This window comes from Lagenorhynchus albirostris, chromosome 1 (assembly GCF_949774975.1).
Source record: "Lagenorhynchus albirostris chromosome 1, mLagAlb1.1, whole genome shotgun sequence".
Taxonomy (NCBI): domain Eukaryota; kingdom Metazoa; phylum Chordata; class Mammalia; order Artiodactyla; family Delphinidae; genus Lagenorhynchus; species Lagenorhynchus albirostris.
The window spans coordinates 142,332,778-142,575,615 of NC_083095.1; the positions used below are offsets into that span (position 1 = coordinate 142,332,778).

A 242,838-nucleotide genomic window follows, 5' to 3' on the forward strand; every position below is an offset into this window, starting at 1 on the left:
GGCTGGTGTCATTCACAGAATCAACTGAAAAACAACAGAGCCTAGAGGGAGGCAGCACCCATGGGAGCCAACTAGGAAATCGCAATGAATTGATTTTAAGTAGCTGCCGGTGTGATTATTTTTAGCCACAGGCCTCAACCAGCTTTCAAAACCTGCTAGTAAGAGTCTCACAGTAGCCAGCAAGTAAAGCCAGCACAGAAATTTAGCTTTTGACAGCAAGAATCTGTTTAGCTGGGAGATGGCTTAGAAAGCGAATCAGAGGAAAAGAACTCTCTCTGCTGCAAGTTTAATTTTTCACATCTATCACTTTTGAAAATAAAATTTTTTTTAGTAAATCTGCCTTCTGCCACCCCAGCTCAGTATTATGTATGCATGTTGAGTAAAACAAATTATTTCACCACCTAAACTTGAGGGAGAAATAGACTTGGACGATAGTAAGTGCCGGCAATGCCCCACCCCCACACTTTGGTAGCATATCCTGCAGGAAGCCTCGATCAGAGACTGAATGGGTTTAATGTATCCACACCAGCATGCACAGAACGGCCAGGCTGGCTGATGCTGGGACTGGATCCCTGGCTGCTTCCTAAAGCGTCCAGGGCCGCCCCAGGAGGAGAGGCCTCGGGAGCCAATACAGGGGAGGCTGGCGGGGTGCCGCCAACAGTTTCCCTGACCACATCTCAAAGCAAGTGAAAGGGACCTGCAAGCAGAAAAGGGGAGGGGAGGGGAAGGAGGGGGGGAAAGCGAGGGGAGGGAGAGAGGAAGGGGAAGGGAAAAAGAGGACGACTGGTGGCAAACATGACAGAGTCTGGAGTACACAGGAAAAGCCAGTCCATCTTTACTGTAGTGAGTGCAGGATACAAAGAGTTTACAACAACCTCTAACATTTTCTTAACCATTTGATAAAAAGTTCACTATAATATTTATTGTATAATGAAGAAAAAAAACACATTCAGGGAAAAATTGAGATTAACTTATTTTTCTTAAAAGGTTCATCTCAAGGATGGCAACAAAGTCCAGCTTGTGCCGCCAAACGGTTTTACATGATCAAACCGTGTACAGCTTCTTGTGTGAACTGTTGACTACAAACATTTACCAAATACATAAATCTCTTTTAAAAAAGCCATTTTAAATATAGCAAAGCAGTGTCTTCTTGCACAGCAAAGTGAAGTTTCTACAGAGAAATAAAAGTTTTACATTTGTAAAATCTTTTTCACATTCTAATCATCTAGCTTCTTATGATCCAATGCCAGGAGTTTTCTGGTTCCTTATTTACTATGTATTTCTTGTGCGCATGATGGTTAATACAGAAAATATGTTAATGCTTTATTAGTTGTCCTTACAGTAAAAGGAAATGGTAAAACATATATTGTTCTTTTAGAACAAACCCCTGATTTAGTCTCTAACACAATGGACATAATTAGGGCTCAAAAGGTTGATTTTTGATTGGGACCATCTGTAGATGTACAGTGGTGACTTTCACTCTCAATGTAGTACCAGGTAGACTGCTGAAGGAAGTACAGCTGCTGGAAACCGTACTTTAACCAGTGCAATTTAAGCTTTTTTTGTTTTTGTCTTTTAGTAATAAAATACTTCATCTGCAGGGATAAAATTTCTTATGATGGTGTCATACAAAACACATGAGTCTAAAAGGGTAGAAAAGTAGGTTCTAAAGTGACACAGTTAGTGTCTTCCCCACTCTGAGCTGGTTTCCAACAGGAGACATGTATGTTTATGTGTTCGTACATGGGGTCTGGGTGAGGGCATCTCTGTCAAGTCCATATGCTCTAAGTCACACTGGGTATATGGGAAAAGGGTTAACAGTCAAATACTCAGTTCCTGAAAACAGAATACATTGTTACTTGGTCAGTGTAATTGAAATACAAACTCCGAGCCTTGCGTAATATTATTTTAGAAAACAGTAGTTGTACTGATTATAAACCTGCATAGAAAGAAAGACTATTGAGATACAGTCAGAAAAGCCATCTCATAAGGCACACAAGAAAATAGACAGTAAATGTGAATGTGTTAACTCCTATCCCATGTACAGCAGAAGTTCATGAACATGCATAAATAACAACCAAAGAAGCACTGAACACTTCCAAAGCTATAAATGGTTTACAAAGTGGTAAGGATTATCCTGGAAATTCAGTGTTGGGAAACTGTCTTCTTTCAATTAGGTGTGACCTCATGAAGAAATGTGCCTGTAAGTAGTTCAGTAAAATAAGTATATTTTAAAGAAAAAACAGTCCTTTCTGAATAAGAGCCAAATGTCTAAACTGACGAGAGGACAAAGCATATTGCCCTCCCTTTTTTGGCCTCTATCAAAATTTACTACCGAAAATGTCATTAAAAGCAGAATTCCATTTTGCAGCTGGGAATGCCACAAGTTTATCCTGTACCTACTACCTATGTGTCAGCCAGGAAGTCTGGCTGATGATTTGTCACAAAGAGCACAGGAGGAAAAAAACATCACAAGGAACGCAATTTAGGGGGAAAAACCAAAACATAAGTAAAAATTGTAGGTAGCTGCTTAATATTAAGTTTAAAATAGAAAATAGCAGTAATTTTAAACCCTTATTTTGAGTTTCTCAGGAAAGGGAGTATTTAAAAATCGATGATGAAAGACATACAGGACTTTGAATTTTGTTCATGGCACAAGCCCAGGGACCTGCCAAGCTTGCTGTTACCACTTAGCTGTCTTCCTGTGAGAGTAAGGCCTTGGTCAGCATCTCAGTTGAGGGCATCAGGATGGCAAGAATTGTGCCAAGAATCGGCACCATGAGAGGACTGCTCCCCACATTGCAGTGTCATTCGATGCACAGAGTGTCTGGCGTGGTAGTATTCTGTAACCAGCTGCATCATGCTATTTTAGAGGGTCAAGGAAAAAAGACCCCTTTCCCCACGAATATTTTTTCCTAATCATTTACCACTTATAAAACCTTTGTGCTCATCAACTATTTTGCCATTTTCTCTAATATTAATTAAATTAGGTCAGCTTTTCTACTATATTTTTTTCCTCACAAAAGGCAAGTTTTAAATAATGCCTTATAAAATCTGTCACAACACATTTTACATTTATGCAGGATGAACTTAACACCAATTTTTTTTGCCACTTTGCTATTTATATACACATATAAAATATATAATGATGCTCAACCCATACAGCACAAAGATTACAATGTAACATCACACATTCACCACCAGTGAGGGGAGAAACCCCTTTATACAATCCTCTGAAAAGACTGGGCCAATAATTAAAATCCAAAGTACAGTATATTTAACAAAATAGTAAATATTAAACAGTGAATACTCTACTTAATAAGGATCTCGCCTTTTCCCCCTAAATTGGCGGCAATCCACAAAAATATACTTTTTAATCTGGTGACCATACAATACATAGGTACTTACATCAAAGGTGATAATATATTTAAGATTCTATATACACAAAGAGTTTGGCTCAACTTTTAATTTACATATAGAGTAATAAGTGTTCATGGCTTTTTTTTTCCAAGGTTCTGCTTGCAAGATATTTTTGTTTGTTTTTTTTTCCCCCTCTTAAAATAAAACTAGAAAGTTAAAACAAGATAAAGCTATTCTCTAAAAAAAAAGTTACAACATACAGCTTTGGCTTATATAAATAATTCATAGCAGAATGTGTTCAAAAGTAGTGAATATAATTTTATATATAGTCATCAATTCATAAGGGTGTTTTCTTTCATATAAAATATACATGAGCTAAAATCAGTTTCTTTAATTTTTATGATATGAATGTAAAAAGAAACTTCTGACATATTCCAATTATAACTTAATATATTAATTTACTGTTAATGCTCTATATTTCTAGGCTAATATTTTCTGAATATTTCATGCGTGTTTTCTATTCTCTCTCTTTTTTATTAGCTAAAGATCACTTCTTTGACCCAATACATTTTTGCACGTGCAAAACAGTTATGTGTGGGGCTTTTTTGTTTTGTTTTTTGTTTTTAATATCAACAGCCCTTTCCCATGCACCTCTTTGCAACAGAGACCCATGCCAGGTGGGTAATTAATATAAATGTCATTTTATGTACAGTATTGCTTTCTTGGTTCCTGCTTTTCTACTGCTCTGTTCTACAAAGCATTTTTCTTAAGTAACTACAGTCACCGCACAGTTAAATAAAACAAGTAGGGGCCCTCTAGGTTTCTGCAAGCTAGTGTGGGAGAATTATATATATGGGTACATGTTTCTCTGCAAAAACTGGTTATCTTATGAAACAAGTAGTCCAAGGAAGTGCCAGACTAGACTCTGCCTACAGGGTGCTCTGTTTGCCATGGGACGCACACCTGCAGATCTACAAGAGTTTGCAGGTAAGTGCCTGATTCCGTGTATGCAACACACACCCACACATAAACACACTCACACCCACATACATATATATGTAAAGGAATATATATGTATGTACATATAAATATATTTAACTCATGTCCTTATTTACCAACTTAGATATGTAGAGCAGTTCACTGCAGTAACAGAAAGTACAAACACCAGCCTGGAAGCCTTAGGTCACCCACGCGTCCATCCTCATTCGCTTTACGGAAGGGCTCTCTCTGTCCTCAGTGTTTGGGGGTCGGCCAAGCACAATCGGAGAATGGAAGTCGCTCCGCGGGTCCTCCCGGTCACTGCCATCATAGGAGCTGCTTGAGCTGCTCAGACTGTCTACAGGGGAGCGGCCCATTTCCTGCCGCGGCTGTGGCTGCGGCTGCGGCTGAGGGGGTTGTGACTGCGGCGGTGGCTGCGGCTGCTGCTGGAAGCCTGATGGGGTCATTCGATCCCGGGGAGGTGAAATTGGTTCTGACTTAATGTTGATGTTTTGGTTGGTATTAATGGATAAATTCGAACCCTGAGATAACTGCCCTCCAGCACTGAAGGGAAAAAAAAAAAGATATGGTAGATGGTTTGTGAGTACATCTGCATAAATGGAATATTACAGACACCACCCGACTGAAAAAAGTCCAGGGTCTGAAATACTGTCAGAATTCCCCAAGACCAGTTTTGGTGTTTCCTGCAGTGCTTGGCACAGAAAAAAATTATATATCCCTGGTAGACAAAAAACAAGTACAGTTGAGATTTTTAGTGACTGGTCCTGTTACCCACAGTCTTGGTACTTCTGTAGCTGAAGGATCCAAAACAGTGTCAGTGACTAATGCTGTACATGGACCAAAATGGCAGAGGAACAATATGGCAACTTGAATTCTGCTTCCTCTCTTCCTTTCTGCTGCTTCTGTGACAGGCACAACATGTCACCTATTCTCACAGCAGCTCTCAGAAGTCAGTCATGTCACCCTATTTTCCAGATGAGGAAAGTGTCTCAGAAAGGCTAAGTGACTTGCTCAGAGTAGGACACAGTAGAGTGTATACAGGCTTTCCCCCCAGTCTGAGCACCAAGCCTTTTCCACTTGCCTTTGCATGGTTATTTTTAGTGTGTTCATTTAGGATGCTCTGCAAAGGCCCGAGGGCCAAACACCTGTGTAGGCAAAGAAATTTCCCTCAGATACTCTGTGCCTTTCTCCATGACATAATTCCCAAGACGACTGATAACAGTATGCATTGTGGAGCTATTTCAGGATGCAGGGAAGCTCTCTGGGGATTTTCAGGGCAGGAGGCTAAGAGGCTGGGTGTCCTGAGTGTCCTGAGCAGGGGCAAGGCAGCCAACCCTCGTGGAGGCCTCGTGGGCCTGCTATGCTGTCCCCTCATCTCCTCTAGCTGCTCTGTGGGCTGACTATTCTGGTTCTACTGAAGCACCATTCCTTCTGCTGGTGATGCCTGGTCCTACCTGGGCACCACTGTAAACCCTTTTCACTTATATCCCCACACACTGTCCATAAGGAACATTCTCTTTTGTGAACCCTTCTTGGTGAGGTATACAGTGTATGCAGTGGGCTGGGATCAACCACATGAATCCCATGTAGCTTGATTCATACATAAGATACCCAAGCCCTACCACTCCACCCCTACGATCCGGGGAAGAAAGCAAAGGGCACAGCCCATTTTCTTATTCTCTTTGTCTGTTGATGTTAACCAAGGCAAAAAAGAGAAGGGTGGTAGGTAGGCCGGAATACCTTCAGGCTGCCTTTCTTCAAAGGCAGTGGAATGAGACAGGGGTTGGGAAATAGGGGTACAGATTTGGGGAAAATTTCTAGTTACTCACACGAGAGAGCTGAGGGCTGCTTGTCCTAAATGGTGCTGCTGCCAGGCTGACACCTGTCCCAGAGACAGCATTCCTGGGGAGTTGAAGCCCTGCAGGGCCGACAGGTCTGCACTAGTCAGTGAGTAATCTAAAAAAGAAGGAAATGTTGCTTGTGTGTGTAATAAAAGGAGCATGCAAAATCTGTTTTTCAATTAGTTGCTTCAAAAGTTTTATGTTGAGAGAAGCCAGGTACTTCATAACATCAAACAACGCACTTATGGGTCTAAAACCCACAAAAACTTTTTCTTTGGGGAGGTTTATAGGACCTAGCTGTATTCAGTTGTCTGGGATTATTTCAATAAAAAACGTTTCAATTTTGTACTGAATAATTTATAGTTTATTATTTTACAAGAAGTTGAGATACTTCTTCCGGACTTGTAAATAGAAATAATAAAAATACCATCACTAAAGGATGTTCCTATACAATTGTTATTTTAAATAAATATGCCCACTGCTACCCTCCTGAACAAAGAGAAACACTCCAGCTCACCCTGACTCCATCTAAATCAGCACATCTCATATTCTTGAAATAAAGGGGGAGCAGGAAAGACTCAGGACCCCTTCTCATGGGGTGCCAAGCTTAGTGACATAGACAGTATTTACATTATCACACAATTAAATGACTGCGTTTGTTCGAAGTACAGGAACTGTCAAAGATCCCTGACTGCATGCAAAATGAAAGTTCATCAAAAAACTGTTACAAGACATAATATACATGAATGCTTCAGTCATAATCGTTGTGACCAAGACGTGGGATGTTAGTTATCATTCACACGTAGAGTTATTTCAGTTCATCATTAACACTTGTCTTTTCCAGTTAGTTCTAAAGAGAGGAGGCACAAACTCTTCTAACTTCTTTTTCATGTCTCAAGAGAGGTGTTTAAAGAAATTGGTCTTCCTGGTGAATTAGTATTTTAAAAAAAGAAACTGAGTTGAAACAGCATAGCTCTGCTTAGGATATTTTCTCATTTAGTGTTCTCTAAGATTGCCTCGTCCCTCCCCACAGAAGCTGGGGTGGGGGTCCATCACACTGTGCCTTCCACAGTGCCTCCAAGTCCTTCCAACTACTTACTTGACATGTCTACTTGGATGTCTCTCCAGACACACCTCAAATCTGACATGACCCCAACTGGACTCATCATTTCCTCCAAACCTGCTTCTCTTTAGTAAATGGAACCAACTTTCACATGACTGTTCGTGCCAGAAACCTGTGGGTGTTATCCTTGGTACTTACTTCCACCACCAACCATCATGTCTGGTTGACTCTAGCTACTGTCTCTCAAGCCTGCCCAAGTTTCACCGTCTCTACTGCCACCACCCTAGTTCACGCCATCAGTATCCATTACTTGGATCACAGTAGCCTCTTGTGTGGTGTCCTTGAATTCACTTTTGCCCCATGCACACTGTAGCCAGGTGATCTCAAAAAAAAAATATGGTCATGATACCTCTCTGCTTAAAACCTTTCTATGGCTTCCCAATGCTCTCAATGCTTCTCATGTCCAAAGTCCTCAACAAGGCCTATGCATCCCTACTTACCTCTGTAGTTTCAACTCTACAGCCGTCCCATCCCTCCAGCCACATTCCTGCTGCCTCCTAGCCTTTGTACACAGTACTCCCTCTTCCCGGAACACTCTCCCTACTCTGCCTGGCTGAGTCACACGTGCTCCTTCAGGCTGAAGCTTCAGTGAAGCCCTTAACACGACAGTAATAAATTATTCCTAGAGCTGTTTGTCCTGTGACTTTTCCTCTGATAGACCCTACATTCCACTGTTAACCACACACTCTTGTATTTCCAGTGCCTGCCATGGTGCTTGTTACACAGTATGTGTTCAATAAATATGTGCTGAATAGATTCATGAATAAGTGGAGAAGCTGGGAGTGTTATGGATGGGCATGAGGAAGCGTCTATATGATTCCTTCACACAGAACTATTGTACTCTTTGAAATGTTGCTCATTCATCCCTGTACTGACTGGCATGTGTCTGACACATGCCACACATACAACGTAGCTGATATACTAACAAAAGACAAAACATGGACGCATGTTTTAAAAAGGCAAATAGATAAATACGTTAAAGATAATGTGGCAACATTAAACAGAATAGGTGCTCTGAGAGAGAGCAAAGACTATGTAGTTAAAGGAGGAGTGAGATTGATGCTAAGTGATGGACAGTTTCGACAGAACCTGACTCCATTTTTATGTTTTGGTAATTCCTTCTGGACTTAAAAAAAAAAGATTCTTTAAATCCCATGGCATTTCTAAAAACAAATACAGGGGGGTATCTAAGTTGAATATTGGAAAAACCTGTCATGAAATGCTCAGTAAACTGTAATCTAATGTTGACACCCTGCTCAAGCCCCATCTCCTCAGCCAACACTCCTCTGAACATTCTAGCTCACAGATTTCCTTCTTTCCTCACCTTCTCGAGATCACAGCATGAACTGGTAACCTCAACAACTCAGGACTTCCCCGCCATAGTTACCAACTTAGGTATGTCCTGTCTCCTTTTCCAGAATAAACTTGGGAGAAAATGTATGTCCCTAGAATAGTGTTGCTCATATAGCTGGTGATCAGGACAATGAAACAGAATTTATATGAATGCATAATCCCTGGCTTTACTCTAGATTTAGCTGATGGATTTGGACTTTTTTTTCATATTGATTGTTGGAAAAGGTAGTAGACATTTTCTAAGAGGCTTTCTTTTTCAACAAAACCTTTTAAAGTTATTTCTGTTTTAAAAGAAGTACTTGGAATTAAAGCAGCAATCAAATGTATTGATGGCTCTGCACCCCTCTGGGAGCTCCAGAGAGCAGGGTGAAAGCACCGTGCTACAGCATTTATCCTGAAGTCTAAAATTAGATGATTTTTATTAGTCTCCTTATTAGAATCACAAAAGAATAAATTCTCTGCACTGTAGTCTCTGAAAAACTGGCAAGGTATTTTTAACTATTTCCCTCTTTCCTTCTTTTGAAGCATCAGGTGTTTGGCTCAGCTGGCGAGAAAGTGAAGCCCCATGTGTCCTCTGCCGCTCCCTATGATGGCACATCTAGAGAAACCTGTGCACGTCGGGTTCTCCACACAGCCTGCGTGGCTGAAAGCACCCCTTCAGTCACTGCAGCATTCTTAAATTTACCTGATATACCCTCCAAATAGGGTATTTGGGAGTGAAATGTCTAAATAAGCATGAATGAGTGAAAAGCTCCCCTCAGAGGTGACGAGTGACAGACTCTGAGGAGAAACAAGAAAGCTGCTGGTCTTGCCCCTCAGGCACAAACAGCAGAAACCAAAAGGGGTGTCACACGGAGGAAAACATGACCTGCTGGCACAGCCACCCAACTCCACCTCCCCGAGCCCTGAGGTCCAAAGGGACTCAGTCTTTCCCAAGCTAGGTTGACACAGCATACAGAAAAACACCTCATTTTAAAAGCCTGGAATAGTGAGATGCTATTTAACAAGAACTATATAGAAAATGCCGAGCCTTTTGCTCCGCTTGCTGCATACCATAATTTTGATAACAGCTAGTTGTTTCTTCGTCAGGGGTTAAGTAAAAGTTCATGCTGGGAAATCTTTCTACGATCAATGCGTATTTTCTAATTTTTTTTCAAGACTAGCATGTGTTTCTTTAACATATCCAAATGTGAATCTAAGAAACTGGAAATAACTTATTTCAATAAATATACTATTTAAAAATCATAAAAGCACATGTTGAGCACAAAACAAAGAAATAAAACCCACAAAAGGCAACAGAGTAGGCTTACCAGTGTTGTAGGCGGTCGGCATTGCTGAGTACACCAGGCCCTGTGGAGGCAGGCTAGGGGTTGTCACAGACACCACGGGGGTAGCTAGGGGCTGAGTGGCTTGAGAACTGCTTATCCTCTGGGTATTCTGTGAGAGAGAAGAAAAAAGTAAAAGTGTTATTCTGTGAGTATTTATATTCAAACTTAATATTTTAAAAATAACATTCAATTTAAAAGTGACTTTTCACAGTTTTATGATGTGAATGTCATTATTCCCTGAAGCAGTGATCATGTGAAAACCTTAAAAATACTAATAAGAATAACTAAATATTTAATTTTAAAGGACGTATTTTACATTAATTATTCAGTTTCCCCTAGAGTCTTTTTCATAGAGTTTATTGATGGCAGAGATATACCCTTAAAATAGAAAACTGCATTAGGACTGATAACACTTATGTGTTAGCATAAATGACGACTTGATGCCACTATAAAGATAGCCAAACTACCCTAAATAAAATATGTGTAGATTTTAAATACCAGAGGATAGCAAGGTCATTTGTATATATAGAGATTATAAGTCCATGAGCATATAGGGATCAAAACTACTTTTTGCAGCATTTACTAATTTAACAAGGTTTTAAGTCATGGCTTACTAAAGTGCAGCTTGTATTCATATTTCCTTCCCTCTGATCCTGCAGTTGACACACACACACACACACACACACACACACACACACACACACACACACACACACACATATATATGTACATGTATATGTATGTATATATTTAGATATAGATTTTTTAAGACTTTTAAAAGAGCAGTTTTAGGTTCACGGCAAAATTGAAGGAAAGGTACAGAGATTTACCATATACTCCCTGCCCCCATACATGCAGAGCCTCTCCCATCATCCACATCATCCAACACTGACTGTTTTTTAACGGCAGATTCACACACAGTCTCCTGACTCTTATGAGAGGAGAAGCTTTGGGTAGAGAGCTCTTGAATAAAGTACTTTTTTATTTTTATTTTTATTTTTTTGAATAAAGTACTTTTGACAGGGCTGCATGAAAAATGGTAAATGCTTGCCAACTGACAGCATCTACATAGTATCCTATCTACAATGGGAATGAAAAAAGAAAACAACTATTGAATAATCAAGTCAGTTTAAGATAGTCACCATTCTGTATGTGTAGAGGTATGACAGGGCAGTTTCTCATGACACTGCCTTAAGTGAACACTTTCTAAAACTGAGGATCAGAGGAACAGGACAGACTCCAAGTTCCATGTGGTTAGAACACAAGAAGGCTAAAGCATAACTCCAGGGTTATTTTTTTCTAACTGAAGAAATTACAGCCTGATAACTGACATTTGGGGTACTAAGCCATATGAATAAAAGTATAATTCAGTGCCCTTGAGGTTATAGAGAGTCAGGATGTGATTCAGTTTTCTCTATCACCATTTCAAAGGGTAATCAGATAAAGGCCTTTGGTTAGATCTAGATTTTTGAACTTTTGATCATTTGATAAGGATCCAGATCTCATTTTATTTCTTTTTAGTTTGTATTTTCTATCCAATCTTAAATTAGAGGATGTCGGAAAGACCATTCAGGTATACTGCCCTGGATCTTGTCCCAGATTCACTAATTCCTAAGCACTGGGAAAATCATTTAACCTCTCCAAACCTCTTCAGTTGTAAAGTGGGGAAGATAGTGATCATTGTGCTGCCTACCTTGTAGTACTACTGTGAGAATATAGTAAGGTAATAGATGGGAAATGCTTTGAGACAACTGAAGTACTACAGGAAGGTAAGATAGTACCCTTAAATTATTGCTCTAAGAAACCCTCTGGCCCAAGATTTCTACATAACTCGTATAAAAAAAAAGGTAAATATATTTATTCCTTCTGATCCATAGCTATTCCCCTGGAGCTGTCATGAAGTAGAGTTGTTCTAGAATTGCAAGGCTTCTAAAGGAATCTCTGTAGCCTGGTTCTAAAGGAGTCTTTAGTGTAGGCTCCGGCACTTGTCTTTATTTCACTTGGGGTCAGAGCCATTCATGATTATATTTTAGAGCTCAAGCCAATTTATACAACTTTCCGAATTCTAATAGATTGTGTTTCTGATTATATTTTAGTCTGACACATAAAGCTCTGCATTTTAAATTGATTAAGTTTTAGAGTCTGAATTAGCTTAAGTTTTAGAAATGCGAATGACTATACAATTTTTGGTTATATATTTGTTTCTTAATTACAAGTATTTATTTTTATGATTGCTAGATTTTATAGTCTTCAAATACTTAGAAATTTACCTTTGAGATTCTGTAATTGAGGGTATACTTTAAGGAATGTGGAAAGGAATACATTTTTGTCTCAGCATCAAGTTAAAAATTTTAATGAATTTTTGAGACAGATCTACTTTGGATTTAATTTGTTCTCACAGATTTGGTCACTGAAACTTCAAGAGTCAAATACTAGGTGAAAAATAAAGTACAACATGGTTTGGTCTAGCTTTATTCATGCCATAGCTTCACCTCCACGGAAATCTACTGATGTGACCTCAAGATGGGGGGGTGGGTGGGATGGGGTGTGTGTGTTTGTAAAACAGTAACACTCCAATATATCGGTTCTACCCATTAAAGCTCAATGGCACTGATTTCCACAGCCACTAGAGGGCAACATATTGCTAGATAATTCATAAGTTCACAAGGAAGCACTTATGATAACTTCTTAAGGGTATAAATAGTGAGGTTTAATCTAAGATGAATTATTTTATCTTGAGCTATAAACATCCATTTGCTAATCATTACTGTATCATTAAGTACAGTATTTCCCCAAAAGATAGTTAAAATCTGCACATGATATAATCCAACGCCACAACGAAAGCTGGCTAGTATATTTTAGTTAACCAATATGAAACCACATCCAAAACTGTGAGAGTGAACACAAAGTTAAAGAACAATCTCTCGTTTTAAGGACAGAGCACAGACAACCTTATTTGAAAAGAAAGCAACTGTGCAAAACATACCAACATGCATATATATATATAATAATGTAAACAAAATGAACAGATGCCTTTCCCCCATGCTTTCATGCAATCTAAACCTCTGTCCATGCTAAAAACTAAACATTTTCAAGTTTTTATTCCCCTTAAGGTCACCTAATTAGCAGCTGACTGTGAAATCAGAAGATCAGTTCTGTGAGGTTTGAGTTTTAGTTCCCAAAGAAATATATTAACTGAAAGTTACTTTTAGTCAAATTTAATTTCTAGAAAAAAAGCCAATAGAAATCATTTGTTTTGGAAAAAAGGTAATAGCTACTTTTAAGAACAGAATATCTTCTGATAGAAAAAAAAATAAGTTTGTGTATGTTAAATTAAAGACATTCATTTTAATAAACAGGGAACCCCCTTGTGGTTCAGATCGTCTCATGCAGGATGAAATAATTCTAACTCTGAAAAAAGGTGACCTCACCAAAAATGATGTAATCTTTTTGAAAGAAAGAGAAACACAAGACAGTGTGTTACAATCTGAGGAACTGTGAGGGTGAAGTCATTTTCTAAAAATATATTAATAATTTGGGGAACTATAAAAGGTATTCTGTATCTTTCCTTAAAAAAAATCTTTAATGTGTCTTCTCATCATGGACAGCTATTGTTTATAAAGGCTCTATCCCAAAGTTCCCTAAAAAGTGGTAACAAATAAAATGGGTCAAGATATACAATTATAAGTAGGAAAACCAGACTCTGCAGTACCCGTAGGTTGGTTTAGTTATTCAAAATGTTTGGACAGTATTTAATAGCAAGAAAAAAAATCTGTGTAACAAAGGGAATATTAGATAAAAACACTGAAGAGAATTAGTACTTTCTACATCTTTTTCAACTCCCTTCAATCGGAAACCCACACTCACCAACTCCAATTCCTCTTCCTCCGACTGCACTCAGCACATAAGAGGGATAAGAGAGTTACTAAGACTGTTGGTACTCGAATATTAAATATTTCTTTAGAAAAACATGGTATCTGAACACTAGCAGTTGTTTGGAAGTCTAAAGAGATGATTATATATGCAGTAAGTACAAACATAAATTATTTATTGTTTCTGTACCTGTAGTTGACTTCAAAAGACTGGAAAGATTCTTTTAAATCCTCTAGGGCCAGGATTTAGACATTCCTACCCCAACTTGGTCTGCTCTTATGCTGGCCTCGCCTACACATGGCCATGCTACTGTGACAATATATAAAAGTATTTCCTAATCATGAAACTAGTTTCTATTTGGAATCTGGAGAATATTAACTCTATACTTACATCTAAATCCTCCCATCCCTACCCTACCTGGTCACACATGTCCATTTATCTTATACTAGATTCTGTGCTCCTTGGTGGGCAGAAATTATCTTGTTTTCTTATTTCCCACAGTAACTAAGCACACTGTTATGAAACAACAAGAAATCAAACATTTAGTAAGTATAGTTTTAAATAATACAAATTTATATGTTTATCATTTGCAAATACAGTTTTCAAATGAATATAATAATTTCAATGGAGAAAAACCACATATATGAAGAAAATGAGACTGGAGGAGAAATGAACTGATAAATCACATACAGAAAAGATGAATGAAACATACTGCTCCTTTTTCCCCTACACATCTAGAAAGTCTTAATATGCTAGAAATAATCTACTATCTAGGGTTTTTATTATTTTACTTGAGTAAGTCAAGCTTCTTTGTCAATCTGCGAAAGGTGTCTTTATAAGCATCACTGATACATGAAGCCCCAATCTGAAAGCAGACAATGGTGTAAAATAGGAAGAAGCCTCATTATTTACTGTGAAAAACAACTACCTGGCCTATAAACTTCTATTTCAAATGTGCGCAAAATGCTCTTCAACTGTTCTGTTACAGATGTCTTCACACATCTCCAACTGTAAGACACATCAAAATAATATGGGTGTGTGTACAGTTTTCACTATAACTTACAGGGATAAGGGTGTAAATAGTTTCTGTGGCAAATTTTAAGAATTCCACGGAGATGCTTCATGATCTCTTAAAAAAAAGATTAAGATAACTGACAAGGTACTAAATGTCAAACTTGTAGTTTGTCCTTAAATCCTGCAGTTTATTAGTAATTCTTATAAACGTATTTCTACACCTTAAATGAAACTTCCTATAGTTTTTATTTCTGAAGGATAGTGGCAGGTATTCCACATCCAGTTCATGAAAGGTGAGCCATTATGACTATCCTAAATGTCATTTTTTCTCAACTCCTTTTCTTGGGGACATACTTCTCTGTTATATATAGGTATGTATTTTTTAAACATCTTTATTGGAGTATAATTGCTTTACAATGTTGTGTTAGTTTCTGCTGTATAACAAAGTAAGTCAGCTATATGTATATATATATCACCCCCATATCCCCTCCCTCTTGCATTTCCCTCCCACCTTCCCCATCCCACCCCTCTAGGTGGTCACAAAGCACTGAGCTGATCTCTCTGTGCGTGCGATGAAGCTGCTTCCCACTAACTATTTTACAGCTGGTAGTGTATATATGTCAGTGCTAATTTCTAACTTCGTCCCAGCTTACCCTTACCCCTCCCGGTGTCCTCAAGTCCATTCTCTACATCTGTGTATTTATTCCTGTCCTGCCCCTAGGTTCGTCAGAACCAAGTTTTTTTTTTTTTAGATTCCATGTGTGTTAGCATACGGTATTTGTTTTTCTCTTTCTGACTTACTTCAATCTGTATGACAGACTCTAGGTCCATCCACCTCAAGACAAATAACTCAATTTCGTTTCTTTTTATGGCTGAGTAATATTCGATTGTATATATGTGCCACATCTTCTATATCCATTCATCTGTCGATGGACACTTAGGTTGCTTCCATGTCCTGGCTATTGTAAATAGTGCTGCAATGAACATTGGGGTGCATGTGTCTTTTTGAATTATGCTCTTCTCAGGGTATATGCCCAGTAGTGGGATTGCTGGGTCATATGGTAGTTCTATTTTTCTTTTTTTAAGGAACCTCCATACTGTTCTCCACAGTGGCTGTACCAATTACATTCCCACCAACAGCGCAAGAGGGTTCCATTTTCTCCACACCCTCTCCAGCATTTGTTGTTTGTAGATTTTTCGATGATGGCCATTCTGACTGGTGTGAGGTGATACCTCATTGTGGTTTTGAATTGCATTTCTCTGATGATGAGTGATGCTGAGCATCCTTTCATGTGTTTGTTGACAATCTGTATATCTTCTTTGGATAAATGTCTATTTTAGGTCTTCTGCCCATTTTTGGATTGGGTTGTTTTTTGATATTGAGCTGCATGAGTTGCTTGTACATTTTGGAGATTAATCCTTTGTTGCTTCATATGCAAATATTGCTCCCATTCTGAGGGTGGTCTTTTCATCTTGTTTATCGTTTCCTTTGCTGTGCAAAAGCTTTTAAGTTTCATTAGGTCCCATTTGTTTGTTTTTATTTCCATTTCTCTAGGAGGTGGGTCAAAAAGGATCTTGCTGTGATTTATGTCACAGAGTTTTCTGCCTATGTTTTCCTCTAAGAGTTTTATAGTGTCTGGCCTTACATTTAGGTCTTTAATCTATTTTGAATTTATTTTTGTATACAGTGTTAGGGAGTGTTCTAATTTTACTCTTTTACATGTAGCTATCCAGTTTTCCCAGCACCACTTACTGAAGAGGCTGTCTTTTCTCCATTGTATATTCTTGCCTCCTTTATTAAAATAAGGTGACCATATGTGCGTGGGTTTATCTCTGGGCTTTCTATGCTGTTCCATTGATCTGTATTTCTATTTTTGTGCCAGTACCATCTGTCTTGATTACTGTAGCTTTGTAGTATAGTCTGTAGTCCGGGAGCCTGATTCCTCCAGCTCCGTTTTTCTTTCTCAAGATTGCTTTGGCTATTCAGGGTCTTTTGTGTTTCCATACAAATTGTGAAATTTTTTGTTCTAGTTCTGTGAAAAATGCCATTGGTAGTTTAATAGGGATTGCACTGAATGTGTAGATTGCTTTGGGTACTATAGTCATTTTCACAACGTTGATTCTTCCAATCCAAGAACATGGTATATCTCTCCATCTGTTTGTACCGTCTTTAATTTTTCATCAGTGTCTTATAGTTTTCCGCATACAAGTCTTTTGTCTCCTTAGGTAGGTTTATTCCTAGGTGATTTATTCTTTTTGTTGAAGTGGTAAATGGGAGTGTTTCCTTAATTTCTCTTTCAGATTTTTCATCATGAGTGTATAGGAATGCAAGAGATTTCTGTGCATTAATTTTGTATCCTGCTACTTTACCAAATTCATTGATTAGCTCTAGTAGTTTTCTGGTAACATGTTAGGATTCTCTATGTATAGTATCATGTCATCTGCAAACACTGACAGTTTTACTTCTTCTTTTCTGATTTGGATTCCTTTTATTTCTTTTTCTCCTCAGACTGCTGTGGCTAAAACTTCCAAAACTATGTTGAATAACAGTGGTGAGAGGGCTCAACCTTGCCTTGTTCCTGGTCTTAGAGGAAATGGTTTCAGTTTTTCACTATTGAGAATGATGTTGGCTGTGGGTTTGTCATATACGGCCTTTATTATGTTGAGGTAGGTTCCCTCTATGCCTACTTTCTAGAGAGTTTTTATCATAAATGGGTGTTGAATTTTGTCGAAAGCTTTTTCTGCATCTACTGAAATGATCATATGGTTTTTAGCCTTCAATTTGCTAACAGGGTGTATCACATTGATTGATTTACATATACTGAAGAATCCCTGCATTCCTGAGATAGACCCAACTTGATTATGGTGTATGATCCTTTTAATGTGCTGTTGGATTCTGTTTGCTAGTGTTTTGTTGAGGATTTTTGCATCTATGTTCATCAGTGATATTGGCCTGTAGTTTTCTTTTTTTGTGATATCTTTGTCTGCTTTTAGTATCAGGGTGATAGTGGCCTCATAGAATGAGTTTGGGAGTGTTCCTCCCTCTGCTATATTTTCCAAGAGTTTGAGAAGGATAGGTGTTTGCTCTTCTCTGAATGTTTGATAGATTCACCTGTGAACCCATCTGGTCCTGTGCTTTGGTTTGTTGGCAGACTTTTAATCACAGTTTCAATTTCAGTGCCTGTGATTGGTCTGTTTATATTTTCTATTTCTTCCTGGTTCAGCCTCGGAAGGTTGTGCTTTTGTAAGAATTTGTGCATTTCTTCAGGTTGTCCATTTTATTGGCATATAGTTGCTTGTAGTAATCTCTCATGATCCTTTGTGTTTCTACAGTGTCAGTTGTTACTTCTTTTTCATTTCTAATTCTGTTGATTTAAGTCTTCTCCCTTTTTTTCTTGATAGGTCTGGCTAATGGTTTATCAATATTGTTTATCTTCTCAAATAACCAGCTTTTAGTTTTGCTGATCTTCGGTATTGTTTCCTTCATTTCTTTTTCATTTATTTCTGATCTGATCTTTATGATTTCTTTCCTTCCGCTAACTTTAGGGTTTTTTGTTCTTCTTTCTCTAATTGCTTTAGGTGTAAGGTTAGGTTGTTTGAGATTTTTCTTGTTTCTTGAGGTAGGATTGTATTGGTATAAACTTCCCTCTTAGAACTGCTTTTGCTTTTGCTGCATCCCATAGGTTTTGGGTTGTGTTTTCATCATCATTTGTTTCTAGGTACTTCTTGATTTCTCTTTGTTTTCTTCAGTGATCTCTTGGTTATTTAGTAGAGTACTGTTTAGCCTCCATGTGTTTGTATTTTTTAGTTTTTTTCCCATAATTGATATCTAGTCTCATAGCATTGTGGTCAGTAAAGATCTTGTTATGATTTCAATTTTCTTAAATTTACCAAGGCTTGATTTGTGTCCCAAGATATGATCTAGCCTGGAGAATGTTCCATGAGCACTTGAGAAGACAGTGTATTCTGTTGTTTTTGGATGGAATGTCCTATAAATATCACTTAAGGCTATCTTGTCTAATGTGTCATTTAAAGCTTGTGTTTCCTTATTTATTTTCTGTTTGGATCATCTGTTCATTGGTGAAAGTGGGTGTAAAGTCCCCTACTATGATTGTGTTACTGTTGATTTCCCCTTTTATGGCTGTTAGCATTTGCCTTCTGTATTGAGGTGCTCCTATGTTGGATGCATAAATATTTACAATTGTTATATCTTCTTCTTGGATTGATCCCTTGATCATTATGTAGTGCCCTTCTCTGTCTCTTGTAATAGTCTTTATTTTAAAGTCTATTTTGTCTGATATGAGAATTGCTACTCCAGCTTTCTTTTGATTTCCATTTGCATGGAATTTCATTTTCCATCCCCTCACTTTCAGTCTGTATGTGTCCCTTGGTCTGAAGTGGGTCTCTTGTGGACAGCATATATATGGGTCTTGTTTTTGTATCCATTCAGCCAGTCTGTGTCTTTTGGTGGGAGCATTTAATCCATTTACATTTAAGATAATTATCGATATATATATGTTCCTATTACCATTTTCTTAATGGCTTTGGGTTTGTTTTTGGAGGTTTTTTCCTTCATTCGTGTTTCCTGCCTTGAGAAGTTCCTTTGGCATTTGTTGTAAAGCTGGTTTTGTGGTGCTGAATTCTCTTAACTTTTACTTGTCTGTAAAGGTTTTAATTTCTCTGTCAAATCTGAATGAGATCTTTGCTGGGTAGAGTAATCTTGGTTGTAGATTTTTTCCTTTCATCACTTTAATTATATGCTGCTGCTCCTTTCTGGCTTGCAGAGTTTCTGTTGAAAGATCAGCTGTTTACCTTATGGGGATTCCTTTGTATGTTATTTGTTGCTTTTCCCTTGCTGCTTTTAATATTCTTCTTTGTATTTAAATTTTGATACTTTGATTAATATGTGTCTTGGCATCTTCTCCTTGGATTTATCCTGTATGGGACTCTCTGCGCTTCCTGGACTTGATTGACTATTGCCTTTCCCTTGTTAGGGAAGTTTTCAACTATAATCTCTTCAAATATTTTCTTAGACCCTTTCTTTTTCTCTTCTACTTCTGAGACCCCTATAATTCGAATGTTGGTGCATTTAATATGGTCCCAGAGGTCTCTGAGACTGTCCTCAATTCTTTTCATTCTTTATTCTGCTCTGCGGTAGTTATTTCCACTATTTTATCTTTCAGGTCACTTATACGTTCTTCTGCCTCAGTTATTCTGCTATTGATTCCTTCTAGAGAATTTTTAATTTCATTTATTGTGTTGTTCATTGTTGTTTGTGGGCTCTTTAGTTCCTCTAGGTCCTTGTTAAACGTTTCTTGTATTTTCTTCATTCTATTGGAGACTGGATCATCTTTACTATCATCATTCTGAATTCTTTTTCCAGTATACTGCCTATTTCCTCTTCATTTGTTTGGTCTGGTGGGTTTTTATCTTGTTCCTTCATATGCTGCATATTTCTCTGTCTTCTCTTTTTGTTTAACTTACTGTGTTTGGGGTCTCCTTTTTGCAGGCTGCAGGTTTGTAATTTCCGTTGTTTTTGGTGTCTGTCCCCAGTGGGTGAGGTTGCTTCAGTGGCTTGTGTAGGCTTCCTGGTGGAGGGGACTAGTGCCTGTGTTCTGGTGGGTAGGGCTGGATCTTGTCTTTCTGGTGGGCAGGGCTGCGTCCAGTGGTGTGTTTTGGGGTGTCTGTGAACTCAGTATGATTTTAGGCAGCCTCTCTGCTAATGGGTGGGGTTGTGTTTCTGTCTTGCTTGTTGTTTGGCATGAGGCATCCAGCACTGGAGCTTGTTGCCTGTTGGGTGGAGCTGGGTCTTAGTGTTGAGACGGAAATCTCTGGGAGAGCTCTCACTGATTGATATTACGTGGGGCCGGGAGGTCTCTGATGGTCCAATGTCCTGAACTCGGCTCTCCCACCTCAGAGGCTCAGGCCTGACACCAGGCCATTGCACCAAGACCCCATCAGCCACACGGCTGTTGACGAATATGAGAAATATGAGCTCCCTGAACTGTTGAACCAGATTTAGGTGCTGTCCCTGAAGTGTTATTCTTGTGAGAATCTTCCATAATCAACTGCGCCTCTATGTATGTATTTTTAAGTTTGTATTCTGAAACAGTTTTAGGCTTAGAGAGCAGCTGCAAAGAGAGCACACCACCACACACCTCATCCAGTTTCCCCCAAAGTTAACACCCTGAAGAAACAGGATGCAGTTGTCAAAATTGCATGTAGTAGTAACCAAAGCTATAGACTTTCCTTGGCTTTCAGTCTTTTCATGAATGTCTTTTTTCTGGTCCTGGATCAGATCCTGCATCTCACATGTCTTTAGCTGTCATGTATCCTTAGTCTCCACTGGTCTCCACAGTTCCCTCAGTCTTTCCTTGTTTTTCATGACTGACCTTGACAACTTTGGAAGAGTAAAGGTCAGGTATCTTGGAGATCATCCTTCAGTTTGGGTCTGTCTGATATTTTCTCATAGTTAGACAGATAGCATGGACTTTTGGAAGAAGACCACAGAGATGAGGTGATCCTCTTAGCACATGTCATCCCATTACCAGTGATGTTAACCTTGATCTTCTGGTTAAGGTAGTGTCTTCCAGGATTCTCCACTATAAAATCACTATTTTTCTTTTTGTAATCAATGATTATTCGGGGAGAGACATTCTGAGATTTATTAAATACCCCATTTCTCCTTTAATTTTTGCTAATTTTAGCATTCATCCATTGACTTTGCCTTCAAGGTCTGCACTGTGGTGTTACAATGGTGATTTGCCATTTCTCTCATTCTTTCTACCTGTATTTAATTAGAATTCTTCTCTAAGGAAGAGTTGTCCCTTCTCCCTTTATTTATTCAATCAATTACTTAGTAACAGTCTCAGTATTTTTAATTCTTTTATTCCTCTTGTGTTATAACCCAATAATATTGTTATTTATTTTGTTGCTTAAATTGTTCTAGATCTGGCCACTGGGAGCTCCTCTGAAAGGTTGGGCTCCTCTGACTTTTGACATACATTTCCTTATACTCTGGCACCTCTGGTTCATTGTGTATTTTCCTGACCCTAGCTCTAAAATCAATCACTTCTCCAAGGAGTCTTGATTCTTTTTATTGGAGAATAGTGTTTAGAAACTAAGATCTGAGTGCGAGGTGTGCTCAGTTACCAGGTGTCATTGTTTTAAGACCCTCTCAGCAGTTACAGCTAGGAAATATATGATGTATACGAATTCATGTGTACACAACATCTATTTCTGTATCTATCTATCTGTATATACGTTAAAAAAAAAAAAAAGTTCATGCTGAAACCTCCAAATACAACCCTGAAAAACAGGGTTCTTTACAGCCTTCCCCACCCACATTGCTTTATTGTAAGTTTTTTCTCGAGAAACCTGGCTTTCTTTATCTACAATGTATAGTAGTTGCTTGCTTAAGGGTGTGTATGTGTGTAACAAATTTACCATCTTGAGCACTGTGATTTCATGCAAATTTTTTTGGTCTCCATACTTATGGTATCCAGTCAGAACAGTTTCCAAAGTTATTTAGAGCAGCTCTTCAGTATCCCCTTCAGTATCATCATATCACTCATTTGTAATAACGTTATATTCATGTATCATGGTCTGTATTTCATCTTGGGTTCCCCTGGAATCCTGGTTGACTTTTTTTAATGGCATATAGTAAAAAAAAAATCACTCTTTGTATTGTACAGTTTTGTAGGTTTTAACAAAAGCATAGATTCATGTATTGAACAATACAGTATCACAGATAGTTCCATCCCCTCAAAAATTCCCTTATACTACCCCTTTTGTATTTGACTCCTCTCCCCACCCCTGGCAACCACTTATCTGTTTTGCATTTTCCATTATGAAATATAAATGTAATCATATATATACTATGTAGTCTTTGGGATCTGGCGTCTTTCAATTAGCAAAATTCATTTACAATTCATTTATATTGTTGTGAATAAATACTTCATCCCTTTTGTATTACTGAGCGATATTCTTTTGTATGGATGTACCAGAGTGTGTATACCCATTTATCTGCTGGAAGGACATCTGGGTTGTTCTCACTTTTGGGAGATTATGAAAAATATAAGTTTTTTATATAAGCATGGTTTTCAATTCACTTGAGTAAATACTCTAGGAGCAGGATCGTTGGGTTGTATGACAAGTATATATTTAACTTTATAAGAAGTTGTCAAACTGTTTTCCAAAGTAGCTGTACCATTTTGAATTCCAAGCAGGAATACATGAGAATTCTTGTTGCTCTGCATCCTCACCAGAACTTGGTATTTTTAGTTTTTTGGTTTTGTTTTTGTAATTTTAGTCATTCTAACAGGTGTGTAGTTGTATCATTCTGGATAAAAATCTTTTACTAGATAGGTGATTTTGCAAATATTCTCTCCTTATCTGTAGATTGTCTTTTTATTCTCTGAACAGGGCCTTTTCATGGAGTGAAACTTAAATTTTGTTAAATACCAATATATCCATTTTTTCTTTATGGATCATGCTTTTGATGTTGTAATTCTCCAATGTTTTCTTCTAGAAGTTTCAGCGTTTTGTGTTTTACATTTGGATCTATAATACATTTTAAGTTAATTTTTGTATAAGCTATGAATTATACATCGAGGTTCTGTTTTTGCATATGGATGCTAAATTGCTTCAGCCCCATTAGTTGTACTATCCTTACTCCACTGAATTGCCCTACTACCTTTGTAAAAAACCAACTGAATATATTTCTGTGGCTCTATTTTCTGGGCTCTCTGTTTTGTTCTTTGACCTAATGTGCTCATCTTTTTGCCAGTATCACACATTATTATTGTAGCTTTATTGTAGGTCTTGAAACCAGTTAGTCTTAGTCTTCCTATTTTGTTCTCTTTCAAAATTGTTTTGGCCAATGTAGTTCCTTTGCCTTTCCATACATATTTTAGAATTGGCTTGTTGATATCTACAAAAAACCTTGCTGTGATTTAAACTGGGGTTGTGTTTTAATCTGTTGACCAATTTAGGAAGAAGTGACATCTTGACAATATTGAGTCTTCAAACCCATTAATATGATATCTGTCTCATCTGGCTCTTTGATTTCTTTCAACAATGTTTTGTAGTTTTAGCATGAAAATCATGCAAATATTTGGTGAAATTTGTAGGCATTTTTTTGAGTAATATTTAAATGGTATTTTAAAATTTCATATTCCAATTGTTCACTGGAAGTTTTTTTGTAGGTTCTTTTATGCTTTTCTACATAACTATTATCTTCTGTGAACAGAGTTTAACTTCTTTCTTCCCAGTGTGTATACATTTTATTTATTTTTATTGCCTTACTGTTTCATCTAGGACTTCCAGTACAGTGTTGGATATGAGTGGGAGAATAAACAACACTGTCTAGTTCCTAATATTATTTTACCAAAAGACTGTTTCCCCCTTATTAGGTGTATTAGTTGTAGAATTTCTGAAAATACTCTTTATTAGGTTAAAAAACTTCCTTTCTTCTCCTAGTTTGATGAAAGTTATTTTTATTATGAATAAAAGTTGAATTCTGTTAACATGGTAAATTATATTGATGAATTTTCAAATTTATAATCAGGCTTGTATTCCTGAAATGAAACCCACTTGGTCTTAATATATTATCCTTTTTAGGATACTGATGAATTTATTTACTAATAAACTAATATTTGTTGAGGATTTTATGTCTAGAGTTCATGAGGGATACTGGCTTATACTTTTTTTGTAATGTCTTATTCTGATTTGTATTAGAGTAATGCTGGTCTAATAAAATGAATTGAAAGGTGTTCCCTCCTGGGACTTCCCTCATGGCACAGTGGATAAGAATCTGCCTGCCAATTCAGGGGACACGGTTCGATCCCTGGTCTGGGAAGATCCCACATGCCATGAAGCAACTAAGCCTGTGCGCCACAACTACTGAGCCTGCGCTCTAGAGCCCGCGAGCCACAACTACTGAGCCTGCGGGCCTAGAGACCATGCTCCGCAACAAGAGAAGCCACTGCAAGGAGAAGCCCGTGCACCGCAACGAAGAGTAGCCCCCCCTTGCCAAAACTAGAGAAAGCCTATGTGCAGCAACCCAACGCAGCCAAAAAAATAAATAAAATTAAATCTTAAAAAAAAGAAAAGGTGTTCCCTCCTTTCCTCTATTCTGAAATAAATTATGTAGAATTGATATCATTTCTTCTTAAATATTTGGTAAAATTTGGCAGTAAAACTCTCTGCATCTGGAGTTTTTTTGGGAAGGTTTTAAAACTAGGAATTCAATTTCTTTAATAGATATTTACTATTTAGGTTAACTGTTTCTTCTTCAGTGAGTCTAATAATTCTTTGGTAATTTGTATTTTTAAAATAATTTACCCATATCATCTAAACTATCAAATCTATTAGAATAGAGTTGTTTGTAGTATTCCCCTTGCCCCCTTTTTAAGTTGTAGTGTTGTTTTGTTTTTAGATTAACTGTTATACAATAATTGTTTGTAGTATTATTCTGTAGCTTATCTTCTGTACAATAATTGTTTGCAGTATCTTTCAGTATCTTTGGGTTATGTAACCTCTTTCATTCTTAATATTGATAACTTGTGTTCTTCTCTTTTTCTTCGGTAACCTTGACTAGAAATTTAGCAGTTTTATTCATCTTTTAAAAAAAAACAGCCTTTGGTTTGATTCCTTTTCTCTACTGTCTTTCTGTTTTAAGTTTCGTTAATTTCTGCTCCTCATTTTTTTCTTTTCTTCTGGTTCCTTTTGGGTTAAGTTTGCTCTTCTTTCCCTAGTTTCTTAAAGTAAAAGCTTACTGATTTGGGAACTTCGTCTTTTCTTATATAAACGTTTAGTGCTATGAATTTCCCCTCTCAATGCTACCCTAGGTGGTCCCTAAAATTCTGATATGCTATAGGTATTTCAAATTTTCCCTTGAGATTTCCTCTTACACCCATGAGTTATTTAAAAGTATGTTATTTAATTTCTATATGTGGAGACTTTCCGGTTGTCTTCCTGTTATTGATTTTATTATGCTCAGAGACTGTAATTTGTATGATTGAAATTTGCTACGGTTTGTTTTATGGCACAGGATATGGTCTAAATTGCTGAATGTACCAAGTGCCCTTAAGAAGAATATGTGTTCTGCTATGTGAAGTGAAGTGTTCTATAACTGTCTCTTACATCAGGTTGGTTAATATTGCTCAGGTCACCTAAACCCCTAACTGATATTTCTGCCTACTTGTTCTATCAATTACTGAGAGAAGAGTGTTGAAGGTTCCAACTACAATTGTGGATTTTTCTCTCCACCTTTTAGTTGTATCAGTTTTTGCTTTATGTATTTTGAAGGTGTGCTGTTAGGTGCATACACATTAAAGATACTTATTTCTTGGAATATGGACTATGTAATATCCTTCTTTATCCTTGATAATATTCCTTATTGTGAAGTCTACATTGCCTGAAATTAATATGACTACACTAGCTTTCTTTTGGTTAATGTTTGCATGGTATATTTTTTTCCATCCTTTTACCTATGTCTTTATATTTAAAGTGGATTCTTATAGACAGTGTACTGTATGATCTTCCTTTTTTAACCAATCTGACATTTTGTCTTTTAACTGATGTTTATGACCATGTTTACTTGTATAGTTGGATTAAAATCTACAATCTTGCTAGCTATATTTCATTTGTCCCATCTGTTCTTTATTATTCTCTTTTTCTCCCATTTCTTGGGCTACTGGAGCATATTTTATGTTTCTATTTTATCTCCTCTATTGACTTATTTATACCTCTTTTTATTTCCTATAGCTGTACTAGGGTTTACAATATACATCTTCAGTTAATTGGAGTTCACCTTCAAATATACACCTCATCATGTGTAAAGACCTACAACAGTATATTTCTAATCCCTCTGCCGTCATTTTATTTTTACATATGCTATAAACACAAAAGTCATTGCCACTATTTTTGCTTTAGAAAGCCAATTATCTTTTGGGGCAAGTAAGAAGAGGAAAAACACCCAGATCTTGGTTTCTAATATCATTCTCCAATAAAAGGAACCAAGGTTTCTCAGAGAAATGCCCGATTCCAGGACTGGGGCAGGAAATACACAAGATGAGCCTGGAGCATTCTGTAGTAACCAGAAAATAAAATAGTAACCCCCACTTTCCTCCCTGCCAAAAAAACCCCACAAAGATGAGGTACCTAAAAGAGGCACAGGAACCATTTGAACAGTCCTCAACAGCTAAAGCTGGAACAGTTTGAGCAACAGAATAAACTAATATTGGTATTGATAGAATCATATATTAACAGAATTTAGTATTATAACCCAAAGTATAAAATAAATAATTAAATAAATGAGAGAGAACAGATAAGTCACCTGTGCAGAAGAACTACAAATAATGTATGTAGATAGTCTGCCCTCAAGGAGGTAGGAGAATAACCCCCACTGCTCCTTAGGTGTGGGCCTTGTACAGTAACTTCCTTCTACAGAGGACAGTATGGGAAGGGGGAAAAGAGTAGCCAGTGAAATACTACACCAGCAAGATGACCAAAGTGATCAACAGTCATGTTGATAGTATGTACCCTTAATATAATGTGATGAAAATGGCACTTTAGTTCCACAGCCTTCCTCCCCCAAACACATATAACACCAGTCTAATCATAAGAAATACATCAGAAAAACCACAATTCAGGAACATTCTACAACATATCTGACCAATACTCAGAACTGTCAAGGTCATTAAAATCTTAGAAAAACTATCACAGCCAAGAAGAGCCTAAAGAGACATGACTACTAAATGCAATGTTGTATTCCTGGATTGGATTCCAGAACAGAAAAAGACATGGGGTTAACAACTAAGGGTATCCTAATAAAGTGTAGACTTTAGTTAATAATAATGTATCAATATGGATTCATTAGTTGTAACAAATGTACCATACTAATGTAAGATGTTAAGTCACAGGAAAAATTGGGTGTGCAGCATATGGGAACTTTCTGTACCACCTTTGCAATCTTTGTATAAATTTAAAACTGTTCTAAAATTAAAGTTTATCAAATGAAGGACAAAATGAATTTTATTTTATCTTCATTTATTCCATTTCCATTGTTCTTTATTTCTCTGTATAGACCCAAGAGTTTCTTGGTAGCATATTCCTTCTTCCAAAGGAAATCCTTTAACATTTCTTGTAGAGTATGTCTGCTGGCAATAAATTCCCACAATTTTTTTTTGAGAATGTTTTTATTTCTCTTTCATTTCTTGAAAGGTATTTTTGCTGGGTACAGAATTCTAGGTTGAAAGTTTTTTGGTTTTTGTTTTAATTTCAGCACTTTAGATTACTCCACTGTTTTGTAGCTTGCATAGTTTCTGAAAAGAAGTACGGTATAAATTCTTATCTTCATTCCTCTGTATATTTATGCGTCTCTTTTCCCTGGTTGCCTTTAAGATTTTCCTCTTTGTCTTCTGTTTTAGCAGTCTGAGTGTGTGTGTGTTTGGTGTTGGTTATTATTTCTTCAAACACATTTCTTCTGCTCTGTTCTCTCTCTCTTCTCTTTTTGGAATTCTAATTATAAACATGTTAAATCATCTAAAAAAGCCCCACAAATATTAGAGGCTTTGTTCTGTTTTTTTTTGTTTGTTTTGATTCTTCTCTTTATATTTCAGTTTGGGTAATTCCTACTGACCTGAAGACCTGTAACAGGTCTTTCCTCCTGCTAGGCCTTTAGTACAGAGTTTGAGTTAATTTAATTAAGAACTGGGCTGGGTTTGAGCTTCACTGTTGCTATGGTTACCCTCAGTGTATCCACCACAGGCCTCAAATCCCTCTGGTGGGAATGGAAGATTGGTTGGCTAGAGGTTTTTTGTTTATTTGTTTTTTCCCCAAAGACCGCTCATTCTCAGTTTTAAGCCTTCCCCTTTGTGCTGTGCATCAGGCTGCAGCCTTCTCAGAAATTCTGCCATGTTCATGACATTGTTCCTGCTCCTCCACCATGGGCTGAGAGAGTTTTCCTTTTCCATTTCCCCAGATACAATGGGAATTCACCAATGCCTAAGGATGACCATTTATGTCATTCATCTCTTCACAGATTAAGACTTCTGTTCCATAGGAGTGAAAGGGGAGAAGGATCCAGGCAAAACTTTTTGCCCCTAGTGCAGTGGCTGCTCTTCCCCTCTCTTCCCGTTGTACACCACAGAGGAGACTTTTTCAGGATATTCCCAATTTTTTCTGTGAGCACCCAGTGGGGTTCATGGAGAAAAAGCCTGCAAGAGGGCTTAAGACTCCCTACATAGCAGTCCCAGGGGTTTTACAGAGTCCTGCCAGTGAATACTTGGCCTCCAGCAATTCACCAATCACCCTAGCTTAACTCTTATTATCTGTGTCTTGCCCAGATAAAGTCAGTGCTCCAATGTCCTCTCCCTGCAGTATCTGTCTCTCCCTAGAGTCTAGGCCAGTTGTTTGCTCTGAAATCTCAGCACTACAATGTATTCAAGGAAAACTATGAAATTGTTTGTCCAACATTTTTTCAGTGTAAGACTGGGAGCAAGTTTCCAATTTTCTGTATCTCCGAATGAAAAAGCACTTTGTTTTTTGACTTAAAGGGTTTTGGTTCTGGCTCTCTTTTGTGCTACCCTGGACCAGTACTAACCTTCCCTTGGTTTCCTTATCTTACCTGCCAAGATCACTGTTTGAGAATCAAATGATACAATGCATATAAAGATGTTTGGGAATCTATAAATCATTATACAATGTAGAATTATTATCTAAAGCCTGATAGCATTACTTTCACTTAGCAAACAATCAAATGGCCAGTTTAGCAGCTGCATAGTAGGAAGACCACCTGACACATCACATTGATTGTTAGTAGTCAAACAGTTGCTAAAATCAGAATGGTTTTAAAACTTGCATATATATTCTAACTTTTTTCTATAGAAAGCTAAGGGGGGTAGACATATTTTCCTCTTCTTATAAACATAGGATTCAAAAGCAAATGAGGCTGGAACATTGTTAAGGGCTGGGGTGGGCAGACCTGTATTCTTATAAGAGTTAAATGGGAAGGTTATTTGAGAAGGAATAAACAAAAATTATGAGAACAACTCATCCAAGTTTTTATGCATTCTTTCCTATTCTACAATAGTTCTCTTTGGTATGTAGAATTTTCTAACAAATAATTTAGTATTTCTCTTATAGAAAAGTATGTGAAAAAATTACTCAAAGTATGCAGGGCACAGAGAAGAAGTACTTAAGTCAGGTTTAATTTATCAAATTGAGGATGAGATCTCTATGCAAAGATTCCAGTTTGGTAAATTAAAATTAACATAATAACTTCTCCATATTTAGCTTTAATTTTAAATAACCATTAGGTAGATTTATTTCCTGTTTTTTCATAATCTGATTCCTGTGTATTTAAAATAAACTTGTCTCTTCAAATGCTAATTTCAAATAGAAATACTTATTAGGAAAAGGTCTAGAGTCTATGGAAGTACAGTAAATTGCAAAGGAGAATATACACTATGTATAAAATACATGTTTTAAAGAATGAAACTGAAGAAAGGTTTAACATACCAGTGGAGGCATCATGCCCTTGCTTGAAGGGGGGATGACAACTCGAAGATCTGGTTTTCGACTGTTCATTCCAAGACTGCCACCACCTGGAGGAGGGGGAGACTTTGTAGGCATAACTTTGCCTAAACTATTTGCACCAGTAGTTCCAATCAAATTTGGAGAAGCTCTTGAGTTTACAAATCCATTCCCTGGAAAAAAGAAATACCGTTCATTAACATGAAATGAGTCATTAAAATACTGTGGTACAAATATGATGCAAGTTTTCCCCAGTCCCAGTTTCAAGTGAATTTTATAATAAAACTCATGAATATCTAACCATGTCATCTTTGAATATTTTAAAAATAAGCAGAGAGTGAAGCAAGTCTGAAATACATATGAAGTTTAAGACTAATGCCACTTGTTTCCAGTCTTACTGCTTGGACCTGCTGACAGAAACTTAAAACACAAAATATGTTTCTAATGGGGCATCTCCTATTGGGGACCAAGATAATGGGGATATATAAGAAGATGCCTGAGACCAGCCTATTCATTCATTCTCACGACAACAAAGGCACTCCTACTAAGTTCTGGGCACAGAACTAGGTATCAGGGTATCTCCTTAACTGAAGCTTATTTAGCACTCAGCTCTAATGCCTTATTTTCACCAAGTACTTCTTCCTTATAGCTCTACCTGTACCTGTTCTGTTCTTTAACTACCATTAAGGTCTTCTTTAAGTATTTGTTATTTATCTGACTTCAATCAACTAATTCCTACTTTTTAACTTTCCCTAAAGAATTGTCTATCTTTCTTAGATAGGAAATAAGGAAAAGATACAGTGTGGTATAGGTTCTATTGTATATACACAGTACTTTTGGGCACCAGTTGAGATAGAAAATTAATGTAAGGGATCATCCCTATTTTCATGGATATTGCAGTCATTCTAGTCCTCCTCATGTGTAGCCATGTGGTTTGGGTAGGGCTGACTCCACTTCAATCCCCCTTGCCACAGATATTACAGTATATAGATGTTAATTTAAGGGCACCGAATAAAAGAAAACTTTGTTGGCTTAAGAATTCCACTCCTGGGAAGACATATGGGAACATATGTTTATGTATGACTGATTCACTTTGTTATAAAGCAGAAACTAACACACCATTGTAAAGCAATTATACCCCAATAAAGATGTTAAAAAAAAAAAAAAAAGAATTCCACTCCTAGTGTTTATTACAAGCTGACCAAAAACAAAATATTCAGAATAGTGAACTAGAAGTTCCTGGAGGGCTGAAGAGGCCTCTTGAATTCTCTGGGTGGGACTCAGCATTCACACATCAATAGTAGTAACCATCTAAAATCAGACAACACAGAACTACCCTTACAATTTAGAAATAAACTTTTAAATGTCTATTAGGTGTAGAGCACTATGCAGTGAGGAAGTTATAGGAAGGGATTAAAAAAAAACCCTACATGGTCTTCAAGCAGCTTTTCACCTAGTTAGCAATAACAGGCATACACCACAGAGACACGAAGATGTCAAAATTATACTTGAGATATGGGCAACACAATGAAATGTAACCACACAAAATTTACAAGGAAATAGAAAGCAAAGCACTGATACAGGCATGTGGGCTTTTAATTAGGGAAGGCTTTGTGGGATCAACTATTTAAGCAGTCTGAAAGGGCAAAAGATGACAGAAGGCAGGCATTATGAATAAATGTGAGAAAGATACACTAAAGCATGAATGAACAAAGTGTGACTAAGGAATGGTGGGGCAGATAAGCACAGAGTCCATGGCTTCAGCGACTGTTACAAGGAAAGGGCAGTTGTATTTATTCTGTTCTTTTCCTTCCAGTATAAAGCAAAAAAGACAACTTTAGAATCCTCCAAAAAGGACTTCCCTGGTGGCGAAGCGGTTAGGAATCTGCCTGCCAATGCAGGGGACATGGGTTCGAGCCCTGGTCCAGGAAGATCCTACATGCTGCGGAGCAACTAAGCCCATGCACCACAACTACTGAAGCCCGTGTGCCTAGAGCCCGTGCTCTGCAACAAGAGAAGCCACTGCAAGAAGCCCATGCACTGCAACGAAGAGTAGACCCCGCTCACCGCAACTAGAGAGAGCCCACGTGCAGCAACGAAGACCCAATGCAGCCAAAAATAAATAAATTTTTAAAAAAAGGAATCCTCCAAAAATAAACAGACACCAGATATTACAAATATATATATATACATGTCTGTGTTAAATACATGCAGGGACTAACCAAAACTAAGTTATCTGCTGTGTGCTTAACACCGGCCTAAAACCTCCCTAAAATCTCACCCTGAGAAGACTATTCTAAGAAGTGAAATGTAGTACAATGAGTACTGCAATGAGTTAATGACAAAAACCAATTATGTACTGCACATATTTTTCAGTTTAAGAGCTTTTGTATTGGGTTATCAGATCATTTTAATTCTATGAAAGTTTCTTGAATGGAAGAGAAATATTTAAACCCACTAAAATCCACATAGTGTTTGGCAGTTTATAAAACATTCTCAGGAACAGAATATATAACGAATAGGGTCAATTGATGAATAGATATGTAAATTCTAAAATTAAAAAATATTAACTAGAAAGAGATTAAGTTCTTGAAGTTCTGCTGAAGGAAATGAATGCTTCAGTATATTTGCTTACATAAGAGTTGGAAAAGATATGTTATTTAGGTGAATTATTTATAGGAGAAACTAAAAATTAATGTTTTGCTAATGTGATATAATCAACTTTGTTGGATCCTAACCAGAACATTTTCAAGGGACAAAGAAAACAGAGAAGTGAGGTGCAGCATTTAGGAACTGGCCTGTATCTCTTCAGCACTTGTCATTTAAAATGTTGGGATTCCAGATGATCAGTGCTTCTTTCCCCCTCCAACTTACTCTCACCCAATTCCTCTTGCTTTCTCCAAAACTTTTACCAAGTGACCTACCATTTTTAATTCATTATGTGATTTAATTTTGTTGTGGGGACTGATACTTCAGTTAACCTTATGAGGTTATTTCCTGCATTCTGCTTCCATTATCTTGAAGGGGTATGTATTAAATCTGGGCTGAATCTCCTTTCCACACCCCAGAAAGCAATTTCCTGCACTCTGTTAAGCTTCAGAAAGCAGTGCTGTTAAAAAAACAAGCTCTGCACTAGGCCATCCCCTGTGGAACAGAGCTCATCCATGAATTGGGCAGAGGTTAACTGCTAAGCAAGTCATCTGGATATAAAATGCTCATCAAATAATTTTATACAAAAACCTGAAGGTTTAACAGAAACCAGTAGAAAGTAAGTACAAATTAAAAATGCTTCTCTTAAATAATGGCATGAATGTGTGTTCTTAATTTCTCTGATAATATATAGAATATTCTTATTTACTTGATTTGCACTCAAATCTGAAGGATAAAGCAGTATTTCCTCTCAAATACATTATAAGATGATGCAAAGGTGTAATTTAGAAAAACGCATTATTAAGAAGCACTAATGTGCTTTTCCCATGTGGAATCTATGATGCTTTTCAGCTAGACGTGGTACCATAGTAACCCATGAGAATCAAATTACAAGAGTGAAACGGGACCTAAAAGCACGATATTTCTGAGTATAAAGTCAGAGTCTGCAGCAGACGATTACAGGATGATGTAAGAGTTTGGTAACTTGCCAGATTGAAACAAGATAATCTTATATGCACCATTTGTTATTTTGTGGAGTGTAGTGATATACTTCCTAATGTGTGCCTTCTTACCTCCTGTTCATTTTTTATGACAAAAATGAAGATATTGTTGGGATAGACTTTTGAGGTATATACTTTAAGGATATAACTCATCTTGTCATAGCCTACAAATTTAGGAATAAAGTACTGATTCTAAATGAATAAACCCAATTTAATGTGACTTTTGTTAAAATGTGTTTTCAAGCTTTATGATAACTTATGCCCTGACACAAATGTGACAAAAATGCTTTTGAGCAAACTGCATACTAATGTTTCCAGAAACTTGACAAAGCTGATCTTAATTATGGTCCTACAGCTCTAAGGCAAGTCATTCAATTATATCAATCTGGCTTCTATTTCAGAATATTGTGTCATCTGAAATACTGCACTGAAGTGGCTGGAAAGCACTCCCATGTTCTTAATACTACTCTTTTAGGGCTATTACTATGAATCTATTTGAGAAGTTGAACTGACATGCAAAGGATGTTGAAAATCTCAAAAGATTCTGAAAAATTCACCCAAAGCAAGGTTCAAGAATTAATTTTATCATATTTGACAAATTTTTCATAAAATCTGACGAACTTTCAGCTGATTATTCAATAAATAGGTAAATAAATAACAATATACTTTAAAAGTCTATAAAATTATGTCATTTGTACAAAGAAGTGAATGAGTTTTCTAAAATTTAGAAAGACCATGGGTTTTAAAATCACTGATGACATATTTACTTGACTCAGTGGAAATTCCTATATGATGAACAACATGGATTCTGTCCATTAGAAACTTATGATCTAAAACAATCATGAGATTCTGGTTCTTCTGTATTCCCTCTCAATCTTTCCTATGTACACAGCCCCAAAGAGGCTACATGTCTCCTTCTCTTTCAGAGACTTCATGTATCCCCATGGCTTCAACCACTGCCTCAATATGACTCTTAAATCTGTAGTTCTGCTTTGTGTCTCCTAATTTCCAATCCACATGCAACTACCTGGTGGGCACTGTTCCCCAAATATGCTGCTGTCATTTCAAACTCAACCTGTTTTAAACACCTGTACTGCTGTCATCCTCCATCACTTCCATCCCCACTTTCACAGAGCTATGAAGCTTTGCTATTCTTTCTTTATAATGCCTTTCTCCTTACCCATCTCTTCTTTTTAACTGCCACTGCCTCTGCTATAATGCAAATCCTTATTACCTTCACTCAACCCATATCAACTCCAAGAGCTTGCTGAGCTCTTTCTAGTCCAGTGTATTTTTTTCTCTTTCTCAACATGTTTTTAAAAAAGTGAAACTGCTGGATTTGGGCAATTTTACTTTATGCTTGTTCTTTGAAAAGAGGCCCAAAGTTAAAAAGAGTTCCCGAAGTCATCTGAATTACAGTATTATCTGAGTATTAAATGTAAATTCTCAGTAGAGAAATTTACCTAGTAAACCATAAGCAATAAGCAGATTGCCTCCATGAAAGATATATACAATCTACAATACATACAAAACTAGCAGGTTTTATTTGGACTATAACACAGATAAAATATAAAAAATCACTTTACAAGGAAAAAAAAGAATGCTCAATTTACTACAATAATTTTATGACTATAGATGTACCATATCAATATAGCATCACAGAAAGTTCAGAAACTAGAAAACAGGAGGGAAAACACATACTTCCACTATTCTAACAAAACTATTACAATGATTTTGGATTTCTTCTTTTATCTTCCATGTGTATATTTTTTGCATAGTTTTAAATCACAACTAAAAATTGGAATTCAGTTGAAATTTTTAATTTACTTAATTTTTTTACTGTTGAATATGTTGATATTTTCCTATTATTCCCTACTATAAATAAAGTTGCAATGAACCTTTGCATAGTCTGATTGATTTCTTTAGGAGAGATTCCTAGAAATGGGATTACTAGGCTTAGAGGAAAACAGGTTTTTATGACTACTGAAACATCTTGTCAAAAACTTTCCAGAACGACTGTTACTAATTTCCAATGCCACAAACATATAACCAGATCATCAGTTTCACCCACCTTCATCAGCTTTCCATGTCACAATAAAAGTGGTAATAGTTGGCAATTACTAGGTGGGGTTGTTGTGTTTTTTTTGCATTTTTATTTGAATCTCATGATTACTATCAACGATGAACATGCTTTTCAATTTTTAAAATACTAGTTGGGTTTCTTTTTTGAATTGTACATTTAAGTACATTAAATGCCTATTCATTTATCAAATATTCCCCTAGATGTGGCCTGTATTTTATTTCACTTTTTCTCTTAAGAATGAGAAAAATCTATTATCTCACATAAGACTTGGGGAAAAGTGGTTGCAGGCTCAGTGCCTTCAACAGCTCAACACAGAGGACCCAGTCTTTCCAGCTTTCCACTTTGCCATCCTCAGCTTGTTGGCCTGTCCTTTTATACTGACTCGCTTCATGATCTCAAGATGAAGCTGCATATCTAGCTGCCAATGCAGACAATAATGTTCAAAGATTCAAAACGCTGCCAAATCTTTGTGAGTGTGAATGTATGGGTGTGTGAACTTTCTTCTCTCTAGATTTCAGAATTAAGAGTATAACTACAATGTACATTACATTCTCATAGTTTTAAAAGTGCCTCCACATTTGTGATAATTATTTTATATCAAAGTATTATATTTATTTTAAAAACTTTTAATATAATACATATACAGAAAGATGTACAAAACAAAAACTTAAAAGATTAAGGATTTATCATATGAACCATGTAACCATAGAACCCCAAAGAATATTGCTAGTTTCTATAATTGGGCCCCAAAAATACTCCTATTGTTCCACCTACAAAGTGGCATATATCATGACTTTTACAGTAACTTTGTGTTTTTTATAGTTTTACCATCTACCTACACAGACATCCTTAAAACTATAGCTTTGCTCATCTGCTTTTCAAACTTTATGTAGATAGAATCATTTAGTATTTGCATCTATCTTCTTTCATTTGTATTAGTTTGGTGAAATTCATCCACGTTGTTGATTACTGCCATAGTTCCTTCATTTTCATTGCAGTACAGTATTACTTCATGTAAAGGTACTATCACATATTCATCCACTCTACTACTGACAGAAATCTGAATTATTTCTAGATGCTGGCTGTAACAAATAATGCCATGCACATTCTTTTACATATCTCTTGGTGCTCATGGTGCATATATGCATTTCTCTAGTATATAACTGTGAGAGAAAATGCTGGGTCATGGAATACACATATTTACAACTTTAGTAGATAATGTCAAAATGATTGCACCAATTTGTACTGCCATCATCAGTGTATGAGAGTTTGGGCTTTTCCATACCCTTGTTAACACCTGGTATTATCTATTTGCTTTAGCCGTTCTGGTGGGTACCTAATGCTGTCTGTGGTTTTAATTTTGCATTTCCTTGATTACTGAATCAAGCATCTTTTCACACATTTATTAGACACCTGGATAGCTTCTTTTGTGAAATGTCTGTGTTCTCATACACATAAAGACTTAAATTTCTCTTAAAGCACAGCTTTAACTGTATCCCACATGGGTTCTAAAGGGCTTCTTGAATCTATGGCTTGATGTGTTTTGTTAGGTTTGGAAAATTCTGTGATTATCTCTTCAAATACCACTTCTAGCCAATTTTCTCTCTTTTTGCCTCTGGGACTCCAATTTTAAGTATGTTAGACCTTCTCACTGTATCCTCTAGGTCTTACTCTTCTTTTGAATTATCCATCCTTTTATGTCTCAAAAATTCTGAATATTGTTCCTGTCTTTTAGTTCACCAATTCTCACTTTTGCTTTGTCTAATTTGTTATTAAACCCATCCTGTCAGTTCTTAATACTCTTACTTTTTTTAGTTCTAAAATGTCTATTTTTAAAGTTTCCAGTTCTCCGCCAAAATTCTTAATCTATTTTTTATCTTCCTGATACAGTAAATATTGTTATGTTAAAGTCAAAGTCTGTGCCTAATAACTCCAAGTTCTGGAGTTCCCAGGAGGCAGGTTCTACTGTCCATTTTTTTCCACAGGCTTTCATTTATGTTGTACTGCTCCTGACTGTGCCTAGTTAGTAATCTGCTTGTATGTCAAGTACAAATAATAAGGCCTGGGATGGTGTTTTACCCTTATATTATTTTTCTAAAGAGTATTTGCCTTCCCAGGCATCCTGGGGACCCTAACAATATATCACCATAATCTAACTTCAAGAAGTGGGATGATGCAAATAGGAGATGTAACTACTATGAGGGACTGATAACCTCTGATTCATGCTACTTCTAGGGTCCAGCCTTTTAGGGACTCAATCCAAAGTGAGAAGAATATACTAGGCCCTCCCAATTCTTTGTGGGCCCTGGGCTCACCTCTTTGAGTCTCTGTCTTTGTCATTCCCTGGATCTTGAGCCAATAATTCCTCATTACCTTATTAGCTCTGAAATGCTTTCAAGCAGATTTAAAAAAATACTCTGCCTAGCATTTCTAGTTGTCCTCAGAAAAAGAGTTGGTCCAAATGACCAAGTCTGCTCAAATGACCTGTCTTTCCCAAAATATGTTTTATATAACACTAATTCTGAAAGATGCTTTTTCATGAGGAAAATAAAAAGGAAGGGTTCTACTGTGAAATCGCTTTGAGTAACCATGTTTAAAGATTCACAAAACAGGTTAGCATTTTAAAGGCTCTGGTAAGTCCTACAGTAAAGAAACTGGTTTAGTTTTATTTAGCACAAGGTTTGCCAAACACATAGGTAAGTCCTTCTTTTCATATGGTTCCAGGAAACATACTTTGAAAAATGTAGATAAGAAATCATATCCACAGTTCTTAATATATTTTCTTCTAAATTTCTCTGGGAATTTAAAAATGTTTAATCTTTTCATTCATAAAGACTTTAGGCATAAAATTGAGTTTAAACTATTTTTCCAAACTACTAAACCAAAATGGCACCATTGTTGAAAATGGGCTAAAATACATTATTTGACTCTTCTTCACAAAAAAATAACGCTGGTCCGGGAGGATCCCATATGCCACGGAGCAACTAGGGCGTCTGCCACAACTACTGAGGCCGGCACGCCTGGAGCCCGTGCTCTGCAACAGGAGAGGCCACTGCCATGAGAGGCCTGCGCACCGCATCGAAGAGTGGCCCCCACTCGCCGCAACTGGAGAAAGCCCACGCGCCGCAATGAAGCCCCAACGCAGCCAAAAATAAAAATAAATTAATTAATTTTAAAAAAACACAAAAAAACACTTCTAAAATACCTATGACAGGCCATTTATTTTGGGGCGGGGAGGGAAATTTACAGCAAGAAACACTTTAAATCCATGTATGCTATAAGTACTGCACAAAAATAATTACTTCCATTTGGTACCTGAATTAAGTGATACACGATGTCTAGTTAGTTGAATCTGAATTCTGAGGTGGCACATGTTAAAAAGCAGTTATAACAAAAATGTCACCTAGGATGTAATCCAACCAAGCAGAATTACATCTAGCACAGGTTAAATAGGTATATAAGAGTATGAATCAGTGAAGAATCAAGACATTCGATCTTGATATAAGTCTGAGGTTATACTGTGTTATAAGATTGTTATAAGAAATAGATTTATCATAGAACTACCATACGACCCAGCAATCCCACTACTGGGCATATACCCTGAGAAAACCATAATTCAAAGAGTCATGTACCAAAATGTTCATTGCAGCTCTATTTACAATAGCCAGGACATGGAAGCAATCTAAGTGTCCATCAACAGATGAATGGATAAAGAAGATGTGGCACATATATACAATGGAATATTACTCAGCCATAAAAAGAAACGAAATTGAGTTATTTGTAGTGAGGTGGATGGACCTAGAGTCTGTCATACAGAGTGAAGTAAGTCAGAAAGAGAAAAACAAATACCGTATGCTAACACATATATATGGAATCTAAGGAAAAAAAAAAAAGGTCATGAAGAACCTAGGGGTAAGACAGGAATAAAGGCACAGACCTACCAGAGAATGGACTTGAGGATATGGGGAGGGGGAAGGGTAAGCTGTGACAAAGTGAGAGAGAGGCATGGACATATATACACTACCAAACGTAAAATAGATAGCTAGTGGAAAGCAGCCGCATAGCACAGGGAGATCAGCTAGATGGTTTGTGACCACCTAGAGGGGTGGGATAGGGAGGGAGACACAAGAGGGAAGAGATATAGGAACATATGTATATGTGTAACTGATTCACTTTGTTATAAAGCAGAAACTAACACACCATTGTAAAGCAATTATACTCCAATAAAGATGTTAAAAAAAAAAAGAAATAGATTTATCTCTGTGTGGATGTAGTAATAGAAATAGACTTTTAAGTAACTCACTAAGCACTTAAATATTTTAATACTTACTTGAATCTTAAATTTTTATAAAAATTCATGTTCACTAATCATCATCATTAATGTGATTATTAACACTATTAGCACTAAACATATTAAAATAGTTGCCTATGACTGGGGAATGGAGGGTGTGGGGAGAGGAAGAGAATGGGAGTGGAATAGAGGTATAAAGGGAAAAGTGAATAACATTCTGAGAAATGCTTTGTGCAAACCATTGAATATGTGCCATGATCTGAGGAGTGTGACTAATGTGACCCTCCAAACCTGATGGCCTAGAAAGGGGGGAAGGAAGCTTACAAAAGAAGAAAGATAAATTTAAAAAAAAGAAATAAAAGCAACAGGATTAGATTATATGTAGAAGGTCAAATTAGGATGACAAAGTCTGAGTCTGAAATTACCAAAGGGAACACAGAAAATTGAACAAAGACAAAGTCTAGATTTATAGTTGCACGGCAGATAAGAAAGAATAGTATAAAAGCTTTAGGGAAGTGTGGAGAGTACAAAACCCAAAAAAGAACAAAAAGAGAACTGAAACACTTGTTTGATAGGAGGAAGAGCCATGTTTATCAAGCCAGAGGTATGAGAAAAAAAATAAAGGCAAAGGGAAAACACATTAGAAATCTTCAAATAGTTAAACCCCATTAAATAAAAATAACTTTGGAAATAACACCAAGAGCTAGTCAAAATTAACATTAAATAAAACAGAAATTATTGATTCCAGCCATAACCAGGTTGCAAAGTAGAAGGGAGAGCAAGATGCATAGTGCTGGAAGAATAAAAGCATATGGGAAGGGACTTTCCTGGTTGCGCAGTGGTTAAGAATCTGCCTGCCAATGCAGGGGACACAGGTTCGATCCTTGGTCCGGGAAGATTCCACAGGCTGCAGAGCAACTAAGCCCGTGCACCACAACTACTGAGCCTGCGCTCTAGAGCCCACGAGCCATAGCTACTGAAGCCCACGTGCCCTAGAGCCACACGCCACAACAATTGAGCCAACACGCCACAACTACTGAAGCCCATGCACTCTAGGGCCCGCGTGCTGCAACTACTGAGCCCGTGTGCTGCAACTACTGAAGCCCACACCCCTAGAGCCCATGCTCCACAACAAGAGAAGCCACCGCAATAAGAAGCCTGCGCACCACAACGAAGAGTGGCCCCCACTCGCTGCAACTAGAGAAAGCCCACATGCAGCAACAAAGACCCAATGCAGCCAAAAAAAAAATATTTAAAAAAAAGCATATGGGAAAATGCAATATAAAAAGAGTATACGGGCACGTAAACAACTAAAATAGAGCTGAAAAGAAATAAACTATAAATATTAGGAAATACACATACAAGGATAGCAGTCCTAATGTATAACTGGTAAGACCTTAATGAATTTTTCCACATTTAATTATCTGTTAATAAAATATCCCACAACAGGTCTTATCTGTTTAATTCCATTAAAACAGCAATTAATACAATGCCAGATACAATTAGGTATTTATTCCTACTTTAGGTCACTACATGTTTTGTAACTTGTCTCACTCAATAATGTCCATTTATTTCTTTCTATCATTTTAAATTATTCAATCATCTCCAAAATTTTCTTAAGGCAGAAGCTCCTCACATTTTTGGAATAAATGGGTTGAATATATGTAATAGGGAATTTTTCCTATAAGTGATCTGTTTTCAGATGTGTCTTTGAACACACAATATCTAGAAGCAGGGAGGGAATTACTGCCCTTGTTTTCAGATAAAAATGATGATAACTGTGATTATCACAGATAAAGAGACCAAGACGACTAAATGTGATGATAATCCAAAGGGACACAGTTATTCTTGTGACTCTTTGACATACATGCCATGTTTTTGTAATGTTAAGATCACAATCTATCTTTACCAGCACTTCAGGGCTAGGCAGACAGACACATTTATGACATGTTTAAACTGCTAGTCATCTTGGCAGGGGTCCCAAAGCAAAAGAGCCAATCTGGCAGCAACCACAACAAAATGTGAATGTTCTACATGTGACTACCAAAACAGATCCTTCAGAGACAAACTTCTCAATTCTCTTTGTGTCTCTAGAAGTAGGCCCACCATTTCTTCCTATTGCAATTTCTCTGAAAACATTTCACACAATTGTAAGATACAGCAGTCTGCTAACAGTCTAACTCTGGTAAGGATAGATGACACAGAAAGCTTCTCCATAAGAAACTGTCTTGATGTAAAAATTGTATTAAGGCAATTTAGTCTTTAGAAAAGAACAATGTCTGCTATGAAGGAGGCACTCAATAAATATTTGAATGAATGAGTAACTGAACGTAAGGCCAAGGTATGAGGAATAACACAGGGATATGAAAAAATGTTAAGTATTAGTGAAAGCACTAATTAAACAAAGCGCAAAGGGACATGTCTACTCTAGTCATATATCCCCATATTTTCCTCTTCATTTGGCAGAAGGCCTTGTTTGAGGTAAAATATTCCTTTTATCTCAGATAGGACAGATGCTTACAAAGTAAAACAGTAGGAATTCACTCACCCACTGGGCTGCTTCCAGCTCCATTTGGCACTGTGAGGTCTGAAGTGCTCAACATCCCACCTAACAACATTAGAGAGAGGAGAGAGGGAATGTGAATTGGCTCTCCTTATCTGAGTAAAAAGGAATTGAACAGAGGTAACTCTCACTCCATTCCTAAAAAAAATAAAAACTAGCCCAGTTTGAATTTGGCGTTAACGTGTAATATGACGTAGTCAAATATACAGTCACTCGCCTATCAAGCTCTGGACATGTCTGCCTTCTTGTGTATCAATACCAAATGGTGCATATTGATAAGAATGGGGGGAGTGCTAATGGAATGCTATAAAATCTAGGAATAATGGGAGAGGAGACACTGCATTACACACAGTGATGCAGTAAATGCACCGAAAATTTCTGCTGAATTAATGAACAAATCAGACAGGGGGAGATGGAGAAAACGCTCTAACTCCAATCAGGTGAGTCATCTCTCCACATTTTTAACACGAATGGCTCACCCTCAATTTTAAATCTTTGCCCATGATATCCTAAATAAATTTTCTGCCTGTCTAGTATGGCTTTCCCATGATAAGGAAAGCTTTCCCAGGATAAGGAAAGCTTTATTTGTTCCACAAAGCCTAGTACAAGGCTAGAGCCACAGATTTTCAAAATAATACTTTAAAACGGAGGCAATTATGTAGTAGTGACTCTTTGCTCATCAAAGCAATAAAATTAAGAGTAGCAGAATAAGAAACTGTTTATGTTAGCAATTAGATTTTTCTTTCTTTTAAAGAATCGGAAGAATAAATATCAGGACATACCTGCACTGCCAGTACTTGGTGGTCTCTGAGGGGCTCCAGGGGATACATTTCTATGTAATGTGGCTTGAGGTGGAGAGAGCATGTTTGAATCTGCTAATGTTGAGCTGGCTGCCAAAGATGGGGACACAAGTGAACTCCCTGGGTTAGTGTAGGACAAAGCACTAGGGCTGGTCACAGGGACTGTGACAGACATTGAGAAGTTTTGAGGTGGCAAACCGGGCTGTAAATAAAGAAAAAGGAAGAGAAAACTGTTAGTTTCATTTTCATCTATATTAAAATTGATAACTTACGAACTTTAATTTGATAAGGTAACACTAGTTACTAAAAGCAGAGGATGGGGATAGGTTCTTACTAAATCAATTTGCAGGTTTAAGCTATTTTCTTTACAATTATATTTGGACATGAGAATGTTTAACATGAACATTTTCAATTTCCATTTTTTATATATTAATACATATATACTAGTATAATGTATATATTATGTATTTCAAATATTCAGAGATGAAAATGAAAGGTCAGAACCTGATATTAGAGTTGTGTTGTCGTTTACACATTATAAAATACATCATTGTTACCAAGAAAGCATAAATTAGCACTTAAATGCAAATCAGTTTAGTAACATTACATTTCTATTGGGAGATTCCAAATATAACAAAAGGGGAAAAGTATGTACATATATTATAAACTTCATACATCAAGTTTGCCCTGGTCTGATTTAATTCACTAACATTCTTAATGGACAAAACTAAAAAAAAAAAAAAATCACGTTTTATATATATAACACAATGCAATGAGTATAATAAAAATGTAAAAAAAAACTAAACAAAATTAACTACTGGCAAGTTATCTTTAAACTGTATAAAGATTAAATTACAAATATTGTTATCTTATTTCCCTCCAAAATATTCCATAGTTCCTTAAAAATAATATTTTCTATTTTCCTCTTGCATTTCCTCCATAGACCACTTATACTTGTCAACCATGATAAATAACAATCCTCTTTATAATTTAAAGTGAGAGAAAATAGAAAACTTTCCTCTCCCTACATTTTAAAACAGTGATTTGCAAAGTAAGGTAACACTGCTAATTCAAAGTTGAAAGAATGTAAATAATTATGTACTTTATTCAATAGTTTATTTCAGGTAGAAAATAACTCATTAAAAAGTATAAAACAATGGATACATGATAAAATGTTTTCAAAGGTAAAGCAATTTTACTTAAACAATGCTTTTGCAGCTTGACATTAACTGCAAGGTCACCAACATCCATATGAGTTCAAAAGGGATTTTTTTTTCAGTTGTTTTGTTTCTTAAGAATGGTATTAGCACAAAAAATACCTCCTTAAATCTGTTTTCCATGGGCTTCTTCTTATAGCATAGGACTACTTTGAAGAAATAATCCATGATGCATACTTTAGGGCACAGTTTTAAAAGAATTAACTCTGGTAATGAAAGAAGTATCAGCATTGGAACCAATTTGTTCCACAAAGCCTACAACACGTATGTAGTATTCTGGATATGTATCCAGAATAACTGTCTTAAGCAGCTCTTTCTTGCCAGTGGTGCTTCAATGAGAACTCTCTGAAGAACTATCAAAGGAGTATGAACTCAAAGAAGTACTGTTTCACTACAGTTAAATGTGTGAGCATGGAAAAACTTTAAACCAACTATTTGTTTTGTAACCAGTTTAAGAACACTGCTTCCTTAAATTAAAATCGAGCCAAGGCTGTCTTCCTCAATACCTACAGTGTTAAGAAAAGAATAGGAATTTGGAGGTACTGTCACCAAATTGTTTGGGGACATTAACAAAGAGCCAAATAGTAAGCTACTATTACAGCAACTGTATAAAATAATTAAAGATAATTTTGAAACGCCACATTTTATAATAAATCCAGCCATTTTACATTTTATAGTCTCAAGATCTACTTAAGTACATGTAATATTTTAAAAGTTATCGGAGGGAGAGGGAAGTCTCATATGCACCCTATATTTAAAATCATGGAAATTTAAACCTGGAAGGGACCTTAAAAAACTATGTGAGCCAACTCACTCACTTTACAGATGATGAAATTGGAATCCAGGATGTTTAGGATAGGATGCCCTATCCAAAGACATGGGGACAGTAAGTAGCAGAGCTTGTATTAGGATGTTTTCTCTTCACTTCTATGTTTAAGACACTCAAGATCGAAGATGTACCATTGTAAGATTTATGCAATTTTATTTTGAAGTTCTATAAAACCAAAAGAAATTAATAAAATACTTTTCCCCCTTCTACTTACTGCTGTCATCACCCACTACGAAAATAAACAAGATGTGTTGTCTATCTCTTCATGCACAAGATAAGATCACAAACCATACTTTAGTACTCACTGCGATTTTATGATTCCGCATCATATTATCAAATTCCTCATTAATTTTTTTATATTTTTCTTCTGTATGTGGAGTTAGCACATAGGAAGTATCAGGGTCTGGGCTGTCGCACCCTCTGTGTTCCTTCTTGTTCAGAGCCTAAATAATGAAGTTAACAAAAAGGATCAACAAATAAAAAGTAGAGGTAAAATAAAAGTACTTACAGGGCCTCGTTTGAAAATAAAATCACTATCTTCATTTAGTTTGCTGAATCTGTCCTCCGAGAGTGGACTGTGCTCAAAGTAATCGTCAGCATCAGGGCTCTCACAACCATTAAGGCCTTTCTTTCTTAAAGTCTGAAATACAATTGGAAAATTCACACACAAATGATACTAACTTGCCATGAGTTTTTTCTGTAAAATCTATTATGAGAGCACAGACTGAATGAACTGGGTAATACAAGAGCCACTGAAATGGTTTTAAATGATCACAATGCACTCTAAGTCTTCAAATAAAGTAAACCTTAGATATAAGCAAAATTATGTTCCCATTATACATTAAGAGAAAAGGAATATTTATATATTTGGATTCTTCCTTTCCTAACTTCCTAGAGAATACTAAATTACTCACTGCTCTGACAGTTACAATCCAAATCTGATTACAGCCTGATCAACATATCTGATAGGATCAATGAGTGTGAGACCCCGAAATACAAATATATCAAGATGATATATATATATAAAGTTACCTTTATAAAATGAACATTTCAGCAACTTCATCTACTGACATTCCTTTCTGCCTGAGAGTTTATCCCATTCAACAGAAAGAATAGGCTCAATATCCCAATAATTTCATTCCTAATTTGTTCTTAAATACTGTGATTTTACTACATAACTCTGAAGTATAAAAACTCGAATACTTATTTACATATGACAGTAATGACCCTTTCCTACATAGAATGTACGTATCGTTAGTGACTTCACATATCTTTAAATTTTGTAAAAAAAACTAATTCAGCATGATCTTTTCCACACTTTGCTAGCTCTTTCTACAGAGTGCCTTCGTGGATTGATTTAGTCCACTGAATTGACTTTCTGGAGAATTTTCTTGAGTGTTATCAAAGTATCCCCTGGACCATATTGACTCTTTTCCTTTCTTCTTACTTTGGGGTACAAATTGGTTGGTTTTCTGAGTTTTAATTTTTTTAATTAAAATCATCACAAAATGACTTGTTTAGTATTTAAAAGAATACACTTAAAACCAAGGGCTTGATAATCTATAGAATATTAATTCACTTACAGACTAAGTTTTTAAAAATCCTGATGGGTCTTATTTTAAAGTAGAATTTTGGGGTTCAACAACTTAGATAGCTTTGAGACTTGCTGATTTTCCAGCCAACCACAGAGGAGTTTTAGGAAGTTAAAATTCTCCAAGTAAGCCTACCTATTTAGGTTAAGAAATATTTGAACAATAGATAGTACTAGATGAGTGCATTTGTAAATGATTATTTATATTAGATTTAAGGTATATTTTAAATTAATTCATAATAATAGATCTTGGTATCCTTTAAAACATGATTTACAATAATTATGAACGCTATTTTACTCTTTTTTTTTCTTGAAAGAACATAAACACACAATACATTAAGATTTGAGAATTTTTGCTTAATTTCTCTGAAGTCTATTTTAAAATTTCACTTCACTCGATTTTTTTTTTTTTGCATGCTTAAAGGATCATAAGAAATCAGTGGTATAGCTGTGTTAGCTTCTCAAATTGCTTGGCATGCACTAGGAATCCCATACACAATGCCTGAAACTCCCACCACAACACAATCACTAAACATGAGCATACAGCAAACACTACACCTATTTCCCCAATATCAGCCCCATGGCTCTAAGTTCTATGGGTCTAAGTAATCACATGAACTTTTATGTGTACTTAGCCATAAAAGGTCCTGTTGTTTAGAACTAAAAGGTGGACACGTATCCTCCCCCATTCGTAGTAGCAAGTTCTGCTTGCCAAAGCTCTGCAACTTGCTATCAGCAATGAAGATGTTAACACTCAGAATACTGGAACACAGTGAACTCTTATAACCAACACAGCTCTAGAAACAGAACAAATATAGTAGTCGCCTACACACAGATTTTATCATGAAGCTGATTTATTCTAGCCTGAAATCTCTGGATATTTTCCCCTCATATTCATATATCTTAAGACTAAGTAATTCACAGCCTTGCTCTTCCACTAATAGCAATCACCAAGTATGGTCTTTGAACATTTTTAAATTACAGAAGAAAAAGAATATGGCCTTTGTTTAGTAATTACACAAAAGTTTTATCCTACAACAGTAGGGTTAACTCTACTTGTACCCAAGAGGAAGAATAGTGCTCTGGTATCTCCAGCTCTGCAAGTCTTCACTTTAGAGGGGGTTCCTGTCATTGTGAGAGAATTTAAGAGGCTGTATCAGCTCTGCAGATAACAAGCTAATGTACCTCTGTTGGATATCCAACTTGTGTCTTCTTATCACAAGAATATGAAGAGTTGTTTTGAGGACCCAACTACCATAAAAAGACTTTTTCTGTCTTCTTTATCTTACCACATAGCATAATAGTAAAAGTTTCTCCTGTGTCACTGGTACTAACAAGTGGAATGCTGTATCTATTAACAAGGCCAGGCGAGGCATATAAGAAACAGGCTAGCTTCAGTTTTCTTACGTGCTTCAAGTTAGCCACAATAAAAACACTTGCTCAATGAAGAAAACAGTTTGAAAGGTCACCACTAAGGAGGAATCTGCTTTTAAGTGGGAAAATATTCAAGAGTATTAGCACTGTGCACTCCCTATAGCTATTACTGATGATTATAATGTTCCACTCTTAAGTAAACAGGACTTTAAAAGTACTTTATTCTTGTACATGTGATTGACAGTTTTTCAGTGCCATTATGGCAAACTTAAGGGGGAAACTCCATAGTGCCAAAATAATTTCATATTTCAGGGGCATATACCATTTAAGTTGATGTATCCCAGTTGCTTTTCTTAAATAACTGTATTCTGAAACACAGATTATGAATTGCTAAAGGGACCAGTGGTGATGAACAATTAAATTATTAATCAGTTTAAGCTGACTTGATACAACCTGTTCTGTGTCCTTCAAATCAGTGTTCCAAACATGTTTAAAGATTCTAACTAGCAAGCTTACATGAAATCATAAAATTAGTATACCTACAATTTTCATTAGTCCATTTCTATAGAAAACAGAAATTTTATTTTTGGAGGGTCAGTTAAACATGTTTAAAAAGACAATCATTTCTACTTGTCACAACAAAGTTAAACTCTGTTAGGATTTTAATAGCCTTTCTTTTTGTGATTTTGGGAAATTTTACGTAGGTTTTAAATAATGAATGCCCTTAGCTAACATTTACCTTCAACATTAGTTACATAGAGACAAATTGTGAAAAAATTTTAAATGGATCAAAAAATAATTGCTAAGTGTCTTTAATCTAAAACAATGCATCTGTTAGGACACATCCTCCCAGGTTATCTGATTCTTTGTGGTTTGTGCCTGTCTTCAAGCTATTTTACAACTCTGTAGATAGAAGTTTATTTGTAGAAAGCTGATAGTAATGCAAATAATTAGTGTCTATAGACACGCAAATAGATTCTGTCTGAAGGAGGTTTCAACTGACCTCTTTCCTCACTGTGGAAGATGTCAATTTTGCACCTATGAAGAAAATTCATTTTGTCTTCTTGATGGGCTTATGCATTTCTCTAATCTTTGGATTTACCTTTAACCAGTTGCAACATTTTATTCTTGTTCCCTGAGTAATTAATGAGTTAAAAGTATTGACTCATGTTCATTTTATAGCTGCCTAAGAATCATGATTTTACCTTTTCTGAAAAAAAATTGTTTAACAGTTGTAAGAGTGAAACCACCCTTGACTCGTGATTCATAGCAGATCCAAACTCAGGGGAAAAGTCTGCTCTTGTTAGAACTTAGTATTGGATTGTATATCGGTTTTTAAAGAAAAAAGCAATGTGCTGTTTGTTATTTAAAATTTTTGAAAATATTTAATTGTCTGATTAATAATCTGTACTAATTTATTATGGTATCAAAAATTAAGGAAATATGATCAGAGAAGGATTATGACCTTTCAATTCTCTTCAAGAAGGACAATAATCCTTAATTTTTGTGACAATTCATAAATGAAATATTATTCATATCACAGTATTAAGAGTGTAACCATCTAAAACTGCAAACCCCACAATCTCTTGAAACAGGGTTCCTCTCCATCTGAAGCTAACGAGTTCCAAAGTAAAATTCAAGCTGTTGGGGAAGAGTAGGTAATGTTTTGCCTGTAAGCATTTCCAGGGAGAAGGGATCCCTACATGACATCTAAACTTTCTGAGCTGGATACGCCCAAATTAAACTTACAAGTAAGAGGATGTTTTCTTTTTGGTTTTGGTATTAATTAAATCAGTTTTACCCAAATGAAGAGTAACTTAAAGACTTCTACCTACTGATTAAAGACCTCATAGGTAGAAAGGCTCTTAAATTTAAGATTTCTATACCAACTTAAGGAAAAACATTAAAAAACTGAAATTTAGTGGGTATCCTGGCTAGAACTTCCATTTAGGTTACATCCATCTTTATTCTTTGACTAGGTTATTTTACAATTCTGTAGAGATGGATATCAGTTTAAAAGTATCAGAAAACTCACAGTAACTGCAAATAATTTCTGTTCACAGAAATTGTTTTCTGTGGAATGTCACTGATTATCACATTGTGGATACTGACCAATTTTTGCTTCCCCATGTATTGGGTTGGCCAAAAAGTTTGTTCGGCTTTTTCCATAACATCTTACAGAAAAACCGGAAAGAACTTTTTGGCCAACCCAAAAAAATTCATTTCAGCATTCTTTACTGATGTGTGGTATTCTGAGTTCTTCTTTGAACTGGCTGTGACATCTTACTGGTTCACTCATTAATTAATTAAAATATTTGACACATGTTCACTTTATAGTTGAATGAGAGTAATGATTTTATACCTTCTTCCAAATCTAATCTGAAACTTTGAAGACCTACAGTCCCAACTGACTACTGTACATTTCCATTTGGAAATTTGGCTAATATCTCTATTTCAGTTTAACCAAGATGGAACTCATTATCTTTTATTAAATAGATCCCCTTTTTGGGCTTAGCTATTCTAGTCAACACAGCAAGCAATCTTGCTGTTCACTCTTTGTTCTCTCCCCACATTAACATGGAATTCCAAATTTTGTAGATTATTATTTCCATTTCCACTGACTATATATCCTCCTTCTCTTTTCTCTCTCTTCTCATTTGTCCCTTAAATTGTTACAGATTCAGTTCTCCTCAATACTTTGTACTTGTCACCTTTGTTTTAGATCTTTGATGGCTCTCTGTGATCTAAAAGCAGTAGCCTCTAAACTTTCTAGATTATCCACCCCATCTGTAAAAATATTTCACGCACAGCCCCCAATATATGCATACAATGAAAAAATTATATGCATGAATGTCAATCTTTTCAAATATTAACATGCCATATCTTAGGATGAAATATAATTTCCATTATTTTCTCCCTGAACCCTAGTAGTTTTATACATCTTACATCCCTCCTGAAATAACAGATGTAGAGTACAAAATCAAAGTTCCTTAGCCTAACTGCAAGTCACCTAACAGTCTCTTACTTTTTTTTTTCCTTCCCCATTTTTATGCTTCCTGAAACCTGACCCAGACAAAGTGGTCAAAATTATTGTCCTAACAGGCACAAAAATCCCTTCACTGATGTCACCCCACTTGTTTGAAACCCTGTCTTCTCTCTTATTTGTATGACTATTTTATAGCTCACTATGGCCTAGTTTGAACTCCATCTTTCCATGAAATTTTCTTCCCCTGCTGCTTCCTAGGCTGAAATTTTAAGAGCACTTACTCTATAGAGCATTCGTGTAATACAGGCAACATTGTATTTACTTATCTTCCGTATATTTTCTGTATTCTTGAACTAATTTATGAACTTTCAAATCAAAGACCAAAGTCTAGATTGCTTTACATTTTCAGAGTCTAGACAAACAAGGTGCTACACACACATGAAATAAGTATTTATTAATACTTGCACAATAAAAAAAAACATAGCAAAGGAGAGATCAGGATGGTCTCTGATGTTATTTCAGGTGTCTTCTAAAACATAAAATTATGGATTTGTTATAATATACTTAAATAATAAGGCAATCCAGAAACATTAGTTTGAACTAGGTTGATCCACAGAAATCCTTGATAGTTGACTGCTTCTGAACTACAAAAATACCATTTCATATGTATAATTTCATATATAAGTTTAACTTACAATAGCCTATACTCTGAAAGCTGCTGGGATATTCTCCAGTGGGTTTTTGGATAGGAAAGATTAGAATTGGTAGTGCAAGAAGACTTCTTATTTTGAATGTACAGTTAGCTATAATCAACTAAGAGCCAAAGATTCTGATTCTGGATCTTATTTTGAACACAGAAGGTTGAAGTATAAACCTGGAAATCTAAAAACCAAAAGCTTGACTTTTCTTAATTAAGGGAAACTCCATGACATCTATAGAGGATCAACCCAGTTTAAAAAAAAAAAAAATTATGTTAGCACTGAGATAAGTGTCCACAGCTCACCAAATCTCCTCTCCTACTGAAAGTATCAGTAAGACAGTATCATAATTGAAGCTTTTTTAAATTTGGGAATTATGTTCTGGTTACAAAAATGGGTAATTAGGTAAGAACCCAGAACATCAATTTTTACATGAAGACCATCAGTTGTGCCTTCAGGAGAGTCTCTTGCAAACTAGCCATGGTGGCAGAGATGAGGGACCATGTAGATCTTGAGATGGAGTTCCTGATTTCCAGCCTTAAGGAGGCAGGTATTGCTTCCTGCCTTGGGTGCAATCTGCCTATATTCTTTCAATAAGTCCCCCTTTGGTTTGAGCTACTTTAACTGAATTTCTATTCCTTATAATCAAAGAACCTTGATTAAAAAAAAAAAACTGTCACAATTCTTTGAGTCATGAGTTAAGTCTCCTTATCTGTCTAAATCATCTAAGTCCCCAAACAAGTCTGGCTAATGCCTCCATAACCTAGCATCCAGAAAAGATCCCTAACCTGGAGAAAACTGACTCAAACAACGATCTTTAAAGTCATGTGTTCTACTGTTCTACTTATAAAGTTTTAGCAACCTTATCTTTCAAGTTCAAGGAAACACTTTTAGAATTCTGGAATTCTGGGTATATATAAAAACACTGCTTGGCAGGCCCTGAACATTTGCCTCTCATTTTCTAGTCTACATTACTAAATCTGTTGGTGAAACTGGAGATAGAAAGAGTAAGGGAAAAGTAGAAAGGAGATAGGGAAAAGAAACTTGAGAAGGCAAGAACAATGCTGTTTAGACATTTTTTCTAAGTATAGCCAGGTTTTTTTTTTTACACAATAAACTTAAAAAACAAACATATTTCAATGTGGATTATAAATTAGGCAGAGGCAGCTAATTTTAAATAGATTTCTTTCAGCTTATATTCTGTCATCAGCAAAAAATAACATTTAAAATTTCAGACACATTTATTCTCCATGGAAATTATATATACACACACACGTGTGTGTGTATATATATATATATCAATAAATATATATGCACTAATACATATACATACACTATACTCTGGTGTTTGTTTACAGAGTGAAGAAATCTAGTATTCAGGATATTTTTCATTGTAAATATGTTTAAATAAATATTTACATCACATGGAATCTGAAATAAGAACTGATAAAAATCCCAGAGGACTGGCATTTTCTGGAATCTTGAGATATGATACTGAATTTTGGATTCAGGAGTCTATACTGCCTGAGTGTTTACCAGGGCCCCTGTCAGACTGCATTTTTAACATCAATCAAGAACTGAAATATACTTTAACATATGCTCAATTTTATAATGACAATTGTCAAATTCCATTCCATACCAATAATAATCATAGCACTTAGAAGTGAAACTAGGGAATTAAAAGTACTCAAAAGGTATATACGCATAGTTTTAAAATGCATGATGACCTCATCAACTGAACCAATCTACAATATCACCACCCACCTATCTCATTTCTGTGAAGCAGCTAAGCAGCTCCATAAACACCGGCTGAATGGATAATCTGTCAGCTCTAGCTTATAAGGAATAAATGAGTGCTTGTAAAATAAAGCAATAATATGTCTTGAGTTCCAAGGAACTTAAACTGGACTTTAGAACTTTTTTTAATGAAAAGTTCTCCTTTTCCCCATTTTTAATAAATTTTCAATTTTGAAAGATACTTCTTATTCTTCCTAGACACTTTAAAAACACACAAAAACATTTAATTTTTAAAACTGGACATACATAAAGAAAGGTGCATCAAAATTTATATAAAATTCAACAATTATAAAGTGAACAATAGTAATTCTAATCAGGTCAAAAAATAAACCAGACCCTATATATCTCCCTCAATCACATAACCCTCCCCTCTCTCCTCTATAGGTAATACCATCTTAAATCTGTGATGTCAACTATCTGTACTTTCTCTATAGGTTTACCATATACATATCCCTAAAACTATAATTTAGCTTTGCTTTTTAAATATCATGTGAATGTAATATATGCAATGTATTATTTTGTCTGGCCTCCTTCATTATACTTTATGTTTATTACATCCATAGGGTGGCATATAGTTACAGTTTATACATTTTTATTAAATATTGTATTATATGGGAAAAAAACTTTATCCATTCTATTACAGATAGACACTGGAGTTGCTTCAATATTTTGGCTATCATGAAAATGTCAAAATGCACATTTCTGCATAGTCTACTGCGTATCTGCACACATTTCTCTAGGGTACATTCTTAGGAGCAGAATCGTAAGTTTGTAACTAGAAAATGCAAAACTCTTTTTTAAAGTAGTTGTATCAATGTATATTTCTACCTGCAATGAGGATTTAACTTGCATTCCCTTGATTACCAAGCAAATGAAGCACATTTCGTAACTACTGGCCATTCAGATTTTCTCTTTTGTGAAGTGCCAAGTGTTCTAGTACTTTGCCAATTTTTCTATTGAGTTGTCTTTTTCTTATTACTTTAGAGTCATTCTTTTATTTGTAATCAACATAAATTCTTTGTTAATTTTATGTATTGTAAAAATCCTTCCCTATTGTGTGGCATGTTTAACACTTGTCTTTGGATGAAAACAGGTTCTTAACCTTAATAAAACCAAATTTATACTTTTGTCCCTTTACAGTTATCCTTTACGGTAGTAATGTTTATGTCTCGTATAAGAAATCCTTCCCTACCTCAAAATCATGAAGATATTCTCCTATATTATATTCTAAAAGTGTTATAATTTTGCCTTTCACATTTAGGTGTATAATCTTCCTGGCGGTAGATTTTGTGTAAGATATGATGTAGGTTCACTTTCACAGTTTTCCCATGTATCTGTAACCAACTGTCCCAGCAACACTGCTTCAAGAGTTTGTTCTTTCCCCGTTTGATTTGTGATACCACAATTATCTATATATGTGCATGGTTTCTGAGCTATTACTTCATTGATATGTTTGGCATTCATGCCAATGCCACAGTATCTTCATTACTGTAGCTATAAAATTAGTCGCAATATATTGTAATGCAAAGCTTCTCATCTTACTGTTCTTCAGAGTGTCTTTTCCCCTTGAATTTCCCTATATATTTCAGAATTAGTTTTTGAATTATTAAAAAAATTAATTCCTTGGAATTTTCACAGGCATTACTTGACTCTATATGGATTATTCATGTAGCACTGACATATACAATATTGAGACTTCCAGTCCATGATATTAGGATACTCTGTTAAGTCAACCCTGCATTTCTGGGATAAATCCAACTTAGTCATAATGTGTATGACTTTTATATATTGCTGGATTTAATTTCTGTATTAGTTAGCATAAGTGATGTTAGATGCTTTAACAAACACATGTCTCTGTGGCCTAACACAATGAAAGTTTCTTATTCACACAAAGGCTAATGAGGATGTTTCTTATCTCAGAGAGCCTTAGGTGAAACTATTCAGAGCCCAGTCATTTTTCTTTTGGTTCCACATGAGATCTCAAGAGTTCCCATCTGGATTCTCTGCAGCTGGCTGACAAACAGAGAAGAGAGAGTATGATGATCACGTGGAAGGTATTTTACAGATCAGGCCTGGAAGTAGCATGAATCACTTCTATTAACATTCCATTGGCCAACTCAGTCACAAGACCACTCCAATGCAAGGCAGGCTGATAGTCTAGATGTGTGCCCAAGCAACGGAGAAAATGACTTAATGTGAAAATAAAAATGTCTCTGATAAAAAAAATTTGTGAACTCAAAAAAAAGTCAACTAATATTATGTTTAGGAGTTTTGCACTTACATTCAGTGAGACTGACTTCTGATTCTTCTTTTTAGAACTCTCCTTGTTGTTTTGCTATCAAGATTAGACTAGCTTCATATAAAGAGAGCTCCCTCTTTTTCTATTCTCCGGAAGAGTTTGTGAAATATTGGCGTTATTTCTTCTTTAAAATTCTGCTAGTAATTCTTAACAAAGCCATCTGGATTTGGAGTTTCTCTGTGGTAAACTTGACAATAAGACTACTCAGATTTTCTATATCTTTCCTGATTCCATTTTGTTAAACTATATTTTTCTCGAAATTTGTCCACTGAGTCTAAATTTTGAGGCACAATGGAATCTTGAGATTATATGTGCTCAAAAAATTATGTTAAAATAGCTGTTGAATAGAAAACTAAATGTTACCTTTGTGATCATCTAGTTCACCTCCTACCTTTATAGAGGAGAAGATTAAATTTAGGAGAGATCCAAGTTCTCACCCCCCAACCCCACCACATCACACAGCTATTAAGTGGCAGTACTGGGACTAGAATAAAAGTCTTCTGATGTCCAGTCTAGTGGTCTTTCCACTACACTGTGTTAGTTCAGACTGCATTAATCAGTCAACAAACAAAAGGGAGACTGGATAGAGGACTGCGATCAGGAACCACTTAAACTACTGGAAAGAGAGCACACTTCTTGTGCATGTGGTTGTAGGCACTGCTTTCAGACTCCTTCCCCAGTTCTTCTATGACCTTATCCATATCTATCTCAGTTAGAAATGTGTGATGTTCAAGCTATGGTTTCTTTGAATTTTAAGGTCTTACCCAGTATATACCCAGGTTTGATGGCAAAGGTGTCAGCAAATGGTAATGATACTTCTCCCCAACACCACCCAAAACAAACAGTTTTGGGGCCCTTGTCTTCCGGGAGCTAGATACTAGGCAGCCCAACAGTCTCATTTTACCCACAGGGATAATGTAACTCTGTTGCAGAACTCCACATATAAATGAACACTTTGACAAAGTTGGCTCTTGGAGTACTGTGAAATCAGGAAAGTATATCTTCAAAGCCCTGGCTCTTGGTTCTTCACTATGTGTGTGTGTGTGTGTGTGTGTGTGTGTGTGTGTGTGTGTGTGTGTGTGTGTGTGTGTGTGTGTGTGTGTGTGTGTGTGTGTGTGTGTGTGTGTGTGTACTTAAACTGTAAAAATGACTTCATTTACCTTTATCCTTTTTTTCCCCTTTAATCCAACAAATATTACTGACAGCACTCTACTAGGTTCTGATATTCACTGATAAAACAGTCATAAGAATCAACAGACACGGGACCTTCAGGATGGGAGAGCAGTAAGATGTGGAGATACCTTCCTCCCCACAAATATATTAAAAATACATCTACATGTGGAACAACTCCTACAGAACACCTACTGCCAGAATGCTGGCAGAAGACCTCAGACTTCCCAAAAGGCAAAAAATTCCCCACGTACCTGGGAAGGGCAAAAGAAAAAAGAAAAAGCAGAGACAAAAGAATAGGGACAAGACCTGCACCTCTGGGAGGGAGCTGTGAAGGAGGAAATGTTTCCACACACTAGGAAGCCCCTTCACTGGTGAAGACAGGGGGTGGGCAGGGGGGAAGCTTAGGAGCCACGGAGGAGAGCACAGCAACAGGGGTACAGAGGGCAAAGTGGAGAGATTCCCGCACACAGGATCTGTGCCGACCAGCACTCACCAGCCTGAGATGCGTGTCTGCTCACCTGCTGGGGCAGGTGGGGGCTGGGAGCTGAGGCTCGGGCTTCAGAGGTCAGACCCCAGGGAGTGGACTGGGGTTGGCTGTGTGAAGACTGCCTGAAGGGGGCTACTGAGCCACAACTAGCCAGGAGGGAGTCAGGGAAAATGTCTGGACCTGCTGAAGAGGCAAGAGACCATTGTTTCAGGATGTGCGAGGAGAGAAGATTCCTTCCCCGTGTGCCCAGAAAAGGCAGAGCACCACCTAAGTGAGCTCCAGAGACTGACGCGAGCTGCGGCGATCAGCTTGGACCACAGAGACGGGCATGGAACGCTAACGCTGCTGCCACTGCCACCCCCACCCCGAGAGCCTGCACAGCCCGCCACTGCCAGGGTCCCGAGATCCAGGGACAACTTCCCTCGGAGAATACATGGCACGCCTCAGGCTGTTGCAATGGCACATCGGCTTCTACTGCTGTAGGATTGCCCCGCATTCCAATTACAACTACTGTACCCCTCCCTCTCTCCTGCCTGAAAGAGCAAGAGAAGCCTAATCAGCCGCTGTTTGAACCCCTCCTGTCTGGGCGGGGAACAGATGCCTGAGGGCAACCTACATGCAGACACAGGGCCAAAACCAAAGCTGAACCCCAGTAGCTGTGCAAACAAAGAAGAGAAAGGGAAATTTCTCCGAGCAGCCTCAGGAGCAGCGAATTAAATCCCCACAATCAACTTGATTAAGCCTACATCTGTGGAATACCTGAATAAACAACGAATGTTCCCAAATTTGAGGCGGTGGACTTGGGAGCAACTGTAGACTTGAGGTTTGCAGTCTGCGGCTGATTTGTTTCTGATTTTTATGTTTATCGTAGTTTAGTTTTTAGCGCTTGTTATCATTGGTGGATTTGTTTATTGGTTTAGTTGCTCTCTTTTTTTAATGTTTTAAAATTTATTTTTCAAAATTTTATTATTTTTTCTATATTTTTAAAAAATTTTACTTTCTTCTTCCTTTTTCTTCTTCCTTTTCTTCTGAGCCATGTAGCTAACAGGGTTCTAGTGCTCTGGCTGAGTGTCAGCCCTGAACCTCTAAGGTGGGAGAGCCAAATCCAGGACACTGGACCACCAGACACCTCCCAGCCCCACATAATATCAATCGCTGAGAGCTCTCCCAGAGATCTCCGTCTCAACACTAAGACCCAACTCCACCCAATGGCAAGCAAGATCCAGTACTGGGCGCCCCATGCCAAACAACTAGCAAAACAAGAACACAACCCTACCCATTAGCAGAGAAGCTGCCTAAAACCATACTGAGTTCACAGACACCCTGAAACACACCACCGGATGCAGCCCTGCCCACCAGAAAGACAAGATCCAGCCCCACCCACCAGAACACAGACACCAGTCCCCTCCACCAGGAAGCCTTCACAAGCCACTGAACCAACCTCACCACTAGAGGCAGACACCAAAAACAATGGGAACTACGAACCTGCAGCCTGTGAAAAGGAGACCCCAAACACAGTAAGTTAAACAAAGAGAGAAGACAGAGAAATATGCTGCACATGAAGGAGCAAGGAAAAACCCACCAGACCAAACAAATGAAGAGCAAACAGGGAGTCTACGTGAAAAAGAATTAAGAATGATGACAGTAAAGATGATCCAATATCTTGGCAAAAGAATGAAGGAAATACAAGAAACATTTAACAAGGACCTAGAAGAACTAAAGAGCACACAAACAATGATGAACACCACAAAAAATGAAATTAAAAAATTCTCTAGAAGGAATCAACAGCAGAATATCTGAGGCAGAAGAACGGATAAGTGACCTGGAAGATAAAATAATGGAAGTAACTGCTGCACAGCAGAATAAAGAAAAAAGAATGAAAAGAATTGAGGACAGTCTGAGACCTCTGGGACCACATTAAATGCACCAACATTCGAATTGTAGGAATCCCAGAAGAACAAGAGAAAAAGAAAGGGTCTGAGAAAATACTTGAAGAGATTATAGTTGAACACTTCCCTAACATGGGAAAGGAAATAGTAAATCAAGTCCAGGAAGGGCAGAGAATCCCATCAGAATAAATCTAAGGACAAACACGCCAAGACGTATATTAATCAAACTATCAAAAAATAAATACAAAGAAAATATATTAAAACCAGCAAGGGAAAAGCAACAAATAACATACAAGGGAATTCCCATAAGGTAAACAGCTGATCTTTAGCAGAAACTCTGCAGCCAGAAGGCAGTGGCATGATATACTTAAAGTGATGAAAGGGAAAAACCTAAAACCAAGATTACTCTACCTAGCAAGCATCTCTTTCAGATTTGATGGAGAAATTAAAACCTTTACAGACAAGCAAAAAGTTAAGAGAATTCAGCACCACCAAACCACCTTTACAACAAATGTGAAAGGAATTTCTCCAGGCAGGAAACGCAATAGAAGGAAAAGCCCTACAATAACAAACCCAAAACAATTAAGAAAATGGGAATAGGAACACACATATCGATAATTACCTTAAACGTAAATGCATTAAATGCTCCAACCAAAAGACACAGACTGGCTGAATGGATACAAAAACAAGACCATATAAATGCTGTCTACAAGAGACCCACTTCAGACCTAGGGACACACAGAGACTGAAAGAGAGGGGATGGAAAAAGAAATTCCATGCAAATGGAAATCAAAAGAAAGCTGGAGTAGCAATTCTCATATCAGACAAAACAGACTTTAAAATAAAGACTATTACAAGAGACAAAGGACACTACATAATGATCAAGGGATCAATCCAAGAAGAAGATATAACAATTGTAAATATTTATGCACCCAACATAGGAGCACCTCAATACAGAAGGCAAGTGCTAACAGCCATAAAAGGGAAAATCGACACTAAAACAATAATACTAGGGGACTTTAACACCCGACTTTCACCAATGGACAGATCAACCAAACAGAGAATAAAATAAGGAAACACAAGCTTTAAATAACACATTAGACAGGATGGACTTAACTGATATTTACAGGACATTCCATCCAAAAACAACAGAATACAATTTCTTCACAAGTGCTCATGGAACATTCTCCAGCATAGATCATATGGTAAACTTAAGAAAATAGAAATCGTATCATCTTTTCCGACCACAACGCTATGAGACTAGATATCAATTACAGGAAAAAAATGTAAAAAATAAAAACACATGGAGGCTAAACAATATGCTACTAAATAACGAAGAGATCACTTAAGAAATCAAAGAGGAAATCAAAAAATACCTACAAACAAATGACGATGAAAACAAGATGAACCTATGGGATGCAGCGAAAGCGGTTCTAAGAGGGAAGCTTACAGCAATACAATGCTACCTCAAGAAACAAGAAAAATCTCAAATAAACAACCTAACCTTACACCTAAAGCAATTAGAGAAAGAAGAACAAAAAACCCCCCAAAGTTAGAGAAGGAAAGAAATCCTAAAGATCAGTTCAGAAATAAATGAAAAAGAAATGAAGGAAACGATAGCAAAGATCAATAAAACTAAAAGCTGGTTATTTGGGAAGATAAACAAAATTGATAAACCATTAGCCAGACTCATCAAGAAAAAAAGGGAGAAGACTCAAATAAATAGAAATAGAAATGAAAATGGAGAACTAACAACTGACACTGTAGAAATACAAAGGATCATGAGAGATTACTACAAGCAACTATACACCAATAAAATGGAGAACCTGGAAGAAATGGACAAATTCTTAGAAAAGCACAACCTTCCAAGACTGAAACAGGAAGAAATAGAAAATATGAACAGACCGATCACAAGCACTAAAATTGAAACAGTGATTAAAAATCTTCCAACAAAGAAAAGGCCAGGACCAGATGGCTTCACACGTGAATTCTATCAAACATTTAGAGAAGAGCTAACACCTATCCTTCTCAAACTCTTCCAATATAGGACAGAGGGAGGAATGCTCCCGAACTCATTCTACGAGGCACCATCACCCTGATACCAAAAACAAAGATGTCACAAAATAAGAAAACTACAGGCCAATATCACTGATGAACATAGATGCAATAATCTGCAACAAAATACTAGCAAACAGAATCCAACAGCACATTAAAAGGACCATACACCAGGATCAAGTTGGGTTTATCCCAGGAATGCAAGAATTCTTCGATATACGCAAATCAGTGTGATATACCACATTAACAAACTGAAGGAAAAAACCACATGATAATCTCAACAGATGCAGGAAAAGCTTTCCACAAAATTCAACACCCATTTATAAAAAAAACTCTCCAGAAAGTAGGCAAAGAAGGAACCTACCTCAACATAATAAAGGTCATATATGACAAACCCACAGAAAACATTGTTCTCAATGGTGAAAAACTGAAACCATTTCTTCTAAGATCAGGAAGAAGACAAGGTTGCCCACTCTCACCGCTATTATTCAACATAGTTTTGGAAGTTTTTGCCACAGCAATCAGAGAAGAAAAAGAAATAAAAGGAATCCAACTCAGAAAAGAAGTAGAACTGTCACTGTTTGCAGATGACATGATACTATACATAGAGAATCCTAAAGACGCTACCAGAAAACTACTAGAGCTAATCAGTGAATTTGGTAAAGTAGCAGGATACAAAATTAATGCACAGAAATCTCTTGCATTCCTATACATGAATGATGAAAAATCTGAAAGAGAAACTAAGGAAACACTCCCATTTACCACTGCAACAAAAAGAATAAAATACCTCGGAATAAACCTACCTAAGGAGACAAAAGTCCTGTATGCAGAAAACTATAAGACACCGATGAAAGAAATTAATGATGATACAAACAGATGGAGAGAGATACCATGACTTGGATTGGAAGAATCAACAGTGTGAAAATGACTATACTACTCAAAGCAATCTAGAGATCAGTGCAATCCCTATCAAACCACCAATGGCATTTTTCACAGAACTAGAACAAAAAATTTCACAATATGTATGGAAACACAAAAGACCCTGAATAGCCAAAGCAATCTTCAGAAAGAAAAATGGAGCTGGAGGAATCAGGCTCCCGGACTTCAGACTATACTACAAAGCTACAGTAATCAAGACAATATGGTACTGGCACAAAAACAGAAATACAGATCAATGGAACAGGATAGAAAGCCCAGAGATAAACCCATGCACATATGGTCATCTTATCTTTGATAAAGGAGGCAAGAATATGCAATGGAGAAAAGACAGCCTCTTCAATAAGTGGTGCTGGGAAAACTGGATAGCTACATGTAAAAGAATGAAATTAGAACACTTCCTAATACCATAAACAAAAACAAACTCAAAATGGATTAAAGACCTAATGTAAGGCCAGACACTATAAAACTCTTAGAGGAAAACATAGGCAGAACACTCTATGACATAAATCACAGCAAGATCCTTTTTGACCCACCTCCTAGAGAAATGGAAATAAAAACAAACAAATGGGACCTAATGAAACTTAAAAGCTTTTGTACAGCAAAGGAAACCATAAAGAAGAAATGACAACCTCAGAATGGGAGCAAATATTGCAAATGAAGCAACTGACAAAGGATTAATCTCCAAAATATACAAGCAGCTCATGCAGCTCAATATCAAAAAAACCCCAACCCAATGCAAAAATGGGCAGAAGACCTAAATAGACATTTCTCCAAAGAAGATATACAGATTGCCAAACACATGAAAAGGATGGTCAACATCACTAATCATTAGAGAAATGAAAATCAAAAACCACAGTGAGGTGTCACCTCACACCAGTCAGAATGGCCATCATCAAAAAATCTATGAACAATAAAGCCTGGAGAGGGTGTGGAGAAAAGGGAACCCTCTCCCACTGATGGTGTGAATGTAAGTTGATACAGCCACTATGGACAACAATATGGAGGTTCCTTAGAAAACTAAAAATAGAACTACTATATGAACCAGCAATACCACTACTGAGCATATACCCTGAGAAAACCATAATTCAAAAAGAGACATGTACCACAATGTTCACTGTAGCACTATTTACAACAGCCAGGACATGGAACCAAGCTAAGTGTCCAATGACAAATGAATGCATACAGAAGATGTGGCACATCTATACAATGGAATATTACTCAGCCATAAAATGAAACGAAATTGAGTTATTTGTAGTGAAATGAATGGACCCAGCATCTCTTATACAGAGTGAAGTCAGAAAGAGAAAAACAAATACCATATGCTAACACATAAATATGGAATCTAAAAAAAAATGGTTCTGATGAATCTAGGGGCAGGGGAGGAATAAAGATGCAGACGTAGTGAATGGACCTGAGGACACGTGGAGGGGTAAGGGTAAGCTGGGATGAAGTGAGAGAGTAGCACTGACATATATACACTACCAAATGTAAAACAGATAGCTATGGGAAGCAGCTGCATGGCACAGGGATGTCAGCTCCGTGCTTTGTGACCACCTAGAGGGGTGGGATAGGGAGATTAGGCGGGAGGCACAAGAGGGAGGGGATATGGGGATATATGCATACATATAGCTGATTCATTTTGTTATAGAGCAAAAACTAACACAGCATTGTAAAGCAATTATATTCCAATAAAGAGGTTAAAAAAGAACAAAAACAAACATGGGTCACTGTCCACGTGAAGCTTGTAGAGGTCATATGATCTTCGCATGAAGACTGCTTTCTTACCACCGCACTCTGGCTTGACTTGGTTTTGACCCTTTCTTCAAAACTCTGAGGTGGTTTAGTTGCAAAGCTGATACACTGGTGTTTTGCCCTCATTTTTGAAGATATTTTTTATGGATATAGAATTCTAACTTGGATTCCAACTCCTTTTTCCCCAGCACATTTAGGATATCATTTCACTGACTACAGGTTTCATTTGCTGTTGTTTAGAATCAGTCAGCACTCCTTTGAAGATAATGTGTTTAAATTTTTCTCTATCATTTGTTTTCTGCAGTTTCATTGTAATATGTCTATGTAGAGATTAAAAGCGTTTTTAACTCTGCCTGGGATTTGTTGGGCTTCTTAAATCTGAGAACTATAGACTCTCATTAATCCTGGAAAATTCTGTCATTATCTTTTCAAATATTGCCTCTGCCCCATTCTCTTTCCTCCAGGAATGCCAGTTAAATTTAGGCTAGAATTTCTAAACAATCCTCCTTTTCTCTCAACCTCCTGGTATTTTCCACCTTTTCATCTCTTTGTGTTGCATTATAGATAATTTCTTCTTTCAGTTCACAAATTTCCTGTTCAGCTATGTCAAATATACTTGCAATGTCTACTAAGATTCTAATTTTGGCTATTATATTTTTTTCATTTCCAGAAGTATTTCATTCTTTTCAAGTCTGCTATATCACTTGTTTTATAATTTCTTGTTTCATACAGACATTTGCAAGCTTTTAAAAAATTAAAACATAGTAAGTGAAATTGCTTATAATCTATGTATAATAATAGCAGTATCTGAAATACTTAGGTATCAGTTTCTGCTATTTCTTGCTGCATCTTGCTTATTGTGCCTTGTTTTCTTTTATGTTTGGTCATCTCTGTATGACAGATGCTCAATGGCCTTGAAAGGTTACTTGAAGATTTTTGATACCTACAATAAGGTGCGTTTATTCAAAAAGGATATATATTTGCTTCATCGAGGTAACTGGGGTACTACTTTTCTCAGACTTCTTGTGTTATATTCCTTTGGTTTGTGATTCTGCACAATGCTGGTAACTTATTTTACAACCTCTCAGAGATAGGTTCTCCTTCTTTCTTTTCTTTTTCTCCTCTTTGCCCTATCTGGTCAGCACAAAAGAATTCTCCTGGCAGTCCTTTGCAAGTAGGGAAAAGGCAGTAAGCTTCCCTCTTCCTGAGGTCCCAGCTTGATGTCCAAGCAATCAATTAGAAGCAATCAATTAGACTCAGAAACCTAGAAGTAATAAGTGTCCTCTTGCCTCTGAATCCACCGAAACCTGAAGCTTAGTTTTTTAACTGTTTTATCCAAATGGGCAAATGATTCAGGGTAGCCAGAGCTTTAAACACTTCTTTACCTTTTAGGTTCTAACATTTTCTTAGATTTTGGCCTGGCATATTCCTTAACAGTTCTTTGATGCTAAAACAAAGTTTTTGTACAACTCAGCAAGCGTTTTTAGTTGTCTTCAGTTGAAGAATTGGTCCAGATAACCTGGCCCAACGTTACTGAAATTTAAAAAGTCAACATTTTTAGGAAAAGATGAGCCAAGTATTTTTTAATGACACCCGTAAAGTTGTTTTTTGATTTTTTTTTGTTTTTTTAAAGTTAAATGTTGAAAAGAATTCTACATTTTCCAGAGTTCCACCGTCAACTTCCCCCAAAAGAAACAAAGAGCTACCAGCAAATTCCACTCATGGTGAGATACCCAAGAGAAATGAAAATATGTCCATACAAAAACTTGTACACAAGTTTCACAGTAACATTTTCACAACACTCAAGAAGTGAAACAACCCAATGTTCCTAACTGATGAATGGATAAGCAAAATGTGGTATATCTATACAATGAAATATTATTTAACCATGGAATGAAGTACTAATGCATGCCACAATATGAATGAACCTTGAAAACATTATGCTAAATCAAAGAAACCAGTTACAAAAGACCACATATTAAATAATTCCATTTATATGAAATATCCAGAACAGGCAAATCCATAGATACAAGAAGTAGATTACTGGCTGCCACCATGGGGGAGGAGGGGGAAGGGGAACTGGGAAATGAATGGATACCAAGTTTCTTTTTGGATTGATGAAAATATTCTGGAATTAGCATTCATGGTTGTACAAACTTGTGAATGTTCTAAAAATCACTAACTGTGTAATTTAAAATGGTGAATTTTATGGTCTGTGAATATCTCAATAAAAAGAACAAAAAATGTTAATGTTAATCTCAAGTATGTCTATAATACCCACTGTGGTAGCAACACAAAGTTGCCTCATTGAGCATTCAATTTCACATAATGAAAGATACCTGAGGCAATGATTTATAAAAATACCAAGTAGTGTGAAAGTACTTCATGCAGCTTACTAAAAACTTTGGAAATGTTTATTACTATCATTATGAATAATCATCACATTGGAATTTGTACTTATTGAGTCCTACATCCAGGTATATTAAGATTATCAACTGGGCATATACCCTGAGAAAACTGTAATTCAAAAAGAGTCATGTACCACAATGTTCACTGCAGCACTATTTACAACAGCCAGGACATGGAAGCAACCTAACTGTCCATCGACAGATGAATGGATAAAGAAGATGTGGCACATCTATACAATGGAATATAAGCCATAAAAAGAAACGAAATTGAGTTATTTGTAGTGAGGTGGATGGACCTAGAGTCATACAGAGTTAAGTCAGAAAGAGAAAAACAGATACTGTATGCTAACACAGATATATGGAATGTAAAAAAAAATGGTTCTGATGAATCTAGGGGCAGGAGAGGAATAAAGACACAGACATAGAGAATGGACTTGAGGACACGGAGAGGGGGAAGGGTAAGCTGGGACAAAGTGAGAGAGTAACATTGATATATATACACTACCAAATGTAAAATAGATAGCTAGCGGGAAGCAGCTGCATAGCACAGGGAGATCAGCTCGGTGCTTTGGGACCACTTAGAGGGGTGGGATAAGGAGGGTGGAAGGGAGACGCAAGAGGGACGGGATATACGTATGCATACAGCTGATTCACCTTGTTATACAGCAGAAACTAACATAACATTGTAAAGCAATTATACTCCAATAAAGATGTTAAAAAAAATGAACCGAACTATATGAAACAAAAGCCGATAAAATCTATGAAAACCTTCTTTATATTGCAAAGGAAACTAGAAAGATAATACAACTTCCCATCTCTGAATAATTTTCTTTTACATAGCAGCTGTTTATTCAGATGAACATAAGCTGATGAACACTATCTCGGAAGGGAGGGAGGGAGAAGGAAGGGAGGGAGGGAGAAGGAAGGGAGGGAGGGAGGGAGGGAAGGAACGAAGGAGGGAGGGAGGGAGGGAGGGAGGAAGGAAGGAAGGAAGGAAGGAAGGAAGGGAGGGAGAGAGGGAGGGAAGAAAAAACCCTTCTATGATTAAACAGTAATCTGCTCTACTATAAAACATGTTTTGGAATGCAAATTAGCTCATATGAAACTGATAAACAGAGAATGATGTCAGTATAATAAAGAAGTCACTTTGGTTCATTGGTGATTTTTCCTAGGAAAGGGGAGCCAGGAAAGAGGGAACAGCATCACAACCTTCAGGAGGAAAGGAGAATGTCCTCCTGACAGCAGGAACATTTATCTGTATTATAAGAAAATTTTAAACGAGGGCTTCAGAGGAGTACTCCCAGCCTTGTTGCAGGTTCCCATGCCCACTTTAATGTTAACCCCCCCTTCCCCCCATGGCTCATTGCTACATTGCCATCTGTACTGTCCTAAAACTCACTATCTCCATCCTAATTACAGTGCTGCCAGCATTTCCATTCAAGTAATTAATTTGGTGAATTTATCATACCAACTCTTGTCATCACTAGCTTCACTAAGGTGCCTCACTGAGCAGTTCAAACTATCTTCTCAATTACTAATTAGTTTTAGTTTATGTTGGTGCTCAGAACACAAAGTTGCATAGGTTTTGCAGTCTGTAAAAATTTTCAGGAATGCATAAACTGCACTACACCGGAAGCACTTGTACTTTTTTCTTTTAAAGTCTGTTTACCTGTCTGAAAGCTGGAAGTTATATATACTGGGAGGAGATGTGGAAGATGGAGAGATACTGAAACAAAGGCATCGTTTCCAGTGTTACAGAGCGAAGGAAATCACATCCTGTTCATTCTTGAGCTTTATTTCCACTTAAAGATACTTTATGTTTTTGTCCTTATTAGCTTTGGGTAACGTTTGATGGATTTTTAGGAGTATCATAAATGAATTAACACTGAAGTGAGCAACACTGTTTTTAGTTCAGTTTTATAGGTCACTATTAAGCCATGTGTTGGATCTGTGGGAATCCACCAGGAAGAATACTAATGCTGTTTCTCAAAGTCTTTGCGTTAAAGGATCTACGGTCTTTCAAAGAGATCCAGCGTTCCCCAACCCAGTCCACGGCCTGTTAGGAACCAGGCTGCACAGCAGGAGGTAAGCAGCAGACTAGGGAGTGAAGCTTCATCTGCTGCTCCCTATTGCTTGCATTACCGCCTGAACCATCCCCCACGCCCGCCCCCGTGGAAAAACTGTCTTCCACAGAACTGGTCCCTGGTGCCAAAAAGGTTGGGGACCACTGAGATAGACCCAAGACTTTCAAGAGAACATTATTTAAGTCTTGGTTTTGTCATTATGTACTGGTATGATCTTGGACAAGTTCTTTACTTTGTTTGGACCCCAGCTTCCTTATCAATTAAATAAAGTACAGAACTGGGCTTCCCTGGTGGCGCAGTGGTTGAGAGTCCGCCTGCCAATGCAGGGGACACGGGTTCGTGCCCCGGTCTGGGGAGATCCCACATGCCGCGGAGCGGCTAGGCCCGTGAGCCATGGCCGCTGAGCCTGCGCATCCAGAGCCTGTGCCCCGCAACGGGAGAGGCCACAACAGTGAGAGGCCCGCGTACCGCAAAAAAATAAATAAAATACAGAACTAGATCAAGGTTTCCAAACCTCTTCATAACACAAACTCCTTTTCACAATAATTTTGGTCATTCTGTCATTTTTGCATAATAATAATGAAGTGATTTTAAGTACAAATACTTTAAATTGCTGTATTAAAGGAGATCACATTGTACAGATTATTTATAAAATAATATTTGACCATATTCACATTATGGTCAAATTCTAAACATTTCCTTTTCTACAAACGGTGTACTCAAAATTTTTATAGCTCAATTAAGAAAAAGTGTCATCTGTGAATACATTACACACTTTAGAACACAGCCTAAATCCCCACTTTAATCCCTCTTCCCCATTCAAACCAACTGGAATAGCATTCATCATCATACAAATCTCAACATTACTAAAAAGCTACCATAATTAAGAGGTGAGGTAACAGTCTATTTTTAAAACTATAAACTTCTTTTAAAATGTTAATTATCTGCTGCCAGATGAGTATTCTTACAACAACTATTTGACTGCCTAAACTTTTAAACACTTCTAACAGCTGCCCAATGCCCATAGGACAAATATCAAATGTTACAGCCTGGTATTCAAGGCATTCCATCAACTATACCCAATCTGCTTCTTCCTTACCTTTATTATTCCCCTATGCAAACTCTCTATTCCACAGAAATTTTGTGTATGATATGAATATTGGTTTATATTTTTCTATATGCATACTGCACATATATGCATACTGCATGTATACTGCATGTCTGCCTTAGCTACCTTTATATAAGAGAACTGAAATACAACTTAGACTACAGATATATCTCACTTTTTAGGCATACCCATAACATTGTTAAATACAGTGAGTACTCTACAGCTTTTGCTCTAAATGAGCTTCCAGCTCTAATACTAATATAATATTTATATGCTGAATGGTTAATATTTGGTGGTAAACATCAAAATCTTCAGATTCTAAGTGCCTTGAATCCATACTGAAGTGCATCCAACAAAGGGACTTCTGAAGTAAGATAATAAAATAGCCACACATAATCCTGTTAGAAAAACAGAAGAAATATGGCCAGTTACCACCATATTCCCAGTGTCCAGTACAATGCCTCATATATATGATAAATATCAGTTCAATAAATTAAAAAATGAAGAAATAATGCATTACATTCAATACTTTTACCCTTTTCTCTTCACTTCTCTTCAGCCCCTTTCAAAAAAATTACAATGCAATTCTAACAGAATTTACAGCTTGGGAAGTGCAAGAGAGTCAGTAAAACCGCAGGCAGGTATTCTATCAGGCTCTTTCAGTAGGCACCCAAACCTTCAGGAGAAAGTCAAAGGTATTATACGTCTCTTCGGAATCTGGTTTACTTCTCAGGTTTTAGCTATTTCCACTCTTCACACTACACTACAGCTATTCATAGCTGATTTTAATTCCATAAAATAAGTATGCTATACCTCATTTCCTACTTTCCACATAAGCTGTCCCCCCTGACCTATAACACCTTTCTTCTAACCCCTTTTCTCTCTCCAACCCTATCCTTTAAAGGACTCAGGTGATGGTGTCACCTCTAGAGGAAGTTTTCTCTGACCATTCTCCCAATCCTCTGTACCCTCCTTTTCTCACTGGTCAAAAATTTGGTCAATGTATCAAAGAACTTCCTGAGAAAAAAAGAACAATTTATCTCATCCTAAGTACTAAAACATTCAATCCATGACACATAGGGACATAAAAAGGATACAAAAGTATTCATCAATAATCACAAGAAATGCATTACAGAAATGTGAGCCATATTATGAAGTGATATATATATATATATATATATATATATATATATATATATATCACCCTTTTCACCCATGAACTCCTGTTTATATATCAGCAACATCAATCTCTGATGGAGAAAAACCTGACCTCAAGAAAATAAAAATCACACGTAGAGATGCATAGTTCCTTATAAAAAGCACATAAATGAAAACCAATAATTGTATGATAAATAATAATATTCAAATACATAGCAAAATGAAAAGAGTAAAACTGAAATTGTAAGAGCTACGGTGATTGCTGTGTGAGGTGATGGTGCAGGACATGTGGGAAGAGGAGGAGGGCCATGAGGATTTCGTGCCTCACCCTGTGAATCACCATCCTGCTGCTTCAGGCTCTGTTAGGAATAAAAGAGCAGGGCAGGGGGCTGGAGGTGGAGGAAAGCTTTGTCTTGTCTTCAGATGTTTCATTATTTTTTCCCTTTCCCTGCCGCTCCACTGCAGCCCTGTAAAACATTAGGCAAGCCTCTTAAACACTCCCTGTCTGTTCCATTCCTCATCTGTAACATGGGGAGAAAAAAACTGATTGGCTCAAGAAGCTCTGTGAGGACATAATAATCCTGTCAGAAAACCTAAACATAATCATGCCTCCAAATTCTGTAACTAGATGATCTCAGGAGACAAAAGTCATTTCTTTCTTTTTTGCTCAGCTGAGGAACTGGAGTCCATCTCCCCACCCATCCTCACCAGACCCCCTAAATACACTCAAAGAAGCACGTATAACCCATGAAGAATTGAATCCAAAGGTCACCCATTAAAAATGTGTTCCCTAGTTTGCAATTCACACCAAATCAGCATACTACTTTGAATTGCTCTTTAGAAGGTCTTAAAAGTTGCAATTTGTGCTTGCTCACTGCTTGAAATTATTTCAGAGGATAGTCTTAGGGATAAAAATATTTTAAAAGCTGGATAACCACTGCCAAGACATTGCATGCTAACTTGAAGCTTTTAGTCTCACTGCACTTGGGACAAGTTACTTCAAGTTAATACAAGATTGCTTAGGCCTCATCTCAAAAGTTTCTGATTCAGTAGGTCTGAGGTGGGGCCCAAGAACTTAAGATTTCTAACAAGTGCTCTGGTGATCCTGATGCTGCTGCTCAAGGCACCACACTTTGAGAACTATTGATTTTAAATAATGTACTCCTGGCATGATCACTTTTACTACCAGCTGTTTTTATTTAGTAATTGATAGATGCATCTTATATTGATTCCCTATCTTCCTTTGAGATATTATTTCCAAATTCCTTTGTAATCTGAAAGCAGGGAAGAACTATTAAGACTCAAAAAAGCAGATTTTCTCTTCCTTTAGAACACAAATTATCATCATCTTACTTCATTTATCACTGTGCCTCAATTTCCTCAACTACAAAATGGGGATAATTAGAGGGATTCAATAATATAATAAGATAATAAGATAATATAAATAAAAGCCCTGGGAAGAGTACCAGGTCATAATAAGTACTTGATAAATGTTGTATATTATTCTTGTTGCAATTACTTCACTAATTTTCTGTTCATTATTGAGGAAAACTTATTCATGTTTACTATATATTATACATTACTGGTATATGTATAAAATCTTATCTATTTATGGTGAAATGTCCCAGAGCTCCAATGGATTCGGTAAACTGGGGAACAAAGGGAGGGGGTAATGTTAAAGACCTAGGTTCTAATCCCAGTTTTCCCACTAAATTGCTACATGACTCTGGGCAAGTCAAACCCTAGTCTCAATTTCTGCTTCTGAAAAAGCTTACCTTGGATATGAAGATCAAATGAGATAATGCAAGTGAAAAAATAATAATAATTTAAGTACTGTAGTACTCCTGTGGTGAAGAAAATACCTCTATTTGGGAACAGTTCACAAGATATTAATAAGAGATATAACTGGCCATGGCCCCTGTATTTACATCCTTAAATGACAGCACAATGATCTGAATCACCACACAAGCTATTTACTGAATGTCCAATGCCACCAAGTCACTATTTTAAATATATAATGCTATTTTAAATATATTATGAGCAGATATATTTAATATTTCAAATATTATTGCAAAGTGAAAGAAAAGTAGATACAAAAGTAATCTCAGGCATTTATTGTGTAGCGGCTGCTAACGTCCTCACTTCATGCCTTTAGCATAATTTTTATTTTGATGCAGAACCCTTGTATTGGTTCTAGGCTTCTATTCAGTATAAATTCAAAGTGAATGAATAATGGCAACTAATTAGATTGGTGATTTTCATTTCTAGTTTCTAATACTCTAGGACATATCTAATGTTCTTATAAAATTGCATAATACAGTTCACAAGTTTTTAAATCAATTTACTGAAAAGAAGATTTGGGGGTTATAACATTTTCTTTGTACATTTCAATTAAATTACTACCTTTTGTAGGAGCAAACAAAAATCAGCCACCTTTCTTTGTGTCAATGCTTACCAACATAAAAAGATACAATGTACATCTTTGATGTTTCCTAATGAACTATAGGGAATAAAGTAGTAAACCTCATTTTTTGAAAGGAATATATTCCTGAAAAGCAGTACACAAACATTTTCAAATAAAATGTCATTTTAACTGCAGCAGTGATACTCCCCTTTCAAAGAAATCCAGTTATGAAGTCTCTTACAAAGTTTACCCCAATGACAATCTCCTAATTTACCAATGTGTAAATTTCCATTTTCATGTATTTAGCTTTCTCAACACAGGAGATATATACATCCAAGACATTGCAGACCTTGATTTAAAATACCTAAACGCAATTTAAAATATGTAAATGCTGTTGATTAAAAAAAAACAAAGCTATACAGAAAAAATTCTTATCAACTACAATTAAAATGTTAAAACTGATTAAAATTTTAAGAGACTAGTTTTAAAATATAAATAATATGAAACAAGGAAAAGCAAAGATAGAAAACACCACTCTGTAGACGTGTTTCTAATACCTGTGGTTAAAAATACCTGTAGATCAATGTGAGCATCATGTATTCCTCTGTTTATCGTCACAATATTCAAATACCAACTACTTTTACTTTTACTATATTATATTTATTCTATAGTGCTCCCAGAAAACATATTAGATCTAATTCCACAGGCAAAAACATGTGCATCCTTATGCCATGGACTATGCAGATGTGGTTAACAATACAGGGCACCCATCCCTCTTCTCTCCACAGTACATCCCAAAAGGGCCTGTGTGTAGGATCCAGCAGAATAGAAATATTGGTACATCTACAGAAGACTCCATTTTAATATATGTAAGATTATGTCAAAGAATATTTTAGTTCTGGGGGAAAGCAAAATCCTGCCAATTTTAAAGACTAACATATATGCAACAGGAAATGGGTGAATTCAGGTTAGAGGCCTTATGAAAGTTGTTCACAAAATTTTCAGTTAGTTTCACTGTTGGTCATATTGCATACGGAAACACTCTAAAGTAGATCACTTATAGTTGTTCATGCCTCCATTTATTGTTGAGGTACTCAGCGAATGAGTACATCATGAGATGGCTCAAGAGTCCGGAACCAATTTGTTAGAGGTTTAATATAAAATCTTCCATTGGTAAAAGTGTATCTCAATGTTTTACAAAACTGTAGGTAGGAGAACAAAAGAAGTCTCGTGGCTTGAATTAGAAATCTCTAAATAATATCACTTTGCAGAGTCCCTGGCATGCAGAAGTTCCTTAAATATTTTTGTCAAATGAACAAATGCACGTCAACAAGTTTGCTTCCAATTACTACAACGGTTTGAAAGGAAACTATATGTAAAAGGAAAAAATACTTAAAATGATATTCTAAAAATATCCTTAAATAAGATATTTGTAAAGCACTTAGAAAGTGGCCCATAGGAAGCTTTATACAAGCATTTGTCATTACTCTTATCCTGTTAATTTAGTTTGGTTCACAACAATCTTGGTAGCTGCATTAGCATAAAGTCATCACCACAACTGATAAAAAGAACTCAGGTATGTATGCACTACTAGTGAGGATGTAGTTGCATCACCTTTACATGTGGAATAAAGACCATCTTACAAGGGTAACCACTACTGTCTTATAATGAAGATTAACTCAGTAAGACATTAACATACAAGAAAGGTGAATTAAGCCTTATAATTTTATCCTACCACAACAAATTAAATCCCTTATAATCCAATATTTTCTGTCTTGTATTTACATAATGTGTCTTATATTTATATAATTCAGAACTTCAAAAAGAGCTACTGGTAAGGTTCATGTTCATTTATATCTAAGAAATTCAATTAAAAAAATAAAACATCAAAATGGCAATTGATGGCAATTTGCTTCATACTAAAGCAAACTATAATATAGGAGAGTGCTAAAAAATGTTTGGGATTTACTCTCTTACACTTTGACTGCTGACCACAACAGAGATGAAGACTGAGGTAGTCTGAAAATTCTGTGAGGATTAAATCACACTATATTCTTCATATTCTCTAAGGAAGTAAACTTTAGGCTGTGCGAAGTACCCTCAACTTCCGGGGGCCAAGAACAACAACTGCTGCAATGAAAGAGCAGAGTAGTTAGGGTTAAGGAGGTGATTGCCTTCTATAATGAAACTAGCTTCAATATCTATTTGTTGACACTATTAAAGTCAACTCTATTTTTTTGTTTGACTTAAGGCAGTGGAGCTTTTGATAAGACACAGAGGTTTTTAAAATGTCATTTTAAACTAAACACCAGGGATACCTTCTATTTCAAGGAAAGCCCGTTACAAAGTCTCTTTATGAAGCTCACCCAAACCAAGATCCCCTAATTTACAAAATTACGATTCAAAATGCATTATGATACATAACCGGGAGTCTACTAAGCAGTTTATATGGCACATAAGTGATAAGATATACCATAAAAGCTAAATGATATAAAATAACTTACAATTGATTAAAACACAACTGTGCTAAGGAGTTTGGCTAAAGATGTAACCATGTAATTTAACTGAAGTGATCAACAAAAGCAAGGTCAAAAGCTTCATAAACACTGGAGTGAGCCACTCAAATAAAATGGTGGGAAAATCAAGCAACAGAGGAATTGTAGCTCTAATTATACTACACTTTTACTTTTCATTTCAAACAATTAATTGCTAAAAATTAAGTATTTTTCTAATAAAAGTAGCAGAATTTTTTTTTGCAGTAACAATCAATCAATTACTGTCCAAAAAGGAATGGTTAAGGTAGAAAAATATAGGGGAAATTTAAAATGCATTTTCAGAACTATAACATAATCTGTGGAGGCAAATAAATCAGATTCCTATACAATAAAGTATATTTCTCTATCTTAATTTCAATTTCTCAAATAAAATCTAAATTTGGACTTCTTCTTTTATGGCTAGTTCTGAATCATTTCCCATGATTTCAGTACTTTAAGCAAGGAAATCTCTAATTTATTGAAACAGTTTTCTAATATTACAAAACTAAGTAAACATTATGTCTTTTCAAGCAGCGAAAAAAAAATCCATTTCGAACAAAAATAAAACCTCGAAATATAAACAAAAAAGATAAAAGTAAATAAGAATGCTAATTTAAAATATTAGAAATATACATAGAAAGTTATCTTTTATAAGATTTTTGCAACAGAAAATAGTTGAAGGGGAAAGTATATTGGTTCTCCTTTTTGAAGGTTTTGTCTTAAAACACTTTCTGAATAGACTGAAATCATTCTATAAAACTCCTTTTCTTATTTTCACTTAATTAGGTTGGTAGAACTATGAGAGATACCAAAGGGCAACAGATTAAAAAAAATAATGAGGCAATCCTCCCCCCACAACCAAAGTACTATTAACAAAATAGAAATAATATTTACATCATTCCCTTCCATTTCATTAGTGTTTAAAGTTGTGGGTAGTCACTGAGGTAACGAAATAATTAAGACATGTTAAAACTATAACTTCATACTGTCTAAAGTGATAGTTTCTTATAATATTAATTTAAAAAGTCATACAAAATAAATAATCATAGATGAAATGTTAGATTATACTGATGTATATAGTACAACAGCCTAGTTTATTTTTTCTCAATGATTAGGATATGCTTATAACATAAATGGGTCATCATATAGCAATAATTAGACCCTTCTAAGAAACAATTCAGAGAAAAGCTATATCTATAACCGATTTATATTTTGAATATAAAAAGCAACCTGACAGTTAAAGTTATTAAATCAAGATTTAATTATTATCTACAATTCAGGCATTACTAGATATATGTTACCTCAACAATATCCGAGTTGGTTCTGCTTTCATGAGGTTCATTATATTCTGTATACTTGAGAAGAACTTTGTCCATATCAGTGCTGGCATACTGAAACAGTTTGTTAGAGCTGTTGAAAATGATGAGTGCTATTTCACAGTCACAGAGCACACTAAGTTCATAGGCTTTCTTCATTAATCCAAACTTTCTCTTTGTAAAAGTGACCTAGACAATCCAAAAAAAAAAGTATATTTTTATTACAAGTTATTAGTAGTACTTGAATACAGGCTACCTGAAGATGAGGTCTCTTTTAACACTGAGTCTGATTTCAAAGCTGAAAAAAGTTCCTAGCTTCATACTCCACGTGAGTCTTCTTCCCCAATTTGCCAAAGGCCTACAATCCTACATATATCCTGTACCTCCAAGGGCTCTAATAGAGCAGTCTCCTGAGGAGGCTTCCTTTATCCTTGGTTGCCACTCTGCTACAGTGGGCAAAGAACCAGAGAAGGAAACAGTTGATCAGTGGCCCCTTATCATCCAGGTTAAAATGGCATTAGAAAACCAAGTCCCACCTCAAGTAATCCATTCATTACTCAGACTTTAATCCCTAAACAACAAAGTACATCCACTAATCTAATTTATACTTCTCCTCCTTCCCAAGCTCTTCTACTGCACCCACTGAAATTCAGTCTAGATCAGCAAATTCCCCAATGTCCTCAAATTCTTCTTTGAATATTTCTTTCTCTAACTGAAACATGTCACCTGAAGCCCTCTCAAATAGAGACTAATTAGTTTGTTTTTAAATACTACATCTCCTGTACTCAAGGGTCTGGAAGATATGTCCTTTTTGCTCCCCATTCTCTCCTCAATTTTCCTTCTTCTCTAAAAACCCCAGATATCCTGAAGCTCAAGCCATGAAATTTATACCACCCCAAAACTCTTTGTGGTGACCCCTGGTCACTCTCCCTCTCCCTCATGCACTGATAAGTATCACATAACTACTTCTCATTCTAATCCTGCTCTTATCTCTGGTGACTTCAGCATCTGTGTAAAAAATTAGTGCAAATACCTTAGCCTCTCAGTTCCTTTATCTCCCAACCTCCAAAATGATCAACCACCACCACATGTCAAGCACTCCTACTGCCATACCTTAACTCTGCCATAAACAATAATCACATCACCTCCAAAATCTCAATTTCACGCATTCCACTTTGCCTTCTATGCAACTCTCCTATTTTGTATTATCTCTCCAGAAATTCTTTAACCTTCATCAAGTCCTCCAATCCATTTACCTCACCACTTTGTTACTATCTACATATTCTCATGCCCTTTCTTCTCTCTTTAGATTCCATGGGCCATCACTATTTTTCACTTCTACTCTTCTCTCATTAACATACTTGCTTAGCACAGCCCCAACCAAGTATTGACCCCCCATACATTTACCCAATTATCCTTTTATCTTTATGCAAGTAGCTGACAATTACTGGGAATATTAAGTGTGCGTGCACACTCACACCCACATCCCCCTTGTGTTTCTGAACTGATGACCATAAATCTCAACTAACACTTAACATTGCTTGACATTGTAACTTGGCTTATTTGTCCCATTATCCCATTCTCCAGGTCAGATACTTCCTACCTTCTCTCCCTCAAATCAACTCTCCACTGATAACCTTGCCTCAAACCATTGAGAAAACAGAAATCAGCAGCAACTATCTCACTTCCCATCACCAAATCTATCAATTCAATTGTTTCATCTGTACTTTTCCACACTCTCCCTTCTCTGCTGTCATTATTGACATCTTTGTTCCTATTCCTTTCCATATGCTACACTCTCTTCCCTTATCATGGTTTCCCTCCTATCAAAGACCACAAGCTTAGAAACATGCTCTAGCATCTCCTTTGACTCCACGCTGCCCCTTCAGTTACCACCCCTTCTCTTCATCCCTCTTTCTGCTCTACTTCAGAGTAAAAATGTTTGAAAGAAACGTCTATAGTTGGTGGCTCTAACTTCTCATCACCTATTCTCTCCTCAACCTTACTGCAATCAGACATCCAGTCCCCAGATTCCACTAAGACTTGTCAATATCATTACAGTGACCTTCAATTTATGTGATTAAAGTCAATAGTCATTTTTTTTCTTACCTTACTATACATCTCGTTTGACAAAGCTGACCATATTCTCACTCTTCAAACATTTTCTTTTCCAGTTGTTTACGGCACAACACTGCCCTGGTGTTCCTCCTACTTCAGTGACTGCTTCCTCTCAGCTTTTAGAGTTATATCCTCTTCCTCTGCTCAGCCTCTACCCACTGAAGTGCCTGTGAGCTTTAGACTTGGGCTCCCTTCTCCTCTTTACCCCCACAGTCCTTGCTAGGTAATTGCAGCCAGCCTCATGATTTTAAAAGCAACAAATATGCTCTTTCCACAGTCTTCTTCATTTCAGCAAATGGAATCGTCATCCATTCAAACAAAACCAAATAATATCTAAGAGTTATCCTTGATCCCTCTTATCACAATAATCTACCCTACCAATCCTTCAGCAAATTGTTTTAGCTCCACCTCTAAAACATATCCCAAATCTATCCACTTCTATCTACACCACTATATCGCCCTAGGTTAAGTTACATAATCTCTCATGTGTATTATTTATATAATCACCTTATTATTTTTTTTACATCTTTATTGGATTATAATTGCTTTACAATGATGTGTTAGTTTCTGCTTTATAACAAAATGAATCAGTTATACATATACATATGTTCCCATATCTCCTCCCTCTTGCGTCTCCCTCCTCCCACCCTCCCTATCCCACCCACCCAGGTGGTCACAAAGCACCGAGCTGATCTCCCTGTGCTATGCTGCTGCTTCTTATTAGATTTCCTGCTTTACCTATTGTACCCCACAGTATATTTGCCACACACCTGACAGAGTGATATATTTGAAACATAAATCAAAATGTGTAAGTAGGAGTTTAGAGTTTTTCACTGCACTGAAAGTAATAACCAAACTCATTAAGGAAACAGAATAAATGATCTGGCCTCAAACTATGTGACCTTATTTCTCATCACTCTCTCTTACACCCATCATGCTGCACTGGCGTGTGCGTGTGTATACATGTGCATGTGTTTTCCTTAACCAGAAGCTACTTTCCACCTTAGGAACTTTGCTATCTTCCCTCTCTGTGGAACACTTTCACACCATATCTTTCTAATGGTTCCTTCCCTCTCCTTTTAAAACTAAATCTCTCATCTTTATTTAATCTTTTAAACAAGTCCTTACAATATAAATACACAAATATATGACTTTATATGAATGCATCTATGGAATATAATGTGTTTTGCTTGCCTCCCTATTTTCCCTTGCACCAACATAAACCTCTTAACACACATTTTCAACTTAGTATTTTTCATTCCACACTTTTGTATAAGACCATATAATCATATACACATTTAGATGTATACACATACGAGAGATCTTGTCAGCATTTTACAAAACTGGAACTCTTGTCAGTTTTATTTTGTTTTACTCATTTAACTACACCTTGTGGATATGTCTCTAAGTCAAATGGTATAGTTCTAAGGTACTCTTTTGAATAATTTCATAATTTTTTCATATAAATGTTACTACTCTTTTGCTAGGTGCAAAATAAAAATCTCGTTTCTGTAATACGAATTTTCCTAACTAGCAGTGATTAAACATCTCTTTTTTATATTTGTTGCCATTTGAGATTTGCTTCTTCTAAGCTGCCCATATTTTGATCATTTTCTTATTTTATAAATTGTTTATTACTTGTTTGAGAGCTTCTTGTACAGGTATATTAACCATGTTTTATACTTTTCCAAATTTCTCAATTATATATTACCTTTGTTTACATATCTGTCATTTAAAAGTTTTAAATTTTTATAAACTGATTGTATTACTGTTCTTCAAAATCTTGGCAGTTATTATACCACTGTAAGAATATAGTGAATATGAGAATACCACTATTAAAACACACTATTTTAAAACAATGAAATCAAAATCATTTATATTTTGAGATGCACCCAGATGTACTTGCTGCATTAAAAATTTGAATTCAGCAAAGGTGCAGTTAGAAAACGTTTTACCTTACTCCTAGTAACTGAAGAAAATGACAATCAGCAAAGGGAAGCATTTATTGCAAGAATAATTCCTACTCTAGTCAAAGACTTTCAAAATAAGTGAGATATGAACAAGACATGAGACAGGTAATACTGCTTCAGAATATCTAATAAGCATGCCTGAAGAAAATTCTCTAAAACAAAAACTTAAGTTCACTAACAGTAAAATTAGGACAAACCCTGTTGTCCTTTCCAAAAATACTTATACAAAATATTTCTCTGAAGTTATCTATTAGAAGGAGTTGAAGGATGGAGTTAGTGGAGGAGACCTAGCTTATAACAACCTCCTCTCCTCCATTCCTCCAGCTTACTCCAACTAGAGTAAGATCAAAAAGAGTTTTTTCAGTAACTAGAAAGATTTGCACAAAATACACTTACGTTTCAACAGTGAAGCCAAAGACATAACAGTGAAAACTACAATCTTAGTATTTTACTTTCAAGCTTCATAAATTAAATCTTTTTATTTTATCTATAAGTGCTTAAGTCTATTTTTACTCTGGTTTATTGCTAACAATTTATAACAATAGTAATATAAAATTAACTTTGTATTCTTATAAATTTGTCATCCTTTTATATTTTGAAATAATTTCAAACATACAGAGAAGTTTCAAAAAGTAGTACAAGGGAGGAGATATGGGGATACATGTATATGTAGAGCTGATTCACTTTGTTATAAAGCAGTAACTAACACACCATTGTAAAGCAAACTCTAATAAAGGTGTTTAAAAAAATAGTAGTACAAAACTTTCAAATATCCTTCTACCAAATTACCTGTTAACATTTTACCACATTTTCATTCTCTAAACACACGTAAGTTTTTCTCTGAACCCTCTGGACTAAGCTGCAGGTTATAAGGTCCCTTTGCCCCTAAATACTGTCTTAACAACAAGGACAAATATAATCATCAAAATAAAAAACCAACATGGAGATACAGCACTATTATCTAATATATAAACCTTATTCAAATTTCTCAATTTTCCCACTAATTTCCTTCATAGGGGAAAAAAAATGGTTTGCTTTTTTTTCTCCTTCTAGCACAGAATCCAATCCAGGATCATATGGTGCATTTAACTGCATCCTGTTTAATTTGAAACACTTTCTCAGTCTTTGTTTTTCAGGACCTTGGCACTTTTGCAGAATACAGGTCATTTACATTGTGGTATGTATCTCAATTTGGCTTTATCTTGTTTCTTTCTGATTATATTCAGATTGTACATTTTGGACAGGAATAGTTTAGAAGCAATGTGTCCTCAATACACCCCATGAAAATCCACATATCTATTTACCCCCTAAATAGTATTGTTAGCTTGATTAAGGTAGTGTCTGCCAGTTTTTCCCCCCCAGCAAAGCTACTATTTTCCCCCTATAATTAGTAAGTATATTGTGAAGATCTCTATGAAAATATTCTGTTTTCTCATCAAACTTTAACAAACTGATTTTTGCATCCACTGATGAATACTGCCTGAAAAATTATTACCATGATGGTTGTCAAATGGGAATTTTCTAATTCCATTACATTTTCTATCTACATTTACTAACTGGCATTTTACTGTGAGAGTTTTCCTTTCCCTTCATTCATTCATTCATTTATGTCAGCAACAACTCATGGATTCTTATTTTATTCTATGGGTTATAATTCATTCGTATCTTTACTCATTCTGATGTTCAAATTGTCTTTTATTTCAGCAGTGAGAGATCCTCTATGTCGGCTTCCTGTGTCCATTTGACATGCTCCCAGTATTCTTTGAACTTCCTGGCACAGTCAAATGTTCCAGGCTCTTCCTGTTCTTTCCCTGCCCCAGTCCTAGAATCAGCCATTTCACCAGGAAGCTCTGATTCCTTTGGTAGAGAACTGTATTTAGAAACTAAGATATGGAGGCTAAGTTACTCGGGTGTCACTGTTTCTGGGCCCTCTCAACAGACAGAACTAGTAGATACGTATACGTACACACATACACAAACACACTTCAATATCTGTTTCTATTTTTATCAAAATATATTAAAATCCATGGTACTTCCAATTCCAATTCTACGTCATAGGGTTTACCACAGGCTTCTCCCTTTCCATAGCTCTAACTCCCTTCTCTGACAGTAAGAAACCCAGCTCCCATTATCCACAATACACTTACTTATTTGCTCATTCTTAGATTACACTTTAAGTAGTTTTCAAATTGCTAAGCCACACTATGAAAAACAAACCTACCATCTAGAAACAAAAGACAGTTCTCTTATCGATACTCTGAAGGACTGGGGCAAGAGATAAATGCATACATAATTTTGGTAAGATATCGTCAAATACCGTCCCCTCAAATTGCTATACCAATCTGTATTCCCATCTGCAATGCACAGGACTGCCTACTTCTTCACAGCCTTACTATACTTTCATTAATAACGGTATTTAGGGCTATGAATTTTCTTCTGATTCCTACATTAAATATATTCCATAAATATGGATGTGTACTATTTTCTTATTTTTAGAAATTATGTTATTTTAGTTATATATTTCCCTTTTTACCCAGAAGTTGTTAGACTGGCATCAAACTTTTCAAAAAAGAAATTCTTATGTAGAATTAGCTTTCAAAAAAACCATTAAACAAAATTAATTTCTGGTTTTACTACATGGTAATCGGTGTATGTTTGTAATATTCTCCTTTATTGAATTTACTGGTGTTTCTTTAGTTAGGTAATATATGATCAATTTTGGTGAACGCTCTTTGTACCCTTATATACTCTATTTTCTAAGTGTAGTGTTCAACATATCACTTAAAGTCAATTTTATTGATTATGCTGTTTAGATCTGGTTTAGATCATCAGTTATTTTTTGTCCATTTGATCTATTTCATACTAAGACTACTATGTTTAAGTATCTTATTACTAGTTTGCTTCCATTTATGTTTCTTTGTATCTCTTTCAGTTTCTGCTTGATAAAGGTAGTATTTAGTATACCATTATTCCTAATTCTTACATCTTCAAGGTGAATTACAGCTTTCAGCACTAAAAAGTATCTTTCTTTGCCCCATTTAATGCTTTTCTGTCTACAATCCTACATCATCTAATATCAGGATTATAACCTGTTTTCTCATTGTTTTCATTTGTCTGGTATACCTTTTCCCATACCTTTACTTTTAGTCTTTCTGATTATTCCATTTTAGGTGTGTCTCTTTTTGCCTATATTTGGAGCTTGTGAACTAAACTGGAAATGTTTTTTCTTTTAATAAACAGTCCCATTCACATTTATTGATATGACTGATAATGCTTAGAGATTTCTGTCATTTTAATACTTTAATAAATATTTAATGCTTATACATATTATGTATATTTCCTTTTTTTTCCCCTCTCTCTAAATGAGGTGTTTTCTTTGCTCCTTTATTTTAAAAAAATTTAACAAAGATTAGCATTTTTGTTCTAGTGGTTACCTTTGTAGTTACAGCTTTTAAAAATGCCCTTGGTCTCCTGTTTTCATGTTTAATCTTTCACTATTTGATGTGTCAAATCTTAATGATATTCTTTAACTCCCACCTATTGCCTAAACAATAACCAGTGTGCTTATTCTACTTTCCTCTTTCCCTCTCCTTTCTTACCATGTCTCAGTTGCCTTATTTCTATTTTATCACAATAAAGTAACATATAATAAATAATATATAACACATTATTCTTCCACCCCTGCCCCCACTGTTGCTTTAGGCTAAAATCTATAGTTAAGTATATTAAATGTTGATCATGTATTTTTTTGTTTATTTCCTCAGACATCTCTCAGTTGTATGAAGCTTATCCTCTACTAGATTGTACACTAACAGCTCATAAGTACAGAATTCCCTGAGCTCTAGTATGTTTAAAACTTGCTTTTATAATCTTTGTATTTGAATACAGCTTGACTGCAAATGAAATCTTTGCTTCAGACTTTTTTCCCTGCATTTTTTGAAAATGCTGCTCTCCTGTTGCCTTGTGCTTTATTATCTCGATTTTGCAAAATTCGATGCCAGTCTAATTCTCTGCACTTATAAATTTGTTGTTGTTTTATACCTAGAAGCCCTGATTTTTTTTTATCTTAAAATCCAATAGTTTCAGTAGGATATGTATCAGAGTTGATCTCTGCAGGTCCACCTAATCCTTGGCATCTTACTTTCTCTCTTATTTATGAAAACTTTAATTATAGTTTAAATATTAGTTCTATGGTTTTGTTTTTCTTCTTCAGGGACTGCAATTATACATAAGTTCGATCTTCTTTATCTATCTACCTTTTCAACCACTTCTCTCAAACCCTTTGAAATTACTTATCTCATTTTCATTCATTTAGTTGTTTCCCTGCCTTCCTTCAATCACTATTAAGGTTTCATTTGAATCTATTATTCCTTGGTCACTTTGTAATTTAGTCTTTGTTTTGATATGACTTTATCTTTTTTTTTCTGGAGTTCAATCACTTTCTGTTTCATCCATGCTTTAAAAAAAAAAATCCACTTCCATTCTTAGTATTTCAAAATTCTGAATCATGATTTTTTTGTCTGTAACATTCCTAAATACTTGTTTAAGGAAATTTATTGCAGGTTGGAAAGTCATATAGCAATTTTTTCCCATTTTTTCATTGTTGGGGGAACAATCTTATCACCCAAATAGTAGTAAATATCATTTTGTTTCCTTCTTTATAATAGTATATATAGGAGAATACTGCTTGCATCACTGTATTTCTATGGAAAGAACAAACAGTGGGGAGTGGTTTAAAATATTCTTAGTTCAAGATCACCTCTCTTTCTAAAGGAGTTAAGTATGGTCCCTTTAATGGAAGGCTTTGAGGGGGGGTACTGGCAGTGGGGAGAAGACCTTTGTGCCCTTTGATAAATAAATATATATATATATATATTTATATATATTTGCATATTCTTTTGTCTTGAAGGATATATACATATATCCATTTGTATATATCCACATATTCATTTCCATTCAACTAGCATTCTCCAAAGAGTACCTCTGCCTTCCTTTTTACCCTCTTCTCCCTCAAATAGTTACCTTTTCAAGACTATATATAATACTTCCTTGAACACTACATACATTTAAGTTCTTTCTTTACCTGTGGTCTCTTCTGACCTACAAATAGTATTTTTCAGAATTTTTGGACTTAGGGTAGAATTCCTCTTTTTGGTAGTGATTTCAAATCAATCTTAAGATAGCTACAAGGTTTCCTCTTCTCCTTTCCCACATACTTTTTCCTGATGTATGCTTGCTCACCTCAAAGACTTACAGTAGAAGTTCAAGAAACAGCACACCGTGACTTGGTAATAATTTTCTACTTGGAGGTAATGTAAAATTTAGATATGCTTTGCCTTCTAGTTGTGCCAAGATTGTAGGTTTTATTTGTTCTTGTTTTTCTGTATCTATTTTTGAAGAAATTATGTTGGAAGAGTCAGGATTAATGCAGCCACCATTCCTTTAATTACTAAGAATTCCTCCTATAAATTTGAATCTTTGTTTTGCAACAGGCTTAAAAATTTTTTACTTGAAACATATTAAACATTTAATTTCATTTTATTTTAAATATTATGAAATTTTAAAAATATCAGTATTAATAAAGCTATTTCAGTATCAGGCAAAATAAACATAAATTTTATCTTTATTAAAAAAATTTTTTTAATGTTTATTTATTTGGCTGCATCGGGTTTTAGTTGTGGCACGCCGGCTCTCTAGTTGTAGCATGCACGCTCTAGAGCGTGCAGGCTTAGTTGCCCTGCAGCAGGTGGGATCTTAGTTCCCCGACCAGGGATCAAACCCGCGTGCCCTGCATTAGAAGGCGGATTCTTAACCACTGGACCAACAGGGAAGTCCCATAAATTTTATTTTTAAATTGTTGTTTTACTCCAGTACTGTAATAACTATAAAGAAAAAGAATAGGACTAAAGGGCTAGACTACAAAATTCAGTGCCTCTATAAACTGAGACACATTTGGTTTTAACCTAACCAGCTTTCCTGATTTGGGGTAAAATCTGGGACTAATATAATTCTCTGAATTCAAGAAGGTACCATCTCTAAAAGACCTTCTATGTTTTAAATCCCAAGTACCTGTAAAGATTTTCACATCATATATATTTAGACATACTTTATTTCATTGTTGAATTTAAAAGTCCAGGAGAGACTTTGAGTTTCTCCTCCAGCACTTAACACTCATGGAAGTCACCACTCTGTCCTAACAACAAGTAAAAAGCTGAACAAACTGAAAAATCAACAACTCTTCTTAGATCCCTCAGAGAGTTGAGGTCCCAGGGCAACTTCTACCTCCCAAACTGGAGACAGACAGGCAGATACTACAAATCATAAATTACCAGAGCCATGAGCAGAAACCTCCAGAGGAACCAGTACAGGGGTAGGAAAATCTTAACTGTAATTGATGAGTTGCTGGAGGATCACTGTGGACAAGTATAAAACTTAAGAACTCTAGGGGGACCCAGTCTTGGGAGGGCATACCTACACTTTTGTGAGTTTTACCTCCAGGACCTCTATTTATCAGGTTCTCACAGTAAATTGAAATAATCAACTAAGATGGTATAAACCAGTCCAAATATATATACAAAGGATGACAAAGAATAAGATCCACGTAAAATGGAGAGTCAAGATATATTATCAGACTAGATAAAAAACAAAATCCAGCCATATACTATTTACAAAAGATATACCTAAAGCATAAAGACATAGGTTGAATGTAAATGTAGAGAACTAGACCTATCAAGAAAATACTAGCCAAAAGAAAGATGTAGCTATATTAATGTGAGACAGTAGATTTACGTAGATTTAAGACAGACATGCCTTCCTGAGGACAGAAAAAGTCAATATGTATTAAAAAATTCACCAAGAAGATATAACAATTCTAAATATGTATGAGCCTAATGAAATATTCCCCAAATATATAAAACAATATGTATTAAGCTAATAAAATACAGAGAGAAATTGACAAATCCATCATTGTGGTAAGTGCAATTACTGACAGGTCTCAATGAGCCAAAACCAAATACATAAAAAAACCACAAAGAATACAGATAATGTGAACACAAAATAAGACTGAATAGACATATGTAGAATCCTGCATCCAACAATTAAAAGAATACACATTTATCTCAAGTCCACTTGGAACATTTACCAAAACTTGATCATGATTTAGGAAATTAAGCAAGTCTTAACACATTTTAAAGTGTTCACAATCTATTGGTAAAGGCAATATAAACTACTATAAAACACTGTAATAAGTTCTATCATTAAAGTGTTTATAAAGTGTTTTGGTAAAGACTGAAAGATAGTATCTGAAACAGATTAAGTACATACATAATTAATATCTAAAATATATAAAGAACTTTTAAGAAAAAAATCAACAATCCAGCAAAAAATGGGCAAATCACAAAAACAGGTAACATTTCACCTTCATTGGACCAAAAAATATATTTAAAAAAATGAAAAAATAAAGTGAGAGAGAAAGGAAGGAGAAAGGCAAAGTGTATAGGAAAAAGAATTTTTCATAAATTACTGTAGTGTATCTGGTACAACCACTTTGGAGAGCAACTTGAAAACCACACAGTAAAGCTATGACAGACATACTCAACCCAGCAACTCCTCTAGATATTTATCACAGAGACATGTCCACAGATGTAGCTTTAGCATCATTTCTAACATAACATACACAGCAAAATTTCTAAAAAACTGGAAACAACCTAAATGTTCTTTGATAGAAGTACTGATAAATGAATTGAGGCATATTCTTTCCTACGAACTAGTTGTACTAAATGAATTACACAGACAACTCTCCAAAACACTACATTTAGTGAAAAAGCATGTGCAGATAATAATGCTATTATGTAAAATTTTTAAACCATGTTGAAACAATATTCAGTAATATGTGCTTAAGTAATAAAGAAAATACAAATTAAATCCATGATGGGGGTTACTTTGGGGAAGCAAAGAGGAATGAGACTAGGAAAAATTATAGAGGACAGTAAATTTTAAATTTTTTTCTTTTACAAGGAAAGATATCTGCAGCAAATATGTCGGAATTGACATACACTACTTCTGGATAATGAAAGTAACAGTGTTTGAGGTACTGTTTGTTCTCTGTATTCTGCCTTAAAATAATTTAAGTCTATTTCATTTTTTATTTAAAGTATAAGAGGATGTCTGTCTCTAAGTAAAATGGAGTGACTGATGGAAGACCAAAGAACCCACTGAGATCAACTACAAAAAGAGTGAAATACACCAAATACCTGTTCTAAGACATGAGAAAGCTGCTGAAGCAAAAAGGACTGAAGATGCCAAAACTTTAGAGGGATGAAAGACTTCACTTCCACTTAGAAGCTTCTGATGAAACTGTGTGTTTTTCCTTCTTGGTCTAGTTCTTTTTAAAATGTAAACTTTGTACTAAAGCATAACATAAAGGAAAGCTCACAAATCCTGAGTGTGTGGCTCAGTGAATTTTCAAAGAAAAGAATATGGCCTTAAATCTAGTATACACCGGTGCACCACCCAGAAACACTCTTTTGTCCTGTTTCCAAGTCATTACCACCTTGTCCCAAGGAAGATCATTAACCTAACATCTAGCATCATAGATTAATTATGCCTGTTGTTGAGTTTTTTATGAAGAGCATGTGTTCTTTTCTGCTTTCTTGGTATGGTTTTTGCAATAAATTACACTGGGTCAACTGAAAATCCATCTGAAAAATATCAAATTTTGACCCCTACACCTCAAACCACACACAAAAACAAATTCCAAATGAATAGTAGATCTAAAATCCAAAAGCCTATTTACAAGAGAATAAATATATACACTGTGTTCTAGTCACACAATGGAATATTATACATCAATGAATATGTATAAAATACATCTCCATGCAACAACAATGATGAATTTCACAAACATAATGTTGCACAAAAGAACACGTGATGTTCCAATGACTTTAAGTGTGTTATTTAACTTACTAGCTCAAAAACTCTAGTAATTCAAAACTCTATTTGGTATTACCTCCTTCAGTAACTGCTCCCTGAACTACCCCACCATCAGAGGTTGGTGGTTTCTTCCATAAACACTCCTATTACCTAAGCTTACTTCTATTTGCAATACACTTAAATGTATTTAATGAGTTCCCAGTGCCTAGCAGTATCTCAGATAAAGTAGGTATTCAAATGTGGATGAAATAAATGACATCTCTTCTGCATGGGAACGATTTTTTCTCTTTAATGCAAGAATAATGAAACTTTTAACTCAGAATCCACAAATTCCAAAATCAGTAAAATTAAGATACCCTTTTAGTTTATGACAAATTGTTCCTAATCTAACCTTAAAAATAAACTACCCAACTACCTCTTTTTTATCTTTTCTGCACTTTTTTTCGCCAAAATCATCTGAGGAGAAATTCAGATACCCTTGTCCCATTTGGCAGCTTGGCAAGCTGACTTAGCAGGTAAATTCAACACAGGAACAGGCTATTTCTAGTTGCTGAGATATAGTGGCAGGCCCATTTTTTTAACCAGGTCATTTCCTTAACTTAAAAAGTTCCCATTACACAGTCACTTACATATTCCTAGTTGTCCTTTCCCTCTAAACATGTGGAGTCCTTTCCACTAGTAGTTCTAGTCTATCTATGCTCAATTTAAACATGACTCTGTATGGGATACCGAGAGCTGAAGGGATCTTAGGTGCTCCTCTGCTTGTACGTTATTCCCCAATAAATCCTATTTTACATTTATGCTGCACATGGTCATGAAACAGGTCCCCATGCCCCCTCTACATGTCACAATCCTCAGACTTGTGAAGGGAAATTTACCTGCAATCTTGCTAGAATCATTCCTTTGGAATGATGGTATGATTATTTTATCAGTCTTCACTATTTTATCAACCTTCATAACGAATCATACTGTGTGAGCCTTAACACTTTAGCTAAGGAATCTTCATGAGCTGAAACAAGGGGACCTCTTCAGTTTGGTCTATCAGCAACCCTAATCACTTCCACTAACTTCTTTACCAGCTGCTCAGTTGAGTTTTGTCTCCAATTATATCTGTATTACTGGATGAACTACTACTACTCAGACTTTACAGTACACATCTTCAGTACTGTTCTATTCCTGGTAAGCTTCCAAAAACCAGCTGTTCTTGAAACTTCTGATATGCAACCTTTCTGGAGATAGTATCCCTCCCTTCTGCATATGCTTTCAGTAGTAGTTCCTTTACAGTAGTCTATGATATTATTTTTCCTTCCTTCCTTTAAATGAAGGGATTGGCAAACTTTTTCTTAAAGGGCCAGGGAGTAAAGATTTTAGGTCTATGGGCCATACAGTCTCTGGGGCAACTACTCAACTCTGTGGTTTTAGTGTGAAAGCAGCCAAATACAATATGTAAACAAATGTGCGTGGCAATGTCCTAATAATGCTTTATTTATATATAAAAATAAAAAATAGGCAGCCAGCCCATGGAACATAGTTTGCCACCCCCTGCTTTAAACTCTTACAACTTCTGGACTTCATATACCAGTATCATTATAACTATCCTGAATTTATAAGGGTTTACTGACATTGTAGTGAAAATTAAGTTCAATAATATTTTATCAATTAAAGCTGAGATATATACATAAATGACTTAGAAATATTTATAATAATAAGAGTTGTAAAAAAATTCTCATTATTTGTTGGTGAATCAGAAAATCTAACTGACCAGAACACATTCACTGATAACCACAGTTAACTTAGGTATTACCTAATTATGACAACAGAGGTGGTAATTTAAAATAATCATCAATATATGGAAAACTAACAAACATAATCAAGTGTACAGAAGACTAAATATATTATGATAAACCTACACAATGGATGGTAGTAGTGGAATTGCAGTGATTTTACTTTTCCTATTCTGCTTATTTATGTTTTCTATAGTTAACAAAACTGATTTCTATAATAAGAAAAAAAGTTTCTTTAAAGCACATGATGAAAAGTCAAAAGCTTTTGATTGCTAAATGTTTTAATGTAGTCTGAAAATAAAAATATTTAGACTTCAAATCAATTTTTTAAAAAAAATCAACCATTCTATCCTACACTCCTTTTTAAAAAAATTTACACCAATTAAATAGATAATTAAAATTTTCATTTACCTGTCGGTTCCTTTCATCCATTATGCGTGTGATTTGTATTTTCTTCCGCCCCATTTTCAGTCACCTTTCCTTCCTTATATTCCAAATATTTAATTCAAAAATTAATTTTCTTCAATACCCTAATGCATGGTACACAGCTTCTATTATTTCAGCTTCTAGTTCAAGGGCTACAGCTGAAATTTTCTATAAGATATAAAAGAAAACACAAATTAGAAAATTTAAGTTCTATAAGTTTGCAACTCATGAAAATGTTATTATACAAATTTCAAACCTGCCTTTATAGTGCACACAGACTGCATTATTAACTGATATTTTTCATTACATAAAATTAGTAAACAAGTTGAAGTCTTGTTAATTTTACCCTTAAAATATCTCCTGAAACTTTTCATGCCTCTAGTTCTGGCTAAAAGAGTGCAATTATATATGACCTTTGAGTTTTTCCTCAATGAATATAATAACAGCAAAACAAGAGCAACACTTACTGAGATCTTTCTATGTGCCAGGCACTTTTCTAAGTACCTAATATGCCTTAACTCATTCAATCGTAACTTCAATCTTCTGAGTTATAATTATCATCTCCACTTCATAAATAAGGATATTAAGGCAGAGAGCTGTTAAGTAATGTGTCCAAGGTCACACAGCTAGTAAGAGGCAGAGCTTGTAATATGAACTCAGGGAGTCTCTAGAATTTCTACTCTAAAACATTATGGAATATCCTTAAAAGCTTTTGATAGCCTCCATGTCAAAGGATGAACTAATAATCTGGGTAGCCCCAATCTGCCTTTACAAATTCTTCTTGCAAACTGCCCTAGCCACTAGCAAAATTACTATTTGTCAATCCACAAAGACATTATATACTTTCATAATAATATGCACCTAAATGAAACACTATTCCTTTGGCCATTTAATTATCTCCTCCTTATCAGCCAAGATTCACTTTGAATGTCACCACCCTGATGAAGCCAAGACCAATTCCCCTTGGTAGAATAAATCATAGCACCTTATTTTGTGGGTACATCTGTATAAATTCCAAGATATTTCCCTTTGAGACTGTGAATCTTTCAAAAACAATGATTTTTTATTCCATTTATCTCTACAGTAGAATGACTGCAATGGTATAACTTGTCATGCTCTGAATGACAGTTGTGTCAAAAACCCAGTGCTTTCAAAATTTACATAATAAAATATTTACGGAGGGATGGGGGATGCGAGACAAATGTTATAACACAATAACAATTTCTCAAGGGAATTTTTTGAAGTATTTTTAATATTGTACATGTAACTCTATAAAACTTCAACTGTACTATGCAAATCCAGTGTTTAAATAAATCTGGCTTTTGCTCAAAAGCAGTGAGTTTCCAATTCTTATCACAACCATCATTATCATCAGCACAGCATTTCTTACATATCTTCCCTTATCATTCTGTTATTTCTTTATTTATACAAATATTAATTGCTCAACTATTAACAACTGATAACCTATTCAGTGATCACCTACTTGCAAAACAGGTACTTCCAAACACTGAACTAGGTACATATGATAAAATGGTCAAGGAAAAAAGGCATAATTTCTGATCTCACAGTCCAGAGTCTAGTAGGGGAAAACAGACATTAGTCAAACCATCATATAAATGAGTTTGTACAAAAGTTCTTTTATCTGACCTAAATTCATGGTCAGGGCAGGCTTCACTGAGAACTGCTTCATACTCAAACCTGAGTATGCACATATACTTACTAGGCAGACAGAATAGCATGTGCAAAAACCCTATGACAAGAATGAGCAGGAAGCATGAGAGGAACTGAAAGATGGCTAGTCACTGGTAGGAATCAATTAAACAAGCAGCTGTGCTGTGGAGTGTTTCTGTTTTCTCAACAGACTGCAATATAAACAATAGAAGTTGGCTTACTCCAAATCATGTTCTATAATAGATCACAGCACATCCAATTCCCATTATGAAAACTTGCACTGTAGCTGGCAACGTAAATATTCACACATTTCACCACAGAGATAATATGTTAACTCCTATAAGGTATATGCACTTGTATAATCTGAAAAATTCTGAACATATCTGAGCATTTTGCTTTAGACAATGGTGGAGTAGGTTGCTTCAAACCTGTCTTTCCCTGAGAACCACTAGAAAAGCAAAGCAAAAAGTAATCTGTTTGGGCTTCCCTGGTGGCGCAGTGGTTAAGAGTCCACCTGCCGATGCAAGGGACGCAGGTTCGTGCCCCGGTCCAGGAAGATCCCACATGCCGCGGAGCAGCTGGGCCCGTGAGCCATGACCGCTGAGCCTGCGCGTCTGGAGCCTGTGCTCCACAACGGGAGAGGCCACAGCAGTGAGAGGCCCACGTACCGCCAAAAAAAAAAAAAAAAGTAATCTGTTTAAAACAACTGAAGAACTTTCAAGACAGTGAGAATTTGCAGGGCTGGGACCTAGAAGTAACAGGTGGGGCCAGACTTTAGACTCGTTTTCCCCTAGAATCATTCATAGATTCTTAAAACACTAGTTGAGAGGCTGAGAAGCTAAGCAGAGCTTTCCACACTTCTTTGGGTGGGGACACGAAAATTCAATTCAGAGCCTGGCTAGGAGGAATAGCTCCAGCAAACACACTGGGAAGCTGGAGGGAATCTAAAGGACTATACCCTAGGTAAAAGGTAAACCAGAAATAGACCAGGCCACAAAAGGAAAGAAGTACAGCTTCAAATCTTCTCAATCTGACTATACTGAGGGAATCTGGGCTACCTAGTATCATTAGCCTAGCTGCATGCCAGTAAAATCTTCCCAAAAGGTTTTAGCAAAAGTAAATCTTATCAGCAAGAAGACTCCAAAATTCAAATTATCCTATCATTTTTCATATGAAATGTCTAAAATAAAACAACCCATCAAGATCTGACTGAAAACTAAGACTTTAAAATGGCACCAGAAATAGACCCATAATAGATTCAGATAATGGTGTTAGCAGAAAAGTTTTTTATTTTTTTTAATGATCCATACTTTTGACCAGATTTAATAACTTTATTTATTTATTGGCTGTGCTGGGTCTTTGTTGCTGCACGTGGGCTTTCTCTAGTTGTGGCAAGCGGGGCCTACTCTTTGTGGTGCGCAAGCTTCTCATTGTGGTGGCTTCTCTTGTTGTAGAGCACAGGCTCTAGGCACGCGGGCTCAGTAGTTGTGGCTCACAGGCTCTAGAGCTCAGGCTCCGTAGTTGTGGTGCACGGGCCTTAGTTGCTCCGCAGCACGTGGGATCTTTCCAGACCAGGGCTCGAACCTGTGTCCCCTGCATTGGCAGGCAGATTCTTAACCACTGCAAAACCAGGAAATCCCAGAAAACAGTTTTAAAATAATTTACTGTGTTAAAAGGATTTTTTAAAATGAAGAATTTTAGCAAACAACACTAAAAACATGGAAAACAGAGAATTGAAAAATACAATTTTAAAAACAGAAATTAAGAAATTGATGGATGAGTTTAACAATAGGTTAGATACAGCTGACGAAAGAACCAATGACCCAGAAGATAGGAAAGAAGAAAGTACACTGAAGCCCAAAAAGACACAAGAATGGAAAATACAGAAAAGAGTGTGAAAATATTATGAAACATGAAGAAAAGATCCAAAATTCATGTAACTGGAGTCCCAGAAAGGAAGGCGAGAACATATGAGAAAGAAAAGATATTTAAAGACCTAATAGTTTAAAACTTTAAAAAACTGATCAATGACATCAAGCCACAGATCCAAGAATATCTACAAACTCCCAAGCAAAACAAATACAAAGAAAACCACACTTAGGCAAATCAAAATAAAGGGGGAGGTTGGAGGGACAGAAAGAAAGAGACAGAAACAGCCACAAACAGACCTTAAAAGTAGCCAGAAAAATTAAAAAATATATTAACTTTAAGAGTAACAGTAAGATATAGCTGGCTTCTTTGAATAAATAATGGAAGCCAAAAGACAACAAAATGATATCCTCAGAGCGCTCGGAACAGGGTAAATGCCAAGATAGAACTCTGTATCTGGCAAAAAAAAAAAATAACAACCTTCAGAAATGAAGGCAAAATAGAGACATTTTTAGCCAAACAGAATCAGAAAATTTGTCACCAGGGAACACTGAAGGGACTTCTTCAAGTAGAAGGAAAAGAGGGATTGCAGATACAGCTTGGATATGCACCAAAAAATTGAAATATAATGAACGGGCTAAATATGTAACTCTAAATGAATACTGACTAAATAAAATAATGACAGTATTTTGTGGAATTTAAAATATTACAATGCACAACAATACATAATTGGGAAGGGTAGTAAATGAAGTTAAAGTGTTCTAAAACACTTTCATTGATTAGGAAATGGAAAAAGTTCTCATTTACTTTAGACTTCAAAACATGAAAGATGCATGTGGTAATCTCTGAGATAACCACTAGAAAGACAGTTAGAGTATATATAGTCGTTCCTTGGTATCTGTAGAGGATTGGTTCCAGGACTCTGAGAGGATACCAAAATCTGAGGATGTGCAAGTTCCTTATATAAAATGGCATAGCATTTGCATATAACCCACACAAATCCTCTCATATACTTGTAATCATCCTTAGATTACTTATAATACATAATAAAATATAAATGCTATGTAAATAGTTGTTGGCATGCAGTAAATTCAAGCTTTGCTTTTGGGAATTTTCTGTAATTTTTTTTCCTGGATATTTTCAATCTACAGTTGGATGAATCCATGGGTACAAAACCCGCAGACATGAAGAGCCACCTGTACAGCTAACAAGCTAACAGAGGGGGAAAATGGACTAATAAATAATCCAAATAAGATTTAAAAAAAATAAAACCTAATTATAAGATGATTATAGAGGATATATCTGACATGGGGATACAGAAAGAATAAGCATAAAAGCATGGAGAAAGATATCTTTTATAAAACACAAACCAAAAGAAAGCTTGTGTGGCTATACTTTACCATAGAAAACTTTGATGCATGAGATAGATAGATATATAGATATGGATAAGAATATAGTGGGATATTTCATTACAATAAAGTTCAATTCACCAGGAAGGCACAGTAATTCTAAATTTGAATGCACCTGGTAACACCTAAGTCAGGTATCTTTTCCTGAAAAGCAGATATTCTGTGCAAAACCCTAACCAGGAACTTGTTTTCCAATATTTTAAATAGGAAAAATTACGTTACATATCAACTGATAACCCCCAATCACTTCTCTTTTAAAATTTAACTAAACATAGAAAATGTTCATTTATCATAGTAAATTATCATGGTTAGGATGTAAAATGCACACTATATGACTTCATATGCAATAACTTTCTCCCTGGCTTTGTTTTCCTTCTCCACAATTTAACATTTTCTCATCATGTTTGGGGCATTCTACAAATTTAAGCAAAATCAAGGACCAAATATGAAAGGCAATTAGAAATTTATTCAAAACAAACACTCATGGCAGATAATAGCTCAAAAGCTTACAATATTGTAATATCTTTCTTATTGCCAGAAACATCAGAGATGCATATTCCCTTTGTTGACACTAAGCAGATGTTTCAAAATGTCTACACGTGCTTCTAATATTCAACAAATTACATTTGGAAGGTAATTTGTGACTTTCCCCCATAGACCAGTTTGCTAAAATATTGTACTGAATTTTACAGATTAAAAAATACTTTTTCTAAATAAACTTAAACTAAGAAACTACAGTATGGTATATAAAGCCAACATGAAAAGAACTATGTGAAGTCCACAATTCTAGCAAGTTGATTTTTTTTTTTTTTTTTTGCGGTACGTGGGCCTCTCACTGTTGTGGCCTCTCCTGTTGTGGAGCACAGGCTCCGGACGCGCAGGCTCAGCGGCCATGGCTAACGGGCCCAGCCGCTCCGCAGCATGTGGGATCCTCCCGGACCGGGGCACGAACCCGTGTCCCCTGCATCGGCAGGCGGACTCTCAACCACTGCGCCACCAGGGAAGCCCCTAGCAAGTTGATTTTAACACAGCTTTCTCAGTAAAGGAGAAAGGAACAAGCACACCAAAACAAGGAACAAGCAGACTAGAAGAAACAGGAACAGATTTGAACTTTACAATTAACAACCTAACTGACATACAGAACATTATACCTAACAAATGCAGAAAATACATTCTTTGTAAGTACGTAAAAAACATTTACCAAAAACGACCATACGCTGGACCAAAACTAAGGGTTAACAAATTTCAAAGAACAGACATGTTTCTCTGAGCTCAAATTGAGCTATGAATTAATAACAACAATATAACTAGAAAATCCTTATATATGTGAAAATTAAGCAATAAACTTCTAAATAGCCCATGGGTCAAAGAAGAAATCACAGTGAAAATTAGAAAAAAAATTTTAATGGAATGCTATTAAAACACTTCCTATTAAAATACATAGGATGCAGCTGAAACTATTCTTAAGAGGAAAAATTTTAGCTTTAAAATACATATACACTTGAAAGGCCAAAAACCAATATTCTAAGCAACCATCTGAAAGAGTAACAAAAAGAACAAACTAAACCCCAAAACAGTACAAATGATGAAATAAAGGTAAGAGCAAAAAGTAATGAAATAGAAAACAAACATACAACAGAGATTAACAAAGCCAAAAGTTAGTTTTTTGAAAAATAAAAATTGATAACTCCTGAAAAGAGTAATGGAGGAAAAAAGGAAGCAATCCAAAACATATCTGGCCCCAAAGGTCTTAGATAAAGGAATCTGGACTGTCCTATACATATATTTATCAAACAAAGATTAATATCAATACAATAACCAACAAAAACCTGACAGTACCGTAAATTATTACTGGCATGAAATTAAAATGGCATGTAGGACTCTAACCACCACCTCCTGTATTTCCAGCTTACAGTCTCTAATAACCTAATTCCAACAATCTTTTGATCCCACTACGTTCCACAATTTATTAAGCCTACCACGTTTTCACTGTCCCTCACCCACTCTATGTTTCTTACATGCCTCCTTATCCAGCTTAATTTTCATATATCCTTAGTCCTTTGGCTCCCACTCTCCCTCCTTCTGCCACATTTCCTGGGAGAAAACTCACCCCTGAGGAGGGCCTGCTCCTATGTAGCTGAATATGGCTGAAAAATAAACAACCATGCTAACTAGGCTAATTAATCTGACAAAATTCATGAAGGTCATGAACCTCAAATCTTAAATATTCCCTTCATACTGCCCAGTAATCTTCCATTTCCCAATTTCCTAGTTGATTATTTAATGCCATATTCTATCTCCTCACATCTGCAATACCCATCCTTAATCCTCACTTTCAGCTGATAACTTTGCTACCTATTCTACTGACAGGAAAAAAAAAGCAATCAGAAGAGAAGCTCCTCAAATTCCTGCCATCACAACTATCAACCCGCCAGCATCTGTCTCATATACTCTGCCTTCCTTCCTTTTAAGATCTTGACTCCAACAATTCTTCTTTTCCTTCCTTCAATGTCAATTTTTTCTTCCATACTGAAGAGTTCCCAGTGGCACCAAAAAAAAAAAAAAAAAAAAGATGCTATTATTTCACTTACCTAAAACAAAACACAGAAAACAAACAAAAAATCTTGATCCTGAGAGAAATTTAAAATATACTAAATAACAAATTCACATTTGCAGATTCTCAGAGTTTCAATTTTGTAAAGATGTCAATTCTCCCCAAATTAATCTAGAGATTCAATACAATCCTAATCAAAATACCAGCAGGTTTTCTTTTACTATATGCAGAAACTGACAGTATTACTCTAAAATCCATTTGGAAATACAAAGGTATAAGAATATTGAAGGCTACCTTGAAGGGTAAAGCTTAAAGACTCACATACCATCATTTACCAGACTTATTATAAAGCCATAGTAATTAAGATGGTGTGCCCCAAGAGAAAACTCAAAGCTAACAGAAGGAAAGAAATAATAAACAGCAGAACAGAGAGAAAATAGAAAAACAGAGTAAAAAAATCAATAAAACCAGAGTTGGTTTTGAAAAAGGTTAAAAAAATTGACAAACCTTTAGCTAGATGGATTAAGAAAGAGAGAAGACTGAAATAACTTACATCAGAATTGAAAGTGGGGACATTACTTACCAGAAATAAACATGATAGTAGCAGAGTACTGTAACAATAGTATGCCAACAAATGTAATAACCCAGATAAAATGGACAAATTCCTAGAAACACAAAACCTACCAATACTGGGAGGGAGGGAGGGAGGAGAAGCTGAATAGATCTACAATTAGTAAGAAGATTGAATAAGTAATCAAAAATCTCCTGAAAAAGAAAAATACTCAACCTGATGGCTTCATTGGTGGGTTCTACCAAAGATTTAAAGAAGAACTAACACCAATCCTTCTCAAACTCTTCCCAAAACCTGAAGAGGAAGAAACGCTTCCTAAGGTCAGCTTTGTCCAGATAACAAACCAAAGACAGTACAAGAAAAGTACAGATCAATATCCCTATGAACAATGATGCAAAAATCCTGAACAAAATACCAGCAAACTAAATTCAGCGGCATAGCAAAAGGACTGTACACCATGACCAAGTGGGATTTATTGCTGGAGTGCAAGAACAGTTCAACATACTAAAATTAATCAATGTGATATGCCACCTTAAGAGAATGAAGGAGAAAAACCACATAACCATCTCAATTGATACAGAAAAAGGATTTGACAAAACATACTACCCTTTTACGATAAAAACATCCAACTAGGAAAAGAAACTACCTCAACTTAATAAAAATATATAATAGAAAAACCCCAAAGCTTACACCATACTCACTTCTAAAACAAACAAAACATCCAAACTGGAAAGGAAGAAGTATAATTATCTGTCTGAAGATGACATGATCATATATGTAGAATCCCCTAAAGATTCCACAAAAATACATTGTTAGAATAAATAAATTCATCAAAATACTAGGATACAAATCAACACACAAAAATCAGCTGCATTTCTATTCACTAATACTCTGAAATGGTAAAATAATTCCATTTACAATAGCATCAAAAAGAATAAAATACTCAGGAGTAAACTTTAGTCAAGGAAGTGAAAGACTTGCACATTGAAAACTAAAAAAGATGGATAAAGAAATTAAAGCAGACACAATAAATAGACATCTCACTTTATAGACTGAAAGACAATTTTGTTAACCTGACAATACAAATTCAATGCAATCCCTATCAAAATTCCAATTATTTTTTTTTGCAGAAATAGGAAAAGCCATCCAAAAATTCATATGGATTATATCAAGAAACAACAGCCAAAACAATACTGAAAAGGAAGAAATTGGAAAACTCACACTCCCTAATCTCAAATTTTTCTACAAAGCTACAGTAATCAAAACAGTACAGTACTGGCATAAAGACAGACATAACAGACCAATGGAACAGAACAGAGAGCCCAGAAATAAATCCATGTATACATGGTCAAATGTCAAAAAGTGTCAATGGACACTATCAACAGAGTAAAACAGCAACCCACAGAGGGTGAAAATAATTATAAATTACATATCTGATAAGAGATTAATAGCCAGAATATATAAAGCGCCCTTAAAACTCCACAACAAAAAATAAACAAGCCAATTTTAAAAACAGGCAAAGGACTTGAATAGACACTTCTCTAAAGATATACAAATGGCCAATAAGCACATGAAAAGATGCTCAACATGACTGATCATTTGGCAAATGCATATCAAAACCACGAGATACCACTTCACACCCATTTGGATAGCTATTTTATGAAACAAATAAAAAAGAAAAATAAGAAACAGAAAATTAGTGTTAAGGTACATGTGGAAAAACTGGAACCCCTATGCATTGGTTTTGGGGAATATAAAATGGTACACCTGCTGTGGAAAAAAGTATGGTGGTTACTTAAAAAATTAAATATAGAATTACTACGTGAACCAGCAATTCTACTTCTAAGTATACACACAAAAGAACTGAAAGCAAGGACTCGAACAACATATTTGTACACCAATGTTCATAGAAGCATTATTCACAATAGTCAAAAGATAGAAACAACCCAAACGTCCACTGGCAAATGAACAAAGAAGCAAAATGTGGTATATATATATATATATATACAATGGAACATTTTTCAGCCTTAAAAAAGGAAATCCTATCACAAACCACAACAAGAATGAACTTTGAAAATATCATGCTAAGTGAGATAAGCCAGTTGCAGAAACACAAATATTATGTAATTCCACTTATATGAGATTCCTAGAGTAGTCAAATTCAGAGACAGAAAGTAAAATGCGAATTGCCAGAGATGGGGAGGGATAGGGAGTAGAAGAACGAATGGGGAGTTAGTGTTTAACGGGTACAGAGTTTCAGTATGGAATGATGAAAAAGTTCTGGAGATGGCCTGTGGTGATCACTGCTCAGCAATGTGAATTTATTTTAATGCCACTGGACTGAATACTTAAAAATGGTTAAAATGGTAAGTACTATGCTATGTATATTTTACCACAATTTAAAAGAATACAAATACTCCCCCGAAAAGTATGTACACACCTTTAAAATGATTACAGTATTCAGATTTTATTAATTCAACATAACCACTAACTCTTTAGGTCAAATGAGTGCTGATTTTTCTGTACAGTGAGTTTTGCCAGAAATGGCAACATTTAAAACCTACCTTTAGAACTAAAACCTATCTTTAGCAAACACAGATGGGTATTTTTTCCACAGAGAAAGTAATATATATCCTAGAGGGGGAAAAAGGAATCTCTAATTAAATGTGTTCAAGTAATGTTATTACAGTAAAAAAAATTAATTTAAACTGAACTTTCAGTTAACTGAAAAACAATTTTTAGTACGTCATTTTATTAAAAGCAGGAACTAGATTTTCAAAAAGAATTCCTATAATAACTATAAATGGAATATAACCTTTAAAAACTGTGAATCACTATGTTGCACACCTAAAAATTATATAATATTGTAAAACAACTATACCTCAATAACAAATTTTTTAAAGAAATTCTGAAAAATTCCCAGTTTGGGATCTACTGTCTTAATTTAAAAGATATCACAGAATCTGGCACTCAGACTCAGACCACACTAACACTGATTGCAGATGTTCAGTCTTTTAAAATCAATTATATTTACTGTTTTAAAGAACACTGTTGCTTAAGTAAATAAATATTTTAAGAGCATGGACTTTAAACAGAAGGTGAATCTTTACTTTTTAAACTTGGCCTTTATTAACACCAATCTTTGAGTTTATCAGAACACCCCATTTTGGTGATGCTGGTAAATCAATTATTTATTAATTTTTTTCAAAAGTTACTAAAATAAACTTTGTAATAAAAGTAACTATGTATAATCAACAACTGAACCTTTTTAATAGATAAACAGGTTTCTATCAAGAGAAAATCTTTAATGATTCATTACCTCTTTAAAAGACGGGAGGGGGTGGGGGGGGACACGACTTCCCCGGTGGTCCAGTGGTAAAGAATCCACCTTCCATTGCAGAGGACTCAGGTTCAATCCCCGGTTGGGGAACTAAGATCCCACACACCACAGGGCAACTAAGCCCACGCACCACAACTACTGAGCCCACACACCACAACTACTGAGCCCGTGTGCCGCAACTACAGAGCCCATATGCTCTGGAGCCCACATGCCACAACTAGAGAGAGAAAACCCGCGTACCACAACTAGACAGAGAAAACCCGGACACCGCAAGTAAAGAGAAGTCCATGTACCACAACTAGAGAGAGGCCCACGTGCCACAACAAAGATCCCACGTGCCGCAACTAAGACCCAACACGGCCAAAAATTAAATAAATAAGTAAATAATAAAATACTTAAAAATAAATAAATAAAAGAGGAGAACTTAAGAATTCAATTTTGGATATAATAAACTTGAGATAGTCAGGGATCATATGCTGGAAATGTCAAAAAGGAAGCTAGATATAACACTCAGACCTTAGAGCAAAAAAATACACTTTGGGGAATCTTGTGAAAAACAATGTGCTCACCTATGGATAAAATGCAAAATGAAGAGGCAGAGTCAAAGCCCCAAGGAACATTTATTATTATTGTTGCAAATGAATAGCCCCAAATTATCCTTAAGACATAAGGCTTTAAACAACTTGGCCAACATTAAAAAATTTTTTCAAACAGAAATCTTTCAGCCTCCCTTGAAAAAACCATTCTACTTTCAAGAATTTATTCTAAGGAAGTAATAAGACAATGACAAAGATATATATACATTTATGGATGTTCATCCCAATGCACCCAAAACAGTGAAAACGAACAGGGAAAAGACTATAAGCATATAGGCATGACCTGTCTATATAATGAAATACCATAGCCATTAAAAACGAACATTTTATAACAATGTTCACAATATAATGTTGTGGGCAGAAAATACATAATTCTAGTATTATTTTTAAAATTTTGTAGGTATGGTGTGCACAGATACAAGATGGCACTGTATATTCACGTTACCGAAATTAATAAACTGTGGCCAGTTTTTAAAAATTAGTTTATTTTTTCCAAAATAAACATCATTGTGATAAGGAAAAAAGTTATTACACACAACAAAAAACTAATGGCCACTTTTAAAATTAGTCAGAAAATTAAAATCCTGAAAGATAGAAAGCATGAACTTTAAACCTTACTGAAACGTTCCTTCTACTTTAGCATTTTGTGCAATTTCCAATTACTTATTCTTCATAACTTGCTTCTAATTTCAAAGCACTATATGACTGAGAAGGTCTATAACAAGTGAAGTGAGAAAATATGGGTCCTAGCTCCAGACAATGTCACTAAAGTAGCGGCACAACCTTTGGTACACGACAGTTTCTAAGGAAAAGTGACTTTTTATAACAGGAAAATTGAAATTATACATGCTGTAAGTACTACACAAGGCTAGAATAAAATACTGTATATATACAAATATTTGAGGAAAAGTGATTATTACTACTAACAAATGTATTTTTAAGCATGATATAATGTATTACATTAATATTTATGATTAGAAAATGAGTACTTTATTTACTGTGTCCACTATTTCACATATTTATTCCCTTAAAATGTATTTATACCTTTTTTGCATATACAATAGAAATCAAGAGAAGAAAATTAAATGAAAAACATTATCTTGTAGCTAATTTTCAATAACTGAATATCAAATTGGTATCTAAGATTATACCTTATAAAAAAGCAAATTAAGGGACTTCTCTGGTGCTCTGCTGGACCAGATTAACCAGATTAACACTCCGTGCTCCCGAGATTGGTTCAAGATGGCGGAGTAGAAGGACGTACTTTCACTCCCTCTTGCGAGAGCACCGGAATCACAACTAACTGCTGAACAATCATCAACAGGAAGACACTGGAACTCACCAAAAAAGACCCCGCATTCAAAGACAAAGGAGAAGCCATAGTGAGACGGTAGGAGGGGAGCAATCACAATACAATCAAATCCCGTAACTGCTGGGTGGGTGACTCACAAACTGGAGAACACTTATACCACAGGAGTCCACCCACTGGAGTGAGGGTTCTAAGCCCCACGTCAGGCTTCCCAATCTGGGGGCCTGGCAATAGGAGGAGGAATTCCTAGAGAATCAGACTTTGAAGGCTAGCAGGATTTGATTGCAGGACTTCGAAAGGACTGGGGGAAACAGAGACTCCACTATCGGAGGGCACACACAAAGTAGCGTGTGCACTGGGACCCAGAGAAAGAAGCAGTGACCCCACAGGAGACGGAACCAGACCTACCTGCTAGTGTTGGAGGGTCTCCTGCAGAGGCAGGGTGTGGCTGTTTCTCACTGTGAGGACAAGGGCACTGGCAGCAGAAGTTCTGGGAAATACTCCTTGGCGTGAGCCCTCCCAGAGTCTGCCATTAGCCCCACCAAAGAGCCCAGGTAGGCTCCAGTGTTGGGTCGCCTCAGGCCAAACAACCAACAGGAAGGGAACCCAGCCACACCCATCAGCAGACAAGTGGATTAAAGTTTTACTGAGCTCTGCCCACAAGAACAACAGCCAGCTCTACCCACCACAAGTCCATCAGGAAACTTGCACAAGCCTCTCAGCCTCATCCACCAGAGAGGGCAGACAGCAAAAACAAGAAGAACTACAATCCTGCAGCCTGTGGAACAAAAACCACATTCACAGAAAGATAGACAAGATGAAAAGGCAGAGAGCTAGGTACCAGATGAAGGAACAAGAAAAAGCCACAGAAAAACAACTAAATTAAGTGGAGACTGGCAACCTTCCAGAAAAAGAATGTAGAATAATGACAGTGAAGATGATCCAGGGCCTCGGAAAAAGAACGGAGGCAAAGATCGAAACGACGCAAGAAATGTTTAACAAAGACGTAGAAGAATTAAAGAACAAACAGAGATGAACAATACAGTAACAGAAATGAAAACTATACTAGAAGGACTCAACAGCTGAATAACTGAGGCAAAAGAATGGATAAGTGACCTGGAAGACACAATGGTGGAGTTCACTGCTGTGGAACAGAATAAAGAAAAACGAATGAAAAGAAATGAAGACAGCCTAAGAGAACTCTGGGACAACATTAAATACAACAACATTCTCATTATAGGAGTCCCAGAAGGACAAGAGAGAGAGAAAGGACCAGAGATAATATTTGAAGAGATAATAGTGGAAAACTTCCCTAAAATGGGAAAGGAAATAGCCACCCAAGTCCAGGAAGCGCAGAGAATCCCATACAGGATAAACCAAAGAAGAAACAAGCTGAGACACAAAGTAATCAAATTGGCAGATATTAAGTACAAAGAAAACTTACTGAAAGCAGCAAGAGAAAAAAGACAAATAACATACAAGGGAACTCCCACAAGGTTAACAGCTGATTTCTCAGCAGAAACTCTACAAGCCAGAAGGGAGTGGCATGACATATTTAAAGTGATGAAAGGGAAGAAACTACAACCAAGATTACCCAGCAAGGATCTCATTTACATTCGATGGAGAAATCAAAAGCTTTACAGACAAGCAAAAGCTAAGAGAATTCAGCACCACCAAACCACCTCTACAACACATGCTAAATTAGGAACTTCTCTAAGTGGGAAACACAAAAGAAGAAAGGAACCTACAAAAACAAACCCAAAACAATTAAGAAAAAGGTCATAGAACATACATATCAATAATTACCTTAAACGTGAATGGATTAAATGCTCCAACCAAAAGACACAGGCTTGCTGAATGGATACAAAAACAAGACCCATATATATGCTGTCTACAAGAGACCCACTTCAGACCTAGGGACACATACAGACTGAAAGCAAGGAGATGGAAAAAGATATTCTATGCAAATGGAAGTCAAAAGAAAGCTGGAGTAGCAATACTAATATCAGATAAAATAGACTTTAAAATAAAGAAAATTACAAGAGACAAGGAAGAACACTACATAATGATCAAGGGATCAATCCAAGAATAAGATACAACAATTATAAACATATATGCACCCAACACAAGAGCACCTCAATACATAGGACAACTGCTAACAGCTATAAAAGAGGCAATCGACAGTAACACAATAATAGTGTGGGACTTTAACACCTCACTTACACAAATGGACAGATCATCAAAAATAAAAATAAATAAGGAAAAAGAAGCTTTAAATGACAAAATAGACCACACAAATTTAATTGATATTTATAGGACATTCCATCCAAAAACAGCAGATTAAACTTTCCTCGCAAATGCACACGGAACATTCTCCAGGATAGATCACATCTTGGGTCACAAATGAAGCCTCTGTAAACTTAAGGTAACTGAAATCATATCAAGCATCTTTTCTCACCACAATGCTATGAGATTAGAAATCAATTACAGGAAAAAAAACCATAAAAAACACAAACACATGGAGGCTAAACAATACATTACTAAATAACCAAGAGATCACTGAAGAAATCAAAGAGGAAATAAAAAAATACACAGAGACAAATGACAATGAAAATATGATGATCCAAAACGTATGGGATGCAGCAAAAGCAGTTCTAAGAGGGAAGTTTATAGCAATAGAAGCATATCTCAAAAAATAAGAAAAATCTCAAATAAACAATCTAACCTTACACCTAAAGGGACTAGAGAAAGAAGAACCAATAAAACCCAAAGTTAGGAGAAGGAAAGAAATCATAAAGATCAGAGCACAAACAAATGAAATAGAAACAAAGAAAGCAACAGCAAAGATGAATAAAACTAAAAGCTGGTTCTTTGAGAAGATAAACAAAACTGATAAACATTAGCCAGACTCATCAAGAAAAAGAGGGAGAGGACCCAAATCAATAACATTAGAAATGAAAAAGAAGAAGTTACAACACACACGGCAGAAATACAAAGCATCCTAAGACACTACGACAAGCAACTCTATGCCAATACAATGGAAAACCTGGAAGAAATGGACAAATTCTTAGAAAGGTATGTATAACCTTCCAAGACTGAACCAGGAAGCAACAGAAAATATGAACACACCAATCACAAGTAATGAAATTGAACCTGTGATTTAAAATCTTCCAACAAACAAAAGTCCGGGACCAGATGGCTTCACAGGTGAATTCTATCAAACATTTAGAGAAAAGCTGAAACCCATCCTTCTCAGTATTCCAAAAATTGCAGAGGAAGGAACACTCCCAAACTCATTCTATGAGGTCACCATCACCCTGATACCAAAACCAGACAAAGATACTACAAAAAAGGAAAATTACAAACCAATATCACTGATGAACATAGATGCAAAAATCCTCAACAAAATACTAGCAAACAGAATCCAACAACATATTAAAAGGATCATACACCCTGATCAAGTGGGATTTATCCCAGGGATGCAAAGATTCTTCAATATATGCAAATGAATCAATGTGATACACAATATGAACAAATTGAACAATAAAAACCATATGATCATCTCAATAGATGCAAAACAAGCTACGGACAAAATTCAACACCCATTTATGATAAAAACTCTCCAGAAATGGGCACAGAGGGAACCTACTTCAACATAATGAAGGCCATATATGACAAACCCACAGCAAACATCATTCTAAATGGTGAAAAACTGAAAGCATTTCCTCTAAGATCAGGAACAAGACAAGGATGTCCACTCTCACCACTTTTATTCAACATACTTTTGGAAGTCCTAGGCATGGCAAACAGAGAAGAAAAAGAAATAAAAGGAATACAAATTGTAAAAGAAGAAGTAAAACTGTCACTGTTTCCAGATAACCTGATACTATACAGAGAGAATCCTAAAGATGTCACCAAAAAGCTACTAGAGCTAATCAATGAATTTGGTAAAGTTGCAAGATACCAAATTAATGCACAGAAATCTCTGGCATTCCTATACACTAATGATGAAAACCTGAAAGAGAAATTAAGGAAAAACTCCCACTTACCACTGCAACAAAAAAAATAAAATACCTAGGAATTAACCTACCTAGGGAGACAAAAGACCTGTATGCAGAAAACTATAAGACATTGATGAAAGAAATTAAAGATGATACTAACAGATGGAGAGATATACAATGTTCTTAGACTGGAACAATCAGTATTGTGAAAATGACTATACTACCCAAAGCAATCTATAGATTCAATGTAACCCCTATCAAATTACCAATAGCATTGTTTACAGAACTAGAAGAAAACCTCTTAAAATTTGTATGGAGACACAAAAGATCCCAAATAGCCGAAGCAGTCTTGATGGAAAAAAATGGAGCTGGAGGAATCAGACTCCCTGACTTCAGACTATACAAAAAAGCTACAGTAATCAAGAAAATATGGTACTGGCACAAAAACAGAAATACAGATCTATGGAACAGAAAGCCCAGAAATAAACCCATGCACGTATGGTCAACTGATCTATGACAAACGAGGCAAGGATATACAATGGAGAAATGACAGTCTCTTCAATAAGGGAAAACTGGACAGCTACATGTAAAAATGAATTTAGAACACTCCCTAACACCATACACTAAAATAAACTAAAAATGGATTAGAGACCTATGTAAAACCAGACACTATAAAACTCTTAGAGGACATAAATCACAGCACGATCTTTTTTGATCCACCTCCTAGAGTAATGGTAATAAAAATAAACAAATGGGACCTAATGAAACTTCAAAGCTTTTGCACAGCAAAGGAAACCATAAACAAGACGAAAAGACAACCATCAGAATGGGAGAAAATATTTGCAGATGAATCATCGGACAAAGGATTAATCTCCAAAATATATAAACAGCTCATGCAGCTCAATATTAAAAAAACAAACAACCCAATCCAAAAATGGGGTAAAGACCTAAATAGATATTTCTCCAAAGAAGACATACAGATGGCCAAGAGGCACATGAAAAGCTGCACAGCATCACTAACTATTAGAGAAATGCCAAATCAAAACTACAATGAGGTATCACCTCACACGGGTTAGAATGGGCATCATCAGAAAATCTACAAACAACAAATGCTGGAGAGGGTGTGGAGAAAAGGGAACCCTCTTGCACTGCTGGTGGGAATGTAAATTGATGCAGCCACTATGGAGAACAGTATGGAGGTTACTTAAAGAACTAAAAATAGAATTACGATATGACCCAGCAATCCCACTACTGGGCATATACCCAGAGAAAATGATAATTCGAAAGGACACATGCATCAGCTCAGTGCTTTGTGACCACCTAGAGGGGTGGGATAGGGAGTGTTGGAGGGAGGGAGATGCAAGAGGGAAGAGATATGGGGATATATGTATATGTATAACTGATTCATTTTGTTATAAAGCAGAAACTAACAAACCATTGCAAAGCAAATATACTCCAATGAAGATGTTAAAAAAAGAAAAAGACACATGCACCCCAATGTTCATTGCAGCACTATTTACAATAGCCAGGTCATGGAAGCAACCTAAATGCCCATCGACACACGAATGGATAAAGAAGATGTGGGAACGCTGGCAGAAGACCTCAGACCTCCCAAAAGGCAAAAAACTCCCCACGTACCCGGGTAGGGCAAAAGAAAAAACTGAGACGAAAATATAGGGATGGGACCTGCACCTATGGGAGGGAGCTGAGAAGGAGGAAAGATTTCCACACAATAGGAAGCCCTTTGGCAGGCAGAGACTGCAGGTGGCAGAGCGGGGGAAGCTTCAGAGCCACGGAGGAGAGCGCAGCAACAGGGGTGCGGAGGGCAAAGCGGAGAGATTCCCGCACAGAGGATCGGTGCCGACGGGCACTCACCAGACCGAGAGGCTTGTCTGCTCACCCGCCGGGGTGGGTGAGGGCTGAGGGCTGAGGCTCAGGCTTCAGTCGGAGCGCAGGGAGAGGACTGGCAGCGAGAACACACAGCCTGAAGTGGTTAGTGCACCACGGCTAGCCAGAAGGGAGTCCGGGAAAAAGTATGGACCTGCCGAAGAGGCAAGAGACATTTTCTTCTCTGTTTCCTGGTGCATAAGGAGAGGGGATTAAAAGCAATGCTTAAAGGAGCTCCAGTGACTGGCGCGTCCAGAGACGAGCACGAGCCATGGCTAACAGCGTGGACCCCAGAGACGGGCATAAGACGCTAAGGCAGCGGCTGCCGCCAACAACAAGCCTGTGTGCGAGCACAGGTCACTATCCACACCTCCCCTCCCGAGAGCCTGTGCAGCCCGCCGCTGCCAGAGTCCCGTGACCCATGGACAACTTCCCCAGCAGAACGCACGGTGCGCCTCAGGCTGGTGAAGCGTCACGCCGGCCTCTGACGCCGCAGGCTCGCCCCGCTTCCGCACCCCTCCCTCACCCCGGCCTGAGTGACCCAGAGTCCCAGAAGCAGCTGCTCGTTTAACCCCGTCCTGTCTGAGCGAAGAACAGACGCCCAAAGGCGACCTACATGGAGGGGCGGGGCCAAATCCAAAGCTGAACCTAGGGAGCTGTGGGAACAAAGAAGAGAAAGGGAAATTTCTCCCAGCAGCCTCAGAGGCAGCGGATTAAATCTCCACAATCAACTCGATGGACCCTGCATCTGCGTAATACCTGAATAGACAACAAATCATCCCAAATTGAGGAGGTGGACTTCAAGAGCAAGATCTATGATTTCTTCCCCTTTTCCTCTTTTTGTGAGTGTGTATGTGTATGCTTCTGTGTGAGGTTTTGTCTGCATAGCTTTGCTTTCACCATTTGTCCTAGGGTTCTGTCCATCCTTTTTTAATTTTTTTTTTTTTTTTTTTGCGGTATGCGGGCCTCTCACTGTTATGGCATCTCCCGTTGTGGAGCACAGGCTCCGGACACGCAGGCTCAACGGCCATGGCTCACGGGCCCAGCCGCTCCGCGGCACGTGGGATCCTCCCAGACCGGGGCACGAACCCGTGTCCCCTGCATCGGCAGGCGGACTCTCAACCACTGGGCCATCAGGGAAGCCCTGTCCATCCTTTTTAATTTTAATTTTTTTTCGTATTAATTATTTTTCATTTTAATAACTATATTTTTAACATTATTTTATTCCCTTCCTTCCTTCCTTTTTTTCTTTCTACTTTTTCTCCCTTTTGTTCTCAGCCATGTGGATGAAAGGCTCTTTGTGCTCCAGCCAGTAGTCAGTGCTGTGCCTCTGAGGTGAGAGAGCCAAATTCAGGACACTAGTCCACAAGAGACCTCCCAGCTCCACGTAATATCAAACGGTGAAAATCTACCAGGGATCTCCATCTCAACGCCAAGACCCAGCTTCACTCAATGACCAGCAAGATACAGTGCTGGACACCCTGTGCCAAATGACTAGCAAAACAGGTACACATCCCCATCCGTTAGCAGAGAGGCTGCCTATAATCATAATAAGGCCACAGACACCCCAAAACACACCACCAGATGTGAACCTGCCCACCAGAAAGACAAGATATAGCCTCATCCACCAGAACACAGGCACTAGTCCCCTCCACCAGGAAGCCTACACAACCCACTGAAACAACCTTAGCCACTGGGGACAGACACCAGAAACAAGGGGAACTACGAACCTGCAGCATGAAAAAGGAGACTCCAAACACAGTAAGATACACAAAATGAGAAGACAGAAAAACACACAGCAGATGAAGGAGCAAGGTAAAAACCCACAGGACCTAACAAATGAAGAGGAAATAGGCAGTCTACCTGAAAAAGAATTCAGAATAATAAAAGGAAAGATGATCCAAAATCTTGGAAATAGAATTCAGAAAATGCAAGAAACATTTAACAAGGACCTAGAAGAACTAAAGATGAAACAAGCAACGATGAACAACACAATAAATAAAATTAAAAATACTCTAGATGGGATCAATAGCAGAATAACTGAGGCAGACGAACGGGTAGGTGACATGGAAGATAAAATAATGGAAATAACTACTGCAGAGCAGAATAAAGAAAAAAGAACGAAAAGAACTGAGGACAGTCTCAGAGACCTCTAGGACAACAATAAATGCACCAACATTTGAATTATAGGGGTTCCAGAAGAAAAAGAGAAAAAGAAAGGGACTGAGAAAATATTTGAAGAGATTATAGTTGAAAACTTCCCTAATATGGGAAAGGAAATAAGACTTAAGTCCAGGAAGCACAGAGAGTCTCATACAGGATACATCCAAGGAGAAACACGCCAAGACACATACTAATCAAACTGTCAAAAATTAAATACACGGAAAACATATTGAAAGCAGCAAGGGAAAAAACAACAAATAACAAACAAGGGAATCCCCATAGGTTAACAGCTGATCTTTCAGCAGAAACTCTGCAAGCCAGAAGGGAGTGGCAGGACATATTTAAAGTGATGAAGGAGAAAAACCTGCAACCAAGATTACTCTACCCAGCAAGGATCTCATTCAGATTTGATGGAGAAATTAAAACTTTTACAGACAAGAAAAGGCTGAGAGAGTTCAGCACCATCAAACCAGCTTTACAACAAATGCTAAAGGAACTTCTCTAGGCAAGAAACACAAGAGAAGGAAAAGACCTACACTAATAAACCCAAAACAATTAAGAAAATGGGAATAGGAACACACATATCGATAATTACCTTAAATTACCTTAAATGTAAATGAATTAAATGCTCCCACCAAAAGACACAGATTGGCTGAATGGATACAAAAACAAGACCCATATATATGCTGTCTACAAGAGACCCACTTCAGACCTAGAGACACATACAGACTGAAAGTAAGGGGATGGAAAAAGATATTACATGCAAATGGAAACCAAACGAAAGCTGGAGTAGCAATTCTCATATCAGACAAAACAGACTTTAAAATAAAGACTATTAGAAGAGACAAGGAAGGACACTACATAATGATCAAGGGATCAATCCAAGAAGAAGATATAACAATTGCAAATACTTATGCACCCAACATAGGAGCACCTCAATGCATAAGGCAAATACTAACAGCCATAAATGGGGAAATTGACAGTAACACATTCATAGTAGGGGACTTTAACACCCCACTTTCACCAATGGACAGATCATCCAAAATGAAAATAAATAAGGAAACACAAGCTTTAAATGATACATTAAACAACATGGACTTAATTGATATCTATAGGATATTCCATCCAAAAACAACAGAATACACATTTTTCTCAAGTGCTCATGGAACATTCTCCAGGATAGATCATATCTTGGGTCACAAACGAAGCCTCCATAAATTTAAGAAAACTGAAATTGTATCAAGTACCTTTTCCGACCACTATGAGACTAGATATCAATTACAGGAAAAGATCTGTAAAAAATACAAACACATGGAGGCTAAACAATACAGTACTTAATAACGAAGCGATCACTGAAGAAATCAAAGAGGAAATAAAAAAATACCTAGAAACAAATGACAATGGAGACACAACGACCCAAAATCTATGGGATGCAGCAAAAGCAGTTCTAAGAGGGAAGTTTATAGCAATACAATCCTACCTTAAGAAACAGGAAACATCTTGAATAAACAACCTAACCTTGCACCTTAAGCAGTTAGAGAAAGAAGAACAAAAGAACCCCAAAGTTAGCAGAAGGAAAGAAATCATAAAAATCAAATCAGAAATAAAGAAATGAAGGAAACGATAGCAAAGATCAATAAAACTAAAAGCTGGTTCTTTGAAAAGATAAACAAAATTGATAAACCATTAGCCAGACTCATCAAGAAAAATAAGGGAGAAGACTCAATAGTATTACAAATGAAAAAGGAGAAGTAACAACTGACACTGCAGAAATACAAAAGATCATGAGAGATTACTACAAGCAACTACATGCCAATAAAATGGACAACCTGGAAGAAATGGACAAATTCTTACAAAAGCACAACCTGCCAAGACTGAATCAGGAAGAAATAGAAAATATGAACAGACACATCACAAGCACTGAAATTGAAACTGTGATTAAAAATCTTCCAACACACAAAAGCCCAGGACCAGATGGCTTCACAGGCGAATTCTATCAAACATTTAGAGAAGAGCTAACACCTGTCCTTCTCAAACTCTTCCAAAATATAGCAGAGGGAGGAACACTCCCAAACTCATTCTACAAGGCCACCATCACCTTGATACCAAAACCAGACAAGGATGCCACAAAGAAAGAAAACCCCAGGCCAGTATCACTGATGAACATGGATGCAAAAATCCTCAACAAAATACTAGCAAACAGAATCCAACAGCACATTAAAAGGATCATACACCATGATCAAGTGCAGTTTATTCCAGGAATGCAAGGATTCTTCAATATACGCAAATCAATCAACATGATACACCATATTAACAAATTGAAGAAGAAAAACCATATGATCATCTCAATAGATGCAGGGAAAGCTTTCGACAAAATTCAACACCCATTTATGATAAAAAAAAAACCGTGCAGAAAGTAGGCACAGAGGGAACTTTCCTCAACATAATTAAGGCCATATATGTAACAAACCCACAGCTAACATCGTCCTCAATGGTGAAAAACTGGAAGCATTTCCACTACAATCAGGAACAATACAAGGTTGCCCACGCTCACCACTATTATTCAACATACTTTTGGAATTTTTAGCCACAGCAATCAGAGAAGAAAAAGAAATTAAAGGAATCCATATTGGAAAAGAAGTAAAGCTGTCACTGTTTGCAGATGACATGATACTATACACAGAGAATTCCAAAGATACTACCAGAAAACTACTAGAGCTAATCAATGAATTTGGTAAAGTAGCAGGATACAAAATTAATGCACAGAAATCTCTGGCATTCCTATACACTAATGATGAAAAATCTGAAAGTGAAATTAAGAAAACACTCCCATTTACCACTGCAACAAAGAGAATAAAATAATTAGGAATAAACCTACCTAAGGAGACAAAAGACCTGTATGCAGAAAATTATAAGACACTGATGAAAGAAATTAAAGATGATACAAATAGGTGGAGAGATATACCATGTTCTTGGATTGAAAGAATCAACATGAAAATGACTCTACTACCCAAAGCAATCTACAGATTCAATGCAATCCGTATGAAACTACCACTGGCATTTTTCACAGAACTAAAACAAAAAATTTCACGGTTTGTATGGAAACACAAAAGACCCCAAATAGCCAAAGTAATCTTGAGAACGAAAAACGGAGCTGGAGGAATCAGGTTCCCTGACTTCAGACTATACTACAAAGCTACAGTAATCAAGACAGTATGGTACTGGCACAAAAACAGAAAGATAGATCAATGGAACAGGATAGAAGGCCCAGAGATAAACCCACGCACATATTGTCACCTTATCTTTGATAAAAGAGGCAGGAATATACAGTGGAGACAGGACAGCCTCTTCAATAAGTGGTGCTGAGAAAACTGTACAGCTACATGTAAAAGTATGAGATTAGATCACTCCCTAATGCCATACAGAACAATAAACTCAAAATGGATTAAAGACCTAAATGTAAGGCCAGAAACTATCATACTCTTAGAGGAAAACATAGGCAGAACACTCTATGACATAAATCACAGCAAGATCCTTTTTGACCCACCTCCCAGAGAAATGCAAATAAAAACAAAAATTAACAAATGGGACCTAATGAAACTTCAAACCTTTTGCACAGCAAAAGAAACCATAAACAAGACCAAAAGACAACCCTCAGAATGGGAGAAAATATTTGCAAATGAAGCAACTGACAAAGGATTAATCTCCAAAATTTACAAGCAGCTCATGCAGCTCAATAACAAAACGACAAACAACCCAATGCAAAAATGGGCAGAAGAGCTAAATAGACATTTCTCCAAAGAAGATATACAGACTGCCAACAAACACATGAAAGAATGCTCAACATCATTTATCATTAGAGAAATGCAAATCAAAACTACAATGAGATATCATCTCACACCAGTCAGAATGGCTATCATCAAAAAATCTAGAAACAATAAATGCTGGAGAGGGTGTGGAGAAAAGGGAACACTCTTGCACTGCTGGTGGAAATGTGAATTGGTTTAGCCACTATGGAGAACAGTATGGAGATTCCTTAAAAAACTAAAAATAGAACCACCATATGACCCAGCAATCCCACTGCTGGGCATATACCCTGAGAAAACCATAATTCAAAAAGAGTCATGTACCAAAATGTTCACTGCAGCTCTATTTACAATAGCCAGGACATGGAAGCAACCTAAGTGTCGATCATCGAATGAATGGATAAAGATGTGACACATATATACAATGGAATATTACCCAGCCATAAAAAGAAACGAAATTGCGTTATTTGTAGTGAGGTAGATGGACCTAGAGTCTGTCATACAGAGTGAAGTAAGGCAGAAAGAGAAAACAAATACCGTATGCTAACACATATATATGGAATCTAAGAAAAAAAAATGTCATGAAGAACCTAGGGGTAAGATGGAAATAAAGACACAGACCTACTAGAGAACGGACTTGAGGATATGGGGAATGGGAAGGGTAAGCTGTGACAAAGTGAGAGAGTGGCATGGACTCTCTTTGGTAGTGGCATACACTACCAAACATAAAGTAGAGAGCTAGTGGGAAGCAGCCACAGAGCACTCAGCTCGGTGCTGTGTGACAACCTATAGGGGTGGGATAGAGAGGGTGGCAGGGAGGGAGACGCAAGAGGGAAGAGATATGGGAACATATGTATAACTGATTGACTTTGTTATAAAGCAGAAAGTAACACACCATTGTAAAGCAATTATACTCCAATAAAGATGTTAAAAAAAAACAAAAAAGAACTATAGGGGTTCATGGGTCGGTTGTGCATACACATACATCCACTCTTTTTGTATATTCTTTTCCCATATAGGCCATTACATATATAAAATATATATCTACTTTATATATAAAATAAATAATTAATAAGAACCTGTTGTATAGCACAGGGAACACTACCCAATACTCTGTGATGACCTATATGAGAAAAGAATCTAAAAAAAAAAAACGGAGTGGATGTGTGTATATGTGTAACTGATTCACTTTGCTGTATATCTGAAACTAACACAATATTGTATATCAAATATATGCCAATAAAATTTTTTTAAATGATCAAAAAAAATATATATATATGTATATAGATCCCCTCTCCCCCCTACCCCTGCCTGACCCACTATAATGTGATCTTCAGGAGGGCAGAGGCCATGTCTGATTTTAGTCATCACTGTATTCCCAGAACAGAGTCTGACACACCCTAGGGACCTGGCACCTATTTATTAAATATTAATTAAATAAACTACTTGATGAATCAGGTGTTGAGCTGAAAAACAAAAAAAGAAGAAATCAGCTGACACTGCAGAAATACAAAGGATCATGAGAGATTACTACAAGCAACTATATGCCAATAAAAAAGAATTCAGCTGACATTTCAATGTTTCCTTAAAGGCTAAGTGGGCTAGTATGACAGTTTAAAATCTCTGGAAACCCCAAACAAAGGGGTGTTAGTATTCTTTTCTATGTGCCCACAAGAACGATTGGGGGACAGTACAAAACATGTGAGAGAGGCCCCCCTGGTGACACCCAAATACAAATTCCTGTCTACTTACCAGATATCATAGTTGTCTACTAGATGCATGACTCTGGACTAAAGTCAAGTAAATTTCTCTTACCCTTCGTTTTCAAATTTGTAAAATGGGAATAATATATTTCACATAGGGTTTTGTGAGGATTCATCGAGATAAAGTACCTGTTTAGCACTTGGCAAATATCAGGTGCTTAAAAATTTATAGTCATTATTCAATATTCCAACTCCAAGTACCCATTTGTTGATCATAAAATTAATGAGGGCAGCTTAGGCTTGGCTGCCACCTAGGGAACATCTAAACAGCGAAGCCCCAAAACAGAAGTACATAAACAAACAAAAGATCAATTTTAAATTCTGCTAACTTACTATTTAGAGAAATACGTCAGATATTGTAAACCTATAAAAAACTTACAATGAGAGGAAAAGGTAGTTATCTGGAAGAAAATGGTGATTCTCTTTTATGAAAGGAAGAATTATCTTTTAATTTACCTGGATTGAAAGTTCATGATTTAAATACACTGTATTTTCATCATGAGCATTTACTCTCTTTAACACATTTTAATTTTATACCACAGACATCACAATGAGTGAACTGGATTTACTGACAGGATTCTTTATTGTCTGAGGGGCTTCTGACTACAGAGAAACACTTGTTATTCTCTATGTTTTTTTTAATGTTCATTTTCCTTAATTATATATGTAATTGAAAAATAAACATCATTAGGTATTTAGAAGAAAATTCATATTCTTTTAGTTTCAATGATGAAAATAAAAGATGAAAGCAAAAATAAACTAGGATATTTAGAAGCAATCCAGAGCATTTTTTTCTCCTCATGGGCATAAACACAGTCTAGGTCAACCACACACTGCCTAGGGACTATACTAGTAGGGAAGGACAACTAAATCAAGAAATTCAGAACGAAACAGTAGAACATGAAAACTGCACAGAAAAGACAGAAGAGGGATCTAGGTTAACCAATCCTGGAACCACCCTAACTCTGAACTTCTTGTTATATGAGATGATAAAATCCTTACTGTTTTGATTAGCCTCTCTGTTACTTGGAACAGAAAGCATCCTACCTGATGCATAAATGCTGACAGTTTAAGAGCTGATTATAATCTCTCCCAAAAAGACAAGTAAATTATAGATCACTTAAAAATATTTCAGTTAGGTTATTTTCACATCAAATCATAAATATTCTTTCGATCCATCGCTTCGTTTTGTAATTTTTATTCTAGACATAAAAAAGATGTGCAAATGCTCATAAGGCCAAAACCTTCTAAGTCAAAATACCAGATAATACAGAAAGCTAAAAATAGAAAACAAAAATACCTTGTAAGTAAATATAGACCATACAATAAAACACATATATAGCTTAAAAAAATGAAAGATTTTCCTATGCAGTCTAAAGAAAGCTCACTGTTTCTAGTATCTACAAGCACCCAGTATAGCAGTCTTTACAAGAAATGATGTGAGTTGAGCACACAATTAAAGACTGCTAAACAACAATAGTATTGGGTGACAGAAGGCAGCATTCAAAGATGAGCAATCAGGGACTTCCCTGGTGGCGCAGTGGTTAAGAATCCGCCTGACAATGCAGGGGACACAGGTTCGAGCCCTGGTCCGGGAGGATCCCACATGCCACGGAGCAACTAAGCCCGTGCACCACAACTACTGAGCCTGCGCTCTAGAGCCCACGAGCCACAACTACTGAGGTCCAGGCACCTAGAGCCGTGCTCTGCAACAAGAGAAGCCACCACAATGAGAAGGCCGCACACTGCAAGATAGAGTAGCTTCCACTGGCCGCAACTAGAGAAAGCCTGTGTGCAGCAATGAAGACCCAATGCAACCAAAAATAAATTAAAAAAATAAATTTATTAAAAAACAAGCTGAGCAACCAACTCTTATAATATACATAGATCATAATCATATGCAAATTTAAAGGCAGATTAATAAATGACTGTAACAAAGATAGAGATAGTGGAACAGTAAGCTTGTTGATTTAGCTACTCATTGCTTTCTAAAATTCCAAAGTACCTTTAAAAGACTGCTTCAAAATTCTCTCACATCCAGCCAACCAATCAAAATCCAGTATCTGTTTCAGAACGGTTCTGCCAGCATAGTGAGATAGGTTTGTTCTTCACTGTAAATAAGAAACCCCATGGCTACAGCTCTCATTAGAGTATCCATGAACCAAAAGAAACATGAATATAGCATTATTTTACTGGCATTCAGTACCCAAAAGACATTCTACATCATCAACTGACAGCATAAAAGGGAGGCAGCTGACAGGTGATTTTTTTTAGAATGTGCCTCAGACTAAGCTTTTCTGAAAAGGGCTTACTGAAAAAGAATATTTATTCCAAACCGAGATCCTGAAGAAGCAGTGAAACAGTTAATACTTATTTTAATTGCCTTTCACTGATTTTTAGTAGGCAGTAACAAGTACTGGTAAAATAAAAGTCTTGAACTCTGGTGTTAAGAGAAGCCACTATTTAAGATGCATTTATACTGTGTCACCTCATTACCTCAATGTTCATTTGTCCTCTCAAAACTAAGGGAAAAACAAAAAGAATGAAATTAAATGACTGAATTAAGATCAAGATGTAGGCCTTTACAAGTGCTAACAATTATCTACTGACAATGAAAAGCTAGTCAAGATATCAGTATTGTAATTTTGTCTGATTTCTTCAGAGATATTATAAAATGGACATGAATTTGCTAGATAGTATTTTCCCATTCTATCTCTTCTAAAATAATTTTAATGAAGTAAAAGGCTTTACTTCACTTTCAAGTAAAAGTTATTATTTTTAAGTATTTTAATTTTCTCAGCTGTTTATCCTCTAAGTTCAACACATAATTTTAAACATTGAAGATCTATAATTTATTTGTAAGAACAAGACTGTAGTTTGATACATAACCATTAAATTCAATCATGTTCCCCAAGGGAAAAAATTCTCATTTTTAAGTCAACACAGTCCTTATTTTTAAATAGTAAAATAGCAAATATACTAGCCTTGGAGTCAAAAGAGCCAATTTTAAACCCTGGCCCTGCCATTAACTAATGATCTTGAGCAAGTCACTTAATCTCTCTGGGCCACAGTTTGTTCATTTTTAAAATGGAACAGATACCAAATACTTCACAGAGCATGTGAATGTTAACGTAAATGAGGAAGTATATTAAAGCATCTATAGCACAATCAATGTATAGTATACACAGGTCTTCCATAAAAGTTCAATAAATGCTTTCTCATTCAGTCATTCTCAGTTTTGTTTATTCGTTTGGTTCAAAAATCACAGAGTAGCTTATGGTAGTAGTTAAGAGGACAGGTTCTGCAGTGAGCCCGCCTGGATTCAAACCTCAGCTCCACCACTTACTACATGTGTAACCTCGAGGAAGTTATTCAACTTCTCTAAGCTTCAACAGCCACATCTTTAAAATATTATAATAATAATAATGCTCGTACACGTGTAAGAATTAAGAGATAACATATATAAAGTACCTACCTTAGTATGCAGCACAAACAAATTTACAAATGTTAAGAAAATCATAACAAATGCATTCAAACTGTTGTGAAATATGCATAAAAGACAAATACCAGGAACTAAGGTTATCAACCTACTACAAAGGCCTCAGCCACCACCTGAACACCAGAACCACATGGCTGTCCTAAGGGCCCTCTATTGCCAACCACATTCTCAACTACTCAACCTGGATGTCCTACAGGTATCTTGAAATCCAACGTTTTTTAAAACCAAACACAAGTCTATTTCTTTTCTGTATACACATCATTCCTGCTGTGCTCCAATCCAATGGTTACACTGCTACCTGTTATGTTTTTTAAACATCTTATCTAGCCAAATCATTCCCATTTATAAAATCTCCACTGACTCCACACTGCCTACAAGATTAAAGCCATCTGGTTACAACTCATGTCTCCAGTCACAGCACAGTACTCCATTTCCAGGAACAGTGACTAACCACTCTAGCCTAGACCGTGCAATAGCCCACTACCTGGTCTCAGCAGGCATTCTTATTTCTCTCCAATCCAACTTCCCCATTTTCATTAGATCGATTTTAAAATGCAGTAATGTCACTTGCCACTGTTCTTAAAGTCTAAGCCTGTAACATGGCCTAGAAAGCCCTACCTAATCTTCGCCCTGTCTCTACCCACCACCCTCTTCCCCTCCCACTCTTTCTCTTGCCCAGTAAACTTCTGAGCACAGGCCTTTCCATGCTTAGAAAGCTAACTCCTTTCCGCTACAGGGCCTTTATACATACTACCAGCTTGCTATCTCTTGCTAGGTCTCATCCCAAACAACTCCTCTTACTAAGAGTCCTACACATCCTTTATGTCTCAGTATTACCATTATTTCCTCCAAGAAATGTTCCAAACGATGTTGGAACACACTTTCAAAGCACACTGTACTTCTCTTTTTCTTTTTATTAGTTCTAAAAGTACAACATGAAAACGAAACAGCTCTTTACTAAGCGCAAAAAGATGAAACGAACATGTAAATGACTTCCAACGCTAAGGAATTTTTGAAAATTAAATAGTAACAGGGACTGCTCAGTTATCCTATTCAAAGTCCCATTCCCACAGAATTCTGGGAACATAGAGCTTGAATCATTTATTTAAACAACATTCACTTGTATTTTTGGTTTTAAAAACAAAATTTTTTTAACATCTTTATTGGAGTATAATTGCTTTACAATGGTGTGTTACTTTCTGCTTTATAACAAAGTCAATCACTTATACATATACATATGATCCCATATCTCTTCCCTCTTGCGTCTCCTTCCCTCCCACCCTCCCCATCCCACCCCTCTAGGTGGTCACAAACCACCTAGCTGATCTCCCTGTGCTATGCAGCTACTTCCCACTAGCTATCTATTTTACACTTGGTAGTGTATATATGTCCATGCCACTCTCTCACTTTGTCACAGCTTACCCTTCCCACTCCCCATATCCTCAAGCCCATTCTCTAGTAGGTCTGTGTCTTTATTGCCGTCTTTCACCTAGGCTCTTCATGACTTTTTTTTTTGTCTTAGATTCCATATATATGTGTTAGCATATGGTATTTGTTTTTCTCTTTCTGACTTACTTCACTCTGTATGACAGACTCTAGGTCCATCCACCTCACTACAAACAACGCAATTTCGTTTCTTTTTATGGCTGAGTAATATTCCATTGTATATATGTGACACATCTTCTTTATCCATTCATCTGTTGATGGACACTTAGGTTGCTTCCATGTCCCGGCTGTTGTAAATACAGCTGCAATGAACATTTTGGTACATGACTCTTTTTGAATTACGGGTTTCTCAAGGTATATGCCCAGTAGTGGGACTGCTGGGTTGTATGGCCCTTGTATTTGTAGATTTTTAAGGAACCTCCATACTGTTCTCTATACTGGCTGTATCAATTTACATTCCCACCAACAGTGCAAGACTGGTCCCTTTTCTCCACACCCTCTCCAGCATTTATTGTTTCTAGATTTTTTGATGATGGCCATTCTGACTGGTGTGAGATGATATCTCATTGTAGTTTTGATTTGCATTTCTCTAATGATTGTTGAGCATTCCTTCATGTGGTTGTTGGCAATCTGTATATGTTCTTCGGAGAAATGTCTATTTAGCTCTTCTGCCCATTTTTGGATTGGGTTTTTTTTTTGTTATTGAGCTGCATGAGATGCTTGTAAATTCTGGAGATTAATCCTATGTCAGTTGCTTCATTTGCAAATATTTTCTCCCATTCTGAGGGCTGTCTTTTGGTCTTGTTTATGGTTTCCTTTGCTATGCAAAAGCTTTGTAGTTTCACTAGGTCCCATTTGTTTATTTTTGTTTTTATTTCCATTTCTCTAGGAGGTGGGTCAAAAAGGATCTTGCTGTGATATATGTCATAGAGTGTTCTGCCTATGCTTTCCTCTAAGAGTTTGATAGTGTCTGGCCTTACATTTAGGTCTTTAATCCATTTTGAGCTTACTTTTGTGTATGCTGTTAGGGAGCGTTCTAATCTCATACTTTTACATGTACCTGTCCAGTTTTCCCAGCACCACTTATTGAAGAGGCTGTCTTTTCTCCACTGTATACTCTTGCCTCCTTTATCAAAGCTAAAGTGACCATATGTGCGTGGGTTTAACTCTGGGCTTTCTATCTTGTTCCATTGATCTATATTTCTGCTTTTGCACCAGTACCATACTGTCTTGATTACTGTAGCTTTGTAGTATAGTCTGAAGTCAGGGAACCTGATTCCTCCAGCTCCGTTTTTCGTTCTCAAGACTGCTTTGGCTATTTGGGGTCTTTTGTGTTTCCATACAAATTGTGAAACTTTCTGTTCTACTTCTGTGAAAAATGCCAGTGGTAGTTTGATAGGATTGGACTGAATCTGTAAATTTCTTTGGGTAGTAATTTTCACAATGGTGATTCTTTCATTCCAAGAACATGGTATATCTCTCCGTCTATTTGTATCATCTTTAATTTCTTTCATCAGTGTCTTATAATTTTCTGTATACAGGTCTTTTGTCTCCTTAGGTCGGTTTATTCCTAGATATTTTATTCTTTTTATTGAAATGGTAAATGGGAGTGTCTTCTTAGTTTCACTTTCAGCTTTTTCAACATTAGTATATAAGAATGCCAGAGATTTCTGTGCATTAATTTTGTATCCTGCTACTTTATCAAATTCATTGATTAGCTCTAGTAGTTTTCTGGTAGTATCTTTAGGATTCTCTAAGTATAGTACCATGGCATCTGCAAACAGTGACAGCTTTACTTCTTTCCGATTTGGATTCCTTTTATTTCTTTTTCTTCTCTGATTGCTGTGGCTAAAACTTCCAAAACTATGTTGAATAACAGTAGTGAGAGTGGGTAACCTTGTCTTGTTCCTGATCTTAGTGGAAATGCTTTCAGTTTTTCACCATTGAGGACGATATTGGCTGTGGGTTTGTCATATATGGCCTTTATTACGTTGAGGAAAGTTCCCTCTATGCCTACTTTCTGCAGGGTTTTTATCATAAATGCATGTTGAATTTATCGAAAGCTTTCTCTCCATCTACTGAGATGATCATATGGTTTTTCTCCTTCAGTTTGTTAATATGGTGTATCACGTTGATTGATTTGCGTATATTGAAGAATCCTTGCATTCCTGGAATAAACCCCACTTGATCATACCGTATGATTCTTTTAATGTGCCATTGGATTCTGTTTGCTAGTATTTTGTTGAGGATTTTTGCACCTATGTTCATCAGTGATACTGGCCTGGGGTTTTCTTTCTTTTTGACATCTTTGTCTGGTTTTGGTATCAAGGTGATGGTGGCCTCATAGAATAAGTTTGGGAGTGTTCCTCCCTCTGCTATATTTTTGAAGAGTTTGAGAAAGATAGGTGTTAGCTCTTCTCTAAATGTTTGATAGAATTCGTCTGTGAAGCCATCTGGTCCTGGGCTTTTGTGTGTTGGGAAGTTTTTTTTTTTTTTTTTTTTTTGCGGTACCCAGTCCTCTCACTGTCGTGGCCTCACCCATTGCGGAGCACAGACTCTAGACGCACAGGCTCAGGGGCCATGGCTCATGGGCCCAGCCGCTCCGCGGCATGTGGGATCTTCCCAGACCGGGGCACGAACCCATGTCCCCTGCATCGACAGGTGGCCTCTCAACCACTGCGCCACCAGGGAAGCCCCTGTTGGAAGACTTTTAATCACAGTTTCAATTTCAGTGCTTGTGATTGGTCTGTTCATATTTTCTATTTCTTCCTGGTTCAGTCTCGGCACATTGTGCGTTTCTAAGAATTTGTCCATTTCTTCCAGGTTGTCTATTTTACTGGCATGTAGTTGCTTGTAGTATTCTCTCATGATCCTTTTATTTCTGCAGTGTCAGTTGTTACTTTGACTTTTCCATTTCTAATTCTATTGATTTCAGTCTTCTCCCTTTTTTTCTTGATGAGTCTGCCTAATGGCTTATCAATTTTGTTTATCTTTTCAAAGAACCAGCTTTTAGTTTTACTGATCTTTGCTAACGTTTCCTTCATTTCTTTTTCATTTATTTCTGATATGATCTTTATGATTTCTTTCCTTCTGCTAACTTTGGGGTTTTTTTGTTCCCTTTTCTCTAATTGCTTTAGGTGTAAGGTTTGGTGGTTTATTTGAGATATTTCCTGTTTCTTAAGGTAGGATTGTATTGCTATAAACTTCCCTCTTAGAACTGCCCTTGCTGCATCCCATGGGTTGTGGGTCGTCGTGTCTCCATTGTCATTTGTTTCTAGGTATTTTTTAATTTCCTCTTTGATTTCTTCAGTGATCACTTCGTTATTAAGTAGTGTATTGTTTAGCCTCCATGTGTTTGTATTTTTTACAGATCTTTTCCTGTAATTGATATCTAGTCTCATAGTGTTGTGGTCGGAAAAGACACTTGATACGATTTCAATTTTCTTAAATTTACCAAGGCTAGATTTGTGACCCAAGATATGATCTCTCCTGGAGAACGTTCTATGAGCACTTGAGAAAAATGTGTATTCTGTTTTTGGATAGAATGTCCTATAAATATCAATTAAGTCCATCTTGTTTAATGTATCATTTAAAGCTTGTGTTTCCTTATTTACTTTCATTTTGGATGATCTGTCCATTGGTGAAAGTGGGGTGTTAAAGTACCCTACTATGATTGTGTTACTGTTGATTTCCCCTTTTATGGCTGTTAGTATTTGCCTAATGTATTGAGGTGCTCCTATGTTGGGTGCATAAATATTTAAAACTGTTATATCTTCTTCTTGGATCAATCCCTTGATCATCATGTAGTGTCTTTCTTTGTCTCTTGTAACAGACTTTAAAGTCTATTATGTCTGATATGAGAATTGCTACTCTAGCTTTCGTTTGGTTTCCATTTGCATGGATTATCTTTTCCCATCCCCTCACTTTCAGTCTGTATGTGTCCCTAGGTCTGAAGTGGGTCTCTTGTGGACAGCATATATATGGGTCTTGTTTTTATATCCATTCAGCCAGTCTGTGTCTTTTGGTGGGAACATTTAATCCATTTACATTTAAGGTAATTATCGATATGTATGTTCCTATTCCCATTTTCTTAATTGTTTTGGGTTTGTTATTGTAGGTCTTTTCCTTCTCTTGTATTTCTTGCCTAGAGAAGTTCCTTTAGCATTTCTTGTAAAGCAGGCTTGGTTGTGCTGAACTCTCTCAGCTTTTGTTTGTCTGTAAAGGTTTTAATTTCTCCATCAAATCTGAATGAGATCCTTGCTGGGTAGAGTAATCTTGGTTGCAGGTTTTTCTCCTTCATCACTTTAAGTATGTCCTGCCACTCCCTTCTGGCTTGCAGAGTTTCTGCTGAAAGATCAGCTGTTAACCTTATGGGGATTCCCTTGTGTGTTATTTGTTGTATTTCCCTTGCTGCTTTTTTTCTTTTTTTTTGTGGTACGCGGGCTTCTCACTGTTGTGGCCTCTCCTGTCGCGGAGCACAGGCTCCAGATGCGCAGGCTCAGCGGCCATGGCTCACGGGCCCAGTCACTCCGCGGCATGTGGGATCTTCCCGGACCGGGGCACAAACCCGTATCCCCTGCATCGGCAGGCGGACTCTCAACCACTGTGCCACCAGGGAAGCCCTCCCTTGCTGCTTTTAGTATGTTTGCTTTGTATTTAATTTTTGATAGTTTGATTAATATGTGTCTAGGCGTGTTTCTCCTTGGATTTATCCTGTATGGGACTCTCTGTGCTTCCTGGACTTGATTAACTATTTCCTTTCCCATATAAGGGAAGTTTTCAACTATAATCTCTTCAAATATTTTCTCAGTCCCTTTCTTTTTCTCTTCTTCTTCTGGGACCCCTATAATTCGAATCTTGGTGCATTTAATGTTGTCCCAGAGGTCTCTGAGATTGTCCTCAGTTCTTTTCATTCTTTTTTCTTTATTCTGCTCTGCAGTAGTTATTTCCATTATTTTATCTTCCACATCACTTACCTGTTCTTCTGCCTCAGTTATTCTACTTATCCCTTCTAGAGTATTTTTAATATTATTTATTGTGTTGTTCATCGTTGCTTGTTTCATATTTAGTTCTTCTAGGTCCTTGTTAAATGTTTCTTGCATTTTCTGAATTCTATTTCCAAGATTTTGGATCATCTTTCCTATCATTATTCTGAATTCTTTTTCAGGTAGACTGCCTATTTCCTCTTCATTTGTTAGGTCTGGTGGGTTTTTACCTTGCTCCTTCATCTGCTGTGTGTTTTTCTGTCTTCTCATTTTGTGTATCTTACTGTGTTTGGTGTCTCCGTTTTGCAGGCTGCATGTTCATAGTTCCAATTGTTTTTGGTGTCTATCCCCAGTGGCTAAGGTTGTTTCAGTGGGTTGTGTAGGCTTCCTGGTGGATGGGACTAGTGCCTGTGTTCTGGTGGATGAGGCTGATCTTGTCTTTCTGGTGGGCCGGTCTACGTCTGGTGGTGTGTTTTGGGGTGTCTGTGGCCTTATGATTTTAGGCAGCCTCTCTGCTAATGGATGGGGCTGTGTTCCTGTCTTGCTATTTGCGTGGCACAGGGTGTCCAGCCCTGTATCTTGCTGGACGTTGAGTGAAGCTGGGTCTTGGCATTGAGATGGAGATCTCTGGGAGATTTTTGCCGTGTGATATTACGTGCAGCTGGGAGGTCTCTTGTGGACCAATGTCCTGAAGTTGGCTCTCCCACCTCAGTGGCACACCCATGATGCCTGGCTGGAGCACCAAGAGCCTGTCCTCCACACGGCTCAGAATAAAAGGGAGAGAAAAGAAAGGAAGGACGGAAGAAGAAAGAAAGAAAGAAAAGAAAGAAAGAAAGAGGATAAAATAAAATAAAGTATGATAAAATAAGTTATGAAAATAAAAAATAATTATTAAGAAAAGAATTTTTAAAGGTAAAAAAAAAAACAGATGGACTGAACCCTAGGACAAATGGTGAAAGCAAAGCTATACAGACAAAATCTCACACAGAAGCATACACATACACACTCACAAAAAGAGGAAAAAGGGGAAGAAATAATATATCTTGCTCCCAAAATCCACCTCCTCAATTTGGGATGATTCATTGTCTATTCAGGTATTCCACAGATGCAGGGTACCTCAAGTTGATTGTGGAGCTTTAATCCACTGCTCTGAGGCTGCTGGGAGAAATTTCCCTTTGTCTTCTTTGTTCCCACAGATCCTGTGGCTCAGCTTTGGATGTGGACCCGCCTCTGCGTGTAGGTCATCTGAGGGCATCTGTTCTTCGCTCAGACAGGACAGGGTTAAAGAAGCAGCTGATTCTGGGGCTCTGGCTCACTCAGCCCGGCTGGAGGGAGGGTTATGGATGCAGGGCGAGCCAGCGGCGGCAGAGGCCAGCAGGACATTGCACCAGCCTGAGGCGCGCCATGCGTTCTCCTGGGGAAGTTGTCCCTGGATCACGGGACCCTGGCAGTGGCGGGCTGCACAGGCTCCTGGGAGGGGAGGTGTGGATAGGGAAGGGAAGTGTGGATAGTGACCTGTGCTCGTACACAGTCTTGTTGGTGGCGGCAGCAGCAGCCTTAGAAACTCGTGCCCCTCTCTGGGGTCCGCCATGATAGCTGCGGCTTCCGCCTGTCTCTGGAGCTGCTTTAAGCAGTGCTCTTCGAGCACCAAGAAACAAAGAGGCAAGGAAAAGTCTCTTATCTCTTCGGCAGGTCCATACTTTTTCCCAGACTCCCTCCTGGCTAGCCATGGTGCACTTCACGCTGTTTTCACACTGCCAACCCCAGTCCTCTCCCTGCATCTACCGAAGCCTGAGCCTCAGCTCCCAGCCCCCGCCTGTCCCGGCGGGCGAGCAGACAAGCCTCTTGGGCTGGTGAGTGCCGGTCGGAACCGATCCTCTGTGCGGGAATCTCTCTGCTTTTCCCTCTGCATCCCTGTTGCTGCGCTCTCCTCTGTGGCTCTCTGTACTTCTGTTTTATGGCATTTACCACAAATAAATTACTTGTACAAATGAATGTTTAATTTCTTTTTCCCCCTGCCAGACTGTAAGCTCAGGGAGGGAGAGGATTAAGTCTGCTGCATTTGCCCTTAAAACCTCGGAAGCTACCGAAGTGCCTAGCCCAAAAACAGATGGTTAACAAACAATTGCTAAGTTAACAAATGGAAGCAATAAATCAAAGTGTAAGAAAGATTTCAGGCCCCAGGCTGTGAAAACTCTCTAAAAGCCAACCTTTTGAAGGCAGTCAGCTGTTCTTCACTGAACTACTTACAGGTCACTAACATTTATCCAATGTCTACATGTACCAACAGCTGTGTCAGAAATTAATGTACAGTACCTCATTTAGTAGTCACAATCATCCTGTGAGGTAGTTAGCATTTGCTCCATTTCTAGGGTGAAGCAACTGAGGCCAAAATGGTTAGCTCTCATCCAAAGTCAGCACAAGGAGGCAGAGTTAAAATTTTGGCTCTAATGCCATGTGTAGTATAACAGTATAGCATCACCAGTAGGACAATTTAAGCAGTGGCTGAAGAAAGGCTATCAATTAAAAATGTCATGGGGACATTTTTGTACATATATGATCCATCACTAAATAAGCTAAACTGCAAAATCTTCAAGGAGCAACGCAACTCCAATTTCATGAGTCTAGCATTAAGATAATGTCTTCTAAACTATGTGTGGCTATACAAGAGAAACCACAACATTACACTATGTCCTCCCCCAATTCCACCATCAGAGGGCAATTTATCTGGCGCTAAAATGGGCTGTCAAAAAACAAAGGCTGTGGGCAGTTATCAGCTAAATGAAAGAGTTCTGACCTCCTACAAGGTCTCCATCTTCCAATCCCTCCTATTCCACACAGTGATGAAAATACCCTTCCCTGTCTGCCAAGGATATAAGTTTCAAGCATTTGCAAAGGAACTTGAGCCTCTACCTACTTCCCACTACTGCTCCTGCTTCAATGTAACCTAAATAAATAAATAAATAAGATTCCTCCCAATCTCTGTTCTTGGAGGAGTAGAGGAATCACAATTTCTGGATTACCAACAGGGCTAGCCCTGGGTGGGAAAAAGGTAGGTGGGTATTGTTTAGACTAAGGTTCTCTCAGGTCCTACAGCTGTTTACTATTTATCCACCAAACAGTAATAACTATATATTTCAATAAATGAATCAATAAAACTCTGATTTAATGCAGTGGCTCTCAAATTAAATGGATACTAAATTCAACTGAGCAGCTATAACATATATTTTGCATGCATGAACTTACCCTGGCCCCACAATAAAACTATCAAATCATAATTGAGACTGATGTCCAAGCAAGAGTAATTTTTAAAAGCTCCACATATTATTATGATGCACATCCCTAGCTCAGAGCAACTGTTTTATTATGTTACAGCACTAAACTTCTTATTCAAACACTGGTTGGTTATGTGTGACAGTTAAGTGACAAAATCATATAAATGAATAAAGATCTAATTGTATTATAGCTAAACATTGCACTTCATACACACATTTACATTCATTTCCATAGAGAAATACCTTCTCTATTTCCTTGAATAACATGGCTGTCTTAGTCTTTTTCTTTTTCCACATTCGATAATGAAGGACAAGAAAAATTTTATATCTCTGTCTTCTATGTGAGAAAGAAAATAGCTTAAACACACCAAGAAGCAGGGAGAACATACACTCTGGTGTACCTGGGACAGCCAGCTTTATGTTTATTGTATGGGTATAATTATTAAGCGAGACTCCTCACTCTCAAGGATATCCTGGTTTGATGATAACTTATATCAGAAGTAGGCCACTGTTTTCATTTCTAGGTGATTTTTAATTGTTATAATTGATGTGTGCCATTAAGATCACCTTTTTAGAAGTGTACAATTCAGAGTTCATTGTTGGGTTTTTTTTTGCAACCATCCCTAATATAATTCCAGAACATTTTTATCATCCTAAAAAGAAGCCCAATGCCCATTAGCTATCAATCCCCATTCCTTCCTCTCCCCAACTCCTGAAAATTACTTATCTACTTTCTGACTCTACAGATTTGCCTATTTGAGGCATCTCATAAAATGAAATCAGACAATATGCAGCCCTTTGTGTCTGGCTTCTTTCACTTAGCATAATGTTTTCAAGGCTCATCTATGTTAAGTATTATCAGTACCTCATTCCTTTTTTGGCTGAATAATGTTGTATTTTATGGATATACCACATTTTATTTATTCATTCAATAGTTGATGGATATTTGGTTGCTTCCATTACTTAACTATTAACTGCTATGAACAGTGGTATGCAGATTTTTGTGTGGGTATGTTTTCAATTCTCTTGGGTATATGCCTACGAGGAGAATTGCTGGGTCACGTGGTAACTTTATGTTTAACTTTTTGAGGAACCACCAGGCTGTGCTCCAAGAGGTCTGAACCATTTTGCCATCCTACCAGTAATGTACAACGGTTCCAATTTCAGACACCCTCATCAACACTTGTTATTGTCTTTTTTATTACAACTACCCTAGTAGATGTGAAGTGGTATCTCAATGTAGTTTTCATTTGCATTTCTCTAATGACTAATGATATAAAGCATCTTTTCATGAGCCTATTGGCCATTTGTATATCTTCTTTGGAGAAACGTATATTTCAAATCCTTTCGTAAATTGGGTTATTTGGCTTGTCATTGTTACCTTGTAATAGTTCTTTATATACTCTGGATACTAGACCCTTATCAGAAATATGAGTTGCAAATATATTCTCCCATTCAGCAGGCTGTTTTTTCACTATCTTGACAGTGTCCCCAGAAGGATAAAGTTTTTAATTTTGATGAAGTTCAGTATGTCTTATTTCTTCTTTGGTTGCTTGCGTTTTTGGTGTCATATCTAAGAAACCACTGCCTCGTTCAAGGTCTTGAAAACTTAAGTTTACATGGTTTTAGCTCTTACATTTAAGTCTTTGATCCACTTTGAGCCAATTTTTGTATATGGTGTAAAGCTAGGAAACAACTTTGTTCATTTACATGTGTATATCTAGGTGTCCCACTAAAACTAAAATCTGTAACAAAAAAATCTCCAAATACTTGGGAAATAAACCATACAAGTCAGAATAATTCATGAATGAAGGGAAATTAGAAAACGTTTTTAACTGGTCAAAAATGAAGTAGAACATAGCAAAATATGTGGGATGCAGCTAAAGCAGTGCTTAGAAGGAAATGTACAACTTCACAGGCTTACATTAGAAAGTAAAAATGTCTCAAATTAACAATCATAGCTGCCAATCTAAGAAACTAGAAAAATAAGAGCAAAATAAACCCAAAGCAAAGAAAGAAAGAAGATATAAGAGTAGAAGTAAATGAAATTGAAAAGGGAAAAAAATAGAGAAAATCAATGAAATGAAAAACGGTTTCTCTGAAAAGACCAATAAATTGATAAATCTCTTATAAGACTGACAAACTAAGGGAGAAGATACAATATCAGAAATGAAGGAGAAAATATCACTACAGACCCCTAAGACATTAAAGGGAAAATAAGGGACTACTAGAAACAATGCTTCACACATAAATTCTACACCTTTGGAGCAAATTGATTCATTCTTCAAAAACAAAAACTCAAAACAGATCAAAGAGATTATTTGAGTAACTCTGAGAAATTGATTTTATAACTAAAAAAACTTATGAAATAAAAATCTCCAGACCCCCCTCCAAAAAAACCAATTCACCATAAATTGTATGGGTTATTTCTAGACTCTCAATTCTACTCCATTAATCTGTATGTATATCCCTACACTAGTAGCAGAATGTCTTGATTACCATAGCTTTGTAGTTAAGTTCTGAGATCAGGAAATGGGAATCCTCCAACTTTATTATTTTTAAAGACTGGTTTTTGGCTATTCAAGGTATCTTGAATTTTCACATGAACTTTAAGATCAGCTTGTCAATTTCTGCAAAAACATCCAGCTAACATTTTGATATGGATTGCCCTGAATTTGTTTGGGGAGTACTGAAATCTTAATAGTAGTAAGTCTTCTAATTCATAAACACTGTATGTCTTCCATTTACTTAGGTTGCCTTTAGATTCTTTCAACAATGTTTTCTAGTTTTCAGAGTACAGGTATTGCACTTCTTTTGTTAAATTTATTCCTAAGTACTTTATTCTTTTGATGCTATTATAAATAGAACTGCTTTCTTAATTTCACTTATGGATATCACTGCTTTCACTCTATGATTCTTGACTTCAAAAATGTAGAATGACATTTTAAAAAGAGTAATCAGAAGTTTATTATATTTATTTTTTAAGTTTTTTATCGAAGTATAGTTGATTTACAATATTGTATTAGTTTCAGGTGTACAGAAAAGTGGTTCAGTTATATATCTACACATACATATATATATACACACACATGATTTTCATATTATTTTCCATTATAGGTTATTTTAAGACACTGAATATCGTTCCCTGTACTATAAAGTAAATCCTTACTGTTTACTTATTTTATATACAGTAGCGTGCATCTGTTAATCCCAGACTCCTAATTTATCCCTCCCCACCCCTTTCCCCTTTGGTAACCATAAGTTTGTTTTCTATGTCTGTGAGTCTGTTTCTGTTTTGTAAATAAATTCATTTGTACTATTTTTTAGATTCCATATATAAATATTTGTCTTTCTCTGTCTGACATACCTCACTTAGTATGATATTCTCTAGGTCCATCCATGTTGCTGCAAATGGCAATACTTCATTCTTTTTTATGGGTGAGAAATATTCCATTTTGTGTGTGTGTGTGTATACACACACACACAGACACACACACCCATCTTCTTTATCCATTCGACACTTAGGTTGCTTCCATGTCTTGGCTATTGTGAATAGTGCTACTATGAACACTGGGGTGCATGTATCTTTTCGAATTACGAGTTTTTATCTTTTCCAGATATACACCCAGGAATGGGATTGCTAGATCCTATGGTAGCTCTATTTTTGGTTTTTTAAGGAACACCCATACTGTTCTCCATAGTGGCTGTACCAATTTACATTCCCATCAACAGTGTAGCAAGGTTCCCTTTTCTCTATACCCTCTCCAGCATTTATTATTTGTAGACTTTTTGATGATAGCCATTATAACCAGTGTGAGGTGATACCTTACTGTGGTTTTGATTTGCATTTCTCTAATAATTAGCAAAGTTGAACATCTTTTCATGTGCCTGTTGGACATCTGTATATCTCCTTTGGTGAAATGTCTACTTAGGTCTTCTGCCTATTTTTGATTTGAGTTGGTTTTCTTTTTGGATACTGTATTTTATAAGCTGTTTGCATATTTTGGAAATTAAGCCCGTCGGTCACATCACTTAAAAATATTTTCTCCCCTTCTGTAGGTTGTTTTTTTGTTTTGATGATGATTTCCTTTGCTGCACAAAAGCTTTTAAGTTTGATTAGGTCTCATTTGTTTATTTCTGTTATTATTTCTTTTACTTTGGGAGACTGATCTAAGAAAATATTGCTACGATTTATGTCAGAGAATGTTCTGCCTATGTTCTCTTCTAGGAGTCTTATGGTGACATGTCTTATATTTACGTCTCTAATCCATTTTGAGTTTATTTTTGTGCATGGTGTAAGGGTGTGTTCTAACTTCATTGACTTACATGCGGCTGTCCAGCTTTCCCAACACCACTGATTGAAGAGACTGTTTTTTCTCCATTGTATATTCTTGCCTTCTCTGTCAAAGATTGACTATAGGTGTGTGGGTTTATTTCTAGGCTCTCTATTCTGTTCCATTGATCTATGTGTCTATTTTTGTGCCAATACCATGCTATTTTGATTACCATAGCTACGTAGTACTTTCTGAAGTCTGTGAGGGTTATGTCTCCAGCTTTGTTCTTTTGCCTCAGGATTGCTTTGGCAATTCTTTGTCTTTTATAGTTCCATACAAATTTGGGGATTATTTGTTCTAGTTCTGTGAAAAAATGTCATGGGTATTTTTGATGGGGATTGTATTAAATCTGTAGATTACTTTGGGTAGTATGGCCATTTTAATAATATTCATTCTTCCAATCCAAGAACATGGGATATCTTTCCATCTCTGTGAATTGTCTTCAATTTTCTTTATCAATGTTTTATAGTTTTTAGCACATAGGTCTTTCACCTCCTTGGTTAGATATGTGCCTAGGTATTTTTGACGTGATTTTAAATGGGATTTTTTTTTTTAACTTTCTTTCTGTTATTGCATTGTTAGTGTAAAGAAATGCAACAGATTTCTGTATATTAATCTTGTATCCTGTTACCTTGCTGATTTCATATATTAGTTTTTATGTGGAGTCTTTAGGGTTTGCTATGTAGAGTATCATGTTATCTGCATATAATGACAATTTTACCTCTTCCCTTCCAATTTGCATACCTTTTATTGCCTTTTCTTGTCTGATTGCTGTGGCTAGGACTTCCCATACTACGCTGAAAAGAAGTGCTGAGGGTGGGCATCCTTGTCTTGCTCCAGAATTTAGGAAGAAGGCTTTCAGCTTTTCACCATTGAGTATTATGTTGGCTGTGGGTTTGTCATAAACGGCTTTTATTATGTTGAGATATGTTCCCTCTATACTCACTTTGATGGGAGTTTTTATCGTGAATGGATGTTGAGTTTTATCAAATAATTTTTCTGCATCTATTGAGATAATCATGTGGTTTTTGTCTTTTGTTAATGTGGTGTATCACATTGATTGATTTGTGTATGCTGAACCATCCTTGTGACCCTGGGACGAATCCAACTTCATTGTGGTATATGATCTTTTTTATGTATTATTGGATTCAAGTTGCTAATATCTTGTTGAGAATTTTTGCATCTACATTCACCAAAGACACTAGCCTGTAATTTTCTTTTTTGGTAGTTTCTTTGGTTTTGATATCAGGGTGATGGTGGCTTCATAGGATGACTCTGGGAGTGTTCCCTCATATTCAATCTTTTGGAAGAAAGATTGGTATAAGTCCTTCTTTGTATGTTTGGTAGAATTTCCCAATGAAGCCATCTGGTCCTGGACTTCTGCTTGCAGGGAGTTTTTTTAAATTACATATTATATTTCACTTCCAGTATTCAGTCCATTCAAATGATCTATTTCTTCTTGATTCAGTTTTGGTAGGTTGTATGTTTCTAGAAAATTGTTCATTTCTTCCAGGTTGTCCAATTTGTTGGCATATAATTGTTCACAGTATTCTCTTACGGTTTTTTGTATTTCTGCAGTATTGGTTGTTATTTCTCTTCTTTCATTTCTTATTTTGTTTCTTTGGGTTCTCTCTCTTTTCTTGGTGACCCTAGCTAGATGCTTGTCAATTTTGTTTACCCTTTCAAAACACCAGCTCATGGTTTTATTGATCTTTTCTACTGCTTTTTGATCTCTATTTTATTTATTTCCTCTCTCATATTTCCTTCCTTCTACTGACTCTGGGTTTTGTTTCTTCTTTTTCTAATTCTTTTATGTGGTAGGTTGGGTTGTTTGAGATTTTTCTTGTTTCTTGGGGAAGGTCTATATTACTATGAACTTCCCTCCTTGAACTACTTTTGCTGCATCCCATGGATTTTGTAATGTTCTGTTTTCATTGTCATTTGTCTCAAGGTATTTTCTGATTTCCTCTTTGATTTCACTGTTGACCCATTGGTTTTTTAGTAGCATGTTGTTAATTTTTTTTAATTGCAGTTAAACACGAATTGCCTTGGCACCTCTAATTTTTATCTACTACAAGGGGAAAAAAATTGATCTAAATAAGCAAGAAACCCTAATAGCCATCCACTTTGCTAAAAGATCTTAAAAAATCAGAATCAAGCAATGCCAAATAATTTTAATCCCAATTTCAGTACTGGGCAATGCAACTACCTTATGCACACACATGTGTGCACACACATACACACAGTCACAAATGATGTCTTGCATTCCCTTATTAACTATATAAACAAAATAACCGCTATTCTCTTAGTCGCATGAACTTGAGGGAGACTATCTTACTGTAATTTTCAATGTGATTAGAGATTCTTTGCTCTTACAGATTTATCTTTCAGTTACTTTAATACAAGAACATTTTTCTTCACTGTAAAATAGGATATTTTTATTACTGTTTACAAACAATTAAATCCAGGCAGAAATTCAAATTCTAAATTAATTTAAGACTATCATTTAACTATTGTTTTATGGAAAATGACCAAAGCATTCCATTTCAGCCAGAATTACACATGCTATATCTAATTACACATTTTTAAAATACAATATGTTGTATGAACTTAATGATGGCTACTACTCAGTACTTAAAGATATGATTCAATAAGGAAAACAAACTTTACTTTGAACTTATAGCTATTACTTGAAAACAGTTTTTCTGTATTATATAACTTTCATAAAGGCAGAACATACCCTACAAACAATTACACTTAATTTTATAAAGCTCTGACTTATATTTGGTTATAAATTTTAGGTAAAATTCGAAAACATTAACATATGATCAATAAAAGTATGAAACACAGATATCACTGAGAAAATAATCCCATACTAACTACAAAAGGGACTGCCTATTTAAATGATATAAACAATTTAATGAAAACAATTAAAATGATTTAAATGATATAAGTCTATCAAAAGAAAGGCAAGAAATCATTATGACTCAAGGCACTTTGAACAATGGTGGAGGTTGCACCTGCACATGGGCATAGGGCCAAGAGAAGGCAAGTGGGGACTGAATCCAGTTTGTTCTCCACTCTCTAAACCCTGAACCCTAGCAGAGGGCAGCATCCACCTAAAATTGGGAGAAGAGCCTTTTTCTAAGTTTGCAAGGGCTAGCTGTGACTTGGCTGTAACACATCCAAACAACTAGTTCTTAGAAAAATTAGGACAACTGAAATACTAAATATTGGTACCCTTCCTAAAATCATTAACTCCAAAATATCACTTCTCACTGTGAGTTTATTTTGAATGTTTTAGGTAAAATCGTTAATATAGCAAAACATAAATAGGTTCAGGGGAGGGGAGAAATCATCTAAACTTCTAAAATAGTATCCTTCTAGTTCATTTGGATTTCTCTGATTAATAACTGGTTATATATTCAGATTAGAGACATTTTAAAGCTGAATGCTAAAAAATTAGAGGAGAGCTTAGGGGTATATTGTTAAGAACCTATTCCTAATAGAGAAATATACAACTTATTTTACACAACATATATAGTGTGAAAAATTATGTATTAACTAAATTTGACGGAAACTAGAAGTAATTTTTTTAAGGTCACTATCGCTCCTTTCATTTAATTGTACAGGGAGTTTGAAGATTTTTTTTTAATTGTGTTTCCTTAAAGACACACATTTTTAAATGATACAAATTATTAATCATGATAAATAATCCAAACTACTGACTAAAAAGACATTATAACTGAAATTTTTATTAGAATGACCAGCCTATAAAATGTGTATTTTATTTCTAGATATACCAATGAATTGCCATGTGACTTTTAGTGACTCACATCTTCACTACCTCAAATCAGTTGTACAAAGTGGAGCAAGAATATAGCTGAAACTCTTGCAGGAAATTATGAGGATATAACCACAGGGCACCTTGGGCTCCTTAGAGATAAGCACCATATTATTAAAATTATTATTAAAAAGGATATTTTGTAAACTGCCCTTATTAAGACTAAATCCCATCCATTCATGACCTTTCATTCCCAGATTAATTACACATACATAAGAGCAATGTCGTCTTCACATGGGACACACAGAAAAAATAAAGGACACATCAAGGCAAGGTGTGAAAATGAGAATGAGATTCTAGTCCTCCACCACCAACTCACTTTCAATATTAGCACTCTGTCATTTTTAAAATGTAGATTCTTATACCTATCCCAGATCATAATGATTTCTGGAAAAAAACCTTTGCCAATAATTGCATCCTGTAAAAAGATAAATTATTCTTACTAGAAACCATCTCCATTCTCTATATTATTACGAATACTAAATGCATTTAAATCTTTTAACCTTGTATCACCTGAATCAAACCTGTATATAAATGCTGTTCTAGGTCTAACTTTATCTTTATTTATAAAGATAAACATGATTTGGCATATACCATTATATTCAGAATCAGAAGATTTCTAAATGAATGTGAAAAGAAGTATAGCAATATGGGTAGGCATGCAATACAATTAGGAACTGGCATATTTGGTGTTAACATAAAATATACACAAGCATGAAATGTATACATTTTACGTGTTTTTATGTGCTTTGATTTTACTCTGCATAAGTGGAATCACAAATAATGAATTTTTTTGTTTCTAGCTTCTATTGAGAAACATATTTGTGTTACCTGTGTAGTATGTAGCTGTAGTTCATCCATTTTTATTGCTATAAAATAAACAGATATAAATATATATATAAACATATATATGTTATATATATATATAAACATATCACAATTTTATTCAATCAACTGTTGATGAATATTGAATTGAGTCTGAAGCTACTAAAACACTGCTGCCACCAATATTATCAACATATCTCTTGGTACACATGTTCATTCACTACTCTCAGGGGTATACTCATGGAAGGAAATTATTGGGTCACAGGGTAAGCAAGTAACAAACTGTTTCCTAAAGCGGTTGTAGTAACATATATTCCTACCAGCAGTGTTTACTGAGTTGCTATAACTTAACATCCTCTCCAAAACTTGTACTGTCAATCTACTTTTTAAATTCAGACACTCTAGTGTTTTATGGAGCCTCTTTGCAGTTTTAATTTGTATTTCCCAGATTACTAATGAAGTTAAGCACCTTTTTCACATATTTCTTGAATACTTGTATTTCTTTTAGAAAGTGCCTTTAAGGGACTTCCCTGGTGGTCCACTGGTTAAGACTCCGCATTTCCACTGCAGCAGATGTGAGTTCAATCCCTCATCGGGGAAGTTTCACATGCTGTGTCATGCAGCCAAAAAAAACCAGAAGGTGCCTTTTTATGTCTCTTACCCCTTTTTCTATTGGATTTTTTGTCTTTGTCACACTGATGTGCAGAAGTGCTTTGAATATTCTGATATTTACATTTTGTCTGTTACATGTGTTGCAAATATCATCTTCCACCCTGCTTTCCCTCTCTATTCTAATGGTGACTTTGCAAGGACAAAGTTTCTTAATTTTAAGGTAATCAAACTTATAAACTGTGTTATTTATATCAGCACATTTTATTTCTTTTTAAGAATATTTTCCTGTCCAGAGATCATGAACATGTTCTCCTTACATTTAGCTTCTAAAGTTTTATAGTTCTGCCTTTCACGCTGAGATGTACAAATCAATCTTTAATTGGTTTTTGCATATGGTATAGAGTATGAGTCATATTTTTGCTTTATCACCAATTGTTCAATATCATTTATTGAATAATTCTTTTCCTACCACTCTAAAGTGCCAGTTTTGTCATAAAGTAAGTGCACATGTACAAACTGACCCTCTTTCAGACTCTTTATTTCTTTTGTTTATCCTTGTGACATTATTTCATGAAAGTAATTATTGTAGATTTATAGGCTTTGAGTAGAGAAAGTCTTCTGATTTGATCTTCTTTTTCGTGACTAAGCTATTCTTGGGAAGACCACAAAATTTCCTTTAGAACACAAAACAGAAACAAACTAATAAAATTTTTTTATAATATCCATTGGGATTACAATGAATTGAGAATAATGCTCAAAATGGATTATAACCCTCAGAAAAACATAACCTTAATGGATGACCAAATTAACCCCACAATAAAAGCTACTCTGGACCAATGCTGACAAAGCTTTTAAAAAAAAAAAGCCTCAAAAGGATTCAGCTGATACCAAGTAACTTAAACGTGTACAAAAACAAAGTTCAACACTGTATAAAAAGTGCAAAAAAATCGCTATACCCAACAATGTCCAGCATTCAAATAATGAAAAGCAGGAAATGTGGCCCATAATAATAATAGGCAATCAATATAGAGAACCAGGAATGATAAAGTTAATGGAATTAACAGATGAAGACATTAAAACAATGATTATAAGTTTTATATGTTAGAAAAGGTAAAGAAAAATAAGAATATGATGAGGAGAAAAATGAAAAATAAAACTTCCAGAGATAAAAAATAATTATTAGAAACAAAAAACATACTGGATGATATTAAGAACAGATTATATATTGAAAAAACAATCAGTGAACCTTGAGACATGACATTAACCATCCAAATAAAACAGAGGAAAAAAAGAATGAAAAAAAAGGGGGAGTTAAGTGCTGAGACAGACAATCTCAAAAGTATAACTGAAATTCCCTCCCCTCCAAAATATCACCTGGGATAAGTGGGATATCTGAAAAAATAGTGGTCAATATGTTTCTAAATTTGGTTTAAAAAAAAAAAACTCAAAAAAACTAAACAGGATTTTCACAGAGAAAACCATATGAAGGCACATTTATAATCAAGTGGCATCATAGTCACTAAAAAAGTTGTAAGACTGAAGAGCAGTCAAACAAAATAGAAAATTTACATATGAGGCAACAAAGTAAAAATAACAGCAGACTTTCTGTCAGAAACTATACAAGCTATTTCAGAAATGACTTCGCAACATATTACCAGAGATAGAGAGGGACAAGATAGAAGACCCAATTCATCAAGAATACATTTTTAAAAAAAGATATGTATGCACCTATTAAAAGAGCTTCAAAATACATGAACCAGTAAGTGAAAGGAGAAACAGACAAATCCACAATTAAAGTTGACTTTTCTCTCAGCAATTACTGTAAACAAATAGAAAATCAGAAGGGATAAATCTTGACGAACACTATCAATCAATTTGACCTAATATTTTTAGAAAGCTCCACTCAACAGCATACAATTCTTCTTAAGTGCACACAAAACATTCATTTATACAGACAACATTCTGCACTCTATAATAAACCCACAAAGCAAAATATGTTTGTGGACCACAAAAGAATTAAATTAAAAACCTATTAGAGAAAAATATCTGGAAAGTTTAGGAAATATTTGGAAATTATATAGGTCCAAAAAAAATCACAAAGGAGCTTAAAAATTAACTCCATGTAAACAAACACACGTAAAGAAACTTTGCAGAATGCAGACAGAGAAACGTTTTAAATATTAAATGCTCCTTTAGAAAAAGTAGGAAGGTCTCAAATACTAGAATGAAAGAGAAGGTATCACTACAGATCCCTCAAACATTAAAACAATAAGAAATATAACATAAAACTTCATGCCAATACATTAGACAACTTACATGAAATAGACAAATTCCTTAGAAAACACAAAAAACTAAAGCTTATTCAAAAAGAATTATTACAGATCTGAATAGCCCAATATCAATCCAATAAATTGAGTTCATAGTTTAAAACCTTCCCACAAAGAAACTCCAAGGCCAGTGGTCTTCACTGGTGAATTCTACCAAACACTTAAAGAAGAAATAACACCAACTGTATGAAAACTTTTCCAGAAGAGGAAATTTCTCCAACTCACCCTGTTATCCTGATACAAAAACCAAAGACATTATTAAAAAACTACATACCAATGTCTACTATGAACACAGATGAAAAAAATCTCTCATTAACACAAATCTGAACTTACACAACAATTTAACTCAAAATTACCTTTATTTCAAGATATCAGAAAACATTTACATATTTGCAATTTTTGTCTATTATCTGTATCTGTAACAACTTTCTTCAAGGCTTCAACATCGGAATTTTATGCTTTTGTATCACTGACCTAAAAAGATTGAAAAGTGAGATAATTCTTGGGATAGCTCACCAAAATAAATGGCTTCTTAATATAAAAAATTTAACCCAGCAATATATAAAAAGTATTAACACATCATGACCAAGTGGGGATTATCTCAGAAATGTATGATTTATTCATTCAATATTCAAAAATCAATCCACTACATTAACAGACAAAAGGAAAAAAACCATGTGATCATCTCAAGATGCAGAAAAAGCACCTGATAAAAATTCATTTGATAAAAATACTCACTGATAATAAGAAAAAAAATACTCTCAGCTAACGACGAATATAAGGGAATTTCTTCAATCTGATAAAGGACATCTATAAAAAACCTACAGCCTACATTAAGTATGATGGTAATCATACTTAATGGTAAAAGCCTGGATGGTTTTGACCTAAGATCAACAGTAAGGCAACAGAGATTTCCCTGGTGGCGCAGTGGTTAAGAATCCACCTGCCAATGCAGGGGACACAGGTTCAAGCCCTGCTCTGGGAAGATCCCACATGCCACGGAGCAACTAAGCCTGTGCACCACAACTACTGAGCCTGCACTCTAGAGCCCATGAGCCACAACTACTGAAGCCCGCATGCCTAGAGCCCATGCTCTGCAACAAAGAGAAGCCACTGCAATGAGAAGCCTGTGCACCACAACAAAGCCCATGTGCAGCAACGAAGACCCAACACAGCAACGAAGACCCAACACAGCCATAAATAAATAGATAAATAAATAAATAAGAGTAAGGCAACAATGTGAGCCCACCACTTCTATTCAACATTGCACCGGGACTACCAGGCAGTGCAATAAAGCAAGCAAAAGAAATAAAAGGTACAAAAATTGAAAAGGTAGAGGTAAAATAGTCTTTACTCACAGACAAGATGATGGTCTACGCAGAACATTTGAAGGAATACACAAAACTGCCACCAGAACTAGTGAGTTTAGCAGAATCATAAATTACAAAGGTTTATGTAAAAATCTATATTTCTATACACTAACAACAAACAATCGGGAACTGATTTTAAGACGCCATTTACAACAACATAAAAATAGAAAACAGAGATCAATTCAACAAAATACGTGTAATACCTTTACACTGAAAACTATAAAATACTGCCGAGAAACTAAAGACAGCTTAAATGGAGAAATATACCAAATTCACACAACAGAAGACTCAACTTCCTTAAGAGATTAACTATCTCCTTATTAGCCTCTATGATAAAAGCATTCATAATCAAAATCCCACTAAGGCTTTTCTGTAGAAAATGACAAGGTAATTCTAAAATACACAGAAATGGAAAGGACTTAGAATAGAAAAACAGCTTTGAAACAGAAGAGCAAACTTGGAGGATTTACACCACCTGATTTTTTTTTTTTTTTTTTGCGGTACTCGGGCCTCTCACTGTTGTGGCCTCTCCTGTTGCGGAGCACAGGCTCCGGACGCACAGGCTCAGCAGCCATGGCTCACGGGCCCAGTCGCTCTGTGGCATGTGGGATCTTCCTGGACCGGGGCACGAACCCATGTCCCCTGCATTGGCAGTTGGACTCTCAACCACTGCGCCACCAGGGAAGCCCCACTACCTGATTTTAATATAAAGCTATGGTAATCAAGACAGTACAGTATTGTCATAAGGATAGATACATAAATCAATAGAACATAACAGAATCCTGAAATAGACCCCCATATAATGTAAACTGATCTGCAGCAAAGGTGCCAAGGTAGTAATTCAGTAGGGGAAAATATAACCTTTTCAAAAATGCTTCTTGAACAATTTGATTTTCATATGCAAAGAAATAAATCTCATCCCTTACCTAATACCATATATAAAAATTAACTCAAAGGGGACCAAACGCTTAAAATATAAGAGCCCAAAGCAGTTCTAAGACATGAAGGAAAAGAAAAAAGGCAGAAAAAATTTTGCCCAATGTCTGCCAACTCCTCCAATTTCTACTCAGAATTAGGGCAGAATTATAGGGAAAACAAATCTGAAGTTCTTCAGTCAGTATTTGAAACTACTCAAAAGGAAAGAGTGTTTCCCATCTAAGAACTCAGAGTAACTCCAAAACAAGTAGCTCTTAACTCAATCACAGCCCTCAGAACCATGCAAAACCTGCCATAAAGAATAAGACACTGTTTATATCTTCAGAACTTAGTGAAAAAAGTATCATAGAGGATACCCTAAAGCTTAAACATAACCCAAATATAACAACTGAAGTTATGCTCAGAGCCATCACGGAGGTTCAGAGAAGGTACAGAATTATAGGGAAATTATAGGTGAAATTCTCTGGAATGAGAATGTCTAAATTCCTATAGTGCTTTAATTCAAATCACTCAGTGTTGAGCAGTTACTGAACTATATATATATATATATATATATATATATAAGAAATGTAAAAAAGATAAGAAAAGAAAAAAAACATTAAAAGATATACAGAAGACTAACCAAGGTTTATATTTTAAAATGTGAACTAAACTTCATTATTCCCATCCTTCCTGTACATATACAATTTTTCGACTGAAGGATACTTTTCAATTGGAAAAACAATACCTTTTCCCCTAGTTCCCCAAACTGAAGGATATCATAAAATGGGCTGTTCGGCAGTCAAGGTTTAAGAAGAAAAATATATGGGCATAAGAAACTGACATTGGAATAAAGTATTTTAACAGAAACTCATTTTGTAAGCTCATAAAAATTCTTTCTACTGTTTATTCAAGAAAAAATTTAAACATTAAACAGCAAAGTACTCTTAAAACAAGAATAACAAGAGCAAATATTGCAAGTAGCTTTCCCAGGTTTTTACTGACATAACCATCAGGCTTGATCAACTGTATCTAACATTCAGAATGTTCACATATTATATATAACACACCAAAAACTATCCCCTAACATTTTCTGAAATTACATTTTAAAATATCGTAGTATTAATTCTTTTCCATTTTGAATAGAAGGTAGAATTCAAGTGAAGTTTCACTTATGAAAGCTTTTTGAGGAGAACTACACATCTTACTAGCATACTGGAACCATTAACCTAGGCCAATGTAAGTTTTTAAATCAAAACTGCCTACTCCAGAGCTTTGCAAATGTGGACCTACGACTTAAGGCAAAAAACTCAGTCACAAAAAAAGTCTACATTTTAAAAACATTTCTTAAATTTGCTTAATTTTTTTCTTCAACCCTTCCACCTTTCAAGAAATATGGCTAGATTTGTCCACTTTGTCTTTCATTTGAAAATCTCTCCTCATAATACGTAACTCATGTCCTCAAACCCTCTCTTCCTCCAACTTACTGTCACAGTAAATATGGACTTTAGATTTTTTTTCCTTATTTTCAAATACATGTAATGGACATGGAAAATGGAAGTGGAAAAGATGTAAAAGTATGGGATTATCTCAGCGGTGCCACTATATGAGAAACTGTCACTATACCACATTATGTATATTTTGTGTGTGTGTGTGTGTGTGTGTATATACACATACATATATATGTATATTCAACAGGATTTTATGAATTTCCTTAATTAATCTACCTTAATCCCCAAAATAAACTCCAAAGTGACTGCTATTCAAGGTCACAAGACAGTCTTATTAAAAAAAAAATTCCCATTTTATTTACTTCATAACATAGAAAAAAGGATGTCTTACTAGAAATGATGTATCAGCAGAAAGTGCACTTAGATGTGATCCTTGCAGAGAATTCTTCTTTGTTACTTTTTCACAAAATCCAATTCCTTAATAAAGAAAAAAATATTAGATGGGTTAGTAATTATTCTTAACTCTAAAACAAAATTAAATATAATTTCATTACTACAAATTTCAACAATCCACAGATAGTTCCACTAATACTTACTGAATAATAGAAAAATAAATTTTTTAAAATTTGTATAATAAAAACACAATGTTAGCCAATTGGGCATTGCTAATGTCACTAATCCATTTTTTTCAGGAAGTATTACTTAAATGTTCAGTAATATTCTATCCACGCCAAGATTCACAAATTGGTGTCCTAGGTCCCACTTTCCTATCCTCTATATCACATGATATACTTTATATTTAACTGGTATACACAGCCTACTGAATTTACGTTTTGATAAAATAGTTACATTCTGAAAATGTTCATTGTATTACGTTCTCATTTAGAAAAAAAAACTGTCAATGGGTCAGTGACTTGCGTTGCCATAAAATGTGTATATATTCAAATGCTATGTGTATACTTATAGCTTCCACTCTTTTAAAGGGAACAATGAAATGAAAATCAACATAAAAATGCCAAAAACAAATATAAAACAGATTAATGTCAATAATTCACATTAATAAAGGAACACTAATAAATGCTAACCAATGCAGTAGTGCATAAAGAATAATCCAGTCCTGCTACACTTTTGCTTGGAAATAGTAGCAAGACACTTAGGTAGAAAGAGAAAGATGGTAAAAGCCTCTCCTCACCCTGACTGGCCAGGATCAATTTATGATGCTAATCTAATAATTTAGAATTGCATGATTGGGTAATTATGACAATCCCCAAGTAAATCTGCTTCATCAAATGAAAACGGTAATTTCTCCACACAAACACCAGTCTTTTGAATCTTGTTCAGCAATACTAATTATTGTGATACTACAATTTTGTTTCTATTTGAAATGTACAACCCCTCTAGAAGCAGGAGGGAGGGAACCATAGTCTGCCAAATATTCTTTTTATATTAACAAATTAAGCATTCAAAGTTGAACTTTAAAACACATACACACACACACACACACACACATAAATAAGCCTTTTTTTTTTTGCCAAGGTTAAAAGGAGCTTGCTTTAAAAAGCCAATTTCAGCTTTTAGTCTAATTGTACCGAAATACAGAACAATCTCCTCAAATACCAATACATTACCAATTTCTAAAATCCAATAATTCAAAATGAACCTATTTTTCATGTGTTCTCATTCTAAACAAAACTAATTATTTTTAAATATATTTTGACACCAGCTTTGTGTCAGTGCCACAGTAGGAATTAAAGTTTGGCAATTTGACCCATGGGAAATAACAAATTAAATAAAAATTTGATAATTACACACGTGGTACACATTCTTAATTCAAAAAATATTAATTCCTCAATTCTATAAATTAACCGTTATTGACAAATTTGTTTTGTACACAGCTCTCAGAGTTTCTAAAAAGCAATATTCTAAAAACCAAGTTTTTATAGTTCATTTATAACAATCTATAAAGAAATACACTCTCACCTTCAAAACATAAAACCAAAACTAAAATGTTAGTGCTACAACCAGTTATCATTAAATTTCACATATTGAACATCAAAAATCCCATTACTCTGTCCAGGTAAGAGCTAGACAACCTGTACCTCTAACAGCTATCTTTCCCAAACCTGGTCCCAACCAATTTCCTAGCTCCCTCTACTTCTAATTAACCTACACTGTTGTTAACCTAACTGTTGTTAACCTGACATGATACTGACATTCCTAGTTTCAAGCCATTGCCCAAACTGTCAAACTCTGTAATTTTGTTCAAGATTTTACCTCTGCCTGGAAACAATCTTCCTTATCTGGATCAAATGTCCAGTTCAACTGATACCTTCTATGAGGCCATCCTCAGATATCCTTTACCACCACCATCACCATCACTTACATGGGGCAAAATAACTATAGTTAGTTTTGTAGGTATGAGTCTCTTCTATTATACTACATGCTTTTTAAGAGAAGAAACCTTTTTGCACTTTTTTCATTTCTATATCCCCAATATCTAGTCAATACCTGGCACACAATTCAACATTATCCATTCAGACAACATTTACTGGGCATCCAATATACTCCCGACACTTCTCTAGGTGCTAGGAATAAATCCCTATATCTATTCCTGACTTTATAGAGTTTACATTCTAGTGGGGGAGACCTACAGCACACAGTGAATAAGGGATATATAGTGTATACAGCAGGCTAGTGGAAAGTCCTTAATGAAAAAAAAATAAAGCAGAGAAGGAAGTACTGTCATAGGGAGGGGATTAAAATTTGAGAAAAGGTGTCCAAGAAAGGCCTAACATAACAATAATAGTAATAATAACTGCAACAGGAGCAATAACATTTAAGTATTTATCATATGCTAATCAGTAGCCTAATTGCTTTACACATATTAAGTGATGTAAAGCCAACAATAACCTCACTATTATCCTCAAGAGGAAACTGAAAGACTAAGAAGCAGCTAGCCAAGGTCACACAGCTAAACCAGTAAAGTGGTAAAGCCAGGATTAGAACCCAGGCATGCTTTTAACCACAGTTCAGTTAATGCTTCTGTTGAATAAATTTAATAAGTGAAATAAACGAATGCATACTATAGCAACAGACTCAAAAGAGAGCAAAGCATATCAGTCTCAGAGGACTGATACACTTGAGTGGCTTCAGATATACAATGCACGTCAATATCTATATATGAAGACATCCTGACGAATAACAAGTCGGTGCCTGCTGTGAACAAAAATTATAAACAGTGATAATTCTCTATAACTTTAAAAATACATTTTAAGCTCCTATATGACAACTACCAGAACTAAAAAGTACACAAACACTATCACAAAAAGCACATGGAGAGGTCATTTAAAAAAAAAGAAAAGAAAACTTTTAAAAAAGGTCCTCTGAAACAAATGAGACCTTTGAAGGCATTACCATTTCAGTGACAAATGTTGAATATCATATTTTATACTGTGGCACAAGTTACTGTCATCTTTCAGTTTTCCATATTAACAAAAAAGGGTTAAATGAAATGACCAAGGTTCAAAACTCCTTTCTTCAAATGTCCCAAATACGCTTTACAAAGCAAACAGATGAAACCCAGCACAACTGCTGACAAATGAAGACCTGAATGGCCTAAAATAAGTAATTTGCTCCCTAACTCCTCTCTCTTGCCATATTTGCTGGTTATTTAAGTGCCTAATCAGTGAATGCCAATAAACTAGAAAGCAAAGTGAAACCAAAGTGCTGCTGACATGATACTGACATTCCTAGTTTCAAACCTTGAGGGCCTAAAAAGTATCTCCTCAAATCTTGATTAAAATTATCGATACAATTATGAAGAAAATTACTGCTTTATGTCTGGAAAGTATCAAAGTTTCTGCCTTGAGTATAACGTAATGTCAAAGAAAATAGGTTTCTATATGAAAACAAACAGCTTTAAAAATCAATCCAGATTAAGATAAAAATGAAGCAGGCAAAAAAAACCCCAAAAACATAAAGTACAGTCTATAAACACAATACAAAGTATTTATTTGCTCAAAGATGAATTTCATTTTATAATCAAAACTGAGGTTTAAAAATGGTGTTTTTAATTCATGTTCTCATATGTGGTCATCAACTTACTCGTGCCTTAAAAAGATTTTTGCTACTACCCATAATGTGGTAACTAGTACCAGTCATGCTCTCCCAGTGAACTCAACGAGAAAACTGATCATATATATATATAAAACTATAATTTTAAAACACTGGACAACAAGGAGCTCAGCACTGCAACACCTGAGAAAACGGAAAGTGTCCCCTACAACAGGGGTTCCCAACCCCGGGGGCCACGGACCCCAACTGGCCTGCAGCCTGTTAGGAACCAGGCCGCACAGCAGGTGAGCGGCGGGCGAGGGAGTGAGCGAAGCTTCATCTGCCACTCCCCATCGCTTGCATTACCACCTGAACCATCCCCCCCATCCCATCAAAAAATTGTCTTCCACAAAACCGGTCTCTGGTGCCAGAAAGGTTGGGGACCGCAACCCTACAATGAAGAGTCAGGAGAGCAGTGCAGAAATGAGAAGCCAAGCAGAATATAGTGGACTAAGCGAGTAAAAGAGGCAGAAACTGAAATTTAGGGAGGCTAAGGAAGCCGGAAACTGTGTGGGAAAGTAATAGAATACAGTTCAAGAAGACAAACTGCACCTGAAATCTGCACAGAGGATTCTACAGCAGCTCTGTCCAAAACATACATAACGTGAGCCCAAAATGTAATTTAAAATTTTCTAATAATCACATTTTAAAAGTAAAATGGGTTTTCCTTGGTGGCATAGTGGTTAAGAATCCACCTGCCAATGCAGGGGACACGGGTTCGATCCCTGGTCCGGGAAAATCCCACATGCCTCGGAGCAACTAAGCTCGTGCGCCACAACTACTGAGCCTGCGCTCTAGAGCCCGCGCTCTGCAACAAGAGAAGCCACGACAATGAGAAGCCCGTGCACTGTAACAAAGAGTAGACCCCACCTGCCTCAACGAGAGAAAGCCCATGCACAGCAATGAAGACCCAACACAGCCAAAAATAAAAAATAAGTAAATTTAAAAAAAAAGTAAAATGAAGCAGGTGAAACTAATTTTAACATAATTCCTTTAACTAGAATGCTCAAAATGTTATCATTTCAGAATACAATTGATTTAAAAAACAGATATTTTACATCGTTTTTCCATAAGTTCCTGAAATTCAGTATGTTTTATACTTAGAGAATATTTAAATTTGAACTAGCCACAATTCAAGCTCTCAAAAGCCACATATAGCTAATTGCTATCATACTTGACAACACAGTTTTTTGCTGAAAATAAAGCTGCAGCATTAGTAAAGTGAAATTCTACAAGGCCAGGCAAAGAATAATGACTAGGAAGCAGTAGGCTCAAAAGTTACCAGAGGTTACATAAGATTTGGAGATGTTCAAATTCCAACTAGAGGAAAGAAAAATCTCATTGAAACCTGGCGCAACAAGTAGACGCTGATGCAGAATAACCTCCTTAGTAGTAGTGCTAAACTACTACTACTTTTTCATAAGAAATGGAATACACTGCCAAAACAAAATTCAAGCCTGTTGAGAAGAAACCAACAAAATCCAGACAACAGCATGATGAACATCCAAGAGTCAATCAAAACTTACTCAACATAAGAAACTGGAAAAATGTGTAACCTATACCAGGGGAAAAAAAATTGACAAAAGAAACAGATCCAGAAACAAGATGATGATATCTTTAAAGACATAAGCTTTAAAATTTTATAAATATATTAAAGGATTTAATGAAAAACAGAAAAAAAAGACAATTATTTTGAGAAGAATCAAACGAATTTCTAAAGATGAAAAATATAGTATCTCAAATAAAAAACAACTAGATAGACTTGGCAACAGATTCTACAGTGTAGGAAAAAAAGATCCCTAAATTGAAGATGTGAAAATAGAAAGCAAAAAAAGAAACAAAGAACAGAGCATCAAGGACCTGTGAGAATATCAAGGGCAGTCTAAAAATGGTGTAATTGTAATCCCAGAAGGAGAGAGAGAAAAAATATCTGAAGAAACAAAGGCCAAAGAATTTCCAAATCTGAGGAAAACTGAACCCATATATTCAAGAAACTCAATGAACAAAAAAAAAAGGTTAAGCACACAAAAACTGTACCAAGGCACATAATTAACAATCAAACTGCTGAAATCCAGTAATATAAAGAAAATCTTAAAAGCAACCAAAATGAGGGGAAGACACATTACATACAGAGGAACAAAGAATTACCACAGACTCCTTGCAGAAAGTAATGTGAACAAGTTTAAGCAAAGGAATAACGCCTTTAAAGTGCTAAGAAGAAAAAAAAAAAACCTGTAAACTGAAATCTACATAAAGCAAAAATATCCTCCATAGATGGAGAAATAAAAACATTTTCAGACAAACAAAAGCTGAGAATCTGTCAACAGAATGAACCCTAATGTAAACCATGGACTTAGTTAATAATAATGCATCAATATCAACTCTAACAAATGTACCACACCAATGCAACATGTTAATAATAGGGAAGGGGGAGAGACAAGAGCGAGAGAGCGAGAGAGCGAGAGAGCGAGAGAGCGAGAGAGCGAGAGAGAGAGTATATAGGAACTCTGTACTTCCTGTTCAGTTTTTCTGTAAACCTAAAACTGCTCTGAGAAACAAAAGATAGAAACCTATTTCTACACAAAGGAAGACCAATAGAAATGGTAAGTATGAGAGTTTACCTTTTATTTTCTTACTTTTTAAAGAGATAATGGTTTTTAAAGCAAACGTAGCACTAATGTATAAAAGTAAAAACATGCAGCATAAAATGGATGACAAAAATAGCACAAAGAATGAGGGGGAGAAAATTTTATTTCCAAATTGGAAGCAACCAAAATGTCCATGAAAGGGGAATGGAGAAACTGTGGTATAAACATATAAAGGAACACTAGGCAACAGTAAACTGGATCAAAATACTGATAGACACAAACATGGATGAACTGCAAAAACATTTTGGTGAGGGAAAAAATCCAGACATTAAAGAGTCACACATACTGTATGATTCCATTTAGGAATAAATTTGCAAAACTTTGAGCAACCACCAAATACGTACAAATACATACACATTACGAAAGCAGATACTCAACACAGAGAAACTATACATACGTAGTTAAAAGATTTTTCTGACTTTATACAGTTAAGATCAAGAACAATCATTATCTTCTGAGTTTTAGTTTCCTCATCTGTAAAACAGTGTAGTAATAGTTTGTATACTTCATAAATTTAGTTGTTAAATTAATTAAATAGTTGTTATTAAATAAGCATATATGCTACGCTATTACTTCGCATAGTGCCAGTATGAGCTCAATAAGTGCTAGCTTCATAAAGAAATAACCCAGAAAAGGGGGCAAATGGAACAAATGGAGACTGCCACTGGAAGTCAATTGGTTAGCAACGTTCCTATTAAAGAGTCATCACTGTTGAAGAAATCAGAAAGGCAAATACTACATACAGCAAAAGCCAAATGAGAAGTTTGGGAATATATTTGGAATCATTTAATATGACTCTAGAATTAAAAACGATACTAATAAGGCCTTAAAAGAATAGATTTATAAACATATAAAAAGACTAAGCCACAAGAAACAGTATCTTCAAGTCAGTTAATTTCACAGAAGCAAGCATTTAAGAAAGAAAGTGATTTCAAGCACACATGAAACTAGGGACTGTTCCAATTACAGGAGGTAAAAAGATGACACAAATGTGAGTAGATGTGAACAAAAAGAGCAAAGCAGGGTGTAGTATGGATAGATGGGCAGAACATAATTATGCACTACCTTGAAAACAGGAAAACATTTGAATTTAATATGACAAAAAATACACAAATAAGAGAAAGGCAAGACTAATCCTGTCAAGTGGAATAATGCACAATTCCAGTCTCAGCGTTAGGTAAGGTTAAAAAGCTGCGTTCTTTTACAATGCCCACTAAAACACAACCTATTACATTCTTAGCCAGCAAACAGAGAGGGTAGCATTGGTGTTACAATGTGATGGTATACTAATGCCAGAAATGCCTATTTTCCCCCATGCCCTTCCACCTCCATCTATATCTCCCAAAGTACCCATTAGGTCCAAAACATCTCCTCACACAGCCTCAGTTCTTTTTTAAAAAATAAAAAAGCAAACAGCTTTACTGAGATATAATTCACATGCCATACAATTCACCTATTTAAAGTATACACCTGAATTTTTTTATATTCACAGGAATGTGCAACCATCACCACTAATCCCAGAACATTTTCATCACCCTTAAAAGAAACCTGTGCCCATCAGCAGTCACTCCCCATTCCCTATTCCCACCCCACACCCCAGCCCTAAGCAGTGAGGCATCTTTTTGTCTCTATAGAATTGCCTATTCTGGACATTTCATATAAATTGAACCATATAATCTTCCATGACTACCTTATTTCACTTAACAATGTTTTCAAGACCCATCCATGTTGTAGCATGCATTCATACTTCATCCCTTTTTATTGCCAAATAATATTCTACTCTATGGAAATACCACATTTTATTTACTTATTTATTTTTGCGGTACGCAGGCCTCTCACTGTTGTGGCCTCTCCCGTTGCGGAGCACAGGCTCCGGACGCGCAGGCTCAGCGGCCATGGCTCACGGGCCCAGCCGCTCTGCGGCATGTGGGATCTTCCCGGACCGGGTCACGAACCCATGTCCCCTGCATCGGCAGGCGGACTCCCAACCACTGCACCACCAGGGAAGCCCCCACATTTTATTTATTCATTCATCCATCAGCTGATGGACATTTCTTTCCACTTTTTGCCTATTATTAGTAATGGTGCTCTAAGCACTGGTATACAAGCTTCTATGTGGGTATATGTGTTTATTTTTAGCTTCTACTCTTATAATAAAATAACTTAGAGTGCCTTCACATTTTCTTTTCTATCATCCTACTTCATTATGGTATCTAACATCTTCCCCATAACGATACGTATACCGGTGGTTATGCCACAAATAATAAGGCATTTTAGGTAAATTACTAGTTCCTATTTTATTTTCCCAAATAATTTATCACCCCCCAATCTATAATCAGCAACCATACTGGAAGCATACACATTGATATTTAATATTTATTACATGTTCTGATAATGCTATCATTCATCAAGTAGAGGATGTAACTTCTTAAATGCTGAAGTTCCATTTGTTCTACGCGCCTCAACCCAAACTAAGGGCTAACACTCCTAGTATTCCTTGTCAGGCATATAGTTACTGGAACCTATCATTTTTACAGTCCTCAACCACCTACACCCCAATAACAAAAAGTATATTTTGTCCACAAAAAAACAAAGTTCAAAAACGAGCACACTTTAAAATGTGACACTAGGCACTTAACATAAAAAATGGCCAAATATACATCACTTTGGTTAAAGTCTGGTAAGCTGGCAAAGTGTGTCAAACAGATGTTCGTATTAATAAGGATGTTGGCCAGATTCTAGAAAAAGTTTGAACACCATATTTGCGATATTCTGCAACTTCCTGAAGTCTTGAACTGGAAGAGGCCTCAGAGGTCTTTTTAGAAACACAAACTCTAAAACTTAACAGAAATGAAATGGAATCCAGGAGTAATACCCAGACTACCAGTCTAATCCGCATCAAAATAGGATTCTACCCATTTCAAACAAACAAATACTAACAACAAAAGTATCTGCACTAATGGAAAAGAAGAAATCCAAACCCTAAAGTTATACTGAAAGATGGATACTATAACTTGGGATTTTTATTGCAAATAATTTGATACTTCTAAAGTGCTGCTTTGAACCATAAAATAGAGAGAGGGGGCTTCAGATTATCCTCATAGTACTACCTTTCCTTGCATTCTGGTATGCCTTCTTAAGTGGAAGAGAATTGGGAAGAGTTAAAGCTACTGCCCTAAGAATTATATACATCATCTACTACTTGTTACACTGACAACAAATCCTAGGATAGTTGTGGCAATTATAAATCACTGTAACATTTTACTTCCCTGCTAAGTAGATGCATGGGAGTCCATGTGTCAAAATTTCATCTACTGTATCTCACAGCAGAAAACATGTTGAGAACTACTGATCTAGACCAGCAGTGTTAAAGACTTTAAATTCAGTCCAAAACCTTAGTTCAGCACAAATCCTCATGTAAAATCTAGGGTCATGTGAAAGACAGAAACTTAATAGATTACTATATGTTTACTGAGAATCTACATGAAAAGAATGCAAGAACAACTAAGACACAAGCATAAAAACCTTCAATGCACTATGTATACACCTACTCCCTTTATTATAAGGTCAAACATGGTAAGTACAGTAAGACAGATAAGAAGTACTATGAGGATTTCAAAAGAAAACTCTTCTAAATGGAAGGAATCAGTTCTTTATGGAAAGCACAGCATTTGGCCTGACCTGGGAAAGGAGATCAAGAAGTGAGATACAGAGGAGGATGAGAAGAGAATCATCTATCTTTATTCATGTCTTCTACTTGAAAGGCATATATTCCCACCAATTTCCTTCAAACAATCAAATTAAGAATGAGGCTAGCACTGTCCTTTTAAACAAGTGTTGTTGAGCATTATTCTTTACAGAACCAAGCTTTATTAATAAGGAAGGACATAATGTCATCTTTGTTATCTTGTTATATGGGCATATTAAAGACAGCCCTGGTCACTTCCAAGCTTAAAAGACTTTTCAACAGCTCTTCCTTAGCTGAAGAACAAAGTCCAAACTGCTCAACATCCAACGTGCTCTACAATCTGGTCTCAAGCTCTCTTTCCCACTTTACCATCTTCTACTTCTGAAACACCCTCCAATCTAGCCAAACTGTGTCCAATACATACCTCTCACTTTTCTGTTTTAGTTCTTTTGCTCAAAATGATTTCTCTATGTGAAATATCTTTTCTATACCTCTGACAATAAAACCTGACATCCAGCTCAAATATCAATTCTTCCATGAAGCATTCCCTGGTCACTTCTGAACTCTACCTTCCCTGAACTCCCTAATCCATGCCTTGTGTCTAAGATTTACACATCACTTGGTAATTAATGTAGTATAGTAATTAATGGGGTTTTACCCTTTCTACACCATTATCTACTAGAATCAAACAGCTATATCTTAAATGTGTTTATATTTCTGCAACAACAATACAGAAACAATAGTTAAAGTAGTGAAAATAGAAAAGGAATAGAGTCTAAAGGAAGGAGTAAGGGAGCAGAGCAATGGACATTGCTTTGGGGCTACCATATTTGCCAGCTGAAAGAAAAGAGGTAGGGCAGTAAAAAGAAATTGTATAGAGAGCCTGTCAAGTCATTACTTAAGACTTGGGGAAGCTACGAAAAAAGAAATGAAAGCTCATATATGAGGTTCCAAAGACAGACAGCTGGGCATAGGTACTGACTGCCTTTAAACACCATTAAAAAGCCACGTGGAGAATTCCAAAAACACATCATTAATAGCAAAGGTTTTAATTTATATTATGAAAGATTTCTGATGTTTAAAGTCAATAGGCCTTTTAATTTCGGTTTATATTTTTAAAAAGAAATGTATGACTAATGGAACAAGTCAATTTCTACCCCAACAACGTAAAACACTGACAAAAAAACTTGTTAATTCTAGGGAAAGAAATGCTTAAAGGTAATAAATATTTTAAGCAACTAAATTCTAGAAACCAAGCATAAAGAACTTCCACACATAACTCCAACTTTGTTAAATTTCTCATGTTAAAAAGACATAGATATAAAGCATATAAGACAGAGAACCAGTTAGCTTCAACTACAATCAACAGATACAGTGCCATCTTATTAAACACAATAAAAGTGTACAGCCAAGAAATAACACGACACCTACAATTTATTGTAATCAAAGGACAACAGTTCAATCATAAAATAAAACTGAGAAAGCCGAAAGAGTAGAAAAAGAAAGAGAAGAGATACAAGTAGTTTAACTTTCAAAGAAGTTCACATCTATCAGATCAATTTCCAAGTTTAGAAGTTACCTTTCTAAAAAAAAAAAAGAAAAAAATCTACTATCCTACTAACAGAACCAGCAAGGAAACAAATAGAATGGATAAATAAACTGTGAAGTAGTCATACAATGGCATGTGAGGGCATGGAAAATAAATGGACTTTAGCTACATGTACTAATGGTATCCTGCTTAAGAATATAGGCCAAGAGAATAATAACCACAAATTCTTAACAACTCTTAATCCTGGGGTTAGAGATAGAAATAAGACTGTGAATGTTCACACAGGGGACTTCAAGAATACTGGTAGTTTTACTTTTTCAGTGAGGCAGTAGATCCACAAGTGAATGTTTTATTATTCCTTATATACCATTAGATTTCTTATATATTATTTACATCTCCACCTCTAAGTATAAAAAAATTTATTAAAAATGATTTAAATTCCAAAAAAGAAGTTACCTTTTCTGAAAACTATACATATTAGATTGTCATTAGAATAAAGAAGTACCAAAGAAGTGCTAGGTTGAATATAGACCTGTAACTCATTCATTTTATAAATAAAACCAAAGCATTTCCAATATACATTACAGAAATAAATATTTGAATTAATAACCTTACTTTACAGAAAAAATCACTTAAGCCTCTTGCAATAACCTAGAACCTGCATTTACATGCTAGCAGAATGAAGCAAGAGTATTTAAATTGGTTTATATCTCCTACAGGGTACTTTCTAACATCTCTAGCTCACCAATGTAAGTTGACTACCTATGTCTTTTCTTACTAAAACCTTTGTAGCACTGATAGCATAAGTCAATAGATTCCTGCTCCCCCTCCCCCAAAAGTAGACACTTCAGTGAGGACAATGGTGGTAGCATTATCTAACTAACTAAAAATATTCCCCTAAACCATATGAAAAAACAAGGTGGAAAAGGAAATCCTACACAAAACCAAGCTTTCAGCATAGCCTAAAGACAAAAAAAAAAAAAATGCTCTCTATGAATGGAAACAGAAAACTCACCAAATCCCAGTACTTGATTGATCTCCCAAGCTGTCACTCCACCCCCACTCACCACAAGACTTGGTGCCAGCAAACAGGCCTAAGGGTCATTTGCAAGGACCACCAAAAATATTAAACCCACCCTAAATCTGGGAAAATACTGGGAAAATGGGCAGATCAGAATACAGAGTACAGGGAAGGAAGTTCAAACTTCTGGTGATTTAAAGAACAGGTGCCATTTAAAGCGCTAGCCGCCATGTAAGGGGGCACAACCTTGAAACACATGGCCTCTGGGAGAAGACAGGCAAAAGGAAGGAAAGAGTGTCCTTTGGCAATTGGATGGTAAAGGGAAAAAGAAAAAGGGGAAAATTTAAGGTCCTGCAAGACCAAAAAGAATCATAAAATTGGAAGTTTCACAACCCTTCTCTCCAACCATTAAAACAAACAAATAAGAACTACTGAAGTAACAGGACTATTTTATACTGACAGAAAAGGGCACCATTAAACTAGGAATACTCTAAAACCCCCCAATATCACAAAAATGAACAAAAGAAAAGTGAAATCCAGAAAATCAGGAAACAGATTTTGACATATCATGTGAGGAAAACCTCCTACCAAAAACAACCTCAAAGCAGCAAAAACTCTGTCAGTCAGTATTCCAAATAGAATTAAATATATTCTGTTTACTATATTATTCCTAATATATTAATAATTGGATTAAACATATTCAAACAAGCATTTGAGGATATGAAAACCACTTTGAATCAGACAGAAACTGAAAAACTAAAAACAAAAATGAGAAACTTAAAAAGCTGACTGAATTCAAAAAAGAAATAGAAAAAAAAATTATTCCAGAAATGAAGAATAAATTGCAAGGCACCCAAGGGAGAACTGACTCAAATGAAAATGATCTACCACAGTCCATAACATAACAGCATGTGTTATGAGCCACATCCATCCACATCTGGTGGTGTTTCATTTGATTTCAGATAACTCTCAATCCACCACTTCAAAATAACTCGCAAGCCACAACCTTTCCAAAACTCACCTACATAAGCAAACTTCATGTCTTTTTCATAGCAAAGAGCCATATTTACTCTTTATGTAATACTTAACCATTTAACATGTTTAACAGCATGACTGCTGTTTTAAATAGGTTTATTAGGTTCCTATCTTTTCTCTTTAATGTGTCACTGACAAAGTTTCTGAGTATTGTTTTCCTAACTCCATTGATGCCACGAACCCCGTGGTCTTTATTATACAACTTTGCATCACACAGTGATTTTCAGGAACACACATGCCACGTTATAGTAGAAGTGACTGTATATGTATAATCATATACACACATATTTCTTATCTCTGCTGAAAAGGCCTAGAAACAATGACACCCCAGAAGCAATGAGCACACCTAGCACCCAGATCTTGGTTTCTAAATGCCATCCTTCAACGAAAGGAGCCAGGGCTCTTCAGAAAAGAGGATGATTCCAGGATTAGGAAAGGTAAAATACAAGATGAGTCTGGAGCAATTAAACAGTCTCCTGCTTTGTTTAGAAAAAAATGTTTATTGTTGCGGGGTTTTCTTTTTTTTTTTTTGCTTTTTTGTTTGCTTTTTTGTTTAACTTAAGACAATCTTATTGAGACCACAGTATCTGAAATTTCTCACTTCTAGTTTCCAAGATAAAATGCTGAAAACCTTGAGATAATCTAAAACAGGGTGCTCTGCCTTAGGGCAGGCATACCCTTAGGCTTTTTTTAATAGATAAATCCTCTCTGTTCCCGGACCACTACATACCTTCACTTCCAGTCCTCTTCAAACACCCATTCCATGGGCAACTCCTTAGGCCTTGTCATTAACAGGAACTGTTTCACTTCTGAGAGTAAGTTATACATCCCACTCTCTGACTATACCCTCTTTATCCATCTAGGCACTCTATCACAAGTAAATTCATCATCTTTCTCCAAAGCCTAAATCTCCACTTGTGCTTCCTATTTCAGTAAACCACCCATTCATTCCCTCAGTTGCCCAAGCCATAAACCTAATCATTACCCTTAACTCTTTCTCTTTCATCTTCCACAAGCCCTCCATCACTGAGTCCTTTCATTCTACCTCCTATATATCTCCTCAAATCCAACTATTTCTTCAATCCTCATCCCACTATCACAGTCCAGGCCACCTTAACCCCTTTTAACTAATTTGTTGTAACATCCTCCTAATTATTCTCCCTGCCTACCAGTTTTTTGGGTTTTTTTAATTTATTTATTTAGTTAGTTAGTTAGTTATGGCTGAGTTGGGTCTCTGATGCTGCACGCAGGCTTTCTCTAGTTGCAGTGAGTGGGGGCTACTCTTCGTTGTGGTGCGCTAGCTTCTCATTGCGGTGGCTCCCCTTGCTGCGGAGCATGGGCTCTAGGCGTATGGGCTTCAGTAGTTGTGGCTCATGGGCTCTAGAGAGCAGGTTCAGTAGTGGTGGCGCATGGGCTTAGTTGCTCCGCAGCGTATGGCATCTTCCCAGACCAGGGCTTGAACCCATGTCCCCTGCATTGGCAGGCGGATTCTTAACCACTGTGCCACCAGGGAAGCCCTGCCTACCAGTTGTTAACTCTCTCTGAAGAAGTCTACACAGTGCAATCAGTATCACCTTTTAAATTAATTTCCTCCCAGGCTTAAGATGCTTAGATTTTCCCTAAAATAAAGTACAAACTCCTTAACACAGCTTAAGGGCTCTCATAATCTGGTCCCTATTTACCTCTCCAGTCTAATCTCTCTGGCACTGCCTGATCCATCCATAGTGTACTCTTTGAGTTTCTCCAAGCAACCCAAGGTTCTTAAGTGTATCTCTTGCCCTTAACAGGTCTAGTAAACTCTACCTACTCTCTTCACAAGGCTAAGTCCTATTCACTCTTTAGACTTCATCCTAAATTGAAAATGTCACTTCCAGTGGAATAAATTTTCCTGGCTTCCCTGAAACTGGGTTAATTGCCCCTTCTATGTGCTCCTGTAGCACTCTGCACTATACACATCAAGCACATAGCAAAGTGAATTATAAACCTATATGTATCCATACTCCCACATGACTGTGAAAGCCATGCCTTTTCACTCTTATTCCTCATCACCTAGCCCCATAGACTGAATAAGATAATGAAAATCCAACTGTGAAATTGCCAAAGTAACACAATGTTTACAAAGAGTTAGAACCCAATGACTCCTGGCTCAGTAGCACAATATTCTTTCCACTACACTTTGTAGCACTTAATTTCACTTTCATAAACAAGTCAACGTTAATTATATATAAAGCATGTAACCTAGACTTAAAAAGGATCTAGATATCATCTCACTATAATTAAAGTGAATCCCAGAAAGGGCTAAAGAACAAAACACTATAAAACAGCAATGTCAAAATTAGTCGTTTTGATGTTCTTTAATTATATACTTTAATCTCAAGAATTAGGTTTTTAAAATTTTTAAGTTGAAAAACTTTTAGATGTTTCATTACTTCAAGGTTAACAAAGTTAGTAAAAACAGAACAAATGAATCACCAATTCACTTAAAAGCTTCCACAAAATTACCTGAAATGCTACAACAAAACACAAGAATAGTTAACTATGGTGTAAAAGTAATAAACATAATATTGAGTCATTATTATATTTATACATTATAAACCACCTGTGGGTACCAATCATGCTCAAGGCACTATGAAACATATTCACTGAACATACAAAGAGATATAAAACAGGACCCCTATTCCCAAGAACCTTAAAATAAGTTTTGGAAATCAAGACCCAACAATTACAGAATTAAACAGAAAAATTCCATGACAAATTAGTCACTTAAACTGTTAACAGTTTCAAAAGAAAAGATTCTGTGCTAAGGAGTTCCAGGAACGTAAAGAAAAATTACAATCTACTGCTTGAGCAATCAGCATAAACTCAAAATTTCTCAGCTTGGTCAGCTAAGGCTCTAAAAACAATGATATTCCATTATCAACGAGCATACCTACTGCCCAGTTCTTGACTTCTAAATACTCTTAACCCAATGAAAGAAACCAGGACCCCCCTGAAGAAATGGCTGATTCTAGGACAGCTGCAGGAAAAGAAGATGAGTCTGGAATATCTTCTGTCCCCAAAGTAAGGAAGTGCTCCAAAAATGATAGAAACATGTCAAAACAATCAATGAGTTAAGTTGAAGGAGCTCCCACTGACCAAACCTGAGTTAATTTGGAACATCAAAATGAATACTGACAGGGGACTTCCCTGGTGGCACAGCGGTTAAGAATCTGCCTGCCAATGCAGGGAACACAGGTTCGACCCCTGGTCTGGGAAGATCCCATATGCCACGGAGCAACTAAGCCCATGCGCCACAACTACTGAGCCTGCGCTCTAGAGCCCGCGAGCCACAACTACGGAAGCCTGTGCGCCTAGAGCCCGTGCTCCGCAACAAGAGAACACTGCAATGAGAAGCACGTGCACCACAATGAAGAGCAGCCCCTGTTCCGCCGCAACTACAGGAAGCCCGTGTGCAGCAACGAAGACCCAACACAGCCAAAAATAAATAAATATTTTTAAAAAATGAATACTTACAGGTGATAGAGTATAACCTACTTCATAAAAAAAGAATCTATAAACTTATATTGATATTAAATAAGCAATGAAAAGGAAAAGCTCTAATTTACAATTGAATAGAAGGCCAACTAACAAATATAGAAGGAATAATATAAAAACACCACTTTGAAACTGCTGTGTAATAACTGATTCAGGCAAGAATCATCAACAAATGCTAAAACCATTATGTGAACATTCTGGGGGAAGAAAGAGTATTTACACAGTCTCAAAGGGTCTCCCCAAAGATTATTCAACAATAACAAAGGGGGCAATGAAAACTTTTACATGGAGTTTTCAAACCTTAACTAAGTGATCCAAGTAAACAACAATACTATGGGTCAACCATTATATTATATTGCCTTTTTCTATGAAGGATATATCACCACTTACGTGGTATTCCTGCATCTTACAAAACAAAGGACCTGTACTCTTCAAAACTATTCATGCCAGAGGAAAAAAAATGTCGAAGGATTGTCTCAGATTAAAGGAGAGAGGACAACTAAAATACAATAAATAACACTGAATTAGAAAAAAACACTATTAAAGGATATTATTGGCACAACTGAAGAGATTTCAACATGAACTGTATAGTAAATTATTGTATCAATATTAAATTTCTTGAATCCATCATACTGTGGTTATGTAAGAATATCTCTTGTTCTTAGACAATATTGCTGAAGCACCTGGGGTAAAGGATCATGATGTGTGAGACCTACTCTCAAATGGTTAACAATAAAAATAATTATAATAGGAAAAGGAAGAAAAAGGAGAAAAGAAAAAAAAGAAGAGGAAAAAGATCTACAGAGTGGACTCCTGCTATTACAGCACAACACATGATATGCTGAATGACATTAATATGTTTAATATGTGGTTTCATTGTTAGCAAAGTACATTAATGCAGCATTTCCAATCTATCCCTTGTATGCATCTGTGATGTTCTGCCTCAGATGATATGCTTCTGACTTTAACTGAATAAACTTGAATCTTTGGCATACTCCAGAAAATGTAATCAAGGAGCTTCAAATTATAGATAAAATAAAATAATAATATCTGTTTCCAGAGTTTGGGGCCACTCTGCAAATACAGAGAATCATAAGGCAAATATGCTAAATATATTAACAATCGGTGAATCTAGGTGACAGGTATATGAGTTCACTGTACTAGTCTTGTAACTTCTCTCTAAGGTTTTCCCAAAGCAAAACATTAAAACAACAACAACCTTCTGCCAATACCAAAACTTTACTTTGGGAAAACCGAGCCATTTCTGAAAAACAAAATCTCAACTCGCAGATTCTTTTCTCCCTTTCCCTTCATAATTCATGTGAAAATAAGCTTAACACCATTAAGAAAAAGGTTTTCAGCATCAAAATAAACATTTTGCTAAAATAGTCCCCAACTTACAAACAGGTTATGTTCCAAAAGCTCATCTGTAATTTAGGTATTTAGAATGTGGAATGCTCTTCACCATTACAAATAGCTGTTAGGTTCCTAATGCTGGCCACGAAAGCTCTCACAAAATGGAATCTCAGGAAATGCTATTATACTTAGGCTCGATAACTCTGGGATTCCTGCCTTGACCCAGAATACATATATTAATATGTACAGGAAATGCACAAACTAGTATTTTATAATCTGGAAAGTACTTTTATAATTTTTAAAGTCTCATTTGGGAAAACTGGTTTGTGTTGGTCATTTCAGTTGATTAGGACAACTTCCACTCAATTCACCATTTACGGAGATTTAATATGTGGCATGACAGACTGGTTGGTACTGAGCATACAGAAAGAGCAACACAGTCTTTGACACAGGAATTCTGCCTAGCAGAAGAGAATGACATCAATTATAATACTTTAAATAGGCTATAATGGATTTTACAAATAGTGTGTGCATCAAGAGCAAGGGAGGAAAACTTTGTCTAAAAACATTAAAATCGGTTATCAAGATAACATCTGAGCTACAACTTAAAGGATAAATATGAGCAAGTGAGCATTCCAATCCCTGGCAAAAACATGAATGAAGATATAGATATATTACATTCAGATAATGGAGAAAAACCATAATTAAGCAATAACTAAACAAGATATGTACAAATTATACTAAGTGTCTTAAAGAAAATAAACAAGATGTGTGACAGAGTAACTAACGGACTGCAACATTAAACAGGATGGTCTGAGTGAGAAAGTGAGATCTGGGCCAAGTTCCAAAGAGTTTGGCCAGGCCAGCCTTATGAAAAGCATCTCAAGCAGGTAGTACAAAAAGTGCAAAAAACCCTAAAAAGGAAGTAAAACGTTTAAAGAACACTGAGAGGCACAAGTGGCTGGCATCCAGTGAATGAAGGGAAGAACAATGAGAAGGAGAAAGATCATTCAGGGCCATTCAGGTCGCAGAAAAGAATACAGGCCATTCGAGAGGAATGGGAAGTCACTGGAAGATTTTAAGGAAAAATGACATGACTGAGGCTCTTAAAATGGTTCCTAGGGCTGCTGTGTGAATAAAGAACTTGTGAGGAACAGGAAAAGAAACAAGAAGCCCAGTCAGGAGGCTACTGCAGTAATTCATGCAAGAGATAACGATGCCTTGAAATAAAGAGGTGAAGGCAGTGAAGGCTAAGAGCAGTGGATTGGCTCAAGACAGATTTTGAAGGTACAACATAACGTGTGGATGGGTTGGATCTGAGATTAAAGAAAAGAATCCAAAATGATATCTTAGGTTTCTGGCTTGAGTCCTGCCATTTACTGAGATGGGGAGGGCCAGTAGAGACACCAGGGTTTGAGGGTAGGAGAGAGGAAGAAGGTTGGGGGAGAGGAATAAATAGCTATATCTTAGTCACGTGGCTAACATTATGTTTGAAATCCCAACTAGATTTCCAAGTGAATATCAAGCTCAGGAAAATTCTGGGCTAGAAAAATAAAAGTGGGAGACATCAGCATGAAAATAATAGCCTTTTCAGAGAGGAGCAAATAGCTGGCCTTAACTGGGTCATAGAAACTGAAGAGTTGTAGCTGACAATGAGCCTAGAAAGATAGGATAGAATCATACTATGAAGTGAACCGTGACTAATAATGGCAACAGCAGTAGTGGTAATGATAGTAACAGCAGGAGAAAAAATTACTGCATTTTAGGTACCAAGGACTGTGCTAAAAGCTTGACAGTACATGTCTCATTCAATCGTCTCAACAACTCTACAAAGTAAATAACATTATAATCACTGTTTTATACACTGAGCCTCAAGAAGACTGAGAACTTGCCAAAGAAAAAGTGCTAGAGTGGGTATTCTAAAACTTGGGCAGTCAGATTTTAGAGGTCAACCTCTTATCTTTTAAATTACTGCCTCTTTACTGATTTTACATGCCTTCAAAGTTTCTGAACTTCTAAAATTCAGATCTGAATTTAGATCTGAATTTTAGAAATGTAATCCTAATCTCTATGTAAAAGATGGATTGCTAGGGCTGGGGATAAAAAGTGAGACAAGCAAATACAATATTAGTCAATGCAAGAGCACCTTGTTTTAATAAGCCAACAGCTACAAGTTATCTTACCAGGTTAAATGGAGAGTATCCTTTTGTTCCAAGGGTCACAAATCATACCTCAAACTAATCCAAGTCAAGCTCCACATGCATGCTGCTGGCAACAAAAATAACCTGGTGAAAAGGTCCAGCTCATGCAATATAAATTTACCACCCACTACCAAAACGTTTCTCAAAACATATAACAATGTAACTTTATTGATGGCTGAATTTAAGTCCATAAATTAAAGTTTACATTTTTGTATAAGGAAGAAAATAAAATTAGTATTGATTCAAGACAACCATAAAAAGATGTGCCTTGGCTGATAGTTATTAGAAGTCTGATCAGCTAGTGTCTGTTTTTCACCCATGTTAACAATTCCTCTGGCTTTCAGCATCAACAGGTATTAAACTGATGAAGAAGTAAATTATCTGCTGTCATACACCAATATTCAAAAATCTGGTATTCCACTTCATAAACCAGCTAATTTTCTTAACTCATATGCTTATGATTTCATCTTCAGTGATTACTAAGATGATTCAATATTAAATAAAATACTAAGTTCAGTAAATATCAATTTAGTAAATACAAAACTATTAAAATCAGTAAATAACATATATCTATATAAATAATATAGTACTTATTAAATATGTGCCAACACATATCCCGTGCCATGCATGAGACTTATTAACAAATGAGCTTATACTTTCAATTATAATAGACTGGACACAGGATCCATTTAACATAGTATGCACAGATAAACCATACACAGATAAAGCACACCTAAATAAAATAATTTAGTTCCACCAAGCAAGTAAAATGAAGAATAAAAAATTAAAATTACCAACTAAAGAAAACCTATTTTTTAGATATACTTATTCCAGGTATGTTATAAAAATATTTTTGTAATTTCAAATTTTAAATATCATATCTTAAAGATAACTCCCACAGATAATTCCTTAACGACATGTTTCAGTGAAAAGTAGCAAAAATACTTATATTTCACTTTTTTTTTTTTTATGTAGAGAGATCATGGAAGTTAGAATCCAACAATGATTGCAGATCAGTCAACTAAACATTTTATGTTTAATCTGACAATGAATTTAAGATGCTGGGATATTTTATCCCAAACAAATATATGAGCATTCTCCTGTATTTATACATTACATGAAATCCTTTTGGTAACAAACACTAAAGGTACAGGTATTGGGCAGAGTACCTATACAATCTACATAGGAAGGAAGGGATGTATGCAGGAGGAGATGAAAGGAGACGAGGAAATATGCATTTTTGTACATCAGGTCTCAGGGAACGTCCTAGGAACTCACACCATTATTTCATTTAATTCTAACAATTCTATGGGGCGGGTGGTGTAATTCCTTCCCATTTCACAGAAGACGTCTCATAACTTTGTCAATGGTAGAGCTGGGATCAGAACCAAGATCTGATGACAAAGTCAAGCAGCCTTCCTTTATGAGGACTTGCAAGTCAGCACAATGTATTAGAGTATTCTATGCAGGAAGTTAACTAGAAGACAGATTTGATTTTCCATATTTACACTTCCCTTATTACTTCAAACACTGAGAGGGCACTCGCTTCTCAATTTACTAAGAACATTCAGAAATTTTCTTTCTAATCTAGAAAAAGGCAATGCTGATCGTTTTCAGTCCACAAAGCAGTATTTTCATTGCCCCATCGCTGATAAAAGAAAACTTCAGCTAGACTTTGTAACATTCATATGTACCAAGAGTATATCTTCCAAAACAAACAAAAAATAGGTGCATAGTCTGATTACAAGACAGAATATATAAAATTAGAAATGCCCAAAGAAAATCTAGGACCATCATCATTGTGTGTTACTCTAAATTCCTCCTGCCAGACTTTATAAAAGCAGCAAAGGGAGGGAAAAAAAGTGGCTTCCCAAAACCACACTGATAAGCATGCTACTTCCCAGTAACAAATTTACTTATGGCTTCCCCCTCCTAAATCGGAAAACAAATCTACTAAAAAGATTTTATTAAAATATTTCAAACTTCAAAATCACGTTCTAATAAACATTTCCACAATTACTTAACCACTCTCAGAATATACTTAAATATTTCTCTTGGTAACCAAAAAATTAATGAGTGACGACACTGCTACTGCTTGAGTATTAATAAAATTAATATTAACCTGCACTGCTTTCTTAATGTAAAATACAAAGCAATAATGCAACTGCCTTGAAAAATAAAACATCACCATTCAAAACAACTCATCTTTAAAAGATTATTTCCAGTTGCATTTACAAAATAACCTTTGTCAAACATACCCATTAAGGAAACATAAAAACTCTAATAATAAAGAAGATTATTCTCAATCCCTAATTCAATATGGTGACTTTACAATTATTATTTCTGAGCCCCAAAGAGCTATTTTCCTTCTACTGAGCACTCCCCACCACTCATTCACTCATTGCCCTAAACAATTTTATTGGACTTTTGCTAGGAAGCAATTTAAGGAGTTAACATGATTTTATCACCTTTGCTCCAGTGTGAATAAAACCAGTTTCATATATAACAACAGTGTGAATTAAATGAAAAACCTGTGTTTAGAGAGGTCACCACCATCTCATAATTGTTGACGGCTTTAGTAAATAAGTTTCAACTGGAAGCACTCTTCCAACAGAATTATTAAAGCCCGTGTCTGCAAAGTATTTAAATCACTAGTTTTAGTTCTTCAGAGTATTTTCATTTTAACACCATTATCACAACTTTTTACTACGATGCTCACTGAGAATTAGAAGTGATTCCACAATCAGTTAGTGCATCATCATATGGAACTAATCTTAATGTTTTATATCAAACATAGTGAACACGTTATATAAAGTCTAACTAAAATTGTCTTCCACTTTAGTGAAAACACTTCTGACTTTTTTCTTAAAAGTTGCCATTCACAGGAAAAGAAATGAGTAAAGACTGAGCCTTCCAAAACTAAACCAAAAAAACAAAAAACACCCCAAACCAAGAGACATATACAAAAGCCATAATAACACAATATAGTTATTTTATCCTCGTTTCCTAAATTCACACTATTAAAATAAATGCCGTTTTTGTGTTTGCAGAAAAAATCTTTAAGCTATTTTGTTTAACTTTTCCACAGACTGTACAAGGACTGCCAAGGTAACAGATTTTAAAACTGACAACTGGAGTACTTGGCAGATGCCAAAACAACACAGCTGGATTCTTAAAGGAAAAGTGCTCTTCTGTAATGTACACCTAATTACAGCTTTAGAGAACCTTCTCTCCATACAGTAATAGATACAAGACACAATGAAAACATACTGTGCTAAAACTTGAAAATTTTCAGACAGTGTTTGTTTTAAAATACACACACTGTCAACACACCACAGCAGGCCTTTCTAAAAGCACACTTACTGGAATCACAATCTCATTGTAAAATAAAATGCAAGTTAACACGGTGCTGCTAGTCTTCAATCTACACATGGTTCCCTACTGGATCATGACAGAAGGCTCGCTTCTTATCTCAGTAATCAGTCATCAGGTCTGAGGACATTTTTATAGTTACACTTTAAATGGGAAAAAAAACAAAATACAAACAAAAAAATCCCTTGCTTTTCTAATTCAGAAATGCTCACCTTTTCCAAACTTGTTTGCACTATCTCACCTACTAATAAATCCTCACTGATCAAAGACAGATGGAATCGAACTAAAAGGCAAAGTTTCTTATCACACAAAACCTTCCCTGCGAGCCGGGATCTACTTAGATGGACGTCCTGGGTGAGGGCAGTGAGCGGTTCCCTCTGTAGCCCCTTCCCTCCCCGCGACGTCTCCCCGCACTGTCGGGCGTCCGCACCCGCAGGTGCCCCCAGCCCGGGCCACCTCCTGGCCCCAAGTACCGACCCGGCCACTGACATCCACACACACATCCACATCCACACACACACGGCCACTGACATACACAGACACATACACACACAGAGTTCCACTCCGTTAGACCAACCTTCTCCCAAACAGAAGTGGGGGAACTTCTTCGAATCCAACAACAGCGCAAAACGCCCCCCGCACCCCCCGGTAAACCGCTTCGGGGAGACCCCGGCCTCACACTGAAAGATTAGGAAAACGGCCCTCGGGCGTTCCCCTACAGAGAGGCTCCGGGCCCCCAGGGAACTCCTTCAACTTTCAAGGAGACGACGTCCACCACCGCCCCCCAGCCCCAAACACGGCGCGCGCCCTGGGAGGCTCCTCGCGCCGAGCCTGCGCGGCCGAGCCTCCCTCCACCGGCCCGCGACACCCCTTCAGACCTCGGGCCCGCCCTCAGGGCACCCCGCCCCCACCTCCGCAGGCGCCTTGCCCCTCGCCTCCGACCCCGACGCGACCACCGCTCGCCGCCTCCCCTCACCCCACCCGCCCCGCCGCCGCGCGCCTCGACCCCTGTTCTCAGCCAGCCGGACACCACACCGTCCCGCTGTCCCCGGAGCCCCGCAGGCGCCCCTCCTGGGCCGCGTCGCCCCCCTCCCCGGCGCCCCCAGCCCCCTCGCCGAGACGCCGCCCCTCAGGCCCCGCGGACTGAGCCCTGCCGCCCGCGGCCCTCACCGTCTCTCCGGCGCAGCTGGCGGGCGCACACAAGCCGCAACGGGGGCCCGCCACCAGCGCTCCGCGCCGCCCGGAGCCGCCTCCTTCAGCCCGGGACTCGTCGGGACATCAGCGCACGGATCCCCACACCGGGGCTATTTTTAGGAGACAGGCCCGGGCCAGACCGGAACTCGTTCCTGTCGGCGCGCGTGCGCACTATTTCGACGGTACTCTGTGTCCCTCCGCCAAGCTCGCCTTTTCCTTCACCTCCCTTCGCACCCTCTCTGGCTTCTCCCTTAAGGTTTCTTCATAGAGCTGATTTATCTTCTTGGTGGGTCCTAGAGCACTTGGAGTGGGAAAGACAAGGGTGCGGGCGAAGAGAGTCACACTGTTTGGAAGCGAGCACTACCCCACAAGGACGTGAGGGGCGGACTATGTTTTCTTGTGGATGAGGAGACGGATCACCCGGCACAGGAAGGAGATGACGGCGGTTTGGCGCCGGGGCTACAGGCTGGAGCTCGCTTCCCTCTGAAGGACCGTGTTCTCCTGGAAGGGATACTGGTCACTTGATGGAACCCGGGCGCCTCCTAGGGCGGGGCAGCCCGGCGGCGTCGCGCCCTGTAGCCCTGCCTCCCCCACTGCTGCCTCCCGGACCAGCCGCGGGGGCCGGGCTCAGAGCGGCTCCAGAGACGCGGCGCGTGGCAAATCGCCTCGCTTGGCCGCCGGCTCCAGCCAACCCGGGGCGCCGGGGGGCGGGGTCCCAGGGGCGGGGCCGGGGCTCGGGGCGCGAGTCCGTCAGTCGTCCGGAGTTCGGTGCCAGGCGGCGTCCTTCGGAAGGGCCCAGACACCCCCTGCCGGGCTCCTGGAGCCGCTGCCAGACCCCCGCCCTCGGGGCAAGCTTGGCGCCCCAGATCTCCGCTCGCCACGCCCGCGCCCACACCCACATTGCGGTTGGGACCGCACCAGTGCCCTCGCCTGCGCGGCCACCAGGTCACCCTCACTGAGCAAGCACAATTGGGACTCAGGCCCCTGGCGCGCCGAGGCGGCTCGGACCCCGGTCCCCAGACAGTAGGACTTAAAGGGGCCTGGAAGGCTGGAAGGCGGGCGATCCCTTTCTGGCTTTCGACCCAAGCCAAGCTCGCCACGTCCGGGGAGAGACTCAAACTACTAATCTTAACTACTAGTAATAGCTAGTTACTGATAGGCACAGCTAGTATGCTTTGAGCCCTAAACTGTGTGCTGAATAGTTTGCAATATGATAGCTCATCATCCTTACAACATCCCCATAAAGTAGCTTCAGTTTCTATTCCCATTTTACATAGGAGGAAAGGGAAGCTTGAGCGCTAAAGTGACCTTTTGAGGTTACAGCTTAAGAGGAGGGCACTGAGCACTTGAACTCCTGACCACTCTGCATACTGCCTTTTCTGAGAGCGGTTCAAAGGAAATGTTTTTGGGGGCTATTGGTTTTTGCCGAGGGAGGTCGTTAGGAGGTGAGACATTTGTAGTCTTTGCATCATGAAGGCTGCTTGCCTCTGGAGTTTCTACGGCCACGCTGCCTATCTATGCACCCAGAGGTACCTATGCAGTGGATACAAAGCCAAATAATTATTTTCATTTGAAGATGAGAAATTCAGTCGCACAGCACTTTGAAACAAAGTGATTGGGGTGGGTGAGCAGATGCGCAGAGGCTGTGGGCAGAGGAACTGGGAAGTTACAAAGGAAGCTGGAGACTAACAGGCTTCCTCCCTCAAGGACAAGGCAATGTACTGGGGAGAACCCAACACGAAAGTGACACATAAACACCAGACACTGGAAAATTAACCTGGAGTTGTGCTCAGAGCCCCACAATGTCAGCGTTCAGAGGAGCCTGCAGCAGGGAGGTTTTTTTAAAAACACGTTAGAATTTGGTGTAACTCAGCAAGTCATGTGGAAATGCACACTTTTTAATCTGCCAGAAGCTGCAAAGCCAGCTGGATTTGGCTTCTCTGCTCCAAGAAAATAGAAGAGTTGAACAGTTTTCCTTCAGAAAGGAAAAGGTGAGGTGGGAGGACCATGAGCAATGGCTCCCTTATTCCCACCTGCCCTGGAAGGAACAATGAGAATAGACTTTTCTGAAAGAGGTTTTCATACGCTCATTGCTTCACCCCATCTCCCTTCCTTGGCAGAAGCTGACCCTCTTGGGGCAGAGAAGACTCAGCTCAGACTACCCATCCCCTACCCATTCAAATGCTGTTGGTCACTCCAGAAAGCCAGGCAGAGAACTTGGCTCTGAGTCCAGCCAAAGCAGAAATGAAGAGTGTTTGCATCACCTAAGAGAGCACCTCTTTCCCCACTACCCCCTGCAAGTCAAAGCCCTCGTCTAAGAATTACAGGGAGTTGGAAGGAAGGAAGGAAGGAAAGAAGGAAGGAAGGAGGGAGGGAAGGAAGGGAGGGAGGAAGGGAGGAAAGAAGAGAGGGGAAAAAAGTAAGTTTAAGAATTTTAGAGCACAGCTGTTGTAAAATCCATTAGCAAGGTATAATCACTGTTGTTTGTAATTAAAGTAACCAATTTTAGGAAATCATCATAGCCCCTATGGTCTCAAAAACATGTACCTGAAGTCCAGCAACTTGCTGCACTCAGCTGGGTCTAGACCATGCGCCACTGGCTTGGAAGGAACTTCTGAAGGGCAGCATCTGTTAGTCTTCCAACTCTTTCTGTTCTCCTTAAAGCACTTAGGTGTCCAAGTGTGTCTCAACTGAAGGGGCTCCGTATTGTACTAGGCACTGTGATATAGAGGTAAGGAAGAACAGCCCTTCCTTCAAAGGGGCTGGCAGGCCATGGTGGGGGACATACACCTTAAAACACAAGCCAGCCTGGTAAGCACCAAGAGATGGGTTTCCAAGGGTACTAGAAGAGCACAGAAGATGAATATCTAAGAAGGGAAGAGAATTAGGGTAGGCTTCTTAGATGAGGCAACCCCACAGTGAATCTAAAAAACCTCCAAAGAAGGATGAAAAGGGGTCCTCTCATTATGTCTTGATCTGAAGAATAAAGCCCAAGCTCCCTGGGAGGCAGAGATCCCTGACCACTGGCCAGCCTTACTCTCACCCCTTCCTGCCAGATACCTCACTGTCCGCATTCAGGAATCTTAATCACACACCAGGCTACTTCCTATGTCTGCAGGGTAAACCCCTTTCTATCCAGCAAGTCTCCACTAGGCATCTTCTCTAAGAACCCTTCTCTAATACAGTGCTTAGTTGAAGTGTATTTCTATATGTATGTCTGTCTCCTTCCTTCTGGTGAATGAGCCCTTTGCAGACAAGAAATGTGATATATTCCTTACTTGATTTGCTATATCTAGCACAGTGCCTAGCGTGTGGTAGACAATAAAATGTTTGTTAAATATTTCTGAGCAGCCTTTAGGCAGAGGGACTGCTGTGTGCAAGGACCCCATGAGTGTGGCTCAAGATAAAAACTACAGCTAGAGTAGTGTGCCTGGAGCCTGGAGTCTGATCAAGCGCTGGGGAGTGGTCAGGTGTGAAAGGGTGCAGAGCCTTAGCCCATCAAGCCAGGCCATTTGGATCTCTTTCTGAAAGCAAAGGGAAGCACTGACAGATTTCAAGCAGGTGAATAGCAAGATCTATTTGGCATTTTAGAAGGATCACTGAGGGCAGTAGTTGGAGGTGGGTGGGAGGGAGCAAGACTGGAGGCAGGACAACCAGTTAGAATGCACTGATGGTATAGCCGCTGCTGGCAGAGCCCCCACCCTTCCCATCCCTGGACATCTCCGCAGACTTTCCCCACACATGCTGATGGCTTCCTGTGTCTCTGTTGAGGCTCTGGCCCCAAGAGAGGGCTCCCTTGGGTCAGGAGATAAAGACTCCAGCTTCGTCACACCTTAGGAAGACAATTCTAAGGCATGTACCCCAAAGTCTCTCAGGGGCCCCAGTGGATTGGGCCCCAGTTGTCCTCAGTGGTGATCCACTCATTAGCACAGTTTTGATGTCTGTCCTCACTTCCCAAGTCTTCCCCACTCCCCCAGAGTGCTTCCCAGAATCACCTCCCAAAGAAACCACCTGCACCAAAATCCTTGTTTTGGGGTCTGCTTTTCAGATGACCCATTTAAGACAAATTGCAACTGAGATAAGAAAGAAGGAGGACCTGAATGAAGACAGTTGCCTGATGGTAAAGAGAGGGCAGAAGCAAAACATGGAGCTAGAAGGAGAACTGACCTGCTTGCTGACCATTGAATATGGGGTCAGGGAAGGTAGAGGAGTCTCAGCTGCCTCCAGGTTTCTGGCTTAGGCTCCTGAGTAGATAATAGCAGCATCATTTAAGTGGGGAACATTGGAGGAATGTGAGGTTGAGGAAGCTGGATGAGGGGAGCACGATGAATTCCATTCTGCTCATGTTGAATTTGACATGCCTGTGGGACAAAGTATCCTTAGCCTCGTGGGGTTGGAAAAAGAAACAACTAGTTGAGACTGGACAATATAGGGAAGGCTTCCTGGGGGAAGAGAATTTTAAGCAGAATTTTGAAGCTGTGGTATATGGGCTGGAGAAAAAACATAACTATGTATCAGAATGACAATGAGATGGATGGACAGTAAAAAACAAAAAAAAGAAAGAAAGAAAGAAAAAAGGATTCATATGGGGGGCGGGGGGGAAGCAAGTTTATTTGAACGAGGGAAACTAAAAAGAGCCTCATAGGGGTTTCAGTTTGTGAGCTGCTTGAAGATAGGTGTCATGCCATGTTCAGTCTTGTGTCCCCACACTTACACAGAATTGATATTTATTAAATATGGTGTGAACCAGGCAAAGTAATATTTTTCATGATGTCTCAATCTTGTACAACTATAAATAATTAAAAATTGAAGGTTTTAAATGTGTTTCAAATTAGCAAATTCTCCAAATTTAACTTTGTGTAAGGATTTGTGTCTTGTTGAGAAATACCATATTTAAGAGAAATATCTTGCTCGTAAAGTTACCTGATTGTAAATTTTACTTGTAAATCTGACATAGGATCTAATGACTTGTAAATATTTCAGAAAATCAAAATTCCACATTTTAAATTAAAGCTAAAGGCATAATCTACTTTGTACTGTACACAATAAGTGCTTTAGAGTTAGAATCACGAACATATATGTGAAAGAAAGAGACCTTTTGTGCATTCCTTTTCTATTGCAAGTTCCATGACAAACACCCAGATCTAAATGGCATTTTCCAATAAAAGAAACCAGGGCTCCTTGGAGAAATGGCTGATTTCAGGATTGGAGAAGGAAAAACAAACAAACAAAAAATAAAACAAAACGAAAAAACCTAGATAAACCTATGGTGCCAGAAAGCAAGGAAGTTCTCAAAAAAATGATGGGCAGGTCAAAGGGACATTGGAGCCAATCTGAAAGAGCTGCCAATGGCCAAAGCTGGAACAATTGAAGCAACAAAGTAAATAATGCTAGCGTTGGATTATAACCTATAGAATAAAATGAGCCCATACTGATACAAATAAATAATTGGCTGAATAAATTAACAGGAGAGAAAGTACAGATTTTACTTACAGGAGAATTCCCATTTAAAAAAATGTAGAAGGAATGAGAACAACATAAAAACCACCATTAGGCAAACACCACAGTTAATAACTTCTTGCTGGCGAGGAGGTTCAGTGGATGCAAAAATTGGTGGGAAAAAAATTATGAGAACAGGACATTTACATAGTCTCAAAGTAGCTAGCTACCTGCAAGATGTTTATTAATTACAAAGAGAAAAATAGTAACTTTATGATAGAGAAACCCAGAAGACACCACCTGAGCCAAGTGAACAAGGCTAGTATCACCAGCAACAATGTTTATCGACGTTATGCACCCTATGTGTATGATGCAATGAGAAAGGCACGTCCCTTCTCTGGTATTCCTGCCCAAAATGTATGACCTGAAACTAATTATGAGAGAACCTCAGACAAACACAAATCGAGGTTCATTCTACAAAATAACTGAGAAGTATTCATTGAAAGTGTCCAGATCATGAAAGACAAGGAAAGACAGAGGAACTGTCACAGATTGGAGGAGACCAAGGAAACATGACAGCTAAATGCAAGATGGGACCCTGGATTGGATCCTGGTACAGAAAAGAGACGTTAGTGAGAAAACTGGTGAAATTAGAATAAGGTCTGTAGTTTAGTTAATAGTGTTATGTCACTGTTAATTTCCTGGTTTTGATAATTGTAATATCCTTATGTAAGATAACATTCAAGGAAGCTGGGTGAATTCTCTGCACTATGTTCTTCACTTTTGGTAAGTCTGAAAGTATTTCAAGATAAAAACTTCTAAGTGACAAAATATTTTAGTATTCTATAATTTACTCAACTCCCCAGTAACAACCATCATGTGGAGTTTAAATAACTCATATAAAGCATTTTTACAATGGTAAGTTCAACTTCAAATTAGGCAATATTAAAACTATTGGGAAAATATTTATAAGTATGAATGTTTTGAGGTGGCCAATGTTCTGAATTGAGAAAAAACCCCACAGAATATAGCAATGTTTCCATTTATTACAGCAATAGGATCCATGACTGCCATGTCTATGGCTATTCCTAAACACCAGAAAGTGAAACACACATATAAATTCTAACATTGCCTATTACATCTTTTTCAAGCAATAAAAATGTTGTTTTCACTTCTCTTATGTCATGGGCTTTTATTCTTGAATGCCTTATGATGAAAAGGATGAATTCAGGTTCTCGAAGAAGAGGATAAAAGACGTTTCCTTTGCTCAATTTATAATCTTACATGTCAAAGTCTACATGAAGATTAAACAAACTTCAAAAATATAAGAAATCGAATCTTTGACAGCTGGATGTTTTTTACAATCGAACTTCAAATAAGTCTTTCAATTTCTATGATATGTTATCATTTTGTTATATATATTTTTCCTCTGCACAGAGTTTATTCTGACTTTGTGATCCTCTCCACAACCAACAATACATTCGCATGTCAATTATAGTAAGTCCCGACCTTCAGTTTATTTTCTTTTCACTTTTTGTATTCCATCCAAAGAGAGACTGCATTTCACAGCAATATGCCTCCCAATATCCCACCCACATCTACCCCTTGTATATGAGATCATGATCTCTCCCCTGTCCTCTTTGCCTATATATTGTTGTCACAGGTATTTCTTCTAAATCCTGGAATTGCCCTAGTTCCCCCTCAATAATTTATTTCCAGATGCATCCCAGGCATTACCAAGCTCTACCTGTCTATTAGGATCTCCATTTAGACCTATTTTGGGCCTATGTGTCCCTAAGATCTCATAGAGAGAGAAGGGTCAGTTCTCTTGGTGATGGCCACATTATACACATCATTCCCAAATTGCTACTTATGATCTAGCAAAGATTTTTATCTGTTAGGATTTTAGAATGTTGAAATTTGAAATAAATCTGGGAGTCACTGAAAAAAATAAGACTGCAAATTTTGGAGTCCAGTGGTCTTTTGTTTAAATCACACCTCTACCATTTCCCAGGTGTGTAAATTTGGGCAAGGTGCTCAACTTCTCCAAACCTCTATCTTCCTACCTATAAAATGATAGGAATCCTTCCTCAAGGTTGTTTTGAGGACTGAGTAACCCACATAAAGTGCTTACATAATCTACATGCATAAATAGTAGCTACATGTTTGGCCGTTCACTGATTGATTTCACAAACTTCTACTGAGCCCTTACTGTGTACCATGCACTGTCCTAAGCATGGGAATACAGAGAAGATCAATGTTCTTAGGAAGTTTGTAGTCATGCAGGTACACAGACAATAAAAAATATATGTAAACAAGAAGATGTCAGATGGCAATAAGGGCTATAATGAAATAACACAAGATCATGAGAGAGCCATTGAGAGGAGATCTTAGCTAGGGGTTCAGGTAAGGCTTCTCTGAGGCAGTGACATTTAAACTGGGTGACAAAGGAGCTGGACAGGTGAAGACCTGGGGAAGAGTATCTCAGGCAGAGGGAAGGACAATGTCCCCAAGGTGCAACTGAGCTTATTTTCTTCAAAGAATAGAAAGAAGGCAAGTATGGCTGAAGCAAGGCTGGGGGGCCTGGGACGGTTTTTAAGCCATTGGAGGGCTGTTGCTGTGGCATTGTTATCTAAGTGGAAATACAATGAAAAAACAACAGAGTAAATCACCAGCATGTTAGTACATTGCTCCTGTCACATTCAAAAGGGACAAGTGAGGCAACTGTCTGTCAGTCTATTAGTCAGCAGTTTTTTAGCTGTAAGTAACAGGAACCCAAGTCAAACCAGCTTAAACCAAAAATAGGGAGAATTTACTGGCTCGTTCGACTGAAAATTCACTGCCATTTCTAATTCCTGCGTTGCTGGACTGGAAACTAAAATTCTCTCTCTCTCTCCCTCTCTTTCCCTCCCTGTCTCCCTCTCTCTCATTTACCCTGTTCTGTGCCCCAAATTCATATGTTGAAACCTAATCCCCAATGTGATGGTATTAGGAGGTGGGGCCTTTGGGAGGTGATTAGGTCATGAGAGTGGAGGCCTCAGGATGGGATTAGTGCCCTTATAAAATAGACCCAGAGAGCTCCCTTTCCCCTTCTGCCATGTGAGAACAAAGCAAGAAGGCCATCTATGAACCAGGAAGCAGGCTCTCACCAGACACCTAATCTGCCAGCACCTCGACCCTGGACTTTCCAGCCTCCAGAACTATGAGAAATAAATTTCTGTTATTTATACACCACCCAGTCTATGGCATTCTGTTATAGCAGGCCAAACAGATTAAGACAGTTTCCACTGAGAAAGAGCTTTCTTTAAATTTCTATTAATCAAAGTCCCAGATTTAAGCCTGGCCTGGCTAACACATCTCTCTCTGAACCAATCACTGTGGCCAGGGTGATAGAATGCTCTGATGGGCCACATCTGGGTCATTACCCACCACTAGAATCCTGGACGGGGAATCGAATTCACCAAAAACCCAGGAACACATGGGCTGAGAGTGGGTGGAGTAGTTCCCCACAAATTGAGCTATTATCCGAAGGGGACCCGTGTGCCAGAGAGAAAAAAAAAAATAGACATTGTTACCAAACCAAACTTGGGTCCACTTGCCTGGACACAGTAAAGATAACCTACTGCCCCCAGGTTGTGGTGAAGGAAAGTGCAGCGTTTATTGCAGGTGCCAAGCAAGGAGTCCAGGCAGCTAGTGCCCGAAAGGTCCAAACTCCCTGAGGCTTTCAGGGAATAGTTTCTAAAGACAGGGTAAGGGAGGGGCGTTGTGGGGTGTGTGATCAGCTTGTGGACATTTTTCTGATTGGTTGGTAGTGAGGTAATCAGGAGTCAACATCATCAACCTTCTGGTTTCAACCAGTCTGGGGTCTGCGTGCTTGTGGGCAGCATACAGTTAGCTTCTTCTACCTGGTGGGCGTTTCAGTATCTGCAAAACAGCTCAAAGGACATGACTCAGAATATTCTCTATAGCCCTTGAAGATGAACTAAAGTTCCTTGACTTTGTTTAATGGCTAAACGATCATTATTTTGTTTTGCTTGACTGTTTTCCTTTCTTTCTGCATTTTCTCACTTCTCTGATTAAATTTATTCTTTGATTATAAAGTTTTTCTACAGACAAAAGGCAGGCAGAGGACTTGGGAGGGGGTCTGTTCTGGAAAGGCCCCATAGGGTCCTGCTCAGTTACAGACATCACAACAATTGAATGACAAGAGTTGATTGTATGTTTGTATTTAGACAGTGAGTGGAGAAATTTTGTTCCTACCCTCAAGGCTAACCCTGGACTCCTAATGGAAAAGAGACACAGAAGGAAAATTATCAGTAAGAAACCTAACAGACTATATTGTAAAACCTGAAATTCCATGTTCTGCCTTGACATTTTGAGCCTCACAGGGCTGCAGAGTCCTAACCATGAGTTCCCTGTTCTCACCAGACATGCATGGCCCCTAACCAGCTGGTGACCCTATCAGCCAGACCAGCCAGGCCAGCCAGACCCCACCCAGTTCTAAACCTCATAGGTTTCATGTCCCTGCCAGCCCACACAATTATTCAAACAAGCAAATTACATTCTCCTGCAGGAACTAGTAGGTATCTCACCCTCCTGTTACTAGAGAGCATTTCTCACCCAGCTCCTGAGTGCAAGCCCAGTGTGGCCCTGCACAGCATTCAGTCTCCTCCTCCCTCAGGCTCTGAGCACATGTGACTCATAATCTGCTGCCAGTCTCATCTGTCCACTGCTGGATGTCATGAGTTTGGCCATCTCGTATTTTTTAGGACAGGAAATCCCTCCTGCTCCAATGGGATGAATAGGGGGTGATCAGATCACAGACCTCAATAGCTTTTCTAAGAGTAGCCTGAGCCATTTGCACTGGTCAGTAAATTTTGGCTCTCTGGACTCTGATAAACCCTGAGAGCTCCTGCTGGTGGGTCCTGGGGGCCTCTGCATATACAGGCAGACTTCTCCACACCCCTGGTTCCCAGCCTCTCTTCCCAGATGATCTTCTTTAATATGAGATCTGGCCATCAGGCATGGCATCTTGCTCATTAGTGCCTTTTCCAGAGTCTAGCTGAGGACCTGATACATAGTAGGCTTCCAATAACTGGTCCCTGAGTGAAAGAATGGATCTTTGTCTTCAATCAGGCAATGGCAAAGTGTGGAACATTCTGATCTGACACAACCCCTTGAAAACTTGGTTTAAGTTAGAGTCAAAGTGACCAACCCAGAAAATCTGAGAATGGAAAATCTATTTTATCCTGGGCTTTACAGAGAAAGGAAATACTGGAGGTCAGAAGCCATGGTTTTCAATGTTCACATTAGCGAAGTATCGAAATGACCTTTGTTTTTTGAAATGAGGTTTCATTTTTATGCTAATGTTTTCAGTGAGGTCCCTGTTTTTGTCAGAAATTTCAACCTTTGCCGGGTAATTGCACAACCCCTGGGTTTGCTTGGCCTGCATAGTCTTGGCACGACTGACATTTTTTGGTACATGCTGTAGGCAAGATTTTTATGAGGCTTGATTCTTGTCTTGACTTTATTTGATCAGGTATATCTGTAATTCTACACATACATTAAAGCAGACAGCACCTCTTAGCACCACAGAAGAATGATAACAAAATATTTATCTCATATATATATATATATCTACAGGAATGCAAAAAGTCTTTCCAGAAATCATGCTTCAACACGTTGTGTGATTTAAGCACACAGTTTCAAGGGGCTGGGTTCTCTCCTTGAGAATCACTTGCAATTTCCAAGAGTTTAGATAAATTAGATTCAGCATGCCAAAACAAAACAAAACAAAACTGAAGAGCTTTATCAAAATTCTTCACCAGAATTCTCTTTCCTGGTCTTTGGATCTATAAAAGTTGCATTTTTGAGCAACTTCTCTTCAGAATACCTCTTCTAGAACTGAACACAGTGGCAGAGCTGAGGTTAAAGAAATACTCCTTTTTTTCACCTTTTGGATTAAAAAAGATGAAAAGGTTTGTTAACACATTGAGTTGGCAAGGGTATATAGAAACAGGCCCTCTTGTACCATGTTACTGGGAGTGAAAATTGGTACAATCTCTTTGGAAGGCCATTTAGTTAATATCTATCACAATTTTAAATACACGTACATTTGGCTCAGCAATTCCATATCTAAGAATTTACCCCCATAGAGATGCTTACATATATTCATGGCAGAATTGTTTAGAGCAGCAAAATAATTTTAAAAAGGAATAAATATTTATCAAAGTGAGATTGGGTAAATAATTTATGGTACAGTCATACAAGCAAATACTATTCTGCTACCATATATATACATATATATACATAGCTGAATATATATATATATGTAGATATATATGTACATATATATATGTGTAGATATATATATATACACACACGTACATGCAGTATGTGTGTGTGTGTGTGTGTGTCCCAAAACCAGTGGTTTTCAATAGGAAGAACAACTGATAATATCTGGAGACAACTGGACAGGGCATCTAGTGGGTAGAGGCCAGGGATGCTGCTAAACATCCTACAGTACACAGAACAGCTCCTCCTCGCCAACAATATATAACTATCTAGAAATATAAACATATAACATATAAAACCTCAATAGTGCTGAAGATGAGAAACCCTTCTCCTAGACAATCTGGAAGTTTCCATAAGTAACAATAGTAGCTGTCTCTGAGAAGGGAAACTGGAAGACTGAATGTAACACTTTGTCCTGAAGGAAATTGTATAGATGTGTATATTCTACACTTAATGTACTCCATATGAAGCAGTTTGAAAATGTTCATTCCCAGGCTTTCACAGGCAGGGTATCAGAAAGTAACAGGCTCTGTGGGAACCATTTCTCTGCCTTCTCTTGCCTCAGATCTCGTCTTTGCTCTGAGCAAATGACAAACACCATGAGTGAGCTTGAAGATGAGAAAAAGTACTTTGTATTCACAAGTTCCTGGGCCATTTCTGTTCACCCAGGGATAGAAATATCACTGAAGTGTTGACTCTAAAAGTAAAGTGTAACTTTCTTTTTGCTTGTCTCTGCTCATGTTGATTCTAGAACTTGGTGTAGAAAGGCAAAGGCTCTTTTCCTTCCCCATATGTATCAATAAAATAAGTAAACTCAGGGATATACCTCTCTAATAGCCTGAATGTGCAGTTTTTATATTTCAAATAATAAATTACCCCTTAAAATATTTTAAACACAGTTTTGAGTTTAGCAAATAAAAATTTACCCACAAAAGTTTGCCAAAGTAGGATGTTCATTGAAGCATTGTTTATAAATCTGAATCTGAAAATAAGAAAAGTATCCAGGAGAAAGATATTATATAAACTATATCTAAGTCATTCTACAGAATATTCTGCTACTGTTAAAAAAATGAGATAGAGCCACACATGTTGATATGGTATGATCTCTAAGATACATCACTTGAAAAAAGCAAGTTATAGAACAATGTATACGATAGGCTTCTTTCTGTATAAATTACAAAAAAAGAATATACTTAAAATTCCATCTTGGCATATGCATGTTTTGCTTTCTGGAAAGAATAATATGAAACTCTTAACAGTAGCTTCTTTGGTGAAAGGGACTGAGGGCAGGGGGGTAGGGAGAGTTACAGGCAGTTCTCTTGGTATTTCATACCCTCACATGCTTTCTAAATGTTCTAACCATGTACATGTGCATGCATTATTTAAAAATTTTTTTCAACAGAGGTTATCAGGATGGCAAAAGCATGGACCTTCTAAAATTTTTTTCAGTATTCCTTTTTGTTTATAAAAATGCACATGACGTATATTATGAAAGAAAATTTTAGAAAAATCAGAATGTAAAAGAGACCAGGGATGGTCAAATTAAATAGACAATTTAAAACTGTTCTTTAAAATTACATAGAGCCAAATCAATGTACAGTAAAAGGGCATATATATGAGCCTTCAGATATGAGTGATGCCATTGAACAAATTTGAATACAACATCTTGTTGTTGTTGTTGCTGTTATGTTTACTATTATCCCTTGATCTATTAGTATTTTTGAGTGCCTACTCTAAGCAAAAAGCATTGTGGTTAAGTCTACAAAAGAGATAAAGATGGGTCAGATGTGAACACAGACCCCTTGAGTCACCTGCCAGCTAAAGTGACAAATTTACACTACATTATGTCTGCAAGCTAGCTAACCAGGGTTAGGGACTCAGGCAGCTCCCTAGTAAGGATCAGGCCCATGAACTAGGCCAGTCTGGTTTGAGGACCAGTTGCCACATCTCCCTCAGATAGACCAGGACCTGAAATCGCCACCATTACCCTGAGTCCTAGAGTTGACAACAGAGGCTGATTTAAAATAAAATGCTCATGATTAAAATGCACTCAAGCAGGCCCACATTTCCCAAGCTATGTAATCCAGTGTCTAAATATATCATTTGTTTAATTCCTTCTGATAGCAGATAATGTAAATCTTAGCCAACTGGCAGCAAAATGAGTTATTTCTCATTTTGAATTGCATCCAGTTCAGGAATCCCTCTCCTTCTCCCTGAGATTCACCTATATTGGGGTGGGGAAGGGGGGCACTGGTTCATGGCCATTCTCTGTAACCAGTTGGCATCCCCCAAAGATTCGCATTACACTCTGGTTGGTGTTTTCTGAGGTGGGGATGCAGTGACCCTCTCCCAGCTGTGAGGCTCCTCCAGGTGACCTATTGGTCATAAAATGCATGTAAAACCTTATAGGACAGAGATCTATGCATCAGATTATCTAGATTTTCATCCTTGTTTTGTGGTTCTCAATTCTGGCTGCACAATGGAATCAACTGGGAAGCTTTAAAAAATGTCTGGGCCCCACTTTTCCTCACGGATCTTCTGACTTAATTGGCCTGGGGTGCAGCCTGGATATTGAAGATTTTAGAAGTCTTTAGGTGATTTGAATGTGCAGCCCTGGTTGAGAACCACTGCCCTAGCTCTTCCAGGCAATCCACTCAGGTCATTGAGGTTTCAGTTGGAAATGGGCCCCCATGTGGTCCTCTGATCCATTAGTCCCCACCCTTTCTTCTTGCTCTAATATGACCTGTTATTGTACTCGTTAGAGCAGGCACAGTTTTAGTAACAAATATACCCAAATGTGTACTGGCTCAACATAAGAGAAATTTTCTTGCTCAGGTAACAATCCAGGTAGCAGGGTAAGGTGTCTATGTGTGTGGCTGGGGGATGTCCTGCTTTCTACAGGTCTCAGACACATGAGCTGACTATGATTCTGCCATGTGCAACAATAGCTAAGGTTCGCCTAGGGGTCACCAAAACAGTCAGCTGAATGGGGACAAGAACATGGAAACGCACAGGAGGAAAGTTTTAATGGGTAGGCTAAGAAATGGCCCTCAGATCTTCTCTTCTCATTCCATTGGCAGGAATTAGTCATATGGTAACATATAACTGCAGAGGAATCTGGGAAATGTAGTCTGACTATGTTCCCAAGAAGAAGAGGAAAATGGATTTTGATGAACCACTGTAGTCTCTACTGCATCACTATAGCTGCTTCCTGCAAACAAATAGCTTCAATTCTCCAGCCCTTCTCTGCATTCTTTACAAGTAGCTGACAACACCCTAACTTATGATTAAGTCATCACCTGCCTTTTTGTTTTTACACTTATGTTCACACAACCTGTACATGAATGTTTATAACAGCTTTATTTATTTATTTATCTTTTTGGCCGCACCACATGGCTTGCAGGATCCTAGTTTCCTGACCAGGGGTTGAACCTGTGCCCTCAACAGTGAAAGCGTGGAGCCCTAACTACTGGACTGCCAGGGAATTCCCATCACCTGACTTTTTGCTCACTGCACCTAAGCAGTTGAATATGGCTAGACACAACTTGATATTTAGTTCATGATTTTTAAACCTCAAATGGGCACCCAACACTTGTGGCAATCGGACTACATTTCCTTGGTAAGCTTGCTCTCCTACTGCCCAGGTGACTGCTTTATACCTCAACCTCATCTCAGTCTTAATATGTTGAAAACTGGACTTGATTGACCCCTCAACACAAGCTGACCCAGGCTTCCCCATCTTGGGAAACATCACCATCCAGCAAGTGACTCAACCCAAACAAGTGACCATCATTCTGACTCCTCCCTTTTTCTCCCCCTCCTCCAACCCATCATCAAATCTCATCAGCTTTGCCTCTAAAACATATCCTAATTCTACACTCTTCCATCTCTCCAGGCATCTGGAAAGTTGTCTACCAGCTCTTGCCTCTCTTACAGCCTATTCTTCCTAGGCAGGAATGGGACATTCCTCAAACCTGAGCGCTATCGTGTCACTCCCCTGCCTAATCCCCTGATGTGGCTTTCATTGCACCTTGTAAAAACTCAGCCTGGTTACCGTTGCTTACATGGTACCCACTGCATATCTCCTCTTTCTCCAACCCCATCCAACATCACTATTACCCCTGTTCTCCAGCCCTCAAGTCTCTTTCCTTCTGCAAAATCTTCACACTTGCTGTTCTCTTTGACTAGAATGCTTTTCTCCTATCTGTTTAGGGCTGACTCCTAAACACCCTTTAGGTCTCAGTTTAAACCCCAGTGGACAGGACTAACCTCACTACACTTCTAAGCAGGTCCCCATTATCCTCTATCATTTCACTCTGTTTCCCTCACAGCGCTCATTACTATTTATAATTAATTGTGTGTGTTTACTTGTTTATTGTTCCAACCTATAAGATTCTTAGCTACATGAGGGTAGGGCTATGTCTGCTTTGTTACTGGCTATTGCAGATGCCTGATGCATTCTGTCTACACTGGTTGAATGCAATATAGATCAATGAATGCAATGCAATAGATCAATGCTTCTCAACATTTATTGATTTAGAATTGATTTATTATTACAATTATTTTAGGTCAAGGAAACTTTAAGAACCTGATGAAAGCTTTGGGCCTTTCCCCCTGAAGAAATGCACACATAGCATTGTGTTAAGTTTCGGTTAATTCCTGGGCCTTCAGAAGCCTACCCACTCAGAAATTTGATTAATAATTCTAGAACTAAATGGCACTTTTAGCTCTAAAATTCTTATAGTAGCACATTTATTATATCAACTATTCTGTTACCAATAAAACTACCAACAAAGGAAACAGTAAAGCCTTAATACGAAGACATCCAGGAAAGGTAAGTTTTTATGGGATAGTGAGAAGCAGCAGGAAAAGCCTAGAATCCTAGGGTAGCTAAGAACCAAGACCACGCCCCTGCCCCGGGCAGCCTGATAGATGGCACAGTTGAGAAGGTGCAGGGAGGGAGAGAGAGCCCACCTGCCAGGTCATGAATGTGAGTGTTCTGCAAGGCCCTCCAGAGGTGTTGGGGCACCCATATTTCATCTTCTTGGTAGCTGTGACTGACAGGGGGTGGTGGATAGTAGAACAAGTTCATCAAGGGACTCCTCCAAAGTGGAGTTGTGAGAGCTCTGATGGTATGTCTTCCCTTGTCTGAATTCCTTCAGCATGTCCGCATTCCTGTGTGCTCGAAGTTCCTGTTCGCGTTTTTGCCCGTCTCCTGGACGGCAGGGTCCATGTCATCCCCACAGCAACTACTGCAGGGTTTGCACACAGAGCTCCCTAGAAATGCTTGTCTAGGGGTAGATAATAAAATCTTTATATAATATAATGATAATATAATGGATAATATAATTCCATAATGAATGGATGCTGTGCTGCTGCCAGGGCATTCACAAACCCCAGGGGAGCCTCTAGAGGGGTTGGGGGTAGGGCTGGCATGCAAGAAGCCCCTCCAGGGAGGTGGGAATCCACATTATAGCGGAAACTTTAGGACCAGGACAGCCCATGATGTCTGATGTCAGGTGACGTGTGACAGCCAAGTCCTCAGCCCAACAGGTGCTGGGACACCTGTCAGCATAGCTGCTACAAATTCCTCGGTAGGTCACAAAAAGAGCCCAGGGTCAGCTATCTGAAGGGTATGAAGGGGTTTGGGTAACCAGAGGGGCCTCACCTGCAGGTCACAGCTGTCCCTGGCCTCAGGCAGGCAGGCCAGTAGCCACTAGCAGGTGCCTCCATAACTGCTATAACCCAGAAGCTGATACCTTGATTCAGCTGCTGGACATTCTGTGAAGCATGTGTTGTGGGCCACTGTGGTCGATGATGCTAGTACTTAAAATTCTGAGACCAGCGTAGATGGGCTGTGGTCCCAGTAATTATTTATACAGAAGGCAGCTTCTGTGCAAGGCAGAAACTATCCTGAATGTAAACAGTGCCCCTTGATCTCACCAAATCTCCTACCAATGGACATTTTCTTGTTTCAAGAGTTCCTTTTCTTTGCTCATTAAAGACATTTGGAGAAAGCTCATCATCAGGACTGTGTATTATTTCAACTTTCAATGAATAGTTTAAATATTAAATTGGGACTCTATATATTTTAATAAATGCATTTATAGTCAAAGTGGGGATGGCATCTGCTAACTTCAGGAGAGTAAAACCCTCTGAGGTTTGAAGGAAAAGGGAAGGAAAGAATAATTGAGGGGAGGGACTCTTAGCTCTTTCTGTTTATTTTTAAAAGAAACACCCACAAAGATCTGAAGCAAATATAGCCAAATACCAACATCTGTTAAACCTAGGTGGTGGAGGCTCCGTGGACGTATGTAATATTATTTTCTGTACATTTTTGTACCTTTGAAATGTTTATAATCAGAATGAACATTTTTAAAAGATGGGATGTAGAAAGGAAATAAACTTTATAAAACTTAGGTGTGTATTGGGATTTCTTAAAGTTCTGCATATGATTATTTTGCTTACAGATGAGAAAAGGGAGATAAATGTCACGTTTGGATATGGAAGGCATAATAATAATTAGAGCAAAACCTACATATGGGCTTAGTATGTGCCAGGCACAGTTCTAAACACGTTACTCATTAACTCATTTAGTCAGACACCAGCACAAACCTCCATCCGGGGTTGTGATCACTTGACGAAATAATGGTTTTATTGCTGGGGTTTCCAACTTGGACTCACTAAGTGAAATTAAGCAGGGAAGCATCAAGCCAGAAAAGATCAGACTTCTGTTTCTCAGTGCATGGGTCTCAGGAGTAAGTTAGCCAGGGAGAAATAAACTTCTACCTCTGATGTAGCATCCTGGTGGGAGACGGACCTGTGGAAAACTGGCCCCACTACTGGAAGAGACAAGGGACCAGACACTGTAAAGGAACAGACCTGTTGGGATGGCTGCCTCCCAGTCATGCTCCATTCCCTTAAAGGTAAACAATATCTTTTTTTTTAATTGAAGTATAGTTGATTTACAATATTGTGTTACTTCAGGTATACAGCAAAGGGATTCTTTTATATATATATATATATATATATATATATATATATATTTCAGAGTATTTTGCATTATAGGTTATTACAAGGTATTGTTCCCTGTGTTATACAGTAAATCCTTCTTGCTTAACTCTTTTATATATAGTAGTGTGTATCTGTTAATCCCATAATCTTCCCAAACTCCTAATTAATCGCTACCCCACCTTCCTCCTTTGGTAACCATAAGTTTGTTTTCTATACCTGTAAGTCTATTTCTGTTTTGCAAATAGGTTCATTTGTATTATTTTTTAGATTCCACATATAAGCGATATCATATATTTGTCTTTCTCTGTTGACTGACCTCACTTAATACGATATTGTCTAGGTCTATCCATGTTGCTGCAAATGGCAATATTTCATTCTTTTTATGGCTGAGTAATATTCCAGTGTGTGTGTGTGTGTGTGTGTGTGTGTATATATATATATATACACACATATGTATATACCCATTGATTATTTTGCTTGTTTGTGACACTTAAGTAAACGGAATCACTTGGAGTGCATTCTTATGTCATTTGTTTTACTGAACATTTATTTAGTGAGATTTATTCTGCAATTGCCTGTACCAGTAGTTCATTCATTTTCATTGCTGCAGAATTTTTCATTGTATGAATATGCTGTAATTTATCAACTCGTGATACTACTGATGGACCTGTGTGGAGTTTCCATTTGAGGCTCTATGACTTGCTGTGCTGAACACTCTTGTGTATGTCTTTTGGTGTAGATATATATGCATTTCTGTTGAGTAGACACCTAAATGTTCAGCTTTTGAAGACACTTCAAATGGTTTTCCAAAGTGGTTGTACCAATTTGTACTCTCTCCAGCAGTGTGTGAGAGTTCAAGTTGCACTATAATATCATCAAAGCTAAAATTTGTCTGTTTTTTAAAAATGAATACCTAATCTAAGTGTTCATACTTAGCATTTTTCTAAGAAAGAGCTATCTGGTGGGGCAAGGGTTTCCTCCTACATTGCTTTTCCCTTTTCAAGAAGTTTCTTGTTTATTCACATGGACTTTCTATTCTAGGTGAATTTTAGAACTATTTTATTGAGTTCTGTAAAAATGTTAGTAATTGCTAGATTAAGGTTATGCACATTGTAAAATTTTGATAGATACTGCTAAATTGCTCACAAAAAGTCTGGGTCAGTATATAGTCCTACCAACAGTGGAAAAGAGTAACCATTTCTCCTCACCTTCACCAACCCTGGATATTAACAAATTCTAAAATTTTACCCCCAAAACGTATCTTATTGCATTTAAATTTGTGTATTTTTGAGACAGATTGAGTACTTTTTACCTGTTTATTGGCCATTTGTATTTCTTCTTCTATGCATTGTGTGTTCATATTCTAAGCTAGTATGTCTACTAGCTACTAGATAATATGTCTATTATCTCTTTTTATTTCTCTCTGTAAGAGTTTTTTCTATTTTTTAAATCTGCATTGTCCAATATGAGTCACCACTGGCCATATTTGTCTATTTAAATTGAAAGTAATTTAATTAAGTAAAACTAAGGCTTCAGTTCCTCAAACTGGTCACATCTCAAGTGTGCAACAGCTACCTGTGGCCAGTGGCTGTCCTTTTGGGTAACACAGAGCATGAACAGTTCCCTCATTGCAGAAAGTTCTATTGGACAGTGTTAGTTTAGATAGTAATCCTTTTTCTGTATTTGTGTTGAAATATTTTCCCTCAGGCCACCCTTATATTTTTTATTTTTGAACACTTTCTTTTGTGGTACAGAAATAATACATTTTTATGTGGCCAAATTATTTATAATTTTTATATGGATCTTGTTTAAGAAAACCTTCGGAAGTTATAAACATTTTCTACATATTTTCTTCTAATTATTTATTTGTGTTGTTCTTTAATTTATCTAAAATTAATTTTATAGTGCAAAATAGGAGCTCAATTCAATTTTTCACAATAGATTGCCAATCTTTCTCGTACCATGTGTTGTGCTTGAAAGGAGGAAATCCAGAAATATTGGTGAACAGTACTAATAACTACCACATACCTTTAATCGAGGTAATGAAAATTTCCTTCTGTTTTAGTTTGCTAAGCAGTTTTGGCAGAAATAAACATTAAATTTTGTCAACTGCTTTCTCTGTGCTTCTCAAGAGGATCTTTTTTTACTCCCTAATTAGGACAAATCCTACCCTTAGTTGGGGGTAATGTATCGTTATTAATTCATTAATGGATTTGATGTGCTAATATTTTATTTAGAATTTTTGTATGTATTCAGAAACAGGTTTGGTGTTTTTCTTGTTGATACATAGTATTCCATTGTATGGATGTATTATACTTTGTTTAGCCAGCTCCCTATTAATGGATATTTGTATTTTCCAATATTGTTCTAATTACCAGCAATGCTACGATGCTGCTGCAACCCTGTACCTATGTCATTTTGCACCTGGGCAACTATATCTATAAGATAAATTCCCAAACATGAGATTGTCAGCTCAAAAAGTAGGTTTGTTAGATATTGCCAAATTGGCCTCACTAAAGATTTTTACCAATTTACACCCCGACTGGAAATGTATGAGTGGCTGTTTTCCCAACAGTGTCCTTGAACTGTAAACTCCATCTCCTCCACTCAGCAAGGTTGCCTGGCTCTGCCTGTGTCTTTCCACTGCACCAGTGGTCCAGAAATTGTCTCCAGGCAGAGAATGGGGCAATTGTATGGCTCACCTCATTTATTTCCCTTCTCTGAGGGATCACAGTCCTCCCATGCTGCCTGTTGTCCAATGTCTGAAAGCAGTTGTTTAAAATATTTTGTTGTTTTCTAGCTGTTTGTGGTGGGAGATTAAATCTGTTCTTGCTACTCCATCATGGACCAGAAGCAAAAGTCCTGCTTTTACTTTTACTTTTCAACCTTTCTGTGTATAGCATAGAGTTGGGTTTGGTTTTGTAATTCAATCTGAAAATCTCTTATACGGGCAACCTAAGCTACTCTACATTGATTGGCATGCCAAACATGTTTGATCTCAGTTCTGTCACTATTTTATGTTATGCTTACTTTTTATATTCAAGTCATTCCTATTCATCTTTTGTTTTCTTTATTTTTAGGTGGGGCTTTTCTTCAATTTAGGCAGGCTTACACTTTTTGTTATTATCTTCACCAATTCTGAAATTCATCTCTCACCTCTTTTTTTCCATTTTCTACTATAAAGAAAATGGTAATGCATTATTTTGTTTATTGCATATAGATATAGATCTTAGGATAACTGCTATTATTATATTTATTTTACAGATGATGAAATAAAACTCAAAGAGTTTCAGTGCCCAGGATTGCAAACCAGGAAGGTGCAGAAACAGAATTTGAATCCAAGATCAACTCACTCTGAAGTCCACACTCATTTTATTCTACTCTGCACAATACTAACTATATTATACCCCACATCACACTATACTATAGCATACTATACTATGCAGCCTCCTTACTTTCTAGGGGGTGAATTTGCAATTCTGGAAAATATACATACTATAAAGTTTCATAAGTGTTATTAAATAACTATTATTGAGTTTAAAGACAGGTATATTTGTTAAGTTGCTGGTAATGACTATTCTTATTTTTAATTTCCAAATGATAACCCGAAATAATTTTGCATGGGAAAGAGCTTTTTTGCCCCTCAGATTTTAAACTTTCCTACAGGGAATAGATTGAAAGGAGGTAGGTAGTTCCCTAACTCAAGATCTAAGGCAGGGACAAATTTCCTATTTAGTAATTCAGGAACTCATATACATTTCCTCCCGTTCAAGGGACAGAGAGGCCAAAGCCCTTTCAGCTCTTGTCTGAAGATGAGCACACACAGATGAGTATGGACATGGGGAGGTCATGAGGCAGTAGGATACCAAGACAAAAATACAGGGCTCCATTCTCGAGTCTGTGGCTCATGAGCTGGGGAGACTTGGGCAAATAAATCACTTATGCTCTTGGGATTTCAGTTTTCTCATTTTTAAAAAGAGTGTGTTGGACTAGATATCTTATATAAGGTCTCCTTTAGGGCAAAAATAATTTAATTTTATACTTTAAAAAATGGGGACTGTGTGAGTTATACTGTTATAGTTAAAAAAAACCCCACAGCTTACAAAAACACTATATACACTAGCTATCTAAAGGAAACGCAACACATTAAAAAAAATCACATCTATAGATCTGGGTGGTAGAATTTTCTTCTGAATGTTTTTCTGCCTTCTGCAACTTCTGTACAATGAATATGAATTATTTTTGTAATCTGAAATAAATATATTTTGGTTTTTGGCACATTGAAAACTGCAAGAGAACCAAAAATAGAATAAAACAACCCCAATTTTAATGTAACCAGGATACCAGACAGAAGGCCGAACATCCCACATATTATGAAACTTTTTAAGGTGTCAGGGGGTCAGGAACTCATCTGACAGATGGACTCACCAGTAACTCAGTCCCTCTCAGCAGCATCCGGGGACAGTGTTTCCATAATGACTCACAAGGACTGTGCCAGCCAGCCCCAGATCACGGCCTTTTCCATTTCCAGCTCCAGAGTTGTGACGGCCTGACACTGTGGTTCTCATGGAATTCTGAAACAAGCCTGGCTTCATCATAATGACTGCCTATTCAAGGCAGAAATGGGAAGGAGGATATGACTAATGATGTTTGGAGGCAGTATGGGAACAAAACCAAAAATTACAGTGACTCTCTGGTTGGGACACACTGGATAGGAACAGAACTGTGTATTCACAAATCCGGGAGTTTGTGGCCTGTCCAAAGGACCAGAAGCAAAAATAAACAGCAGACCTGCCCAATTTGTCAGTTATGAGGGATGAAGACTTGAGACTGAGGATGGGAGTTGGCAAGAAGTCATTTGACAGGTGGGCTCCTCAGCATTCGGGGCAAAATTCCCTGGTCTGGGAACCATTGAGAGAAGACTCATTTTGGCATGAAGGACACTCTCAGTTGTCTTGTGAGCAACATATTCCCCTGCTCTGCCCCAAAACTATCCCCATGGCATCTCACCATCATCACGGTAGATTCAAATAAAATCATTGCCATTTCATAAGGTCAGCCCATTGTGTATAATCCACAACTTCCAGGCCCTCTGGTTTCCATTTATTAAAACAAGGTTCTTACTCTGGAACTGTAGACCCTAAGGGGTCTATGGATAGAATGCAGGGGTCCTTCAACTTAGACGAGAGAACAATGTTCATTTTCACTAGCCTCAGACTGAAATTTAGTATTTCCTTCCAAATGCATGTTGGCAACAAACCACAGCTATATTAACAATGCCTTGACGTTGTCCCTAAGAGAAAGTATGGAAATATTCAAATCACATTACAACTGTTGCACATGTCTCAGAATATTTTTTATGCTCGTTACTGCTTGAAAATTGCAGAACTTATCAGACCCGCCTCTAGATCTTGTTATTTAATGCATTAATTAAGAAGTACGGGCTTCCCTGGTGGTGCAGTGGTTGAGGGTCTGCCTGCTGGTGCAGGGGACACAGGTTCGTGTCCCGGTCCGGGGGGATCCCACATGCCATGTAGCGGCTGGGCCTGCGTGCCATGGCCGCTGGGCCTGTGCGTCCAGAGCTTGTACTCCACGACGGGAGAGGCCACGGCAGTGAGAGGCCTGTGTACCGCAAAAAAAAAAAAAAAAAAAAAAAAAAAAAAAAGAAGTACATCTATTACTATAGAACAAAATCAGTTAGAAAAATATGTTAATCACTATAAACACTATAACTATTTTCTTTGTAGCCCTGTGTTTTACTTTGTGTATTTGGAAACATTCTGAGAAGCTGCCATAGGTTTTGCAAGATGGCCAGAGGGTCCATGGTGTAAAAACAGTTCAGTATTCCTCCAATAAACAATATGAACTTTCTTTTACACCCACATTCAATATGAATGTCAATTCAAGACATTGGACATAGGCAACAAAGGATAGTGATCCTTGAGAGATAGGAAATGAACGAGATGAAACCTACAATCCCCCAGCATACTTCCAGAAGTGAATTTCCAGGCATCAATGCAGATAGGGGGCACCCAGGTGGGACACTGCAGTCTCCCCTTGTTGAGGAGCTGGAAGCCTGAGAGGCCAAGGTGGCTGTAGTTTGCAGAGCAGAGCATCAGAGAAGATAGAGTTACAGGGAGAGAAGACTCTGGAGATGTGCAGAGGATCCCTACAAATACTCATCTGAGGACAGATCAGCATGTGTGTGAAAGAAAACAACCCACAGCTGAGGAAAGAAGCCCTGAAAGGATTTGAGGGAACAACTCCTGGAGCTCATACTGAGCAGGGGCATCATAATGTAGTGGGTGTTGGTTTTGACTCAGCAGTGGGGAAAAATTAGTCCTAAACTAAACACCACTCTGGTTCCTCCTATTAAAGCTTAAAAGTAAGATCTGGAAGAGTCAAACTAGTCCCAAGTAACTTAGCTGAATTTCAGAACAAAACTCAAGAATATTAATAGGAATAGAAATTCAAAAATGCCCAGCACCCAACAAGGTAAAATTTACAATGCTTGTATCCAGTAAAAATAAAAAGTACCTGGCATGCAAAAGAGCAGGAAAATATGAACCATAATGAGGAAAAAGTCAATAGAAACTGACCCAAAAATGACATGGATGTTATAAGTAGCCAGTAAAGACAGTTATTATAATGGTTTTCATGTATTCAAGAAGATATATAAAGATTATACATGTAAAATCAACATATATAAGTATACATATAGATTAATCTATGTATCTACTTAACATGTTTAAATATATATCAGAATTGAAGAGATGAAAACTACCATGTCTGAGAAGAAAAATACACTAGATGGTATTAATACTGAAGGAGATGGAATGGATTAGATGCTGCAGAAAAAAAGTTCAGTGACCATGAAGACAAAGCAATAGAAACTAGCCAAAATGAAAAAAAAAAAAAAGACTAATAAACAGTAACAGAGAATCTGTGAGCTCTGGAACAGGTTTAAGTGGCCTAATATACGTGTAAATGGACCCTCCATAGGAGGAGAGGGCAGAAAAAATATTTGAAGAAATAATGCCCCCCCAAACAAATTATTGAAAACCTTAAATGCACACTCTAAATTCGAAAGCTCAATGAACCCTAAGTACAAGAAACATGAAGAAAACAAAGGTACATTATAATTAAATTGCTTAAAACCAGTGATAAAGAGAAAATCTTAAAACAGAGAAAAAAGAAACTTTATCTACGGAGGAATAAAAATGAAGATGGTAGCACATTTCTTATCTGAAACAATGCAAATGAGAAAATGGTGGAGAAATATCTTCAAAGTACACCACACACACACACACACACACACACACACACACACACACACACACACACACACATACACATCTAAGGGCCCAGATGGTTCTACTGGTTATTATACAAAACATTTGGGGAAGAAATAATGCCAAATTTTAAAACAGTCCCAGAACATTGAAGAGGAGGAATATTTCCAGCTCACTCTATGAGGCCAGCATTATACCCTGACATCAAAATCAGACAAAGACATTACAAGAGAGGAAACTACAGACTCTAATGCCTCATGCACATAGATATGAAAATCTTAACAAAATTTTAGCAAATCAAAGTAATTTCTCTGAATAGTCTAAACATCTTCAAATAGTTAGCTCCATATTCTTTATTAATAAAAAATGAATATCTTCATTTTAGTCCCTGTTTATTGAACCTTCTCTAATGCCAGACTACAGTGAGGGACTACATATGTATATATATATATAGTCTCTAAACCTCATGAAAACTCTTGAAGGTAGATATTGTTAACCACATCTTGCATAGATGAGGAAAATGAAATTCAGAGAAGTTACATCCTCAAGATCATATAACTCTTAAGTGGATTTGAATCCCAGTCTTCTATGATACTTCTCTGCCTACTAAAGAATATAAAACCTTTTCCTTAAGGAATATTCTATCTGTAACTTCAGCCTGAAATGTCCCCCAAAAGTGACACACAAAAGGTAAGAGAATTTCTTCTCAGTAGGCCTGTATCACAAGAAAGTTTAAAGAAAGTTCTTCATGAAAAAGGAAAGTGACACCAGATGGACATGTGCATCTACGCAAACTAAGGAAGAGTGTGGAAGTGGTAACTATGTGGGCAAATAAAAAAGTCTTTGCACTGCAGACAAGCCATGCATCTGTTTGTTCCCTGTAGTAGGTTTGATGGGTTCATGGCTACCTATGGTAGATTGCTAGGCACCACCAGAAGGGTTGTCAGGAGCCAACCTTGGGTTCTGAGGGTTTACCTCAAAGTCTGAGAAGGTGCAGTGCTTCAGTTGTAGATGTAAGTAGAAAGCTACAAACCATTCACACTGGAAGATCTGCTGTGTGCACCTGACTTCCCCAAGGATGCTTCGATCTACAGTGCCAATGGGAAGTAATGAGAGTGTTTGTAACCATCACACTGTCATGTGGAACAATAGGAGTGGGCTGTAGGGACAGTGTGAGATAGGTTCCACTGCACCTGACCCTGTGGTAGGTGACTCATATGCCTCCTTCTATTTACTCTTCACACACTGTGTTCTTCCCATTTTGCAGATGAAGAGACTCAAAGATAAAATGACTACTGAAGAAAGCAAGATGCCAATCAGTCTATACAGTACACTACTTTTCATGTCAAAGAAGGGGAAATAAGAAAATATATAGGTGTGTATTCACACATATACATACGTGCTTATTTTTGCAAATAGAAACATAGAAGTTAATGAAAGTGGTACTGGGATGGTGGGAGGGTGGGGAGACAAGAGTGTGGTAAAGAGAATGTGGATGGCAACATTTCTTTCTCTTCTTTAATAGCTTTGAATTTTGAGCTATATAAACGTTTCATATGTTCAAAATATAACATTTAATTGAAAAGAAATGGAAAAAAGCAAACATTAAAACTGAACATAAACTAATGAACACTATCAAATTGATAACATATTTATACATAGAAAATAATTATTTCAAGTAAATTAAACTCTCTGACAGCATCCTTGGAGATGAGTTTATAATTTATGTCAGTAACACTGGTGTTGTAAAAAGAAGGAAAGCAACAAAACAGTGTCATAATAATGAGCAGAATGGAAACGCTCCTGAACAGAAGTCCTATTTCTGTTCTATCTGTTCCTTCAGGGACAAAGAGCTTCCTCCACAACTTTCAATTTCCTGTGTAAGTAAAAGAGCTGGAACTTAACAATAAAAAGAAATATGAGCTGTCATTTTGACAACTATTCCCTAAATAGGGTAAATATCATAACGTAGTGCCAATGAATATATTGAAAGGATAGTTCAATTAGTTTAAAGAGCTAATTGGCACAGTTTGGAGGAAGCTATAATAATGAGGTGCTGCTGTGGTTAGCACATAAGAAGTTGAGCTGTTTAAATTTTTGCATTGAAAGTAAAGAATTCTCAGAGAAATCAGTAAAAGATGAGGGCCAAATTTCCATTTCTGGGTATTTGTAGTATGTGGGTCAAAATTTGTTGTAAAAACATCTGAGGGGCATGATTGTGCTAGACTGGTGGATAAAAGTATTAAAAGCAATTGAGAAAAGAAAATGAAAACCTTTATGTGGGAAAAAAATTTTTATATGCCAGGTACTTGCTACAATCTTTGTAATATTTGGTGAATGAAGTCAATGAGCGTTGTGCTGTGTATTAAATAATGACTGTCAAGTACTCAGTCTTCGCCATAGACAGTGCTCAGTTAAATGATACAGAGTTTACCTAGAGTTAACTCAAAATGATTACCAGTGTTTGAATTTTGGTTTTGGTATTTGCTATTGTCAGATATGAATATCTTAATTTCTAGAATTTTGAATCAAGCTAATTATTATAGAAAAAATAAATGTTTCTTATTTTTAAACTATTTAAAAATATTTGACTATTTAGAGTGAAATAAAAATAATGTACTGTGAGACTTATACCATATATAGAAGTAAAATATATGACAACCATAGCACAAAGTAATGAGGGTAGAAATGGAACTATACTATTTTAAGATTCCTATACTATGGAAGTTGTGTAATATTATTTGAAATAAAATTAAGATAATTTTTATACATGATGTATATATTTATTATAATTTATCAATTTAATGTATTATGGTTATTAATTTGCATATAAATTATCTTAATCTTATGTCAAATAATATTTTATATATATACATATATATAGTTGATCATTTTATAATATGGGTTTGAACTCAGTAGGTCCACTTACACAAAATTTTTTTTCAATAAATGTATACTACAGTAGTACATAATCAGAAGTTGGTTGACTCCATGGATGTGGAACAGTTGGTAGGAAGAGCTGACTGTAAAGCTATATGCAAATTTTCAACTGCACAGAAAGTTGGTGCTTTAATGTCCCTGTTGTTCAAGGGTCAACTATATATACGTATATACTGTAAACTGCAACCACTGAAAATAATAAAACCAAGTGGTATAGTTGATAAGCTGATAGTGGAGATATTACGGGATCATAAAAATACTCAATCCAAAAGAAAGGAGGAAAAGAGGAGAAAAAATGGGGCAAACATCAAATGGAACAATTAGTAAAAATATAACAGGATAGATTTAAATCAATTATATTGATAATTACATTAAACATGAATGATGTAAACCCTCCAATTAAAAGCCAGAGATCTTCAAATTAGATAAGAAAGCAAGATCCAAATACATACAGCCTACCAGAAAGCCTTTTTAAATATAAAGTCAAATATATGCTAGCAGATGAAAGGATGGGAAACAATACACCATGTGGGCAGAAAAGAGTTCATATAAAAGGCCTAAGACTGCTGTCCTTGGACAGATTTTCTTGAAAAGTTGGCCTTTGGCTGGTGTCTGTGACCTTGGATTTTGACGGGTTACTATTATTTCCAGAATTAATAATAGTAGCTCAATGTGCCTAAATTGTTTGTACAAACAATGTGGTTTATGGTGAACAACTGTTTCTCTTCTGGGAGTCTAAAGAACTAATACAAATTCTACACAAATTCTTCCATAAAATAAAGGTGGAGGGAACTTCTTGACTTACTTTATGAGGTCCATGTTACCCTAACTACAGACCAATATCCCTCATGAACATAGACATAAAAATCCTTAACAAAAAATTTTAGTTGATTGAAATTAACAATATATAAAATAAATAATAGATCAGAGCCAAGTGCTGTTTATCCCAGAAATGCAAGTTTCATTTAACACTTGAAAATCAACCAAGGTACCATATGATCTAGCAATCCTGCTCCTGGGCATATATCCAGAAAAGATGATTCTAATCAAAAAGATACATACACCCCAACATTCAAAGAAACACTATTTACAATAGCTAGGATATTGAAACAACCTAAATGTTCATCAACAGTTGAATGGATAAAGAAGATGTGGTATATATACACAATGGAATATTACTCAGCCATAAAAAAGAATGAAATAATGCCATTTGCAGCAACATGGATGGATTTAGAGATTATCATACTAAGTGAGTTAAGTCAGATAGAGAAAGACAAATATCATGATATCACTTATATGTGGAATCTTAAAAAATGATACAAAGGAACTTATTTACAAAACAGAAATAGACTCACATACAGTAAACAAATTTATGGTTACCAAAGGGGAAAGGGGGGGTGGAGGGATTAAAAAATAATAACAATAAAGAAAATCAACCAATGTAACTCTCCACATTTACAGACTGAAAAAAAACCACTCAAATGATCTTTTCAATAGATTTGTTAAAAATTCAACATCTATTTATGAAAAAAACTCTCAGTAAACTATGATTAGGAGGCAAATTTGTCTTCTAACCAGATAAAGGCACCTACAAAAACCCTACAGCTAATACATTTATAGTGAAAGACTGAGTTCTTACACTTAAAATCAGTGTGTTGGGGGGGCCTGTGTGTAGCTGGTATATTAAGTTAAGAACATGCAAAACATGACCTGCTGAATGAGGAGGCACAAGCCATCCACACAGTGTTGGCAGGTGGCTCCTTCAGCATCCGAGCTTCCACTTTAGGGAAGCAAAAATCCCGGGGTAGTTTTTTTAAAATTATTTTTTATTTATTTTATTTATTTAATTTTGGCTGCATTGGGTCTTTGTTGCTGCACGTGGGCTTTCTCTAGTTGTGGCAAGCAGGGGTTACTCTTCGTTGTGGTGCACAGGCTTCTCATTGCACTGGCTTCTCTTGTTGCGGAGCATGGGCTCTAGGTGCACAGGCTTCAGTAGTTGTGGCACACAGGCTCAGTAGTTGTGGCTCACAGGCTCTAGAGTGCAGGCTCAGTAGTTGTGGCACACAGGCTTAGTTTCTCCATGGCATGTGGGATCTTCCTGGAGCAGGACTTGAACCCAGGTCCCCTGCATTGGCAGGTGGATTCTTAACCACTGCACCACCAGGGAAGCCCCGGGGGTAGTTTTGATTGAAGGTACAGTTTCAATATGTTAATAAAGGAGGTAAAGTGACAAGATGTATTATAGATCCTAGAAATGGGGGCAGGGGTGTGCAATGAGCCTGGTAAAGGGCAGCCCTCCATCCCAGGTCATGATCCAGCAGGAGACAGAGAGCAAGCACTTGTTACCTACAAGATGGTTGGGGCAGAGGTCACTAAATTTTCAAGGGCTCAACAATAAGTAGTTATTTTAGAATGTGCCCCAGGAAAAGCAAAATGGGAACTTGTGGTGGAAATCTTAACCTCAACTCTGGGTGTGAGCAGGGTTGTCATACTGTAAAATGCATAGGCAGCCACTCAAAATAGCTGTTTTCTCATCACAGTCAGGAACAAGGTAAAGATGTCCACTCTCACAACTTTCTTTCAATGTCTATTGATGATGCTGGTCAATGCAATAAAGCAAGAGGAAGAAATAAAAGTTATATAAATTGGAACAGTGTTGGAGTATGGAGGGAAGTGTCCACTGAATTGAGAAGGCATATTGAGAGCAAAGAATGAGGCAGGCAGCTCCATATAATCAATGGATCAGTTTATTATAGGGTGACTTACTCACAGAGTGGGATTGCGATTGGCTGGACAGTGATCTGGAAGCATTTGCAGCTGCACTCTGCACCACCAAGGGGCCATTGGGACAACTTTATAGTTAACATAGGGCATGGGGGTAGGTGCTTGGAAACAGGACGTGCATTCCTAAGTTAAGATTTATGAATGGGTAACTAAGCTTGTGGGTGCAGGGAATACGTCGGCTAAGGTTTTCATCATTGTTTGCAGACTAACAGAGCATAGAGGCCACCTGGTCCTAATGATTACTAAACAATATGTATTAACTAAAAAGCCCTTGACAACAGAGAAGTGGTTTACTGCACAGTACAGTCCTGGGTAGGAGTGGTCAGTGGGAGGACAGGAGAAATCGTAAGAACCCAACATAGCATCACTTATGCTAACAGCCATACAAACAGAAAAAGTAAACTCTTTATTCACAGAAGACACAACCATGTACACAGAAAATCTGAAGGGATTTACGAGAAAGGGAATTTGGCAAGGTTATAACATATAAAATCAGTGTAAAATGATTAATTATATTTATAAATATAAATTGGCAGCTAAAATTATAGTACCAATAATAAATTAGAAATATAATACAGATTATATGTAATAACTTTGGAAATAGAAATATATTTACAAAATATGTGCAAGAGCAGTACACTAAAAACTTTAAATCATTGCTAAGAGAAATTTTTTTTTTTTGCGGTAAGCGGGCCTCTCACTGTGTGGCCTCTCCTGTTGCAGAGCACAGGCTCCGGACGTGCATGCTCAGCAGCCATGGCTCACGGGCCCAGCCGCTCTGTGGCATGTGGGATCGTCCCGGACCGGGGCACGAACCCATGTCCCCGGCAGCGGCAGACGGACTCTCAACCACTGCACCACCAAGGAAGCCCCGCTAAGAGAAATTTTAAGAGATGTGAATAAATGAAGAGATATACCATGTTCATGGATAGGAACATTGTTACAATGTTAACAATTTACAAATTAATCTTAGATTCAATGTGGTACCAATTAAAATCTCATCAGGTTTTTTTTGTTGGGGGGAGAATGGTGTAGAGGCTGATAAGGTGATTTTAAAATTTATATGGAAATTCAAAGGATTTACAAGAGCCAAAACAAATTTGAGGAAGAACAAAGTTCGAGGCTTCATACCATTTGAGTTGAAGTGTTAGTAAAACTCTATGATGATCAAAATAACATGCTATTGGTTTAAATATATTTATATATCAATGGAACAGAACAGAGAGTCCACAAGTTTACCCATACATGTACGGGCAATTAAATTTCAGCAAAGGTACCTCATAATTCAATAAGGAAAGGATTAACTTTTCAATGAATGCTGTGGGGACAATTGGGCATTCATACATAAAAAACAAACCTAGACTCCATATATCATATCATATATAAAAATTACCGATAAGTGGATCACAGACCTAAATATAAGAGCTAAAGCTACATAACTTCTAGAAGGAAACATAAGCATCTTTGTGCCAATAGGTTAGGCAGATTTCTTAAATAAGACATAAACATAAAACATAAATGAAAAAAATTGATAAGCTGAACTTCATCAAAGTATAAACCTTTTGCTTTTCAAAGGTATTGTTCAGAAAATAAAAAGACAAGCTACAGACTAAAAGAAAATATTTATGAAAAATCTATCTAATGACAGACTTGTATCCAGACTATATAAAGAACACTTACAACTGAATGATAAGATGAATAACCCAGTAAAAGATGATCAAAAGATCTGAACAGATAACATCATTGAAAAATATAAAAATTTTAAATAAGTACATAAGAAGATGCTCAATATTATTAGTCATTACGTGAATGCAAACTAAAGCCACAATGAGATTCTACTGCATACCCACTAGGATGTCTAAAATGAAAAGACATGACAATGTCAAATTGGAGCAATAGGATTTCTCATAGACTGCTTGCAGGAGTGCAAAAGTGAATAAATATTGTGGAAAACAAATAGTTGGGTAGTTTTTAAAATTGATAACACACATTTACCATACAACCACACAAACCTAGCAATGCTAAGTATTTACCCAACATAAATGAAAACATATTGCTATGCAAAGATGTGTACTGAAATGTTCATAGAAGTTTTATTCATAACAGCTCCCAAACTGGAAAGAGCCCAAATGTCCATCAGCTGATGAACAGACAGACAAATCCTGGTATATCCGTTCAACAGACCATGAACAAAAAGTAAAAAACTACTGGTACCTAGAACAATGGATAAATTTCAAAAGCATTACGACTAAGTAAAAGAAGCCAGGACTACATACTGTAGGATTTCACTCATAGCCAATTCTGGAAAATGTACACTAATACTATAATATAGTGATACTGTTCTACAGAAAGCAGATCAGTGGTTGCCTGGGCTTGCGGGTGGGGGAAGGAGAATTGGCTGCAAAGGAGTACAAACGAATTTCTTGGGGCTTATAGAAAAGTTCTACATCATGATTGTGATGGTTGTTACATTTGTCAAAGCTCATCAAACTGTATACTTAAAGCTGTTGAATTTTTGTGTGTGTAAATTATACTTCAATAAAAAAAGAAAAAGTGGTAATTAATTTTTTCTTCAGCTCATGGTGCCTGCCACACTGTTAATCCCCTTCTCTAGTCCCTAGATGAGAATATAATTATGGCTGCACAGCTTCCCTTCTTCAACCAGCTGCCCCAGGTTTTCCTCTGGGGAAGCACAGTTTTCCTCTAATCAGTCTTCTTCAAGAATGGACCCTTATGGGCTTGAGTCAATTAGCATCTACTATTCCCCTGACCACTGTTATTGATTCCAGCATAGGCACGTGGTCTGATGTGGACAAATGAAACTCAGGAGATATTTCCTGGGGGATTCTGGGAAAAAGTTTCATTTTTCTCCTCTGGGAACAGACTCTTCCTCTAGATGGTGGGTGTGAGGGTATGTGTGAGCGTATGAGTTCTGGAATTTGCTAAAGCCACTGCTACTACTTGATGGGAGCTGGCCTGGGACGAAGTCAACCACAGAAGAGGGCCAGGCAGAAAATCTTTTAAAAATTGTATTAGTTTCCTAGAGCTGTCATAGCAAGGTACCACAAACTGGGTAACTTAAACAACAAAATTTGTCTCCCAGTTCTGGAGGCTATAAGTCTGAGATCAAAGTGTCAGCAGGTTGGTTCCTTCTGAGGGCTGTGAGGAGAATCTGTCCAGGCCTCTCCTGCAGCTTCTGGTGGTTTGTGGCCATCTTTGGCGTTCCTTGTCTTGTACATTATCTTCCTGAGCTCTGCCTTCATCTTCACATGGTGTTCTCCTGTGTGCGTGTCTATCTCTGTGTCCAATTCTCCCCTTTTTACAAGGACACCAGTCATATTGGATTACGGCCCACTCCAACTACCTCCTTTTAACTTTGTTACCTCTGTAGAGAGACTATTTCCAAATAAGGTCACATTATGAGGCCTTGGGGGTTGGGACTCCAATATATCTTTCTGAGGGGGTAGGACACAATTCAACACATAACAAAAGTGGAGCCATCAGTCTGAGAATGTGGTGGGTCAATTAATCACACAGCACCTGAAGACTGCCCTACCACTGGACTTCTGAGTGATTGGAGCTATTAAATACCATTTTTACTTTAGATTGTCTGGGTTGAATTTTCTTTGTTTGCATCTGAAAATCTCCTAATTTTTCTAGACAGGCAACAAGGGAAATATTTTAGGACTTTTTTTTTTTTAGGACTTTTTTTTAAACAATGAAAAGAGTATATTAGACTATAATTATGGCTCTCAAAGAGCTGTTCCCAGACCAGAGCATCAGCATCTCCTGGGAACTTAGTAGAGATGCAAATTCTAAGGCCTCAGCTCAGACCTATTTAATCAGAAACTCTGGGTGTGAAACCCCCTGTATTTTCACAAACGAGGCAGGTGATTCCAAGACCTGGTCGAGTTTGTGAAGCACTGAACTGTAAAATAGACTGTGGTTTGATAGGCAAAAGCTAGAAATACTTTTTTATTCATGGCACAACCACAAAGGACATCATTTGAGGAGAAAACGAGCTGAGGCAGGAAACCATTCCATTGCCCACTCCACTTCTTCCCTTCTCTGTGAGTGTGCTTGTTTGTTTATTTTTGATTGTGGTAAAATATTACAAAACATAAAATTTACTATTTTAACCCATTTTAAGTATACAGTTTTGTGGCATTAAGTACATTCACAATGTCATACAATCATCACAACCGTCCATCTCCAGAACTTTTCAACATCCCAAACTGAAATTCTGTACCCAGTATACCCTAACTCCCCATTTTCTCCTCTCCCCAGCCCCTGGTAGCCTTTATTCTACTTTCTGTCTCTATGAATTTGTCTATTCTAGGTACCTCATGTCAATGGAATCATACAATATTTTGTTCCTTTGTGTCTGGCTTATTTCACTTAGCATAATTCTTTGAAGTCTTATCTTTTGTTTTGTAAATGCCCAAATCAAATGCCCTCTGTCAGCTTCAGCTTGTAACTCTCAAGTTTAATCTGGTAGGGCAGTCATCACTTTCCTTATCTAATACATTGACTAGATAAACTTTTTCAAAGATAATGTACCACCCCACATTTTGAAGCTATCTCATCTGACCTTCTTTTTTAAACATTTAAGGATAAAGAACCAGCTTTCAGGGGATTTGGGCATCCATAAGATTAGCTGAGTATAACACCCCAGCTTGGGTTCAGGAAAAAATTTCTGTTCTGAGTACTCCCTAAATAGTTTGGATTTCCTCTAAGAATTTGACCTTCTATTATGTTGAGCCTGTAGTAGATTGTAATGAAAATCTGGAATTTACTTTTAAAGAGGCAAACTACTTCAAGTTTTCACTGTGGCTCCAGCTCGGGGATGTCCATGGTGTGAGGTGATCAGTGCTGCACCTCCACAACAATTCTAGAGCTATGCAAACTGTGCCACCCTAGTATCCCAATTTCAAAAGACACATGAGATAATTTTGCAGAAGATGCTACTGCTTACAACTAGTATAGGTTCCAACCTGTAAATTCCAAAATAAAATTCACTCTCTTAGTACTACCTGGTTAACACACTTATTTTTACTTTTTATTATGGAAAATTTCAAACATAGACAAATGTGAAGCTCACGTATGCGTGTCAACTTCATCAGTTATTCACATTTTGACAAACATGTTTAATTTAACACCCCCCCAACACACACATACACACACTTGTATTTTGTTTGCTGAGTATTTCAGATGAAATCCCAGATATTATCTAATTTCACCTGTACATTCTTAAGTATGAATATTTCTCAGGTAAGAACTACTTTTTACATATCCATAATACCATTTTCATTCCTAAGAAAATTACTCTAATGTTTTCTAAGACCCAGTCCATAATCAAATGTCTCCAGTTGTTTTAAATATGGTTTCTTATAGTTGTTATTTTGAATCAAGATCCAAGAAAGGTCCACAGATTGAATTTGGTTGTTACGTCTCTCCGTGAAGTTACCTCTCTCAGTTTATGCCACTTGTTGAAAGAACTGAATTGTTTGTGGAGTATACTTTTCCAGATTCTGTATTTGATTATTTCCTTGTGGCATTGTTTAACTTACTTCTCTGTCTCTTGTATGTCCTGTAAACTGGGATTAAATCCTGGAAGCTTAATGGGTTTGCATTCTTTTTTTTTTTTTAACTTCAGCAAGAATATTTAATAGAGGGGGCTCTGTACTTTCTATTGCAACAAATCAAGGGCTGAACATAGTGTTTGACTGTCACATTTTTAGTGATGTTAAGGTTAATCAGGATATTTAGCTGTTTTCTGCCTGACTCATCTTTTATAAAGTTCCCCAATCAATATTTCATCCAGTGACATCAGCAGCCATTGACAATCAATTCAGGATGTATCAAGAACTTCAAGAATATTCAATTCCTCTGAGTCCAAATACTATTTCTAGAAATGAATAATAAAGGAGAATAATATATGTAACAAAACTTTAGGAACAAAGATGTTTGTTGCAGCATTATTTAAGAAGAAAGAAAGAGAGAGAGAGAGAGGGAGGGAGTGAGGGAGGAAGGAAGGAAGGAAGGAAGGAAGGAAGGAGAAAAGAAAAAAAAGGAAGGAAAGAAGAAAGGAAGGAAGGAAAGAAAGAAAGGAAGAAAGAAAAGGAAAAAGAAAAAGAAAAAATCTGACAATACAAAGAATAGAGACATGGTTACTTAAACAACTGTAAACCCCATCATGGAATAAAATAAGTATAGGATTGAGTGCTTTTCTGATTTTTTACTGTTTCTCATAATTTCCAATTTTTCAAAATAAATAAATGCATTACTTTCATCAATTTAAAAAAGTTATAACAAAAATTTCTTAGCCAGATGGCATGGTACAGCAAAAGTCTGGCTATCTGAGAGTAAAGGAGAATCGAAAAAAATTATTTCTAAAATCATTTCTGGATGTAAAATTACATCATTCTCAGTCCCTTCTAGTGAACTACAACTCAGAGTAAAGCTTCTGTCACTGTGCAGGCCACCATCACTGAATCCTGATGACCTTGCCCTCCTTGCCCCAAGACTAACCACTCTGCCTCTCTCCTACCCAAAGCTCTATCTTGGATAAAGATCCAGTCAATTACTTGGTCATTTCAGTAGGTGTCCCTGCTCCTACAGTTTTTATGGACTCTAAGCCATTGTCTTTTTGGGGGTCCTAGGATGGTATTTTTAAATATTGGGGGGACATATTCTTAATTGACTGAAAACATTAAAAAATCAAAGACTGCAGAATTATGATGTGAATAATATAGCACACAGAATGATCTGGATCAGACATCTTGAGTCTCCTTTCTAGATTTATTTTAAAATATTAAAAGGTAAAAACATAACCTCTACATATGCTGTTTCTTCTGTCAGGAATGTTCACCGCTCCTCCCACCCGCCGGGGTTAACTTCGTTTCATTCCTCAAAATTCAGCTGAACCATCACTACCTCAGGAAATTCTTTCTGGATGTCTCAGACTAGATTTGGTGCAGTTTTATGTTCCTATAGATACTGGTTCCTTCCTGTATTGCAAGGAGGCAGCTGTACACTTGTAATGAGATAACATCTATCTACCACTCTGGATTGTATGTTCCATGGGGGCAGGGACTTTGTCTGACTGCTCACCTGGGAGTCCCCACTTTCTTATTCAGTGCTTGATACATACTAAAATATTCAGTACATATTTGTTGAGTGAATGCACGCATTTTTCCATCAAAACCAATGGGTTGACTTCAACCATGGTTTCTACTAGTAAGATTGAATTGAACACAATACAATGCCATATGTGCTTGACTCAATTAAGAGGTCATTGTAATGTTTCTTCACATATGTGCTAGTTCTAGATCCATATCCATTGACAACACCATGAGTATATCACTAGTGTTCCACCTCCTGCAAGTTCATCTCTTCTACATGAATTCTCCACTTTGTTGAATAGCCTCAGTTTTGACATGTTCATTCTGGACTATATCTAGCTACACTTGCTCCAAGTGTTCTGAAGTTGTCTGAAGTTTTTGTCTCTTAGTCTCAGTCAACAGTTCCTTGAACCAGAGAATATTTTTGTTTCTTTCAAGTAACACAATAAATAGACAGTGGATGAGTCTTGGTGGTTGGTTGACATTAAGTTATCTAACATACTTAAGTATCTGTAAAGTAAAACGTAACTTGATCATTTGATAATTGCTTCAAAACTGATGAATCGATTTTCTCTAAGGTGGTTATTTCTAACCTTTGGAGATTGCAATCACCTTTTAGAATGATGAAAGCTACAGAATTCCTGGAAAAATGCTCATTAGTAAACTGCAGGTTTAGTAACCTTGGACCATGGTTTATATTGAGCAGAATGCGTAGAATGTAGTGTAAAAATATACTTCTTTGATCCAAGTCCATAATGAGTGTGGTGTGTGATCATTTTATAAGTTCATAGTCCTGAGATGCTATATAAACCTGTGTTCTCTGAGTGGCAATTATTTGAATAATTTGGGAGATTAGAGGTGGAGAAAGAAGTTAATACTAAGTACCTACCACATCAGTGCCTGCATTGTGCTGGGCCCTGTATACACATGATCATATTTCATGACACAGCAGCCCTGGAGACAGCTGTCATTGACTCCATTTTACAGCCAAGGAAACTGAGGCTCAGAGGACTAAACAACTGGCCTGAAATAATACAATTACTAAGGAGTGGAGCCAAGATTTAAAGCCAGGACTGAACAGTACATATGACCCAGGATTCTCTGCTATATCACATATCTCTCAAACCCCAGCCAGACTTTGTGTAATTACAGCTTTCAAACCTCACTGTGGGTTGATGTGTAGAAATTTTACTCACAGGTCTGTAATACACCTTATTCTTTTAGGCACCAATACTTGGAGTGCACAAAGTGTTAAAAGTGTCCCTGGGTATGTGTAAAGGAGTATTTTGGCAATAAGAATAGGAAAGTAAGATCTTAGAATAAAAACAAGAAAGATCTTATTTCTTTGCCATTCATCTTAGGCAAAGCTGTAAATTTCCATTTCTATTATCGTTATTATTAGAAAAAAAGCATCCAATACAGAGTTCTAATCCCCATTAGACTCAATGCCTTCCTTTAAAACAAAGAGTTTGTTTTTTTAAGATCCTGCATTAAAATTCATAGATTACCTACCTAAATACATTATTTCAAAATAATTAATATACTTTAAATATGAAGAAGAAAGAAAAAAGAAATTAAATTATACTAAAAGAATGTGTATTTCAATATGTAGATACTCAGACATGTCTAGACTAGAAGACATAATGAACTAATCAGTTTTTTGCACCAATATGTAGAATCACACTTACAGATACAGCCTAATCCTAGAGTGTTATTTTGAGCATCCAAATACCGTAAGCTGTGTTGCTAATGGGGATGTGATTTTCTGAAAAGATGAACAATTCTCAATGGAGTCTCAAACAAAATGCAATGCAGTCTTTTCTAAATCTATATGATAGTTGCATTCCTGGAAAATTCAGTGCATATTAAAATTTGCAAATGTTACTTTCAGTTTATATGTAAAACAGAGTCCTATAAATGCAGATAATTACAGACAGATGTCCCCCCTATATCAATGTCTGGTAGGATATTCTAAAGTTATGAGGGATGTGGGACAATTCTTTGCATTACAGGGCTGCCCCACAGGCATTGTGTAGGCATTCTTGGCTCCTGCCCTCTAAATGACAGTAGTGCCTTCCCAATTGTTGTGTTGACCAGAAACTTTCTCCCTTTCCCCTGACCACATTTCCAAAATTTCTCACTGGGAACAACTGATGTGTTAGGCACTCTACTTAATTCCCTATGAATATCATTAATAATTTCTTATTTTCCCCCATTCAACAAACATTACATACCCTTTTATCTGCTAGACATTGTGCCATGATGTGGATATACAGCTGTGAACAAGATAGTCAGTGGTTCCTGACCACAAAGAGTGAATGATCTAGCAGAGTGGATGGGTGACAAAACCTTACAAACAAATGAATATATAGTTACAAACTGTGTCAAATGGTATGAAGGAAAGAATTGGATACTATGAAACAGAATAACACTTGAATTTAAAGAAGAGTATCAGGAAAGTCTCTAGGAGCCAGCAATTTAAGCCAAGACCTGATGGATGTCAAGGAGGCAACCATGGGAAGTTATTCTGTGCTTTTCATGGAGGAAGAAAATGAAGCCTGGAGAAGTAATCAGCCCGAGGTCACACTGCTTCTAAATAGTTGAACCTATTTGAACCCAATTTTCTCTAGTTCCAAAGGCCATCAACTTTACAGATCAAAAATGGATGGATAATTTCTCCAACGTAGAGATGCAAATGGCCAACATGCATACAAGAAGATGCTCAACACCATTAGTCATCAGGGAAATGCAAGTCAAAATAACAAGATACCACTTCACATGAGAACAGCTATACTAAAAAACATAATAATAATAAGTGTTGGAAAGGGTGTGGAGAAATTGGAGCTCTTGTACATTGCTAGTGAGACTGTAAAATAGTCCAGCCATTGTGGATAATAGTATGGTGACTCCCTGAAAACTTAACCATAAGGTTACCATATGGCCCAGCAGTTACACTCCTAGGTATATACCCCCCAAATGGAAAACAGTTACTCAGACAGTTCCTCTTTCACAAATGTTCATGCAGCACTGTTCACAATAGCCAAAAAGTAGTTTAAAAGCACCAGGTGTCCCTCAGTGGATGAATGGATGAACAAATTGTGGTATATACATATAGTGGGATATTCAGGGAGATCAGCTCGGTGCTTTGTAACCACCTAGAGGGGTGGGTTAGGGAGGGTGGGAGGGAGACACAAGAGGAAGGAGATATGGGGATATATGTATACATATAGCTGATTCACTTTGTTATACAGCAGAACCTCACACAACATTGTAAAGCAATTATACTCCAATAAAGATGTTAAAATCTAAAAAAAAAATAAGGTCTTCCCTGGTGGCACAAGTGGTTGAGAGTCCGCCTGCCGATGCTAGGGAACACAGGTTCATGCCCCGGTCTGGGAAGATTCCACATGCCGTGGAGCGGCTAGGCCCGTGAGCCATGGCCGCTGAGCCTGCGCATCCGGAGCCTGTGCTCCGCAACGGGAGAGGCCACAACAGTGAGAGGCCAGCGTACCGCAAAAATAAATAAATAAAATAAAATAAAATAAAAATAATAACTTTTAATTTATAACACACACACACACAAAAGGAATGAAGTTTTAAAATATGTTACAACATGGAAGAATCTTGAAAACATTCTGCTAAGTGAGAGAAGCTAGACACAAAAGAACACATATTGTAGATTCCACTGAAATGAAATATCCAGAATAGAGACAGAAAGCAGATCGGTGGTTGCCAGGGACTGAGGCAGGAAAAGCAGGAAGTAACTCCTTAGTGGGCAAGGGGGTTACTTTGGAGTGGTGGAAATGTCTTGGAACTAGGTCAGGTGGCCCTTGTACAACACTGTGAGTGAACTGAATGCCACTGAATTGTTTACTTTAAAATGGCTAATTTTATGTTTTGTGAATTTCACCTCAATACAATTTTTTAAATGGATAAATACTCTTGCCTTTTTATATTTATATTCCATCTGCTTTGGAAAAGACCTGACTTGTTTATGTCTTTTCTTCCAGTGTGAAGTTATATGGCCAGGTAGAGAATGTTACTCACCAGGAATTTTCTCATGAGAAAATCAGTCAGAATAATAGAGAAACTCTACTTCTCAACCTTTGGACCTTTCTGAGCTTCCCTTACTGGGAGGCAAGGGAGGAGCAGAGGCTATGGTGTCAAGGGATCCCAGCCACTTGCAGGCCTGGTGGGCAGATGACACAGGTTGTGGGGGACCTCCTCACTGTCACTGGAGGGGAGGAGAGAGGGAAGGGGCTGCGTGGTGGGAAAGGAGCACAGGACAAATTAGGGCCAGCCCGTGGTGGTCTGAATGGGATTTGAGGGAAGCTCTCTGTGGTATGTGCTGGGAGAGACCTCAGAGACCCACTCTCTGGAAACACCAAGAGTAAAGTTCTACATTATTTACAAAAATTTCTGTTGATACACATTTGTTTTCTCTCAGAATGTGAAGGAACATGTAAAGACATGAAATGCATTTGGTCACAGGTAAGAAGTCAAAGTTGAGGGAATTCATGCCCTCAGTTTTCTCTGTGAAGGTGGAAGCTATGACATGAGTCCATGGAAGGATTTGGCAGAAGGCGACCAGTACCAGTCAGTGAGGATACAGCTGACTGGAATCCAATTTTCTACAGCTCCGTGTTGCCTGCTTTCTAAGTCAGGGTTTACCCCTGTTAGTTATTTTGAGCAGAAAAGGATTTAATACAAGGAACTATATGCTTAAAAATTCACAGGAAGGCTTCAAGCCCAGTCCTCAAGATGGGCTTTGAGGAACAATGAACAACACATCGAGGCATGACTGGTGTGCCGGGAAGCTGCCACAGCCAGGGGAAAGGAGCGTCTAGAAGCTGCCCTAGACACTTTGCCTGTAGGCCACTTTCCCTTAGCTGCAACCCAGTGCTCGGAAAGCTACTCAGAAACATGGGCTCTGAAGCAAGTAGTGATTATTCATCTACACAAGCAAAGATGAGTGCTCTGTTTATGCTCTGCCTCTGGAGGTCAAGAGTGAAACTGGGTGGGCTGATGCTGTCACAAAATCCAACACATCTTCAGTGACTTGTCAGTAGAAACAACCCAAACAGCGTCTCCACCTTACTCCTGCCTTCCAGAATTGTGCAAGGGTACTTAACGAGCCCAAGTGGAATTGTACCCAAAAGTTGAGCTGCAAGGGATCCTGGAAAAGCTGTTGTTAACTTGAGGTTGTTAGTTGTTAGTCTTGAGAAAGGCGGTCAAAATGGACTGTATGTCAATCCACAGTGTCTTCACACCTTAGCCTCCCTTTAGACTATTCCTTAATGTTAAAGGTGTTATAGAATGACAGTGGATCCAGGTTTGTATAGAAATTTGGAAGCTCTAACTCTTGTCCTCAGTGTCCTGTGGGGCTATGTGAGGTATTGATCTCTTCACTGAATTCCATCTATACTTAAGAGAATCTGAGAATTTTGGAATAAAATGGAGCATCATTTTGTCCTCGTATTAAAGTCAGAGAAAGAAAACTCAGAGAATCCAAGCCCTTGATGCTCATATTCTAAATTGCAGCACTCAGACACAGAATATCTCCATGTAGAAAGTAGTTGCTGTTCAAGAAGGAAGCTCTTAAAATCATATTTTCATAGATTTTGCAGGAGCTCAGGACTACACCATTGGAGGGATAATCAAGCAGTCTTTTTGCGCCTGGGGCAAGTTCCAACTGCCCCTCCAATTTGCCCCCCCTAATTTGCCAAACCATGGGAAAACAAACCTGCAATTAGAGTTGTATTTTTAAATCGTCTAAGTTTTATGTGGCACTCTCTCCTCCCATACACAGTCTCACCAAAATGCTGTTATTTTCACAGAGGAAATACAAAGAGTGGGTTTAAAATGACAAGTCACAGTTTAAGTCAGTAAAAGGAAGTGGGTTCTCTGGGGCAACCTCCGGGCTGGACTCTATGCAGTTGTCCAAACCTCATGATGCCACAACATCCAGCACCTGGGACAGCCATGGCCTTCTCCTGAAATGGGAAGACCCCAGCTTCCAGTTTTTCTACACAGATTCATGGTTCCTTATTGGTCACTAGACATGTGTGTGCACGCTGCGTGCTTTTGTTTGGGGCGGATGAGGGGGAATTTTGGTCCCTGGCTCCACATCACTTAAATGTCAGAAATGTTCTCATTGCCTCTGTTGGTGAAATGAACGTGATCCATTCCCCACTGAAGCTCATGACATTTTATCTGTTCTAGAAATGACAGAAGACAGGGCCCTGAAGACAGGGATTCATGCGCCTCTGCTGGGATTTTCACACCAGTCGCCATGTTAACATGAAGCAACAGCTGGGTTGAAGATAGCTGATAAAAATAGCAACCTTACTATGTGAGCAAGCTGCATGGAAAAGATGGGAATGAAGTATTCAACGCAGGGTAGCACGTGACCTTTTCTGATTCCAGAGCTGCGTCTCTTGGAGTGCCCACTTTTTCAGAAAGAGCAAAGCAAGTTTTGTTTCCACCGAAGTGTTGTGGAGGAGAACGTAGAGAGGGGCAGACTCTTCCCTCTGTTCCCTACTCCCCACTCATAGGCACCTGGCACCCCTGATCATTAAACTGGTAGATCACGTAATCTGACGGTGTAGTCCTTGAACGATTGAGTTCAACACTGGGAACTTGGTTTTCAAGGTTGCTGTATGTTGCTGCAGAAACTTCCTGCTCTTACCCTATCTTTCCATTCATTAAAGTGTAGCTTGCAATTGAACATTCTGACATAACATAGCTCAGATTTTTGGCAGTAACATTAACCATATTCAAGAGTTTCCTTCAGACGATGTTAAATTTTTCATATCCTCATGAATGCTTGCCACCTTCTTTTAATAACTTGAAAAAACAAGCTTCTCTCAGGAACTTCATTGTTCCAATATTTTCCCAGCACACATTTACTTTCTTTTAGAAGTATGTTAGATGTGTGTGTATTTATAGAGTCAGGGTCTACTTAGGTGGGTTAGAATTCAGCATCTAACTTACAAAAGTCAGCAATATGAACGGATCTTAGAGAAAGTTATTGGAAGTCTAATATTTTCTTCATAAGTTCTTATTTTTCTCCTATGTTATTTGGTCATTTCACCACAAAATTATATTTTGTAAAAAAAAAAGGGTACATTCACTAACTCTAACCTTGGGGTTTGAAAATAGCCTTTTACAAAATTTGTAAAAAATTTACAAAGGGGAGGTAGTAGAAGGAGGGTTTCCTTCCTTTCCTCCATAGTGAAAAAATTAGTCTTACTATTTACAGTTATCTTAGGAGAAAATTTGTTAAATGGAAAATGAATTGGTTTAAATTTCTAGCTACTTAGACAACTGGAAAATTTTAAAACCCATTCTTATTAAGATGCAAAGAAGTGCCAAAGGCAATGCAAACCTCAAATGAATTTGTAATTTTTAAGTGCCCACACAAATGGGAAGTTTTTGGATGGCAGGTGGTTTAGAAAGTTCTCTAATTCTCTAATTCAAATGTGGTGACTCTTTGCAGGCTGAATTACAGCAGGATGGTTACTGTTCCCCAAAACTTTAAAAAGCATTTTGTAATAGAGCACAATGTGGTTAACTGAGATTTTAACCCAAGTTATGACATATTTGAGCCCAACAAGCTCCACTTCAATTTGCAGATTGGGATCTGGTTGTGTTTCTGTATCACTGTTCTGCCCCTCAGTCCTAATGCACAAGGTATAAGCTCGCCCAGGGCCGTAATAGCAATGGTATCAGAGACTTACTTCACCTTGAATTCACACAGCAAACTCTCGTATCACCTATTCCACAGATAATGAAAGTGATGTTCAAAGAAGTTAAGGAACTTGCCTGAGCTCATACAACTGGACGGGCTTTGAAACCCTGGATCACTGCCTCCAGAGTGGGTATTACAGCCATTCATACAAGTGGGCATTTGCTACCTAAACTGTTAGGGTTTATATCATGTCACTTGCTGGAGTCTCTTGTCTTTGTGTGAATTAAAATTAAATTATGATGGTTTTTATTGACTTCTTCCCCCAAACATGTATAACACCAAACAGAAAGTAAAAGATCACAGATGGGATTCTAGAATATAATTGCTCCAACAAATGATTTTATAAAGGTATCAGGCCCAACTTGCTTGGTTAGCCAGATGCTAAAATTGAATCGCAGAAGTTGGGCAGCTTCTGAGGAAATGCGGCTGCTTCCTTTGTGCATTTGTCAAGCCTGCTGTGGCTTTACCCTCCACCCCCCCGCATCAGGCCAGAGTGTGTGCTTTGGCAGACAGGCAGTGTCCAGGGAGGCTGGCAGCCCAACAGTGAGAGCTGGGGAGCACTCGCAAAGCCCCAAGATTAGGGGCATGTGGGCACCCTTATTTCCCAGAGGAAAAAAATACTATGGGAAATGTGAGCCAACAGCCAAAAGTACTTAGAAGTCAGAGGCCAGGGTGGATAAAAGTATGTAGTGAGAAGGAAGAGAATTAGGGGAGGTAGGTGGATAGAAAGACTGAGAGGGACTATGAAATCTAGAGAGATGTGTGGAAAAGCAGAGGAAGAAAACCATGTCTGTGAAGGGAAAGGCCAGTGCAAATTAACTGGCATTGAGAGACAACTGCCTCAGTGTCCAGGGATATTCTGGAACCCTCTCCTACACCTCTTGTTTTAGTCAGGCCATTCTTACTTGAGGGTGCAGAGAGATCTTTAAATGAACCATTTTTAGTTAAATAAGAGAAATATACTGCCTCCAGCAGCCACCGTGGGGAGGGTAGGTGGGCATCCGCTTAGGAGGCAAATGGAGCCAAGACCCAGATGAGAGCCCACCTCTCTCCAATGCTGCCTCCCTCTCATCTTGGGAGTGGACTTCTCTGTCTCAGACCTCTCTCTCCGTGAGGCAAAAGATGCGGTGCCTGGGCTTGGGCTCTTTCCTGTCCAGCTTCCAGACCAGAGGAGAGAGGCCTCTCCATTCCCTCCCCCCTCTCCCACTCTCCCCTCCCCCACCTCTCCAGTTTGAAATGTCCTGGGAGGGTAAAGTCATGTGCCCACCTCCTGGGCCAACCCCTGCAGCCACGTCAGGTGAGACACTACAATTAGCTCAGCTTTGGCCTTGTGCCCCTCTATGGGGGAGGAGGGGCAAAGCCTTTTACCCGGTGCTGGGCAGGTGATAACTGTATAGGTCTGCTGTACTGTCCACATCTTTTCATCATGTCCTGGCAATGGCTTGATCCATCAAAACTCAGCAGAGAGCAGCCAGGCTGTCCTTACTTGTGGTCACATCAGGATCTCAGCGGGTGGAGTCCGTTTGCATAAAGTATATTAAATTACGTAATTCATTTGATTTGCTTTGTTTTTTGTTTTTTTGCGGTACGCGGGCCTCTCAGTGTTGTGGCCTCTCCCGTTGCGGAGCACAGGCTCTGGATGCGCAGGCTCAGCGGCCATGGCTCACGGGCCCAGCCGCTCTGTGGCATGTGGGATCCTCCCAGACCAGGGCGCGAACCTGTGTGCACTGCATCGGCCGGTGGACTCTCAACCACTGCGCCACCAGGGAAGCCCTCATTTGATTTGCTTTGAATCCCAGTGTTTAATTTTATTTGAAATTTCAAATAATATTGAAGAAGGGCACACATTTATCAAAAACAGGGCATGGATTAAAAATATTTGAGAAACAGCATTGTAAGGGGGAGCTTCTCCCACTGTCTCACCAGCAGCAGAATCCATTCCTCTTTGAACAGAGTCCCACTTGGTCTCTTTAGTTCTTTGCGGGGGGATATGAGCTAAAATGTCAGCCATGTTCAGAGGGAGTAGGGGAGAGGGAAGGCACCGCCCGTGAACTGAGTGCCTACTGGGTACCAGGCGCACGATGTGCACTTTCCCAAAGTGGCCCCACCTCTTCCTCTGGCCTCCCAGTGAGGGGCGGCCTCTCAGGCTCTTTGTCATGGAGGTACCCGCCACAAGACTAGCATCTTGACAACTTGCTTAGACTCTCTTTTAAGATGCCTCCGATTGGTAGTGTATATATGTCCATGCAACTCTCTCACTTTGTCACAGCTTACCCTTCCCGCTCCTCATATCCTCAAGTCCATTCTCTAGTAGGTCTGTGTCTTTATTCCCATCTTACCCCTAGGTTCTTCATGACCTTTTTTTTTTCTTAGATTCCATATATATGTGTTAGCATATGGTATTTGTTTTTCTCTTTCTGACTTACTTCACTCTGTATGACAGACTCTAGATCCATCCACCTCACTACAAATAACTCAATTTCGTTTCTTTTTATGGCTGAGTAATATTCCATTGTATATATGTGCCACATCTTCTTTATCCATTCATCTGTTGATGGACACTTAGGTTGCTTCCATGTTCTGGCTATTGTAAATAGAGCTGCAATGAACATTTTGGTACATGACTCTTTTTGTTTTTGTTTTTTTGCGGTACGCGGGACTCCCATTGCTGTGGCCTCTCCGGTTGCGGAGCACAGGCTCCGGACGCGCAGGCCCAGTGGTTACAGCTCACGGGCCCAGCCACTCTGTGGCATGCGGGATCCTCCCGGACCGGGGCATGAACCCGTGTCCCCTGCATTGGCAGGCGGACTCTCAACCACTACACCACCAGGGAAGCCCATGACTCTTTTTGAATTATGGTTTTCTCAGGGTATATGCCCAGTAGTGGGATTGCTGGGTCGTATGGTAGTTCTATTTGTAGTTTTTTAAGGAACCTCCACACTGTTCTCCATAGTGGCTGTATCAATTTACATTCCCACCAGCAGTGCAAGAGTGTTCCCTTTTCTCCACACTCTCTCCAGCATTTATTGTTTCTAGATTTTTTGATGATGGCCATTCTGACCGGTGTGAGATGATATCTCATTGTAGTTTTGATTTGCATTTCTCTAATGATTAATGATGTTGAGCATTCTTTCATGTGTTTGTTGGCAATCTGTAAATGTCTATTTAGGTCTTCTGCCCATTTTTGGATTGGGTTGTTTATTTTTTTGTTATTGAGCTGCATGAGCTGCTTGTAAATTTTGGAGATTAATCCTTTGTCATTTGCTTCATTTGCAAATATTTTCTCCCATTCTGAGGGTAGTCTTTTGGTCTTGTTTATGGTTTCCTTTGCTGTGCAAAAGCTTTTAAGTTTCATTAGGTCCCATTATACACTACCAAACGTAAAATAGACAGCTAGTGGGAAGCAGCCGCATAGCACAGGGAAATCAGCTCGGTGGTTTGTGACCACCTAGAGGGGTGGGATAGGGAGGGTGGGAGGGAGGGAGATGCAAGAGGGAAGAGATATGGGAACATATGTATATGTATAACTGATTCACTTTATTATAAAGCGAAAGTAACACACCATTGTGAAGCAATTATACTCCAATAAAGATGTTAAAAAAAAAAAAAAAGATGCCTCCGAGTTTGCCTCGTGGCTAACAGTCCGTCATGTCTGAGTCAAAGTGCAGAGAGGATGGATGAGATGTGTTGGCAAAACTGAGTGATAAAGACACTCCTTTCTGTTCTGAAATCTTATTAAGTTTCTGAGAGTTTCTTCAGTCATGAATCCACTAGAGAGAACTGGCCAGGCTGCAGCCCTGAAAACAACCAGCCTGTTCCCACTTCTTGCCCAGGGCTAGTCTCAACAGAAAACAGTAGAGCGAAGAGCTGGGCGACCACAGGCAAGACGCCTCTCCAGCCATGTGGACTTCACTGCCTGTGGTCCCAGTGATGTGACAATGCTGAGCTGCGGAGGTTTTAGTGAGGGACGGAGTTTCTGGCACAGCACCCGGCACATAGGATGTGCTGAATGCATGCAGCCAGTGTTACAAAGGGAAGCATAAACATCTGCCAACTTATTTTTGTGTTATTTATTTATTTATGCCCTTAGCTTGGAGGCCCAGTTTTGCTCAGCTTTCTGGATGCTGGCCAAGCTAAATTAACACTCTTATCTTCTGGCCTCTGCAGCTGGCAGCATCCCCTTAGGTCTCTGAGGTATTTGCTTTAGGCCACGTCCTGGCCTATCCCAGGCTGTCTTCTGCCAGGAGCCCCTCTGCTCACCTGCAGATGAGACCACCCTGGGCTTGGTCAGTCAGTAGGGCCAACAGAGCCCCTGATTCTATGTAGGCAAAGGAGCTCAATGGGGAGGCCCTGGGCTCCGCACAAGATGGAAACACAGACACCTTGCTGTGAGAGTGAAAGAGGGGCTGCAAAGTCTCAGAAGAATTGTCTCTGCTGGGCAAAATTTCACCCTATTTTGCCAGAGTGATGGACACTCGACTAGATGTACTTGATTCATCCAATCTCAGCAGCCCCCGGGAACACTGCCCCACGGTTTTCTCAGGCTGTGCTTCTCAAAGTCTGAAGTGCATGCTAACCCCCTAGGGACTTGGTTAAAACTCTAATTCTGATTCAGTAAATCTGGGGTGGGGCCTGAGATTCTGCAGGTCTAACAAGCTTCCAGGCGGTGCCCACGATGCTGTCTGATGATCACGTTCTGAGGAGCTAGGCTCCCACACATTATTTAGCAAACTTTAGTCATTTTTTTGTTACATGTCATCTATTTTATTATTTAGCTAATACTTTTCTTCAAACTGACCTACCGTTTAATTTCAAGATCTGGATATTACCATGAAATCACAGCTTTGAGGAGTGATTTTTGTTTTAATACACCTTAAAATGAACACATAACTGTTAAAATAAGAAGTATATTCCTACAATAATTTCATGTTCCAACAATGGTATAGCAGAGCATCATGTTCTAAGAAATACTGGTAATAGGAGTTCTGGAGAAGACTATAGCCCAGACTGCCTAGAACTTGTTCTTTGGACTCTTCAATTTCAGCAATCGATGTTTCTGCAGAAGCACTGGGGATTCTGGAAGAAAATCGAGGTGACTTTTGGATGACGTATTAACTGCAGCAGAGAGCACCTGTCTGTCTGTGCCCAGCAGGCTGTGTGGGAAAAGCGCCCTCCTCCCAAAAGCAGAAGTACCTGGAAGGGTGGCTGGAAGCAGTGGCTTCTCATCCAAAGCTATATCCAAATCACTTTTTCTCCTTGGCCACAATTTTGTGAAAACCTGTGGAGAGACTAGAGAATAGAAAAAAAAAATTCCCTTTTGACTCCAAGGTACTTGTTTACAAAGTAAAAAGTCCTTGGCGAATCATTTAATTTATAATTAAATCTAATAATAAGCCATTGTGGCTAAATTAATTTTGAGCTAATTGCATGGGAACTCCGTGTCCTATATCACTTCTGAACAAAAGAGCTTGCTGTCATATAATCTGACTCATACCAAGGCCAGGCCTCTGGGCACAAGCTCCAGGAGGCCAATGAGTAAACACTTCGTTAAGAGAGTTAGTGCTCAGGACCCACAGGGGCAAGAGACACGTGCAGCTCCCGGAGACTGCGTGTGGGTTGCTCACCAGATATTGGTTTTCCGCTCAAAGCACCATCCTCTGGACAGCCCTTGATGGAGGCAAATCTTTCCACTAGAACTTGGTCTGCTCTGGCCATGGCCTGGAAGAGCCAGTGTTCAGGCCACAGTTCTTTAGTCCTATGAACACCCTGATGTGCCAACCCCCCCACAAACAGGACCTCACTTCATCCCCAGCCTGAGAGGTCTGTGTGTCTCCCCTTTCTGTTGATGCAATAAGGAAGGTCACAACCATTCCAAGTGGTTACCCCAAGGCCAAATACGAAGGAAGGTGCAGAGCTGGAGTTTCCACTCGGACCCAGTGAGTCCAGTCATTCTGTCCCTTCATGGAAACGGTGAGTATGAAGAGCCCCTTCCCCATGCAGGTCCCCAGATCTCCCAGTGAGGATTTCTGAAGTTTCTCTGGAGGTTTCCTCCTTTGACTTTCACGTTTGATTCTGGTTCCCAGTTTGGTTGATATCAGTCACTCACACTTGCGTGTGAATGATTCTGAGAACAAATTTTGGGCCCTTGTGCTCTAGGGTGGTGGGATTGGTGGTACCCAAGGGAACCCCAAGATATGAAAGCCTTAGAAAGGGGAGGCTGAGGATGCCAAGGGCCACACTCAGTCTTCCTTCCTCATGCCTGGGAGTCTTTTCTCAGATTGCTGCATTTCTGGGTTTGATTTACTTATGCAATCAAATGAAGCATCTCCATTTGTCTGTAAATCTCTTTCGGTTGCATTTAAGATCTAACTCAATTTGCCATTAGGCGATTGTATTCAGTAGAAGAAGACACAGGGTTATTTGCCCACGAAAGGACAAGCCCTGTGCATCCAATATCTTTGGAAGTAAGGCTCCAGAGATGTGCAAGTCTTAATTTTCACCAGCAATAAGCACCTGCCTGTGGGTGGTTTCAACCACATTAGATTAGCAGTTTTTCTTGGTTGTACGGTTTGAATTATTGAGATGACCTTTGATAGGATTCACAGATCAGATCATGTCCTTTGTAGGGTTTCTGGAGTGATGCATTTTGACTTGGATAGGTCTTGCACGATTAGGTCAATGATAGTGCTCCGTGTTTCCTGTCACCTTGGCCTTCCTCATGGAGACAGGTTGTGTCTGAAGGCAAGCACAGGGCCATTGGTCAGAACATTTGCAGTCCTGGGAAATCAGCACAGTGAGGCAGTTTGCCTGTGTTGGGGCCTGGGGAGCATGACATTTATGCTCCTGAGCAGGATGTAATTTCCAGCTGAATAGCCCGGGCACTTACCCAGACTTTACTTTGGCCCCAGCTGTGTGTTAAGTTCCACCGACATCTCTTTTAAAAACTCCTAACAGCAACCGGAATTGATGAGACTGTCTTGCTTCTAACCAAATGCAGCCGGTGGCATCAGCAAGAAAGGCAATCCCAGCACACGGGGATCGCAGGGGCCACCTCCAGTGGCGGACCATGTGCTTCCACAGGGGAGGAACGGCCAGAGCAGCACCCTGAAACATTTGTTCTCCTTTGTCATCTGATGGCTTATACTCTGACCTTCCCAACAGGCTGCAAAACAGTCATGACTGCTTCCCTGGGAGAGGTGACATTTAAGTGGAAACACTATCCTTTGTCGACAAGAGGCCGCAGGAAAAATGTCATAGTGTGGACCAATGGGGAGCTGCCTTGTGACCCCACCTGGAGCCCTTGCCCCCTCCCCATTTCCCTCCACTATGGGTGGAGGGAAGGTGGTTTCTCACATTCACAACCAAAAGTTGAGGTCTTCACGTCTCTCCCTTGCCCTGACCTAATTCCAGCAGAATCTGGTTTCATCTCAGTGTTGCATGCCTCCCTAATAATGGGAGGGAGGAGCTATGCAGCCTGTTATGAAATAACTTTGCTCTTGGCCAGCCAAACACTCCTGGGCATAACGGTTCTTCCCTTAAGTTTAGTCATATCTTCCAGCCCATACTGGGTCCTCAGAGGATGGGTTCCTCAACGGGAGAGTGCCTTTCATTGTAGTTCTCATCACTGTACCACCCCTTCCAGCCCCTTGAATCCTTGACCCTCTTGAGACCGAATGTCTTGGTCCCCTCAGCCTCCCACCTGCCAGCCAGCTCCAATCCTTGGGCGGAGTATCTGAGACCCACCTCTCGTGTGTTTCTCATGTGAAAAGAGAACCTGGTCATTTGGGTTTCCTGGCATCTTTTATTTGGAGAATTGTCAACTGTATGAGTCTGTGAGCTGAAAAACCACCTCCACTCCTAGATACTGGGATGGTCAGATACTTCTCCTCCTAGCCTGCCTTGCATCTGGGGCTCAAAGTGGGGCCTTGTCTCATTGCCAGGCAAATGCACCAGTGAAGTGACTCAGGAGGAAAGAGTTGGTGGTGGCTGCAGTGGAGGTGGCAGCCCAGCACGGCTCCCAGCAGTGCTCAGGGCCAGTGGTGGGGCTTCCCCATCAGCCCAGTTCTGCGGTGTGCTTTGACTTGTTGTTCTTCAAAGATCAGCTTTGAACCTGCCCTCTGGGCTTCCACGCAATTCTGTTAGTTGTCCTATATGGTTTTAAGAGACTTAAAATTACAAGACCTTTCTTGTAATTTAGCCAGAATTGGTTTCTGTTGATTGCTACTAAGAACTTTGTTGTGAAGAGCATCTGTTTCCCTCCCCCTGAGATTTCCTTTCTTTATCCTATTTTCCTTGTTGGCCTGCAGCCTCTACACAAAGAAAGAGACGAAAAAAATCATTTGAATTTCTGATGGATTTTTTTTAACAGTGACAAAAGTCTTCAAAAAAGCCAAGGCTTTGATTTCTTCAACAAATAAATTGAAGGGGAGGGGAAGAGAAGAAGGGAAGCAAGCCTCTTGGAGAAGCCCATGTGCACCATGACACCAGAGCAGGAGCGCCCAGAGCATGGAGGGTACCTGGGCAGATGGGCCACAGGTTGTCTCCCAGAGCCTCAGGGTGGGACAACCAATGTTTCTGTGCCAGGGAAGGGTGAGGTGCCTGAAAGCAAGCTGAGGAGTCTTGGTGGTGGGATAAAGAGGACACAGAGGGATCTACTTGGATCTGGCAGCCAGAGAGAAGAGGGGGCATAGATACAGGTGTAGAAGAATAGGTGCCAATGTCGTGGGGCCAATTAGCACTGGACATCTTGGTCACAGCCACACAGTGCCTCCCACCCATAATGCAGCCTCCTCCCACTTAACACCTGGAGAAAAGGGAGGGAAAGAGGAATGGGAAACAAAAATCCCTAATTTATTCCGTTTTTAACCAAAAGGCACTAAGAAAAATCTGGTAGTGACTGAATGTAAACAGGTAGTTGGGAACAAAGTTAAGCTAGATAATAGAAAAATTTTGCATGAGTCTGCAAAATATATACCCTTCTCCTGGGGTTATCCTAGCTTTGTACGTGGTAGGTTTTGGAAGAGGGTGGAGAGCGAGGATAGAGAACCATCCTTCCTCCAACTCAGCTCTGTCTTTCTCTTGAAGAATTCCAGGCTTTCTGAGCTTGATGAGGTCATATCTCTGAACTTGTTGGCAAGAAACACATGACTGCAAATTGGCCTTGAAAACTATTGCCTACAGGTAGGTAATCTAGAAGGTCCAGGACCCTTTTTCTGGGAAATTCTCTGCTTTCCTGGGAAGAAAAATGCTGCAGTGAATGAAAACGAGGTGAAACAAAACCAAATGCATTTCCACCCGCCTTCACTGCTTCAGCCTCTGTTTTTTGGAAGCTCAGACCCAGAGGTTGTTGAGAGCCCGCTGAGGAAGTTCTTCCAAAAGATCAGCATTCTTGGGTCATCGGGGCTAGCCCCGGAGCCCCTGTTGCCATTGCAGGGCCCATCCTCTGTGCCCTCCAGTCTCACATTGTTCTAGAAACATCTCTGATCAAGTATGAGTGGACAGTTTGCCCTCACTCTGCCTCTTGCTTTCATGGCATCTTCCTTGGACCCCACAGTGCTCGGGCTGATGATATGCATCCTCCCAGGGTGTCTGCTGCTTGGTACCCTCCACTTTCGAGGACAGACACCCTTCCAGTTGTGAACAAGGCCAGGGTCTTGGTGCAGGCTCTAGGTAGGCTCAGCTTGCTCCAGGAAGCCTCACTTTGTACCATATTCAAGGAACCCTCTCATGAGGCACCAGCCTTCCACTGCAGCGGGCAACTTGCTCGTCTCAAAAATGCTGCACGTTTTCTCACCACCGTGCAGTTAGCCACATTGTCTTCTCAAACTGGAGTGCCCAGCACCCCCACCCTAGTCCCTGCCTCCCACCACAGGATGTCCTGGGCTCTCCTGATGACCAGGCTCCACGGCATGGAGAATCTAGGGCACAGGGAGTGTTAATGGTGAAGTCTGAGAAATACTGTGAGCTGCAGACCAATCCATTTCTCTAAAATGGGGCTGTGAGTCAAGGCGTGGCTTGGGCACTGACCAGATGTGTGACGTTGATAGATCATCCAACCTATTGCAGCCTCTACCTCCTCTCCTATGAGCTGCTGGATCTGGATGGAGAAGCCCTGTCTACCCCACTAGACTGCTGCTGTGATTCTGGGCTTGCTTCCAAGATGGCTCACTCATGTGTCTTGCCATGTAAAATTTTCCATAGCACTGCCTCCGTGTCCTCACAACATGGCAGCTGGCTTCCCCCAGAGTGAGTGACCCAAGTGAGACAGGCAGAAGCCACCATGTTTTAAAACCTAGATTCAGAAATGACATACTATCACTGGGCCTTATTCTATCAGTCACACTGAGCAACACTGATGCATTGTGGGAGGATACTACACAAGAGCAGTGTAGTAGGCTGGCTGTCACAGTGTGCCCTGTCTAAATTTATTTACGCTCACCTGCGTTATCAAGAAATGAGGATCTCAGGAGTGCCTTCCCTTGGGGTCTATATCCCGCCCCTTTGTTGCCCAGGATGGACGGGTCCCATGGAGCTGGATACTAGAGAAAATCCTTGCATGAAGTGGAGCAATGTTGGGTGCAGAGCTACCATGAACAGGAGCCAAGAAGGGGATTTGACAGCCAAAAGCCTTGGAATGTCTAGTGGCCTGTCCAACGTAGGAGGGCCGAGTGGGAACTAAAGCTGGAGCTGAGTGTGGGAATACATTACTTTTTTGAAGGAAAGATAAGTCTTTCCTAGTTGCCACTTAAATGTGTGTTAAGATTAATACCTTGAATAATACTAATGTGCTTTCTTTTTCCACTCCTTCTTTGTGATTTTTCCTTCTTTAGCCATGGTTTCCAACACTTTCATGAGTAGTAGCTGAGATACAGGAGAGAGGAGAAACTGGCATGAAGGGAGGACATTCAGCTTCGCGTGTCCAAACAAGCTCCAAAACAATAGGCTCGAAAGTTAAGTTTTCAATGGCAAGATCAGGCCATTGAGAGAAGAAAGGTTTTCCTAAATTCAAATAGATATCTTTTAAATATAACAATCTTGGAGGATGAACATGGAGTTTTCACTAGAATAGGGAAGAATGGGCAGCATAACCTAAGAGCTGTTCCCAGCCCCACAGGAAAGGGAACAGCTCTTCTTAGGCTGGGATGTGGGGGTCAGACACTAGAGACATTTTTAGTCAACAAAATTAGATGAAGACACTGTAGTCAGGGCAGGAGATAGCAGATGGCCTGAGGAAGAATCCACAAGCTTGTGCTCCACTTTTGGTTTAGAATTCCAGGCTGAGAGCACCCTGCAGGGTGACCTACACCCACATGGGTGGCTTCAGTAGAAGGGATATGCTTGTGTGGCACGTTTAGGTGGAGGGGGAGTCTGAGATGCCATAGGTCAGGTTCCCTGGAGCCGGTGAGTGTCTTGTGTGAGATCCTACATGTTCTGTGTAGGTTGGGAGTGGGAACAGCAGTGCTAAGAGGGTGGAGGGAGAGGAATACAGTTGCCTGTTAGGAGACAAGACCCTATAGCTGAGGCCAAGGCATGGTCATGGTCAGTAGTAGCGTGGGTCCAGGGATGGAGCTGACCTGCAGGGACCATGGCTGACCCCACATGCCTTTCACACAGTCTGACTTGAACCTGGAGGACAGGGAGTGGACCAGGAGGGCTTACCCTGCTGCCATGAGGAACGGAAACAACTTCTTGACCATCCTTTGTGGGGATAGGAAGACTTTTGAGAGGATAGAAATATGAAAGGGACTTTAACTTAGTTAAATCCTGAATTGCCAGAGTAATTATGAGAAAGAGATTAAGTCTTTAAATGGGAGTTTACTTTGAAACAGTAAGATTGCTTTTGTTTGTTCATTTGTTTTGTTTTCTACTTTCAGCAGAATAGAGCCTTGAAAGACAGCTGAGTTTGATTAAGTAGAATTTAGCATTTCCACCATGGGATCACAGTGGATGCATTTTAAACCCAGTATACACCCAAAGGATATGATATGAAGCGGGAGGGAGGGGTGACATTATTCAGCCTAAGGAACAGAGGTCACATGACTAGTAGCTGCTGTTTTACTTTGAAAAACCTTGGAGGGTCTAGACTATATCAAGAATGCCTGTAAATCAACAACAACAAAAAGAACAGCCCAATTTCTAAATGCGCAAAGGAGTTCAACAGGCATCTCATGAACAAGATACATGAATGGCCAATAAGCACATGAAAAAGTGCTCAACATCATCAGTCATTATTAGAAAATGCAAATGAAAACTACAATGAGATACCATTTCACATCCACTAGACTGAATAAAATAAAATACAGTGGATGCTGGGAAGTACGTGAGCCAACTGGAACTCCATCCAGTGCATGGACACCTGTTCTGCAGCCTCTCACAGTGGGAAACATGTATCCACATATGACCCAGCAATTAAACTCCTAGGTGCCAACCTAAAAAAAATGAAAACATATGTCTGCACAGAGACTTGAACATGAATATTTATAGTAGTCATATTCATAAGAATCAACCAGATAAAAAAAATATGGTATATCCGCTTAATGGAATATTACTTGCAATAAAAAGGACCACTAAAAAAAAAAAAAAAAGGACCACTTACTGTTAAATCCACAACGTGGGTGAATTTCAAAAACATTATGCTGAGTGAAAGAAGCCAGACCCGAAAGAGCTATACTGTACAACTCCATTTATATGAATTTCTAGGACAGGCAGACTGATCTACGTGGATAGAAGTCAAAAAGTGATCAGGGGCACGAGGGCACTTTCTGGGTGATGGGTATGTTCTATATGTTGTTTGCAACAACCATTGGTTGTCACATGGGCATATACAATGACCAAACCTCATCAAACTGAACACTTTATACCTTAATTTATTATACCTTAATTTAAAAAAAAATGATGAAAAATACCATTTTCTCAGAGTCTTGGCCCAAGTTCTTACAGCAGATTAGCCAGGCAAACAGAATTAACATGCAAGTCCCAGAAGGCTCTGCATCTTTGGGGGTGCACCTTCCCTCTGTCCCTTGATCCATTCGAAGTGTATTCACACACACCGGGTACACACACACATCCATGCACACACACTCTCTTTTATGCCCAGGGAGTGTCCCCTGCATGTGCCCGCCTCCCACAGGGAGCCTGCAGGATCAACCCCCGTCCCCTCGCCCACTCTCTGTCCCTCTGCCCCCCCTGCCCACACCCTCATCCCCTCTCCCATGGTCTAACTGCACTAGAGTCATCTCCGGTTCTAAACCTCAGCACACCCTAAATCATAGTTTGTGTGTATTTTTTTCAGTGAAATACGGATGCTTTGGAAACCACTTTCCCCTCTAAAGGCCTCCTTCTTCCTTGTTAACTCTGGGCTGAGCTATTTCATAAATAATGCAGTTCTCCTCTCATCTCAGTTACAAATGTGGATGTCTCCTTGTTTTGAAGGATCAGACTGGTCTCCTTGTTTCTCCAGTCTGGCGGCAGCCACCCTCACGTGGCCCTGGCCCTCTCTGCACAGGAGGTGGCCGTGGGCTCTGTCACTTTGTTAAAAGTGGGCTGAGTCCCCTCTGCCCCCTCCTGCCGAAAGCACAATGGCAGCTCTTCCCTCTCGTCAGCCTGTGGGTCTGCGTGGAGGTTCCTTTGTGTACCAGGTCCCAGGACAGTGGCCCTTTCCACAGAATCAGTGCACACCCGTCACCAGCCCCAAGGGACAAAGGTCTCCAATATCAGTGTCCAAATCTCAGTGGTTCAGAGCCCCTGCCTACTTTACTGTAGAAATTTCCAATGCTCACGTTCTCCAAATATTTACTGACCCAGCACCAGTCAAACCCAAGGCTTGCTCCCCACCCCAGCTGGCAAAAAGAGAAGTCCACCAAACCAGGCCTTGTCCCCATGCAGTCCCTGTCCCCACTGCCAAGCTCTGTTGGGGGTTTTTGTGAGGCTGGGCCTGCCTGGGGCTGGAGGCCAGGGCTTGCCATCCTTCCTGCTGGGCCCCATCTGGGGAAAAAATAGCATCCTCTGTCCACCTGCTGAGCCCTGTGCCAGGCTCTCCCCTGCTGGGGGTGGAGGCTGCCCTGGAGTCCAGCCCATCTCCTTAGAACTTCTTACTTTTCTGTTGTTCACCTAAGGTTCCTGGGTCCTTGGTGAGGGGCCGTGCCCCCGGCCTGGTCCCATCTGCTGACAGCAGCAGCAAGGCCCCACTCCTGAGAGGAAGCTAGCCTCCCTGGACATGGCTGAAGGAGGCCAGTGGGCAAAGCGCCTGCGTGGAGTAATGGCTCAGGCCACTGACCTGTGGACGGGCTCCCAAGAAGTCAGCTTGTGAGGTGAGACCCTCTCAGTCCCCATGACCGCATGGCCTACAGTCCTGAGGTGGTAGAGTGGGAGTCTGCAGAGAAGCAATCCCACCGGACACAGTGGTGCCCCTGCAGGGCCGATAGCAGCTCTTGGTTGAAGACAAAAGGCTCCTGGGGGAGGTGGGGCATCTCTTCACATGTGAGATCATGAGCCACCTGCGGGGCAAGGCTCACCTGGGCTGGTGGCACTGTCTTCACAGTTCCGGCCACAAGCCCCAGTGATTGTGATTGCTCAGGGGAAGCTAATAATCTGATGTAGTGAACGACAGATTACAGGCCACCCTGCATTTCTATATTTTCCACTGTTGAATTAAAAAAATCTATTTCTCAGCTTCCCTTGCGTTTTGGGTACAGGCTGGGGGACAAGTGGGTCTGCTTTGTGCTCTCTGAGATAGTGGAGAGCACAGACTCACCTACAGGCACCTAGGAGGCCTGGGACAAGTGCTGTGGTGATAGCAGGGACCAGCTGAGCCTCGAAGGATGAGCCAGCTCATTGAGTGAGGGAAGGTACTCCAGCAGGCCACACAGGCAGAGGAAAGGGGTGGTGACATCAGAGGGCATGGAGGCCCATGGGTGGTCACAGCTGTGGTCCAGGTAGGGGTAGGTAAGCCTAATCTGGAAGGGATGCTGTGGCTGGAAGCCGTCTTCTGCAGGAGTCATTCCTGGATTGGGCCACTTCCCAGCCCATCCTTACGCTGTTCTTTCTGTTCTGTTTGGCCCCTCCCCCATCTTTGTCTCTAGGCTCAAAGCTTGCATCCTCCTTTCTAAATATTGCTTGGAATATGCCCTGGCGTGGCCTCAGGAGCAACCCCCTCAGTGGTTTCCTTGGCAGGCCTGGCCTTTCCAGAGCTACCAGCCTTAGCCTGCCCCACCTTGCTCTGCCCTGGGATCAGTGTCAGAGGAGAGCCCTGTATTGAGGACAAATATGGAATGGGGACAAGGTGAGAATGTTGGAGGATGAGGCTGAAAAAGCAGGTTGGATTACAGAGAGGAGCCTGGAAAGTCATGCCAAAGAGGTTATTCTTCCCCTTGAAGATGATGAAGAAATGTCCAAGGTTGTTGACTGGACTTGGTCAGATCTGAGTTTCAAAAGGATCCCCTGAGGTCAGAGTCATGGAGGGTCAGGATTGTAGCAATGAAAACTCTGGACCTATTTACCCAGCATTGAGGCTGCCTTCCCAGTTCCCCTGCCACATCCAAAGGCTGACAGTCCCTGCAACCCCAGCCTTCAGCTCCAAGGGCTCCTCCAGGCTCCACGTCTCTTTCCCATCCAGTCCTCCTGTCCTCTTCTGCTTTCCTTCATGTCTGTCCTACTGCCACACCTGCATCATCTTTCCAATTCTGTCCAGACTCATCACAGTGGAACCATCTTCCTGGCTTCATATTTCAGAACATGGGTGAGAAAGAAGGGTAGTATATCTTGGACCCTCTCAACGACCTCAAAATAGAGGGCCAGGGACTTCCCTGGCAGTCCAGTGGTTAAGACTTTGCCTTCCAATACAGGGGGTGCATGTTCGATCCCTGGTCGGAAAGCTAAGATCCCACATGGCTTGCAGCCAAAAGACCAAAACAGAAGCAATATTGTAACAAATTCAATAAAAGACTTAAAAAAAAAAAGAGGGCCCTCTTCTAATTCTCTGGAGAAACCACCACCCATTTCCTCCCTTGTCTTCTTCATTACCTTGTTTTTCCACAGGTGTTTTCACCTGTTGCTGTTTGGAAGTGTAGAGGAAGGGAGTTTCACTTCCTAGAAAGATGTCGTAGGTAGTAGCAGGCAATACTGCTGTTGCAACAAGTAAAGAAGAAACAAATAAATTGGAACAATCATACTTGAAAAGACCTTGGAGAGCTGTATGCAATGAAGACTAGATAACCTAGAATATGAGAGAAGGAAGACCCTTTCCAGGCTAAGGGCACAGACCTGACAGGCTTTCAGTAAAACGTCTGGGAGAGTCTCACCTGAGGAACAGGATTAAACCAGTGGTGCAGGGAGTCTAAACCTGCAGCCCAGCCCCAACCCAGCTCAGTTCCTCGTGGACTGAGGTAGTCAGCCCCAGAAACTGAGTGGAGGAAAGGGCGAGTCTTCTACATCCTCTAGAGTTCTTTTATACACAATGTCCAGCACACATTAAAAACTTTAGAGACAGGAAATGATGACCAAAAATAAAAAACAGACTATAGAAGTGGCCAAGGACTTTGGAGTTAGCAGTTAAAGACTTTAAAATAACTATGATAAATACATTAAATAAGGTACAGGGAGAGATGGACAAAATGGATAAAAAGAGAATTTAACAGAAAATTGGAATCTATAAAATAATTAAATGGGCATTCTAGAATTGTAAAAGAGAGTATCTGAAATCAATACCTCTTGGATGGATTTAACAGCAGACGGACACAGAGGACTCAATGTGTGAACTCGAAGAGAGGCCAAGAGGAAATATTCCAGCTGAAATAGAGGAGAGAATGGAAAGAGCAGGACAGTGGGATAGACACACGGGGCACCAAGGGCATCTAATGTGCCGTCATTAGAGGCCTGGAGGGAGAGAAGAGAGAATGGGCAGAAGCAATACTTGAAGAGATAATGTCTGAGAATTTTCTAAAACCAATTAAAAAAATCAACCCACTCTTTAAAAAAAAAAAAAAAAACCTCAGCAAAACCCAAGCAGGATAAATACAAAGGAAGTCACTCCTAGCCACATCATAGTCAAACTGTTGAAAGCCAAAATCAAAGATAAAATCTTAAAAGCAATTATTAGCAGAAGGGTCATTACCTGCAAGGGAGTAACTATAAGTTGTACGGCTGGCTTTTCAACAGAAACTATGCATGGCAGGCAGAATAATGGCCCCCCAAAGACATCCATGCCTTAATCCCTGGAATCTGGGAATAGTTACCTTACTTGGCTAAAGGGACATTGCAGATGTGATTAAGTTAAGCATTTTGAGACGAGTAGCCTGGATTACCCAGGTGAGCACAATGTAATCACCAGTGTCCTTATAAGATAGAGGCAGGAAGTCGGAGAAGGAGATGTGATGATGGAAGCAGAGGTCACAGCGACGTGATTGCTGGAAAGGAGCCATGGGCTAAGGAATGTGGGCAGCCTTTAGAGGCTGGAAAAGGCAAAACAACAGATTCTGCCCTGGAGCCTCCAGAAGGAACGCATCCCTGCCGACACCTTAATTTTAGCCCCGTGAGACCCATTTCAGACTTCTGACCTTTGGAACTGCAAGATAATAAATTTGTGCTCTTTTAAGCCACTAAATTTCAGTAATTTGTCACAGCAGGAAAAGGAAGCTAATACACTGTAGAAGTCAGCAGACTATGGGATGGCATCTTTCCAGTTCTGAATCAAAGAAGGGCGAGGTGCTCTAAATACCTAAATAAGGAGATTAGCTGCCACTTTGGCTACCAGACCCTGTACCTCTCTCTGCATTCTTTTTTTTTTGCGGTACGCGGACCTCTCACTGTTGTGGCTTCTCCCATTGCGGAGCACAGGCTCAGCAGCCATGGCTCACAGGCCCAGCCACTCCGCGCCATGTGGGATCTTCCCAGACCGGGGCACGAACCCGTGTCCCCTGCATCGGCAGGCGGACTCTCAACCACTGCGCCACCAGGGAAGCCCCCTCTCTCTGCATTCTTAAAGCTCAGGGATCCCATCAGTGAACCACAGGGAGACCCTCTTATGCCTCAACCAGTCTTAGAGACAAGACTAAATTCAAATCTCTTGACCAACCCAGTACATTTATCACATGGTTAATGATAATAGGAGATATCATCTAGAACTAATTAATGAGTTTTAATTTTTTTCACACTTCCTTATCAGTGGCCTCCTGGTGCAGCAAGGGGAGGATTAAGATAATTCATAGTTGGATTAAAAAGTGAAAGAGACGATGTCCCTTTTTTGACAACCTGGATGGGTTCTTGAAGTCCATTCCAGACTGAGTCTTTCAATGATAAGAGCCAGGTACTTGAGAGAAAAAAACTCTTCTAAATTCCCAAAGCATCTTGTTATATATTAAGAACCAAATCCAGAAAGACTAAACATGGAGCTTTTATTGTGGTAAAATATACACCATCTTACTCATTTTTACCATCCTAACCATTTTCAGTTCAGTAACATTAAGTACATGCACAATGTTGTGCAACCATCAACACCATCCTTCTCCGGAACTTTATCATCTTCCCAAACTGAAACTTTGAAGCAATTAAGCAACACCTCACTCCCCTCTCCTCCCAGCCTCTGGCACCCACCCTTCTACTTTCTGCCTCTGTGAATTTGACTACTCTAGGAGCCTCATAGTAATGGAGAGTTTTGTTTTTAAGCTGTAAAATGGGAAAGGAGCAGGATGTAACATATGGGCAATTTTTCCGCACAGGAATGCAGCCCATCCCACTTTCTTGGGCTGGAGAAAGAGTCTGGAGAGAGAGGGAGAGTAAGAGAGCTGAGGCTTATGTGTGTGGCCTCTGCACCCCTCCCTGTTCCTGGAGTGAGGAATGATAAGGACCCCCAGCAGGAATCCCAGAAGGAAGGGCGCTTGCCCAGCTTCCCGCCAGCCATAACACCGTACAAACCAGAGGGCCCAGACAAGATTGTACACGGGCGTCCCCACACTCCATGTGCCACCGGGGAAGACTGAGCATCTCTCCAAAGAGCCTGAGTTCACTGGACTAAACTGTAAACTCCTGTGACCATGCTCTCCTGAGGGATGAGGTTCATCCCTCATCACCGCTGAGTAGAAATGAAACTCTTCAATAAATTGAGTTCTACTGTAGAAAATAAGGAAAGTTACTTTCCTGCACATCTGAGCTGTAAGTTTTATACCCACTACAAATACCCTGACCCAAGAGATTGCTTCCTCTCCCTGAGGGGTTCAAAGCTAGAGTCCGACCCTTGGTTTCCCTGCTATCGGCCTCAGAGCTGGGTGGGGCCACAGGCAGGCACAGGAGCTCCGCATAGAAAGTTCAGATTTTTCCCTTGGGCAGTGTGCCAGGAGCACAGGCTGCATGCATTGCTGACAGTGCTTCCTGGCATGCTGGCAAGCCGCTTGCCTCCCAGACTGCTGAGCCCACTTGCAAACGCCCGCCCCCTCTCCCCCCCCGCCCCCTCCCCCAGCTCTCTAACCTACTCCAGGAAAAATATTTTGACATGGCATGTCCCTCCTGCCATGAATTACATACAGAAGGAGCAAAGAGGAGGAAGGTGGGGTCCATAGGCCTAGGCAATCTCAGAGCAGTTCATTCCTGTGGCCAGGGTTTGGGGACGTGGGCTGCGTGCAGGGCCAGGCTGGGGGCACTGGCCCACAGAGCACATGGGAGAAGGTGGCTGAGCGCTTCCAGGGATTGGAGGTTTGGAGAGTCTGTAGGGTTCACATCTATTCTCTCTCCATTTCTCTCACCTCCACTAGGTGTGAGCTCCTCGGTTATTCTGGGGTCCCCCATCCCCTGTGTCTCTCCCCTTCCCCTCCCCTCCCCTCCCCTCCAGAGCAGGTGTATCTAAATCTACCCTCTCTCACCTGTAAACACCCAAGGCAGAGGCTGGCAAAACTGGAGAAATGAGAGGCCCAACAGGCATTCAGGAACCCATTTGGCTGAATTTCGAGCAGAACCAATGGCCTTTTTTTCTCTCAAGGAGAGAGGAAACAAGGTATGCAGTTCAAAAGCAGTCTGGGCTCAGTCTCCCCAGGGAGGGGAGATTTGCTCCTTTCGCTGAATAATCTGTGTGTGCCCCCAGCTACTACTCACCCCACCACGTGCCACCCAGGCCCCCACCCCAGGCACGTCCTCACCAAGTGTTCCCTGTGGTCTCAGAGGCCAACGTGGATGCTCTGGTATTCCCGGAGCTGCAGCGGGATGTTCGCAGGCTGAGGGGTGTGGGACAGAAGGGTATTTCGGGGGGGGGTGGGAAGACTGAGCGTCAGCATGAAGAGCACCCCCCAGATTGAAAAGTAAGAGGTGGCTGACTTTTGCCTCTCAGGCTTGTCTTGGTGCTGCTGGGTTTTGTTTGCGTGCTTATTTTTGCTTTTGTGTGTTTGTAGTTTTGAATCTCCACCCTATTAAAGTATGTCATTAGAGAAAACAGGGACCCCTTTCCCTGGCTCTGAGTGTACATTCCAGCCAACATTTCTACACTAATTAGCTTCATCTTGTAACTCCTCTCAGATAGGAGCACCCTCCAGGCCTACCCTTAAAACAGTGAGGTCAAATAACAAGCGTTTTCTTTCCTTTTCCTGAGCTCAAATACATACTCTACACTGCAAGTGTTCTGAGTGCCGTAGATACAGAAAGCTGCTTCCAAGCCCTGGAGTGGGTGGTAGAGACTTGCCCCCAGCAAGGACCCCAAGTCCTCCTGCATGGGGGGACACTGTCTGGCCCTTCTGCGCCTCATTTCCTCAGGACTTGTAGACAGGTTCTCCAGTGTTTACAGAAACTTCAAAGGCTTAACGATGATAGCTAAGCTTGTTTTAGTGATTCCTGTGTGCTAGGCACTGTTCTAATTCATTTGATCTTCACAACCACCTGATGAGGTAAGTACTATTGTTATCCCCCATTTCACAAATGAGAAAGCCAAGGCCCAGTAAAGATAAGGGACTTGTCCAAAGTCACTCGATGCCTAAGGGGCAGAGGTGAGACTCGAACTTGGGCCGCCTTCAGAGCCACTCTCTTGCCCATGCTCAGCTGGTTAGGCTGAGAGGCAGGGATGCAGGCAATCCAAAAGGCCAACAGGGGCCACAGAGGACCCGCAAACTGCACAGCACACAGCCCTTCACGGTGTGTGGGGGAAGAGCCACTCCTCAGCAGTGCAATGTTGCCAGACACTCTAATTTTTCAAGAGAAGCCAGAAATCTGGATATTGATTTGAAATTTCCCAATTAAAAATGTCATCAGCTAATTCAAATCTTATGTGAGGGAATAAAAAACCAACCCATTGTATCTCCAGTCCCCACGCCCCTCATCAGCTGCCTGCCTGTCTGTGGCCTCTGGGTCAGACCAAGGAAGGTGGATTGACTTAATCTCCTAAATCAACATTCCATTGGTAGTGGCTACCTGGGGTGCAATGTTGAGAAGGTTCTGAGTGTGAGTCTGGCCTGGATGAGAAAGTGTTGAAATCCATTAGCAATATCTGCCATGGGCACAGCCTGAAAAAATGACAGCATCTATGCCGTGAGTTTTCCCTGACTGGTTAGTC

General features: G+C 38.0%; 1 protein-coding gene across 8 annotated transcripts; it reads right to left on the reverse strand.

Moving 5' to 3' along the window:
* Nucleotides 1-811: 811 nt before the first annotated feature.
* On the reverse strand, nt 812-175,143 carry MEF2A (myocyte enhancer factor 2A). Of its 8 annotated transcripts, XM_060155684.1 has the most exons (13): nt 174,655-175,142; nt 149,359-149,444; nt 93,131-93,313; nt 77,902-78,105; nt 77,495-77,539; nt 46,373-46,504; nt 43,801-44,020; nt 43,004-43,063; nt 30,417-30,604; nt 13,872-13,895; nt 9,987-10,113; nt 6,189-6,315; nt 812-4,902 (listed from the first exon to the last, which is right to left on the reverse strand). In XM_060155684.1, exons 5-13 carry the CDS (start codon nt 77,507-77,509, stop codon nt 4,539-4,541), a joined length of 1,257 nt encoding a protein of 418 aa, XP_060011667.1. In that variant the 5' UTR covers nt 77,510-77,539; nt 77,902-78,105; nt 93,131-93,313; nt 149,359-149,444; nt 174,655-175,142; the 3' UTR covers nt 812-4,538. The 8 variants fall into 8 exon arrangements, with proteins under 8 accessions (XP_060011667.1, XP_060011675.1, XP_060011648.1 ...); XM_060155692.1 differs by lacking the exons at nt 13,872-13,895; nt 77,495-77,539 and adding an exon at nt 46,170-46,307 and having other exon boundaries at nt 174,655-175,143; XM_060155665.1 differs by lacking the exons at nt 46,373-46,504; nt 77,495-77,539 and adding an exon at nt 46,170-46,307 and having other exon boundaries at nt 30,417-30,502.
* Nucleotides 175,144-242,838: the final 67,695 nt, after the last annotated feature.

Bases quoted from the DNA above. Each gene is read 5' to 3' on its own strand.
- MEF2A (XM_060155692.1), bottom strand. From the start codon at position 93,184: ATGGGGCGGAAGAAAATACAAATCACACGCATAATGGATGAAAGGAAC. The intron at 78,106-93,130 runs GTAAATGAAAAT...TGGATTGTCTAG, and splicing joins TGGATGAAAGGAACCGACAG to GTCACTTTTACAAAGAGAAA. The intron at 46,505-77,901 runs GTAACATATATC...ATTGTATTTCAG, and splicing joins CCAACTCGGATATTGTTGAG to ACTTTAAGAAAGAAAGGCCT.